This window comes from Doryrhamphus excisus, unplaced genomic scaffold (assembly GCF_037039965.1).
Source record: "Doryrhamphus excisus strain RoL-2023G ecotype Guam unplaced genomic scaffold, RoL_Dexc_Guam_v1.1 HiC_scaffold_24, whole genome shotgun sequence".
Classification (NCBI taxonomy): domain Eukaryota; kingdom Metazoa; phylum Chordata; class Actinopteri; order Syngnathiformes; family Syngnathidae; genus Doryrhamphus; species Doryrhamphus excisus.
Genome location: NW_027621862.1, coordinates 1,260,588 through 1,484,398, shown reverse-complemented (window position 1 = coordinate 1,484,398; position 223,811 = coordinate 1,260,588). Strand labels below are relative to the sequence as shown.

The 223,811-nt window shown below is 40.6% G+C and overlaps 3 protein-coding genes and 1 long non-coding RNA gene across 7 annotated transcripts; 1 reads left to right on the top strand and 3 right to left on the bottom strand.

Annotated features, from left to right (window-relative positions):
• Positions 1–234: 234 nt before the first annotated feature.
• LOC131109877 (uncharacterized) lies at positions 235–127,270 on the top strand. Its single transcript, XR_013625764.1, has 5 exons — positions 235–323; positions 45,320–45,415; positions 89,511–89,562; positions 126,850–126,894; positions 127,071–127,270. It is a non-coding gene; the product is annotated as an uncharacterized LOC131109877 (long non-coding RNA).
• LOC131109869 (zinc finger protein 503-like) lies at positions 1,977–4,352 on the bottom strand. Its single transcript, XM_058062320.2, has 2 exons — positions 3,717–4,352; positions 1,977–3,560 (listed from the first exon to the last, which is right to left on the bottom strand). The coding sequence occupies exons 1-2, from the start codon at positions 3,963–3,965 to the stop codon at positions 2,133–2,135; spliced, it is 1,677 nt and encodes a 558-aa protein (XP_057918303.2). The 5' UTR covers positions 3,966–4,352; the 3' UTR covers positions 1,977–2,132.
• A 10,881-nt stretch (positions 127,271–138,151) lies between the features above and the next one.
• Positions 138,152–222,529, bottom strand: LOC131109867 (calcium-activated potassium channel subunit alpha-1a-like). Of its 4 annotated transcripts, XM_078788735.1 has the most exons (50): positions 222,001–222,529; positions 217,690–217,761; positions 216,471–216,639; positions 216,110–216,253; positions 214,186–214,369; positions 213,796–214,052; positions 213,424–213,736; positions 211,955–212,185; positions 210,350–210,534; positions 210,144–210,269; positions 209,115–209,247; positions 208,922–209,046; positions 208,679–208,854; positions 208,469–208,572; positions 207,864–207,956; positions 206,092–206,955; positions 205,098–205,221; positions 204,812–204,950; positions 204,591–204,706; positions 204,431–204,514; positions 204,131–204,242; positions 194,740–194,953; positions 184,800–184,946; positions 175,461–175,522; positions 173,204–173,297; positions 172,364–172,475; positions 169,349–169,424; positions 168,181–168,256; positions 167,927–168,097; positions 166,363–166,454; positions 162,740–162,850; positions 162,562–162,667; positions 162,392–162,474; positions 161,384–161,609; positions 161,207–161,316; positions 161,072–161,140; positions 160,875–160,961; positions 160,565–160,641; positions 158,741–158,773; positions 156,648–156,741; positions 148,628–148,751; positions 146,343–146,567; positions 145,944–146,136; positions 144,604–144,717; positions 144,400–144,492; positions 142,576–142,706; positions 141,727–141,921; positions 140,447–140,565; positions 140,141–140,353; positions 138,152–139,169 (listed from the first exon to the last, which is right to left on the bottom strand). In XM_078788735.1, exons 1-50 carry the CDS (start codon positions 222,134–222,136, stop codon positions 139,148–139,150), a joined length of 7,356 nt encoding a protein of 2,451 aa, XP_078644861.1. In that variant the 5' UTR covers positions 222,137–222,529; the 3' UTR covers positions 138,152–139,147. The 4 variants fall into 4 exon arrangements, with proteins under 4 accessions (XP_078644861.1, XP_057918293.2, XP_057918294.2 ...); XM_058062310.2 differs by lacking the exons at positions 204,131–204,242; positions 204,431–204,514; positions 204,591–204,706; ... (16 more) ...; positions 217,690–217,761; positions 222,001–222,529 and having other exon boundaries at positions 144,400–144,489; positions 194,740–195,056; XM_058062311.2 differs by lacking the exons at positions 144,400–144,492; positions 204,131–204,242; positions 204,431–204,514; ... (17 more) ...; positions 217,690–217,761; positions 222,001–222,529 and having other exon boundaries at positions 194,740–195,056.
• Positions 196,142–203,079, bottom strand: LOC144895253 (disks large homolog 5-like; the record flags this gene model as incomplete). The annotated part of the gene is made up of 11 exons (XM_078788736.1): positions 196,142–196,888; positions 198,168–198,277; positions 198,832–198,941; positions 199,111–199,238; positions 200,446–200,855; positions 200,926–201,096; positions 201,201–201,349; positions 201,900–202,083; positions 202,458–202,610; positions 202,683–202,816; positions 202,891–203,079. Coding segments are annotated over 11 exons (1,842 nt in total), but the record flags the coding sequence as incomplete, so codon positions are not given.
• Positions 222,530–223,811: the final 1,282 nt, after the last annotated feature.

Below are 223,811 nucleotides of genomic sequence, written 5' to 3'. Positions count from 1 at the left end.
CCTTCCAAAATGGCGCGTCTTCCTTGTGGGTATGTAAATATGACACTACGTACGGTACAGCACACTTAACTGGCATCTTATGGGCCGTAGCGAATATTCTGCCGATTATCCTGATATTTTGATATTAGGCAACGGTAAAAGTGCTAGCTTACCGTTCAACATGAATACAGTTTCAGCAATTATACAATTATTTTAGATACATGTCTCTAATATTATTTTATTTTTATTTTAAAAGAAAATCTACTCGACCCCAGTACCACCGGATGAAACCCACGGTGCCAACAACAGCACTCGCGCCTGAGATTGAGAACCAATGGGCTAAGGTACGAATTTAACAATTTAACCTCCAAAACTCAACAGTTTTTCTCGGTTTTCTCGGTTCCATTGCCTCCCGTGTTGGCGCTCATAGTGGTTTTGTCTTATTTTCATTGGGTGACTAAGGAAGTACAAAAAAAAATTCACATTTCAGAGGCTGAACTTGAAGGATATTTACATTTTTTTCATTAAAAATTGACGAATCAAATACGATAATAGTTGTAAATTATTGAATAATTGATTAATCATCAATTGTATCAGCTCTACTTTATCCATAACAGTATGATTTCAGTCACAAACATGCTAGATACTGTATTTTAAAAACACAATATTTTGCTGCAAACTTGCACAGTTTTGCTCAGTTTTCCTCATATCTGCACACATTGCATGGACGGTAAATAAAGATTTTAGAACGGTTGCATCTTGACCCCGCAACAGTTCAATTCCCTTGTCATGATCTCCATTTTGTTTTGGAATTAAAGCAACGTTTAGGTCAAAACAACCACAGTAATACACATTTTAACTTAACCATCCTATTTAGCTTGTAAAGTAGCCATAAATGAAATATGTTATATATTATTGTTTACAAAATAGACCACTTTTCTTGTATAGGATTTGTTTACATTGCACATGGATGCCTCATGTTGAGGTCATTGAACATGGATTTCACCATTTTAGTGGATTGTTTACTCAAAGCAGGAATGGGTTCATTGATAAAATAGCATTTTTGCAAAAGTGATGTACATTTCTGACTGAATAGGTTAGGTTGAGTCTTACTGTGTCGTAGGATAACATTAAAAAAGTGTATACTAGTCAAATATTATGAGTGACACCTATCAGAAAAGGAGTGGAAGACTTCAAGGTTGACTGTCACATCATATCAAGGTCGAATTGTGTCATCAGCCTTGTCTTGTTTACGAGCAATCCGCATGAAAGATGACTTTGTTTGACAAATACCACATGTGATGCTGATTTTTATTGCCGACGTGAGCCGCCTGATTTGTACAGAAGGCATGCGTAATGACGTTTGATTTAGCTGATGGGGCGGCAATGGGGGGGGGGGGTCAGATGAAAACCAGTTAGGCCTTACTGGCTGCGTGTTGTTGTTGCTGTACCTTCATGATGGCTTCATTACAGCAATGTCACCCAGCTGGAGAATCTTTGTTTAGCCGCTCGTTGATATCACTATAGCTCGTTTGTCACGCTTAACGAAAAGATTTGACCTCCTGCCGCCGCAGCTGAAACGTTGACGCTAGCACACGTGTGACATCATCAGTGCATGCCACGTTTTTTTTGTATTTCATATTTAAAAGTGCATAATATTTTGTTTACATTACTCACATTTAACGCAATCTAATATAATTAATTACAATTAAAAGGCATTTGGGTGCAATGAAAAAAACTCATTTGTTTTTTTTCCCCCGAAAAATAAATATTTAAGAGCCATTCATGCTTTTGCTGCATGGGTTTAAAAAACAGGCTTCATGCTGCAGGTCCCACAATAAATCAATGACGCTTGTGAAGAAGCTGCTGATTGATCCTCCACATCCATCACAGTGCAGACAGCCCAGCAGGCCTTGCTACAATTAAAATAGCTTCACATTCCACTTTGGCATCATTAATCTCCCAAATAATACACATTGAGGCTGTTGACAGTTTTATATTATAATATTTTTTTTATTTTAGTCACGCTTGAAGCTATCTCAAATAAATACACTGATCCCCACATGGATTCAGTCCCTGCATGGTACATATAAAACTCATTGGGTCTAAATCTTTTTTTTTATTATTATAAATGTATATATTTGTAATAGTCTCTATTGGTACCCCAAAGCCGAGGCTGTGGTCAGTCTTTGTCCATACAAGGCGTAAGGGGAGTAATAGGGTCCAGTGGCAGCAGGCACCGGCACCGGGGCTCCGGGGGCGGGCAGGGGGCTCTTGGAGTACGGGTGATAGCGGCTCCCAAGTCCGAGAGGGTGATGCGGGCCCCGGAGACCCAGCGTACCGGGGCTGCCCGGGCTGCCGCTGGAAGGCATGTGCATGTGACAAGCCATGGCGGCTGCTGCTGCGGCGTTAGCCAGGGACGAGGAGCCCGGGTAGCCGGAGAGCAGCTTCTCCGAGCCGGCAAAGGCCGTGTGAGTCCGCAGATGGCTGAGCAGCTCCTCGGAGGTGGAGAAGCGCTTGTCGCACGGTCCGTTCGCCGATACCCAGTTGCAGATGTGAGGCAGCGGGTCGTTTGGCAGCACGAAGCCGTACGGATACAAGGGGTGTCCGCCGAATGACGGAGCCGAGGAGTGCACGCCGTGAAGCGGGTGAGCCGGGTACATGAGCGGGTATCCGGATTTGAGTGCACTGGCGGCGGCTGCTGCTGCTGCAGAGTCGTGAGCGCAGTTGGCGCCGGACGCTGCGGACATGTGGCTGGTGCAGTGGTAGCTGAGGCAGTAAGGGTCCCGGCACAAGCTCGCGGACATGAGGGAGGGCGGCGACGACCCGGCCAGGGGGCTCGTCCCGGCTTTGCTGCACCCCAGCGAGTTGGCTGCGGCGAACTGCGCGCTCAAAAGCTGGCTGCTGGACTTGGTGGGGTCGAGGGTCATTCCAGGAGGCAGGAACGGCTGCGGATAAGCAGCGTAAGCCCCTGCCAAGCTTCCGGGGTATGAAATACCAGCCGGGGGCAGCGGGAAAACAGTGTGGCCGGGCTTGTACGGGGAAACCGGGGCCACCAATCCGGAGCCGAGCACCGACGACGACGAGGAGGAAGTGACAATTATGGAGTCCGACGTGACGGCCTTCGAGCCAGTCGTGGCCTCCTGGCTGCCATCGGGGGTAATTCCACGCGTCCTGCTACTTTCAGGTGAAGCGTTTTTACTGCCATCGCACTCCTTCTTGTCCTCCTTGTCCGCCGCCTTGCCCTCGCACGGCAACGGCGAGGCGGAGGCGCAGGAGCTCGGGCTGCCTGTCCTGGGCGTGAACGGCTGGCAGGTGGCGCTAGGCACCCGGAAACCGTTCTTATCTCCACTCAAGCCGCTGCTCGACTCCTTCTTGTCCGAGCACTTGGAATACGGCTTGAAGCTCGACTTGTCCTCGGCGCCGATGTCGCTGATCTTCAGCGGGCCGGACTTGCTCTCCTTGTCGCTGGATCCGCTGGAGGCCACCGAGGAGAGCTTGGAGGAGGCCGGGGGGTCCGGTTTTCCGATCTGGGAGCATGTTTGGGCCAAAAGTGCTAGTGGACTCTTCTTGGCATCCAACTGGGAGATAGGACACATTAAATTAATACACTTTGACATGAAAAATCATATATAATATGTGTTGGAATTGTAAACATGACACCATGACATAAAAAGATTGTGCTGTAAGGCTAGTATAAATAACATCAGAGCCCGATAAAAGCCGAGTTGCCTTACTTCGATGGGGCTGACGGGGGTGGACGGTAGAGGCTGGAGGTATTCCGGGTGCAAAATGTGTCCTGCCCGGGCCGTCAGCATTTTCAGGACCTTAATGGGAAGGCGACCGGCTTGACGGGACGGGTCTGCGGGAGAGACTGAGCTGTAGGCGGACTGACGGCTGACGCTTCTCCCCCCCGAGGAGATGCAGCTCTCCCACGCTGGATTGGTGCTATTTCTCAGGAAAGACACCGTGGGCGATGTGATCATGACCCAAATGTCGTGGAAAGGGCGGAGAAATACATGTGTGTTTTTTTTTTGTTTTTTTTTCCCCGAAAAGCTCCAAAAAAAAAACACTCAGCTCGTCATTAAACCCATACGCGCAACAAACATGCCCGGAAAGCGATCAGGTACAATCCTCATGCAAAAAAAAGGCGTGCACAATCCACGCGTGTCGTGATGAGATAGCCTCCGTACGCCTTCACCCCCTCGGCGTCTTGTGACAAGTGTTGGTCGCAGGTCCGAAAGCAGACTCGGATTACAGCAGCATGAGGAGAAGGAGGAGGAGAAGGAGGAGGTGGCGGATCACTCCGCCTCCCGTGGATCGCAGCCCCCAATCACAAAAAAGCACAGCCGAGTTGATGCGAGGTGAAAGAGGAAAATGACGCCCTCCGTCCACCGGAGGGTGTATTTCACATCTGCAGCCTTGTAATTTGGATTTTTCCCTTTTAAAAAAAATAGTAATATGGCGCATGCGCAGCACATCACTTTAGCTTGAGTCAACACGTTCTTAGATGTTGACAAAAGTCTTCTCCACAAAGCATAGCGGAGAAGACAAAGGAGTCTTTTCGGATGTAAGCATGAGTCATTAAGAAGTAACCCACGGCTGCAGAACATCATCCTTCCTTCCATCCATCCATCCACTGACGTGCGTCCTCCTCCCTCCGATGCAGCCTGGCATCTGTCACTTCCCTGTCCTCCTTGCCAGTTAGCTGTCAGCTGTCTTCTTCTTCTTCTCAGTCACATTCAGGTCAACATGGAGTCTAGTGGTAGTACTGTAGTAGAAGAAGACATGTCTTTCCCTTTCAGCCATCTATCACGTTGTCCCCTTCTCTGTAATCTTCCTGTAAATCTGTTTAATGAAAGACAAACATGGAGACACGGCTCAACTTTAGTTCCAGTCAGCTGGTTGTCAGAATCAAGGTGTGGTAGTCTTCGGTCCCGGGACTCCTTTCCGGGGCGAAAGGATACTCTTGTTCATGTTTCACTCGGAAACGCAACAAGAAGGAACATTCTTCTTTTGAACATAACTTTATTTATTTTCTTCTGCCTATCCTATCCCAGCTGTCTTACACCCTGGACTGGTGGCCAGCCAATCACAGGGCACATATAGACAAACAACCATTCACACTCACATTCATACCTATGGACAATTTGGAGTCGCTAATTAACCTAGCATGTTTTTGGAATGTGGGAGGAAACCGGAGAACATGCAAACTCCACACAGAGATGGCCGAGGGTGGTATCGAACTCGGGTCTCCTAGCTGTGAGACCTGTGTGCTAACCACTCGTACGCCATTTATCAATATATTTTGCTGCATGCTTTGAATGGGAACAAGTAGTGGTTCTATATGTTGTTATATCGGGCTGCATGGTGGAAAAGTGGTTAGTCTGTAGGCCTCACAGCTTGGAGGCCCCCAGTTCAATCCCACCCTCGGCCATCTCTGTGTACTCCGGTTTCCTCCCACATTCCAAAAAACATGCTAGGTTAATTAGCGACTCCAAATTGTCCATAGGTATGAATGTGAGTGTGAATGGTTGTTTGTCTATATGTGCCCTGTGATTGGCTGGGCACCAGTCCTGGGTGTAACTCCCGCCTGAAGACAGCTGGGATAGGCTCCAGCACTCCAAGCGGTACAAAATGAATGTTGTTATACTGTATGTTGTTATTAGCTTATGTACAGTCTTTATCAGTTTTATAGCAATACATCGCAAGATAGCTGTTGTCAGATGACATGCTAGCTTCATACATGCTATAATTAAACCAAATAATTGGGCATTGCGATTTGCGGAGTTTAAAAACTTGTCCGATTCATATAGTTGTCAGTCGGATCCGACTAATAAACAGGCCATCAAATGATCAAGTCCGGATGATCGGTCCGAAACAAGCTATAGTGATCCGGAAACATACCAAAGACGGTCTCTGATTGGTGCATAGTAAATTGAAATTGAATTACCTCAATTAGGTGATTTACTGGGCTTCAAGGTAACTGTTTGTACTTTTTTCTGAAGTACCGTAACAGTACAGTACTTTACAGTACAAGGAGTCAACAAGATGATAAAGCCAATGGTACCATAGAAGACATACTAGCGTCATGGACATGCTGGAGCCTAACCCAGCTGATTTTGAACGAGAGGCGGGGTACACCCTGGACTGGTGGCCAGCCAATCACAGGGCACATATAGTCAAACAACCATTCACACTCTCATTCATACCTATGGACAATTTGGATTCGCCAGTGAACCATTATCCCGATTTCCTGACTGTGTGGCTAGCATGCTAACCACTCAACCGTTTGAGGTTTTTGTCTGGAATAAATTAAGCACACATTTAAGTTCTTCGCCACGCAAAGTGTCTTTTCATTGTGGTCGCCATTAATCATTAAAATCTTCCAAGACAACCCCCCCACCCTCTCCAAAAACGGACCCACTTATCTTATTACTCAATAGCCTATAAATGTCCTGCTGATCAGGCGAAAGTTAAACAGATGCAAGTGTTTTTTGATTGATAACGCGGCTGCTGTTTTCGGCAACGGCCTGTCAGCCCGGTGACACGGGCGCTTGACTTATTAGGACAGGGAAGGGCGACCATAAATTCCTGCCGTCAGCCAAAAACTCTTTTATTGTGTCCCTGATGGATGGCCCGCCGAGGCGCACACACCAAATTCTAGGCTTCGTCCCTAAATGGCTGCACATTTTTCCACCCCCCCCGTCCTGTCATAATTCATTACTTTTAAACTGAGAGCCTGAAATCTCCTGGTTGTATTTCACCAACGCGGGACAAGTTTATGGATCGGCTCGAGCCGTTGCCAATACAGCAGCTTTTTAAAAGTAGGACATCAGCTAAATGATCGTGGTCTCTGCTAGCGACCTATGTATTTAAAAAGTTAGCGTGCAATCCAACGCAAAGACTCGCTAATTTAAAAAAAAACACCTCTGTTTGGGACGTTTCACTAAAGCTTCCTGGGTTTTATTTTTGGATTGCTGTTTTAGCTGTTTGACGGTAATAAACTCGACTTTAAATAGCATAGTCTTCTTAAAATGTGTACAAAAACGACAACTGTATGTTCGACGTAATGGCTCCAAAATAACGGCTATTAATGTCCCAATAGCCACGTATACATGGACCCAAACAGTCCAATTGCATTTAACCTTTGTATACACCTCATTCCGAAAGAAAAGTGCCAATCCAAATGAATATATAATCGGATTCCCAGGGGTGGAATATTCCTTTTCCCAATCCGATTGAAGTATCTTGTACCCGCTCAAACGGAAAGTAGTCATTGTGCTTCTTCTTCTGTTGTTTATTGGCGGTTGGCAAGCAGCTTTCATGCGCATTACCTCCATCTGTGGAACAGAATCTAAACCCTTCTATACTTTATGCACAAGTCCAGTTTTATTAAAAAAGAAAATATGTCCCGAGTTTTAAAAAATGGAGGCTAGCAATCGGCACTGGACTGCTGCGGAAAGTTTGTTTTTGATCCAAAAGTCAAATTAAGTTATTCAAACAAGTGAAAGAAAAAGTCGGTATCACATGATGTTGATGTTTACTTTTTACTGGGCATGCCCCGTTGACTATTCTGTTTGATTATAGCCGCGCATGTAGACCAGAGATTGGAATATTCCTTTCCATGTATACATTGTTTTTGGAAAAGTCATTCGGAAAGAGTATTTTTACACCAAAGAACTATAATACTCGTGTAATGACACCTCGCCAGACTACATAAGCTAGCTACTAGCTTGTTAGCGACTAGCTGCAATACACCGATCATTCACAATCCTTATGTGAAATATCATATATTTTTTTCCCTTTTCTGTGCATTATAACACAAGAAAACAAGTTAATATGAGCTGGCTAACAATGCAGTCATTGACTATGGAAAAAAATATATTACATGGTTTGATATCCATGCTGTGATCATGCATCAACACTTAGCTTTAGCCTTGTAGCAAAAATAGATACCTTAAGATTTCTGTGGAATTATAGACCAGAGATTGGAATATTCCTTTTTATGTATATTATTGTTTTTGGAAAAGTCATTCAGAGAGTAAAAACATGGCTATTTTTACACCAAAGAACTATAATACTGGTGTAATGACACCTCGCCAGACTATATAAGCTAGCTACTAGCTTGCTAGCGACTAGCTACAATACACATGCGATGAGTTTGTTATCCAAAACAATAAACTGGACTTTTTCGGTGATCTGTTTTGCCTTTTTGGCGTCTTTTGGATAGTTGATAGTACCTTGGGAGGTACTGCTGTTTGGTCCTCAGATGATGGATGATGGATGATGGACAGTTGATGTGGCTTTGTTTGCTTTTTGGTCCAATCTATAATCAATAAGAAAAGGTGAAAAACAGTCACATGACACTTTTTTTTAGTCTTCTCTTTACATAAAACGTCCCAGAATGCTTGTAGTAAATGGTCAAGTCGCATATGTCATTTTTTCGGGAAAAAAAAAAAAAAACACATCCGCTGCGTAACCACTGCAGCCTTTCTCATGCCGTAGCCAGCCAGCCAGCCAGCGCGGGGCGTGCCCCGTCAGCGCCGAGATACTCCGAGTGGATGTGACAGGTAAAAAGGGGAGATGATGGCTAGAAGGTGCTATTGTTTCATACCGCTCTCATGCCCCTGTCAGGTCGGGGCAGCGGTGCCCCGCATCACGCGGCCCTCTTGTCACATGAAAACAGCCTTAAAAGGCCCCCGCCATTCCAGACGCCGCTGATTGCTCTTGTTTAATTGATTTGCCTTACGCCAAGGCCTGTCACATTAATAATGGTTAAGTACAGCCCCAGTGTGTCGCCCCGCAGTGGCGCGTCTACGGGGAAATTAACGGCCTTAACTAACTGCCGGTCTGTGTGGCGAGGGCTGCCATTTTATACTAAGCCCGAGATCCCTTATACGGGGGGCTCTTTTATGTACATCCTTCTCCCCGCTCTGCCACAATTTGACCTTTTCATTTGAATAGCTCTAAATCTGGCGATATTATACCGTGATCTCATTATGATCTACCATCCAGCGGCAAAGAGAGAGTGGCGCGTTGACAAGTAAATGGCGTCGAGTGAATAAGATCCCGATTACGCTCTCCGCCAACTTCACAAGAGGCCTTTTTGACGGCTTGCGGGAGACACCGGGAGTCTCTCCCGATATTTCCATGACTGAATGACAGCTCCAAATTGCTCCCATCACCTCGATAGCGCGGTAATGCACCTTGAATGCGCTTCGTCTTTAAAGTGCAGGGAATTAGACGTCGAGTCAAGTCGTCCTTCAAGGAAATATGACAAGAAAATAGGCCACGAGGAAAGGTGGGGGCGGCTTTACAAGGGGGGCGGCTTTACAAGGCCCCCACAAGAAAACTGGCACGGAATGAGAACTTGTCTGGAAGTATTACCACGACCGTTTCCGAAGACTTACATCTTGACGCGTTTGACGGGCGGAAGAGTTCGGGTAAGAGTCGAGGTGCAGGCAAAATGGCGGCGGCGGTTGAAGGCGCTTTTTCTCACTTTGTCGCCCCGATTAGTTAAAGCTGGTCAGGAAAAGATTAAGCGCTGTCGGCCACTCACCGTACGAAGGCAGGTGAGTTTGACGGCGCCTGTACGGAGGCGTTAGCTTCACCTAACTCGCCTCGTTAGCGCCGCAACTCACGCTTCGATTCATTCTGACAGCCATATTACTTAGGTAATAACTTTGCCGGAAATTGTGAATTTAGGGTGTTAGCGATGCCGTTTTATTGATCGAATGATTACGTAATCGTTCGCAAACACGCCACCCGTGCCGGATTCTGTAATCCTCACGTTTACTTGTCTAGATTTAATTTCTGGGGGCTAATCCGGGGGGGGGGGAGTGAAAATGTACAGGTAGCGTGTTTTGACAACGCCAGCGCCGGGATGAGCTTCCTTTTGATGGGCAGATTATTTAGCGTAAAGCGGGTAAAGAATGATCTTGTCACATTTCCCAGCCGGGATTAAGGACCGGCGGTGGGAGGGGGTTGGTGGTTGAGTTGGGGGAATTAGCGTCACGCGGTCGGTCGGAGGCGAGCGCGCGAGACAGCCTTCGACACTTACCGCTCCATTTGTCGACTTAAGCGATCAAATACCGAGCTTGATGGCTATTTCTCTTGTCGTTTGCGATTTTCGCCCGACTGTTTTCCCATTAGGTCACGCGGTCTCGAATCAGGTTAGTTTCGCTTCCTTTACAAGCAATTTTACCATGAAACGAGTCGGATTCACGATTCCCGTTCTCGCACCCCTCGACGACTCCGAGAGATTGAGCTCCGAGACAAAGCGAAAGAAGCCCTGACAAATGAAATAAAACTTCATAAAACCTGCCAGCGATGTCAGTTATTATCCATATCTCAAGCGCATTATGGGTTCTGCCGTCGCAGCCCGTCTTGTCGGCTCGGATTCATCACGTTCTCGCCTGTTTTTCTTTCAAGTCGCAAGTGTCAACGCGGACAGGACTCTTAATTGACAAGTGAGTGGCACGGCCGCGGACGGGCCCCGCCTTTTTATTTCGGTGCCCAAAAAAAAAAAAAAAGGGCCGTGTTGTTTTGATGAGCTATTATTGGCAGGAGCCAGAGGCGCATGGCAGTCTCGGGCTGGAAATTGGATGTGACATCCGACAGAGAGGAGCCTTGTCATTGTCTCCGGGCGGGTTCAATCTCACTGTAAGTTAGGCGCTGCCTGTTGGAATGTCACTCCGGAGACTTTCTTACCTGTCTGAGTGGGGAAAAAAAAAAGCGCGAGAGTCGACTCGCACTTAATCATCAGGCGATGAACAGAAATAGAGCTGTTCATCAAATCCCCTCTTTGCTCCCGTGAGGCTAATTTACTGATGTAATATTATGTAACAGCAGACATAATTAAACGCTTGGCATGTCTTGTGGTTCTCGAGTTAGCCACACACGGCTAGGTAGCAATAAGAGATGAGCACGTGATTACATTTGATGTAAATTCATATTAAATGGTGGTTTTCCGGCGATGATCTGCCTCAGTTCCGTTAATCGGTTAGTCAACGATCAGCCAATCAAGCATTGATTCGTATCACTGTATGGTATCGCAATAATTGCATAATTTATCACGTTTTTGTATGGGTTAGTTTTACCATTTTTTTACAGTATCGCTGTTAGAACATTTGCAAACATTTTTTAATTTTTTTTTTATTACTATCTATTAGTCCAAAAATACTGAAAACAAGTTATATGTAGTATTCCATTTGTATACATTGCATCGCCAGTCCGACACACTCCTCCCGTTCCCCGTTTTTGGCCTCTTACTTTGTTGTTCTTTGTTCCTCTTCCCTGAAATTTTGCCCCGATTATAAAATATTAGCAAGATTAAATCATCTTTTCCTGACGGCAAACCAGAATCTTGTTGTTTTTGTTGTGAAATTGAAAGCTAGGTATTTGCTCTTCAGTCTGTGAATGACGCTGACGGCATGTCAATTAGTTAGTTTGTATCAATACGCTGTTTCGGTGGTGTTTTAAACTGTTATAAAACGACAAAATACTGCAATTATTACATGTTATCATCGGTGTACATGATAATGTATGATCACAGCATGGATATCAAACGCAAACGCAGCATTGTTAGAGGGCTTCATAATGAAAATAGGTGTATCCCAATGACGTGCATTGTTAGCTAGCTCATATTAACTAGTTTTCTCGTGTTTTAATGCACCGTAATAAGCGACAAGTGTATAATACACACAATAATTTCTACACAATTCAGCAGAAATCTTAACATTTGATTTTTTCAACCCCATCTATTTTTGCCCCAATGACGTGCATTGTTAGCTAGCTCATATTAACTTGTTTTCTTGTGTTTTAATGCACAGTAATAAGCGACGAGTGTATAATACACGCAATAATTTCCACACAATTCAACAGAAATCTTAACATTTGATTTTTTCAACCCCATCTATTTTTGACCCAATGACGTGCATTGTTAGCTAGCTCATATTAACCTGTTTTCTCATGTTTTAATGCAGCGTAATAAGCGACAAGTGTATAATACACGCAATAATTTCCACACAATTCCGCAGAAATCTTAACATTTGATTTTTTCAACCCCATCTATTTTTGCCCCAATGACGTGCATTGTTAGCTAGCTCATATTAACTTGTTTTCTCGTGTTTTAATGCACAGTAATAAGCGACGAGTGTATAATACACGCAATAATTTCCACACAATTCAACAGAAATCGTAACATTTGATTTTTTCAACCCCATCTATTTTTGCCCCAATGACGTGCATTGTTAGCTAGCTCATATTAACTTGTTTTCTTGTGTTTTAATGCACAGTAATAAGCGATGCGTGTATAATACACGCAATAATTTCCACACAATTCCACAGAAATCTTAACATTTGATTTTTCAACCCCATCTATTTTTGACCCAATGACGTGCATTGTTAGCTAGCTCATATTAACTTGTTTTCTCGTGTTTTAATGCACAGTAATAAGCGATGCGTGTATAATACACGCAATAATTTCCACACAATTCCAGAGAAATCTTAACATTTTATTTTTTTCAGCCCCATCTATTTTTGCTAAAGCTAACGCTAACTTTGATTTATATGCCACGTCCATGAACTGTGCCTTGTTATGACAATTTAACCGCAGGTTTTCGGGGATCAGATCGCATTTGTTCACGATTTTGATACGCTAACCAGCCTCTCTGAGCACATCTGGCATTTATAAACGTCTCACCGTAAATCAATGAGGTGGCTGTAATATGTAGCTCAATAGAACCACTTCATAATCACAACCATCTCTCCCTCTCATCCCCCCCCCCGCCCGCTCAGCTGGGGGACGGGTGTAAATAAATAGCCCTCGGCCCGCCGCTGTCTCGCTGTACATTGATCATGAGCACGAGACCCCAGGCAACAATTGCACAAAAAGAAAAATGGCTTCCTTATTTGCGCTCATCCGAGGGCTCCGTTGCAGCCTTTTAATAGACAGAATCAGAATGTCTGCTGCGGTGTCGCGAGGCTTTATGAGACCATTACCGCTTTTTTATTTTGTATCCCCGGACTAATGGCTTTCTATAGTCCTGCTGATTTATGGCCTTTCAAGCTTTGTGGCTGTCTATTAGAAGGAGAGCTTTGACACGGAGCCATGTCTCATACACACATGCCAGACTCTTTAAAAAAAAAGCTTGCTTTCACGCCATTCGCTTTTTGTCTACGCCTGTGCTGTCCTGTTTGGAAGTACTTTTATGCCGACGAATATAACAGCCTTGCAGAGTGACATAAATTGCATTTGTAGGTCAGAATGAAAGGATTGTCAAACCCGTTCACAGGCCATTAAAAACAATGTTTACATCATTAAACATGAGTTTCTTGACAGGATGTTTACTAGTCAGTCGTTACTGTTATGATTGGATGCAAACTACTTGCATGTGGATGCAGTAAAGCCAACATTTACTTCCGATTAGCAACTCCTAAACAAAGGAACTTGACTGGGCCTGGATTTATACTATCTATTCCGATTTGGTGACAATTTTGAAGTATTTTTGGCAGCGAAATTAGGTAAAAACTTCAGTATGTCGACATCGGACAGTGACGACATGGAAGTAAAAGACAAAAAGATAAAATCTCTGCCTTAATGGACAATAGTTGACCTTATTTATTCATTCATTTTCTACATTATCCTCACGGGGGTGCTGGAGCCTATCCCAGCTGTCTTTGGGCGAGAGGCGGGGTAAACCCTGGACTGGTGGCCAGCCAATCACAGGGCACATATAGACAAACAACCATTCACACTCACTTTCATATACCACTTACTGAGTCTTTTGAGCTCGCATAGTAGTTGGTTAATATTCTGCATCATACATTGGTATTGTATTGTCTGGTTGATGCGGCACAGTACTCTTACTGTAGTACTGTAGCTATATATGAAGAGCTTGCAACCAAAAGGCGCTAAATCCAAAATGTTTAATAGACCTCTGTCATGTGTATCCAAATCACATATTTTGGCCTTGAAATCATTTTTAAAAATATGAAAAAAAATGTGAAAAATTTTGTTAAATTTATTTCAGCCAAAAGGCGCTAAATCCATCATTTCAGCCAAAAGGCGCTAAATCCGAAAAAAAATTAATAAAAAAAAATAAAAAATACATGGTGTGTGCAGGATTTTTATAGCATGCATTTTTATGACCTATATTGATAGCTCTTTCATTTGCAATATAGACTTAATGACCAAATAGATTGATATGGGCGTAATTAAAAATCATTGATTTTCTCGAAATCAGTCAAAATGGATTTAGCGCCTTTTGGTTGCAAGCTCTTCATATGCAGTATATGTATGTATTTATATTCCAGCAGCCATTTTTATTCATTCATTCATTCATTCATTCATTTTCATGAGTGTCGCTGGGGTGCTGGAGCCTATCCCAGCAGACTCCCTTATGCAACCAAAAACACACTTCAATCCCCAGAACCAAGCCCATCACCATGGGCAAAGGGGCCTTCTCCAAGGCTGGGGAATGCCCTTCCTGATCACCTAAGGGCCCCCTTGTTTGAACGAGACCTAAAAACCCTAAAAAAAATTTTGAGAAAAAAATATTGTGTATAAGTTTAGGATAGGTTCTGTTTTTACCCGGCATTTATCAGTTATCATTTGTGTTCAAAATAACCCAGAAAGTTCCGAATGGATTTGAATGAAATTTTTACGAATTGTTGGGAATCGGATATGGAAAAAATGGGGGTCATACGGATCACTGTCTGGATTCAGGAATTTTTTTGAAGGATTTTTCAACATTGCGACTTAGGACCATTTTTGGCATTTATGCATATATAGTAACTCCACAAAAAATGGTCAGAGCAGTTATTAAATGTATTTACCAGCTTTGACCATGTTCAGTCTCTCCAATACTAATTTGGCTTGACTGATGTGAGGATGTCGTCTTTTGCAATCTTAAAGTCTTCTGTTTCCGAAAAAAGTTCTCCCAAAGTGTAAATGCCATATTTAATATTTACCGTTAGCTTTTCCGCATGAACCCGCGCGGATAAACAGGAAGGAATGTTTAATTTAAAGCGGATCGTCTGACAAAGCCACCTCCAGACTTAACATCTCCGTTGGCTTTGGCATGACCTTTTTTCCCAAGCGCGTTTTTTTTTTTTTTTGTGGTTGTTGTTTATAATGTACAGCTGTGCTAACTTTAAACCTCCTTTAGTCTCAGGACGGTGCTCTTCCCCGTAAGATAAGCTGTCCCGGATCTTCTATAAACCTGACTTTATTAGCTCATACACAAGGATCATCCGTGTGGAATTAGGTGTAGCGTATAACCGCGTCAGTTTAACGTCATTCAGATGTAGAAGATCCGGCGTTGGAACGGCGTCGTGCAAAACGAAGAAGATGAACAATGAGCTCCGAGTTTGGTGTCCCTCGGGTTACCCGGTCGCTAGCGCGGCATCACAGCCACAGGCGGCGGGGTGGAGCGGTTTTGCCAGGTGATCCCCGATGAGCAGGGTGGTAGGGGGGGGCGGGGGTTGCGTGTGCAATACGCCCCGGCTTCACACAAAATCAATTCTGGCCTTTGGTGTTGGCACGCCAGCGGGGTTGGAGGTGAGACGGGGGAACACATGTCTGACACCTCCTGACTTTTTCATGAGCCTCCGTTTGAAGTTTTAAAACCCCCACGGAGGATTCTCGGGGCAACGAATAAAGAGCGAGAGAGTAAAAAAAAAAAAAAAAAAAAAAAAGAGGTGCGGCTTAAAGCTCAAGCATATTATCATGAGCGAGGACCATTACCCTTTTTGATGAGGAAAGTCCAATTCCCCCCCCAAAGTAAGTAATTTCACCACCGTGGCGAATCACTGACGATGTTACACTTTATTCCGCCCCAGCTAATTTATTGGCGCATAATAGCATGTGTTTTCTCTTATGATCATCCTCCTTTTAAGTCGTCCTTGTTCCCGAACGAGCCGCCACGCTGCGGTAGGCTCAAAGAAGAAACGAGCGTGACCTCAAAGCATCTTTTGTTGAGGAGGCAGCGGAGGGCGGTGGCCGCGATGCATGTGATGGTCGGGAGGAGGAGGGTTGTGTGAGTGATGGGGTGTGGTGGGTGCGGGGTGAGGTGGGGTGGGGGTGCGCCTGCCCCCCCTCCCCTCCCGACAAACACCAGCTTGAGTTCAGCGGCAGTGCTGGTGGTCCCGTTGTGTGGAAATAACGTTCAAAAAAAAGCTTTGACGAGAACACACCCTCTTAGCGGGGTATCAAACCTGATTGTGTATTTGTACTAGCGCCTGCGCTGTACTGCAATATTTTATCGCTTACTTCAGTCATGAGTCAAAAAAATGTCCACTTACCGATAAAACTTTCTGTACTTTAAAAAAAATTACTAATAATTTTTAACTCTTACTAAACTATTTGGACTGTTCATCTAATCCACAATTAGAAAAAAATCATTAATAATGTAATTAATAAATATATAATAAATTAACATAATAATAATTAATAATTATTAAATAATTACAAGTAATTATTATTATTATTATTAATGACATTAAATTATTCATTCATTTTCTCCAGAGTCGCAAGGGGTGCTGGAGCCTATCCCAGCTGTCTTCAATTCGAAACGCAGGGTACACCCTGGACTGGTGGCCAGCCAATCCCAGGGCACATATAGACAAACAACCATTCACACTCACATTCATACCTATGGACAATTTGGAGTCGCTAATTAACCTAGCATGTTTTTAAGCTCATATAGATGATGAAATATGAATCTATATTGCATTAGATTGAGCATCGTTAAAACGCTAATTTGGACATCCTTGACTTAGACCAAGTCTTCATCAAGACCCGAGTACTAAACCGTAGTTGTGACATAAACCAATAGTAACAACAACCCACAGTGGGCTCCTGTTCCTTCCTGAACTCTAAAGCAGCTTTCTCCGATAATTCAGTCCGACACGGTTTTCACTTGAAATCAAATTTTCCATAAAAGCCTGAAATCGGAAAAGCGAAAGTCATAAGGGTCGGCCTATCATATGTAGTGAATGTTTACACTGTTGTCGGCGTTCTTTCAACTGACTCCCAACAATGACTCCATTGAACGTTGGGATCCAGAGAATGCCTTTGATTCCGAGTAGAGCAGTACAGCCGAGTTAAGGAAAGTTGGGTGATTCATGACCGACATGCCGCCGTTTAACACCCTGTGACACTTTATCCCCAAATTAAGCGTCTTTAACCAGTTTTGTCATGCGTAGAATAGTCGGAGTGCCACAGGAAAAAGGTAAATGTGACGTTAATGCCGCAATAAGGAGCGAGACTTTATTTATTAATTTTTTTTAAGGATAAATAAACCTGCACAATATGGAATCTGCTTTGACATTCCTTGAAGCGTGGCGCTAACATCTTGTCACGCGTCCAAATGTCTGCATAGAGGAGCCGGTGTTGTACCCGAGCATCTGTGGCCCACTCCAGTAACAAGCGTGACTCCCGTGCAGATGGTCACAGGATGCCCCCCCCCCCCCCCCCATATCGCCTGTTCCCATCCATCCAGCTGTAAATAGCTCCTTTGACACCCTTGCCGCCATTTTAAGATATGGAAGTTGCACAGCATCAAGCTACGCACACACAGGAACTTTTGACCTGCATGCAGCAGGGCGTACTAAGTCACGACTTAGTCTTTTTGAAACCTTAACATCCAACCGGCTCGGCTCGGCTCGACGTCTAAATCAGATTTATAACTCCTGTCAAAGGAAAAGGATGACAGCGGGAATCAATCTTCCCTTCACAGGTTTGCATCTCGGGCATCTGGGCCGGCGGTTCTTGCCCTAACAAGCACGCCGGGGCTTCGGCTAGCCGTCCGCTAATGGTCGATACGCTCGCCGCTGGAGACGAATGGCTCTGTCACGCAAAGGAATATATTTGTTTTCCAGTTTTCCGAGCAGTTTTCCTGCTCGGATGTTACTGCATGATGTGGCTTCGGATGCGGAGTGCTGGTCAATGCGTCACTGATGCTACACGTTATGCGAAACAGGCCTCATCGATATGCGGACTACGACCGGGATATCTGACTGGAACGCTAGCAGATGATATAAAAAAAAAAACCAAATAAATATGATTTAAATAATACCATAAACGCACCAATTAACAACAGTCAATAATAATTACCAGGTGCATGGTCTACAAAAGCAAAAAAAAAACGCTATGGTCAGAGGCTAACAACATTAGCATTAACACCAGTGGCTGCAGGCAACCTCCTGATGGCCACTACATGGCACTAGCTGCAGTTAAAGTGGCATTATCTACCTCTGTATGCATTTTAATGCTGTTGGTGTGAAACTACTCCGTGTTACGTTAGCCGTACTTTTGTTTACTATAAACAACAAACCCCGCGCAAGCTAACTGGACTCGGGCTAGCTTTGCGGACTTTATAGATTTACTATCCACTGAATATTATTATGGGCCGCACGGTGGACTAGTGGTTAGCATGTAGGTCACACAGTTAGCATGTTCTCCCCGTGCATGCGTGGGTTTTCTACGGGTACTCCGGTTTCCTCCCACATTCCAAAAACATGCTAGGCTAATTAGCCACTCCAAATTGTTCATAGGTATGAATGTGAGTGTGAATGGTTGTCTATATGTGCCCTGTGATTAGCTGGCGACTAGTCCAGTCTCTCCAAAGACAACTGGGATAGGCTCCAGCATACCCCCACGACTCTAGTATAGTATATTATTGTCTAAGAACTGTATAGTTTTTTCCCCCCCAGCCTGCTTTGCTTTATGAATGATTGTTGTCTTTTCTGCTTGGTAGCATCCCGTACATTTCAATGAAGCTTTCCGCCATGATGGAGCGCCATGCTAATGCCACCACTTATGCCACCACTTATGCCACTACTGCGGTTTGGCCCGCCGTGCCACAGAAGACGGTGGGAATGTTTTTTTTTTTTGACAAGTGGAAGCGTCCGGAGCCATAAGTAGGATTAATGGCCACTTGCCTGCCATCCAAGGTCCTCTCACTCGTAATTGCTAGCAGAAACCGGACTCTATGTGATCTCGGCAGCGGTATGCGACATGCCAAAACAGCCCGCCTTTGACGGATTACCTTCCTTCAGAAATAACTTCAGCACATTTTCTGTCTGAAATGAGTTATCGGCTTAAATCCCATCTGCTTTGATTCGCCACGTCACCTTAAAATAGGAAATACTTCCAAGCGATGCGGCGTAGAGTTTTTGGTAATGAAAATCACGCCGCAGTCATCTCGTTTCAGCGGCTCTTGTTTTGCTAGCCTCCGGGCCTGCGCGAGAGTAAATATCCTGTGGTTCTCGCTCGCATTCTCCCGCTTCGTAGTCTGTGTCCCGCCCGGGGACACAGGGATGGTTGTTTGTCTACGTATATGTGCCCTGTGATTGGCTGGCCACCAGTCCAGGGTGTACCCCGCCTCTCGCCCCAAGACAGCTGGGATATGCTCCAGCACCCCCGCGACCCGATAAGCGGTAGAAAAAGAATGAATGAAAACTTGTTTACCTGTTTTTTTTTAACATTACTAGAGCCCCCCAGACATGAACTAGCACCCCTATAGTCACTTTTACACTTGTATTACCCAGTATAGTAATAAAATAAGACAAATGACTTAGCTTGGCGTGGGTTGATACCCTTGGTAGGAATTATTGTGTAGGTTTCCTCCCACATTCCAAAAACATGCTAGGCTAATTAGCGACTCCAAATTGTCCATAGGTATGAATGTGAGTGTGAATGGTTGTTTGTCTATATTTTCCATGTGATTGGCTGGCAACTAATGAATGAATGAAAACTTGTTTACCAGTTTTTTTTTACATTATTAGAGCCCCCCAGACATGAAATAGCACCCCTATAGTCACTTTTACACTTGTATTACCCAGTATAGTAATAAAATAAGACAAATGACTTAGCTTGGCGTGGGTTGATACCCTTGGTAGGAATTATTGTGTAGGTTTCCTCCCACATTCCAAAAACATGCTAGGCTAATTAGCGACTCCAAATTGTCCATAGGTATGAACGTGAGTGTGAATGGTTGTTTGTCTATATGTGCCCTGTGATTTGCTGGCAACTAATGAATTAATGAAAACTTGTTTACCAGTTTTTTTTTACATTATTAGAGCCCCCCAGACATGAAATAGCACCCCTATAGTCACTTTTACACTTGTATTACCCAGTATAGTAATAAAATAAGACAAATGACTTGTTTGAAGTTAGAGTTTTAGCTTGGCGTGGGTTAATACCCTTGGTAGGTATTATTGTGTAGGTTTCCTCCCACATTCCAAAAACATGCTAGGCTAATTAGCCACTCCAAATTGTCCATAGGTATGAATGTGAGTGTGAATGGTTGTTTGTCTATATGTGCCCTGTGATTGGCTGGCAACTAATGAATGAATGAAAACTTGTTTACCAGTTTTTTTTTTACATTATTAGAGCCCCCCAGACATGAAATAGCACCCCTATAGTCACTTTTACACTTGTATTTGCCAGTATAGTAATAAAACAAGACAAATGACTTGTTTGAAGTGAGAGTTTTAGCTTGGCGTGGGTTAATACCCTTGGTAGGTATTATTGTGTAGGTTTCCTCCCACATTCCAAAAACATGCTAGGCTAATTAGCGACTCCATATTGCCCATAGGTATGAACGTGAGTGTGAATGGTTGTTTGTCTATATGTGCCCTGTGATTTGCTGGCAACTAATGAATGAATGAAAACTTGTTTACCAGTTTTTTTTACATTAGAGCCCCCCAGACACGAAATAGCACCCCTATAGTCACTTTTACACTTGTATTTCCCAGTATAGTAATAAAATAAGACAAATGACTTGTTTGATGTGTTAGAGTTTTAGGTTGGCGTGGGTTAATACCCTTGGTAGGTATTATTGTGTAGGTTTCCTCCCACATTCCAAAAACATGCTAGGCTAATTAGCCACTCCAAATTGTCCATAGGTATGAACGTGAGTGTGAATGGTTGTTTGTCTATATTTTCCATGTGATTGGCTGGCAACTAATGAATGAATGAAAACTTGTTTACCAGGTTTTTTTTACATTATTAGAGCCCCCCAGACATGAAATAGCACCCCTATAGTCACTTTTACACTTGTATTACCCAGTATAGTAATAAAATAAGACAAATGACTTGTTTGAAGTTAGAGTTTTAGCTTGGCATGGGTTAATACCCTTGGTAGGTATTATTGTGTAGGTTTCCTCCCACATTCCAAAAACATGCTAGGCTAATTAGCGACTCCAAATTATCCATAGGTATGAATATGAGTGTGAATGGTTGTTTGTCTATATGTGCCCTGTGATTGGCTGGGCCACCAGTCCAGGGTGTACCCCGCCTCTCGCCTGAAGAAGACGGCTGGGATAGGCTCCAGCAACCCTCATGATGAGGCTACGCCTCAGTCATCTCGTTTCAGCGGCTCTTGTTTTGCTAGCCTCCGGGCCTGCGCGAGAATAAATATCCTGTGGTTCTCGCTTGCATTCTCCCGCTTCATCGTCTGTGTCCCGCCCGAGGACAGAGGGATTCTTATGCGGCGGCTGCTCTGTGGTGGGTTGTGGTCCTGGCAGCCTCACCTCGTGACTGTCCAAACATAGTCGACTCCCGACGGCCCACATGAAAGGCAGCTCTCTACGTAAGCCGCTTTTGGAAAGTTTACCGCCGGTGCTGAACCTTATTTGCTTTTTCGCGTATAAAAATTGTCTGCCTCCACATTTTGAAAGGAAAACCAAAATGTGCTCATTAGTGCGGCAAAGCCGTATTTGAAGAGAGGTTTTTTTTGACACTCCGCCCCGTGTCTCTCCGGTGCGGAATTCTGGGTTAGGCAAGTATAACGAGGAAAGACAAGTTCATGAAAGATCCTTTCAGTGGATGTCGGACATGTTGGAGCGAAATGTACGTTCCTATTTCACCCCCGTCTGGAGGTTCCTTTTCACATTGTCGGTTTTTCTTTGTGGCTAGGCGCGATGTGAAAATGTAAATAAACTTTCGAAAAGGAGCTTTTTGGGGGTCAACGTGGTTATGAAATTTATAGTTCTGGCATCCACGCCGCCATCAGTCATCTCGCTGTCTCCAGCCGAGGGCCTTGATCAGTCTCGGTTGGCCGTGCTGTGACCCTGCAGGCGATCTGGACAGATGCGGTTCTGATCCCTCAGTGGGATGTTTGCGTTATTGTAAGGTCATAATTTTATACGCAGAAACTCGTAACAATATGACAAAGACATAAAAAGTTATCACTTTACTAGAAACATGAGTCTAAGAAAAGTCATAATTTTTGCACAGAAAAGCGGCAACATTGTAATTTTACGACAACAGTTGCCGTTTTACAAAAATAGCCAATTTTTTTTACCTAAAAAATATATTTACAAAAAAATTCAGAATTCTTATGAGCTGTAATTTTACACAATAATTCAAGAATAAAGTAGGAATATGAAAAAGTCATAATTTTTACATGATGGTAAATCATCTATTTTATGGTGGGGGGTGAAGTGGTTATTGCAAAAGTCATAATTTCATATGCAAAATGTATTGGAGTACGAGAAGAAAAATGTATCCTTGGAAAGTATTATATTATTATTAATTACATAATATTACAAAAGTCATTCATTCATTAATTTATTTTACATGCAAAAAAATCCCAACATATAAAGTTCCAATTTTACAATAACAAACATTTTTTTATGATAAAAAAAAAATCGGAATTTTACAAAAAATGTACAAAAATAAAGGTTGAATGCAAAAACAATAACCATTGCATCACGGTAAATGGTAACATTATGAGTTGCAATAAAGATAAAATGTGCAAAAGTTATAATTTCACATGCATTTTACATTCCAAAAAATCATAACAGTATGACAAGATAATTATAATGTTGCAAGATGAAGTAGAAAAAGTCGTACATTTACAAATCTGAAAATTAAATCTCAATTTTACACACAAAAAAATCCAACATTATTGGAATAAAGTTGGGAATTATAAGTGAATTTCCGTGAAGTCGGAGTCCTTATTTATAAATGAAATATTTTCATAACATAGATTTTTTTTTACATTAGAGCTCTATAGACATGAAATAACACCCCTATAGTCAACTTGACACTAAGAAATAAGCAGTACTTGTGCTAGCATGTTACAATAAATGTGTTCCGGATACCTGCACCTATTCAGCTGTATTTCGCAGAAAACATCTGTTTTAATGTATTATTCTCTTTATGCGCACTCTGTAATGCTACACAGACAAGCGCTTTTGCTCGCTTTTGCCTTTTAACCACTTGTGACTGATGTGGCTTTCCTGTACGAGCCATTGCTAGCAACGTAAACAGAGCAGCAGAGCAGAGAGCTTATCTGGCTCACCACGGCCATATAAGGAAGTATGGCCCTCTGTGACATCACAAAGGGACAGTTTTACCACGCCTTCTGAAACTGAATGTTTTGAGCCATGCAAAATTTCTTTTAGGGATCACTTCCAAATGCGCTAACCTCGTTATCTGAAACTTTGGCATTGTTTAACACGAGAATACATAATTATATTACTTGATATTATGAATATGGTCAGTATGGACAGTTTGACGACCACATTTTCTAACAAGGACTATAAACAGTATTGCCCAAAATGCCAATGCTAAAAAAAACGGCTACATGGCTAGACTGAGTTCTGACGCCTCGATCAGCCTCCGTTGGCCGTCGGGCGACCTGCAGCCTTTGTGACCATCTGTGTTTCAGACGCCCCGGCTGGGATGTTTGCGTTATTGTAGCGACCGAGGCCGTGAACCCTTTCAGCATAACAGCAACCTCAGCAAAGAGTCAGCTGTTTGTGACGCTTGTTCTCCAGGCACAGCTGGCCAAAAATGTGGTGGCTTGTTTTTTTTTTGTTGTTTTTTTCATCGCACAACGCACGAACGGCATTGGGCTCGATGAAGACTGCGGTGGCTAAGCTATCTAAGACATGTTTTCCAGATTTCATCTTCAAAACCGCACACTTTCATTTCACTTGTGACAGGAATCTGCTGACAACCAGGACTCGGCTCCCTCGAAATACGTCCAAAACCTCATCACGGGCTCATCGGTTACATTTGATGTATCGTAGCTTAGCATGTTTTCTTTCGTACATACTGTATGTACACATATATGTACATACTATCTGGTGTTTCACTTGTTTTCTCACCTCTGGTGACCTCACAGAAAAAAAATAACGTCCTAACATTATGAGAATTAATTTTCCTGAAAATAATAATTTACACAAAGTAGTAACAATACAAGAATGAAATTTAACACATTTTTACGAGTAAAACTATTGTAATTCAGAGAAAAAAACCCAAAAAACCCAAGTTCGATTCCACCCTCCACGATCTCTGTGTGGAGTTGTTTCCTCCCACATTCCAAAAACATGCTAGGCTAATTAGCGACTCCAAATTGTCCATAGGTATGAATGTGAGTGTGAATGGTTGTTTGTCTATATGTGCCCTGTGATTGGCTGGCCACCAGTCCAGGGTGTACCCCGCCTGTCGACTGAGGAAGACAGCTGGGATAGGCTCCAGCACCCCCTGCCACCCTCGTGAGGATAAGCGGTAGAAAATGAATGAATGAAAACTTGTTTACCTGTTTTTTTTAACATTACTAGAGCCCCCCAGACATGAAATAGCACCCCTATAGTCACTTTTACACTTGTATTACCCAGTATAGTAATAAAATAAGACAAATGACTTGTTTGAAGTTAAGAGTTTTAGCTTGACGTGGGTTAATACCCTTGGTAGGTATTATTGTGTAGGTTTCCTCCCACATTCCAAAAACATGCTAGGCTAATTAGCGACTCCAAATTGTCCATAGGTATGAATGTGAGTGTGAATGGTTGTTTGTCTATATGTGCCCTGTGATTGGCTGGCCACCAGTCCAGGGTGTACCCCGCCTGGGATAGGCTCCAGCACCCCCTGCGACACTCATGAAAATGAATGAATGAATGAATAAAAATGGCTGCTGGAATGTAAATACATATACTGCATATATAACTACAGTACTACAGTAAGAGTATTATGCCACATCAACCAGACAATACACTACCAATGTATGATGCAGAATATTAACCGACTACTATGTGAGCTCAAAAAACTTGTGAGTGTGAATGGTTGTTTGTCTATATGTGCCCTGTGATTGGCTGGCCACCAGTCCAGGGTGTAGCCCGCATTTTGCCCGAACACAACTGGGATAGGCTCCAGCACCCCCCCCCGTGTGACGCTCATGAAAATGAATGAATGAATAAAAATCAACCAGACAATACACTACCAATGTATGATGCAGAATATTAACCGACTACTATGGGAGCTCAAAAGACTCAGTAAGTGGTATGAATGTGAGTGTGAATGGTTGTTTGATTGGATGGCCACCAGTCCAGGGTGTACCCCGCCTTTTTCCCGAAACACAACTGGGATAGGCTCCAGCACCCCCCCGTGTGACGCTCATGAAAATGAATGAATGAATAAAAATCAACCAGACAATACACTACCAATGTATGATGCAGAATATTAACTGACTACTATATCCAGTCCAGGGTGTACGCCGCCTCTCTCCCGAAGACAGCTGGGATAGGCTCCAGCACCCTATCCCAGTTGTGAATGAATGTTCCCAACCATAACATTAAAACGGGCAAAGGAAACGAGCCGCCTGCATGACGACCTGAGCGGTAACGACTCCGGCGTTCGCACCATGCACCAGTCAGATCAAAGTCTTAATAATGCTAATGTGGCCTTCAAGTGCCAATTATTTTCAATCACTCCATTAAGAGGTGGTAATCGCAGCTGTCATGTCGGCGTTCGGAGACAAGTGCGGCGTCAACATGGCAAAACAAAGCGTTTTGTTTGTCGTAATTAATAAACGGCGCAGGGAGCAAAGTCAGATGCCGTTCATGCAGGTGTGTGTGTGTGTGTGTGTGTGCGTGTGTGCGAACCATCTATTAATTTGTGTAGCACTTTAATTGGTCTTAATCTGGACTGAGTGGCTTTGATCTGCCTGACAGTTTGGCTGCATTAGCACGAGTGTGGAGGCTAATCCTCGGCGTAGCTTGTTCTTGTGGCTCAGCCAGAGGCCTGTCCAACCATAATATGTCAGCTGAGGGATAAGCCTTCATCAAACAACCAAGTCTAAGCTTCTGGAAAATGGGGTTGAAGGGCCACCGTCACGCTGTGCTTCAAACAAAGATGGAGACGTTGCAAACAACACTTTATGTATTTGCTCATATGTCATTTCATTTCAAGAGTTTTGCTCAACTGGAATTCATTGAAAGGTATTGATGAAATAAACATAGGAGTATTAGAGAGAAAAAAAACTTTTATTTCTGTTAAAATAATGAATTTACACCCTGAAAATTGTTATTTTAAAAGGGAAATATTATGCTTTTTCTTAGCTATAAATATTAGAATGTTGTATTCTCGTGTTAAATGAGAATGCTTGGCTTCCATTTTATTGCAGTAATATTTCAACATTATTCTCATTAAATAATTCATAAAATACCATTTTATTCCAATAATAATTCTTCAAATTCAACATTATTGTCCTAATATTTTTACTTTATTTTTAATTATTAATAATTAACCATTTATTCCAATAATTGTTTTTTTAATTTTTCAACTTTTTTTACAAATATTTCAACTTGATTTTCTTCCAATTTTTAATAAATAATTTATTCAAACATTTTTTCCACTTCAACCTTATTGTAGTAATATTTTAACTTTATTCTCATAAGATAATTATTAAAATACCAATTTATTCCAATAATTCTTCTAATTCACCATTATTGTCCTAATATTTAAATTTTATTTTTTATTATTAATAATTATCCATTTATTTCAATAATACTTTTTCAACTTAAACATTATTCTACAAATATTTCAACTTAATTTTCTTCCCATTTTTAATATTTTTTTTCCCACTGCAACCTTATTGTAGTAATATTTCAAACTTTATTCTCATAAAATAATTAATAAAATACCATTTTATTCCAAAAATGTTTCCAATTTGCCATTATTGTCCCAATATTAAAATTTTATTTTTATTATTAATAATTACCAATTTATTTCAATAATACATTTTTCAACTTCAACTTTTTTTTAAACAAATATTTCAACTTATTTTTTTTCCCATTTTTAATAAATAATTTATTCAAACATTTTTTCCACTGCAACCTTATTGTAGTAATATTTTAACTTTATTCTCATAAGATAATTAATAAAATACCAATTTATTCCAATAATTCTTCTAATTCGCCATTATTGTCCTAATATTTCAATTTCATTTTTTTATTATTAATAATTAGCCATTTATTCCAATAATATGTTTTTCAACTTAAACTTTCTTTTTCAAATATTTCAACTTAATTTTCTTCTAATTTTTAATAACCTTCATAACATCAAATATTTTTTTCACTTCAACCTTATTTAGTCATATTTCAACTTCCATCCATCCATAGAAAATAGAAAATGTCAACTTAATGAAAATGAAAATTACTTGTAATATTTTGACTTTATTCCCATATTATTCAGCATATTTCCCCTCCAATAAGTTCACGATGTACATGTCCAAACAGGGTGGCTTCTTTTTTTTTTTTTTACTCTACCATGGTTTCCACTGAGCAGCAAGCATGTGAAATGTTTGTCCTGAACTCCAATTGAACTCTGATGAATTACGATAGCCATCTGACAGTAAACAGTGCTGGCTTTCAGCAGCAAGGCTGGTGGGGGTTTTGGAGGGGGGGGGGGGGGGGATAAAGAGATAGTGTTTGAAATGAAGAAAATGGCAGCTCCTCGGCGATCATATCACACGTCATGCTGATTTACTTCTCGGCTTTAGAGAGGATCCTTTGTTTACTCGGCTGTGACGGAGGCATGTCAGCAGGTTTGCACACTTCTCAGCGTTAATGACTCGGCCGAGCGTTTGACAATGTTTCATGGTTAGAAATCATAGCATTCAACTTTTTGCATATATTTATATTTTTTTAACGTATGATGAATATTTCATGTGTTCTCACCTCTGACATTTGACCTGCTTTTTCATTTATATTTAACGTCAACAGATAACTCTGACTCTGAACTTAAAAATACCACTACTGCTTTCATAATAACAATAATAGTAATTATCTTTATTATAATTGTTGATATGATTATTTATAATTATTATTTTGTGCCTGTCAAAGCAAGGGTATTTTAGGGTATTTTACAATCATAAATAAATTAAAAAATATTTATATTACTAAATAAATATTTGGTAATATTTCAAAAAAAAGTAATTCAGCGAATAATAACAATCAAATAAATCAATATAAATTTTCTCATAATGACTTTTTACTCAAAATAAGTAAGTAAACAAGAACAATTTAATTTGTAAGAACCTTTGAAAAAAATATTTATATTACTAAATAAATATTTGGTAATATTAAAAAAAATGTAATTCAGAGAATAATAACAACAAACAAATCAATATAAATTTTCTCATAAGGACTTTTTATTTAAAATAAGTAAACAAGAACAATTTAATCTGTAAGAACCTTTGAAAAAAATATTTATCTTACTAAATAAATTTTTGGTAATATTAAAAAAAAAGTAATTCAGAGAACAACAACAAACAAATCAATATAAATTTTCTCATAATGACTTTTTACTTAAAATAAGTAAGTAAACAAGAACAATTTAATATATAAAAACTTTTGAAAAAAGGATACTTACAATCATTTTATTTTTTATTTTTCCCCCTATTTTTTAGGGTGGGATCAAAAATATTAAAATTAGGAAGGGGGGGCTCTTTTAAATCATTCAGAGAGAATGGAGTAACTTTTTAGTAAGCTTTATACTTAAAATAATAAAATAAGTAATACTAAAGTAAAAACTACTAACTATAAACTAAAAAAAAAAGTAATAATACTAATAATTTAATCTATTTTTTAAAAGTTTTTTTTTTCAATGATTTTATTTTTTTATATATATTTTCCCCAAATTTTTGGGGATGACATAAAAAGATAATAAAATCTGGAAAGGGAAAAAAATACAGAAAAGTAATTTTAATATAATTTGGTAACTAACATGTTGAAATAATTAAAAACAATACTTTTTTATAATAATAAATTATTATTATTATTAGTGGTAGTATTTTTCTTTCACTATATTAAATTGTAATGTTTTCCTCAGTGGGGGGTGTGGTGTCCTCTTCTCCTTCAGTAACCAAATATGGCTCCTCGCCCCTCTAAAGAGTCACATGACTTTGCTTCCACGGGTTGTTGAGCTCATGGCCGCCCCCTGAGTTCAAGACCGGCATCACCATAGAGATTTAGTTTTATTTAGTATTTGGATCTGCCTTATTTTTGTATATTTGTGATTCCGTGAATCATGCCCCCCCCCGTCCCAGGCAAGCATCGGTCAAATGTTACGTATGCAATCACCACCAGCTGGCCCCCTCTCCGCCTCGAGAGCGAGCGAGCGAGCGAGCGAGGACGTCCGCAGAGAGGCCCGACTTGGCCTGGGCTGAGTTTGTCTTGTAAAAAGTGCAGCTGTCCAAGACCTGACAGCTCGAGCATTAGCAGGACCATTAAGAGGTGTACGAGGTGTCCGACACTTCCAGGGAAACCATTTGAAAAATGACAACCCCCCAGCGCTGCCCCCCATTGTTAATTATACGCAGCAGCCGTGGAAAATATGCCCAAACAGTTGGAGACGGACAAACGGCGTCTTGTTTTGCTCACAAGGTGCCGCGTTTGTGCATCGGGAATGCCATGCTGATGCGGGAAACGTATAGGAGTCCATTCCTTTCGTGCGTGGTGGGCTCGCCCTGCAACATGTATATGTATTACTGGTCACATGACTAATGGATCTAACAGGAACATTTTATATTATACTCGCACTACAATTTTAATTAATTAATTAAAATTAAAAATAATTTAAAAATTTAAATTTAAATTTTGTAAAGAATGTCCATGGCAGTAAGTATTTAATAAACAACACTATTAATTAAAATTAAAAAAAATTAAGCAATATTACCACAAAAATGTAATGTTATGAGAATAAAGTTGTAATATTATCAGAAGAAAATCACAATTTCTTCCAATTATAATATTTAATAAAAAACAAAAAAATTTAATAATTAAAACAATTATAATAATTATTATTATAATAATAAAATAGATATGTATATATTGGAGATGACGGATTAAAATGTGATATCGGTAGACATTGGTATTGGATTCCCCCCCCCCCATAATGACAACTAATATTTTCAAAATGCTGCAAAATATTTTAATGTTAACATGGCTAGCCGCTCTGACTGTCCCGAAGTCGGCTAGCTCCTCGCTACGCTAGCTCGTAGCCGTTCAGAGAAGTAGAACATTTGAAGGTCTAGAATTAAGAACAGGATTTCCGACTCTACTGCAAAAATAATGGGACACAGTGAAGTATAGTATGGAGCTGAAAGAGGTGGGCGGGGCTAGGCGGTCAATACAATACAATGCATTCACTAGCGCCGAGCTAATTATAAAATAAAGTTGTACACTTTTATAAAATGGCTAAATGTTATTACAAAATAGTAATACATCGTAATAATTGTAATTGATCAAATAAATAATAATAAAAATATTTTTCCTCCTTTAGTGTTCAAGTTAATATGAGCTAGCTAGCAACGGACGTCATGGGAAATACCAATTTTGAACCTCAAAACCTAAAAAAATGCCAAAAGTGTTCCTTTTACATACACGACTTGTATATTATAAGCTACAACAATATTATTATTGTAGCAGCTAGCATGAAAAATTATTTTTATCTCGCAGACTACACATTTCTTTCCCTTTTCTGTGCATTGTAGCACCAGAAAACAAGTTAATATGAGCTAGCTAGCAACGGCTGTCATGGGAAATACCTTTTTTGAACCTCAAAAAACCTAAAAAAAAATGCAAACAGTTCCTTTTACATACACGACTTGTATATTATAAGCTACAACGATATTATTATTGTAGCAGTTAGCATGAATTTTTTTTTAATCTCTCACAACATGATGCTAATCGCTAATCTCAGCGTCATTCATAGACCGAAGATTGGATACCTAGCTCTCAATTTTGATACAAAGACTCAATAAGATGCTTGTTTGCCATTAGCATTTTTTTTTTTAGCCTCATGTGCTGGAAGACACAGCCATCCCAAGGAAAACGAACATCGTAAATGTTGTCGCTGTTGTTTTTGTTGAACTATCATAAATATGTGTATTGATGCCCCGAGAAAATACGTTTTGTTAGCGTTTTAAATAATCAAAATAGGGCAAGATGAATGTTAGCTGTTAGCATGTTATCATGCAACGTTGTTTATAGGGCTTCATAGTCGGAATAGGTGTAAGCTAGCTCAAATTAACTCATTTTCTCGTGTTATAATGCACAGAAAAGGGTGAAAAAGTTCCCTTTTAAGCATAGCCAAGCTTACCGTTGTCCTGTGAGAAGTTATTTCCGAAAAATGCGAGGTCCGTACTCAACTTTTGTGAGCTGCGGAAATCTTCAAGTGAGGCTGTGAAGGATTTAGATATATGGCTCTCATCACCATCGAATAACAATTACAGACTTTACTTAAGGAACCGACTCTGAGAGCATTAGCTAAATCTGCCCGTAATGTAAATTGGGGATTAATTTGCCATGTTTTCAGTAAGACGATGGCATTAGCCGCAGTCCGACAAGGTGCCGCTTAATTAAAAGTGGAGTGGCATAATTCCCCGAAGAACGCGGTTCATTAATGGGTCATAACGAGTCCGAGTCGTACTAGTACAAGTAGTATTAGTAGTAGTAGAGGAAGGAGAAGTACTGATGATGGCTTTGCACACAGCCTCATAAATACAGCGCTGCCCCCGAGTGCAAGCTATGTTTATTATACAGTGTGGAAGCGCCGTCGGCAGCCCCTCGGAGTTACTTATGCAGATAAATGCGGCGCCATTCATCATGAGCTCCTATTCATAAATAGCCACCCCCGGTCCGTACGGCAAGATTAAACCTCGGGAAATACGGCTTTAAGCGGCTCTCGCTACTTCATGAAAAAACGTGAGCGATGGCACACAAAGCTGTCCCCGTGCTTTGCTCGTTATGTCTTATTCTACATGTCGTTTGAGTGCACCGCGTGTCATCCGATCCGGAAAAAAGATTTTTGTATTCCAAGGTGGTACATGAGTGGTTTTTCTTCTTCTGCTGCTGCCGCTTTGCAGGGAAGAAGGCCACAGAGGTGCAAAGACTGATGAGAAGCCATGATATATGTAGCGCCGGCGTCCCAGCTCTCCTCTGGCCCGTTGTCATTAATCACCACCATTAGGCTCACACACACACACACACACACACACACACACACACCCCGACGGTGGTGGTTCTTCTTCCTCTTCCTCGACCGCCGTCACAGCCTCCCTTTTGTCTCATAGCCATAAAAACGGAGGGCCGGTACTTTCACCTTCTTCTGCAGAGGCGGGGCTACAAAGATGCAGGGAATTGAAGAAGCATCGTTTTATATAAAGCCACAACACATAAAGTACAAAAAAAATTCAAAAATTGCTGCAAAAGTTCCACTTTAGCCCTTTATTATTATATGTAGCTCCATATCTAGCCGCTATTAGAATTTTACATTTAATGTATTGAATGTAATTATTTTTATTTTTTATTTTTATTTTTATTTTTATTTTTATTTTTATTTTTATTTTTATTTTTATTTTTATTTTTATTTTTATTTTTATTTTTTATTTTTTATTTTTTATTTTTTATTTATTTTTTCTTTTTCTTTTTCTTTTTCTTTTTCTTTTCCCCTTTTCCCCTTTTCCCCTTTTCCCCTTTTCCCCTTTTCCCCTTTTCCCCTTTTCCCCTTTTCCCCTTTTCCCCTTTTCCCCTTTTCCCCTTTTCTTTTTCTTTTTCTTTTATTTTCATGTCGTCAATATATTAAATTATTATTTTGCTTTTTAAATAACTATTAATTTGTAAACTAAAATATTTCCCATGTAATATCAATTATTTTTTTAAATATAATTGTTTTTTGAGTGTTATATGAAATTAAAAAAATTATATTGTCCATAAAATACATTTTAATAATTTATTTATAATTATTAGGCTTATATTAAATATATAAAAATTATATGAGCTTAGTTTTTTTTTTTTTTTTTTACTTTAGAATATTTTAGAATTACACAGTGTATATTACTTGATTATATTTATTTGTAAAATTAAATATTTTCTTTCAAAGATATTACAGCTGGGATAGGCTCCGGCATGCCGGCGACCCTGACAGAAATTGTATGGATGTGACATTTCTAGGTGTATTATTCAGCATAACAATATTGATTTGGATGCATTGTTTATTTTTAGCAAGTGTTAAAACGTGAACGACTGCGTTCGAAGATAAACGAGATGTCAAAAATGTTTTTTATGGGACATTTTTCGGAATCTCTTTTACGGTTAAACATCGTCTTTGTGTTGCTATCAGCAACTTTTCAGTCATCAAAGTCGAGATACGGCGCGATAATAAGAGTCAACCCAAATTTGAAAGCAATTCCTATCATTCTTCGATTTGCATAACGAGAGAAAACGATACGAGATGGGCATATTGATTTCATTTTGTCCGAGAGCGTTGTTAATTATGCTTTCATAAAAGTGTCGTCTCTTTATTAGCCGGGTTCGGGATTCTGTGGGGGGGTTTATAGCTGAAGTAGTTGCCTGGCTGTGGTGAGGTTATCATCATAATATTGTTAAGCATCATTTTACTTACTCGGTCGCCATAAATCCCAGATCTCAATCCAATTTGTGCAACTTTTGAAGGATTAGCCGCAGCTAATCTGACTTTGTTCTTTGCTATCGCAGATTTTGGGGAGTTTTAGGTCACCCCCCCTCACCCCCTTTTGTGCCGACATGATTTAAATTCTACATTAATCGGGACACGGCGTGTTTTACATCATTGGAAAGAGCAACTTAGCCTTTCATGTCAATTAGGAACACATGGCCTTTGTATGCCGTGTTTTTTTTAGCGTCTTAGCACTGACACTGTAGTAGCAAGAGGAAATTGAAAAACTGGAATCAATGCATCATGAAGCAACTGAGGCAAAATGGAGTCACTTGGAAGCACTTGGGAATTTTTTCGTGTTAGCCTTTTGTTCAATTTTTCCAGTATGGATGCAAAATGGCTGCTAAAATTAATCATTATCGTCTTTAAAAAAGTCCTAAATTGGACTCGTTCAAGCCTCCACATTCCCTAACCACTGGGGTCTCTAATTAGTGCTGCAAAAAAACTTCAGTGCTATTAACATATGTGGCTGTAGGCAACCTCCTGATGTACAGTAGTTGTTTTGGTTTTTTTTAAAGATGGAAATGCCTCCCTTTTTGTAAATAATAAATAATAATAAAATAAAAAATAAATAATAATAATATAATTATATTTTTATATTATATATTATTATATTTATTATATATAATAAAAAATATTTTCTGTGCGTTTTAGCACCAGAAAAGTTAATATGAGCTAGCTAGCAACGGACATCATACCTATTTTTAACCTCAAAAACCCTTCCAAAAATGCCAACAGTGTTCCTTTTACATACACGACTTGTATATTATAAGCTACAACAATATTATTATTGTAGCAGCTAGCATGAAATATTATTTTCATCTCGCAGACTACACATTTCTTTCCCTTTTCTGTGCATTCTAGCACCAGAAAACAAGTTAATATGAGCTAGCTAGCAACGGACGTCATGGGAAATACCTATTTTGAACCTCAAACCCCCCCACAAAAATACCAAAAGTGTTCCTTTTACATACACGACTTGTATATTATAAGCTACAACAATATTATTATTGTAGCAGCTAGCATGAAATATTATTTTCATCTCGCAGACTACACATTAATTTCCCTTTTCTGTGCATTCTAGTACCAGAAAACAAGTTAATATGAGCTAGCTAGCAACGGACGTCATGGGAAATACCTATTTTAAACCTCAAAACCCCCCCAAAAATGCCAAAAGTGTTCCTTTTACATACACGACTTGTGTGTTATAAGCTACAACGATATTATTATTGTAGCAGCTAGCATGAAATATTATTTTCATCTCGCAGACTACACATTTCTTTCCCTTTTCTGTGCATTCTAGCACCAGAAAACAAGTTAATATGAGCTAGCTAGCAACGGACGTCATGGGAAATACCTATTTTGAACCTCAAACCCCCCCACAAAAATGCCAAAAGTGTTCCTTTTACATACACGACTTGTATATTATAAGCTACAACAATATTATTATTGTAGCAGCTAGCATGAAAAATATTTTTTTATCTCGCAGACTACACATTAATTTCCCTTTTCTGTGCATTCTAGTACCAGAAAACAAGTTAATATGAGCTAGCTAGCAACGAACGTCATGGGAAATACCTATTTTGAACCTCAAAAACCTAAAAAAACAAAATACCAACATTGTTCGTTTTACATACACGATTTGTATATTATAAGCTACAACAATATTATTATTATAGCAGCTAGCATGAACAATTGTTTTTATCTCGCAGACTTACACGACATGTTGCTAATCGCTAATCTCCCTAGCTCTTAGTTTCGATACAAAGACTTGTTTTCCATTAGCATTATTATTATTTTTTTTTTACCCTCATGTGCTGGAAGACACAGCCATCCCAAGGATGAGGGTACTTGGCAGCGTTATTCTACTCCATTGAAACAGGAGTTCAGAACATTAAGAGAGCGAGTCCTGCTTTTGAAAATAGCAATGAATCGATGAAATGATTGTGAATTCGAGGAAACGTACATAGACATGAAGACATCGGTGAAGATGCGGAGTAGATGACGTAGTCCCCCCCCCCCACCCCCCCTCTTTCCGCCATCGCCTCCGGTCAGGTGCAATTTATCTAAATGAGCAGCGCTCACTATGCTAGATGCGCCCCATCCTTAAAGGCAAAGCGCGGCGTTGAGGATATCTCTTTAAGCGCCGCAAATGAAGGTGCTTTGGGTGCTTGAAGGAAGGCCGAGTGCATTCATTACTCTTTTTTTTTTTGTCCTCGGGGGGGGCACAAAGCAGTGCATAATGTGCAATCTGGTAAGTGTTCTCTTGTGCACGGCAACGTCCCCCCCCCACCCCACCCCACCGACGCCCATTCTATACATCAACGGGCTGGCTCATGTACGGTTCGTGCAAGGGGGGGGGGGGGGTCTCAGGGACGTCTGCGGATGAAGTTGATGAATTGGCTGCAAGGGTGAGGAACTCCAGGGCCAAGCTGTAGGTCCATCCCCGTGGCGTGTGACGCTGATTGGCTCTGTCCCGTGCGGGCGCTCCGGAGGAGCGGACATTAAGATTAAGCGATGCTGTCGTGTCGGGGAGCGGTGCACTGCATCATCGGCGGGAAGAGACAGCTGCGGTGGTTAATCCTTCATCACCGGGGGGGGGGGGGGGGGGGAGTGCCGCCAGAGCCCAGATATACAGCCAAAGATAACCCTCCATAACTTCTGCTAAAGATCAGAAACTTTGCATCCATCTGTCCTCCACACTCGCTTTCGAAATGACCAAGGAGTCGATGCCGGGGAAACAAATGAAGCAAAAAACATGGAGATCATGCCGGAATATTTTCCTCCGACGGCAACTGGTCTACTTTATCACAAATTCTGGCTTATGGGAATTTCCACTAGATTTGGAAAAAGTAAAAACAGGGATGCTGGAGCCTATCCTAGCTGTCTTCCAACGAGAGGCGCACCCTGGACTGGTGGCCAGCCAATCACAGGGCACATATAGACAAACAACCATTCACACTCGCATAGTAGTTGGTTAATATTCTGCATCATACATTGGTAGTGTATTGTCTGGTTGATGCGGCACAATACTCTTACTGTAGTACTGTAGCTATATATATGCAGTATATGTATTTACATTCCAGCAGCCATTTTTATTCATTCATTCATTCATTTTCATGAGTTTCGCGGAGGTGCTGGAGCCTATCCCAGCTATCTTCAGGCGAGAGGCGGATTCCACCCACAGCCAATCACAGGGCAAACAACCATTCACACTCTCATTCATACCTATGGACAATTTGGAGTCGCCAATTAACCTAGCATGTTTTCGCCGACGGTGGAATCGAACTCGGGTCTCCTGGCTGTGAGGCCTGCGTGCTAACCACTCGCACCCCAAGAAACATTTTTTTTAATGCAAAAGTGCGGTTTTATTCTCTTAGAATTCCGAATAAAGTGTTAGTGTTAGCTTCTATGTAGAAGTATTGGAAACGCACTAAAAACAAACCAAAAAAGAGTTAATCATAATTAAAAGTTAATCATAATAAGTACTAATACGACTTTTTTTTAACTTGATTTTGGACTTTCAAACAGAAATACCAACTTTACACTCGTTTACATCGTCTTAACTTCCAATTTTCATCTACAAAGCTTTAATTTCCTAGACTTCGGAATAATTTGTCGTAAACTTTGACTCAAATCTTGTAACGTTCCAGCTTTATTCTACTGATATTTTGGGTACCTGTGTATGGAAAAATTGGGACTATTTTTAACCCTGTTAGCCTTAATGATGTAGCGAATTTCCCAGTTCCCAGGATGCTTAGCGTGCAGATTCAAGAAATAGTGAAGTAGATGCTAATATCACGTTTTGATCTGACAAATCTTAAGTAATTTTGATCAAGTGTAGAACTATGACAGTTTCTGTTTGGATTGCTTGGATTGTTTAGGCAGTCTGACGAAAAAAAGTGTCTGGTCTCATGACTGGAGCAAACCATCAATGCTGGCAACACGGAGTGTAGGTAGCATTGCAAGGTTTATAGTGTCTTTTCTTAATTGCGGCGTTACTTTTACACCAAATGTAGCAGTGGTTTCCTTGGAACTCTGACACGCAGGCTGTTTTTTTTTTTGCCCACTATCTTTTGTACACGGGAGTCATGAACACCGACCTTAACTGAGGCTTGCAGTTCTTTGGATGTCGTTATGGGGGCCTTTTGTGACTTTTTGGATGAGTCATTGCTGCGCTCTTAGGGTCATTTTGGTTTCCTGGTCGCTCCTGAGAAGGTTTACCACGGTTCCATGTTTTCACTATTTGCGGATAATGGCTCTTGTTGTGGTTTGCTGGAGTCCTAAAGCTTTAGAAATGGCTTTATGTCGGGACTGATAGGTGTCAATTAATCTCACATCTGACAGGTTATGTTTTTACAGGGGGGGTAATCGCTTTTTCACACAAGACCGTGTAGGTTTGAATTTTTTTCTCTCTTACATGCAAAAAAAAAGACGAAAAAAGGGGCAAACTTTTTTTCACACCACTGTTGTTGGAATTTGCAATGCTGTTGACGAGTTCAGGTCAGAATCAAATTATAAAAGAGCATCTCTGGCTCAGTGGGGAGCTACACTATGTTCATATGTGTTAATTACGTTAAAATAATTAATTTAATTAATGAAAAAAATGAATTTTTGACAGACACAGACCAAAACACTCCATCATATATTGTGGCTTATGGGGATTCCTCTTGGAAAATGGAGTTTAACAGGAGTTGTGTGTTTATGTGTGCGCCCGTGTCAGCATATTTTAGATTGCTGCCTTTGCATGTTTGTTGTTGCCGTGATGTAGCTGTCAGGGCGTGATGGATGAACATCATCATGCAAAGAGTAAAAGCTTGGCTGGGAGGACAAGCGCGAGTCCTACAATGTGTGTGTATATGAAAGGACATAACAGCGGGATCAGTCTCCTTCGATCCACCGACGGCCCCCCGCGCTAGTTTCACGGCACCTGTGCTCCCGCCTTTGCAAATATGGTAATTTCCGCCAGAACACCACACACCCCCCCCCATCCGCAACCCCCTTAGGAGCCCATATACTGAGGAGGTGGGTGATATATTTGGAGAGCGCCGGTGACAGTGACATATTAGTTAGGGTGTCTCTCGGAATCGGATAACTTCAAATTTGCCACCTTGTTAGCTTTTGATTTATGTGATACCTTTTCACCAAGGTAATTGGCCTGGCCCTGTTGTAGAAAATAATCAGCCCGCGCGGGCGAACAAACGCAGGTCCAATGCTAATGAGGCAGCCCGAGTGTTGAGGCTGTGCAGACGAGTGACAGTTATTAATGATTGTTATGATAAACAGAATTGAGTTGTGGCGCAGTGGAAGTGGGGGGGAGGCGGGGGAAGACATGACATACATACTGTACAGAAAGAAAAAAAAAAACAACTAATGAAGTACTGCTAGCAAAACAATCATACGCGTTGTCAAGCCAATGTGTAATTACCCAGCAGCCGTCCTTCCTGACTGGGCTTGGTGAGGTTGGGGAGTTGTACAACCTGGCCAGTAAATGGAGAAGAAGAAAGGGGGGGGTCGGGGGGGGGGGGGGGTAGTGACAGGGCCGCACCGCGTTGATGAATTAATTGGATCTTTCTGGGGACACGAGGGGGAACTGCGGTGTCATATGCTCTCGCCTTGTTACTTCGGAAAGTCCACCGACCCCGAAAGTGAAGCCAAGAGTAGTTGGGAATAGCATACCATTCCTAGCATCCATAATAAACTGATCATTTCATATTATCAAAAGTAAATGCTGAGTTCTCTAATTAGCACCAGTGGCTGTAGGCAACCTCTCGCTGTAGTTTCTTCAAATACAAATTGAACACAAAAAACACAACCGCAAGATTCCGGCAGGCAAACCTAATAAGGTCACGACACACTTGACTACCATACTTTCTCTACATCAGGGGTGTGCAAGCAACGGCCCGGGGGCCACATGCCCCTAAACATTGCTTTCTAAGTATTCCAACTTTTAACATACACGCTGGAATGCAATTTTGCTTTACAAAACTAATGGCGGATGGCAATAAACTACGTAACAAGGGAGTAGTTGGGAATAACATACCATTCCTAGCATCCATAATAAACCAGGACGTGCAATTTTGCTTTATAAAACCAATTATGGATGGCAATAAACTAAGTAACAAGTCATAAAAATGTTTATTTTTGACACACGGCTCACCCTCCATTCTCTGGATCAACATTTGCAATAAAAGTGCTTATTATAATTCTTAATTTTAGCCCTAAATATGTCTCACACACTTATTCAACACATTAAATTTATAGGCACTTCCCCACTAATGGAGGATAACGTAAGATGATCCATGAACAGATGCAATAGTCATGGACAACGATGGTGCATTCAAGGACTGCCGAACAAAGTGTCAAATCTTATCACAGACACCAATGTACACTCATCCCAAGCCTTAAAGAAAACATCTCATGTATACGTTTCAAAAAGTAAAACATGCCCCGTGATTGGCTGGCGACCAGTCCAGGGTGGATCGGTACAGGATAGGATAGGCTCCAGCATCCCCTCAACGCCCCACTGAGGATAAATGTTTGATGATATTTATAGTACTGCAGGATTATAGTACAGCAATAAAGTAACAGTAATGGCTTCCAGTAGCCGCGGTATTATCTGAGGCAATCACCCCAGTGACCAAAAGATCCAAATTGAGTCACTACAGCGAGATCGGCGCTCTCCTGAGAGGTCAAAGGACGACGCTCGTTGATGGCGGTCGGTCGGTCGGTCGGTCGGTCGGTCGGTCGGTCGGTCGGTCGGTCGGTCGGTCGGTCGGCCGGCACTCGCTTACAATCCATCCCGGCTCAGCGACACGCTTCTGTCAAAGCACTTCTTCCGAGAGTTGAACGAAAAAGAATGAAACGTCTCACAGCTGCTTGCTGTCACCGCGTCCTTACAACAGCCAGCGTCGACCCCCCCCTCGTACCCCCCCCGCCTCCCCCCTCGTCCTCCTCCTCAACTCGTCTCCCATCAACCCTGCGCATTAGGACCGACTGGCGACCGCACCGCTCGGACCGCAGAGAGTCCCCGGCCCATCAAAACAAATTAAAGCCAAGGCTGTGCTGCCTTGGTGCCATTGAGCATTATGCCAACACAAACGCTAAGAGTCTTTGTCAGCTATTATTTCAATACACGAGTGCGTCATGCTTTTTGTTTCAAGTGCACGTCGCCGCCGCCACCTGCTGCTGGGACTTATTCCCCTTCAAGGCCAACGAGTTCCTTTGTCATCAGTCACAAAACGATATTTTTTTTTTTTTACCACATCATTATGTACTTATTAGCACCAGTGGCTGTAGGCAACCTCTTGCTGTAGTTTCTTCAAATACAAATTGAACACAGACCAACCGCAAGATTCCAGCAGGCAAACCAACCTAGTAGTTGGGAATAACATACCATTCCTAGCGTCGACAATAAACCATAAACCAGGACGTGCAATTTTACTTTACAAAACCAATTATGGATGGCAATAAACTAAGTAACAAGTCATAAAAATACTTATTTTTGACACACGGCTCACCCTCCATTCTCTGGATCAACATTTGCAATAAAAGTGCTTATTATAATTCTTATACTTTATAATTAAAGTATATTCATAGGAACTTCCCCACTAATGGAGGATAACGTAAGATGATCCATGAACAGATGCAATGGAGTCATGGACAACTATGGTGCATTCAAGGACTGCCGAACAAAGTGTGAAATCTCGATATTTTTTTTAACCACATGATTAACTTATTTTTTTTCATCAGAGTAAATGCTGAGTTCTCGAATTAGCACCAGTGGCTGTAGGCAACCTCTTCCTGTAGTTTGCAATCTGACTACTCTACTTTTGCTACAATCAGGGGTGGGCAAACAACGGCCCGGGGGCCACATGCGGCCCACCAAACGATTGAATCCGGCCCGCCAGTTGCTTTCTAAGTATTTCAACTTTTAACATAAAAACAAAACAAAAACAAAAAAACAAACCAAAACTGTAAAATTCAATTTCATAGTTTGATGTGGACTGATTTTTAAAGTGCTCTTGAAAAAAGGGACATATATATACTGCCCCCCCCCTCCCCCCCAGACAGTTATGTTAGCTCAACACGGCCCACGAGTCAAAAAGTTTGCCCACCCCTGCTTTACAAAACTGCAGAACCTGTGCTTAATGTCGACTATATTGGGTAATATAAACGTAAATGTGACTATAGGGATGTTATTTCATGTCTGGAGTGCTCTAATAATGTTTAAACAACACATTGAGAAGGTCGTAACCCGGTTTACTCTGCTCTTATTCGATTTATAAATATGTTTGCATAAAGTTTATACAAAATTCAAAAATCATGGTACAGTCTGGAACTAATTAACCGTAGTAAACGTAATTAGGGCTTAATTGGTATAATATTTTGACTTTATTTTTGCAACGCTAGCGCGATTAGCAGCAATCTTGACCGTTTCTCACCGAGCAGGCTGTGTTGAGTACCGCATGATGAATTTGTTGTTAAAAAAAAAAAAACAAGAGAGCTGCCGACGGAACGGCATCGTAAGGTAATGAAGACAAACATGATTAATCACCGCAAGCCGCCTGTGGGGTTCTGTAAACAAGATGCAGCCAGATGGAGGCCATATTTCCACCATTGTCCATTAGCTGTCCTGAACAGAAGGGCGCACAGCTAGGCAACAAACCTCACCGACATCACGCTAGCGTTGGAAAAATGAGTACTACGTATGTACTAGTAGTATAAATGAATTGATGTAGCCGCTTGCGGGGTTTATAAGTCGGTATATAACAGCTCCCGCCCATGGAGACGTTCAAAGCCAAGCTGTGATTACGGTCTTGACCGAGGCAAGTCTCCCGTTCTTATTCCATCAGGTCCGGCTTGCAGGCAAAGTGGGCAGACAGGTGTCAGAATGGTCCAGCAAGCAAATCTAAGCCCTGCTAATCAGCCCTGCTGTCCCCCCTCCGCAGTGTCGAGTCCACTGCCTGCATCCCCCCACCTCCCCTCGTCCCTCTTTTCCATTCCGTATGAAAAACAATTACTCCGGTTTGAAGTTGAGTGTGCTCTAACTGGCCTGTCTCTTTTGATGAATGTACAAACAGAGAAGGGGGGTGGGTGGGTGGGCGAGATGGAGATATGACGGCAGAGAAAGGGAGAGAGGCCGTTTTTTGACATTAACAAGGGCGCCTACGCGGTGAAAATAAGAACTGGGTTAAAAAAAATTCACGCTTTTGCGACTGTTGGGATAAAATGAGGCCACAAGTCGTCATTTTAACGACTGAAATAAAAACAAATCACACATACGCTGTCATAATAAATGCGATTTTCCCATTCCTAATCCCGATCAGATCCAGATCAAGCTTGCACACTGCATTAAATGTCCCCGGAAATCAATATTTTAGATGATGAATTAGCGTGATGCTGCGTTTAAGTGTACGGTGGCCTCCAGTCAGGCGCATTTAAAGCCAATCAGAGGCGGTCGTTTGATTGGTTGATTGATTAAACCCACTCACGCCCTTCTCTACTACCTCTTTGCCACTTGTGCCAATAGGAGGCGTGGGTGCGCCAGACTGCGCTGCTGACGAAATTTATAAAGCGCGCTAACCACATCCCGTTTCCACATTCCGCATGATCGGCGAAATTAAGAGCCCAAGATCTGAATATTTTGACGGACATGACTCACCCGGATCAACATTCTCTTGATATCCTGATGTCTCCACTTCCGGAACGACTTAGATGACTAGACGGCGTTACCATGTGGGTAACGGGCCTAAGTCGTGACCCACTTATAGTTACGTTTTTATTTACCTTTTTCTTTTAATTTCATCTTTTTAAACATATGGGCTGCACGGTGGACGAGTGGTTAGCGCACAGACCCCACAGCTAGGAGACCTGAGTTCGATTCCACCCCTCGGCCTTGAGAAAATATACGATAATAATAAAAATGGCGGCTGCACAGCGGGCTAGTGGTTAGCATGCAGAGGCCACACAGCTAGGAGACCTGTGTTCAATTCCACCCCTCGGACTTGAGAAAATATACGATAATAATAAAAATTGCGGCTGCACAGTGGGCTAGTGGTTAGCATGCAGAGGCCACACAGCTAGGAGACCCGTGTTCAATTCCTGTTTGCATGTTTTCCCCCATACATGCGTGGGTGTAGGATGTAAAAATGTTGATATTTTGTTTAAATCTGGGCTGCATGGCGGTCGAGTGGTTTGCACGCAGACGTCACAGCTATGAGACCTGGGTTCAATTCCACCTGTGTGGAGTTTGCATGTTCTTCCCGTGAATGCGTGGGTTTTCTCCGGGTACTCCGGTTTCCTCCCACATTTTAAAAACATGCTAGGTTAATTAGCGACTTCAAATTGTTCATAGGTATGAATGTGAGTGTGAATGGTTGTTTGACTATATGTGCCCTGTGATTGGCTGGCGACCGCAATTGTATTCACTTTGCTTTATTGCAAATCCAATAGTATTCCGTTTAATGTCCAATATGACACTTTTCCAACAGTGTTTACTCTAAAAACTTGGAATATATGCGCTGTTTTTAGCCTCATACTACAGTGAACGGACAGGGAGAGTTGGCATTTGAATCACTACCTGAACTGTTAAGTGTGTTTTTTAATGATTTTAACAAAGAGGAAGAAATGACATATTAGTTATGTTTGGTCTTCTTGGCTTGTCGAACCGGAGCACATTCCGATGTCCGCTCTTGACAGTTAGTTCGGGAATGGTATTCCTACCATTTGGCCTGAAGCGGACTAACCCCTCATGTTAGTCTGACAGGTAAATGACAGCCGGTGTGCGGTCTGTGTTTTGACGACACTGTGGACTCCTGCGACCTTCTCAGACAGCCACTCGCAGTAAAACCGAGAAGAAAGGTCTTAAACCGAAAAAAAAAAAAACGGGAAGAAAAAGAAACAGTCGAGATCCGGAAATGTAACCTGCAGATTTGTTAACCCGACATTTTTTTTTTTTTTTTTAGGTGTTTTAGCCCTGCCATTTATCAACGAGGACCATGAACATTTGCATCACAGTGCCTTTTCCACTTGCCCACCTCGCGGTTAACAGATGAACTATTGCAGGACGGAGATTAAACAGTAACCCAAAGTACCGCAGCCCGTTGTGAATGGTGGCCCGACAGACATTTTATCAGTAAACCAATTAACATGATTTATGGCTTGGAGGGGGGTGGTGGGGGTGGGGTTACCGTGGGACTGGGCCGCAAAAAAAGGGGGGGGGGTGGGGCTGGTCCTAGCGGCTCGCTTGTTAAAGCGAGATGATATCACAGGACCTCTATTCCGCTTTGCTGGCATGCAGTCAGCATGCATTTGTAAATGCGGCTACCGTGCGCACGGCGGGTCACAGGTTCAAAACCCTGCCTGAACACTTGAAGAGTAAGGAGCTGTGAAGTCCTGACCCCCCCACCCACTCCCTAAACAACAGCACCACTTCTTATCAGGCTACTCCCACCCAAGCGTTCTTTTTAATCAATATTCTACGAAAAAAAAGCGACTTTTTTATGATGTTTATGAGCAACAAACGTCATCTTCCTTTCTTGTTTGTTTCACTTACAGATTGGAACTTCCGGGTTGTCATGACATCATGAAGGGAAAAAACCTCATGGACATGGATCCGCTCCGAGCTAAACAAGACTGCACCAGCTTTGGAAGGTACAAAAAAAAATAAGCAGGCTTCGCTACACATCTTAAAATTAATTTTTGCAACCCACAAACACACAGTTATAACATATGTCTTTGACTGCATGAGTACAGTATGTATGCATTACATAAAACGATTCAAAATGCATAGAAATGATAAATAGCACTTTTGGGGGAATATTGGTCATTAGCCACGATCCTTATGACCCTTGAACTTGAACCATCGGACTTCAGAAACAGTTTTTTGCCCATGTTCATGTTGCTAAGACTGTGAAATCTCCGACAAAGCTTGTGTAGCAGGGGGCGGCATCTTTCACTGGTGGGCGGGGCCTCCAGCTTGTGCTCACTGTGATGTCACAAGGAGTCGGTGTTGGAAAAAAACTTGTTCTCGCTTTCTTTTCTGTCATGCCGGTTGCCTGATTATGTCATAAACGAGCAACGTAATGTTGTCTATTACATTTTGTAAGCTTGCTAGTAGGATGCTAACAAGGAAGGACGTTTTATGAATACTACACATTACTACACATACACATAAAATGGGTTCTTCCCAGTAGGGATTACTATAAACACTTTAAAAGTGTCTAAATTCCTGCATAAAGGCTACATTTTGGACACTAAAATAGTATAACGTGGCCTTTTAGGTGTCATGACCCCCTATAAACTAAGTTTGGGAATCATAAAAAATCTCAATGTGCATAAAACCTGAGTCATGGTTTCACGTCAGCACACATTCAAAGTCTGGCTTGTGTGGAATTTTGTCCTTTCCTGTGACTTCACATGCACTGTTTGCTCGGGAGAGATTTACTGCTTCCCAAAAATGTGTTAATTGGGATAGCTCTTGCCCTTTTCACCGGGTGGGGGGGGGGGTTCCAGTTCAGGAAGCACCTGTATTCTTTGTATGTTGCAATACAGTACATGCACATCTATTGTACATGTGATTCTTTAAGTAAGGTTTTAGCCTAAACTAAAACTAACACATCCATTTGATGTCTATTACCAAAATGATGAACTGCTTTATTGTTTTATTTTCTTAATGGAAAACTGCAGATTCGCTACGATTGGATTTGCAGCAGCGGCAAACCAATTAAAACCAATGTTGTGTTTTTTACCTGCCTAATAATGCGCCATTGCGATAAACAAAGCAATGATAAAATTGAACCTGGTGTGTTCGCCACCTGCTTGTTTTTTATTACGCCAATGGCGTTCCATCACCAGGTTCTTATTCCCTCGGATAGATCAGCGCCGATAATTAATCACGGTCGACCGACTCTGTGATGAATGTTTACGCAGTCCTTAAAAGGGTGCTGCGGGTTCCGCCGCTAGCGGCGGCTTGTTTACCATTTTGTCACCATTACGAGCGGAGTTTAGTTTGCTAACCTTTACGACGACGGGCTTAGAGATCGACTTCGCTGCAGACACGTGTACGTGAATTTGTATTGATTGCAGCAATGTAGCCGGAAAGCGTGCGCATGTCAGCGATTTAAAAAATTTGCTAACAGACGGATATATTAAAATAGGCAATTAGATTAAAGAAATGTGAAAACCTTATCATGCGTTTCACATTGGTGCGCTTGTATTTATTCCGAGTGTGTATGTTACTTATATATGATGACTAGCTTGTTCCATGAAAAGCTATTTGTTGTCCATTAATACTCACATTTTTGCATGCATTACTATATTTTATATAGTTGTGTACTCACCTAGTTGTAAAAAAAAGCCCTTAAAATTGTGGTAAAAAAGAAAGTTTAAATATATATCTTTTTTTTTCACTGTTTTGATCTATAAATGTAGTTATAATGTTGTATTATTGTGTTAAACGATGCAAAAGTTTCAGATAATGAGGTTTACCCATTTGGAAGTGATTCCCGAAAAGTTTGGAATGGCTCTGAACGCTCGGTTTCAGAAGGTTTTTTCCAACACTGGCTCCCTGTGATGTCACAAGGAGCCAGTTTTCCTTATATGGGCATGTGCTTTAAGACTGCCCCTTTCCCACAGCTCTGCTTCGCTCTGTTTACGGTTGCTTGCTATGACACTTCCAGGCTCCCTAGGAAATCTTCTTTTGAGACAAGCTCAAGCAGAAGTGGTTGGAGTTGGTGATTCCCAGCAAGAAAAAAATATTACGACCTAAAAAAGAACGGTATCGTACAACGCAAATAACGTCTCTGGGCACTCGGTATGATGGAGTCCGATTTGAGCTACCGTGATATAGCTAGATTTGTTCTTCCTGTATGCGTCCCTCCCTTTCATCCATGCTATTGTCTTCCCCCTCAGAAAACGGGAGTGATGAACACTTTCCGACTCAATCCTTGAGCAAAGGGCCGCGCTGACAGGGATTATTATTTATTTGTCACGGTGGATGTAATAAGCTGTAGATACAGGATGGAAGGCCTGTGATTTATTGCTCTGTCTAATGCCGCTAGCAGGACGAGGCGCTCTAGCGTTGCAGGATGAATACCGCACTGTCAGTTGTGTCCATCCGTCACCATCACCTTCAGCCGCCGCCTCCTTCTCGCCCCGCATCCACCCTTCCTCCCTTATCTCATGCCACAATACATAAACAATCTTTCATTATTGGGATACATTCCTCTCCATATTAGATGTCCGCGTGGATGGCGAGGATTCAGGTTTATGGCTTTTGGAACAGGAAGGGAATTGTCACCGTTTCGCCATTCCTTCCGTAAACAATTGTTTACATAAGAGGTTGTAAGACTGTGTTGGGAAACGAAAGTAAAAGTAAAATAAATAAGACGCTTTTAGCACCTTGATGGCTAGCTTCCATGCTAATCATTAGTAGGCGTGTAATGCTACATGTATTTCTATGTGTTTAAAAATATGCATAAATAAGCAAATTTTTACGTGTTTATGTGTGAATGAGAGGGACCCAAGTGGAAGAGTGAGGTTACAGGGAGAAGAGATAAAGGTAGAGAATTTCAGGTATTTGAGGTCAACAGACTCAGTGACAGTGCCACTGAGGAAAAGACAGGAAGCAGAACTGGAGGTAGCAGAGATGAGGATGCTGGTTCTCATTCTCATTGGGAGTGACCAGGATGGATAGGATCAGGAAGGAGTACATCAGAGGGACATTACATGTTAGCCGGAGGTAGCAGAGATGAGGATGCTGAGGTTCTCATTCTCATTGGGAGTGACCAGGATGGATAGGATCAGGAAGGAGTACATCAGAGGGACATTACATGTTAGCCGGAGGTAGCAGAGATGAGGATGCTGAGGTTCTCATTGGGAGTGACCAGGATGGATAGGATCAGGAACGAGTACATCAGAGGAACATTACATGTTAGAGGCCTTGGAGACAAAGTCCTTTAGGCCAGATTGAGATGGTTGGGAGATAGTAAATATATTGGTAGAAGGATGCTGCCAGGTAGGAAGCGTAGAGAAGGACACGAGTGTTGTTGGTGTGAGAGACACAGATGTTGAATGGAAGTCATTGATTTGTTGCGGCGACCCCTGAAGGGGAAAAACCCAAAAAGAAAGAAGATTGTAGCTAGCAAGCTAACAAACTAGTGAGCTAACCAGTTAGCTTCAAATTTATTTTTTCTCGCCAAAAACTTACCACTTCCACACGGAATGGGAGGATAACTTTGTCCAACATGCCATAACTAAGTACATAACTTCATGCAGTGCTAAGGTAAAGTAATGTAAGGTAATGTTTCAATGTTTTGCGTCATTACCGCCACACAGTGACCAAAATACTACATATTACAAATATATCACAAAAATACTGTGACTGCGAAAGCTTTGTTTCCTCTTGTTTTTAGTCTAGTCCTGGGACAATGGAACAGAGACTGCTTCTAAGACTTCAGTGATCTAGTAGGAGTGTGCAAAGTCCAAAGTCCATCCCATACATTATGCTGGAGCCTATCCCAGCTGTCTTCCGGCTTGAGGTGGCGTACACCCTGGACTGGTTGCCAGCCAATCACAGGATGTGTAAAGTAGCTCATTTAGGCGTTCGAATCCTAAAAGTATTTAAAGACAGGGGCGTCAATAAGTAATAATACGAAAAGGGGTTTGACACCCCCGAGGACCGTGTCCCCAAAAGTCCCAGCCTCAGTTTTCCTTATATCGGAAGTGACTGTGCAAACAGCAACTCCCACTCGAGGCTTTCTGTTGAAAAGCAGGCTACTTTGCAAACACTTTAGCTTGTGTGTCAAACGCCGCCGACGTGTGAGAGCGTGCGGCGACAGCTCTTAATTAATTTGAGGGATTGCCTTTTGTGTGCAGGTAAAATGACTTGAACAGGAGCTGATTTTGTCGCTGTGACACAGGAAGAGCAATCTGGAAACGCCATTCCCGGGAAGACATATTTTCATCCTCTTTTTCCGTCACCTCAAACCTTCAGTCATCATTTAGCACCACCCAGACCGGTATCCATCTTATTCAAAACCCCTTCCCTGCGGATTGTTATTTATGAACTTTTGTTTTTTCTCCGGCATCATCACCGATATTACACTTAATAGCGATCATTTGTTATTCTGTGCCGTTTTCCGATGCTCGAGCCCGGGAGCAGCGGAGTGAGAATACTCATTTGGAGGTTGAGGAAAGCCTTGACGGTGCCCATTTATAACCGGATCATTGCCAAATGTCCAGCCTATTAATAACCCCCCATCACAGTCTAATTAGTGCTCCCTAATGTTAATGACTCTTTTTTTTTTTTTTTTACTCTCTCGGAAAAGATCACTGGTGCGTTTTTCTTGTGCTTATCTGTTTTTGAATGGCGCTGATCACAAGTGGATCACGGGTGGGTCGCAAGTTAAAAATAATTTGGTGTTTTATGTTAAAAACATTTTATTTTGAAAGGCACAGCAGTTTTGTCATGTTTGGGTCGGTTGAAAGGAATTCTGGAACTCTGGAATGTGATCATCCTAGTCTTCTCCTGGTCGACAAAGACAAAAGTTTTCCTCTTTCCGGATGGAATCTTTCCGAATGACTTTTCCGAAAACAATAATATACATGGTAAGGAATATTCCAATCTCTGGTTTACATGCGCCGCTAAAATCAAACAAAATAGTCAGTGGGGCATGCCCAGTAAAACGTAAACATCAACATCACGTGATTCCGGCTTCCTCGAGTTTTTCTTTCACTTGTTGGAATAACTCCGTATTGACAGTTTTTTTGACAGTTTGGATCAAAAATAAACTTTCCGCAACAGTCTGAAGAAGAACATCTCGAGTTGCGTATAACGTCATATCTGGGCATGCCCTGAAAGAACGCACCCGGGATAAATTTAAACAGGAAAAGATCAAATTCAATCTTGCTAATATTTTATAATTCAACTCAGAATATGTTTTATATAGAATATATATTTTCTTATTATAGTATATAAGGGTTCAGTGCAAAAGAAATGGAACATGCTATTGATTTGTACAATTTTATGTAAAATGAATGTAAAAAAAAAATTGATGATGCAGATTCTTCAAATGTTCTGTGAAGTATTCCAGACACACACACACATCGTACAATCAGATTTATGCAACACTTAGATAAGACTCATGGAAAAAATGCATTGCTCTCACTTACACCAGCTTAACTTTCACTTTCCAGGCACACAGGCTTAAGTTTCACTTCATAGAGAAGTGTTTGAGTCCAGCGCTGTCCCTAAATATATCGGTCTCAGAGCTAGAACTGAAAAGTCAACTTTTGTGAGCTTATTTCTATTGGCCGGTCTTAACATGATGATTTGATTTGCAGCTCATTAAGCCGTAATTCCGGATATATTCCATACTCTTTATGAGCTTAGCCGGAATGGTTCACGTTGCCGCTTCAGCTTCACCTCATTCCCAACTGCAGTGGTCTGGGGAAATGACCGGCTTTTCTTTTTTTTCCTTGCCTGTGCAATACAAAATACTCTGCGTCAGGGACCCCCCCCACTACGCCCCCGCCCCTTACCCCAGTCAGCAGAACGGTGGAGATGCAAATGGGAGGTGAAAAAGCTCCCCGGTGGCATTGGTGCGGGAGGGGGGGGAGTCGGGCTCTCTCTCGGATGTGATTGCCGCCGCCAGGATGAAGTCGGCGTTGACAAAGTGCGCCCATTGATGGATGGACAAAGCCGGGAACTGGATGTGAGAATGGATGGGGCCAAGGCTAGGAACTTAACACAGACAAACAAAATGAAAGACAGAGAGGAATTACCTGCTAAAGCATTCCGGCAGGACAAATCCCACAGCAATTTTCTTACTCGCTAGCGGAGCACAGGTGGATTCTACCAGCGTCCAGCAGTCGGCGGCGGTTCTTCGTGATTCTTTGGTTTTCTAATCAAAACTGAGCCATCCTGTGGCTTGTTTAGTATTAGACCCCAAAAAGTCAAGGCCGGGAACTAACGCAAAACTGACTTCGAGAACTATCACCACCGTTCAGTCCTTCTACCAGTGGAGTTAAAGAACGGGGGTGGGCGCTCCGAGATTAAGACTAATGCCGTCTGCCCCCATGAACTCACCATTAGAACTCCTCTCATTAATCACAGTCTCGGAGATGGAAGCAATTTAAAGCCGCCACACGGTCGTATCCCGTCCCGAGCACAGTGCAGGGCGGCAACCCCTGTCACCACCGAGGGCCTCCTGCATATTTTCTCTCAATGACTACCCCTTCATTAAGCTTTTACTTGAGCCCCCTTTATCCTCACTTCCACCCTTTGGCTCAGGAACACATTGTCGGTCAGGGGGAAATACAACTTTTGGGTATTTTGAACTGTACTTCCATTTCCGAACTTGGTGAGGGACCAACAAAACCAGTATGTTTTAGTGTTTCGGGTTTTCCCATGGATGGATGTCGGCGATCTATCCGAGAATTGAACCATCTGCATGTACCACCATATCACCAGCCAGGGGGTCGGCAACCTTTACTTTCAAAACAGCCATTTTTCACCCCCCTCGGTCATTAAAGAAAATAGTCTGGAGACGCAAAACATATTAGAAACATTTACAAATTTGAATCTTTGAATACAACAAATAGAACCAATGCTAACTATCTATGCTAATGCTAACAATCATAGTATCATCTTGGGTAAAACTACAACGAATCATGAGTCTTTCACAATTTTGATTGACTGCTAGATTTGGAGGGAATTTAGGGGTACCAAAGTAGTTCAGAAGAGGATAAAAGCTGATTGAGTAGTTTTTCGGGTTTTGCTAATATTGAAGATAAATGTACAAAAATTTACCTGGTATGTTTACTCTGATGCCAACAAGTTCCTATGCTACTGTTTTTTTTTCTTAATATATTGAATTTCTAGCTCTGGGATATCTGACACAGCAAGTATTCTTATTTTTCCATGGTTTTTCATCGATCAATAAGTCTCTTGCTAATCGGGCAACGGCCATGAAACATTTTCGAACACGAACCATCGTGCGCACAATGACATGCACAGGCATAAAATTAAACACGCACAGATTTCACCATCAATGAAATGGGGTCGCCCGTTCGAACCCAACCCATCGTGCGAAGAACTGGACTGCAGGGATCGACTTTGTAAAATATTTTTCAGATCGTGTTTAATGCTTTCTTCCTGTCGCTCACATATATCAGTCACTTGGACAATAACGCATCGTATTTAAGTACGGTAATGCGGTATGTGCTCCGTTGTAAACCAAGGTACCACCCGTGTCTGCATAGCCATTAACACATGTAACCAGAGCCCACATTGCTGGGTTGAGACACCCAATAAATGCCCCAGACCCCCGTCCTCGTTAGTTCCGTCCAGCCTCTGGGGACCCAGTCAGTTTCTTGGCGGGAGTCAATGTATTCTGTAAACACCACCAGGCAAACCCGCATGAATCTCTCATAAATCTTGTGGTGTAGTGGAATAATTTCCTTGAGCTGACCTTGGCGAGGTTGTCGGATGGGAAGCCTGGGTGGCGAGAAGCAGGCGGGGGGGGGGCTGGGAGGGGAAAAAAAAGTGTCATATGATCTATGGGCGAAGGGACCAAGGTTCACCATGAATCAGAGCGGTGTGCTATGAAGATTTTCCAACATCTAACTGTCTCGTGGCTTGAACTCGTTATTCAGCTCCTGTCGCGCTTGACCTATTAACTTTGGAGTCGCTGAGAATGAAAAACATCAAACGCAGCATAATGTCTCGTTTTGTTTGAGTCAAAGTATCGAATTAATTAATTAGAAATGTAGAGAGCGGCTGACAGCAGCTCCTGTGTCGATGTTCACTGCATGTTAATAAAGCTTCTTTTCTTAACCACAAACATTAGAGTACTATTCAACACTCGAGGTGTCAATAACATTACATTGATGAGACAACAGCCACCAGGAAGTACGCTGTCAAGTCTTTCTAATCTTATTTCCATCTAAGGCTACTGCACGGTATGATGCACAATTCAGATTTTTTTGGGGTTGAAATCCAATATTATGTGGTCGTTCATATTACCAAACAAATGTGAATGTGTTAATATGAACGCAAAGCGGCCGGAAATTGACGTGCATGCGCAAAAGCGCGACATCATCGCAAATTTACATGTTTACGGAAGCGGTTGCATCAGTCAGTACCTTTTATTCAAGTCCAACTTTTGGTGACTATAATATAATAATACATTAGAGTACTGTTCAACACTTGTCTCGAGGTATCAATAACATTACATTGATGAGACAACAACCACCAGGAAGTACGCTGTCAATGCTAACATATAATCTTATTTCCATCTAACGTCATTCGCATTTAACGTGTTTACGGATGCGGTTGCATCAGTCAGTACCTTTTATTCAAGTCACTACAATACAATAATACATTTAAAGGTGACTATAGGGGTGTTATTTCATGTCTACAGTGCTCCAATAATGGTAAAAACCATTGGAAACCATAATTATTAATATTGAATTTTACTTCATGGAAATTCACATATCACGGTAGGGTATAAAAACAAGGGAAAACTGTATATTTTGAAATAATTATTTGTCGGTATTGTTGTGATTTAGTGATGATGAAATGAGTCTTGGATCATGTTTGGTCTTTTTTTGATGATTTAATCCTGCGTATTGAAATAATGGACACAACATGAAGTGTAATTGCATCCTGGAAAATGATTGGTAGTGGAAGTCGCTATTGATGTGCTGTTTTCAAACCGTGCACACAATTTACATCGACGGAGCGCATGGACTCTGGAAATATAATAACAATTGTTACCTTTTGTGTCCAATGATTTGATCGATTCGCCTTCTGTTGTACTGCTAACACATATAACAACAATAAGAATAGTGTCCTAGCATCGTGGTTGTTATCATTGACATGAATGTTTTTTTGAGTGCAAGGTTTTATTTTTTTAATGTTTACACGTATCCGTTTTTTACAGATACAGCGCAAATTCGGAAGGTCGGCAACAATTTTTTTCTGTTTTTGTTATGAACCGTTTGTTAGGAGCTAAACTTACAAAAACAAGCAAATAATTATTTCCCTGACTGTATGGACCTATCTTGCAGAGTCAGGGAACGCATATCCCCCCCCCCCCCCCCCATGCTTATCAACAGGCCGCGAAGCAATCAATGAGGATAATCTATCCGGAAGCCTGTCGATATGGTAATGACGCTGTCTCATCGTTATTGCCGTGCGGCCATAAATCACCGGCCTCACCAGAATGCTTTGCAGCTGTTACAATAATCCACCTTTATTGTGTGGCGGAATAAAGTGTTGCCCCCCCACCCCCCTTTTTTTTGTGATTAATGCCTCCGCATTGTGCCGCACCGTGCACTGATTGTTTTCAAATTCTCTGCAAAAGCTTACAAAGGAAGTCAATGGGCTCGAACAGAAAGGTAGACCGCGGCGCCATCACTCACTCGCTCCCATGTATCGACAGCTTGAGAATTCCCATTTTGCATGAACGCAACAATGCTGGAATGAAGGAGCCTGTTTAGATTGTGACCAATTGCAACACATTATTCTTGAATCATTAATACTAACATTAGATATTAAAACAAATTAAGAGGATACAAACCAAAACCGAGCCCGGAAGTTGAGTTGAGTTTAGTTTATCTGTGGCATCATGGACGACACCCGGGATTTGTTTTTTTGTACCAATTCGTAGCCTAGGATTTTCCTTACGGACTTTGCACCAAAGAATTCCACTCTAACGTTGCTGGCTAATGTCCAGGTATCCAATCAAAACCAAGAGCTTCAGGACTCTAAAGACTTCCTAAGACTAAAGACTTTGACTTGTTTAAGGTAGGGCTGAACTTCATAGTTTTTTTGGATCCACCTTGATAGACCCTGGAGAGATTACGTCTCACGTCTCTGGCCTGGGGTCACCTTGGTGTCCTCCCAGTGGAACTGGAATGGGTGTCGAGATTTCCCTACTGAGACTGCTGCCCCCATGACCTTAGCTCGGATAAGCAGAAGACAATGGATGGATGTATTGACCTGAGTATTGAACTGTCATATAAAGTATTTGGGGTACTCCATCCATCCTACTACAGGTGGCCCCCAAATGATGTATCCCCACACCCAGTCTAGCCATGAGATCGTTTATGTCCAGGTTATGTCCAAGATCTGGAGCCCCCAAACCCCAAAGTCCACACCCAGTCTAGCCAGGAGATCGTTTATGTCCAGGTTATGTCCAAGACCTGGTGCCCCAAAACCCCAAAGTCATGGATCTTAGTAAGAATGTAAGTACAAGTACACTTGGATGTAAATACCCGGAACATTGAGTGATGTTAAGTACTGACCCAATTCTAGGACAGAGTATTACCCTAAGGAACAGTCTTTTCCGTGCATCCCATCCATTTTCTTCTGCTTATCCGGGTCCAGGTCACAGTGACAGGAGTCTTGGTAGCTCAGACTTCCCGGTCTCCAACCAATTGTAAGATACGTATAACCCCTCCAATGGGTTCTAGGTCTACCCTGCGGCCACACAAGGGTGGCATCCAGACTAGATACCCAAGCCACCTTTACTCAGAGTTCCTCTGGAATGATCAAGCTCGCAACCCTGAAGGGTCTTTCAAAGAATATTCTTCCAACATCTAGAAGACGAGTCATTCAGGTCAATCGGATAATTTGTTTTGTCAGACTACGAAGCTAAAAATCAATCGTTTTCGACTTAGATTTCCCGACCCTGCGACGTCTCGGATAGCTCCTCTTGGCCTCCTCTCTCAGGGAGGCAGGAAGGATCTGCAGTCGCATTCCGCAACAGAGCCCGGAACAGACAATCAAAGCCGATAGCGCCCATCCAACACGAGTTGCGAGCGGCGGGCCGGATGGAAGTAATTTATCCAACCAATCATCCCAATACATGAAGTGTTGGATGCTGGAAAATGTGACGCTTGTTTCCTCCCATATGAATCACTCAGGATGCTCGCTGGGATGCAAAGTGGATTGTTCTGTGTCCTGATAACAATTTAAATCCTGTTATGGATAATGCTCGGTAAAGCCCCCTGCTGGAAATTGAACATGACACTCAAGCGATTTATTATCCTGGTGTTCTTAACCTTGGCTGTGGGATTGTTTGTGGAAGCATATCCTTGTGATCCTGTGGAAAGTACGCTCTTGATGAAAGAGTGCATATAAACATCAAGTGGCAGAAATGGAAACAGGAGTGATGGATGCCTAAAGACTTGACAAAAAACTGTATTTACCCTGAGACAATTGGAAGAAAGGATTAATTAAATGCACAATTCTCTCCAAGGGAAAGTCTCAAACCTGATTTGAAAAGGCTATCTCATAAATCACTCAAGTGGAAGGGGGGTTCTCGACCTAACAAAGCCTGTAATCATGTTCGGCACGTCACTTTCTTAACGTCACGTATGACTTACAGTTTGGGAATAACAAACAGTCCCTCATGACCCCCCCCCACCCCCCCGTCTTGGCTTGCTTGTGTCCAGCTGCTTTTACAAGACCAGCTGCAACAAAAAAAAAACAGGGAAAAACCACAATAAATAGGCAACATCCTCATTGTAGTGGGAGGCTTTCCCTTCCCCCTAGTGCGGGGCTTGACAACTCGGCCGGCCTTTGGTCTGATTTAAGATCCTGGCCCGCTGATGACCCCTCTCTGTCTTTGGCTCCAGTTTAGCTTGACTTTGGGAAACGCTTGCTCACTCCCTCCACCGCTCATTAATCTGCCGAACATTGGAAGCAGCTGAGCAGTCTTGTGTGGAATACTTTAATGCCCAGCTTTTACTCGTGTGTGTGTGTGCTTTGTTTTACAAGGCCGCCGCTCCGTGTCACCGCCGCATTATTTTTTTTTTTTTCTTCTTCATAGATTGTGTATAGATGATAGCCGGTAAGAGTTTTCACGGCCTCGCCATGCAGCGCCGTATCTCGTTTCCTGTCCAGAGCTGCCAACGCTTAACAATCCCGACTTTCCTGCTCTTGACTTTTTGGCTTTGAACTGCTTGTTGAGTGTTGATTTGTTCTAAGGAGGAACATCACGACTTTTAAGATGGAAATCGGGCCCTTGACAATATCGATTCGACTTTGACACCAATGACTTGGAATTAACTTTAATTAATGATCTAATCATGATTAATCAACATTTGAAATTGTGTAAAATTTTCCCATTTTTACTGTAATTTATTAACAAAAAGTTAAATTACAGCATAGGACTTTATATATGTATGGGCTGTCAAACGATTAAAAGATTTGATTGTGATTAATCACATTTTGTCCACAGTTAACCCACAATTAATCGCATTTAATCACAGATGGAAATAAGTTTTTATCTATAAAAAGGAGGGGAAATAAACGATTCGATGTACAACTACAACGATAATTACATCAAATTTTATGTGAAGGGATATCAATTTGGGAACTTTGGGCCATTATTAAAAAAAATACAGTCAGCAAGCATATTTTTGTATTGCTATTTTTCTTTATTATTAGCGTATTAGCTCTTAAACTCCACAAACGTTCAACAAATACAAACATGAGCAAGTGAGACCTCACAGTAACATGTTTTTGTGTGTATATATATATATAAATGATTACAATATTTGATTGTGATTAATCACATTTTGTTCACAGTTAACTCAAAATTAATCACATTTAATCACAGATGGAAATAAGTTTTTATCGATAATAATAAGTAGGGGAAATATCTTTGTGGTAAACGATTCGATGTACAACTACAACGATAATTACATCAAATTTTATGTGAAGGGATATCAGTTTGGGAACGTTGGGCCATTATTTAAAAAAATACAGTCAGCAAGCATATTTTTGTATTGCTATTTTTCTTTATTATTAGCATATTAGCTCTTAAACTCGCCCACAAACGTTCAGCAAATACAAACTATTGGTCACACTTTAAATGGGACCTACCATGCTCATTTTTTGACCCTTTGTATTGAGTTGTGGTCTCCTATAGAGCAGCTACACACAATAACCCGCACCTTTTAATAACCTTTTTAGATCTTCTAGAATCTGCACCTATTCCTGCTATATTTCTTTTGATTTGTGCTTCCTGGCAAAGCAGTCTGTTTTAATTTATTCCACCCATGGCCCGCCCTCGGGCATGCCCACTTCGCTGTGATTGGTTACACGCCCAAAGTGCTTCATAATTATAAACTTGAAACTTTGGCATTGTTTAACACGAGAATACAACATTATAACACCCGAAACGTCTTTCTCATTGGGATGGCTGTGTCTTCCAGCACACGATGCTAACGGTAAACCAGCGTCTTGTTGAGTCTTTGTAGCAAAATTGAGGGCGTCTGTGAATGACGCTGAAACAAGGCGTCATGTTAGCCCGCCTGATAAATATAGTTGTTCATGTTAGCTGCTACGATAGCAATATCGTAGCAGCTGTAGCTTGGTTAATATAAGCCAGTTATGTAAATAGAAGACTGTTCATGTATTTTTGAACACACAAACTTCCCAGCTCATCCACTGGTGACTCGTTTTTATTTTAATTACTTTTATGCAGTCTTAGCATACAGCAGTTAACTTCTTTTTACACTTGTGTGAAGACTATAAAACAGCAATGCGGGCGTCTATCGTTACATTCTTCAAAGCAACATCACACACCACTTATTCCATTTCATCTTCCATCCAGTCTCGTTATTCAGCGTGTAACTTCGATGAAAACGAAATACGTAATAATGAATGTTTAAGCTGCTGCTATTGTTGTCCCGCGACATTAGCCGATCAGTGGCCTTAGGGGGGGCGGTCAAGACACTCCGTCATGGTTTTGTTCTTCATTCTTCATGCATAATTAAAATAGTTAGATTACTTGTCATGTCGAAAATGAAAGTGCTGCAGGAAACGGGGCTACATGAAAATGTATTTTCTTTTCTCCGCCGCTGACAAGAAATCAATTAGAGCTGATGTATTGTTCCATGCTGGACAGCTCCAGAAGAGAGAGTGAGCATGGAGATTGGCTACAGCTGTTCTCATTGCTGCAGCCATATATTATATAGCCGCTATATATATATATATATATATATATATATATACATGTGTGTGTGTGATAGCTTCTTGTGCAAAAATGGCTGAAGGCCATCAGGCAGGTGAGCGGACTGTAAAAAGAATAACACTGTGGGATACAAACTGTTTGCAGAGATTTGTGGCGCTGAAGAGGCACTTTACTGCTGCGCTGCATATATTTTTTATGTCTTTTTTTTTTTTTTTTTCTTTCTTTCCCCTCACCCGCCTGACAACGACTTTCTGTCAGTGGTTATGATGAAGCTTTCTGGAGCTCATGTCATCTTCTGTGTGCGTGTCACACCGCCTCGCTGTGCTTGGATCTTATCATGAGCTTTATTGTTCAAAGCGTTACGGTTGAACAACAATAAGGGAAGTGATCGCAGCGGGTTGCTTCTACTCTTCCTGGCTCTACGTTGAGATGTTTGTGCAGTAGAATAAACATCATCACATTATTTAACATATTATTACTATTTTATTATAAATTGCTGTAAAATAAAGTAATCAAAGTGTTAAAAGCTAGCTGAGCTAGCTACTAGTTATGTTATCAGGCGGCTCTTTGTGATGTACGCGCTGTCCCGCTCGTGCTAATAAGACTTTTTTTCATTTGTATGCATTACAATTCAAAAGGCGGTCACGAGAAGCTTGCGATTGGAGCGCACCTCCACAAGCCCAGTGTGTACGCAGTACTGTGGGCACCTGCAGCCACAAAAACACAGCATGGATACACTCAATGTGTATACACATTGTGTAAACACTCTCCCAGTGAAATATACAAAGTAATGTCATCCAAAGTGCAGTCCGCGGGCCATTTGTGGACAGCACATTGTACAAAAAAAAAATTTCCCAAAAATTTGCCATTTTACCAGCAAAATGTACGAAAGAAACTAGCCATATTGACAACTTAGTAATGCAATTGTGACGTGATGTCAGCCATGTTATGTGACTGTATGTGTAGCTTAGTACAATGTGTGTACAGGGTGTAGTATGCCAAGCTATGTATGATTATCATCGGCTATGTATGACATTCATATTCATAAACTGCAGTCCCAGGGAGATATACAGTGGACATTACTATGTATGTTGTTTGATCTTAATAATAAATAAATATGCAAGCACAAATAACATAAAAACAGTTAAACCGGAAGCACCATATTGTTTAAAGCAGGAAAATATACCAAATATTTTTGTAGTGTTATATTTATATGTGTGTTATATGTACTGTATTTAGATCAAATGAAAAGTTATCGATATATGTAACAGAATAGAATAATAAAATATTTTATGATAGGCTTAATAAAAAATATGAAAAAGTCTTAAATATTTATTTAACTTTAAATATACCAAAAATAATTTACAATACAGAAATTAAAATTATTTAATTTTAGGAATTTAAATGTAGCAATTAACAAATAAATATATATATAAATATTTAATAATATCATATAATAATATTTTGTGTTACAAGAATAATTGGTAAAATTTTATTCATTATATATATATATTATTTTTTTATTATAAATATATACACCATTTGATTGTTTGCAATTATTCATTGTTTTAATGCAAAGTATCACAAAAAAGTATCACAAAATTGTATGCATTGCAGTCCCGTATATCTACAAAATGCTACAAAAATAACATACTTTTGGCTTAATCCAATATTATTTAATGTTGAGTTATTATTTGAATTATGTTGACCACGAGTTTACTATATATCTTTTCACCTTTGTTGGATAAAATGTTACATACATTTATATATAGGTATATAATATATAGATGAAATATGGACATAAACATGCGGCACCGAAGAGACTTTGACCTGCAAAATGAAATCACTCACTGGGAGTCAAATTAAAAATCTCTGGTGGATGACACATGAGGTGTCAGACATCAGATAAGTCAATGCAGAGTCCTGTGGAGGTCAGATAAGACTTTAATGACGATGCTGTCATAACACCCACACACCGGCCATAATACACACACACACACACACACACACACACACACACACAGAGTAAGAGTTCATGTTGATTTGAGGTTTTGTGTTTTTCTATTTGTAGCTTCATTCATTGGATGAAACATGGCGTCACATATTGTATATCAAAAGGCAGGGAGGGGGGGGTAATCTTTGCTCAAGGGCACGGATAACAGGCAGCTAGATATGTGGAGGAGATGGAGGGAGGTTTTGGAGGAGGAGGAGTGGGTGATGGTAGCATCTCATCCCTTTCTTGCCATCACGGCCGAGAAGATAGGGGCGAGATTTATGGCGCATGGCAGAATACAAACCAGCAGCTTGACCTGATCTCACATATGAAAAAGCCTCCTTCTTCTGCTTTTAATATCAACACCCCCCCACCCCCCACCCCCACCAGCACATCAGATATGACCGTAAACCGCTGAGGTTTTGTGCTTGTTCTGAAGGCTCCACCCACCGACCGGGTTCAAACCCCCCTCGTGACTCACACTGATAAAAGAGCATGGCTGAATCTGCGCTTCAACTCCTATGAATCTGATAACATAGCTAATATTTAGTATGTTTGTTTTTACAACATTAGCATCTCGCTGACCTCAAGTCAGTGATGAAAGTTTTTTTTTTCCATAGAGAAGGTTCCACAGAGAACAATAGTATTATTAATATTAAGTCATCTATAACCTTTTCCGCATCGCTGAACAAAGGTTGCGTGTCAGATATCTGGGATTGTTTTGTTTGGTCTTGCCCCACGTGACGTCATGTGACCTGCTGTGATTATTAACAGCGAAGTAAGATAATCATCCAGGCGCCTGCATGGTGTCATTTTGATGTCGGAAAGGAAGCCGACACATCTGCATCTTGCAGGTCATGGAGGTTTAATCCAAGTCATTCACCACTTTTTACCAAAGTTGAACCTCCATCGCGACCGGGTGTTTGGCTTTTTGGCTGCGCCGTTTGTGGACTTCTCCAAATCACCATTTGTGGGGAACTTGAAGGGGTCGCAATGTGTGCAACCTGTGTACCACGCATGAAATCAGACGCACAGCAAATGTATAGAAGTTGTAAGACCAACATCGGTTCTCATTGGGAGTGACCAGGATGGATAGGATCAGGAACGAGTACATCAGAGGGACATTACATGTTAGCCGGAGGTAGCAGAGATGAAGATGCTGAGGTTCTCATTGGGAGTGACCAGGATGGATAGGATCAGGAACAAATACATCAGACGGACATTACATGTTAGCCAGAGGTAGCAGAGATGAGGATGCTGAGGTTCTCATTGGGAGTGACCATGATGGATAGGATCACGAACGAGTACATCAGAGAGATATTACATGTTAAGAAGCCTTGGAGATAAAGTCCTTTAGGCCAGACTGAGATGTTTGGGAGAGATAGTGAATGTATTGGTAGAAGGATGCTGCCAGGTAGGAGACGTAGAGGAAGACCAAAGGAGGAGGTTTATGGATGTTGTTGGTGTGAGAGACACAGATGTTGAATGGAAGTCATTGATTTGTTGTGGCGACCCCTGAAGGGAAAAAACCCAAAGAGAAAGAAGATTGTAGCTAGCAAGCTAAAAAAAAACTAGTAAGCTAACCAGTTAGCTTCAAATTTATTTTTTCTAGCCAAAAACTCACCACTTCCACACGGAATGGGAGGATAACTTTTTTCCACTCTGTCACGACTAAGTACATGACTTCATGCAGTGCTAAGGTAAAGTAATGTAAGGTAATGTCTCAATGTTTTGTGTTTTACTGCCACACAGTGACCAAAATACTACATATTACAAATATATCATAAAAATACTGTGACTGCGAAAGCTTTGTTTCCTCTCGTTTTTAGTCTAGTCCTGGGACAATGTAAGAAAGACTGCTTGCAAGACTTCATTGATGTAGTAGGAGTGTGCAAAGTCCATCCATCCCATACAGTTTCGATGCCGCTTAGCCTCACTGGGGTGGCGTATGCTGGAGCCTATCCCAGCTGTCTTCGGACATGTTAGAGGCCTTGAAGATAAAGTCAGAGAGGCCAGACCAGACTATAAACGAGGGATTACTTGATAAGGCAATCAAAGGGTTCAAAGATTGCTGCAATTTGCATGGATCATAATAACGAAGTAAACCGGTTTCACTCTAATAAGGCCTTCGACTTTGTTGGAGTCTTTTTTGCTTTGGGGAAAAAAATCCATCACAAATCAAAGCTCATACCATTGCAGATCTGTAGAACCTTTGAGGTGGTCACATGGGTACACGCCCACCCCCGGGCGCTATACATACCTGCGAGGTTGACCTCCTGTTATTAACGACATACAGCGTGACAAACTGGCTCGGTCGCTAATAAATCTTGAAACATTTTGGCAATGACGCGTCTTTCATGTACAAGCCGTTTGTCACGCTGAACTTTGGATGCCCCCCCTCTGTTGCGGGGAAGCGTCATATTTTGCATAACTCTGTTAATTGACCTAAGATGCAGGTGAGAAGTGACTGAAGTCCAGTACACGGTCTAATATACAGTAGCCCTGAGAGAAAAACGTTACATGCACGGTGAGTTTGTGCTGTCAAATTCTGAAGTGTACTTTTTTTTTTTTACTTTTTTACCTTTGTCTCTCGAAATCAAACACATAAAATTGCAATGACGACAGGACTGTTGAAGCAAAAAACGTGATTTGTAGGAAAATTGGAGCCTGACAGTGTGGAAGTTACAGGTCTTCGTACATTTAAAGTGGAACCTTGGCCCCCCAAATATTTTTTGACTGAAAATAGCCATAATCAACCACAAAACGGTGACCATTTATGAATGAATTATTCAACTTATGAAGGAGTTTAAAATGGAGTGGGTAGACGGACAAAGAACCACAAAACCTACCACTTCCACACTGAATGGGAGGAGAACTTCTTATCACTCTCATGTCAGACATGATCAGTGTGACATAATCTACAATGAGTAAAAAAGTGAAACAGGTCAAATATTTTTGGACTGAAAATAGCCATAATCAACCACAATTATTAAATATTAATTAATGTATAAAATATAAATATTAGCAAGCTAGCAAGTTCACTTATTAACCTCCAATTTGTTTACTGTCTTAAGAAATTATTTCCTATTGAGTGGGTAGAAAGACAGAAACCCACAAGCTACCACTTCCACACTGAGTGTGAGGAGAACTTCTTATCTTATCGCTCATGTCAGACATGATCAGTGTGACATAATCAACAATGAGTAAATGTATAAATGGAAATGTATTAATGTATAAAACATACCGGTCATACACGGGTCTAATATACAGTAGCCCTGAGAGAAAAACGTTACATGCACGGTGACTTTGTGCTGTCAAATTCTGAAGTGTACTTTTTTTTTTTTTACTCAGGTTCCCTTTTAATAATAGTGGGCACCTGTGAGCAAAAATGTTAGGAGCGGCATTCTGACTGACACCCATGGCCCTGAGATATAGACCGTAGAACTGGGACAAACCGCAACCGCGGTGCGTATCAAGTTGCATGCCAGGAACTGTTGAACTTCTTCTCGTCAGGTCGCTTAGACTGACAGCAGTTAAAAAAAAAAAAAACGACTCAACGTCTGATTCACCAGAATCTCCTCCGGAGGGGGGGGGGGGGTATCCTTCCTCGGAGAAGTCGAGGGTGTGAACGCCCTGCTCACACAAAGGGTAGCCTCACTCCTTGGCAATGTTTATTTTCACTCATAACATCCACCACAATTGAAAGTGTGGGTCAAGGTGAGGCTAGGACACTTAGAAGGGAGGGGGGCCGCCTGAGGAACAACAAACAGATGTTCTTTGATGATAATTGCAGAGAAGGGAAAAGCAGCCTCGTAAAGCCATCACTTGTTGAGGCCGTCCCTCCTCCCGAGCCCCCCGCCCCCTGTGGTGGTATGTTGTTTGGCCCCAGGAGTAGGGCCAAGCCTGCCGGGGCCATTACCCGCCTTTCGCCTTCAGGTGACATCTGTCTACCCCTTTTCCTCATGGGGGGTGCTGGAGCCTATCCCAGCTGTCTTCGGTTTAAGAGGCGGGGTACACCCTGGACTAGTGGCCAGCCAATCACAGGGCACATATATACAAACAACCATTCACACTCACATTCATACCACTTACTGAGTCTTTTGAGTAGTTGGTTAATATTCTGCATCATACATTGGTAGTGTATTGTCTGTAGTACTGTAGCTATATATGCAGTATATGTATTTACATTCCAGCAGTCATTTTTATTCATTCATTCATTCATTTTCACGAGTTTCGTGGGGGTGCTGGAGCCTATCCCAGCTGTCTTCGGTTTAAGAGGCGGGGTACACCCTGGATTGGTGGCCAGCCAATCACAGGGCACATATAGACAAACAACCATTCACACTCACATTCATAGTATTTACTGAGTCTTTTGAGCTCGCATAGTAGTTGGTTAATATTCTGCATCATACATTGGTAGTGTATTGTCTGGTTGATGCGGCATAATACTCTTACTGTAGTACTGTAGCTATATATGCAGTATATGTATTTACATTCCAGCAGCCATTTTTATTCATTCATTTCATGAGTGTCGCGGGGGTGCTGGAGCCTATCCCAGCTGTCTTGGGGCGAAAGGCGGGGTACACCCTGGACTAGTGCTCAGCCAATCACAGGGCACATATAGACAAACAACCATTCACACTCACATTCATAGTACTTACTGAGTCTTTTAAGCTTGCATAGTTTGTGGACAATTTGGAGTCGCTAATTAACCTAGCATGTTTGGAATCGAACTTGGGTCTCTTATATGTAGCTGTGTGGCCCGCACGTAACCACACACAAAGTAAATTTCAAGACTGGACGAAGGAAAAACTGGCAATACGGAATTATTCCAACAAGTGAAAGAAAAACTCAAGGAAGTCGGTATCATGTGATGTTGGTGTTTACGTTTTACTGGGCATGCCTCATTGATTATTCTGGTTGATTATAGCGGCGCATGTAGACGCTCGATTGGAATATTCCTTTCCATGTATACCATTGCTTTCGGAAAAGTCATTGGGAAAGAGAAAAACTCTTCATGTAAACATGGCTAATGTAAATCATCTCTAAAAACACGCCGAAGTGGCAATGTTTACACAGCGCATGCTAGTTTTCTGGTTGAATTGATCAGTTCACTCAGAGCCGCTTTAAGACGAACGTATACTTTCAGAGATACTATTTAGTTAGTATTCCAAAGCTAGTAATTTCACCTTTGATCATTCAATGTTGACAGCGGGGAAAGAAGCAGGAACATGAAAGCTTTTTTTTTTTTTTCCCCGACACCACCGAGGAGGATTGTGTTTCTGTTTTTCCACCGTTTATTTGAAAGCTATCATTTCCAGGGATTCATCACTGGAAAAATGGTATTGATTCGCCCGCATGATAGATGGCCAGCACGGTGCCATCGACAGTTCTATTGATGGGGTTCGGGGGGGGGGGGCTTGTAGGCTTTGCATCTTATTACGCCTCGGTTAAACGATACACCTTTCACACAGGAGGTTTGCTCCTCATCCATGGCTATGTCTTAGTACCCACTTAGTGCTGGACTCTACCAGGTATCTCAGATCCGCAATTACTTTTTTTTTTATCACTCAAGATACCTGAAACCTTTGTCTCTGGAAATCAAACACACAATATAAAATTACAATGACGACAGGACTCTTGATGCAAATAACGGGATTTCTAGGAAGTTACAGTTTTTCTCCGGAAAAGCGTACATTTAAAGTGTAACCTTGGCTCCAGTTCACGTATTTGTACGCAAAAACGTTTGTTTCTATTCGCATACCTTTCCCCAAAACTTACCACTTCCACACTGAATGGGAGGAGAACTTCTTATCACTCAATCATGTCAGACATGATCAATGTGACATAATCTACAATGAATAAAACAGTGAAACAGGTCAAATATTTTTTGCCTGAAAATAGCCATAGTCAACCACAAAACAGTGACCATTTATTAGCTCATTATTAAATATTAATTAATGTAGAAAATACAAATGTTAGCAAGCTGACTTGTTAACCTCCAATTTGTTTACTGTCTTAAGAAATTATTTCAAATTGACTTGGTAGAAAAACAGAACCCCAAAACTTACCACTTCCACACTGAATGGGAGGAGAACTTCTTATCACTCGGCCATGTCAGACATGATCAGTGTGACATAATCTATAATGAGTAAAATAGTGAAACAGGTCAAATATTTTTGGACTAAAAATAGCCATAATGAACCACAAAACAATGACCATGTATTTACTAATTATTAAATATTAATTCATATATAAAATATAAACATTAGCAAGCTAGCAAGATAACTTGTTAACCTCCAATTTGTTTACTGTCTTAAGAAGTTATTTCAAATTGAGTGGGTAGAAAAACAGAAACCCAAAACCTACCACTTCCACACTGAATGGGAGGAGAACTTCTTATCACTCAATCATGTCAGACATGATCAGTGTGACATAATCTATAATGAGTAAAATAGTGAAACAGGTCAAATATTTTTGGACTGAAAATAGCCATAATCAACCACAAAACAGTGACCATTTATTAACTAATTATTAAATATTAATTAATGTATAAAATATAAATATTAGCAAGCTAGCAGGATAACTTGTTAACCTCCAATTTGTTTACTGTCTTAAGAAATTATTTCAAATTGAGCGGGTAGAAAGACAGAAACGCAAAACTTACCACTTCCACACTGAATAGGAGGAGAACTTCTTATCACTCAGCAAAATAGCCATAGTCAACAACAAAACAGTGGCCATTTATGAACTAATTATTACATTTTAATTAATATATGTAAAAATATGTATAATTTTTGCAATGAATCGTTGCCGGACATATTTTTATGTTCAGTGTGCTTTATACTGACTAATTAACCCTAATTAGACGGCCGGTCTGGTGTGTCCAAAGCATAGAGGCTTATAAAGGAAGACTAAGTCGTGCTGCGCCACGACCAGGAAGGTCAAATCTTAATGTAAATATATTTAAAAATGTAATAACCTTGTCTGGAAAGTTTGCTGTAGCATGAAAATGACTCATGTAAAGCCCTAAACCTGCCGCGTGTGCTGTAAAACTACCTCGCCTTGCTTACAAGTGCTATCTTTTATTTGACTGCGTAAATTTAGTGCATCTTAATCCAAGACGTTAAGCAATGTTCCCGTCTCCGTTTGTTTTACAGTAATACACAATTTAACCTTCAGAATAGCATTTGCAGGATCGTAACATTTGGAACAGGTGTAATTTTTCTAACAAACTCAAACCCTGCAATGTGACCCGATTTATCTCTTTTTCTTGTAATGCATCGTATTAATCTGCAGCGCCCGTTTATGATGCATTACCTCTGCAGGAACAATAACTCACGGAGAATACTCCTACAGTTTTTTTTTTTTTGTTTTTTTTTTTTAAATGTTGCACCTCTCAGCTGTGTTGTGGGTTCTTTGGGAGTTTGTCTTTGTTGCTCTTTGCTCAGGAAAGCGTGGACGCTTGGACTTTATGGAGAGTGAAATAGGCTCTTGTTGGTTAGCCGCTTGTAAACGTGACTTCCCGGCACTCGATTGCACTTTGTCGTCCATTTATAAGACTTTTTTTTTCTCTTTGTCTGATGGCTAAAAGAAAGGCACATCATTGTATTTTAAATGGTTGTATTTCTGGCATATCATATGTTGCCAAATGTGGCCCGCAGACACTAGTTTGAGGCCCCCGCCTTGATATGAAAGTTTAATGTTTGATATGGATGCTGTATGGTATCATGTACCCAGAAAAAATTATTACGTTTGATTCATGTTCATGTTAAAGGTTAAATAACTGTTAATAGTTATCCTCCCTATCCGTGTGGAAGTGGTAATTTTTTGGCTATTTAAGTTTAAAGGAAATAACTTGGAGGCTACCGTTTAGGTCGCTAGCTCTCTAGTTTGCGAGTTAGCATGTGTCTCAAGACCCTGCAGTTGCGCAATATGTTGTAAATAAAAAGAGTATAAATGTGACTAAAGTCGTGTTTTGTCATGTCTACAGGGCTCTAATAATGCTTTGTTCATTTTAATCTGAAAAAAAATAATTTGTCTACCCACCAACTATATGTGGTTTCTTAAGTTTTTATTATTTGCCGTTTTATTATCATTATTATATTTATTTATTACTGATTGATTGATTTTCTTTATTCTTGATTTATTTATTTTTCATCTTATTTTGTGCAGAAAAATAAAAATGAAGATATTTGAGAACAGTGGAATGTTTTATCAGAGCTTTTATTGTAGAAAATCCGAACCAAAGCACTGAAAAAGTTTGTATATTTTTCTGTTTTTAATAAATGCGTTTTTTTTGCCCAGACCCTAGCTCCAGTGGCCCCCAGGTAAATTGAGTTTGAGACCCCTGGTGTAAATAAATGACCTTAACTCCTATATGCCACATAGCTCCGTTTATTAATATCGATAATATGACTTATCGAGGTCAGATCTGGAATGAATTAAACAAGACTGAATTGACAAACTCATTTAACTTGTTCAACAGCGCCTCTGCTGGCTGCTGCTAAGTACTACACTCCAATTGGCCTCATTGCCTCAATCAACCAATTTGACAATTATACTCTAATTCCAATAATCTACATTCAATAAATTTGGCATTTATTATATCATTTTCTAATCTTCACGTTCCGTCTTTAGAAACTAAACCCGCAAAGCCCAGTGAAGACATTTTCTCTCTTTTTTCCTCTTTAGTGGTGAAGATAAATGAGCGCGGTCTAAATAATGCAGTAAAGTCTAATTCTCTTTGATTAGTAGTGAGTGAGATGATGGCGACCCAGCGAAATTGGTCATCAGCATAAATAACGAGCGAATGAACTGATAAAATGCAAAGTCCTCGCCCGTCATAAATCAAACGCAATCCAGCAGCCGTGGAAGTGGGCGGAATGAGAAGTCCGTGCTCCTATTAATTATGTTGCCTTGTGAGTGTGACAGCGTGATAAATCAGCGCTGAAAGGCCCTTCGCCGGCCCGGCCCGAGGAGTCGGACTGGCTGCAAATTGCTTTGTGTATGCTCCTAATTGTTTCTTAAATAAGCCACCTTTTTGAGGCAAGTGGGAGAGCTGAAGTCCACCAGGAAGGACCAGTGGGAGTTGCAGACACACAATCTCACGGATAATACTCCACTAATTCATCTCACTAAGTCTTTGTTATGGGGGGGGGGGGGGGGGGTGCAGAGTATCACAACTTAAATGTGTTACGGCGATATTAGAAATGACATTTTGTAGTGGTAATACTGGTAACGCTAATTGCTAATGCTATGATACTGTTGTCTTTCACCGTTTTGTGTTTATAAATATATATTTTAATATATAAGTCATGTTGTCTCGTGGTTGAATACAGCCTATTAGTATTTTTTAAGTATACATATATAAATACGTAAAAATAATAAAATAAAAAGTAAGAAAAATAAAATAAAAATTTAAAAAAGTATACTTATATAAGCATATTCGGAAATTTTCACAGAAATAAAGCATTTTTAAACATAAAAAAGATTCAATATACAGTATTCTACACTACACTCTTTAATTATTTAGTCCAGCTCAGCTAGCTAGCTCACTAGCTTATCCAGCTGGTTCACTAGCTTAGCTAGCTGGCTCACTAGTTTAGCTAGCTGGCTCACGAGCTCGGCTAGCTAGCTCACGAGCTCGGCGAGCTAGCTCACTGGCTCGGCTAGCTAGCTCACGAGCTCGGCTAGCTTAGCTCACAAGCACGGCTATCTTAGCTCACGAGCTCGGCTAGCTAGCTCACAAGCTCGGCTAGCTTAGCTCACGAGCTCAGCTAGCTTAGCTCACGAGCTCGGCTAGCTTAGCTCACGAGCTCGGCTAGCTTAGCTCACGAGCTCGAATAGCTAGCTCACGAGCTCGAATAGCTAGCTCATGAGCTCGGCTAGCGAGCTCACTAGCTCGGCTAGCTAGCGCACGAGCTTGGCTAGCTAGCGCACTAACTCAGAATGAACACATATGTGTTATATACAGCATTTTAAAAATAGCGATTTAAATATCAGATACCGATATTGACCAATATCACTTTTTAATGCTGATATCAGACCGATAATTATCGGACATCCCTAATAATAATAATAATAATAATATCATAGTTAACATGCAGAAATCGATATATTAATCTTATCAAATTTTATTGATTATCGAAGTTGATCCTTACCGTGATAAGTGAATTTCCACAAAGTATTAATTCCTGCTTTAGAACTCAAGTATTTTTTAATAAAAATAAAAATAAATAAAAAAAATGTTGTCCTTCTAAGTACATTTTAACATCATTGGAGTCACTGAGACATGAAATAACACCCCTACAGTCACCTTTACCTTCATATAAACTAGAGCCGTCGGTCGATTAAAATATTTAATTATGATTAATCACATTGTTGTGTGAGTTAATTCTGAATTAATTTGAAACTTTAAAGAAAAGTTACTGGCGAACCAACTAGTGGACCAGCATCAATATTGAGACCATGCTGGTGCTGGTCCGCCACTGTAGACCAGTATGGAAATGATGGTGGACCAGCATAGACCAGCACCGACCAGTCTAATTTCCATGCTGTTTTTTTTCCCAGCATGAATATTAGGAAGAATTGAATGAATTTTAGAGTTTCCTCTCTCGCTGTTTGCCGTTGGAGTGTACAGGTGTACTTAATGTTATGGCATTGCTGACAGGAAGTAGGCCAGGTGAGGGCTTGTCAGTAACAGTAGCTACTGTGTGTGTGTGTGTGTGTGTGTGTGTGTGTGTGTGTGTGTGTGTGCAGCTCGCGGCTGCTGTCAGCGTATTAATCACCAGTGATGTGTGCAGTAAAGGGATGGCTGCAGGAAATAAAGACACGGCGGCGGTGTCAGGTGCTACGCCCTGATGTGACTCCATCAGACAAGAGGCTCGGTATTGACAGGGTGAGGAAAGGAGGTGATGGAAGGTGCTGGTGAAAGAGGGGAGAAAGAGAGAGACGGCAATCACTCCTCCCCTCAGTCACCTTGTCTCTGACGCAATGTCATCAAAGTCCGCCGCCATTATTCCCGCGACCACTCGGCAGGGCCGTTATTTAAACTTAAACACGGAGCGGGGGCGCTCAATGTCAACGCAAGGACACACGAGACGGTATTAGCCACACGTTATTGTTCTGTATGCTCATGGGTCACTTGCAGACTCGAACGAATCTTTGTTCCTGACTCGTTTGGCAATAAAGAGTCACGACCATGCTAGGTAGCATTTACCATCCGCTTCTAGTGAGATGTAGCATTTTTGTTAGCTTTGCCTAATGTTTTCTATACAATTTCTATGCACTCAATTCATTTATATTTTGATTAATAGTTTCCGATTCCCTGCACGGCGGTTGAGTGGTTAGCGCCCAGTTCGATTCCACCCTCGGTCATATCTGTGTGGAATTTGCACGTTCTCCCCGTGCATGCGTGGGTTTTCTCCGGGTACTCCGGTTTCCTCCCACATTCCAAAAACATGCTAGGTTAATTGGACACAATTAGCGAGACGTTATTGTTCTGTATGCTCATGGATCACTTGCGACCTCGAACGAATCTTTGTTCCTGACTCGTTTGACAATAAAGAGTCACGACCATGCTAGGTAGCATTTACCATCCGCTTCTAGTGAGATGTAGCATTTTTGTTAGCTTAGCCTTAGCCTTGTATGGAAACATGTGATGAACTAGCTTAGCCTGTTTTCTATGCAATTTCTATGTTGGTGATTCCCTGCACGGCGGTCGAGCTAGGAGACCAGGGTTCAATTCCCCCCTCGGCCATCTCTGTGTGGAGTTTGCACATTCTCCCCGTGCATGCGTGGGTTTTCTCCGGTTTCCTCCCACATTCCAAAAACATGCTAGTTTAATTAGCGACTCCAAATTGTCCATACGTATGAATGTGAGTGTGAATGGTTGTTTGTCTATATGTGCCCTGTGATTGGCTGACCCCGCCTCTCGCCCGAAGACAGCTGGGATAGGCTCCAGCACCCCCCCCCCCCACAACCCTCGTGAGGATAAGCGGTTCGAAAATGAATGAATGAATGAATCACTCTTTATTATCAACTCCTATGAAGTTGGGTTCGGCAGCTGTTCTGAAGTCCTTCGTAGCACACGGGAGTGTGGCCAACCACAGCGGAGTGGGCGTGCCTGGAGGCGGGTTGTAGGTGAAATAATTTAAAACTGAAATACTGAAAAGAAATACGGAAATCCAGAATTATAAACCCAAGGAAATATTAATATTCATCTTAAAATCCAAACAAACGGCTTGTGTTCGGAATATACCACATTAGATGTAGAAGCTGCTTCAGTGAACAACTACAGCAAGAGCAAAGTGTCAACTTCTGGTGTCCCAGATGGTTCGATTCCTCTCCAACCCTCGGACCAACGCTCCCTGTCGTGAGATTTCCGGGATGTTTGGCGCTGATGATGTATAATGGAGGAACAAGAGTCTGGAATTTGCAGTTTATTGGCGATCATAAGCATGAAGCGCGGCGTGTAATCTCAGCGTACCGACGCCGCCATGTTCATCTGGGCGGCTAATAGCGCGCACGTTGTCGCAGCTGTTTAACACACACGCAAACATGTGGCGCCCTAAGTGACAGGATACGTCAGCCATTGTCTGGCAGATGAGAGCGTTCATAAATCAAAGTGACCCCTAGCTGAAGCCAAGCAGATGCAACACCTGGATATGGAAATCCCTGAGCGATGGAGGCCATAAATTTCAAGAGGAAGACCTTGGATTTAATAACCGTACGGACGTGTCGCTGCAAGCCATTTTGCTTTAATAGAAAAGACATTTTGGAGTGCTCGGCATCGGAAGGGTCGCATTGATCCGAAGCTAAAGTGCACCTAGCTTGGAGAGCTTGAGGTCGCAACATTAGCTATACCGGTACTACTTCATAATTCATTCTATAGTCATTTAGAGTAAAAAAAATTGTATTTTGCATGTTGATATTAGTATAAAGTTTGACATGAGCACCGATAAATAGATAAATTATCATCCTACATATTTTTTATTCCACTCAGATGTTGGCATCCTTACCTTTGAATCCATTTAAATTGAATTTTTTGTCCACTCAGGATGTTTATGGTTTATGTCTGCATATTCATTTCATACCAAATTGAAGGGGAAAAATGACCAATCAGGATAAAGCAGCAGTATCTGGCTGTTTGTTCAAGATAAGATAAGATAAGATATGCCTTTATTCGTCCCTCAGCGGCAGCAAGAGTACAGAATCAGCTAAGCAGTACAAAATACACAATATAAAAAAAACTATCACCTGTTTAAAACGTCCGCTTTTAACATACAGCCATATTTGTTGGATCACAAAGTATCCGTAGTAGAGCCTGGACAGTCCAAAGTTTCTCAAGAAAAGACGGTCATTTCTGAATGGTAACTAAGTTAGCATTTTAGCGTTAGATTTTCTACAATATCGTTAACGTGGAATTGTAAACAAATTTACAACCGAAGAAACACTTCCTGGGAAACGTTGCTAACATTGTAAAAAGAGAAAGAGAGCTCGGGGGAGCGCGGACAGCATATCCGGCTTAAGGAAGCCCGGCACTCTATGATGTCACAAAGAGACAGTGTTACCAAAAACTCAGTGAAACGGAGCGTTCAGAGCCATCCTAAACTTCTTTCAGGGCTGACTTGAAAATACGCAAACGTTGTTATCTGAAACTTTGGCATCGTTTAACACTCGTTTGACACAATAATAAAACATTTTAATACATTTATTGGTCAGAAAAGTGGAAAAAGCAGAATATGTCCACTTTGTTTGTGTACGGTTTAGTATGTTTTGTTGACTTTTGGACCATTCACATTATTTTCATCCACATATTTCCATATTATTTTCACATTATCCACATTATTTTAGTATTGTAGTCTCCAGTAGATGAACGGATACAAGCATCTAAAGACTTCCTGCTGGGAATGAAGATCCAAAGCATGAGCACCATCACAGCAACAAACATCCCTGACCGTCCAGTTGATTTGTGTGTGTCAGCAGGACGCTGCACCGAGGGGGGGTTGTTGGAGGGGTTTATGGTGGCCGCGTCTCAAACGTCCGTTCCCCTGGAGTAGCCCAGATGTTGCTCCCACCTCTCGTCATTAACTCTCGCACCGAGCTAGTAATTAGGTGCTCCTGGCGGCACAAGACAGATTCAGCATCAGACCAGATTTTCTCAACTGTCATTCTAATTACACGGACCAGGACAAGATGGATCAGTCGGGTGTATTAGTATCGATGTCGCTTCATCACGGCGACCTGGACCCTGAGCCACTCTCGACCGTGTCCGCGTGACAGTAAGAGGAATTACGTAGAAGTTGTCCAAGAACCAATGAGCGCTTGTCAAGACTGAGAAGTTATGAGTGTTGACGCTTGGTCAGATGTTTCATTTGAAAGTTATTGACTCCAAATATGGAAGGGTCCAACGGGATTCATTCATTTTCTACCGCTTTTTCCTCACAAGGGTCACGGGGGTGCTGGAGCCTATCCCAGTTGTCTTCGTCCGAGTGGTGGCCAGCCAATCACAGGGCACATATAGACAAACAACCATTCACACTCACATTCATAGTATTTACTGAGTCTTTTAAGCTTGCATAGTAGTTGGTTAATATTCTGCATCATACATTGGTAGTGTATTGTCTGGTTGATGCGGCATAATACTCTTACTGTAGTACTGTAGCTATATATGCAGTATATGTATTTACATTCCAGCAGCCATTTTTATTCATTCATTCATTCATTTCATGAGTGTCGCGGGGGTGCTGGAGCCTATCCCAGCTGTCTTGGGGTGAAAGGCGGGGTACACCCTGGACTAGTGCTCAGCCAATCACAGGGCACATATAGACAAACAACCATTCACACTCACATTCATAGTACTTACTGAGTCTTTTAAGCTTGCATAGTAGTTGGTTAATATTCTGCATCATACATTGGTAGTGTATTGTCTGGTTGATGCGGCATAATACTCTATAGCTATATAATACTCTGTAGTTGTATATGTATTTACATTCCAGCAGCCATTTTTATTCATTCATTCATTCATTTCATGAGTGTCGCGGGGGTGCTGGAGCCTGGAGCTGGGGGTGTAGTCAATTAAACAGACCGTTTGAGTCGGAAGCAGGAAGTCAATGAAAACCCTGCAGAAAGAGGTGCAGAATCTGGAAGATCTAGAAAGCTTTTGTGTGTAGCTGCTCTGTAGGAGTCCACAATTCGTGACAAAGCACCAAAAATGAGCATAATGGGTCCCCTTTAAGGAAAAGGGAAGCTGCCTATATCGATATCGGTGACAAAGTGCTGGCGAACGGGGCGATTTAGTTGCTAGATCTGGCAACATTCTGACCCATTGATGACATTCATTCATTCATTCATTTTCTACCGCTTTTTCCTCACGAGGGTCGCAGGGAGCTGGAGCCTATCCCAGCTGTCTTCGGGCGAGGGTACACCCTGGACTGGTCGCCAGCCAATCACAGGGCACATATAGACAAACAACCATTCACACTCACATTCATACCTATGGACAATTTTGGAATGTGGGAGGAAACCGGAGTACCCGGAGAAAACCCACGCATGCACGGGGAGAACACAAAGATGGCCGAGGGTGGGAATTGAACCCTGGTCTCCTAGCTGTGAGGTCTGCGCGCTAACCACTAGACCGCCGTGCCGCCCGCATTGATGACATATTTTCGTAAAATACAGACTAGTCACAAATCTAGCGACTTTTTCTGGTGTCTTTGGGGCGTTTTCTGGTATTTGGGGACTTGGGTATTTGGCCCGAAGTGTTTTCACTGAGCATCAGTGGATGCTGTTGACAGGTGTGCCCTGCCCAAAGGCAGTCGGTCACAACCCGGCAGCATACTGTGGCGCTGAACTTGTAGAGGCGCTTATTTTTAAATTAACAAACCAAAAATCAGGGCTGCACAGAGATGCCCGAGCGTGGAATCGAACCCTTGTCTCGTAGCTGTAAGGTCTGCGCGCTATCCAACGGGCTAAAAAACAAAATTAATAGCATCTTCTTATAACTTCGATATATCACCCGATGACCGCCTCCAAACTTCGCCAACCTCTTTGTTTCCGACCTTGGCATTTTGTCTCCGACGGCGATTATTGATCATTTTCTGGCTGCGGTGCCGTTCCTCGTTTGTCATGATTATTGCTGAATTTTGAAGCTGTCATGCGTGAGCACGGATCAATGACTCCGCCGCCTTTGTCGTATTGGCAGCGCAAACATCACTTCCTCTCTAAATGAGGCTATCCGCGACGGCGTCTCTATCTATTAGCTGTCCGTCTTAGCGGCCACTTGATCCTCGTCGAGGTCACTCTATATGTCACACATCTGATTAAAGCCTGACTTTTACATCGCATGAAGCTTGTGTGTATACTCCGTGTGGGTATGTTTACTAATATTGCATATATTCAAAAAGGCACAGGAGCGCGGTGATTGCCTCTCAAGGTCACTCCTCAAAGATAACAGGCTTTTCGGAATTACAACAAGAGGGGCCGGAATTCAATTTGAATTGCATTTATAATAGAACGCGGTTGACAATCCAATTGCTCAAGTGTCAAATATCCCGTGTAATAAGGTCGGACCTGTCAGAGTGATTAATGAATTGTCACAGGCAAAGGAAGCAGCATTGCTGGTAGCACCCGCCAGCGTCTGACCATCCATCTCCACGGGGACGATGTGATTTGTACCTGTAGGCAGACCCATTGTGGCGGCGCCTATTGGACACCTATCCCGACCGTATTCCCGTCGGCCGACTGAGCGGCTCTGACAGGCGGATTCCTTTTCTTTTCAATGTATTAAAAGGCACTTTCCCGCTTTGACAGCGCGCTGTGTTCTGCCACCTTCTCGCCGGGCCTTCACACTACTGTGGGCAAGCCACTGCATCTTGACAGACCACTGTCACTTCCCATCATGCTCTTGGGCCGATCGCGCTCTCTCCTTCCCTTCTAAGCACGCAGACCCACTTTCCGAGCGGCGCAATTATTTTTTTGACAAGCCATCCATCAGCTTTAACTTTAAAGCACTTTTTTTTTTTCCCACCGATGCCCGTTGTTGCACTTCTCTGCCTTTTACGGCGGCGGGAGAAAATGATGGCGGACATTCACACCGGCTGCTCGTGTAAATCCACTTTCTTTATTAGGCCATTTCTGATGAATTATTTGTTGGGAGCAACATGCCCTTGTCGGCTCTAATTAAGAGGTCCGGGAAAGTCAGGCTGCTTGGAAATTTGCCGCTTTTTCGAAGGGAATTGGACTCGCATTCGGTGAGATCATTAAAACAATTCCGTCAGTTCCGGCCAGGGACAAAAAGCCGCTATATGAAGTTTGGAGGAGAGCTGGAAAGGAGTTATGGAAAAATACATGAAGCATAAATACACATCTTAACAGGTCTGATATTGTCTTTATTCATGCTTGAACAATGTCGGTGCCAGCAACCCATGCAGTGGTTTGTACAGGTAAATCAGGGTTTAATAAAAGCATCACCATGTTGGAATGAATGAATATCTCCCATTGGGAAAATGTCCAAAAGGAGTAGGAAGAAGCAAAGCTTATTAAATCCTACCCCTCCATCTGGTACTTTTACAATCAGTAACTGTTACATTTGTTCACTTCCTGCTTTCCTAATATAGTTGAAGGTTTTTATTTTTTTATTTTAATTTTTTGGAGTGGTATGTCCGCAACGCATCCTTTTTTTAATATTGTGTGCGATAGTAAATAATTTAATTTAATTTAATTTAATTTAATTTAATTTAATTTAATTTAATTTAATTTAATTTAATTTAACATGGAGGTGATATGAGCATCCAATGACATAATGGGTACCATAGGAGGTGTCAATATATTGTCAATATGAGTTAGTGTGTTCTCTGTAGGCGGAGAACACATTTGTTCACTTCCTGCTTTCCTAATATAGTTTAAGGTTTTTTTTGTTGTTTTTTTTTTTTTTTTTTAAATTTTGTGATTTTTTGTCCTGTAGGCTCAGGAGTGGTATGTCCGCAATCCTTTTTTTTATATTGTGTGCGATAGTAAATAATAAAATAAATAATTTAATTTAATTTAATTTAATTTAATTTAATTTAATTTAATTTAATTTAATTTAATTTAATTTAATTTAATTTAATTTAATTTAATTTAATTTAAAAAGTGTTTCAAATGTAGTTCTTCCCTGAGATCATATTTCTCCTCTCTTGTAGAGAAGTATTGGATGACATTTTTAGCTAATTGCTTATTTTTAGCCTTATGCATTATTTTAGCTGTTTGAAGATGAACTATATCAGCAAGTTGAAGTATTTGTGATTTTAGAAATAAGGAGTTAGTATGTTCTCTGTAGGCGGCATTATGAATTATCCTTACTGACCTTTTTTGCAGTACATTTAGCAAGTGAAGATTGCTTTTATACGTACTTACACAATGAGTAAGATATGGTAGAACCAGAGAGCAATAAATAATGTGGAGTGATTTCTGAAGTTGAAGTATTTATGATTTTAGAAATAAGGAGTTAGTGTGTTCTCCGTAGGCGGTGTTATGAATTATCCTTTTCATCATGAAAATTGTACATTTTGAGTATATTTTGTGGAATGAATTAATAACAACATTGCTGTATTAAAAACTACTTGGACATGCGTGCTGTTGAGTCAAGGTTCAAGAGGCCAAGACTTCAAAAAGACGATCCTTTACCAGCGGTGTGTCACACCGCCGTGATGGAGTCCAAATGCTGCGTGGTCTCCATGTGAAAAGTCGCATGCGGCTGAAGGTATGCCGACTTCTTTGGACGTGTGCTTTCTCTCATCTGGGCTCCAAACTAGCATGCCGCTAATAACAACACCAGATATTAATCGCCGGCCGGTGCGAAACAATTAAGAGTCGGCGAACGACTCATTTGTTGTGACGTGTTTTGGCCTCTTTGCTTCGTTTATAGATCGCTCGCATCCATTCACACGCGGGTGTGCATTTTTAAAAAATACCGTTAAGTTCATCATACTGCATGTACCTGAAGAGGGATGATGAAAGTGGCCATGCGCTTCATTCGCTGAAAGGATGAAGTTCACTTCCTGTTTTTTTTCGCGGCATCATTTTTAAAAGGTAAAAACGATGACAGGATGAAACAAGCACACCGAAATTCTCATTCTCACAATTCTCATATTTTGGAAGCACACCATACAGTACATACAGAATCTGCGCTATTTAATCTCTTTTAGAGAATAATAAAAAAAAAAAGGTCAGCTGGGAGCGAGAGCTTTTTTCACTCCCTTCTTTCGCAGCTGAGAATGATGGGCCCGGCTTTTCCAAGGCAGCCCATTTGTCTGTCAGAGCTGTGAGCAGAGAGGGTGATTTAGCTGCCGTCACATGAAGCTCATGTTCGCTTGATGATACCGCACGCCGAGGTATGGGGAGAATTTGTCACCTGGAGCTTTGACAGCAAGATAATTGCTGATACTTAGCAGAATAATAGGATCCAGGCATTAACGACCGCACCGCCTTGTAGGGATATTTGTTGCTTAGCCTGCACTCATGTAGCCCGGATCATTCAAGTCAATTACAGCTTTACATACGAATCAAATATTCTTTTCGCTCGTCTTCGCCGTGTCATGGAACCCAGTGGTCAATCAGCAGGACTTGCGACAGCAAGGGTTTAATAAAAGCATCACCATGTTGTAATGAATGAATGAATGAGTGCATCCCATAATCAGTTCCCAGTTCCACATGTCCAAAAGGAGTAGGGAGAAGCAAAGCTTATTAAATCCTACCCCTCCATCTGGTACTTTTACAATCAGTAACTGTTACATTTGTTCACTTCCTGCTTTCCTAATATAGTTTAAAGGTTTTTTTTTTTTATTTTATTTTTTGTCCTGTAGGCTCAGGAGTGGTATGTCCGCAACGCATCCTTTTTTTTTATATTGTGTGCGATAGTAAATAATTTAATTTAATTTAATTTAATTTAATTTAATTTAATTTAATTTAATTTAATTTAATTTAATTTAATTTAATTTAATTTAATTTAATTTAATTTAATTTAATTTAATTTAACGAAGTAGGAGGTGATATGAGCATCCTGTCATTGGATGCTTGCGATAGCAAGCGCCTTCGTACAAGGTCCATCAGAGCCAATATAGACCATTTTTGAGCACAGCAGGAACCGGATGTCTCCACACAAGTTGGAGTCAGGGCTCATTTCTTGGTTTTTATCGTGCAAGAGTTAAAGACACAATGGTTAAAAGTTTGGATTTTTGTGTATTTTTTTCCCCTTTATGACAGCTTAGTTTTCCTCTGTTAATCGTTCATGCCCTTATTTTGTATTCACTTCCTGTGTTGCTTCCGTTTCTTATTTTCTGTTGTCAATTTAGTTCAGGTGCGCGTTCCCTTGGTTGTCGGTTCATTGCCATGTTTTGAGTTGGACTCGCTAGTGCGTCGTTTTGCTGCATTGGGAAATTTGGCTTGAATTTTGACTAAAATTTTGACATTTGCCTTCATTGACGTAATTGGCTAATTTTGGGCAATTAGCTTAAAAATGGACATTTTCCACCATTGGCATATTGGGGGACCATTGGTCTGGTTAGATGTTCTTCGTTGTCAGGATGTTTGACGCCAATTTTGACATTTTTCTTCTTTTGTGGTTGCTCTGTGATATGTTTTACATGGTCCTCAAATATAACCCCCCAAAAAAACTTTGGGGGATTTCTGAGATTTGGCAGGAAATGTTGTCTCCTAGACGACTAGTAGATGGATGAGCTGGGAAAAGTGACAGAAACTTCATCAAAATTAGCTCATCCTGGGTCAAGGAGGACTTGCAGATCCTTCGATGGTGTCAACCAAGGAGGGCTGCCCAAAGTCGAGGTTGGCAGAACCAAACCGTCAGTAGCTTGGAGTTTGACCAACCATCAAGGGTCTGGGTGTCCACTTTCAGTTCATTTTTCCTTTATGGCACCTCTGCAATACGGCAATAATGTTGTCCATGTTCTCCGAATAAGAAGTCCTCAAGGCCCTGTCGTGGTCCCACTCTTCTTCTAACCAGACCTAATGAGGGCATGATTTTAGTAGTCTCCAGCATGCAGCCCGGCATTAGCGATTAGGTCAGTGGAACGGCCGTCAGCCCCGGCTGAAAGTGATGGATGAGTGGCGGAATGAGTTTCTGCCCCACCGCTATTGTGAAATCTTTTCATTGTCACTGACGGTGAGGGGCGGCGGGGGTGTCTATGAAGGGGGACTGACAAATGAGGGGAGCAAGTGTCGCAAAAACCCTGCTGAGACGTCAAGTATTGATCAAAGCAAGTTCCTCACTCCTGTCCCCCCCCAAAAAATGACGTGCTCTCTACTCGTAGTCCAATACAGTAGTAGTAGTCATCCTTAAAAAATGGTTGGCAAGTGGTGGTGATGGTGGGGGGGGGCAAGTGTTACTGTGATGAATGTGTCACCTCCATCTGCTTTCAGCATATGTGATAAATATCTGGACTCATGTCTGACCTCCTGCACTTAGCAGACACATCTCTCACGTCAGCAATCGCCAATCGGGAGTAGTAGCAGTGCTTTTGTCGACCAATCAAACGACATTTGTCCCTCCCCATCTGTAGACATACACTTTACATACAGATAGTCATCATGGATATGACTATCATATCAATTTGGGACTGTTTATGAATAATTATACACAGGATTCAATGTATTTTAATGGGTCAAATACAATATATACAGTACAAGGCATTAAGACGCATTCATATTGTGACTGTAGAATTTTACACTTGTTGCATTGATGTTTGGTGAGACACACAAGCACCAGACTTGATTGCCGGAACAACAGGTTTTTATTGCAGGTTTGAATTAGCTCACAAGAGCGTAAAAATAATAATAATAATTATGAGAGTAGCAACACGGTGGTCGAGTGGTTAGAATGCAGACGTCACAGCTAGGAGACCAGGGTTCAATTCCACCCTCGGCCATCTCTGTGTGGAGTTTGCATGTCCTCCACGTGCATGCTAATTAGCGACTCCAAATTATCCATAGGTATGAATGTGAGTGTGAATGGTTGTTTGTCTATATGCGCCCTGTGATTGGCTCGCCACCAGTCACCAGGGTGTACCCCGCCTCTCGCCCGAAGACAGCTGGGATAGGCTCCAGCACCCCTGCGACCCTCGTGAGGAAAAGCAGTAGAAAATGAAGGAATGAAATACAAGGCATTAAGACGCATTCAAATTGTGACTGTAGGATTCTACACTCGTCACTAGATGTCCGTAATGTTGCATTACTTTGAATACTTTGTCCCTCTTTGAACAAGACATGTTGAAGGCTTGTTGATAGCAGAGTGAAAATATTCCATTCCTAACAGAGTAATATTTTTCACTCATGAAATCCAAAATTGTGTCATTTGACGTTTTTGGGCACATTGTCAGGAGTGGAATACTTTGTCCCTTCTTTGAACAAGACATGTTGAAGGCTTGTTGATAGCAGAGGGAAAATATTCCATTCCTAACAAAATAATATTTTTCATTCATGAAATCCAAAATTGTGTCATTTGACGTTTTTGGTCACATTTTTAGGAGTGGAATACTTTGTCCCTACTTTGAACAAGACATGTTGAAGGCTTGTTGGTAGCAGAGGGAAAATATTCCATTCCTAACAAAATAATATTTTTCACTCATGAAATCCAAAATTGTGTCATTTGACGTTTTTGGTCACATTGTTAGGAGTGGAATACTTTGTCCCTCCTTGAAGGCTTGTTGATAGCAGAGGGAAAATATTCCATTCCTAACAAAATAATATTTTTCACTCATGAAATCCAAAATCGTGTCATTTGACGTTTTTGGTCACATTGTTAGGAGTGGAATACTTTGTCCCTCCTTGAAGGCTTGTTGATAGCAGAGGGAAAATATTCCATTCCTAACAAAATAATATTTTTCACTCATGAAATCCAAAATTGTGTCATTTGACGTTTTTGGTCACATTGTTAGGAGTGGAATACTTTGTCCCTCCTCGAAGGCTTGTTGATAGCAGAGGGAAAATATTCCATTCCTATCAAAATAATATTTTTCACTCATGAAATCCAAAATCGTGTTATTTGGCTTTTTTGGTCACATTGTTAGGAGTGGAATACTTTGTCCATCCTTGAAGGCTTGTTGGTAGCAGAAGGAAAATATTCCATTCCTAATAAAATAATATTTTTCACTCATGAAATCCAAAATTGTGTCATTTGGTAAACCCGAATATATAGAAAGTACTTATTTTCTTATCTGAGTATCAGCGTGTTAAATTAGCCAACGGATCTGAGTGGACTGGTTGTTTCCGCACTTCCTGCAATTGATTGTTTCCCGAGTGAGCACAAAGAAGGGTAAGCATGCGTATTATTCACACGGCTTCTTCTTTATTCCTTCCCCGTCTGCGGCGTTGCCGTCTGACCTTGCAGCTTGCGCCCCACCCCCCCCCCCCCCCATCCATCTTGGGCTGTTTAGCCGTTTCGCTGGATACATACTGGCCAGATTAACACAATTCATCACCGCAATCATCCTCCATTCATCACCCTTCCCAATGAATGTTTTGACGTCCAGTTAATTTTCTGCTGATGATTTATCAAATTATAATTACCATACTCTGAAGGAGTCATTCGTTATCTTGATAAATGATAATGATGCCAAAGTGGATTGAATTTTAAGTAAGTTCTCTCTGATGGTAACATATGCATTATGGTGAGTAATGTCCTGCAATTTTTGTCCCCTGCGGCACCGGGAACGAGTCGGAATGGATCTTTTGTGACGTCGGCAGGTTACTCAAGTACTAATTTGCTTTGGTAGTTTGTTTGTTTTTGAAGTAAGCGTGATGCGTTCACTGCACTTTGCATAACCGATTGTATGGTTTTTCGTCAGAATGACTACACGTCATCTCACCGGTTGTTGATGTTGTTTGGCAATTAATTAGTACAGTGTTGTCACGGGTCAAACGGTCAGTTTGCTCTCGGCGGTTTGATGTCGGGTTGCCGTCGGTGCACATGGCGTGATTGATAAAGTCTTTTAAGCAGCGTTTTTGCATTCGGTTCTTAAAAACATGTCCCGTCCTGTAGAAGACGGTATGGTTGTGGGCAACCTAAGACCCCCTGAGAACTTAAAAGGAACCGTTAAACCCCACACATAGTCATAATGGAGGTTTTCCTGCATCCGCACCGCCGCATCCCGGATAGTCGGAGGTGCATAAAAACAAAGACTTGATTACAGGAGGGGGGAGAAAAACGCTTAATCCCAGCTTGACATGTCAAGCGAACAACACTGGCTTTGAAGTGACAATCTTTTCAGAACCCCCCCTCGGCTCATTGCACAGTAAAGACCACCTCATACCAAAACGGAAGAGGGCGGGTTCACAGATGGTTAATGATGAGTTTAAGGGCACTTTAACCTGTCAGAGATCAGCTAGCAGACATTCCTCGCAGCAAAATAGAGATATGAATCGATCAAAGTAATTCTGCAGAGTGCTGCGGTCAGCTCGAGCAGTGATTTTCAACCACTGTGCCGCGGCACACTTTTTATATTTAACATTTATTAATCATCATTTGCAAATATTATGTCAATAGCCATTATGTCAATAGTATACATTTGGTTTATTTGCTCAAACGGAAAGAACTGAACAGGGATGGAATATTCCTTTAACCCAGGGGTCTCTAACACGCGGCCCACGGGCCAAATGTGGCCCGCAGGACACTACTTTGAGACCCCCGAATTGATATGAAAGTTTAATGTTAGCGCGGCCCGCACAAGTTTGATATGGATGCTGTATGGTATCATGTACACAGAAAAAATTATTACGTTTGATTCATGTTCATGTTAAAGGTTAAATAACTGTTAATAGTTATCCTCCCTATCCGTGTGGAAGTGGTAAGTTTGTGGCTATTTAAGTTGAAAGGAAATAACTTGAAGGCTACCGTTTAGGTCGCTAGCGCTCTAGTTTGCGAGTTAGCATGTGTCTCAAGACGCTGCAGTTGCGCAATATGTTGTAAATAAAAAGAGTATAAATGTGACTATAGTCGTGTTTTGTCATGTCTACAGGGCTCTAATAATGCTTTGTTCATTTTAATCTGAAAAAAATAATTTGTCTACCCACCAACTATATGTGGTTTCTTAAGTTTTTATTATTTGCCGTTTTTTATTATTATTATTATATTTATTACTGATTGATTGATTTTCTTTATTCTTGATTTATTTATTTTTCATCTTATTTTGTGCAGAAAAATAAAAATGAAGATATTTGAGAACAGTGGAATGTTTTATCAGAGCTTTTATTGTAGAAAATCAGAACCAAAGCACTGAAAAAGTTTGTATATTTTTCTGTTTTTAACAAATGCGTTTTTTTTTTTGTTTGTTTTTTTTGCTTTAACCAATCCGTTTGAGGTATCTTGTACCGGCTCAAACGGAAAGTTGTCAGGGTGCGTTCTTCTTCTTCGTGGTGTTTTTCTTCGTCAGTTGTTTATTGGCGGTTGGCAAGCAGCTTTCTGTGAAACACTCGGGGAAGCCGGTATCACGTGATGTTGATGTTTACGTTTTACTGGGCATGCCCTATTGACTATTGTTTGATTTTCATGACGAATGTAGACAAGAGATTGGAATATTCGTTTTTATGGATACCATTGTTTCCCAAAAGGTCATTCGGAAAGAGAAAAAGTGGTAAAGACCGGCATAGCAATGTAATATTGGTGCGTTTGGCAACACCTACCTTGTTCCTCTGATCGACTTATTGATGCACGTGTGAGATCGTGGTGACATTTTGTAACATTTTTTTTTCCAATGTAAAAAAAACGTGTCGTGGCTTAAAAAAAGGTTGAAAAACACTTTGACGAGAATCTTTCAGTTTGGCTTCTTTATCGCCCTCAAACAAAAGTCCTAATCCCCTTGATCAGCGACTGTGAACAACGAGCCGGCGGTAAACACAAATGCACCTGCGAGGACAATGTCTTTGTCGTTCGGCACGCAGAAAAAAAAAATGCACACAAGGCAGCTGGAAACCTTTTAATTAGTGCTAATTACCTTAGCTGAGAAACAGTCAGGGAGGCTTTAAGGGATTTGTGTCAGCGCGTGAGAGATCAAAGATTGAGGTGGTCACGTTTTTTTTTTTTTTAAAACTTGTGCTGAGTCAAAAACTAATAAGGAGGGTGATAATGGGACCCGGGAGGGTAACAACCCAGGTGGCGGTGTCTTTAATCCCCACAAAGACGAAAAAGCAACCCCTGGTTCAACCTGTTTGTCGCTAACTAGGTTCCATTCACAGCTGCTGTTTCTATTTGAAAGATAAGCACGCGAGCGTGGCTTCAACCTGTCAGGCCAACAAGTTAAATCTTATGATTACATGAGCCAGAGGGGTCAGATGAATTTCCAGTCACAAGCCATCAAGTCAGCCCGACGGTGACGGTGTCTTGCAAAGTTCTTTTCCGCAGCTTAAAGTCGGGTCCCCCTTTCACATCCAATTCACCGTCACATTCTTACCTACCGGCAACCTCTGCTGAGCTCCGGTCATTAATCAAAGTGGAGTGCTGTCCTGACCTCAGCCACCAATCCCCCACCCCCCACCTCCCTCTCTCCCGTACTCCGCCCCCCCCCACCAACCCGTCTTATACCCCCACAACTCCCTTTGAAGTGCGGTGTCCTCTGCGGCATGAGGAAATCATTTGCTGCCTGATTCAATGAGCCGTCAGTTGAGCTGGCCGACCTAATGACATGTGAGAATATTAACCTTCTACCACCAAGAGCGCTTCTTTCTGGGAAGCAGTCTATTATTCATCCAAGGTTTCGCTCTCGGACCCGATTTCAGCGGGCGGCTTCACATCGATAAGCCTGTCAAGCGTACCGTTGTTATATAGGAATTTATCACAGTGGCGGTTGCTCAATCTGTCTGCATAATCGGATTTTTTTTTTTTTTTGTTGACATGACAACGTAAACCTCAACCAAACCTGATTGTCTGCATGCTCTGTACGGGTGTGGACAGAAGCGGCGATATACCGTCAACTCTCGATATTAGCATCCTCTTATTCGTCCACCGAAAGGCTTCTGGAAAATTACCTTACTTATTACCTTACATTAGTCCCGATATCCTGGACATCTGAGAGCATAGATCAGGGGTCTCAAACATGCGGCCCGCGGGCCAAATGTGGGCCGCAGGACACTAGTTTGAGGCCCCCGCCTTGATATTGCGGCACCGCGCAAGTTTGATATGGATGTTGTATGGTATCATGTACCCAGAAAAAATTATTACGTTTGATTCATGTTCATGTTAAAGGTTAAATAACTGTTAATAGTTATCCTCCCTATCCGTGTGGAAGTGGTAAGTTTTTTGGCTATTTAAGTTTAAAGGAAATAACTCGAAGGCTACCGTTTAGGTGGCTAGCTCTCGAGTTTGCGAGTTAGCATGTGTCTGAAGACCCCGCAGTTGCGCAATATGTTGTAAATAAAAAGAGTATAAATGTGACTATAGTCGTGTTTTGTCATGTCTACAGGGCTCTAATAATGCTTTGTTCATTTTAATCTGAAAAAAATCATTTGTTTACCCACCAACTATATGTGGTTTCTTAAGTTTTTATTATTATTATTATTATATTTGTTTATTTATTACTGATTGATTGATTTTCTTTATTTTTGATTTGTTTTTATTTTTCATCTTATTTTGTGAAGAAAAATAAAAAGTAAGATATTTGAGAACAGTGGAATGTTTTATCAGAGCTTTTATTGTAGAAAATTGGAACCAAAGCAAAGTTTTTTTTAATTTTTTTGTTTTTAATAAACACTTTTTTTTTTGTTTTTTTTTTAGAAAACCTGATGCGGCCCAGTCTCAACCAGACCCGAGCTCCAGTGGCCCCCAGGTAAATTGAGTTTGAGACCCCTGGTACAGGTGATAAACGTTGATGACACCGCGGCGGATATACGTATCATATTAATCAAATGCTGTTATCGTGAGAGGAAGTATTTATTCGGCGCACCTCCCGACCTAAAATAGTTGAAATGGTGATAAACGTCGGCGACAGTTGGCAGAATCTCCTTTTACGGACCGTGAATGGGTCTTAACCAAAACCGAAAACAACAATGGCAGCCATATTTGTGACTCATCACTGGAAATACGTACTTTTAAAGTACGCTAATGTCCAATATTATTCGTTGAATTACACGGATACTACACGTTGGTCCATGTGAACCATTGTTTTCTGTCATTTTGTGGGTGCAAACCAACCCCAAGTCCTAAGTATGGACTGCCCAACCGCCCTTTCAGATGTTCCCAACATGACCTCTAACGCCTTTGACTCGCCCGCATACATGATGGCAGTCAGGAATCACGGCCTCCTCCCTCCTTGTCACATACAGTAGTGAAGAAGTCCGGACTGATGCGCGGCGCCATCTGAAGTGACAAGTGATGAAAAAGTGTTTTGGCATGTTATGTGCCTCGTGGTGCTGGCATTCGTACCCCACGGTCACAGGTTGAGGACATGCGACCTGAAATGCATGCAAACTAATGGCCGGCGTGATTGACAGCTCCGACGATGAGCTCCAAGTGTTGGCCCCTTGTCAGCAGGAGTTTATCAATCGGCACGTCTACATATGCGCTCATCTATCGATCCATCCATCTCTGTCCGCCCGTCTTTGCATCACTGTAGCCGTCTCGTGGCATTCGGGGCGGTCGCCTGACAAGAACGTCCATTTGCAAGCCGTTCACCTTGAACACGGGATTGACACGTATGGCAACGTCATTTTTCTGCAATGTGTACAGGACAAAATCAATCAGGGAAAAAAAAATACTACAAATGTCGATGTTTTATGCTAGGAGTCCACTGGGCCGGCGCCAGTTGGTGCCAGTTGGTGCCAGTTCGGGCCAAAGATTATGCGATTGGCGCGTAGCGGCTAGCTGTGGCGCCGAATTAATGTTCGCTCGGCATGTTGCCATGTTGCCGTTATTAGCGAGCCGCTATGTGCCGATCACATAATTTTTGGCACCAACTGGCACCAACTGGTGTCGGCCCAGTGGACTCCTAGCATCATTGTTGCAACTTGGCTCGTGCCATTACATTCCAGTGGATTCCAATAGATGGCTTTTTTGTGACTAGAACTAGAAATAGAATTTTAAAATTTGAAATTTTCTTGCCACCAAACTCAATTTTTGCCACTACAAGCCAGTTGGGAGGCAGTTTGAGCCACTGCACGCCACTAGGCACCTTATTGGCGACACTAGGCACCACAGCAAATTACATTGGCACCATCTGGTGCCGGCCCAGTGGACTCCCAGCATCATTGGCGCAACTTGGCTCGCGCCATTACATTCCAGTGGATTCCAATAGACGGCTTTTTTGCAACTAGACTCTAGAACTAGAATTTTAAAATTTTTAATTTTCCTGCCACCAAACTCAATTTCTGCCCCCGTTACGGGCCACCATGAGCCAGTTGGGAGGCAGTTTGAGCCACCGCACGCCACTAAGCACCTTATTGGCGACACTAGGCACCGCAGCAAATTGCATTGGCGCCAACTGGCACCAACTGGCGCCGGCCCAGTGGACTCCTAGCATCATTGGCTCAACTTGGCTCGTGCCATTACATTCCAGTGGATTCCAATAGGCGGCTTTTCTGTGACTAGACGAAGATTTTAAATTTTGAAATTTTCTTGCCACCGAACTCAATTTTTGGCATTGTTAAGGGCCACCACGAGCCAGTTGGGAGGCAGTTTGAGCCACCGCACGCCACTAAGCACCTTATTGGCGACACTAGGCACCACAGCAAATTGCATTGGCGCCAACTGGCACCAACTGGCACCGGCCCAGTGGACTCCTAGCATCATTGGCTCAACTTGGCTTGCGCCATTACATTCCAGTGGATTCCAATAGGCGGCTTTTTTGTGACTAGACTCTAGACTAAACGAAGATTTGAAATTTTGAAATTTTCTTGCCACCAAACTCAATTTTTGCCCCCATTACGGGCCACAACAAGCCAGTTGGGAGGCAGTTTGAGCCACCGCACGCCACTAAGCACCTTATTGGCGACACTAGGCACCACAGCAAATTGCATTGGCGCGAACTGGCACCAACTGGCACCAGCCCAGTGGACTCCTAGCATCATTGGCTCAACTTGGCTCGTGCCATTACATTCCAGTGGATTCCATTGGGCAGCTTTTTTGTGACTAGAAATTTAGAAATTTTCTGGCCACCAAACTAAATTTTTGCCATCGTTACGGGCCACCACGAGCCAGTTGGGAGGCAGTTTGAGCCACTGCATGTTTGACAGAAATGTTAGCATTTTTTTTGCCTATCCCCATGATGAAGATACCTTACTGAAAGTGACCCAAAACACATTTTTGCAGTGCATTTTTTTCAACAAAAAGTAATTTTTTTTCTGAATTCTAGCATCAAACCTCTTACATTCATTCATTACCAGGCCTCGGTCATTAATAGATGACTTGTTAGACTTTGCAGCTTTGGTCCCCATTGGGACTGACTTGCCCGCAATGAGCGTTTTGCTATCAAAGCCTGGGGTTAATTGCAGCACGTACACGGGGCACTGCCCCTCCTGATAAGGTTGGGCAGCAGAGATGCTTAGTGATTAGAGGACAGAACCAGCTAGCTATAGAGGATAAGAAGCCTCCTCAGATCTCAGGGGGAGGAAAAAAAAGGGTGCAAGTCTTCAGGGGATGCAGCGAAACAAGATTGTACCTGTGAGGGCGGGGGGGGGGGGGTAGATGCTGGCTGTTGCCCCCAGGTTATTATTACCGTTAGGACACAACACACACACATACATGCTTTGTCCTTATCAATGTCTATGAGATAATAGGACCACTATGATGTCATCTACTCAAAGCTGAGCATCAGAGGCTACAAAGAGTACGTGAAGATAGAATTAATAAAACGCGATGACATAATAACTCCATCTCATTTGCATAATCAGCGTTATTCCGCCGACATACGTGTAAATCATCACGTTCGACACCGATTTATGATCATTTCAACTTTAAACCCGTTTGCTCCCACGGCGGAGAATTTAGCTGATTAAATCACCGGGTGCACACAGCGGTGGTGACACGAAAACAACAATTAATAAGCTAACCCCCCCCCCCCCGCCCCCGCTCCGTTTTAGGCCGCCTAACAACACCGTGCAGCAAAAAGAAAAACACCTAATCAGACAGGTGAAAAGGAACTTGTCAGCGGCAAGGCAGTTAATGATTGTGCTTCCTCAAATAATAGCCTTCACTGTAATGAATAAGTGCCGTATCTCCAATAAACATCTCCATGAAAAACACACAAAGTGGACACAACATGGGTGTTAGTACATTTTGTAGAACAAATACCACCATGTGTTACAGGAGGTGTATTTAGTTGTGGACTCCTATAGAGCAGCTACACACAATAACCAGCACAAAAAGCTTTATATTGGTTCTAGAATTTGCACCTATTCAGCTGATTTTGTGGTTCCGATTCTAATATACTGTACATGTAACATCAATGAAAGAATTAACAATATTATTAAGAAACAGATTCGCAAATAAACACCGTACCCCCAACAGATGCAGTACCTGATTCTTTGATGCATGTTTTTACCACACATGCTGTTTATCTTTCTATTAAATTATAATATATGGTATATATCATTAAAATATTTAAATCATTTAAATAAAAAAATCATTAAAATTTTCCAATAAACACCTGACCTCTAAGCGATAACTGATACTTGAATGTTTTTTTTGCCACACATGCCGTTTATCTTTCTATTAAATTTTATTACATATAACATTAATGAATAAATATACAATATTATTTAGAAAAAAATCTTTAAAATGTCCCAATAAACACCTTACCTCCTACAGATAACTGATTTTTTAATGCATGTTTTTGCCACACATTCTGTTTATATTTCTATTAAATTATATTACATTGTATGACAACATTAAGGGAAAAATAAACAACATTATTCATAAAAAAATATAAAAAATTCTCAATAAACACCTGACCTCATATAAACACCTGGTACTTTTATGCATGCCTTTACCCTACAAGAAGTTTATCTTTCTATTAAATTATATTACATATAACATTAATTAATAAATATACAATATTATTTAGAAAAAAATCTTTAAAATGTCCCAATAAACACCTTACCTCCTACAGATAACAGATTTTTTAATGCATGTTTTTGCCACACATGCTGTTTATATTTCTATTAAATTATATTACATTGTATGATATCATTAATGAAAAAATAAACAATATTATTTGGAAAAAATTATTTAAAAATTCCCAATAAACACCTCACCTCATATAAACACCTGGTACTTTTATGCATGTTTTTACCCGACAAGTAGTTTATCTTTCTATAAATTATCATGTAAAATTAATGAAATATATCCAATATTATTTTGTAAAAAATGTCCCAATAAAACCTTACCTCCAATAGACACCTGGTACTTTTTTGTTTGCATTTACCTTTCACATACATTTTAAATAAAGGCAAAATAAAATATGCATAGTAGGTATAGTTTGTGTGTTATATAACTTGTATTAAATTGGCAGCTTGCTCGATTGCGTGTAGGTTTTTCCCCAAATATGAGCTGTTCATCTTTCTCTCAGAGTGGTGGGACTCACACCCACACACCCGCACACCCACACTCAAAGAATGCACATTAAAGAGGATTTGCACAGTTCTCCCCCCCCCCCGCCCCCGCCCCCAAAGAAGGTCGGCATTTGTACGTCCGCTGACAGATGTAAGTGTCAATTAAGTTGATGTACAGTGTGCACATTATCATACCAGCTTGTCAGCCGCAGCCATTTGAGGGAAACAAATACCCTCAACTTTACACCTTCCATTGCCTGAACTTTGTGTGGACTCGCCGTGACTGTCACAGGCAGTCATTTGTCTTCTATGTTTTTATTTTTTTTTATATGAGGAGATCATTTTATACAAAAAAAAAACAAAAACGTCCTGCCACGTTCAAAGCTGCCATTGATGGCCCTGTCCGAAAGGTGGAGGTCTGAAAGTCAGGAAAAAATGAAATAAAATAAAAATTATTAATGTGATTTAAATGTAGGAAAAAATATTTAAAATTTATTCATTCATTAAATGATTAAATAAAATTAAACAATAAAATTAAAAAATAAATAAAAAATTTTAAACATTTAATAATAAACACCTTACCTCTAATAGATGATCAATTCTACTTTTAATTGTGTTTCATATACGGGAAAAAAAATTAAATATTGAATTATTTTTAAAAAATACAGAAACTTTTTACAATAAACACTTCATACTTTCTGAAGGCATGGCATACTTACTTTCCTATTCATTATAATATATATGATTTTTTTAAGTGCTGAAAATGTTAACATATGTAATTGAACTTTTTTATCACAACTTATGTGTGGATAAAATATTTAAAGATTATTTTAAAAGCTGCATAATATTTTCTTAAATAAATAATATTTATATTTAATATTTTTATATATTATATTATATATATATATATTTATTTAATATATTTAATAAATAAATGGCCACATCTCTAATAGAAATGATAATATACAGTATAGTGTGTGAGTTAACTTCATGTTTATTTATAGTAAAACTATGAATTTCCAAAATGTTCTAATAAAGTATTAGAGTATATAACACATCCATAGCCGTGGTCCATCCTTGGCCCCGTCCCAAAGGTGGAGGTCCGAAAGTCATTACGGAAAAGGTAGGAAAATGATTATTATAGCGGGTGCATAGGATGATGGATGACAAGTTAAATTTGTGTCCAAGGGACTGAAGGTGAATGGTGACAGAGGTATTTATCTTGAGAATGGGGTCGGGGTCAGCAGAGGCTGGGGTGCCTTTAAGGCGCGGGGACGTTGACAAATTCATCCAGCGGAGCTCCTTTTCTTTGTTTTCAAGCCCAGCCGCGTGCTAAGTGACCCGCATCGCTCATGCTGCCATAACCTAACACGTCTGCTGAAACCATTGTAGTATTTTTCTTGCCTGATTTCTGCATCATATTTGCAATATTTGCAATTATATTAGACGGTTTGCTTGGCAGTTGTTGCATGGGGAGCTCATGGAGATGGGATTTAGAGACCTCTAGTGGAGGATGAAGACTCCTTTTGCCATGGAAAACAGGACTTTTCACTTCAAATGACTACATAACCATTCCACAAAATACATGCATATATATATATATTTATAATATATATAATATATTCATTTTCCCTCAATAATACTACTTCATAGTAAATATAATTTTTTTAAAAAGCATACAAATGTCCAAGTAAACACCTTATGAATGCCAAATCTTCTGCATGTTTTGAAAGTATTTGCTGTTTATTTGTCTATATATTATTAAATATGTAATATTCTGATAAAATACCCTTATAGTATGACATATATGCTTCCATACTTATGTATCATATTTTTTGTGTTGGAAAAAATAGATTAATTAATTCATTAATTTTCTACCGCTTATCCTCATGAAGGTCGTAGAGGTGCTGGAGCCTATCCCAGCCAATCACAGGGCACATATAGACAAACAACCATTCACACTCACTTTTATACCTACGGACAATGCAAACATGAAAACTCCACACTGAGATGTCCGAGGGTGGAATCGAACTCGGGTCTCCTAGCTAACCACTCGTCCGCCGTGCAGCCCGGTAAAATAGATTTAAAAAAAAAATAATAATGTTTAAACATGTTATATAATAATTGCCTTACCTCCAATAGACACCAATAGTAAGAGTAGTTACTGTTAATATTTTTTCAACATAGTTTTTTGTGAGTGTTACTATAAAAAAAAAAAAAAAGTAAGTGATGCATCCGTCATCTAATTTTCCAATTAGCAACATATCTGCTCCTGATGCTAATTGAAATCATCACTTCTTGGTGCGGGTTTGAACAACTTTTCAAGCGCCTTTGCAATCCGCCAACCACTCAACCTCGCTTCATCCATCATATTGTCAACGCTCAAACGTTTTGAACCCCCCCCCCCTTCCATACCCCCACCCACCCATGCCAGCTTGGAGCAAGTAAAAAAAAATAAACAGTGGCTAGTATGTACGGAAAAGTGTTTCTGGTTACAAGGAGTTGTGGACTACTATAGAGGAGTTACACACAATAACGTGCACAGAAAGCTTTCTAGATCTTCCAGACTCTGCACCTATTCCAACCGTATTTCCTTGGCTTTTCCTTGGCTGGATGGAGCAGGTGTTCAGAGCCATCCCAAACTTCATTCAGTCACACTGTTTTCTTTTTTCTTATTTTCTATCCCCTCCTGCTCCGGTCTGGTCGCTCCAAATTTGCATAACAAAAAACATAAAATAAAGCCAAATAAATCTGTATCTGTAAATCTGTAAATACTATCTACCCCAATGGCTGGACAGGACAATAAAAAGGAATACTACCCCCCCCCAATGCAATATTTATCATATGTCACGTTTGTGTGTGGCCAAAAAACGAGCCATTGTTTTCGGTGGTGTTCACTGGCAGGTCAGGGATTGTTAGGTCAAAGCAAGTAATAAAGCCTCAGTCATTATGAATGCATGCAAAAAAGGTGTTTCCTCTTTGTTTGGGACCGTACAAAGTTGTATGTTTACATGTCGTGAACCCCACTGGAGAAGAATACCATCATTTCTAGAGGGGAAACAGACACTGTTGCTGAAGTAATCGGCTAGTTCGGCTAAGTAAACTTTGATCATGCTTATGTTTTGTATCGGAATCGACCCTTTTACAGGGTGAAAATCCCCAGAGATTCTTTAAGAAACTGTGAAATTAGTCTAGGCTTCTTATGGGCAGTTTACAATTGAATAGCTACAAGCAATTACAATGCCAGCGCTGGAGAGAGCGATTTAGCGGCCGAAGAAGGTTTAGCAAAGCCCAGCTGATTTGCAAAGAGGATGTCTGCATATGAAAACAAAAATAACTACAATGAAAGGCTTACTTAAAAACAAAAACGCAGATATCGATGAAATAGGTTTGTGAAGGAATTTTGGAAGGGGGCTGAAGTGTACGCAGCATGTTCTGCTATGATAATTCGGCATTATCCACAACAGAAAAGGGTTTGTGCTCCTTGTTTTTGTCTGCATATGAAAACAAAAATAACTTAAATGAAAGGCTTACTTAAAAACAAAAACGCAGATATCGATGAAATAGGCTTGTGAAGGAATTTTGGAAGGGGGCTGAAGTGTACGCAGCATGTTCTGCTATGATAATTCGGCATTATTCACAACAGAAAAGAGTTTGTGCTCCTTGTTTTTGTCTTTTTCCAGTTTTTTTCACATCAAGATGATGATGGCGTAAATGTATTATTATTCCAATAAATACATAAATAGTGTGATGTCATAGTATTCCAGTAAAACAACGTATAACGGATGGGGCGGCATCTTGAGTTAGCGGTTAGCATGTTGGCCACTCACATTGGTATTGGAGTGTGAAAGGTTGTTTGGTGAGCTTCACCATATTGCTACGACCCTCGGATGGATGGATGGATGGAACAATGGAGCTTCATGTTGTGCAGGGGCGTCAAACAGCTGCCTGCTTTTTGTCATTGTTCTTGTAAAAAAATGTTTCAATGCAAACATATTCAAAAACTGCCAATTCTGTCATGAGCATAACAATTTGAGAGTAAACTATATTGCCACGACCCTCGGATGGATGGATGGATGGAACAATGGAGCTTCATGTTGTGCAGGGGCGTCAAACAGCTGCCTGCTTTTTGTCATTGTTCTTGTAAAAAAATGTTTCAATGCAAACATATTCAAAAACTGCCAATTCTGTCACGAGCATAACAATTTGAGAGTAAACTATATTGCCACGACCCTCGGATGGATGGATAGATGGAACAATGGAGCTTCATGTTGTGCAGGGGCGTCAAACAGCTGCCGGCTTTTTGTCATTGTTCTTGTAAAAAAATGTTTCAATGCAAACATAGTCAAAAACTGCCAATTCTGTCACGAGCATAACAATTTGAGAGTAAACTATATTGCCACGACCCTTGGATGGATGGAACAATGGAGCTTCATGTTGTGCAGGGGCGTCAAACAGCTGCCGGCTTTTTGTCATTGTTCTTGTAAAAAAATGTTTCAATGCAAACATATTCAAAAACTGACCAATTCTGTCATGAGCATAACAATTTGAGAGTAAACTATATTGCCACGACCCTCGGATGGATGGATGGATGGAACAATGGAGCTTCATGTTGTGCAGGGGCGTCAAACAGCTGCCTGCTTTTTGTCATTGTTCTTGTAAAAAAATGTTTCAATGCAAACATATTCAAAAACTGACCAATTCTGTCACGAGCATAACAATTTGAGAGTAAACTATATTGCCACGACCCTCGGATGGATGGAACAATGGAGCTTCATGTTGTGCAGGGGCGTCAAACAGCTGCCTGCTTTTTGTCATTGTTCTTGTAAAAAAATGTTTCAATGCAAACATATTCAAAAACTGCCAATTCTGTCACGAGCATAACAATTTGAGAGTAAACTAATTTTCAAGATTGTAAATATTTATAAGTAGGCGTAATAACAAAGGAATAAAAGTCTAGTCTTCCAGGGAATGTGTACAGTATTCCCGCTAAGACAAATGTCAAAACAAACAGGAAACATGTGCAGCAACATTCTGTAAAGCATGTTTGACTGTACGTCCGTCATGGCAGATGTTTGAGACGATATTTTCAGGTTCTCCGTGAACAATAAGCGGACCAGCTGTGACTGACTTTCATCCACAAGAGGTGACTTAGTGACCGACGTCTGCTCCCTCTTGTTTAAACAACGGAGCCCACAGCGCAGCGCCGTGCGCCTCCCAAGTACTCGCTCCGTCTTTGTGGCAGCTCTTTGATGCCGCGTCTAAACACGCTCTTTGGCTGACCTTCATGACATCATTCCGCTTGTTTTGCTTGCGATAGCAGCTGGGCGCTCGCTGCTGGTCGGCTGCAACGACACCTCAGTTTCTCCGTTCGCCGACGCCACAGCTGGTGTCCGGGTAGCTCCGTTAGCAACGTTTTCTTCTCTTTGTCTTGGCTGAACTTAATCGGTTTCCTTGCTCGCAGGTTTTAGGTAGACGCAGACGGGTTCGTGTTTCACATGTTTCAGGCATAATATATTAGGTGCATTATTTATGTGTGTATACAGGATATTTATACAGAGGTGTGTGTGTGTACGTATATACCTTACCTTTTTAACTTACATTTTATTCAAATTGCCAACATTTTTCCCATCTTAAATGTTCTGCGCCACACATTTAGCACCATTCATTCATTCCTTTTCTACCACTTATCCTCATAAGGGGGGGGGGGGGCTGGAGCCTATCCCACCTCTCTGGGTCATTTTGGTGTTTTCGTTCAGTGTTTTCACCATTTGTGGATAATGGCTCTCTCTGTGGTTCACTGGAGTCCCAAAGTTTTACAAATAGCTTTTTTTTCACGCAAAGTTCAATTGAAAAGCTATTATTATTATTATTAATAATAATAAGCTATTAATATTTCAATTTGTTTTATGATCTGAGACATTTAAGTGTGACAAACGCAAAAACAATCGGACCATTAAATGATTAAAAAAAATTGTAATCAGATTAATCACAGTTAATTAATCATGATTAATCACCAATCGCAACTGTCTCAAATATGCCCATTTTTATTGTACTTAATGAATTCTTACATTCATTTTCTACCGCTTATCCTCACGAGGTTCGCGAGGGCTGGAGCCTATCCCAGCTGTCTTCGGGTCAAGAGGCGGGGTACACCCTGAACTGGTGGCCACAGCCAATCACAGGGCACACATAGACAAACAACCATTCACACTCACATTCATACCACTTACGGAGTCTTTTGAGCTTGCATAGTACTTGGTTAATATTCTGCATCATACATTGGTAGTGTATTGTCTGGTTGATGCGGCACAATACTCTTACTGTAGTACTGTAGCTATATATGCAGCGTATATATTTACATTCCAGCAGCCATTTTTATTCATTCATTCATACCTATGGACAATTTGGAGTCGCTAATTAACCTAGCATGTTTTTGGAATGTGGGAGGAAACCGGAGTACCCGGAGAAAACCCAAGCATTCGCGGGGAGAACATGCAAACGCCACACAGAGATGACCGAGGGTGGAATCGAACTCAGGTCTCCTAGCTGTGAACGACTCGACCGCTGTACTTAACTACATATGAAAACAAAAATACCTTCAATGAAAGGCCCACTTAAAAACAAAAAGTATCGATGAAATAGGCTTGTGAAGGAATTTTGGAAAAAGGGGCTGACGTATACGCAGCATGTACTGAAATTCGGCATTATCCACAACAGTACAGTTAGCGGGAATGTATTATCATGTTTGTTGTATTTCCACCAACCGTGATGATAACCGTATTATTGCACCCATAAAACATATATATTATGTTACATTATATTATAATTGGTAACAACGTCAATTTGTTTTGTGCTAGCTCAGGACTTGAAACAAACGTAAACATCAGCGCTCGTTACAAGCGTTTTGACGTGATAGTGTTGTGATGATAACAATAGGCTAGCTTTGAACAGTGTTGTTTACCAAAACATCACCGGAGCATCCGTCACCTAGAGGTCATTATTCTGGAAAAAAAAAAAAAAAAACCACCAGGTGCAATTAGAGTGATGACTCAGCATATTCACACCAACGTTTGCCTCATAAAGCACACGGTTAAACTTTAAAGCCCGTGCAATTGCTCATAATTGCGGTGGAAAAAAATGGATTTATTAGCCGTGTGAGGCTAGCACCATGTGACCTCCAGCTGTAAGGAGTTATCAACAGGCAGATTTTGATCGGGACGGTAATGTGAACAGGCGTGAAACCAGATTACACTCAATGATGTGTAAACAGACGACTAAAATCACAAGTGAGAGCATCTGAAATGTTTTGCTTTGGCTGTTTTCCAAGATGCGGCGCTATTCTCCGGGGACGACAACCCCTTAATCCCCCCCCCCCCCCCCCCGCTCCTGTAATTGTCGTCTATTTTTATTGTTTTGCTCTTGATTATGAGCTGTAGCCGGCTTAATGAAGCTCAGGCGGGTTGTTTATGAAAATGATGTCCTTACTATTGCTAACAAGGAGTTCTATAAAGTTAGACTAAATTAATTCATTTGTCACAAAATAATTATTATCATACAAGAAAACCACCTAAAATTTCAATTGAATACATTCAATCAATATTATGAATATTATTATTAGCATTATTACTTTTGATTCTGTATATAATAAAATATGCATATGGAATTAGAAAACCACCTATGATATAACATGAATGTATAATTATCAATATTAATTCTGTTGATGTATTATAGTCATACTATTTATTATTATAAAGTATTAACATATATTTCAGATAAAAGGAGAAAGGTAATATGTTATATTCATATTATTAATATGTATAATTATACTTTGCATATAATATTAATATATAGTATTAATTAATTATATTATTAAAAATAATATTATATATTAATATTATATGCAAAGTATACTTTTTTAAATAAATATTTTTAATATTTATAATATTTTTATTAATATAATTAATTAATTAATTAATTAATAATATAATTAATCCCATAATATAAAATATAAAATATAAAATCCCTTAATATATAATATTTGCATATAATATTTACATACTTATTTAGTATTTATTATATATTATAAATACTACAAGCTGCTATATATATTTAATTATGTATTATTTATGGACACTAATGTACTAATATATAACTCTCAATATTTTTTACCACCCCAAAAATCCATATCATATTTTCAAAACAGCAAAAAAAGTTGTACTTTCTGTTATTGAATATGCTAACACACTTTAGTCTATAAATCTTACATATGCAATAATTTAATCAAATTGTACATTCTCACGTACTATAGTGATATTTTGTACAAGCACACAAAACCTTGTAATGCACCGTTATTTGGTGTCTGACGGTTTTTGTAACATTACGTTAGCTAATTTAATTTACAATTTAATCAAATTGCACATTCTCACGTACTATAGTGAGCATAATATTGGACATTTGTGTATTGTTACTATACAGCAACAAGATGGCGATACGATGCAGAACAATATGGATATTTTGTACAAGCACACAAAACCTTGTAACGCACCGTTATTTGGTGTCTGACAGTTTTTGTAACATTACGTTAGCTAATTTAATTTACGATTTAATCAAATTGTACATTCTCATGTACTATAGTGAGCATAATATTGGACATTTGTGTATTGTTAGTGTACAGCAACAAGATGGCGATACGATGCAGATATTTTGTACAAGCACACAAAACCTTGTAATGCACCGTTATTTGGTGTCTGAAAACATTTTGTAACATTTTTTAAAATAGCAAAACATGAACAAAACATCCTTTAATGCAAAGTTTGGCAGAAATTCATCGTTTTTGTATCGGCGACTGCCAATCAAAATGGATGAACTCATCAACTTAAGAGACTTGAGTGTCCATCGTGGTGCGTCGCCGCGAGGAGGTTGTCGACTTTTTTTTTCTCTCTCTCGCTCCCCTCACCTGTCGAGACTTTTCGGCAACAATTAAGGAAAAAGAAAGTAAATTGTTCGCAGGCACTTGGATTGCCGTGCCGGTGACATCTGCCAGCGGCGGTGCGCATGATAGATTCCTCCTTCATTAGAGAAGGGTGTGGGATTACCCAGCGAGAACACATTAATCACCGCTTTCTGTGGCAGCCCTCCAATGCTTTGTTGCTGGATGGTGGTTGGGCTTGGGGGGGCGTGGGGGGGGGGTTGGTGGAAAGGTTCAAAAAGAAAAACTTTTCCCTGACGTGTCACTCTTTTCTTTGTGGCAGGCTGCAATCAATCATGTTGATTGACAGCACTGATAGCTTACACTGTTTACACAAAGTGTAAAGAATGATCATGTTAGCCGCCATTGTTGGGAGACGGGGAGTGTAGCGCCGTGCGAGGCGACGTGGACTTTTCTTGCTCGACATCTTTTTGGGGATTTCATGACATCATGACATAAAATAACACACATGACATGAAATAACACACCTATATAATATTAATAATTATTAATTATTTACATAATAATTATGCATTGTTTACACCTCGCAGGCTAGCGACGCAACTTGTCAGCCTCCAATTCATTGACTCAAAACTTTGGAGTTTGGAGTGGAGAGGAAAGGCGGTGTAAGAAGCCAAAAATGTACCACTTCCACACAGAATAGGAGGAGAACTTTGCTGTAATGTGTAGCTTCATAATCAAAGACTTTCTTATATTTGTTATTTTATTTTCATAATTTAGAATTGATTATATAGTGTTAGTTTTTATGAGTTTATATTTTATTTAAAATTCATAAATACACATAATTTAGTAAAAAGTAAATATTAATATCTAGATAAATATTTGTATAAATGATAAATGTATGTAAAATAATGAATTGGATCATGAATAATTTCTATATTACCGACTGATTTGATCACTTATAGTAATATGTAACTTAAAATAAGTCTGTCATTATAAAGTATTTATTTTTTCAATATTATTAACATATTTATTTATATAATTTATTTATAATGTATTTGTATTTTATTTAAGTCCATAAACTACACATAAATATTAAAATATACATTAAAACATGTAAAATAAAGATTTATTTTTGTATTTTGACAATGTTTTTATTAAGTCTGTAATAAAATTTTACATCATTATTCATTATTTCTATTATTATTGATACAAACTTATTTATATTTTGACTCTATTAATTAATACGATTTATACATGGGAATATTTTTAAAGAATGTATACATACAACAATATAAGTTTTGAGACGGAATTAGTTTAACCCTGGAAGTGATTGTTTCTACTTCCTGTCAGGTAATAATCGGTTGCCAGATCTGACCATCTATCTGATGAGTGGCTAACTTTTTTAATATTTGTATGACCGTTAAAAATGGCCGTTGCTGGGGGGGACACGGTCCCCGATGTGCATTTTTTTTACACTCGAATGACAGATTATTTCAATCCCGCCATCTTGCCAAAATATGGTGGGCATCTGTGACCGTGCATTTCTAGTTTTACTGTCTTTTTAAGACAAGCTGCTACTGCGTACGATTATTGATACCAGCATTCTTTTAACTTCCATCGTGTCACCTTGGAGTCGGCGTCTCCCGGCGCTTTAATGAAGGCCGTATTAAAATTTCATCAGGTCCAACACCTAAAACACTCGTACATCAGCTTAATGCGGACATGCTGCTAATTGTGCTCCCATGCGCTCAATCAGGAGTTATAATTAGCTCTTTTTGCTTTGACGTATCGCCTGTTTTTTTTGTATTTCATGTCCACACATACTGAGTTAATCATCTATACGTTTTAAAAATAAACACACATTTAGGGTCTTTGCCTGAGACGATGATTGATGCCTTTCTCCTCCTCTTCGTGTGATTGGAGCTCACGCTGATGAGAGTGAAGCAAAACAAGGCCATAAAGCTAAATGTTGCGTTCAAAGACGCTAAAAGAGATTTATATGTGCGGCAAGGCTACAGTGATGAGATCATCCTTTTTTGCAGGGTTATGGACGCCGGGAAAGGAATTCTTCCACACACACGGCGCTCGTATAACGCTATTGATTCGTGCTGCTGTCCACGCTCCAATCGGGGGGGAAATGCCTGACGCATAAAATTGTCTTAAAGGATGCTTTGTCAAACTAGCATGATAGGGAATACTGCAATAATTACACATTATTTATAAACATTTCTAGACTGTGAGGCGTCGTGATGGACAGAACAAAAAATATTTTTAAGCTTTGATTGTTGTTTCATGGCATGTTTGGCAAAGCTGGGTTTCAACCTGCGGATCAGAGATAAGCTGTAATATTTGTATTTTATCTGAAAAAGCAGCTGACATGGAGAATGGATGTGGTGTAGTTGCTGTGGTTGGTGTTCTACCATCCATCCATCCATCCATTTTCTATGCCGCTTATCCTCACTAGGGTCGTCGGTATGCTGGAGCCTATCCCAGCTGTCTTCAAGCGAGAGACGGGGCACACCCTGGACTGGTGGTTCTACCATTTTTTAACTAAAAAACTAATTGCAATTGCATGTAATTTTTAAACTAAAAAAACAAATGTCGGACGAGTGAGGTTCCCAAAATTGTGAACTTTAGCATGTCAATTCATCTGCATCCACACCATTTCTGGTAGGATGACTCAATCCAATCAGTTTCTATGCTATTGGTTTTACCATTTGAAAGAGAATGGAGTGAGGTTCCCCCAGCTGGTAAAATTAGCGTGCCTATTTATGTACATCACCGCACGTTTCAGAGTGCTTTTACATGAAGACATGCTCAACGTTATGATTTTGTACATTTTGAACAACCATCTGAAGTAGCGTTATTACTTTATTCGGCTAGTATTTGAACGTGAAGCTCAGAGTTAATGTTCCTGTTTGTTGCTTTACTGCAAATTTTACCATTCTAACAGTGTACAAAATGTCACAAAATAATGTCACAAAATTGGCTACAAACCAGGCTGGTGGGAGTGAATGAGTGAGGTTCCTCAGACTGGTGAAGTTAGCACACCAGTTCATCTGTAGACCCAACTTATTCAGTGAAGAACGACTCAATTTAATGTTACTACTAATTACTTAATGTTGTGTACTATGGATTGTACTATTTGGAATAGGATGGAGTGAGGTTCCTATTGTTGGTAAAGTTAGCAATTTCGGAGTTTGAGCTAATTTTTCTTAGCTGTTGTACTTTTTTAATGTTTCTTTGTTAGGCTAATTGTTAGATTTTGAAATTAATATTTTTTTATATACAAATACAATAATTAGAATACTTTATAATAACAATAATAATAGTATTTGATTTTGAACAACCATCTGAAGTAGCGTTTTTACTTTATTTTGCTAGTATTTGAACGTGAAGTTCAGAGTTAATGTTCCTGTTTGTTGATTTACTGCAAATTTTACAGAGTACAAAATGTCACAAAATTGCCTACAAACCAGGCTGGTGGGAGTGAATGGAGTGAGGTTCCTCAGACTGGTAAAGTTAGCACACCAGTTCATCTGTAGCCCAAAACTTAAACGACTCAATTTAATGTTACTACTAATTACTTAATGTTGTGTACTATGGATTGTACTATTTGGACGGCGATGGAGTGAGGTTCCTATAGTTGGTAAAGTTAGCAAGAGTTTTAGCTGCTTTTACATGATGACATGCTAATTTTTGTACTTTTTAATGTTTCTTTGTTAGGCTAATTGTTAGATTTTGAAAATATTTTTTTACAACTAAATATAAATTGAAATACGCAAAATAAAATACAAATACAATAATTAGAATACTTTATAATAACAATAATAATAATATTTGATTTAAAAAGACTAGTGTATGTAGTTATTGTATATTTTTTAAAGTTATCACAGAGTGTTGTTGGTTTTAATCAGAGAAATTTCTTCAAATTTTCATCGAAATCAGCAGGAAGCTGTCGGGTCCAATGACATGGATGGTTATTACGCTTATCGGTGGCCCCCCTCACGGTCTCCTGCGTGGTCGCTCGAAGACGACTTTGTCCTCGGCCATTGTGTGATGGAGCACAACAACAACAACAACAACAACACGCACCTCGGAAGACCTGAAGGCCACAAAGGCCCTCTTGACGCTCCACCAAGAGTCTGTTAACTATGAGTCAGCTGTTGTGCTCCGACAACGGCTTCCACTCCTCCAGCCGCCCCCTCTCTTTTCCGCTTAAAAAGGGTCTTTGTGCCTGTAGGGCGCCCATCAGTTACCTGCTGACAGGCCGAGCATGACTGATGAGGCGCCCGAGGCGCCGTGGTGTGCTCATAATTTATACATCTTATCAGCGTCAACAAAAGACAGAGCGCCACTACGCGGAAAAGAAAAACTTGTTTGGACGGCGAGCGTGTCCGAGAAAAAAAGACACAACGATGCTGCGCAACTCGCTGTGTCCGCCCACACCTCCACAGACCACGTGAGTTGGAGCGTTGGTTCTCGGGTGACGAGGACATTAAACACGGCGTTGTCAGTGCAGGCTGATGGATGTTATTCAATACCAACTTGTTAGCTTATCGTGAATAGGAGACTTCACAGGAACATCCGTTGCACCATCTTGGCAAGGTTATGTTTGTCCATTTGTTTACAGTATGCGTGTGTCTGTCTTTTTTTAATGCTATTTCTACTACTATGTGTCATAGCATTACACAATTTTTTTAGCATTTATAAAAATGTATGGACAAGTGGTTAGCGTGCAGGCCACACAGCTTGGAGACCCGAGTTCGATTCCACTCTCGGGTATCTCTGTGTGGAGTTTGCACGTTCTCCTTGTGCATGCGTGGGTTTTCTCCGGGTTTTCTTCCAAAAACATGCTAGGTTAATTAGCGACTCCAAATTGTCCATAGGTATGAATGAGAGTGTGAATGGTTGTTTGTCTATATGTGCCCTGTGATTGGCTGGGCCACCAGTCCAGGGTGAACCCCGCCTCTCGCCTGAAGACAGCTGGGATAGGCTCCAGCACCCCTGCGTCCCTCGTGAGGATAGAGGTAGAAAATGAATGAATGTATTGCAGTATTTGATTTGATTAATAATAGGCTATAGTCAACCACAAGACAGCGATCAATGACTTAATTTATGAATTTTTTAAACTTGATGTCTGTATTATGGACTGAGTGGTTAGCGCGCAGGGCACACAGCTAGGAGACCCGAGTTTGATTCCACCCTCGGCCATCTCTGGCCGGGTTTCCTCCCACATTCCAAAAACATGCTAGGTTAATTAGCCACTCCAAATTGTCCATAGGTATGAATGTGAGTGTGAATGGTTGTTTGTCTATATGTGCCCTGTGATTGGCTGACCACCAGTCCAGGGTGTACCCCGCCTCTCACCTGAAAACAGCTGGGATAGGCTCCAGCACAATGAATGTATCTATCTTTTCCAACACATGATACATAAGTGGAAACATATATGCTATATTATAAGGGCATTTTATTATAATATTGAATTAATGAATGTTAATAAACGCGGGAATAGGGATAGTCGCAGGAGAATAAACTTTTAATAGCAGAGAAGGCAGCTTTTCATTAAATACAATAAAAATGGGCATATTTGAGACATAGTCGTGATTGGTGATTAATCATGATTAATTATCTTTAAAAAAACTGATTAATCTGATTAAATTTTTTTTATCATTTATGGCATTTGTCACACTTAAATATTTCAGATCATCAATCAAATTGAAATATTAGTCAGCTTTTCAATGAAACTTTGCGTGAAAAAGTCCAGAAAAAGTTATAAAGCCATTTGTACAGCTTTGGGACCCCAGCAAACCACAGAGAGAGCCATTATCCACAAATGGTGCAAACACTGAACAGTGGCGAACTTTGGACAGCCAACCAAAATTATTCCAGGAGCGCAGCAACGACTCATCTAAGAGGTCACAAAAGACCCCACAACATTCAAATAACTTTAGGCCTCAGTTAAGGACTTGCTGTGATAAATAGAACCGTGAATTCTGTCCTGAAGGAGAACATCCGGCCATTCGTTTGTAACCTCAAGCTGAAACAAACTTCATCGTTGTGCAAGTTCTTATTTCTCATGAAGTAGTTCAACGGAAAAAAAAACACATTTGACATAAATATATCATATTTGACTCGTGTTGCACTGTTAATTGATAACGTGTTGTTTAAAGAGTTGGATCGGACGCAAGAGCAGAAATTCAGCACTTTGGCAAAATATGAAGAACTGACACTTTGAGGCAAATAACAGCGAGCAGACAGCCATGTTTTGTTTTCAGTTTTTCGGAGTGTATGTGTAATTTAATACCGAGAGTGCAACTGTACATCCACATCCACGCTCTCTTTGTTTTGAGTCAAAACACATTATTATTGACGTGGAGAAGCTTTTTGTAGCGGAGATCAGAATGCAGAAGAAACCCTGAAGCCCTCGCCCGAGGACGACGTGATCCATTCTGTGTTTTTACCGCCAACACTTAACGCATTTTATCTGCAGACAGCTCATTACGTGCTCCTTGGAGAGGCCTCGGCGTTGCCTCCTCCATTGCGATGGCGCTGAGGAACGAGCAGATACTTGAACTGGCTGATATCCATATCGCTTCTCTGTATGGATTCTATTCTCTCCGCCCAGCTAGGCTGGATCATTTGCACCCCAGGACAAGTACATCATCATCATCATCATCATCACCATCATCATCCTGCAACCTTAGCTTCAAGAGAGCATGCAGGCTTTGTTCTGCTCACTCGGGGATGTTTGGCAGCGCGCTGATAGATGTGATTATCCTTAATGTCAGCGCGTAGCCGCGTCCCCGATAACACATTCTCTCAGTCCGATTCATCCCCGCTTATCTCTGCGTGGTGTCGGTAAAGGCTGGCCCTCCGTGCCAGAAAGGAATTTCCTTTCTGTGTTTTGGTTTGTTTTCTTTTGGGTTTTTTTAATCACTGTGAGACATAAATATAGGCGGGGTACCATCTACCTGTTACCCTGAATCACCCCCGGGTATGCCCGTTCCAGTATTGAGCCTTTTAACAGGGCAGGGGTGTATAAAGCATAAGTTAATATTTATGTGTGTGAGGTTTCTGGTGTTTTTTTGACCAGAAAAGTGCATTTTCAGCAAGTTGAAAAAATGAAAAAAAACGTCATACTAACCCCTTACGTTTTTTTTCAGAAATCAACGCCCTGAAATACTGGCGTTTTATGCACTTTTTGGGTGCTTCTGGGCCCCCTGGTGAGTGTGTGTGAGGTTTCTGGTGTTTATTTGACCAGAAAAGTGCATTTTCAGCAAGTTGAAAAAATGAAAAAAAACAACATACTAACCCCTTATGTTTTTTTTTCAAAAATCAACGCCCTGAAATACTGGCGTTTTATGCGCTTTTTGGGTGCTTCTGGGCCCCCTGGTGAGTGTGTGTGAAGTTTCTGGTGTTTATTTGACCAGAAAAGTGCATTTTCAGCAAGTTGAAAAAATGAAAAAAAACAACATACTAACCCCTTACGTTTTTTTTCAGAAATCAACGCCCTGAAATACTGGCGTTTTATGCACTTTTTGGGTGCTTCTGGGCCCCCTGGTGAGTGTGTGTGAGGTTTCTGGTGTTTTTTTTTTACCAGAAAAGTGCATTTTCAGCAAGTTGAAAAAATGAAAAAAAACAACATACTAACCCCTTATGTTTTTTTTTCAAAAATCAACGCCCTGAAATACTGGCGTTTTATGCACTTTTTGGGTGCTTCTGGGCCCCCTGGTGAGTGTGTGTGAGGTTTCTGGTGTTTTTTTTTTACCAGAAAAGTGCATTTTTAGCAAGTTGAAAAAATGAAAAAAAACGACATACTAACCCCTTACGTTTTTTTTTCAAAAATCTACGCCCTAAAATACTGGCGTTTTATGCACTTTTTGGGTGCTTCTGGGCCCCCTGGTGAGTGTGTGTGAGGTTTCTGGTGTTTTTTTTACCAGAAAAGTGCATTTTTACTAAGTTGAAAAAATGAAAAAAAACGACATACTAACCCCTTACGTTTTTTTTCCAAAAATCAACGCCCTGAAATACTGGCGTTTTATGCACTTTTTGGGTGCTTCTGGTCCCCCTGGTGAGTGTGTGTGAGGTTTCTGGTGTTTTTTTTGACCAGAAAAGTGCATTTTTAGCAAGTTGAAAAAATGAAAAAAAACAACTTTCGACTACACTTACCCTGACCGGGTATTGAACCTTGCTCCCCTGCACCATGAAGCTGCAGGGCTACCAGTTGAGCTAGCCATTTGGCAAGCACCAGCCATGTTAAAATGGAGATGATGACTGCGAAACGTGCCGGACGTGGAAGAAAAATGACCAAGAACTACTCTCATCCTGGGTATTGAACCTTGAACCCCTGCACCACTAATCTGTGGTGCTGCCAGCTGAGCTAGTCATCTGGCAAGCTTCATTTATGTTATAACAGACGTGATGACTGTGATGCATGCTGGACCATAAGAAATAGTAAAACAACAAATAACTGCTGTTGCCCGCACTGGGTATTGAACCTCGAACCCCTGCACCATGAGTCTGCAGTGATATCCATTGATCCAACTGACCGACAGAATTGCTAAAGGCAAAGGCAGGGGAGCATCTCGAAGAGTCTATGTCCGCAAAATCGTAGTCATCACCTCCCTTATAACATCATGATTGTCAGCAAGCTGACTAGCTCCATTGGTAGCACCGCAGATTCATGGTGCCGGGGTACGAGGTTCAATACCCGGTCAGGGCAAGTGTAGGTCATTTTGCCATTTGTCCAGTTCCAGCACCCATCGTAGTCATCACCTCCATTACAACATCATGAATGTCTGCCAGCTGACTAGCTCCATTGGTAGCACCGCAGAGTCATGGTGCTGGAGTACTGTGTTCAAATCCTAGTCGGTCCAAAAAAAAAAAAAAAAAGTGATAGGGTGTTGCCTTCCCAGTCGGCACAATGAGGGGTGTGTGTAACTTCCCCCCTCAACTTGAAATTATGCGGGATCCCGCCTCCAAAATGATCCCGCCTCTAGAGGGATTGTTAAATAAATATGTGCCTCCAACTGGATGAAGTCAACATAAAATGAGAAGTAGGTGGAGTTAAATGGGCGAAAAAACGTATAGTGGGGGTTGGCCGGAGGGGAGGAGGGTGGCGAGGTGGGGAAGGGGGGGGTGGGGCATGGCGGTCGTGAGGGAGGTCGCGCGTGGGGTGGATAGGCATAGTCAGCTGGCTTTTAAAAAAAAATTTTTAAATCTTTAAATAAAATTTTTAAAAGATATTCTTTTGTTTGAACAACCAATGCTGGGATTTGAACCAGGAACTCCAACACCATGAAACAGCCGTGCTATCACCTGGGCCACAAGGCCGGCAATTATGCCTTGTGATATAACGGAGGTCATGAGTACGATAGGTGCTGGAGAAATGTTAAAACAAGTAACAACTGCAGTTGCCCTTACCGGGTATTGAACCTCGCTCCCATGCACCATGAATCTGTGGTGCTACCAGATGAGCTATCCTTCTGGCAAACGCTATGATGTTATAACGGAGGTGATGACTACAATAAATGCTGAACCTGTGGAAATGTTAAAACAAGCAACAACACTTGACCTCAGCGGGTATTGAACCTCGCTCCCCTGCACCATGAATCTGTGGTGTTACCAGTTGAGCTATCCATCTGGCAAACACTATGATGTTATAACGGAGGTGATGACTACAATAAATGCTGAACCTGTGGAAATGTTAAAACAAGCAACAACACTTGACCTCAGCGGGTATTGAACCTCGCTCCCCTGCACCATGAATCTGTGGTGTTACCAGTTGAGCTATCCATCTGGCAAACACTATGATGTTATAACGGAGGTGATGACTACAATAAATGCTGAACCTGTGGAAATGTTAAAACAAGCAACAACACTTGACCTCAGCGGGTATTGAACCTCGCTCCCATGCACCATGAATCTGTGGTGCTACCAGTTGAGCTATCCATCTGGCAAACACTATGATGTTATAACGGAGGTGAGAAAAAAATCATGTCATGTCGTTTAAAATGAGAAGTAGGTGGAGTTAAGTGAGCGCAAAAAGGGGAGGGGAGGAGGGTGGCGAGGTGGGGAAGGGGGGGGTGGGGCATGGCGGTCGTGAGGGAGGTCGCGCGTGGAGATCTGAACCAGGAACTCCCACACCATGAATTTCCATTGGAAAAGTGCATTTTAAACAAGTTGAAAAAAAACGCCATACTAACCCCTTACGTTTTTTTCAAAAATCATCAAATTCAAAATCTGGCTTTTTATGCCATTTTTGGATGCTTCTGGGCCCCCTGATGAGTGTGTGTGAGGTTTCCTTAGTTTTTTTGACCAGAAAAGTGCATTAGAAACAAGTTGAAAAAAATGAAAAAAACGACATACTAACCCCTTACGTTTTTTTCAAAATCATTTAATTCAAAATCTGGCTTTTTATGCCATTTTTGGATGCTTCTGGGCCCCCTGTTGAGTGTGTGTAAGGTTTCCACTTTTATTTTTGACAGAAAAGTGCTTTAAAAGGAAGTTGAAAAAAATGAAAAAAACGACATACTAACCCCTTACGTTTTTTTTCAAAATCATCAAATTCAAAATCTGGCATTTTATGCCATTTTTGGGTCCCTCTGGGCCCCCTGGTGAGTGTGTGTGAGGTTTCTGGTGTTTTTTTGACCAGAAAAGTGCATTTTTAGCAAGTTGAAAAAATGAAAAAAACGACATACTAACCCCTTACGGTTTTTGTCAAAAATGACCGCCTCAAACAATGGAATTTTTTCCATTTTTGGATGCTTCTGGGTCCCCTGTTGAGTGTGTGTGAGGTTTCCACTTTTATTTTTGACAGAAAAGTGCTTTAAAAGCAAGTTGAAAAAAATAAAAAAAACAACATACTTACCTTACTTACCTTACCTTATGTCTTCTGTCAAAAATCACCGCCCTCAAAGAATGGCATTTTATGCCATTTTTGGATGCTTCTGGTTCCCCTGTTGAGTGTGTGTGTGGTTTGCACTTTTATTTTTGCCAGAAAAGTGTTTTAGAAGCAAGTTGGAAAAAAATAAAATAAAAAAAACGACATACTTACGTTTACATAAGTACACATAAAAAAGTACGTAAAAGGCGTTTCACGTAAGGATTGTGGAATATGAGAAACATTTAGCAAGGTTTCAACCATGTAGATTACAGTGTCCATGTTGGCATGGCACGTCAACAAGCCATTACCTTCTTAGCATTAGCATTCGCTTCAACAACATGTCACTGGAGAGGCGGATGAAGGTAATTCCAACCATAATGCCAGATTGTTCTGTTACCACTGCCGCACTTTTGTTTGATGTCGATGAAAAAAAAAAACCACATGCCATGCTTCCAGGGCTCAACACGCTCAAGGGGATTTACGCCGTGTTGTCATGACTCTTACGCTGTAGATTACGTGTTAGCCAGAGGTCACTTGTTGCTTCCTAGTACGGTAAGACGAATAGTCCCAGTTATTTCATGTGCTTCAAGATCAATATAGATAGTATGAATATAATGTTAGTTATCACCCTTATTGCTTAGACAATAGAAATGTGCTGAAGAGGGCAGGTTCCCGTGACCCTGATCAGAGACCCTCAGGTCCTGGAGGTGCCTGGATGCGCCAACAGCGACCCTGCAGATGTTTCTCTTAATCCTGCAAGAATAAAACAATAAAAGTAATTACTCTCACTCTTATACACACACACATAGACAAACAAATACAGCTTCTGCAACTGCTTTCTTCCCCCCTTAGAGTTGCACGACTATGTAGTAGGGACCCCCGAAAGAGAGTGAACTGCATACTCAGAGTGGAGGGGCATGTCACTGGGTACGTGGTTTCACTCTCCTCGCTGCGAGTAACTTTGAATATTGTTGTCTATCACTTCTGTCTTTCCGTATTTAAGTGTTTTTACAAGTGTCACAGGAGTTTGAACCTGACACACACGCAGTATGGTATCGGAATTGGTGTTGACATGCAAAACAACACTATTTCATACTCGTTTATACTCCTCAAAGTATGCTGGGTAACTTCATGTTAGGGAAGTGCATGTAAACCATGGATTTTGTGCATCATATGAGCTTAGAGAAAATGATTAAGGAAATGAATAAGACGGTATAAACACTGCATCGCCGCATCGGAATGCTTGTATCAGCTTTCATCACGACCCTTTATTTTTGCTGCGTAATTACGTGGGGAAAGATGCGGCCCGCCGATAGGGTCCACATGCCAAATGGCTGGAAATAGCGTGGACAAAGTGGCATGTGTGAGAGATTTTGGTCCACCTGTGGAGGACAAGCATAGATATGACTTATCTATCATCCCCACACAGGATATGAACTCTTCAGTCAGGCTAGGGGTTTGCGCGGTGCAGCTGTGGGTGCTGAGAGACGCGTGTTGTGCAAGGTGAACTGTTTGGCAGCTACACATTCCCGAGTCTGAATCCCCCCCCACCCCTCCTTCGTCTCATCTCCTGGCTCTAATCTACACACAGAAACAAGCTGGGCTGCTGAGTGAATAGGATCCACTGCCAAGTGCTTTGGTTTTTATTTTTCTGATTTCTTCAATCAGTAATAAATAAATATAATAATAATAATAATAAAACGGCAAATAATAAAAACTTAAGAAACCACATATAGTTGGTGGGTAGACAAATGATTTTTTTCAGATTAAAATGAACAAAGCATTATTAGAGCCCTGTAGACATGACAAAACACGACTATAGTCACATTTATACTTTTATTATTTACAACATATTGCGCAACTGCAGGGTCTTGAGACACATGCTAACTCGCAAACTAGAGACCTAGCGACCTAAACGGTAGCCTTCAAGTTATTTCCTTTCAACTTAAATAGCCAAAAACTTACCACTTCCACACGGATAGGGAGGATAACTCCCTATCCGTAATAATTTTTTCTGGGTACATGATACCATACAGCATCCATATCAAACTTGCGCGGGGCCGCACTGACATTAAATTTTCATATCAAGGCGGGGGCCTCAAACTGGTGTCCTGCGGACCACATTTGGCCCGCGGGCCGCTTGTTTGAGACCGCTGCCCTAAAGTAACCCTTTCCCTCTTTACTGCATTCCTGTGTAGTACGTAGAAGTAAGCCCCCCTCCCCCCCCACCACCACCCTTTGACCCTCCCTTTAATGTGGGTAACACATTGTCTTCCTGTCGACATGCATAAACACCTCTTTTTTTGTTCAGGCGTTATTAGTAAATGATGGCGCTCTATATCGTCCCTACTGGACGCATTCCATATATATATATGTAAAAAAATATATATGTTGACATGTACAATATATGTATTTATATATGTGTTAATATGTACATCACTTGTTGATGAGTTTGAGTATTTATTTACATGTTTATCTTTGGTAAACAACGTTCCTCCATTGTGTGGCTTGCGGTCTCCCGAGTAACGCGAGCGTTAGATGGTTGTTCGTCAGTAGTTGAAATTTTGAATGTAATGGCCGCCCATGCATGCAAACGCAAGCGGCCAGCCGGGCCTCTTTTGTGCGACACACACAATAAAAGCATTTGAAGGACAAGGCAGCGGCTTGGATCTCCAGCGCTTTCATGTCAAGTGACACTGCAAAAGGCAAGACAAAGTGGCCAACTCTTGCACTATCCCCCCCCCCCCCCCCTTCTCTTTTCTGTTCTGGGACATTATTTCATATTCTTTTCAAGTGCTGCCAAGCTATTCTCGCAGCTTTGATGAAGATTTGTGGAGTTTTCATCTAAAAGGCTGTCGGTGTTTGAGCGCGGCGGCTCTGTAATCACATGTTTTTAACACAAAGCGGCATTGTTGCACATTTGTCTGTGTTTACCAACTAGAACAGATGACTGATTGTTTGATATGAGATGTAACCCCCGCTGGAGGGAGCATCCCGTTGACAGTAAACACTTGACCTTGGCCTCGAAGGACATCATTTTATGGCTGGATTACGCAAGAATTATTCCAAATGTACAAAATGTTGTTTAGGGATGCTTACATTTTCTTGTATTCATTCATTTTCTACCGCTTTTCCTCACGAGAGTTGCGGGGGGGGTGCTGGAGCCTATCCCAGCTGTCTTTGGGCGTGAGGCGGGGTCAGCCAATCACAGGGCACATATAGACAAACTCACATTTTTGAGTTGTTAATTTAATTTAATTTAATTTAATTTAATTTAATTTAATTTAATTTAATTTAATTTAATTTAATTTAATTTAATTTAATTTAATTTAATTTAATTTAATTTAATCCTGAAGCAGCAAAACAGCCCCAGACCATCACACTACCACCACCATATTTTACTGCCGTCAGTTAATATTCTGCATCATACATTGGTAGTGTATTGTCTGGTTGATGTAGCACCACAATACTCTTACTGTAGTACTGTAGTATGCATACCTATGGACAATTTGGAGTCGCCAATTAACCTAGCATGTTTTTGGAATGTGGGAGGAAACCGGAGTTGCCGGAGAGAACCCACGCATGCACGGGGAGAACATAAAAACTGAGGGTGGAATTGAACCCTGGTCTCCTAGCTGTGTGGTCTGCACACTAACCACTCATACCGTGCTGCCCACATTTTCTTTTAGACTCGACTAAATTTGGGTTTGAGTAACTGCACCTTTAACATGTAATGTCCCTCTGATGTACTTGTTTCTGATCCTATCCATCCTGGTCACTCCCAATGAGAATGTAAAATAAATCACCAAAGTATAAGAACCAGTTATTAGCCACCAGTGATCCTATCCATCCTGGTCACTCCCAATGAGAATGTAAACTAAATCACCAAAGTATAAGAACCAGTTATTAACCACCAGTGATCCTATCCATTCTGGTCACTCCCAATGAGAATGTAAAATAAATCACCAAAGTATAAGAACCAGTTATTAGCCACCAGTGATCCTATCCATCCTGGTCACTCCCAATGAGAATGTAAAATAAATCACCAAAGTATAAGAACCAGTTATTAGCCACCAGTGATCCTATCCATCCTGGTCACTCCCAATGAGAATGTAAAATAAATCACCAAAGTATAAGAACCAGTTATTAGCCACCAGTTATTATTAACTATAATAATAAACATATGAAGCTGTCTTAAAGGGGAAGGAAGCAGAGGAAGAAGTTGAAAGGGATTTCCACTCTGCTGTCAGAAGAGGTTGTCCACATTGTTAGGTGGACAGGAGGCGGGGTTTAAAAACCCCTTGATGTTGATAGTGGACGGAGGGGGTTTAAACCTGATGGGGGGGCGCAGAGGGTGTTGTCCCCTGCTCCCCATTTGCATGCCCTGGCCTGTGGGTGGCGACGTTAATAATGCGGCAACTGGCAAGATTAATTGTGGACAAGCAGCGGGATTATGAGGGTCTTTGTGGGGGTGCCAAAGGGGAAGCGGCGGGTGGGAAAAATGGGGCCTGTGATCTGCCAGGCTGAGAGGAAATTAGTCAGGGCAGGCTGGAGCGGCCTTCTTTGATAAAAAAAAAAAAAGTGTGTACCTAAGGAAATGAAAAGCCTGCCAGTAAAAGAACTTATTGAAAGAAGCAGACAGAAATTGTTGACATTCTTGAGAGGCCGGCGTCATTAATATTCATTGTGATGATGAAAAGTCACATTGTGTTCTCACTCAAGAAGACATTTTAGCACCTTTACATGGTTCCTCTCACTTTTCATTGGCCAAGTTCAGAAAGGAGGCTCATTTTATGTCATGTGACCTCTTTAGTTACATGCTCCTTTAAGCTCCTGTAGCAGTCTCATGCCACCTGTTGGATTCTTCTCACATAGCAGCACTAAACTCATATTAAAGGTCCCATGTTGGAAGAGCTTTAAATATTTTAAATTTGTCTGAGGTTTGCAGTTTAAAAGTAGGGGTGAGCAAGATTTATGTATCAGAGCAGACTGTTAAAAGTGTTAAATATTATGACTGTATTCCGATAATATTTTGACTTTATTCCCCAAATTCAATTTCCCCCCAAAAAAAATGAAATGTACGTATTTTGCTGTTTGTTTGGTTCTCATATAATTACAACTTTTTTATAAAAATAACATCCTTTTTCTTCAATATTTCAACTTTATGCTACAAAAATAATGTTACTTTTCCTCATAATATGATGTTATTGTTGTGAAATTATGATTTTTTTTCTCATTAACATAACTTTCCCCTTAATCTTTAGCCTTTGTAAAATTACTGCTGAATTTAATTTGGGGTTTTTTTATATAATTTTCTTGTTAAATGATATATTGAGAATGTGCCGCGGGTCAATTAAAAAAAAAACAGCTGCAGGCTACAAATGGCCCTCGGGCCACACTTTGGACACCCCTAATATACACTGCAACTACACTTGTCCAAGGTAACAACGTAACATTAGGTCATTCGTTATCAAAGACGTATTTATATGTTGTGAAACTTTCCCTTAATCTTTAGCCTTTATAAAATTACTGCTGAATTTAATTTGGGTTTTTTTTTGGGGGGGGGGGTAATTTTCTTCTTAAATTGTTAAATGATATATTAAGAATATGCCGCGAGTCAATAAAAAAAAAAACAGTTGCCGGCTACCAATGGCCCTCGGGCCACACTTTGGACACCCCTGATATACACTGAAACTGCACTTGTCCAAAGTAATAGACACTATATATCACACAGAACAACGTAATATTAGCTCATTTGCTACCAAAGACGTATTTATATTTTACGTTTATAGATTTTTTTTTATTTAAGCCAGTTTATTTTATATTATTATTATTATTATTATTATTATTATTAGTAGTAGTAGTAGTAGTATTCCTATTATTTGTAGTACTATTAAACCTACAACAATAGTAAATGGAAATTCCATAGGAAATAATAGAAATAGCAATAGTCCGTTCCAGTGTCAAACTGCGGCCATCACGTTTGTTAATTTTGAAGTCGTCTTACATTATCTCAATCTTATGGATGAAATTTCACAATAAAAGTAAAACCATCATGTCATTCCTGTTCCTGTGTAGCTTCCTGGCATTGACTCCCAGCTCGCGTTCCTCCATCCTCCATCCTCACCCCGCCTCCCTCACCCTGGTAGCTCAGCTGCAACTCTGTCACGCAGCCAAGCACGTTAATGCGCCGTGAGCTCTGTATCATGTCCAATTCTAATTAGCTTTGTCAGGCCTGAGCCCCCCCCCAACCCCCATGCAGATAATATGATAATGTATCTTCATAACCAAGTGACCTTACGCGTGCCATATTTCTCCCCTCTTTGGTCAGATTGTGTGTCAATAAAGTAATGAGAGTCCACAGGGGGAGGATTTAGGATGTTTGTGGTGGGGTGGGGGGGGGGGCTCTCAGGTGTGTTGATGTATAAGTCTTATTATTCTACCTCACTGTTGTATACACAGCTGGGACGTTAAGAAAATAACTTTCACATGAAACTATCATACATAATATGTGGATAATCATGCAAGTTGATGTCTGAATGCAGCATCTGCCAACTGTTTTTTTTTTTAAATTATTCATCTATTTTATCATTATCACCATTTATTTACTTACATTGTGCTTTACATTTATTGTAAAATATTTAATTTAATTTAATGTAATTTAATTTAATGTAATTTAATGTAATTTAATTTAATTTAATTTAATTTAATTTAATTTAATTTAATTTAATTTAATTTAATTTAATTTAATTTAATTTAATTTAATTTAATTTAATTTAATTTAATTTAAAACAGCCCCAGACCATTACACTACCGCCACCATATTTTACTGTTGGTATGATGTTCTTTTTCTCAAATTTGCCATTTTTTCCAAGCCTCTTTCTTATGTTGGGGGTCATGAACGCTAACCTTAAACTGATGCAAGTGAGGCCTGCAGTTCTTTGGATGCTGTTGCGGGGTCTTTTGTGACCTCTTGGATGAGTGTAACTGTGACTATGGCGGTGTTATTTAATGTCTATGCTCTAACTACGAAAATAGAGCAGGTGATTTGGAATAATAAAGGAGCTCATCGATGAAATCACCTGTTGGAGGAAAAAAATGTCCGTTTTCACAAAAGACCCCACAACAACATCCAAAGAACTGCAGGCGTCACTTGCATCAGTTAAGGTTAGCGTTCATGACCCCAACATAAGAAAGACGCTTGGCAAAAATTGTAGAAAAAGAACATCATACCAAAAGTAAAATATGGTGGTGGTAGTGTGATGGTCTGGGGCTTTTGAGGGGATGAAAGCCCTCGGAGGCCCCCCCCATTCCCCTTTTTTTTTTTTTACTCAAACCCTCAATCTCCTGACTGTGAGGCTAGTATCCTAACCACCGCGCAGACTCCAGTTAAGGCATAAAATAGCGCGTCACAGCAAGGCTAGTCCAATTTGACTGCTTTATGTTTTCGTATAGATTCATACCAAATCCCGAGAAAAAATATTTTAGTATTTTGTGTGACAGATTCAATGAATGAATTAGCCTGTCAAATTCAGTCGAATACATTTTTTTTTTTTTTTGGCCCATTTTTTCCTTTTGCGTTTTCTGCGTCTTTGCCCTGACTTCTTAGCGCTGACAGTTGCGCCTCCAGCTCGCAGGCACAGACGTGTGCATCCATGCAGATGTTTCGTGTTTTTCGCCGAGCCGCTGAGGTCATCTCAAATACCAAACACACACCGGCACGTACGTATATAAAAAAAAATAAATAAACAAAAACAAAAAAAAAAAAACGCATGCTTGGGTCGCATCTGCTCGAAAGAAACCAGAGCGTCCGGACGCGGCGCAGAGCAAACACTGACAGGCGCAGGTTTCGCTAACACTGACGCAACATAATGAGGAAGCCAGAGGTGCAGCCGATCTCACCGCGTCCGGCCGCGTTTCCCTGAGTGATTGATGCGCTCCAGTCAAATGAGGCAGCGCGCTGACTGATATGACACTTGTCTCGCTGTGACACTCGTGTTCGCCGCTAACGCTTATCGGTGTTGATGGGCCCCCACTCCACTCGGTTATTTTTGATCCCTTGTTCTTTTTATTTCTGCTCCCCCCCCTCCTCCTCTCCAACCCGACTCTTCCCTGCTTCGCCCGTCTCCTTGCCACATCAAATCAGAGTGTGAGGGATGGAGGCAGGACCCTCAGGTACTAGCTTATTAAGCGCCAGGCCAGACAAGACGAGATGAAAGTAATAACTGGGAGAGACGACAGCCGGGTGGACATCTGATGTCTTACGTTACGGATTTTTCTGGCCAGAACATTTTACGGTCCAAAATGACAGCAATGGAGCCAAATATGGTTCCTTGAATGAACGTCTTCAAATGTTTTCAGTATGTTTGGCCTCCGTTTGATTCATTTCCTGGTTAGTTTCGGTGTCACAAGATCTTGCAAGATTAAGAATTTAAAATATTTTTCAATCAGAAAAATAAGGCCTAGACCAGGGGTCTCAAACTCAATTTACTTGGGGGCCACTGGATTTATTAAAAACAAAAAAAAAAATTTCTACAAGATTTTCTACAATTTTCTACAATAAAAGCTCTGATAAAACATTCCACTGTTCTCAAATATCTTAATTTTTATTTTTCTACACAAAATAAGATGAAAAATAAATAAACAAATCAAGAATAAAGAAAATCAATCAATCAGTAATAAATAAATAAATATAATAATAATAATAATAATAAAAACTTAAGAAACCACATATAGTTGGTGGGTAGACAAATGATTTTTTTCAGATTAAAATGAACAAAGCATTATTAGAGCCCTGTAGACATGACAAAACACGACTATAGTCACATTTATACTCTTTTTATTTACAACATATTGCGCAACTGCAGCGTCTTGAGACACATGCTAACTCGCAAACTAGAGAGCTAGCCACCTAAACGGTAGCCTTCAAGTTATTTCCTTTAAACTTAAATAGCCAAAAACTTACCACTTCCACACGGATAGGGAGGATAACTATTAACAGTTATTTAACCTTTAACATGAACATGAATCAAACGTAATAATTTTTTCCGGGTACATGATACCATACAGCATCCGTATCAAACTTGCGCGGGCCGCACTAACATTAAACTTTCATATCAAGGCGGGCCTCAAACTAGTCTCCTGCGGGCCACATTTGGCCCACGGGCCGCATGTTTGAGACCCCTGATGTATACTATTGTTTTCGGAAAAGTCTTTTTATCACGACCAGGAAGTAACAATGTATCTGTTGCCTCCAGATAAAAGCATTTCAGGCGTCCGTGGATGAAAATGAAATATTAGTCATCCCATTGCGGCGGCCATTATTCAATAAGTCTTTGATCCCAGTTTGTTATTTTCATTGACTGTTGACCCAAACCTTCAGGACATGACTTTAGCTGACGTCTCACATGACATATCATACACAGTGTTTTATTGTGGAAATATTTTCTACGAGCTGCTCGGACGATGAGGGCAGAAGAACATCAAACTGAGGAATGGATTGAGGCGCTTTAATTTGCTAGACTACACAGTCTGTTTTTAAGTATAATCATTCTTCTGTGGTATTCATAACGACTTGAACTTTATCCTTGTCTGACTTTTAAACAGGACTGTCTTCTCCCAACGTGTGTCTTGACAAATCTACCTGTTGCCTGTCAAGTCGCTGTGTGATGATTTTAGCTTTTAGATTTTAGATTTTAGTTTTGTTGAGTGACAAGCTCACTGGGAGTTGCCTTCGAGTTCGAGTCATGACCATCTCTTGCCAAACAAAGAGCCACCTCTTTCTCACCGACCCATGAGCACCACACTATCACACTTGTTTACAACATTCTGTCTTGTGATCTTGGAAAATCCATCACACTTTTGTGTACACACACTGTGAGTAAACTTTAAAAATACTGTAAGGCAAGCGGTCCAGAAACTGCCGTCGTAGAGTATCTATTTTTCCCGAAAATTAAATAGCACCCCTATAGTCAACTTTACAATCATTCATTCACTGTTTATCCTCACAAGGGTTGTGAGTGTGCTGGAGCCTATACCAGGCGGGGTACACCCTGGAATGGTCGGCAGCCAATCACAGGGCGCATATAGACAAACAACCATTCACACTCACATTCATACCTATGGACAATTTGGAATGTTTTTGGAATGTGGGAGGAAACCGGAGTACCCGGAGAAAACCCACGCATGCACGGGGAGAACATGCGAACGCCACATAGAGATGGCAGAGGGTGGAATCGAACTTGGGTCTCCTGACTGTGTGGCGCTAACCACTCCTCCACCATGCAGCCACCTTACACTCATGTTACCAAATATATAATATTTGGTAATATATATACATATATATTACCAAATATATAATATTTGGAAATATATATATATATAATATTACCAAATATATAATATTATAATATATATAATATTTGGTAATATATATGTATATACATTACCAAGTATACAATATTTGGTAATATCTATATACATTACCAAGTATACAATATTTGGTAATATGTCCATATATTACCAAGTATACAACAATTAGTAATACATATATATATTACCAAATATTATATACTTGGTAATATACAAATATTACCAATAGTAATATAGTAATGCTAGGGGAGCTGAGAGTTGTGAGATCATTCAAACCTCCAACAAAAGCCTGCTGTTGCGGTGATCAAATCTGGTGCTTGTGTGTCTCACCGGACATTACAGTAACATTACTGACACCGAGTGACCAGTGTAGAATACTACATAGAATTTCTGTATATCATTTTATGGTTGCTACAAAATGATTGACATGTTTTGTAGCTTTAAGTTGGTGTCAGTGATGCTACTGGAGATGTGAGACAAACGCCCTACTTCCTTCTAGAAAGCCGACAAGGTCACATGTTCTCCTGCATCCTGGTCAGACAGATGATGTGTCCAAGTAAACTCTGCCTTCTACTCCGTCTCATCTGTCACTTCCTCCCTTGGCACCTTTCCTCCCTGCTCTCTCCATCTTTCACAAGAGCGACCTATGGACCGCAGCTGTGCGGGGGGAGCACCACGGTGTATTTATGGCCACGCTGCACTTTGTCACCTGCTAGCCGCGCAGCTGGGTGGAGCTGGGTGGAGCGTGGACAGTGCCGCCCTGGCCTGGCCTGGCCTGGCCTGGCCTGGCCTGGCCTGGCCCTGGGTTTGTGTCTGCTGCATCTGCACTGCTGCTTGCAACTGTTAATGGGCTCTAGAATCACAAAGCAGAGGTGGTTGCCACTGCCAGCAGACTGACTAGAAGTTTTTTTTGAAGTAAAACTATACTTAGGTCTATAGGTACAGTATGTGGAGGTCTTTTGCGCAATTTCAGAGGCGTATATTTACCAAAAATGCTGGCATTTTGCGTCCATTTGAGGCATTTATTGCGAAGGATCCGCCATATTAGTCTAAGCTCCTGATTAAAAATGTTAAGACCAGTTGAGAACTTGCAAGATTTGACATTTTGCACTGTTGGATCGTAAGAAAGTCGATGTGGATTCAGGCCTTCCATCTTCCCAAACTATAAGATGATGATGTTATGATCAAGAAGCAGATACCAGTTGAACAATTTCCAAAAAAATTGTCTATGGAAAATACACAGGCTAATGTTATCACTTAGGTGTTGATGTTAGTTCAGTATTGGTGTTTAATGGAAGTAACTGAAAGTAACGAGATACTATTCAGCGACACTGCACTGTTGGATCTTAAGGAAGTCGATGTGGATTCAGGCCTTCTATCTTCCCAAACTATAAGATGATGATGTTGTGATCAAGAAGCAGATACCAGTTGAAAAATTTCAAAAAAATTGTCTATGGAAAATACACAGGCTAATGTTATCACTTGGATGTTGATGTTAGTTCAGTATTGGTGTTTAATGGAAGTAATCAGAAGTAACGAGATACAATTCAGCGACATTTTGCACTGTTGGATCTTAAGGAAGTCAATGTGGATTCAGGCCTTCCATCTTCCCAAACTATAAGATGATGACGTTGTGATCAAGAAGCAGATACCAGTTGAAAAATTTCAAAAAAATTGTCTATGGAAAATACACAGGCTAATGTTATCACTTGGATGTTGATGTTTGTTCAGTATTGGTGTTTAATGGAAGTAACTGGAAGTAACGAGATACAATTAATTATTACAAATTAAATAATATTAAGACATTTTTAAAAAACTGTTAAAAGAACAATTATATATTTTGTATTTTTATTACTAGCATTTAATTTTTTTCATATTTAATTTTTGATACATTCATTTCCTATGTATTATTGTGACAAAATAATTGCATAATACAATTTTTGAAAATACAAAAATTAATAATACTATAATAATATTAATATGACATTAATTCATAAGGAAAATAATTATTACAAATTAAATAATAAGAACAATTTTTTTAAAACTGTTAAAAGAACAATTATATATTTTGTATTTTTATTTCTAGCATTTAATTTTTTCATATTTAATTTTTGATTCATTCATGTCCTATGTATTATTGTGACAACATAATTGCATAATACAATTTTTTAAAATACAAAAATTAATACTACTATAATGATACTAATATGAATAAGGAAAATTAATTATTACAAATTAAATAATGAGAACTAATTTGTAAAAACTGTTAAAAGAACAATTATATATTTTGTATTTTTATTACTTGCATTTAATTTTTTTCATATTTAAATTTTGATTCATTAATTTCTATGCCACCTGATCCTCTTTGTGTCGCAGGGTATGCCAGGAAAGTTTAGCCTTGGAGGAGGTCTGCGTGCTGCTGTAAGTACATTATGTACAATTATGCTGTAGAAAAGCCAAGCAAATACAGAACTAGAACTTCCATAATATCCAATCGTGAAAAATGCTAATTCTTGCAATTTTCAACCGGTTTTTGATCTTGTTCATGTTGGTCAGCGCTGACCTCCTAACCACCTCCTCCTCTTCTCTTCTATAAGGTCCCTTCCGTCCTCATCACCCCCCCAACCACCACCCGCCTCTCTTAGCATACTGTACATCTTAGCCTTCAGCTTTTTGGACCTTCATACGAGGTGACAGCTCCTCACACTTCAGTGTTCCGATCACCTCAAGTAGCTCACATATCGGGAAAAATGAGCACACTTCCCGGGCACAGTGACCAAATGTGGATTGACTGGGGGTGTCCGCGGGCCCCGTCCTCGTGTCCTGACAGAACAGGCCTGCTGGTGACTCCTGCTACATGAGAGAGAGGAGCGCAAACGCTTTGAAGCCATTGAAGGTGATGTCACATTAGCTTAGCGTCAAACGTCGTCGTGTTTGAATATGCCGCCCCCCCCCCCCCCCCCCCCCCCGCTAATATGGCACCAGTATCTCTGTCCTCGTCTCTGCTTCCTGTCACTGCGCACGAGGCGGGGCCTGACAATGTCCGCTCGCATCAGGTTATTGCACGCTCTCGCGGGCGGCAGTCGGCGAAACGTCACTCAGCGCCGCTCGTCGTTGCCGGTTTGCCATTAGCACATATGGGGCCTGCGCTATCTGCTAACCTGACAGTGAGGCTGTGGCAGCGGAACAGGAACAGGAACAGGAACGCTACTCATTCTCGCGAGCATCCATTTTATATGTTGTTTTATTTTCTCGCATGCTGCTTTATGGTTCATAAAGGATGATAAACCCGAAAAATGTTTTATACAAATATTCCTGTAAACGCACCTTTACTCAGATCCTCACCAAAATGTACTTTATTTTTCCGAGGCACATTTCCACAAAAAATATGGAAATAGCTTTTTTTTTTGCGTGTGAGGGGGGTACAGGGATCTTGCTAAGTTGCATCATTGTGACAACATAAATAAGTAATAATTATGTTCAGTCAATTGCATATTAAAATTTTGGACAATACAAAAATTAATAATACTTAATTCATGAGGAAAATTAATTATTACAAATTAAATAATATTAAGATTTTTTTTTAAAACTGTTAAAAGAACAATTATATATTTTGTATTTTTATTACTTGCATTAATTTTTTTCATATTTAACTTTTGATTCATTCATTTCCTATGCATCATTGTGACAACATAATTGCATAATAATTTTTTTGAAAATGCAAAATAATTCATAAGAAAAAATAATTATTACAAATTAAATAATATTAACAAATGTTTTAAAACGGTTAAAAGAACAATTATATATTTTGTATTTTTATTACTTGCATTTAATTTTTTATTCACTCATTTCCATCATTGTGACAACATAATTGCATAATAAAATTTTTGAAAATACAATAAATTATAATACTTAATTCATCAGAAAAAATAATTATTACAAATTAAATAATATTAACAACAAATTTTTAAAAACTGTTAAATGAACCATTATATATTTTGTATTTTTATTACTTGCATTAAATTTTTTTCATATTTAATTTTTGATTAATTAATTGATATGCCACATAATCCTCTTTGAATTGCAGGGTATGCCAGAGCCAGGAAAGTTTAGCCTTGGAGGAGGTCTGGTGCTGCTGTAAGTACATTATGTACAATTATTAATATTGTGAATGTCATATCTCTTCATAACGCACCAAGAGATGATCAAAATAATCACACTTTTTAAGTCTCTCCACTTTGAATGGCATCTTATTCCTGTTTTGAGTGTGTGGTGGTTCCCCATAGCAACGAGCCCCCTCTCCCCCCCTCCGCCCCACTCTTGTGGCCCTGTCAGGTCCTCCTCAGTGGGTGTGGAGGCTGACATGATTGCCTGTAAGCAGCCCCTCTTAGCCAGTGACACACAGCTGCAGCCCGGCACCTTCTGTGACAGTAAGAGCAGCGTGATGGATTGCCTTGCCAAAAGTGCTGATCAAAGGAGGTGAAAGGTTGGACTTCACTGAGCAATCACCACAGATGTCCAAAAACAGGCCAGATATGAGCTGATTTGGCTGGAGAACGTGTCACATGTACACGCGGTACAGGTACATGATCACATGATCACATGATGTTTGGATTTGTTTGGACGAGCCATGGAATTGGGTATGTATCTTTTGGGGACTGACGAGCTCACGTGTTCAAAATTTGAACATCAAAAGATGATCCCACTACTCAGTAGTAGGAAGTACCCAGGGCGTACCCCGCTCCGTCCTACCCCCAGAGTCAAGGGAGAACCATTGCCACCGAGCGTACCCCCCTCCACCCCGCCCCAGCAGCAGCATGAGCCCGGCACCCGCAGGATGTAGCACCCCGACTACACTGAAGGGCGGCCCACGCTGCCCCCAGGACGACAACGACGACCACCACCCCACCCACACTCCAACCCCCAGATCCGGACAACCACCAGAACCCCCATGGGGGTCAAAACAGGACCAGGGACACCCAGCCCCCGCCTGCCCACCCCCAAGATTCCAGCGACCACCCACGCCCTAACATCCAGATCCGGACAACCACCAGAACCCCCAGCAACCCACCAAACAGGACCAGGGACACCCAGCCCCCGCCTGCCCAGCACCTGCAAGATGTAGCACCCCGACTACCCTGAAGGTCGGCCCACGCTGCCCCCGTAACAACCCCCACCACCCCACCCACGTCCCAACAACGCCCCAGATCCGGACAACCACCAGAACCTCCAGGGGGGTTAGCCCACCAAACAGGACCAGCGACACCCAGCCCCCGCCTGCCCAGCACCCGAAGGATGTAGCACCCCGACTACCCTGAAGGTCGGCCCACGCTGCCCCCGTAACAACCCCCACCACCCCACCCACGTCCCAACAACGCCCCAGATCCGGACAACCACCAGAACCTCCAGGGGGGTTAGCCCACCAAACAGGACCAGCGACACCCAGCCCCCGCCTGCCCAGCACCCGAAGGATGTAGCACCCCGACTACCCTGAAGGTCGGCCCACGCTGCCCCCGTAACAACCCCCACCACCCCACCCACGTCCCAACAACGCCCCAGATCCGGACAACCACCAGAACCTCCAGGGGGGTTAGCCCACCAAACAGGACCAGCGACACCCAGCCCCCACCTGCCCAGCACCCGAAGGATGTAGCACCCCGACTACCCTGAAGGTCAGCCCACAGTGCCCCCGGGACCACCACCACCACCACCACCACCCCACCCAACCCCCAGATCCGAACAACTACCAGAACCCCCAGGGAGGTCAGCCCACCAAACAGGACCAGGGACACCCAGCCCCCGCATGCCCACCCCCGAGATTCCAGGGCCACCTAGCGACCAGAACCATGCGAGACCCCAAGGGTCAGAGCCAGACCCCCTCAACCCTTCCAGAGTCCCATTTGGCTTAAGTTTCCTCGGCTAGTAAAAAGACAGGCTAGCTATACGATACATTTAAAAAAGCCCCAAAATGTCCTGTATAGATTTACGGTTTTATTTTTATTTTTTTTATGAAGCTGTTTACATATTCCCTGCTTCCACTCGGGGGATGCGTGGTGACAAGATGCGGGTTGACACATACCAAACCTGGAATGTCCCAGAGCCATCTCCGATTGCCGGGCCCGCTTGTCAGCTCCGCCTACATCAGCAGCGCCAGTGTGACACATGTCACAAACTTTTACATGTCTGCTCTTTTTGGCACGGCGCTCGCGCAACCTAAAGCGCGCTGGCGGAATCCAGAATACGGAACCATATCTGGCATTTACACTTATCGCCAGGTGGATTCTTTTGATCACATGACTGTAAAAGGACATAAGTGGCGCCCCCCTGGAACACATGCTAGCATGCATGTTATTCATTCATTCATTCATTACTGCTTATCCTCACGGGGGTTCCGGGGGGTGCTGGAGCCTAGGAGTTTGCATGTTCTCCCCGTGCATGTGTGGGTTTTTTCCGTTTTTTTTCCTGTGATTGGCTGGCCACCAGTCCAGGGTGTACCCCGCCTCTCGCCCGAAGACAGCTGGGATAGGCTCCAGCACCCCTGCGTCCCTCGTGAGGATAGAGGTAGAAAATGAATGAATGAATGAATGTATTCAAGTATTTGATTTGACTAATAATAGGCTATAGTAAACCACAAGACAGCGATCAATTACTTAATTTATGAATTTTTTAAACTTAATGTCTGTATTATGGACTGAGTGGTTAGTGCGCAGGCCACACAGCTAGGAGACCCGAGTTCGATTCCACCCTCGGACATCTCTGGCCGGATTTTCTCCGGGTACTCCGGTTTCCTCCCACATTCCAAAAACATGCTAGGTTAATTAGCGACTCCAAATTGTCCATAGTTATGAATGTGAGTGTGAATGGTTGTTTGTCTATATGTGCTATCTGTGATTGGCTGGCCACCAGTCTCGCCTGAAGACAGCTGGGATAGGCTCCAGCACCCCTGCGTCCCTCGTGAGGATAGAGGTAGAAAATGAATGAATGAATGAATGTATTCAAGTATTTGATTTGACTAATAATAGGCTATAGTAAACCACAAGACAGCGATCAATTACTTAATTTATGAATTTTTTAAACTTAATGTCTGTATTATGGACTGAGTGGTTAGTGCGCAGGCCACACAGCTAGGAGACCCGAGTTCGATTCCACCCTTGGACATCTCTGGCCGGATTTTCTCCGGGTACTCCGGTTTCCTCCCACATTCCAAAAACATGCTAGGTTAATTAGCGACTCCAAATTGTCCATAGTTATGAATGTGAGTGTGAATGGTTGTTTGTCTATATGTGCTATCTGTGATTGGCTGGCCACCAGTCTCGCCTGAAGACAGCTGGGATAGGCTCCAGCACCCCTGCGTCCCTCGTGAGGATAGAGGTAGAAAATGAATGAATGAATGAATGTATTCAAGTATTTGATTTGACTAATAATAGGCTATAGTAAACCACAAGACAGCGATCAATTACTTAATTTATGAATTTTTTAAACTTAATGTCTGTATTATGGACTGAGTGGTTAGTGCGCAGGCCACACAGCTAAGAGACCCGAGTTCGATTCCACCCTCGGACATCTCTGGCCGGATTTTCTCCGGGTACTCCGGTTTCCTCCCACATTCCAAAAACATGCTAGGTTAATTAGCGACTCCAAATTGTCCATAGTTATGAATGTGAGTGTGAATGGTTGTTTGTCTATATGTGCTATCTGTGTTTGGCTGGCCACCAGTCTCGCCTGAAGACAGCTGGGATAGGCTCCAGCACCCCCCCCCCCGCGACCCTCATGATGAGGATAAGCGGTAAAAAATAAATGAATGAATGAAGGTCCCATTTAAGAATGTGACGCAAACCGCATGTTGAACACCCCTGGACTGGAGCGATGGCTGCGAAGGAATAAGGGAGTGAGAACGGTATAATTAACACGTCAGTCTACTTCAGGTCCTCCTGTGTGTGAAGACGAATGGACTGCCAATGAAGCGCTGTCGGCTGACAGCCAGTCGATGATGTAGCAATTAATGTCATAAATAACAATACAACAAAATGGCGCTGGTTTGGATTGTAACTGAATTTGTTACAATTTGTCTGCTACAATTTTAGCAACTCCGATACGATGACTTTAAATCAAAACCATATCAGTCTCATGTTGCCGGAATGGGTTTGTAGTGTGTTGTTGACCTTAGTGGGGGTGGCGCCGGGAAGGTGATGGGGACGGGGGGGGTCAAGCCCGCTGTGATATACGGACGGGACTATGATGTACTGTACATGAAGGTCATCTTCTTGTGCATAATGCATGGGGTCCTCTAAGTGTCTGGGTGAACATAAACCTTGGGATGAGTGGGTTCGACTTAAGTAAATCAGCCGCCGTGCAGGCATTTCTATTAACCTCTACTGCGGAACGGACACAAGCATGAAACAACTGTAAATAATATGATACAAATTATAAATCATGTTTTACAGAGAGAGAGAGAGGGGCGGTATATGCTTAGTTCCGCATGTCCTAAAGTAGTAGCAGCTTATTAAATCCTACCCTCCATTTATTACTACTGCAATACATTTATTACATTTGTTCACTTCCTGTATTCCAGATGGTTATTTTTTTTAATACAAAAGTAAGTGTACGGTAGTGTAACCATGTAGTGATGTAATGGTGATTTTTCATAACCATAATGAATAATAATTAAAAATAGTGATTAAAAAATAGTAACATTAATAGAGATTATAGAGATTATTAATAGAGTAAAAAATAATAGAGATAAACATAACGTGACCCGTTCAAGTATCTTCCTTGTATCGTACAGCCGTGGTTCCCTAATTGGGGTTTGTCAATTTGTCTTACTCGTTTTGGCGTATGTTTGTATATTTATCATTTATACCTTTTGAGTGTTAAGTTGCTGTGTGGTGAGTTTAGTGTAATACGACATAGAGAGTCAGACTGTTATTGTTACAGTTAGTTAGATGTGAACATGACAATGAATATGATATAATATGTAACAATAACTTTTAATAATTTTAATAATCAATCTGCAACTTGAAATACTGATATGGCACTGTTTTGATTCTTTACTATCCGAGGGGGTACGCATTTTATGATTTATTATCCAATCTTAATATTACACTTACAGCCGTGGTTCCCTAATTGGGGTTTGTGAATTTATTTTGCACTCGTTTTGGCGTATGTTTGTATATTTATCAGGTATACCTTTTGAGTGTTAAGTTGCTGTGTGATGAGTTTAGTGTTTTTTAGTGTAAGACAAAATAGAGAGTCAGACTGTTATTGTTACAGACTGTTATTGACTGTTAGATGTGAACATGACAATGCATATGATATCATAATATGTAACAGTAACTTTTAATAATTATTAATTATTCAGATGTCATGATTGATCGTATCAAAGGCTTCCATCAAATGTATCAATCTGCAACTTAAAATACAGCAAGATTATGATATGGCATTGTTTGGATTCTAATATGGTACATGTTTGCTATCTGAGGGGGTACACATTTTATTTTTTATTTATTATCCAATCTTTAGAAATTAATACACTTACAGTCATGGTTCCCTAATTGGGGTTCGTGATTTTATTTTACACTCGTTTTGGCGTATGTTTGTATATTTATCAGGTATACCTTTTTAGTGTTAAGTTGCTGTGTGATGAGTTTAGTGTAATACGACATAGTTAACTTTTAATAATTTTTGTATAATTCGGTTTTCAACGACAATTCTCACCAAAATGTCATCCCAGTGCGTAACAAACATGCCCGTATATCGTTCTGCGGAATCCAACACCCAAACAAAGTATTCCATTCACGAGCCGATTTTCACCTGGAGGTCCGCATCAAAGCTAAGTTCCATCCTGGCAACGAAAAAAAAGCTTTGATTTCTGCATTGTTTGCGAAAGACATGAAAAGCGTTGACCTTTCAGAGAGACTATGATGGTCAATTTGTTCGGTGGGTTTGTTCCCCCAGCCAGAAATCTATCCTAACGAGATGATTAAGTCTTATGTTTCCCTGCAAATGTGAAGAAACTCCACCAATTCATTCTGGAAGTGGAGTTGCCATTCTTTGTTTTTTCGTCGGCCCGCCTGCTCGCCGTCCTTCATGTGCGTATCAAAGGGCGAACTAATGCAAAATGCATATGGCCCCCGGCGCTAAAGATGGATCCGTGTGCTAAAAGCTCCAAACATCTGTGTAAACACATGGCCCCTTCTCCAAGCGTGGAGACAATGTTCTCATCGCCTTAAGATAGATGTCCCGGGCAATACACCGTGCCCCGGGGCCGCGCTGAGATGGATTTTCAACATCTTGCAGCAATATCTGGAAAGCAAAGAGAATTTAACTTTTGTTTGCTTTCTTCCTGACCCACGGTTGGTGGTTAATCCTGTCATATTTAACTCCTCTCTTCCATGTTTGGAGGCCATTTCCTGCTTCTGATTTATATCCCTCTACATTCTTACGATGGCTTGACATTTTTTCCAAACAAATGTCAGATTGTTTTCGTTTTCGACTTTTACGCAAAGGTTTTGCAGTATCTCATGCGTGAAACTTGCTCGCTCAAAGTATAAATCACTCTCAAATGATGTACTTAAGGCCGGACTCTAACTAAAACATACTATAACTGAATCCATTTTTAATAATGTAACAAGCTTTTTACAAGCAGAAACCACTTCAAAATACTTTGGAACCTCTGCTAGTTGAAAATGTACACAAATATTTTGCCTCGTTATACGTACATTTAGCAGTTAGCATACAAATATGTATTGTCGTGTGTAAGTCCAACTGTGTTGTTAATATTATTTTTTTAACCATAAAAAAAATGTCCTTAGCTTCTAACAAAGTTTGCTAAGTTAAAAATGGCAAACGGAAACTAGACGCCAACTATACATAGCCTAGCATAGACTCAACAGTGTTTGACACAAAACATGTTTTGGTTATCATCGACTCGGTTAGCATGTATTTCATTTAATATTGAAAATTATGCCTCGTTTTACATACAATATGGCGCGCATATTGTTGTGTTAAGACATTACAGATTCTGGAAGATCTAGAAAGCTTTTGTGTGGGTTATTGTGTGTAGCTACTCTATAGGAGTCCATACAAAGTAAATACAAAGGGCCGAAAAATTTGCATAATAGGTAATTTATGCCTTTCAGTCATCATAAATACGCATTTCAATTTGTTTACTGCAAGTATAATTTTATTATTATATAATTATAATACATAATTTATTATTATATAATTTATTTATTATTATATTATTATTTATTTAATTGTTTTAATGTGTTTTGTGTGAAAAAAATGATTCTGGAACAGATGATTTGGATTTACATTATTACTTATTGGAAAAATTAAACCAGGTAGCATTCCTTTTGGTTAGAGTTAAAGCACCTTGGTTAGCGTCATTAATACATTCCGCATTAATGACGCTAACCAAGGTGCCAAAGAACATTTAATATTATTTTTACCTTGACCGAGGACGTGATTGGCGGCAACTAACTTGACTTATAGCAATGGACGACCGTACCAGCTTTTTCAGCTTGTTTCGTGTTGTCGTTGAAGCCGATTATTCCCATTTAAGGTCGTTTTAAATGAGGGAACAAGAAGAAATCAGAACGAAGTGCGTTTTCCGAGTGTTTGTCATTGTTTTAATTCCATTAGTAGCCTAAAGGTAAAGATTTATCTGCTCTTGTCAATTCACCTCAGCCTCAATGTGAAACGCCAAGGTCACTTTTCCCTGGTCTGGTCCACGGGATTAAACTGTCATGTCTGTCTAATAGGCAGCACAGGGAATCATTAGTCCGGCTCAGCCGCCTGACTGATAGGCCTTTCAGTCCAATCATGGGAGTGTGCCGCCACGGGCCAGCCACTATTGACACTGTGTCACCGCTGAGAGGGGGACGCCTTAATCAGCCGGGACACTCTCAACATTGATTTGACAAGCTGCAGTAATGACCCCCTTGTTTTGCTAAAGGATCGCTGTTTATCCACCATGGCACTCGTGCACTCGGAGCGCTGCGTTGCCGTGGAAACCGCCGTCACAAGGTTAGCCTGCGTCGTCCGCCCCTCGCTTGCTTATCCGTTAGGTCCGCTGGGGTCGCTACGACTTGGGTTGGTCTTGATTGTTGTTTGTATTTTGACAACATTTCAGTTTGAACGACGAAGAAACTTGATTCTTGGTTTGTTATTTTGAAATTGGTCATTACATTATCAAAATAATTTAATTTAATTTAATTTAATTTAATTTAATTTAATTTAATTTAATTTAATTTAAAGCAGCACGGCGGTCGAGTGGTTAGCGCGCAGACCTCACAGCTAGGAAACAGCTAGGGTTCAATTCCACCCTCGGCCATCTCTGTGTGGAGTTTACATGTTCTCCCCGTGCATGCGTGGGTTTTCTCCGGGTACTCCGGTTTCCTCCCACATTCCAAAAACATGCTAGGTTAATTAGTGACTCCAAATTGTCCATAGGTATGAATGTGAGTGTGAATGGTTGTTTGTCTATATGTGCCCTGTGATTGGCTGGCCACCAGTCTAGGCTCCAGCACCCCCGCGACCCTCGTGAGGAAAAAGCGGTAGAAAATGAATGAATGAATAATTTAATTTAATTTAATTTAATTTAATTTAATTTAATTTAATTTAATTTTTAATTTAATTTTTAATTTAATTTTTAATTTAATTTTTAATTTAATTTTTAATTTAATTTTTAATTTAATTTAAGCAAGGAACAATCCTCCTTGCGCTGTGAGGCATTCAGGCGCACTCGTAATTTTGACTGTTATACGCTAATTATTTTTCATTTTTATTCACATACCCCTCTTTGGAAAGCACTGTAGCGGAAACCCTGCTAACAAGTCAATCATCTCAACGTTTTTACTGTAATTGATAGAAACACAAAGTAACATTTTGTGTAGTTTACCGTTTTAATACTCACATCTTCATCCCGAAAACGACCTCCGGCGTTGACATTGACAGCAGTCCTACTGTCAAGAGCATCTAGATCTGACATGAAAAAGGTTGACATATTTAGTTATTTTGATTATACTTTAGTGTACTTTCTTCTCACCTTCTTGTCTTCACTCAGGTACCTCGGACGTCATCTTCCTCCACATCCTGCCAGCAAACTCCACACAGAGATGGTGGAATTGAACTCTGGTCTCCGAGGTGTGAGGTCTGCACGCTTACCACTTGTCCGCCGTGCAGCCTAAAACAGGAATATGTTTAAATTGAAGAAATAAATTAATAAGCAATGTTTATGAGATAGGGCGGCACGGCGGTCTAGTGGTTCACAGCTAGGAGACCAGGGTTCAATTCCACCCTCGGCTATCTCTGTGTGGAGTTTGCATGTTCTCCCTGTGCATGCATGGGTTTTCTCCGGGTACTCCGGTTTCTTCCCACATTCCAAAAACATGCTAGGTTAATTAGCCACTCCAAATTATCCATAGGTATGAATGTGAGTGTGAATGGTTGTTTGTCTAAATATGCCCTGTGATTGGCTGGCCACCAGTCCAGGGTGTAGAAGACAGCTGGGATAGGCTCCAGCACCCCTGCGACCCTCGTGAGGAAAAGCGGTAGAGAATGAATGAATGAATGAATGTTTATGAGATGTTCAGGGACCCTTGGAAATTTCAAGAGCCCAAGCCCTGTTTGCCTAATGAAAAAATGATGATAAGTTCCAAAGAAAAATAAGAGCACACACAATACATAGTTGTTTAATTTGTTGAAAATACAAAATAAACTATGTACAAGCCTGCTAGCATTAGTAGACGTAACTTAGCAGCACTTTGCAGCCACAAGTTAATAAGTCAAAAACACGGCAAAGAGAATAATTTCACATTAAGGGCTAATTTTAAGACTTTTTCCTGCTCTGTTTTTTTTTTTTTTTTTTTTTAAAGAGCTAACAAATACATTCTGTAGAAACTGGCAAAGTGAAGCCTCTTTTCGCAGTAGTGGGCCGTCTTGGGTCCTCCGTTGGCTAAAGCACTGCCCTCTAGTGGTACCAGTGACACGTTAAAGTCATTCATTGGGCGATCCCAAGTACGCTTTAACCACAGGGGCGGAACATAGAATGTATGATAGAGCTGTTTTCACATGGCGTCTAATAAATAAATAGAAATATGAGGCAGTGCTTCAAGCCAAAGAAGGACTTTAAGAGGCCCACTTCATGCGATACGTGGCTTCAACATTCAACGTTTTACGGTCAGAACTAGCTCTGTGTTTGGTTTTTGGTTTTTTTATTGTCATTAGCAAAACAGCTCTATCATATTTGGAAGAAAGTGAGTGAGTTTCCCCGACATGGAAAATGTATTACTTTATGAAATAAGGTAAGACAAAGGGATGGGCGGTAAGGCTGGAGCCGTGTGTCAATCATGACACGGATGGACAAACGGGTCCGAATCACAAATGTTGTGAACGGCCTAAACTGTACAGACGAGATGTGCAAACCTCAACCGGAGCGAATGTTTGTTGATGTTGATGTTGTTGCTCTGCAAAAAAAGTCAGCTGAGAAGGCAAAACTTGTATTTGGTGCTCAGCTCCAAGCCGGTCACAACGTTTTGATTGTCTCTATTTTAGCGTCAGTCAAGGATTCCCCCGACGTGAGCGTTCGTCGTCCACTGGAGCCGCCGGCGGGCTTGCTGGCAGCGAGCGTATTCACAGGCTTGATGTGCTTCACGGTCCTCAGGTGGGCGACTCATCTGTAAACCATGTCTTTTCTACAGGAGACACAAAAGCTCCGTCAGTACCGAAGATCCGTGCTACCGCCCACATGTACATAGGTATGTAAACAGGTTTCGAACTTCAGCAATTTAACTCGATTTTATGTAATAATAGGTGAGACCAGTTATGTTGTTTGGTGTAGAGCAGGGGTCTCAAACACGCGGCCCGTCGAGCCAAATGTGGCCCGCAGGACACTAGTTTGAGGCCCCCCGCCTTGATATGAAAGTTTAATGTTTGATATGGATGCTGTATGGTATCATGTACCCGGAAAAAATTATTACGTTTGATTCATGTTCATGTTAAAGGTTAAATAACTGTTAATAGTTATCCTCACTATCCGTGTGGAAGTGGTAAGTTTTTGGCTATTTAAGTTGAAAGGAAATAACTTGGAGGCACACCCCCCTTCACCCCCCACCACACACACCCCCACACCCCCCACCACACACACCCCCACACTCCCACCCACCCCCCACAAACACACCCCCCCTTCACCCCCACAAACACACCCCCCCTTCACCCCCCACCTCACCCCCCACACCACCCCCCACACCCCCCCTTCTCCCCCCACACCCCCCCTCCACCCCCACCACACACCCCCCCTCACCCCCCACACACACCCCCACCCCACCCCCCACACCTCACCCCCACACACCCCCACACACCCACCTCACCGCACCCCCACATACACCCCCCATTACTCACCACCGCCTGGGCCTGCCTCGTTCCTGTAATAGCTGATAACGTTTTGCCATCATGTGTGATACTTCAAATGTATGATGAAGTTGGTTGTATTAAACTTCCCTGCATTAAACTGCCACCACAGGAAACTTGTGCATGACTAGTTTTACATTCAACTGCATTAACACTGCAACATAGCCAACATTATACATACTACTTGGGTATCCGTTATCAATATTGGATTGGGACACCCCAACAAGATGGCTGATGATGTTTGGTGCGTACTCACTTTAGCTTGTCCCGGGAGTCCCTGCTCTTCGCGCGGTTGTTCCGGTTGATGGCGGTGATGGAATGGACCGACGAGCTCTTTTTACTGGAGGAATGCGACGAGTGCAAGAGGCTGGTCCGCGTCTGGCCGGCGTTGTGGTCAAACTGCATGAGGCAGAAGATGAGGTCGGAGGGCACCAGCTCAAAGGCGTACGGCGGGTTGGTTATGACGTATCTAGAGGGAAACAGCCAACATGGACATGCTTATGTAGATGTACTTTATCTGTACTTTGTCCCCGATTCAATGCCCTGAAGACAGAAAACTCACCGTTTGGTACATTGACTTTGTGTGTTTACATGTGCGTCACGTAGCCGGTAGATGCCGAAGCACAGCATGTTGTAGGTTTTCAGGGCTTTACAAAAGAGGTCGCCGTAGCAGCCGCCGTCCTATGAACACAACGACATGGCATATGTTTCACTACTCAAATCTTTAACCCAAAACTCTAATCCAGATCCTGACCCTAACTCTAACTATACTGACTAAATCCCTAGTGCCCAACATCAGACCCTAACTACGGAACCGCCATTCTAGAAAACCATCATCAGTGCCGTATACTCACTACCCAAATCTTTAACCCGAACAATGACCAAAACCCTAACCCTGATCCTGACTATACTGACCCATCCCTAATGCCCAACTTCGAATCCTAACTACAGAACCGCCATTCTAGAAAACCATCTTCACGTATATTCACTCCCCAAATCTTTAACCCAACCAGTGACCAAAACCCTAACCCTGATCCTGACCCTAACCTTTACTATACTGACCCAATTCCTAATGCCCTACCTAAGGAACCACCATTCTACAAAAACATCAGTGCCATATACCCATCAATCAAATCTTTAACCCAAGCAGTGACCAAAACCCTAACCCTGATCCTAACCCTAACATGGCATATGTTTCACTACTCAAATCTTTAACCCAAAACTCTAATCCAGATCCTGACCCTAACTCTAACTATACTGACTAAATTCCTAATGCCCAACATCAGACCCAAACTACGGAACCGCCATTCTAGAAAACCATCATCAGTGCTGTATACTCACTACCCAAATCTTTAACGCAAGCAGTGACCAAAACCCTAACCCTGATCGTGACCCTAACCCGAACTATACTGACCCAATTCCTAATGCCCAACATCGGACCCTACGTAAGAAACCACCGTTCTACAAAAACATCATCAGCGCCATATACCCACGACCCAAATCTTTAACCCAAGCAGTGACCAAAACCCTAAACCTGATCGTGATCCCAATCCTAACCTTATTGAAGGATCGATCCTTTACCCTACCCCTCACGCCCAACCCTGATCTTACCTACACGACCGTTATACTCTACAAAAACAAGCTACAGCAACCCTAACTTTTGTCCCAAAGCAAAAGCCTTACCCTAGCCCCAACCTCAGCCATAGACCTAAACTCAACCCAGTCCTAAACGCAACCTCTTTCCACCTTCGGAACATCAAGCTTAAAAAAAAGCTAAAAAACCCTAACCCCAACCTATAAATTTCACTACCAAAACAAGCTCAGTTTGAGAAGACATCTTACCCCGAGGTCCGCAAAGGGCCCGTCGTACAAGGCCAGCTGCGCCACGCGACACCTGTCCCTGTTGGCGAGCGTCTGCGGCGTGCTGTAGCCACCCCGCAGCGCGTTCTCCTCCGCCAGAAGTCCCTCCAGCTCGGGCGTCGCGCCGCCCGTCACCAGCGTGCGGATCAAGGTAAGGATGTTGTCGTTGAAGTACGTCTGCAGGGATTGAACCAAGTTACGTCTGGTAACAAATGTTTTGCCCTTTTCCTTGCCTTGCCTTGCCCTCCCTGCATTCATCCTTGCCCATATGTGCTTTAACAACGGCGTGACATCTCCCTCGGTTGCCAACAGCGCTATTGACTGGGATGATGGATGAGGCCTGTCCATTAGGTAGCATTACCTCTGACTGCATGGCAGTGCACTTGAAGGCAGCTTTGTTCTAACCTCACTTCAAGTGAAAGGCGAACAAATGAAGCCATCAGTCTCATCACGTCTTCCCGTCTCTGCATTTTTTTTTTTTCCTTAAAAAGGATCAGAGAGGTTTTTTTTTTGGAAAACGTCTGTTACTCTTCACTTTGGAATCAGACTTTAAATGTTGAAGAACCTTTTTTTTTTTTTTTTAAATCAGAACCAAATAAATGTAGTCGTAAAACTAGAATGGCACCCAGGAGAACCTGGACCTCCACCAAGGCTAAACTGTAATAGAGTCCTTGGTTCTGGCTCGGCGGCTAGTGTGATATGTAATAGCGTAAAAGTACACTCTACTGTAGTAAACACTAGAGGACGCATTACAAATTACTGGTAAATAAATGACATCATAACAAGCGATTAATTGATCGTTTGTGGGTTAATCTCATCTCAATTACTTACGGCGCTCATTAAGGAATCCAACACGCTGACGGCGAAGGCGGTCCCGCAGGCAAAAGGCTGAGTTAGATATAACTCCGTGTCCGGATCGTCGTCGTCGTCTTGGTCCAGGAATTGGACATTGGAGTCGTTAACTACGAGCGAAGAAAACGGACATTTTGTTTTTAATGTGGGAAATATGGCAAGCTTTGACTTCATCATAAAATATCTGTCACGGAAATTCATATGCATTTGTTAAAACTGGCCTATTGGCTTGCAGCACTTTCTAAAAATAGAATTTATAATAATAACTAAAAAAAGAGAAAATATTGAAAAATCTGCAGGAATAATGTTGTAATATTATGAGGAAAAATAAAGTAATTTTAGTAGCATAAAGCTGAAATAAAGAGAAGAGAAAAATAAAAAAAATTAAATAAACAACAAAAAGTTGTCATTTTTGAAGAACTATGTTGGAAAAATTTATAATGTTAATAAAGAATAAAATAAAAAAATAAAGGCTGGAATTGTACAAAAAATACATGAAAAAAGTTGCAACTTTGAGAATAAACTATTATGGGGGATGCATTTTAGTAGCATAAAGCTGAAATATTAAAGAAAACATGTTATATTTACAAAGTACAAAAGTAAAATTGTTATTTTAAATGTTTAATAATAAAGTCCAAATATTATGGATATAATAATAATAAGAAAGTTGAAATAGCAGAAATGAAAGCAGCAGAAATAATAAAAAAAAGTGTCATTTTACAAGAACAGTCAAAATATTAAGAGAAAAAAAATTGTATTCGCAGGGAAAAAAAATCACAATTTCATATTAAATAAAAATAATAATAAAGGTGTCGTTTATGGAAAATTAGGTTGAAGGAAAATTATAATACGGTCCAATGTCCTAATCCTAACTCCAGCCCTAAACCTGACCCGAAACCAGACCTAACCAGGGTTACCCTAACCCATGTACCAAAACTGGCTTTAAAAAGCAAATATGCAAATATACACATTGTAATGACTCAAATACCAACATGCTAACAGTTACCATGTTAGCACTCATATCGAAGGTGCCGATACTAATATTTTTACTTCATGCTATGTAAAAATATCCGGTTTCAAAAGATGTTTCATAGTTAAAATGTTAAAGACGACAATGCGAGAATGCCAAGAAAGTTCGATAGCTTTCTCACATCACACCATGGAAGTACGAGTGCTAACAATGCTAACAGCTAGCATTAGTGAATCAATACTGAAATAGCTATACTTCCGATACCAGCACCTCATATGCAATATCAATATTTTTGATACTTCAGAGGTAATGTCTGAAACGTTTGTTGAAACGATAATTGATCGTAAATATGTTTTGTTTTTAAGGATAGACCAAGAAAACATTGGATTTTTTTAAAATATTTTTTGTAAAAAAAAATTGTATTTTTTTGTAATTTTTTTGGGTATTATTTTGTATATATAATTGTAAAAAGTTTTTATTCTTCCAGTGGTTAACTAATTCGGACGTCTTTTCAAAAAGTAACGTTGACCGCCATAAACATGGGAGCTACAGTTCAAAGTCTTGGATCTTGGGTGCGAATTTCAGACTCGTAGGCAATATATTTCTGTCCCAGCAGGGGGCGGCAGTTCTATTATCCTCCGATCAGCAGCAACAGGTTGGATATGAGGAAAACAGACGTTGCTAAATTATGCGCTGATAGAGGAAAGGAGCGAGAACCAAACTGTTGCCATGCGAATGAAGGCAGATAAAGAAAGTCAAAGAAAGCAGATGTGGAGTAAAACTTGCACAATGCTGCTTTTTTTTTTTTTTTTTGTTTTTTTGTCTTTTCTTACCAAGCTCCGTAATCATTTGTATGCTGGTCCCGCTGCTTTTATCCTGACTGAGTGAAATCACAGGCACTTTTTTGCCTGCTTTTGCTAACGCTGCTGGACAGGCATTAAGGGGAGAAACACCGGTTACTCCAAGAACACGGGCGTCTCACACACACACACAAGTATCTGAGTTAATGAAAGAATAATGACGCACGTGAAGCCTACCTAGTTCTGTTATGATGGGAATATTTGCCCCTGTGGTCACTGAGGTCTGCCTCACCAGGCCGTGGACCGGACTGTTCTCTGGAGACGATCTGTCCATACCTGGCGGTGTGAAGCCTGAAATAAGAGTGCGACAAAACAGTCATAAACGCTGATGTCAGCCTATTTATATAATACATGTGCGCACGGGGAGAAAAAAAAAAAAAGTGGGAAAAGTGGGAAAGAAGTGAAAATTGAATGGGAATTGACTTTGACATCCTGCACATCATGCAGTATGCCGTACCTTATTATATACATTGGCCATTTTTGGACATCCATCACTCACTGATGACTAACACAAACATGACCAATAAATAGCAAATACATTATATATATATATATATATATATATATATATATATATAAATAGCAAATAAATATTATATATATATAGCAAATATATATGTAGCAAATAAATATTATATATATATATATATATATATTTTTGCAAATAGCAAAAATAATATATATATATAGCAAATGAATATTTAATAAATAAATATATATATTTATTTGCTATATATCTCTCAAATAAATATTTTATATATATATATATTTGCTATATATATCTCAAATAAATATTTTATATATATTTGCTATTTTTATATATATATACGTATATATATATATATTTATTTGATATTTATATACACACATATATCATATTTATTTGATAAATATATAATATTAATATATCATATTTAATATTATATATTTAATAGTTATATATAATATAAATTTGCTATATATATATATTTATGTGTATATAATTATAAATATATATATTTATAAATATAAAATATAATAAATATATAATAAAATATAATATATATATATATATATAAAATATTTTAGGAGGAATTTTAGGAGGTCAAAAGGCTTTTCTGATATTATTCCACTGAAAGGACAAACACATTTTCAAGTATTTGATGCTAATTGCGTAATTTGAATATTTAACCTTATGATTGGCCGGGTGGGGACTGGACTCTAAATACCCAAGAATCTAGTTTGTTTGTTGAATAGGCTCCAGCACCCCTGCGACCATCATGAGGATAAGCGGTAGAAAATGAATAAATGAATGAATATACTGTAGCTACTGCCATCTTGTGGATTTCTTTAAAAATACATTAGGGGGTTCCCTACAGCCTCAAATGTTAATGTTTTTTGACTGCAGCTTTGTTAATTGGGACATTTGCGGCTCTTAATACAGTCTGATTGACATCATGTAGCCCATCAAAGGTCATAAGAGATTCAAAGTGATTCTTGGCGACATCCACGCTCATGCGACGACGGCGCCGGCTTACCCTGGGAGTTGGCCTGCAAGACGCCAATGCTGTCGTCAAACAACATGGACTTGATGTTGAGCGACGCCAAGATGCACTCTTTGTCCTGCAGTGACGCGTCGTCAATATTGTTCTGATTGGCTGACAGGATGACGCACATGTCGCACAGGTTGATGTTGACAGCCCTCAGATCTGCTCGGCTCAGCGGCGTGCCCTTTGAGGATGGGGGTGTGGGGGGGGGGGCATACGTTAGCTCATGTATTCACAGGAAAAATGTTGCTTCTTTGGGAATCATCTATATAGCATCATATATTCATATTTAAAAAATATGAAGTAAGTGTATTATCTAATATCTTTACCACAGTTTGGACACCCCTGCTTTACACGCTACACCATAGATGATCACAAGGTGGCACTCACGGGCAAAATGGAGACTTTGGGGAAATTGTGTAGCGTCTCCCACTCGCGCTTGATGTACTCCAGCGAGCCCACGAAGACGATGTGTTTGAGCTCATGGTAGTGGAAGTTGCTGGCCCTCAGCGGCATCACAAAGTTACGCAGGCCGATCAGCGCCGATGTCACATCGCCGAAGATGCACACCACCACGTGGCCGCTCAGCACCGTCATGGCTGCCTCGCTCCGAGTCTGGACAGAAAGAGGGAGAAATCTTTGACTACTTCTAGTTTTTTTTCCAGTAGATTCTTAAAAAAAAAAACGCTTGTCACATAGAGGATCTTTGATTAACATTTTTGCAGTCGTTCCTCAAAAACAGCAAAGCGCTCCTGTCTTAACCACAATCTTGGACCAATGTTTTCTTGGTCTATCCTATATATATAGGACCTCCAACTAGTATTTTTGCATTGGGTAAATAAAAAAAAACAGTAAAGCACCTTTGACACCAATGTTTTTTCCTTAAAAACAGCAAAAAAAAAAAACAGCAGAGCATTCTGGTCACTTATTGAATCCTCGAAAAGTTGTTTTGCGAATAAAAAAACAGCGGCATAAACCGGATCTTTGACCAAGTTTCTTTCAGTCGATCCTTAAAAACAGCATAGTACTCCTGTCATTTCAAAGGCCTCTGATGAACATATTTGTAGTAGATCATTAAAAATAGCAGAGCATCTCTGTCACGTACAGTCCCTGCGGCTTGTGTTTTTGTAGTATTGAATTACAAAAAACAGCAGAGCACCTCATCAGAAAGAGGATTTTTGACCAATGCTTTTTCAGTAGATCCTTAAAAACAGCACTATTTTCATATGATGTAATTTTTTTCCAGGAGGTAGGTCCTTAAAAACAGCAGAGCATCCCTGTAACAAAGAGGATTTTCGACCAATGCTTTTTCAGTAGATTCTTAAAAACAGCACTATTGTCATATGATGTAATTTTTTTCAGTATTTAGGTCCTTAAAAACAGCAGAGCATCCCTTTTACGTACAGTCTCGGCGACTTGTGTTTTTGTAGTAGGGAATTACAAAAAACAGCAGAGCACCTCATCACAAAGAGGATTTTTGACCAGTGCTTTTTCAGTAGATCCTTAAAAACAGCACTATTTTCATATGATGTAATTTTTTTCAGGAGGTAGGTCCTTAAAAACAGCAGAGCATCCCTGTCACAAAACAGCAGAGCACCTCATCACAAAGAGGTTTTTGACCAATGCTTTTTCTGTAGATCCTTAAAAACAGCACTATTGTCATATTACATAATTTTTTTCAGGAGGTAGGTCCTTAAAAACAGCACAGCATCAGTACTTGTACAGTCTCTGCGGCTTGTGTTTTTGTAGTAGGGAATTACAAAAAACAGCAGAGCACCTCATCACAAAGAGGATTTTTGACCAGTGCTTTTCAGTAGATCCTTAAAAACAGCACTATTTTCATATGATGTAATTTTTTTCAGGAGGTAGGTCCTTAAAAACAGCAGAGCATCCCTGTCACAAAACAGCAGAGCACCTCATCACAAAGAGGTTTTTGACCAATGCTTTTCCTGTAGATCCTTAAAAACAGCACTATTGTCATATTACATAATTTTTTTCAGGAGGTAGGTCCTTAAAAACAGCACAGCATCACTACTTGTACAGTCTCTGCGGCTTGTGTTTTTGTAGTAGGGAATTACAAAAAACAGCAGAGCACCTCATCACAAAGAGGATTTTTGACCAGTGCTTTTTCAGTAGATCCTTAAAAACAGCACTATTTTCATATGATGTAATTTTTTTCAGGACGTAGGTCCTTAAAAACAGCAGAGCATCCCTGTCACAAAACAGCAGAGCACCTCATCACAAAGAGGTTTTTGACCAATGCTTTTTCTGTAGATCCTTAAAAACAGCACTATTTTTCATATGATGTAATTTTTTTCAGTAGGTCCTTAAAAACAGCAGAGAATTGATGTCATGTTGCGGATCTTTGAGTCCTATTTTTTGTCAATAATCCTCATCAATAGCAAAGCGCTGATACCATATAGTAGAGGATCTCTGATGACCATTTGTTTCAGGAGAGAGAACTCCTGCCACATAGAGGATCTTTGACAAGCTTCTTTTGTGGCACGTCTAGTGTAAAGAAGTCGTCCGTATGAGTAGAAGACGGGCGTCCGTGTAGCAAACGACATGTCAAACAGCTCATTAGAGAGTGCTGAGGCGCCTTGTCACCCTCTCGTGGCGCTTCGGGACGTGGCGTGTCTGGAACAAATGAGGCGAGCGTTATGACCTCCACCCACCAGGATGACCTTCTCGATGTCTTTGGAGGGGCACCAGTGGAACATCCCCGTGGAGTCGTACTTCTTCACGTTCTCGTCCATGCTTTCAATCTGCTCGCTGCCGGGGATGAGGAGAGGGTCGTGTCTGAGCAAATGTAAAAAGAACACAACGAAGACCATCAGGGCGGCCGTAGAAATGAAACGCGAAATGTGACATTTGAACGGTGACAGCACGGAGATGCAATTACGGGCCACCCTTTAGCGGCGTGCAGCTTTTGACGTCGCGTTGTCTGCTGTAAAAGCTTTAACAGGCCAGACTCTAAATATTTTAGCAATTCACCCAATCGTGTTTGTGTCTCAAACTGACTGGGCATTAATGTTTAAACGCCAATGTCACCGCCCTGACCCTCAAAAGCGGACCCAGCATTGTAAATACAGTAAAATCATGTAAAAACCCTAAGGTGATATCATTTAGGATTTGACTAAAACGCACTACAGTCGTCTTTTTTTGCTATATTGCAGTTCAGATATCACTCCCTCACTATATCGGAACGCATCAATAACCTTCCGGCTTATTTATTTTGCATGTTTGTCACATTTAAAATGCAGTTTTTAAATGAAACTTTGTATTATTAAGTGAGAAAAATATTGCAAACCTATGTGGCTCAGTGATGAAATAAATCTAATAAGTGGCTGGCCACCCTTAGCAGCAACAACTGCAATCAAGTGTCTGCGATAACTTGCGTTGAGTATCCTACAGCGCTGTGGAGGAATTTCAGTCCACTTATCTTTGCAGAATTGTTGCAATTCAGTCACACTGGAGGTTTTTCCAGGATGAAGCGCCTTTTTCAGGTCACGTCAGAGCAGCTGTATAGAATTCGGGTCCGGACTTTGACAAAGCCGCTCCAGAGTCTTTATTTTGGTTTTCGTCAGCCAATCAGAGGTGGACTTGTTGGTGCGTATTGGACCATTGTTCTTGGTTTCAGTTTGAGGTCACAAATTGCTGGACATTTGCCTTCAGGATTTTTTGGTATCTATTTTTTGGTATATTTTTTAGGGTTGCAGCCTATCCCAGCTGACTTCGGGCAAGAGGCGGGGGGTACACCCTGGACTGGTCGCCAGCCAATCACAGGGCACATATCGACAAACAACCATTCACACTCACATTCATACCTATGGACAATTTGGAGTCACCTACACACAGGAAGAACATGCAAACTCCACACAGCGTGTAAGCCCAAGCATAGACTCGAACCCAGGTCTAACCCATGCTAACCACTTGTCCATGTGTGGAATTCATGGTTTCATTTACTATAACAGGAAGTCTTCCATGTCCGGTAGCAGCAAAACTACTCCAGACCATCACACTACCACCACCACATTTTACTATTGGTATGATGTTCTTTTTCTGAAATGCGGCGTGACTTTCACAGCTTTTCAAAATAGTTCCACTTTTGTCTTGTGAGACTATAGACTACTTTCCCCAAAATACTCGTTGTTAGCTCCCACATGCTAGCTGTTTTTTCTCTTTAGAACGCAAAAATCCCCCAAAAGTGCATACTGGTATCTTTAGGTAGGTGATTCAGGGCCGCCATGATGACAATGGAGATGTTCTTATATTTTAATATTTTAAGTTGCGTAAAAGAGGACAGCGGTTATCAGCTGAGGGAGCAACACAGTACCATTTGCATATCAAACGATCTTCACATCAAACGGACGAGACGTCATCTTGGTGAAAAGCCCAGACAGCAGCCTTCTGTCTCTGTCCAAAACCTTTTAGAAAGGTCCATATGGGCTCCTGTGGAACCATGCTAACATTAAGTATCATGTTAAGTATGCATGAAAGTGTCGGCTGAAACTAGCATCCCTCGGGCTGCACCAAAGCCAAGGCAAACAAGGCCTCCCCCAAGGCAACAATGTGACATCCTCCTTGTTCCTCACCTATCAAGTGTCCTACTTTTCATCTAACCAATACATTTAATATTATTTATATATGTTATATGTTATTTTGGAATACTTTACATCGTATGGATGTTTCTCGAACAAAATGCAGCACAATGATTTGCTATTCGATTCTCTCCCTGTAGCTCCGCCAGCAATAAGTCAAGCAGGACATACAAAGACAAACATTGTTATTGCCTCCGATGAAAAACGTCTGCTGGCCCAGAAGAATGGCTCTTATTGACATCATAACCTCATAACCTTGTCTTTGTCAGATGGTTTGTCATGACACTTGGAGGATTTCACAAAAAAAAAAGTCATGGAAATATTGTTAAAATGCTAAAAGCAGCGTTTCGATCATATACAGGATCTTTGCAGAAGCGTGCTACTGCCTTATAGAGGATTTTTTTTTCGTAGAGTGCCTCCTTTTTAAATAAAGGATCTCTCTCTATCAAGTTCCTTGTTCTGTGTGCATCATATCAACAAATAAGCAATTTTGATGATGATTTTGTGCATTAAGAGTGATTTTGTGTATTTCGGATACTATTAAGCATGTTCTGTTTGCGTTGGGACACCATGGAAAGATTCCGGTAAACTGCTATCAGTGCTGAGCTAGCTTTTTCTAACAAATGTTGCATTCACGGACACTTGGAAATCACAGGAAACACACCCAAACATGCACATGCTGCCCAAATCAGCTGATATTTACATATTAGATATGATATATATTGTTAAACATTCCCCTTCAATTTGATATGAAATTAATATCTAAGAATTGAAAACATAACGACAAAAAAGGAAAGGAATAAAAGATAGCTAGGAGACCCGAGTTCGATTCCACCCTCGGCTATCTCTATGTGGGTTTCCTCCCACATTCCAAAAACATGCTAGGTTAATTTAGCGACTCCAAATTGTCCATAGGTATGAATGTGAGTGTGAATGGTTGTTTGTCTATATGTGCCCTGTGATTGGCTGGCCACCAGTCCAGGGTGTACCCCGCCTCTCGCCCGAAGACAGCTTGGATAGTTTGGGAACTACTACAACTACTGACTAGCATTTTTGCAGTAGGTATTTTAAAAAAGCAGAGTACTCCTGTCATATATATATAATCTTTGACTTGCCTTTTTTCAACATATTGCTAAAAACAGCACAGTATGTAATACAAATTCTGTCAAATACAAGATCTTTGGAGCAGATTCCTAAAACAGCAGGGTGCTCCTGTCATATAAAGGCTCTTTGAAAAACATGTTTGCACACGTACGCGTGCACACACACACACAAATATATAATTATTTTGTGTTATGTTGTACATCTGTGAATAAATTGAGTTATTTTGTCATCAAAATCCTGTGTTGTTTTTGTTGTTTCGTAGAAACAAACAACTGTTCAGATGTTTGAGGTGTCGCTAAACCAAAAATATGTACGTCAGTCACCGTTCTGCTTGAATTTGCGTCTCTGTAGACTAAGCTCATTTTCTTTTCTTTTTTTGGTGAAAATTGTGTTTTTTCTCTAAAACCACCCTATGTTCTGTAAAAAACCCAAAATTCTCCATTTGGATTTTTTTCCTGATGAAAAAAAAAAAAGAGTCTAAAGTTTTAATATTTATGTAGTCCTAAAACTCGATCTTGAAAGTTCAGCAAAAATGCCCAAAAACGCTCTTCTCTGAGAATGGCTGGCAGTCAATGAGTTTGAGGCTCTTTGATTGATTTTTACAGCAGATTCCCAAAAACAGCAAAGTTTGCCTATCATAAGAAGGGTCTTTTTATGAGTGTTTTTTTCCAGAGGTGCTTAAAAACAGCACATCATTCCTGTTATGCTAGATATCAGTAGGTCCTTTGACTAGCCTTAACATAGCATTAGCATTGCTATTAAACTAATTTTCAGGTTTTTTGGTAAAATTTTGGTGTTTTTTCTCTAAAACCACCCTATGTTCTGTAAAACCCAAAAAGGCGACAAACAAGCTTTTTTTTCCTGATGAAAAAAAAGAGTCTAAAGTTTCTTGACATAGTTTAAATGTTTATGTAGTCCTAAAACTCGATATTCTGTGGGTCTGGAAAGTTCAGCAAAAATGCCCAAAAACGCTCTTCTCTGAGAATGGCTGGCAGTCAATGAGTTTGAGGCTCTTTGATTGATTTTTACAGCAGATTCCCAAAAACAGCAAAGTTTGCCTATCATAAGAAGGGTCTTTTAGGAGTGTTTTTTTCCAGAGATGCTTAAAAACAGCACATCATTCCTGTTACGCTAGATATCAGTAGGTCCTTTGACTAGCCTTAACATAGCATTAGCATTGCTATTAAACTAATTTTCCGTTTTTTTGGTGAAAATTTGGTGTTTTTTCTCTAAAACCACCCTATGTTCTGTAAAAACCCAAAAAGGCGACAAACAAGCTTTTTTTTCCTGATGAAAAAAAAGAGTCTAAAGTTTCTTGACATAGTTTAAATGTTTATGTAGTCCTAAAACTCGATATTCTGTGGGTCTGGAAAGTTCAGCAAAAATGCCCAAAAACGCTCTTTTCTGAGAATAGCTGGCAGTCAATGAGTTTGAGGCTCTTTGATTGATTTTTACAGCAGATTCCCAAAAACAGCAAAGTTTGCCTATCATAAGAAGGGTCTTTTAGGAGTGTTTTTTTTCAGAGATGCTTAAAAACAGCACATCATTCCTGTTACGCTAGATATCAGTAGGTCCTTTTACTAGCCTTAACATAGCATTAGCATTGCTATTAAACTAATTTTCAGGTTTTTTGGTAAAAATTTGGTGTTTTTTCTCTAAAACCACCCTATGTTCTGTAAAACCCAAAAAGGCGACAAACAAGCTTTTTTTTCCTGATGAAAAAAAAGAGTCTAAAGTTTCTTGACATAGTTTAAATGTTTATGTAGTCCTAAAACTCGATATTCTGTGGGTCTGGAAAGTTCAGCAAAAATGCCCAAAAACGCTCTTCTCTGAGAATGGCTGGCAGTCAATGAGTTTGAGGCTCTTTGATTGATTTTTACAGCAGATTCCCAAAAACAGCAAAGTTTGCCTATCATAAGAAGGGTCTTTTAGGAGTGTTTTTTTTCCCAAAAGGTGCTTAACAACAGCACATCATTCCTGTTATGCTAGATATCAGTAGGTCCTTTGACTAGCCTTAACATAGCATTGCTATTAGTAAATTACGACTTTGTGACCATCACCATCATAAGACTAATAAAGGTAAACACATTTAGTCGTTTCAGACTCGGGATACATATTTCATCAGAAGTCCAACGTTTGAGCACTGGCTCGCTGTCACATCACTCGTCCCGCGTGCTCATGACAGCCGAGGTGGCACTCCGCCAGCATGGCGATCGCTCACTGTTAGCCATGACGGCCTGTCACTACTCCGCACCGCAGGCGGACGTGACGTGCACGTGACGGGCGCAGCGCCGTCTGGCCAAACGCTGTGCGACACGGGACAATTAAGGAGAGTCCTGTCACCCTTTCAGGGGTTGATTTTGACTTTGGAACTTGCAGACAGCAGGACCATCAACATCTTTATCATGAGTGCGGTAAATGAGGGATGAAATTGCAGCGACGTATAAAGCTGGCATGTTCCCGCTCCTGCACGGAATTCTATCCTATCCAACCTCCGCCATCATGCAAACTGTCAAAGTCTGGCTCTTCAAAAGGCAAAGCCGATCTGCCGATCATTACTTATTTACAAAGGCCTGCAGGCCGCACATACTCTGTAGATACACGTTTGATTGAATGAGTACACACTCGGCTTCGCTTGTTGTTGCGGTGAAGTCACCCTAAGGCTACATCAGACAATCCTTCTCCAAGGCAGCGCAGCTCCTACATCATATTAGCATTAGTACACGCCGTGTTCTAGTGTCGCTAGCATTTTAGTTGGTGGCTTCGGGGGCCACGGATTATAGATGATGGAACGCTTTGGAAAAAGTCAAATGGAATCACCGAGTAGAATGCTTGTATACTTTCCTATATTGTTATTAGTTATACCAGGTGGCCAAATTGCGACCCAGGGGCCATTTGCAGCTCATAGTTTGTTCTTTTATTGGCCCCATGGCACATTCTGAAAATCTAAATCCAATACGAGAAAAAAAGTCGTACTCTAAAGGGAAGATACCACTCCATTGTACCCTAATGATCGGAATTTGACACCACTGGAGAACTAAAGCGTTCCTGTCTAGACCCGCCTCCTCCTTTAGAGAGTAAATAAGATTAGATTTCATGCTAGAGCTAGTCTTTGAATATGAGAGGCGAAACACCTTCTATGACAACATGAAGAGTCCAGTGGCGATCACTTCAATGGGAATACTTTGGGAATACAACGGCCTGGATGAATGACAATATTCACAGGAATACAATGAGTAAAAATTCCCAATTTTACAAGAATAAACTTGTAATATTAAGAGGAAAAATAATGTAATGTTAAAAAAAAAACATAATTTGACAAACAAAAAGAATAAATGTGTACTTTTTAAAAAATCAGATGAGAGAAAAAGTAATAATATTATGAGAATAAAGCCAAAATATTATGGAAATATAGTTAAGAATATGAGAAGAAAATTTACAAGAAGAAAGTTGAAATAAAATAGTTAAAACAATAAAAATGTAAAAAAAAACATAATTTGAAAATATTAAGAGAAAAAAGCTGTACTCTAATCAAGAAAAAAAACTGAATAAACTCTGGAAAAATACTGGAATTTTAGTAGCATTTTCACTATATCACAAAGGTAAAATAATAAAAAAAAAAATACTTTTTCTGGCTAGTTTGTTGTTGTTATGTCCACGACGAGTTTATCACGGTTACATAGGCAAGTAAGTAGCTCGATACTTATATTGTTAATTTACTTAATTAGTTTGCCCGTTTGTTGATTAGTTTGTTCACTTGCTTGTTCTTCCCAGTATGTTAGTTTACCTAATTGCATTATTATTCACTTAGTTCGCCTTCTGCTAACTTATGCTAACTTCATCGTTAGTTGCTAGCACATTGTTTGTTGTTTAGTCGACCTCGTGAGTTAGCTTGTTTGCAGTTATTTGTTGGTCTGTCTGTTTGTTTGTTTAATTAGTTAGTTACTTTGCTCATTTGTTGGTTTGTTATTCATCCAGTTTGCTAGTAAGCTAGTTCAGCTTATATTTAGGATATGTGGGTCATCGTCTTAACGTGTAAAACCTTTGTTGATTTGCTGTCTAAAAAGCCAAGCGAAGAGCTGCAGCGTCAGCCAAAGGGAACGTTTTCCCCTCGCAGCCTCCATCCTGATGACGCCGCCACTTAACGACAATGCCAATTATCGCCCCTTGTGACGAAGAACAGCACTATCTCCACTCCGAATCAATAAGTGGCGATGTAATTATACGGGACAAGATAAAAGCAAGGTAGCATTTGAATTCGCCTTTCATGACGCTGGCGGATACATATAATCTGCGGCCTCACGTGCCGAAAGCGGCTCGGTGGGATCCGACAAGAGAAGAATAGCCCGGGGCCATCCATCCTGTGGAAGCTCTCTGACTGGCTGCCGCTGTCATTAGTGCCACGCCGCTTTAAGAGCTCCAGTCTGCGCTTGTCACTTCAAACCTCTTGGCAGGTTTACCATGAAAACAGGCCAGCGGAGACTGGCGCACCATCGCGTGCGCTTCTTGGATGCCAAGAACATCTCACCGACGTGTGTATCGTATCGTTTGTTTGTATGCCGTGGAAAGCAATAATCTAGCCATGAACATATAAATGTTATTTACTGATATTTTATTATTTATAAGTGTTATTTGTTATTGTGATTACTATTTTGTGTTATTTATTCATATTTATTTCACATCCTTTATTTTTCTTTACAAATAAGCTGCTATAAGGGGGACCGTTTTCCATTTTTGCCTCTTTTTACACAGTATATATATATTTTTTAAATATTTATTTTAATATTCAGGCCCATTTCTTGTCAAAGCTGTTTTCGCCCCCAGCAGGAAGCATTTCCAAAACCCCAACAGAGCATTTGATACTTGGCACCAAACAAAGTTAGCAGCTATCAAGCTTACACAGAGCGTCATTTAGCAGAGTGAATACTGTGCTTGTATGTACTGTACGCGACAATATGGTGTTTCTACAAGAGCTCTACTGTGTCCTTACCTTAGTGCCTTTGGCGAGGAGTTGGGGGAGTTTCTCATGCCGCCGTTGCGCTGCTTTTTTTTCGGCGACAGCACCGACTGTTGGTTCTCTTCGACTGCAACGACAAAGGAGTTGTTGTTTCGTCATAGTAGTTACTTACGAAGTGTTTAGTTTGATTACTTTTTTGTTATAGTTAGTGAGTTTATTTGCTTGTATACAAGACTGTGGTGAGACCAGCCATGTTGTTTGGTCTAGAGACAGTACCACTGAGGAAAAAAACAGGAAGTGGAGAACTGGAGGTAGCAGAGATGAGGATGCTGAGGTTCTCATTGGGAGTGACCGGGATGGATAGGATCAGGAACGAGTACATCAGAGGGACATTACATGTTAGCCGGATGTAGCAGAGATGAGGATGCTGAGGTTCTCATTGGGAGTGACCGGGATGGATAGGATCAGGAACGAGTACATCAGAGGGACAGTACATGTTAGCTGGATGTAGCAGAGATGAGGATGCTGAGGTTCTCATTGGGAGTGACCGGGATGGATAGGATCAGGAACGAGTACATCAGAGGAACATTACATGTTATCTGGATGTAGCAGAGATGAGAATGCTGAGGTTCTCATTGGGAGTGACCAGGATGGATAGGATCAAGAACGAGTACATCAGAGGGACATTACATGTTATCTGGATGTAGCAGAGATGAGGATGCTGAGGTTCTCACTGGGAGTGACCAGGATGGATAGGATCAGGAATGAGTACATCAGAGGGACATTACATGTTTGAGGCCTTGGAGATAAAGTCCTTTAGGCCAGACTGAGATGGTTGGGACATGTCCAGAGGAGAGACAGTCAATGCCAGGTAGGAGGCATAGAGGAAGACCAAAGGGAGGTTTATGGATGTAGTGAAGGAGGACATGAGGGTTTGTCATTTTTTTTATGTTTGTTCATTCGCTCGCTTCTTTGTCGTATCGGTATCGGATGTTTTCTGTAAAAAAAATCATGTGATCGGCATATACTGATAATTTCCTTTCAACATCAACAGTGCGACCACTTGCTGGTCCAAGCCTCCACTCTGGGCCTTCCTAGTTCCTACAGGGCCCAGGTGGAGCCAGGTGGGTTTTTTTCTTGGCCAGGGGGCATCGGAAGACGCCCCAGGCTCCACTTGGTAACATAGCGGACCTGTGAAGTAGCCAGACCAGCAGCGGCGTGTGGACTAATGAGGCCACGTGTGCAGATGTCAGCTGTGAGACATGAAATATTGAAAAGGCCGGCAAGAAGATGTGAGCGGACATTGTTGTTGTTGGAGCTTCTCGCACCCCCCCCCCCCCCCCAGCTGCCCCCACCCTCGCCCTTTTCCATTATGGTGTCACACCGGAGCATGTTAGCAGTGTGTGATACGTGTGTGATGAATAAAATACACGTTCTCGGTGACAGCTAACATGCTAATATTTGGCTAAACTAGCGTGTCATCTTGCATGATGCTACATGAACATCCTGCATCTTCCAAAAAAAAAAAAAAAAAACATTTTAATTGACTCAATAGCACAGTACTATAATGTCATTTTGGCAGATAATTTAACAAAACATTTTAAATTCTTCATCACATTAGCCTGCATTTGATTCAGTGTGATGCGAATAAGACCCGCGCTATTTAAATAAAACATCTTATCATCATTAAAGCTTTTAATTCTCTGTGGCACAAGAATGGTAATAGCTAAATAATTGAATAAAAACTCATTTTTATTAAACACCACTTAACCGTTTGACAGCATGTACACTGGCTTTTGTAACATCAAGCATGAATTAATAAGTATGCTTTCAGGTGTTGCAGGAACCATGACAATGTGGATTAGCAGCAAGGAAGCCGTAATACAAACAGTAGAGACTCAGCCTATTTTTTTTTTTTGTACTCTACAGGATACCTCCTGTTTACTCTTCAAACATGACTCAGCATCGGTAATCCCCCATCATGTCTGTTTTTGTGTCTTAGTTCCCACCAACTACTTTATGATGCAACAGCGCCCTCTGCCTGCAGAGAGGCCAAACAACACAATGATGACAAGTGGACGCGACACAGGAAGTGAGTGAATTAAGAAGAAAAAATACACACTTACTTGATTTGATGTATCCATTGTAGGTGTTTTTAGCTGAGAATATCAAAGAAAATAAATACATTAAGGTAGTGACAACAAAAATGGCGACAGGTGCAATTAAACAAGCTCTATAATTATAATAACATGACACTGAGACTGTATATTCAGTGCTGCCCAAACAACCACCTTGCTACATTGTTATATTTATGTTAACTTCGAAGTTATTTGCTGTAAAAAGCCACAAACAAGTCAGCTTTTCTGCTATTTAAATTACTTTTTTGTAAACAGAACTATTTCGACTAATGAGAGAGTGGGCTAGCTAGCATGCAAGTAAAGTAGCAAGCTAGCTAGATTTGGTAGATTAAATTATTGTGAAATGTATGAACTATGAAATAGGTTACTGTGAATTGTTTTAATTTACTGTAAAATAATTTTAAAAAGTCAGATACAGTAAATAGAATTGTTACTTTTCCACCATTTCAAATTTTAATACAGCTAGCATACCAGCCTCCTTGAGAGAGTAGCATTATTTCTCTATGACATCCAACGCAGGGTGTTTTGAGTCAACATATCCGGTAAATTGTTTCTTGTGTCCTCCCCCAAAAATCCCCCCCCCCATACTCTACACACAAAAGGTCACGCACGTTGCTGTAGGCGACCCAGTGACAGCAGTGTTCAAACAGCGACCTCGCCGGTCCTGGCATCTGTCGCCTGTAATCGGCGGGCGCCAGCAGAGTCACACGACTTAACAGGCTAGCATCTGTCCCGCCAACCAAAAAGGAGGACGGGAAGGGAGAGGGGGCGCACTGGCTGCCTGGTGGTTAGGAACTGTCAGTCTGAGTTTCATGCAACTGGTAGCACTCCAAAAAATGAAAATGCAAACATAATTTCCACGTCAGGCCGCATAAGGGCCTCGCTCGCCGCACCTCCCCGCGTCCTGTCAACAGCTGCTGCCGCCGCTATAAACTACACCCGGGCTTCGAGCTAGCAAACGCCCTGAGACGCTACACACACGCCATCATGAGGCTTTTCAGCTAAAAATGGATGACAGTCTATGAGTTTTTTTTGTGCAATATTCAACCCTTCTCACAACGACACTTCGCATTATGACACAAATGGGACGCTACTTGTGTAATCATTGAATTACAACCAACATATTTGTCTCATTGCCAAGACAACACAATCAACATACAAAGCATTCAGCATTGAGGAATTAAAGCCATTTATGAAGATTATACTTTGATTTCTGTGTGCTAAAATGTCTTTGGAAAGAACAAAAATATACTAGAACAAAATATACTAGAGCATATTGCAATAAAGTAATTTTCTACTGATATAGCAGCATCATACATTTAAAACAGATTTATAATGACACTTTAGTGGGGAAAAAAAACATAAACTACAACAATTTACTCAAATGTATGGTGTGTTACTATCTCATATTGGCCTTGAAATAATATAATTGATCTAAACAATTATGTATTAGTTTTAATAGTACTGCAGTAGCAGTAGTGGTGTTAGTTCCTAAAAATAACAATACTCCAAAAGATATGTGAGTAAATAATGTAAATACTAGACATTTTGTATCTTTAGTGGGAATTGCATCTTTACTGTAAGTGTGCTTGTGTCATCATAAAAGCAGTTTGTTCAAAGACTTTAGTGACATCTAGTGGTGATTAGGTGTATTACAATATCAAGCAAGTCAGTGTGTTAACGGTAATCCACATTCTGTGTGATATTATGAATTTAAGTCATTTGTAACGTTATTTATTCTATTTAGAAGAAGTACTATGACATAAATGAAGACTAATATGATGACAAATGTAATAAATAATGCTGACTTACACTTTTTGCATCCACATTTCTTGATCCTTTTGGGATCGGTGACGTCATCATGGCAGGCTTTGCAGTAAAACAACGCCCTGTGGAGGGAAAACAAAGAAAACTATGTAATAATCAGAATGTGCCATTTTCACAGTTATACTATTGCTCTCTGATATTAGCATATTTAACTTATTGAATGGAGAAAAAATGAGGAGTAATTAGAAGAATAAATAGATGAAAAATGGCCGACTACAATAACATATGTGTGAATGCTTTCAGCACAATTACCATTAAATAGTAAAGTGATGTAAAGTAAAAAAAAGCTTCTTGCCTTTTGACTTCTTTGGCATCACTGGCGATAAAGAAGCCCAGCGTCCCCTCCTGCATCTTCACGTGATTGCCAGGGTTGATCAGGGTGCTGCCACAAAGGCAATTCAAACAACGAATCAATCACTAATATTTCATAACATGTTTACTCTTATAAAATGTTTTCCGTTCCTTTTATTCCAAAAAGAAATGGTCATGTACCTGCTCTCCCTCTGATCAGACTTGTACTCGATGGCGATCAGCAGCAGCTTCAGCTTCACGTAGCAAAGTCTGAAGAAGAAGACAACGACTTTGTTCATTTGAGTTCAAACACTTGTAGTATTACTAAATACTCACTCGCAAATAACAGGAAATGACAAGCCCACAAAGGCACTGGACAGGTATTCTGTGTACATCTCATTGGCCACGCCCTCCAAGTAATACTTCTGCCACGTGTCCTCCTCAATCTGCAGATAACGCCAGCATCAAGACACGGCACAAAAGCGCCCGACTGTCGCAGCTTGTGTCCGGTACCTTGATGAAGGACCTCATGGAGAAGAGGTTGGCCAGCATGGTGGACAGGCCCTGGGCCAGGCAGCTTTGAGCGATGAAGCCCAGCTTGAGCTCGGCCAGGCAGATGGCGTCGTCGCCCTCCTTCCAGTTCCAGCTCGGGATGTTCAACAGGTGAGCCTTATTGTGATACTGCAGCATCTGGGTGATGATGCGGATCTTCGGGTGGTAGTTTTTGATTGAGATCACTCTGATAAAAATGAAAATACCATAAGTTAGTAAGCTTCTCTACCACATGCTGTGAGATATCACGACTGTGAGCGTAAATTACAGTTTCATCAGCATTTTGTACAGAAACATCAACGCCAGTGGAACAGTAACGGTCCTAAATCTGTTCCTTGAAGAACACCAAACTACATAATTGTGCTAAGGTCTTTGAGCATCACTGTGTCCATAAAAAAAAAAAAAAATCAATATTTATTTTTCAATTATGTACACAAATTAAAAAATATAAATTATGTATTATTTTTTGTTTTAACTTAATATTTTTTATTTTTCATATTTAGTATTTTTTTTTATTAATTCTTCAAATTTATACTATATATTTATACACATTATTTGTTTTATCAGCCCCTACCAATGGTTAACATTATCAACATATGGCAATATTTCGATATTTGAATATCAATAGTCACACTTCAGTATCCAGACATCAATGTTGCAATATCGCTACTCCAACATTTCAATACAGATACATTTCAATTTTGATACAATTTTGATTGATATCGATATAGCAACAGTTTGATATCAATATTTTGACAGTATTTCTAAATTGATATACAGCAACCTTTAGATATTGATATATTAACATTTCAATATGGATATATCAATGTCAATACATCAATATTTTGTGACGATATGTTAGTGAATTTCATAATGCTTCTATCGTGGTTCACTTGCATGACTTTGATAATGTTCCATTAGTGTGTATACATGAATATGATCACATGACTCTTGATCAACAGGACAAACCTCATGATGTTGGAGGCGTCCTCGGCATCGGGGTCAGCGCAGTATTTGTTAGCTAAGATCAAACAGGCGTCTGCGGATTCAATCTGAGGAAAAATAAAAAATTTAAAAAAGTAAAAAAATATGGATGAATGCATCAATGAAATGGCGTTAACGAACGGCGAGCGTCTTACTTTGACTCTGGCCAAGTCGTGAGGGTTGAGGACGGACCCTTGGTAAAACTCCACCTGTGTGAAGTGGCGCTTGAACAAGGCTTCCAGCTCAAGATTAGGGGAAATACTGCAATACAACATCAAGTTGTACTTTTAAAAGTTGTACCTTTAATAATAAATCATGATGTTTTGGACTTACTTATGGAGAAAAACGATTTCTACATTGACATCATCCCTGTCCTTGTGTAGGAAGTCTTTGAGAAAGTTGGAGACGCTCTCTAGCGTGATGTGGCCGCACACCACGATGTGTCTAAACAGGAAGTGGACACAGGTCAGTGACGGCCACGCGTCATATGATGAGGTGGACATGAGAAGCAATCAGGGTTTGTTGTGTTTAGGTGATTGGTCGGCCATGTTTTCAGTGAGCACAGTGGATTAAGAAGGATGAAGGATGAGATTATGACATCATCCACAAACTGCCATTTGTCCTTTGTTGCAGGAGCAAACTGACCATTCTTATTTTTACTTACTTTAGAGCTCTAGATGACCCAAAATGCAGTTTAAAATGAAATTAAATGGGTTTAATTTATTTATTAAAAGCATAAAAATATAAACATGATCTATTTGTGATTAAGAACAAGGCCCTTTTATTTGTATAAAATATGAATGATATACAATATATGTAATATAAACGTACCTTAACATTGTTTATAGTCATTTACCATAACCATAAGAATAATTTCACAAATATATGGAAAATAACATTCATATTATTAAATAAACACCTCAATTAATTATACAATTATTTTTAATATTATTCATAATATTAATAATACAAAAACATGATAATAATTCAAAATTAATTAATTAAAATAGGAGCATATTTCTGCCCAATTAATGATGAACCTTTTCAATCCACTGCCCTGTCATAGAATAAATATATTAAAAAAATCAATTTTTTTTTTAAAGGTAATTCAATTTAGAAAATGACCTTGAAATCAATAAATTGGTCATGAAATAAATACGTTGGTTCAATACAATTATTTTATGTTATACTATTATTTCACAATTTAATTTCATACTTTAATATTAATTGAATATATTTACTTTTGTGCCATTTTGATCACGACTCTCTCTGTGGTTAGCTGGAGTCCCAAAGCTTTGGTAATGGTTATAAGCTTTTCCAAACACTTTACATTTTAAATTTACAGTAAATTTGCTCAATGAGCTGACATATTTAAGTGTGACAAACATAAGAATTTAAGTGACAATAACTTACATTAACTAGTCATAATAATAAACATTGATAATAATGTTTTGGCAATGTAAAAATGTGAAGAAAAAGAGCAGATGGGGAAACGGGAAAAATGAGTAAAAACAAACCTTAAACCTTTTAAAGCCAAGCTTACATGTAAGTCATGAAGGAAGTGAAAGCATACATACCCGCTTTAAAAACTCCGTTTGTTAGAAGTGCAATCACAAGAGTGCTAAAAGCTTAACAAAAGTTTTTGTTGGCAGATGAAAAAAAAGCACGAGAGCCAAAAAAAAGCACCAAATATCTTTTGGATGACATTTTTTTAGAGGCATGTAGCTAGCTAGCTATGCTAAGAAAGTAAGCTTATGTTAACAGTTTGTAACATTTTGAAAAATGTGTTTCATTGCCTTCTTGCAAATAAAAACGTGGATATTAGCATACAAGAATTAGCGGCCAGTGACGACATCTACAGTACATGAAACCAAATCAAAACAAACAGACTAGATGTCAACATAAGCGGCACCGGGTTCCGCTGTGCTTTACTTTTAGAAAAGTGGTGTTTTCATCTTCCTTTCATGCCACAAGAAGGCAAACCAAAACAAACACATTTGTCAAAATGTCAACTAAAGTAGAAAAAGTAGCGTCTAGTCCTGCGGGTGTAGGTCGGACTGAAGATAAAGGCCAGGAATGTTCCGGAAGCAAAACAAAAAAAAAAAAGCACAGCCAAAGCCAGTACAGTTTTTTTCCAGCACTGAAAAAAAACACCAGTACATATTCAAGTGCTGCTATTAGTCAACAAAGCACACATTGACATTTATTTATATGTAATCTTTTTTTTTTTTTTTAAGCAGTAATCTCAAATTCACTACAGTTTTAGTCGATATTTGCTTATTTAATGTATTTGCTTAAAATGTTGTGCAGGAATTGGTGGAAATACATGACACACAATGTAGAAGGGAAAGCCAAGACTTACACATAAAATACACACACTGACAAACAGCAAGTCTAAGTACATGGCAAAACACACAACTTTTCAATTTGATGTGGGAAGTCAAGCTAAAGTCAAATTATTAAAGAAAAAGTTGTAACTTTACAAAAATAAAGTCATTATTATTAGAAATAAAGCAGTAATTTAACAAGAAAAAATGTGACTAATGCAAGAATTTAAAGTCCTTTTAAGGAATAGAAACGAACAAAAAATATGATGAAAATTCCAGGAGAATAAAGTCACAATATACTGACCAAAAGTCTTTTTTTTAGAATAAATTCAGAGAATAAGAAGTAAAAATTTTGTAAATTTATGAGAAAGAAAATGTCAAGATGATAACAACAAAGTTGTAATATTACTGAAAAAAGTCACAATACGAGAATAAAGTGAATATTTATTAAAAATTTACTTTAAAATTTTTAATTAAACGATGACAGAAAATTATGAGAAAACAGTTTCAATTTTAGGATAGCTGGAATATTCATAAATTTTCTACCGCTTATCCTCATGAGGATCACGAGAGTGCTGGAGCCTATCCCAGCTGACTTTGGGCGAGAGGCCAGCTATAATTATTTGTTATAAGTTATAATTTTTTTTAACAAGTCACAGTACGAGAAAAAAAAAACAGAATAACGTGAAAAAATTATGAAGAAAGACTTCAAGTCGAAAAAATTACTAATTCTACGAGAGTATTTTGATTTGATATGAATGAAGTGGGAACATCACAAGAAAAAAATCGTAATATTGTGACAAAGAAGTACTAATTCAATGAGAAAAGTAAATATTACAAGAATTAAGCGGGAACATGGGCCGGCCGGTTCTTGTCCGAAGACAGCTGGGATAGGCTCCAGCACCCCCGAACCTTTTTGAGGATAAGAAAATGGATGGATGGATGGAATTTAAACTGCGTAATTTTATTTTTTTTAAAAGTAATAAAATTGCAAGAATAAAGTCTGAATATCTTATCAAAAAATGAGAAAAAAATCGGGATAGTGTGAGGAAAAAAAGTCATAAATGTATGAGAAAAAAGGGACTAAAGCGGAGTTGTGTGATGAGACTGGCATGAAAATATGATAAAAATATGTAGATAAGGAAACACAGCAGAAAAAAAGGCGTTTGTAAAAGCAAGCTGGCAAACAGGAAGCACCAGAAGCAGCATGGAGACAAGAGCGCTAGCAGAGAGCACCATGGCCATCTTCTTCAGTCACAGTGTGACTTGAACGCTGAGATGTTTACATCTCGCGTGACACGTTCTCGAACAAAAACAGCGTGTCGCCCTTTTTTTTTTTTTTTTTTTCTCGGGAGAAGTCACACAAAACCACACCACTTTATTTCTCTTCATACATTGGACTTACTTTCTGCCTCTGGTCGAGTTATAACTCCCTCCGTATTTCTTCCGATTAAGGATGAGAGCGGCAATTTCTGGCACGTAGCGAGCAAACATGGCCTACATGCGTGGAACAGAAAAAGAAACAAAAAAAAAAATGGCATGCAAAAGAAGACTCCACTGCGGTGGAGGCGGCAGCGGCGGCGGCGGCAGTAGCAGCAGCGGCGGCGGCAGCCTCCTCCAAATACTTACTTTCTCCCATTAACAGCACTATAGGAACCACCGTATTTCTTGCGGTTGCCTATTAACTCTATGATTTCAGGCACGTAGCTCGCAAACATGGCCTAAGGAGAAGATAGGAGACAGAAGAGGAGACTAAAAACAGGCCAGCAGAGAAGAGGCAGGCCGACTATTTCAATTTCGTCTACTTTCTTTAGTTTGCTTATGAGCGGGAATAAAAGGAAACGTGTCTGCATTCCACACTTGAGTCAATGTAGCCGAAATGACGTCAGTTACATTGCAGAGAGGAACAAAAACAAGCATGGAAATTATTATTGCAAAAGAGTGACAGCAAATGAGGCGTGTGTCAATCTGTTATAGGAAAATTAAAATGATGAAAAACTTCATTAGGAGGAAGCCTTAAGTGCCATGTTTTCACCAACAAACACACAACAGCAGGAGTTCAATTACCGCCATATGGATTATCATAGTCATCATAATTATTGTTTTACATCACTCCAATTATAGAAAGGGAGTTAGAAAGTTGGAATATTACCAGAATCATTTTTAAAAACTGAACAGATAAAGGTAGTTTTACGAGACTAATCTTATAATATTATGAGAAAAAATGTTTACAGAAAAAACATTTTAAAAAAATTTAAATATTTCATCCAAAAAGTCACAACATTATGATAACAAAAATGTACTAAAAGTGTTTTTTAAATTTGACGTTTTGAAAATACAAAATCAAAATATATAAAAAGTAGTCAATAAAAAATATAATAAAATTATATTACAAGGAAAAAAGATGTAATTTTTAAGACTAATGTTACAAGGAAAAAAATTTAAATATAAAAAGTAAAAAAAATGTATGTGCATAGAAAAAAAAAGTTTAAAAAAGTTGTTTCACAAGAGTGAACATTATGAAAAAAAAAATGTTTGACAGGAATAACGATGAAATATTTGGTGCAAAAAAAGTCACAACGTTACGAGAATAAACATTTTCTAGAAAAGTGCAAAAATCATTGCTGTATCCATTAGGTAGCGCTGTAATTATTCCTTCCTGTATTGGTGTTTGTTGTTCAAGTGAGGGAGGCGGGGGGGGTGGGGGGGGTGGGGGGGTGGAGCTACCTGAAACCGCAGTGCTTTGAACACTTAACCATAAATAATCATCAATCAATAACAGATGGCCATTGTGTGAATGCTGATATCATATCAGCTTCTCCTCCATAGCATGCAAATGGCCCCCCAGTGGCTGTTAACTGCATAGGGACCATTACATCACTGGGGGGGGGCGTGGTCAACCGACAGGGTGGGGGTGTTTCAGTGTTTCACAGACTTGCCAACGGGTACAAATTTAAAACAAAGTCGATAATTTTGTCAGCCTCGATAAATCGTCTTAAAAACTGGGCGTGTTGGTTCTATAGCAGAATGAACGGAGTCATAGTTCATCTGTCTCAAATGTTATTTTTCCTTTTATAAAAACAAGGAAAAGTCTCTCAGCATTCACACAATACACAATAATACACAACACGTAAAAGAGCAGTGCCCTCTAGTGGAGGTTATCATGTGAAAAGTAAGGAGAAGCGTTCTTTACCAGACCCCCAAGGATGAAAAACACCATAAAGAGGCGTCCCAGGGTGGTTTTTGCATAAACGTCCCCATAGCCCACGGTGGACATGGTCACCATGAGCAAGTAGACACATTCCCAGTAGGAAAGCGCTTGGGAATTCTGGAAGTTTTCCCAAGGATCCCCTGAGTTTTCCACCTGGAAGCAAAAAAAAAAAAAAAGTGTTAGTCCACGTCCTTCCTGTGGCTTCTGTGTTTCCATGACGACACAAATACACTCACCAGATGGATGAAGCCTGCTGCCGTCAGCCATGTGCTGATGAAGATTGAACACAAGTTGACCAACTTGATGGAGTTACTGTTGGATTAAAAAAATAAAAAAACTAATTTAAATTATTTAAATTGGTTTTAAACCTTATATTTGATTTGTACAACATAGTTTCAATTTTGATTTTACTCTGTACAGTACAAATACATGAATATATATTATAAGTTTCTAATTAGTATTTCAATGGGGGGGCATGACAAAATAATTGGGAGCCATTATAATGAAACACACTACACAATTATATCATTTAATGTATAAATTAATAATAATTAATTTTTTTAAATATTATTATTATGATATTATTAGTTCATTGTTAAATAACACAATGAACTATTTTAAATCATATTGTTTGTGTAATGAAATAAGAAATGATAAAGTAATTAAAATAAATAAAATTACAAATATAACATATATAATATATTCATAATTTATTTACAATTTCATTATTTATATGTTTTATTTAAAATTAATTTATTAGCAAAATGTTATGTATAATTGTATATTTTATTTATATGTCACAAAAACAGTCCGGTGTGAAATCCCATATGAAAATATTTTTCTCTTGCTGGGAATCATCAACTCCAACCACTTCTGCCTGAGCTTGCCTTGAAGAAAGATTTCCTGGGAGCCGTCGCTAACAACCAAAACAGAGCAAACAGATCTGGCCTATAGCGCATGTCCATATAAGGAAGACCGGCTCTCTGTGATGTCACAGGGAGCCAGTGTTAGAAAAAACTCTTAGGAAAATAACATTCAAAAGTGGAAAAAGCATAAGTGGTCCCCTTTGAGATACTTAACCCTAGAACAATGGTTTCTTGACATAACTATGACTCAAGTGTTTTTAATATATATTTTTAGCAGACAAAAAAACAATAATCTGTTATAGTCTGCGCTAAACGACCTTTATGGTCAGATTTGATGCTTCCTTCTTCCAGCTGAGGATTACTCTAACGCATTGTGTGCTCTCTTAAAGCTCCTGACATGACATCTGTGCAAAAAGCTTACGATGAAGCTATAATATAAAGATATATGAAGCTTGTATTGTCTGTCATTCACTTTGAAACATTTATACATTAGAAGAAATACAAAGAAATAAAAATAGAGTAATAATACGCAACTTACCTTGTCTTGAGTATATTCAAAAACTGTAAAATTTCTGAGAACTGTATCAACCTTAAGGCCCTTAAAAATCTCAAGCCTGTGGAGCAAAAAAAAAAAAAAGACCATAAAGAAATGATGAGATGATTAAGAATGGAACATTTGCAGCAAAAACACAGCAGTGTTGCTACCTTTCATGCCATCATCCATCTTTAGCAGCTTTAAGGGATTCATGTCCAAAATATTCTCTATTATACACTTTTTGAACAACAATGCGATGAAGGAGATGATTGCAGCAGAACCGGGTTGGACGGTGTCACGTCAAAAACAACAATCGATCTCAGATCTCGACAATCAGATCTCGATGCAAAATCAGTCCGAGCATACTCAACATCAACTTAATAAGACTACACATAACGAAGTTGGACTAAGTTCATGTGGAAGTCATGGCTTTAAAAATCAAACTAGTGTAGCGTTAGCTTCAGTCTTCAGAAGCACTCCTTCATGACTCCTTCTGCGGTTAAATGTAAACAAAACCAAAGACATGGTGATTTGAGGAAAACAAAGCCAGTCTTCATATTTTTCAATAACTTCCCCTTTCTCCCAAGGCATCCCTCAAGGTTCAATGCTTGGTCCTCTCCTCTTCGTCCTCTACCTTCTCCCCCTTGGTCTGATTATCCATTGCCATGGTCTCGGTCTCTACTGATGACATTCAACTTTGCATATCCACCAAATTCACCAACCCTTAGACCCATTCTGCCTCTCAGATTGCTTTTCTGATATTAGCTTCTGGATGAAAACTAATTTTCTTGAACTCTCTCATCATGAAACCAAGGAGTCTTCACCTTCTCGTCACAAAAAACCTCAAGAACATCGCCCTCCTTAGCCCCCCCTCTGTCTTTCCCTGCAGCTGCACCTGTACAAGAGACCACATCACCCCTGCCCTTCAGAACCTCCACTGGCCCCCTATCCCTTACCGTATCAAATTCAAAATCCTCTTACTCCCCCCAAAAAGCGCTCCACAACCAGGCCCCCCTCTTACCTTACATACATGCTTTTATTCAAATTGTGTACGTATTACCTTTGCTTAATGTTTAGCTTTTGATAACTTTAGTTTTATTGCATTTACTGCTACATACAGTAAGTATGTTTGCCTTCAATAAGATTTCTCTGTCCAAAATGCTTCAATTAAGTGAAGTTAAATCACCAAATAAAGTTAAAAAAGTACAACTAAAAAAATATAATCTTTCATTCAAGCTTATGTCAACTTAACAAAGCCTCCCGTTGACCAACAAAACCTGAACCCCTCCAGAAGGTCTTACCCCAGTAGGAGACGACATGGAGGCAGGAAGTGCTCTCCTGCTCCTCTTTGTCATGGCTGTTCCTGACTCTGTATCCTTTCTGGAAAAGTTCACCCGTTGACTTTTTCCGCCGCCTGGTGTAAGAGACCGTCTTGATGTCACCGTCAGGCCCCTGGTACACTAACATCTTCGTGGGAATCATGGCTGCCAAAATAACTACAACCCTTCTGTCGCAGACAATGTCGCCGTTTGTCTTTCCGAGCTTCGCGCTAACCCGCTAGCTATCAGGCGACGTGATGTCCAGCTTAGAGCAAACCCTTTTCCCATCAGGATATTACAGCGTAAGCTTCTTTACCATTCAGCTACAGAAATAAAGAGACTAGGAAGCAAGTCTGGCCACAACCTGACCTCCATATTATCCCTGAGAGCCTGACACCATAAAACACAACACATGTCCTATAAGCTACGTAAAAAAACTGTTTGGTTCCACTACATCACGTCGTGGAACAACATGGCATATTTTATGCATTAATCCCAAAAAATAATTACAGAACTTTGTTGGAAATACGGTATACTGGAGCCTATCCCAGCTGTTTTTGGGTGAGAGGCGGGGTACACCCTGGACTGGTCACCACCCAATCACAGGGGACTTATAGGCAAACAACCATTCACACTCACATTCATACAGGGAGAACATGCAAACGCAATACAGAGATGCCCAAGCGGAGATTCAAACCCAGATCAACATAATAACCACTCATCCACTGTGCGGCCTCACATCACAAACATATCTGATTTACTGTATCCACTTATGAATGACAGATGGATGTATGGAATTTGTTTTTCTAACGTATGTAAGCGCTTTTATATTCTGGTAATGTTATGCATCAAAGATTGTCTATTAATGAGCTCACAAGAAAAATCAATAACCAACAACATGTAACTCATTTCAATCAATTTGAGAAACTTTAAAGCGTATCAATGAGTAAAATTACTTATTTTGGAGTTATTATTACTATATATGAAAGTATAAAATTAATACATATTAAAAGTTATGCTCCTAAATTTACGTTAAATATTATTTTATTTTTCAATAATATATTATAACTATTTTTATTTTATTTTATAATATAAGTAATGCTCATAATGTCCACTAGAGGGCGCCTGCAGCTATGGCGAATTACACTTGCTTTCACACACATTCAACCACACGTTATGCAACCCTTCTATCAAACTCTGTGTGTGTGTGTGTGTGTGTGTGTGTGTGTGTTTCTCACCAGCCAGCCAAAGAAATATTAAAAAAAAAAACATATCACAGACTAAAGTGATGGCCCATAATCCTTAATTTCCTCAATCCTATTACTTTTTCAATCAAGGGGAGATTTCAGGTTAGTTGTAATCTGTAGAGGTGAAGGACGCGTGAACGACACCCCCACTAACTTGATGACACAACACAGAGCGACGAGGTGGCCACCCCTGGTCACTCTCCGGCCGCCCCTCTGACCATCTGGATAATTCAGATATCAACTTTTCACCACCCCTATGTGAGGAATGGTCTCACCTCGGCCATACCAATCGACACAACAAAAGTCAAGCAATTATACTCTCAGAATATGAAGAAAGTACAGACCATATAGAAGCAGCAGTGACGTGGTACGACCACCAGGTGGCTCCACAGCAGACAAAAAGTGAGCGGGTGTAAACAAAAGGGACGTTTTTGAAGTTTCAGCCTAGTTACCTAGCCAGCTCCTGTTCAGGTAGACGGACACAAAGACCGGAGGAACCGTGAAGAAGTCCACCACCGAGTTGACCTCCAGCCAGAACCACAGCTTGTCATTGGCAGCGATAAACTGCAGAAGAAGAAATAATATATATTTACACAATACGTCATAAATAGGATGAATCACACAGCTATAATGTTTTACTGAGGTCTTGGGGGGGGGGGTACATGGGTTGTATTGAGGGATATTTTCTTCATAAATATTATTTAAATATTATATCCCTTTCATTTTTTATGTATTATACATTTTTAAATATTATAACAATTTTAATTTGTTTTTATTTGTATTTAGTTTATTTTCCTTACATTTTAATCTAGTTTATATTTATGTATTTAAATAAAGATGAAATAAAGGTAATAATATATTTAACACAATTAAATAGTTTGATAGGTTTTGATAGGAATACATTATATAAAAATATATCTAACATAAAAAATGTTTTAAAATTTTACATTAATGTCTGTCTTTATTTTTAATGTATTTTTGTATTCAAATTAACATTTAAAAAACTAAATTAAAAATTCTAATTTTTAAATAAACTATTAAATAAACATTTAATTAATTCAAAAAACTGAAAAAAAATTAAAATTAATACTTATACATAAGAAATAATTCTAAAAATTTAACTTTAGACACCAAATATTCTCACAAATCTTGCGAGTACAAGCCATATTTTAGAGGGAGGCGACCAAAAACCCCAAAAACCGTTGAACAACCATAATGATATATTTTATTCAAGCAGCGCCAGGAAGTACTACATGTTTAATCCAGCTTTAGCATAGCGCTCATCTACTCACTCTGAGGCCAAAGTACAAGAGGAAGAAGACGTTGAAGGCCATGTCGATCTGCAGCGTGATGTCCTTGTAGAAGTTCTGGCAGGACTCGATGGGACTGTTAGACACACAAACACACACAAAAAAAAATGTCTGAACGATAATTGTGTGATAAAATGGTGCAATTCTCCTGAAAAGCCTTGTAAAAGAAAAAAAAGGTATAATATATGTGTCATAATGTCTATATATTAATGTGCATCATGCAGTCACACAAGCATTACTCAATGCTATTACTTATTCAAGTGCATTTCCTTGATTAACCCTTAAAAAACTGCAGTATTGTGAATAATGTGGTATTAAGACAGCTTGAAGCAGTAGTTTTAAGGGTTAAATGAAAAAAAAAAACACATGCAAAAGGGCCTTGGGAGGACGTCAAGCAGCCGGAAGAATACATAGGGAAGTCTCACCCTCGTTAAAAAGCTTGTATCTGGCACATAGAATCCAAATAAATAAAGACAAATAATTAACCAGGCACTTGGAACAATTCATGATCTTACACAACATTCGTCAATCAAGCTCTTAAAGGGGAACTGCCCCTCATTCATAATCCTTATGTGAAACAGCAACACATTGTTAGTTCCATTTTCTCTGCATTATAACGAGAGTTAATATGAGCTAGCTAACAATGCCGTCATTGGGATATGGAGAGCTAGTTATCCACTCTTCTGTCTGTGAATGACGCTGAGATTAGCGGTTGGCGACACGTCTTGTTAGTCTGCCAGATAAAAATTGTTTTTCATGTTAGCTGCTACAATAATGTTAGCTGCTACAATAATAATAATAATAATAATAATAATGGTTAATATACAAGTCAGTTATGTAAACTGAACACTGTTGGCGGATTTTTGTGAGGGATTTAGCATTAAAATAAGTATTTCCCATGACGTCCATTGCTAGCTAGCTCATATTAACTTGTTTTCTTGCGCTAGAAAAGCATATGAATGATGGGCAAAATTTTCTTAAAAAGTGCAATTCCCCTTTAATGCACTTATATTTTCAGTCTATGAACAATCATTTTATTCTTAATACTAGCGTAGGTCCTCAAATCATGGCTCATTGGGATGGCTGTGTCTTCCAGCACACGATGTGTGCTCCAGTCCTCAGGATAAAAAAAAAATGCTCACAGAAAACCAGAATTTTGTTGAGTCTTTGTAGCGAAATGGAGAGCTAGGTATCCACACTGAGATTAGCGGTTAGCGACGCGTCTTGCTAGTCCGCCAGATAAAAATTGTTTTTCATGTTAGCTGCTACAATAATAATAATGGTTAATATACAAGTCAGTTATGTAAACAAATTTCTGTAAGGGCTTTAGCATCAAAACAAGTATTTTCCATGACGTCCATTGCTAGCTAGCTCATATTAACTTGTTTTCTCGTGCTAGAAAAGCATATGAATGATGGGCAAAATTGAAAAAAAAGTGCAATTCCCTTTTAATGCACTTATATTTTCAGTCTATTTCCTCTTAATACTAGCTTGGCTAGCAGTCCTCAAATCATGGCTGCCGTTTGTTTAGACGACACGGACCAATTCCGATTCCACACTAATAAACGCCTCACAGATTAAAGAGAAAGAGTAGCTGATTTTTGAATTATTATTTTTAAATGAAGTATATAAAGGCCCCTTTATTACTACAATATGGCCATTTGTTACATCTAGGATAGACATTGAATCTGTAGGTTAGCTTCTGTTTGCGTCTAAGTGGGTCTGCTGGGTGTCTTCCAGCCAGGCCGGCACGTCCATCATCTAGCAGGCCTACAGGCCTAATTACAGGAAGGGCCTGGATGTCCTCCGCTGAACACGCAAGCCAACGTCCAAATACAATTGGACATGACCGGAGGAGACGGTGTGAAAAATGACTTTGAGTTAGTGGCCGTCTGTCCTCAATAAGAGCGGAGAGATAAAAGCTGGAAAGATGATGGGAGCAGGAGGCCACACAAGATGGACCTCAGCACCATTACACCGTCTACCGAGTGAAGGCAACACACAAACTTAAAGTTTTGAGTCTGTCCTTCCTAAGCACACTTCCCGATCCGTCATTACTAACATTAACCAAACTTCCTTTCGTCCAATCAGCCATTGTTTTGCGAAGAACAGGAACTTTCCCTACTTCTTTCCGAGTTCCATTTTCACATGATTGAGAAGATCACACTTATAGAGCTTCAAACCATCATTTCCATTCATGAGGTAGCATCACGTGATATTTAAAAGCGGTAATACTCACTCGGAGGAGTCAATGAAGTAGATGACGAGAGCTCCGATGCTGAGCGCAAACACCAGCACCACCTGGAAGACAAGATACTTTTTAGCTCATTTTTTGGCAGTACTTAGACATATATAATATACATGTACAGTATGTACTACGTATATAGTATGGAACCTGACAGCTGAAATCTCTGAGCTAGCTTGTATCCTTCCCCTCGACCATGATGTCGAACAATGTTTGCTTTCAGGTCATTGGAGAGTTGTTTCGAGGCTGCCATGTTGCTACTAATTATTTAGTGTGTCGTAAAGGTCAGTTGACATCACTTCCTGTGTGTGATTGTGTATATAAATACACAAGTACACAACATTTTTTTACCACAGAAAAAAATAATTCCGTATGATAGTATAGCCGTTGTTCCCAAAAAGGCAGTACAGTCAAAGTGAACTGGCTTTGAACACACCATAGGACACATGAGGACCGTGGAGGTGGTGGTGGGGGGGGGGGTGCTTATCTATGAGCTGACCTGGCGTTCCTCCATTCCTAAATGACACAAATGAGCATCCATCCATAATGAATGAGCTCATTTCCATGATGTGCTATTTCTTATTGTGAGGCAGCAACACGCTGACCATGCATTTTTTATAAACCTTCCTCTTTTGGAAAAATAACCTTCTAGCCTCCTAGCTAGTGGACCAATGGGGGAACTAGAACTAGCATGATAGAAGTGGTCTACTAAGGGACAGAACCTAGACGGTGTTTATGAGGCTACTCTATTCTACTCGCTCACACAAGGGGGCGAACTCTCCAGTGTTCTATTAACTGTTAAAGTCTAAATCAGGGGGTCCCCAACCGTCGAGCCGGGGACCGGTACCGGGCCGTGGCCAATTAACCTAGCATGTTTTTGGAATGTGGGAGGAAACCGAAGTACCCGGAGAAAACATGCAAACTCCACACATTGAGATGGCAGAGCGTGGAATCGAACCCGGGTCTACTCGGTGTGTAGCCCACATGCTAACCACTAATGATTTTTTTAAAACAAAAATGTTATGAATGTTTCATGAAAATCTATTTGTCTATTCTATATTTGCCATTATTTGTTCTAAACACTAAAGTGGCAAATTAATCACAGTTTACAAATTAATTAATCGTGATTAATTTGCAACTCTATGTGTAATATGATCAACGTTTACTGTATTTTATTGAAAAAAAAAAGATAAAAACAGAATTATATGTTTATTTGTGGTTGTGCGAGTGGTTAGCGTGCAGGCCACACAGCTCGGAGACCCGAGTTCGATTCCACCCTCAGCCACCTCAGTGTAGAGTTTGCATGTTCTCCCCGTGCATGCGTGGGTTTAAGACTTACAAAGTGAGTGATGACAATATCCTCTTATTGTTTGAGTGTCCCTGAACGCATCTCGGCTGTTACATATATACTGTATGGATGAATGTATGGATGCACAGGTGTGTGTTGGCGTATCTATTCCAAGAAAGAGAAACCCAAGAAGGATGTCCACACATACACCAACTGCGCTTTCAGGCCCACTAAATACTCCTAAATACTCCTAAATACTCCCTAACAATAGCCAGAGTACTCCCTGTGTGACTTCCAACCGCGTATTATGACAAGGAGCCATACAGGTGCCATTAATACAATATAGTAGCATTAATAAAGATGCTAATACAGTGTCAAAAATCCCTCAAGCACTCGTCCTTGATTCACCCTGTGCAGCATCAGCACAAACACGAACACGAACGCCCGTCCATTTAGAAGTTAGATGGAGGGAGACGGTTGCCATGGTGATGCCGCTGCCAACAGCCCGCTGTTTGCCTCGTTGTCTTATATGCTAGCAACCTCCAAAAGACACACACACACACACACACACACACACACACACACGGCTTGGCCAACAGGTCATCTTTGTAGCTTTGATGACCTGCTGCGCCAGGAAATGCTACATTCAAAGCTAACCTGCTGCACCTTGACAAAAAATAAGATTCTCTGGGACAAAGCTAATTATTCTTAGCTATTGCATGATGCTACATGCAACCTTCAACTGTCAATTAAATGTAACGTTACAGCATGCTACACGCAACCCTGACCCGCTTTAGTTATTCTCCAGGACATGAAATATCATATTGAAGTATGCTACAGGCAAGTCAAGGTCAATAAAATGAAGGCCTTGACAAACATTGTTAAAACCAACAACCTCCAAAAATCACCACAGCTTGTCCACTTAGGCACAGCGATTGGACTCTACTGTTTACTGATCCAGCTTATCTATCTTTAACTTTAAGGTTTTATAGGATTGAATGCTTTCCCTGACCTGCTGCACCTCGTAAAGCATCTGGACGTGAAATGCTACATTAAAGCATGCTACATGCAAGTCGAGATCACATAAAAACGACTTTAGGGCCCCCATCTTCCATGACAAACATCGTGAAAAAGAACATCGGTGACATTTACAGTCAGGAAAAATGCTACCCGGTTGCTGACATCACCGCCACGTGACCATGTGATCCGACAAAGCTCTTAACCGTCTACTGTATGTCGTCATGCTCAGCAATTAGGGAATAATCCAGATTAAGGAGTTTTCCTAGCTACATCTCTTTATATTCCCTTTGTATTGAGTTGTGGACTCCTGTAGAGCAGCTACACACAATAACACGCACAAAAAAAAAATCTAGATTTTCCAGAATCTGCACCTATTCAAGATGGATTTGCTACACTGCGATTGGTCACACTCCCAAAGTACTTCCCTGACAACACTTTCTAATTTTGTGGAGTCCTCAGACCTTGCCTGCCTGAGGAGGAGCACTCATTGTCGGACACACTTTGTCAGAGGCAGCAGTGGTGGCAAACATTGACATTAACATTGTTCCAGACAGTGAGCACCGTGGAAGGTGGACGCACAGCGTGTCCGATATTAACGCACCTAGTCCGACAAGAGCACACTGCGTCTGGTTTCAGCGACAATTTGGCGGATATTTCATATTCATGTCGACAAAAACAGCCCCCGTGTGATTAAAATATTCTTCTCTCGCTGCGAATCACCAACTACCATGAAATAACGTCTTGTTGTAACGAGCTTGTTTCATAAAGCAAAGTGGAGCTTGGGGGAGGGCAGAGAGCATAGCCACGCCCATCAGGAATCCCACTCCTCTGTGACATCACAAAAGAAAAATTATGCCACACCCTCTGAAACCGAGCGTTTTGGGCCATCCCAAATTTCTTTCAGAATTTTCTTTTCAAATGCACAAACCTTATTATCTGAAACTTTGGCATCGTTTAATACGATAATACAACATTCTAAATACATTTATAGGTCAGAAAAGTGTAAAAAGCATAATAGTGCAGTACAGTAAATATTAGTTACACGTTTTCACACGGCGTCAAACATGTCATAGTGATGAAGGCACAGATGAGAAACCATCGATGGGGGCCGTCTGGAAGGTGTCAACACCAGTGCCTCCTATGGTGGGGGGGGGGGGGGTCATTATTTCTATGGAGCTGTGACATCAACAAAGCACAAAAGGGGATGTTAACAGAGTGGACAGTACTTTCCAACTAAATAGTATATTTTTATTTATGATACTAGTATACTTGTACTAGTGTACTAGTATACTTGTATTAGATGTTCTCATACACTGCATGTGTACCTAATGGGAGTGCACAACTGAAGCGTCTCTCTTCCCTCCCATGAGCACCGCAGTGGAAAATGTTAGTTGTTGACATCAATAGGCTGCAGTCGACTCCAGGGAGGAGAGGAGTTGGGTTGGAGGTGGGGGGGGGGGGTGGATTGTGGGGGGTCACCTGCAGGCTGTGGCACTTCCTGATTCACTCTGCAAGCATCGCATCAGCACACCCGTACGGTGCTCTCATTTGTGACGCTCAGTGAACATCACACACACAAACACACACGATTCAGCCTTTCCAAGGGAGAGTCCAAGAGTGAAGATATAAGAAAAAATCAATTTAGAGAACTACTTTTTTTTTTTTTTTTTTTTACAGTAACCAATTGTTAGTAGTCATGATAATCATTTTTTTTGACAAAATTTTTGTAGGTATGAATGCGAGTGTGAATGGTTGACGCCATTCAACCAATAGAGTCACTGCAGCAAGGTGATGTCATGACGTACACCTTGCTGGTTCTATGCGGTATGGAGTGAAGAGGTCTCACTCTGTACCACGGCATAAATATAGATGTGATACAAAAGTCATGAGAATAAATATACATATATATACAAGGGATCAGGGAAATAATGTCCGAGTCTGAAACCACAGAGTCTTGAACCAGTCTTTATTATTTTATTATTTTTTTATTTATTATTTTTATTATTTATTTTTATTATTTTTTATTTATAATTTTATTCTTTTATTATTTATGTTTATTATTTTATGTATTATTTTATTATTATTATTATTCATTACTAAAAACACATATTATGGAAAGCAGGAAGTGAACAAATGTAACAGTTACCGATTGTAAAAGTACCAGATTAATAAGCTTTGCTTCTTCCTACTCCTTTTGGACATGTGGAACTGGGAACTGATTATGTGATGCATTCAATTGCAATCTGATGCATGTTCAAATGAAATTAAACCATTACCATTACAAACATTATCAAACTGAATAAATTGCGTGAATAAATATTTTTATATAACATCAATTGAGACAAACTTAGCGTTTTAATATAACATTTCACACTAAAGTTAAAATACATAACAACTACAAAGTTAGCCCCCAAGTAGGGTCGCGTTATTGCAAAGTGGGGGTAGCCGTCTATAAGCGTAGAATACATCAATAATGGAGACTTACACACTTTGAGTGTCATGTTGTATAGACAACACTCCAACTCGTCGCCGTGTGTAACCTGATCATGTATGTGTGTGTGTGTGCAGCCTACATACTTTACACATTCACCACTACTACTACAACTACCAATACACGTACCACTACTACTTTGAATAAGGTCTTCATTGCAGAGAGGTAGTGCATCACTTTTATCCACACTTTGCAAGGTTTTGTTGTTTTTGACTATGATGGGAATAACGGTTCCGTGTCTGTGTCGCTGTGATTTAAGCCATCCGGGAAGCAGACCAAACACTCGTACAGTGAGTCCTAAAGAGCTTACACCATGGAGGAGGAGGAGGAGGAGGAGGAGGAGGATGTGACACAAATAAATGTGCGTCCCCCCACTTGCATCTCCTCACAATATCAGCACATCCACTTACTTAGCTTGACACCGGCATTAAACCAGGTTTTATTGTGCTGCACTCGGCAGTGGCGTCATACTGACACAGAAAATGTATTTAACTCTTCCCTGTCCTCTTTCAGTCCATTTGATGTTTTATTTTTTATTCATTTCGTGCTTTATTATTATTTATTAGAGAATATATGAATATATAAATGAGTACAGGTGTATAGTTCAGGTAGTCAAAGACAGAACTCATTTAGATAAAATAGTAATTAAATACCGCATATAAGACTAATAATACAACTACACAAATATATTGAATATAACATAATAATAATACAAATACTGTATACAAAAATGTGTGAATATGGTTGAAAATGTTAATTTATTTTTCCTTTAATTAATTGGCACTTTATCATCCCTCCAAAAAATATACAAAAATAAATAAAATCAGCTTTCTATACAATTACTGAGCAAAATTACTATTAAATATATTTTTAGACTGGATAACAAAAAAGATTTGAATAAATAGATCTATATTTAACATAACATGAATAATACAAATAATATAATAAATATGGAATTGATCCAATAATAATTTTCCTTAGCTTTATTTGTATTGTTTATATTTTATACAATTATAATATTATTATTTTATTATTATAATTATATTTAATGGTAATTTATAATTATATTTATATTATTATTTATTTTAATTTATAAAATGTAATTTAACTCAATAATAAAGTGTGGATCCAGTTGAAAATATTTGATATAACAATGATTCATGGGGGTGAAGTTTTATATTTGTATTTATTATGTGTACATACAGTATTATATATTATATAGTATTCCAGTAATTATATATTACAGTACTGGGACATTGTCTCCTTCTGGAAGTTTCTAGCAGCTGCTGCCGCCCCCGAAATAGAGCATCAGACTCCGAGGCGAAGTCGAATATTACCGCTATTTTACGACAGAGGTGTGGACCCCCCCTTTGGTGCGTCCCTCGGGTGGGACCACAGATGGCAAGATGGAATTTTATTCCCAAACAGACAGCAGGAATGTCAGTGTTAGAAAAAAAAAAAAAAAACGGTATGCGGTAAATATGTCCTCGGCTATGTGACATCCATCCTTTTTTTCCAACTTATCCGAGACCCGCAGTATCAGTTGGGAAGTCCAGACTTCCCAGTCTCCGGCTTGTTAGCTTTGTCAGACGCCATTTCCATTTTATTTTAATTTTTTTTCCCTTTTATCCACATTACGAATCACTACTTTGTATGAAACATCAAACTCAACAATCTATTTCTCAACACAGGGACATCCGCTGATGTCATGGGGCACTCCGGCGCCTGCCCCAAATGTAAAATCAACACTGCTAAAACACCCGGCCACAGTGACTCCCTGCGTCATCTGTCACCTGATCGGACTTCCTCCACACTTTGACACCCCACCCCTGTCTGGTAACGTGACACGAGTGCGACATTAGCTCTTTTTGTTTGACAGCTGTCAATAACGAGTATGAGAAGTCGGCATCGACACAAAAGACTCGATTGATTCAAATGTGTCATTTACCGTGTTAAAGGTTGTTTAATAAGAAATAATACGATACTAAATTGAAGAAAATATATGCTAATGGATCATTCTGTGCCTCGTTAGCTGGCTTGGCTATGCCAGCTAATGTTTAATAAGAAATAATACAATATTAAATTGAAGAAAATATATATTAACGACTCATTCTGTGCCTCGTTAGCTGGCTTGGCTATGCCAGTTAATGTTTAATAAGAAATAATACGATATTAAATTGAAGAAAATATATATTAATGACTCATTCTGTGTCTTGTTAGCTGGCTTGGCTATGCCAGCTAATGTTTAATAAGAAATAATACGATATTAAATTGAAAAAAATATATATTAATGACTCATTCTGTGTCTCGTTAGCTGGCTTGGCTATGCCAGCTAATGTTTAATAAGAAATAATACGATACTAAATTGAAGAAAATATATAATAATGACTCATTCTGTGCCTTGTTAGCTGGCTTGGCTATGCCAGTTAATGTTTAATAAGAAATAATACGATACTAAATTGAAGAAAATATATAATAATGACTCATTCTGTGCCTTGTTAGCTGGCTTGGCTATGCCAGCTAATGTTTAATAAGAAATAATACGATACTAAATTGAAGAAAATATATAATAATGACTCATTCTGTGCCTTGTTAGCTGGCTTGGCTATGCCAGCTAATGTTTAATAAGAAATAATACGATACTAAATTGAAGAAAATATATAATAATGACTCATTCTGTGCCTTGTTAGCTGGCTTGGCTATGCCAGCTAATGTTTAATAAAAAATAATACGATATTAAATTGAAAAAAATATATATTAATGACTCATTCTGTGTCTTGTTAGCTGGCTTGGCTATGCCAGCTAACGCAGAAAAAAAATGGTAGCTACAGAATATTTTAGTGAGCTATTTCAAAAAAAGCTATCATCAGCATGCTACATAATGCTACATAATTTCATCGCAGTAGCATAAAGTTGACGTTGGACCTATTTACTAATGTTTACTAGCTAGCTAGGTCGTCAGTGAAATTTTTACAAAGTCCAATAATGTTTTATTATTATTATGTACGTGTTTAAGACATAATTAGCTACATTTTTCAACAGTTATGAGCTGGAAATAACATCAGTTATTAAAAATGAAGGCTAACCGTGTTAAGGGATGAAAAGAAAACAATAACGCATGAAAGCACAGATGGCATCAACAACGTCAATCTGGCGTGGATTTATCGTTGCAAACATAGCATCCTGTTGATGCCTTCAAAGTCAACACGTTTTTATTTAAAGAGCCGACCTTCCGCAAATAAAAAGTGCGTATTGAAGAGAGTGATAATTAAAGCGCCAAAAGATGTATAGAAATGTAAAATTGATTTGAAAAGTTCAATTTAAGCCTTAACCTACGCTTTTGCAAGAGTTCCTTTTCTAGCTCGGCTATGTTAGCACTTGAAACGTAAACAAAGTATTCATTGCAGTGTATAGGGTAGCATTTAAGTTGACATACCGTATCAAGGTCTCAATTTTTAGCTAGGAAATTGGCCTTGTAAACATGGCTGGCGATGTTAGCTTTAAAAAGCTATTCCACCTTTCACCCAAAGTCTTTAGTAAACACATTTTTATTGAGATATTTTCGAAATGTGGTTACTCACAAAATTATTATACTGTACTGCAATGAAGAGTGCAGACAACGGCTTAGCTAGAAACTTGCCTATGCTACCCATTGAATTTATAAACCTTTCTCGAGAATAAATTGTTAATTAAAAAAAAACTTCCAGTTAGGGTAAATTATATCCGATTAAGTTGGATCACGGAGTCACAGTTTTAGATGCAAAATTGGCTGTGCTCGCTCGGCTGGGCTATGCCGGCTATTTTTTTTTTTTGTGGAAAGCTTTTTGGTGAACAATTTTCCATGTATGATAACTTCTAACAGACAAAATTGACATACTTGACAAAGGGAGGGTTGGAAAAATTGCCGTGCTATTAGCTTGTCTATGCTAGCTAAATGCTAAATGTAAAACAATTATTATTATTAGAACAATTATTTCAACCTTGTGATAACCAACTAAGCTATAATGAACTAGATGAGACTCAGTTGACCTAAATTTAAGGATATAACTTTTGTGTGCTAATGCTAATGTAAACATGAGCGTCAGTGCATGTGAATGTGGCTAGCCTAGCCTAGCCTAGCCGCTGAAACGTGATAATGCGGTCGCCAATCGACGTTAACGTGGTCCATGAAAAGGCTGCAAACACACATCTGCTACATTTAGCTAAGCTGCCGTTGCCGTGGTAACAGATGAGCGCTACTACAGTAGTTAATGTTTCATGAGGTGATTAGCAGGGTGACATTCATTTAGGAAGTCCTTCAGGGACTCGAACCGACAATCCTTTGATATCAGGACACAACGTAACCCAGTTAGCTTCTCAGGATGCTATGCTAGTGAAGGCATGCGACATGTGTCGCCACGGCAACCGCCCCCAACATGGGACGGGATGCTCGTGTGTGTGACCTTAATACACTCTTTAAAGCCGTGGTCTTTGTGTGTGGAGATAAGCCACCTAGATAGGCTTTTACACAACAGGCGCACTTGCTCAAACTCACCAGGACGCGCCCCGTCAGCGTCTGCGCCGAGATCATGACCCCCGCCCAGTCCTTCACCGATGTCATCCAGCCCACCTCGCTCGCCGCCCCCTCGTTCTTGTCCGTCCGCTTGAGGACGCCGTCGCCCGTGACGACCCGGTGGACTTCCTGAAAGGACACGAAAAGAACGTGATGTCAACACATAGAAAGAGTTGAAAAAGAATAAAATTAAGAATTAAATTATTATATTATTAAGACACAAACACAGTAGAATGAAGGCTAATATTTTATTAAAGCAAAAAACACTGACTCATCATACAAAATACACTAGAACACTGAATTAATATGTAAATGCGAAAAATAATTACATTTGAAAAAAAATATTTAATGACTAAAAACAACTTATATAGTCGTCCCTCGTCAATTGGTTCCACACCTGACAGTATTCAATATTAATAAATGGAATATTTTCATAGTAGGAGCATAGAAAACCTGTTTATGACTTAAATAGATCTTTTTCAATTATTAGAGCCCCGCAGACATGAAATAACACCCCTATAGTCGCCTTTACTCTCCTATTATTCATTGTTTACACCTCTTACTGCTGCAGGGACACAAAACGGACCCGAGCTAGCGAGTTAGCCTTGAACTTAAGAAGCCAAAGACTTACCACTTCCACAAGAAATAGGAGGATAACTCCCCCCCACCCCAATCTATCATGTCGGAGATGCCTTGGCTGACTTCATGCATGGCGTTACTGCCACCTAGTAACCAGAATACTGCATATCACTTGTATTGCAATGTTTTGACTAATAATAGAACATTGTCTTTTATTATTATTACAATATTACTTTAATTACTTTACTTGTTTATCACAGCAACAACAAAATTGAGCAGAGATCACTTTGACTAAAAACGGGGGAAAACAAAATGACGTATGACAGATTTATAACAAAAAAATTTCAAATATGATGTATAATCAGCAAACATTCCTTTTATTATGAAAAATGGCTTATCTTTCCAAAATCTCAACAACAACAAAATTAGCAAAATATATATATATTTTCAACAAAACATACTTATTTTACAAAAACAACAAATCTGCACCAATTCATCTGCAAAAACAATACCAATTTTAAAATAAATAAAAAAACATTTGAAAGTTTTCCCATCATGCATTGTGTCCAAGCCATACATCCACTGGGGCACTGGAAGGGTTTGCTCAGACAAAATGCATTATGGGAAAATTTCAAATATTTTTTTTTCTCATTTTAAACTGATTTACATGTTTGTATATTAATTAGGAATACCTTGTGAGTGTTAAGTTGCTGTGTGATGAATTTAGTGTTCTTTGTAAGATGACACGGTGAGTCAGACAGTTATGCTGAGTCATGATATCCTGCAATTTCACATGAAATATCATTTCATGTGGGATTATAGTGAACGAATGTAGTGTGTGTAGTACACGAAGAGCCTCCAGTGTGAGCATGTGCATATATGCAATGTATATGGTTACAGTACATGTATGTACATGCACAGTAGTGATAGTAGTACTGTAAACAGAGAGTGCAAAGAGAGCAAGCAAACACAAGGTTCAGGCCAACATGACAGACATCTTCTGTGTGATGGTGTCACACATCACGCCATCCACCCCCCCCCCCCCCAAAAATAGTCCATGACACAAAGCCGGAATTGACACACATGCGGTGCGCCTTGTAGTCCATGCCGGTGATCATGGAACGACACATGTACTATTGTGTGTCCCTGCAAGGTGAAAGGATCTGCCTTCAAAGCCTGCAGACCCCCACTACAACCCCCCCCCCACACCCCCACCATGCAACGCAACACGTGTCTCCACCAGACCATAAATTTTATGTTTTGTTTTTAGCACCACAGCATGAATGGACGCGGCCACATGCGACAGTTGTGGTTCGATGGCATGTATGTACTGTACATGTGAAGACAAATACTACAAATAAATAAGATATATATATATGTATATATATATATATATATATATATAGTAATTTATGCTCGAGTTAAAAAGTTTCGCCAATAAACTAAAATATGCTACGCGTGTCGCGTCAATGCGCTGAGCAAACATACGTCACCAGTTCCATTCCTGGAGGTCATAATGATGGAGTAAGGAGACAATGCTGTGATGCTGGAGCACAGTTACCTTAGTTACTGTTGCTAGGTCTCACAAAGATGGACACAAGCTGCTTCCAACTAAATGTGCCGTCAAAGACGGGGATTGATTTGGAGTTGGATACGCTACACCGATTTATTCTCACTTGCTAATTTTGTGTCTTATCCCACAAATTGTCCATAGGTATGAATGTGAGTGTGAATGGTTGTTTGTCTATATGTGCCCTGTGATTGGCTGAAAATGAATGAATGAATAATTACTATGAGTTATGCACAGCCTGAAAACCTGCAAATGATGTCACCCCCCCGCTGTCCCCCCGCCAACCCAACCCCCCCATTAATCACCTCCACTTTTAGCGGCAAATTGATGGCTGCACTCTGAAATTCAATTAGGCAAGGAGGCATTAAGTAGAGGCCAGACGACCGCGGTGCTCGATTCCCGCAGCGCCTCGTCACAGCGCTTGCAACGCGGTAAAGCCTGATATCGGGACATCCGTGCTAATTCCGTACAGAAGCACAAAAGAACGGACACGATGTTGCATTTTGATCCCAAAATATTTGGACGCAAGTCCGACATTCATTGTTCCGTAGAACAACGGCATGAACGGACTGAGTCCTTTTGCCAAGTGCAGAGTGTAGTAGAAATTCTATTTGTAGATTTCAATATATTTTCATGTATTTGTTGATACTTTTATTGTACTTTTGTTAAAAGTAATGTTAAAATATAATAAATTATTATAATAAATTAATAATATAAACAATTATAAACAATAATTAAATATTAATAATTAATAAATATTATTTAATTATTAAATAATAATATACTAAATAATAATATTATAAATAATTAATAATATAAATATATATAATAATACATTATTTATATTATTTTATATTTTATAATATATTTTTCAGCATTCAAGTTACAAGTCAATATAATCTACTTTCTATAAAACATACATAAATCATTTAGATTTATGTATGTAAATATTAAGGATTGGTACTTCACATTTTTATATGTTAAAATAAATTATTATAATGAATTAATAATATAAATAAATATTATAAATAATAATTAAATATTCAAAATTAATACATATTATTTGATTATTAATTATTAAATAATATAATAATGCAATAAGTAATATTATAAATAATTAATAATATAAATATAATTAGATTTATGTTTGTAAATATTAAGGATTGGTACTTCATATTTTACAGGTAAAGTAGCTGATATTATAATTATTGAAATATGGCAAGAAAGATAATATAATAAATGTCTAATAATAGACACACAAGTCATCAACATCGACTTTTTGACTTGACTTTTACTTCTCCGTAACTCGCCGCTCGTGATGGCTCAGTTGGTTTCTACGTAATCAGAATAACAAAGATGAACCTCGCATCTCCGTGCGTAGCTTGAAATGCCAACGGCTAGCAAGAGCAAATCAGGAGGGGGGGGGGCTTAATGTCAGCTGACTGATGTCACATGACATCTACCAAGCGACGTTTACACGACCAACCCAAACTACCTTGGCGATCTACCGGTCGCTTGTGATCTACGTAATGGCCACTTCCTGCTCGAGGTCGTGGAGAGCTGTGGTCCTAATTGGGCGTCAAACATCAAATATCAAATATGGACGCTGAAGACGATGCTTTTTAATGGCGGGGGCGGGGGGGTAGAGGTCAAACAAGAGAGCTTCACAATGTCCAATTACTCTCCTCGGGCAATGATTTGATCTGAAAGGTCAGAGGCAGGAAGCTTGGGGGTGGGGCTGGGGGGGGGGTATTTATGAGTCATTGGCATTTCTGGCTATTGTCATACATTCATACCAATCAATATTCATCAGGCAACACTTTATCACAAGGGCGTCCAAACGTTTGTACCAAAGGTCTTGGATACGGGGGTCATTTTGATAGTTTGCATTTAGTGACGGAAAAAATGATATAATGTGTGAAAAATGCTAAACTTTCACATAAAGCTAGGCGATATAAGTGAGTTTCAAGATGGCGCCGCCCGAGTGCAAGCTAGTTACGACATCCCCTGCAGCTGTTAGCATCAGATATCCTAGCGAAAATATGGATTTGAGAGGCTGCATAGTGGGAGTGAGCGGCGAAAAAGACGGTATAAAGGTTTTCAACCATGTTTAGCATCTGTCGTCATGGGGAACGTGAGATGGAAGCGCTAACGCCGCTAACCCGGTTGCAGAGACTAGCGTGAGTGCAGAACGACGATACCATTGTTTATATTTTAATAAAACTTTGCACACATATTTAGCTTTGACATTTGTCTAAATTGTTTATGAAAAAAATATCGATATATATCGTAATATCAATATTAAACCTAAATATATCAGGATATGAGTTCTGGTCCATTTCACCCAGTGCTGCTTTCACATAATTTTGAAGGCTAATATTTTGATGAAAATGCTACATTTCATAACAAAACCAATATGCTTCAAAAAAATTCTAAAATTCTACCACAAAGATATTGCAAAAACATTTTGATGCCAAATGAAAAATTCACACAAATTCTAGAATCTTCCCTCATTTATCGCAGTTAATTGGTTCCAGGCCCAACAATGATAAGTGAATTTTAGTGAAATAGGATTCCTTATTTTTGTCGTTAGCATAGGCATATAAAAGGTGACAAATAATAATAATAATAAAATTATTTTAAAAAGTATAAATTATAAAAAGTAATAAAATTGTGTTATTTATTATACTTTTTAAAGTCACGGTTGCAACTACAACTACACAATATCTTTTTTGGTCAAACAACAAACTTAAAGATGACCCCCCCATCAAACGGATACCTTCAACGCTAATAGAAGACGTGGCTAATGATGCTCATTTTTTGCAAAAGCGCATCAATGATTCAGCGCTTTTGGAATATAAATCACCTTAATAGAATCCTTTCTGCTTAATCTTGACTATGAAAAGCAGAAGAAGCGCGTCCACGCATCAGGACAAAGACAAAAACGGCGGTGTTGTTTGTGCCGCTAATGACTTGCAGGGACGAAGGGGGAGGTGGTGGTGGGAGGTGCTCCTCCAACACAACACAACCTGCCACATCTCACCACCCAGACAAGTGCATAACACCCAGATTGACTCGTAGAATGAATGGCCGCTTTCTTGCCAGTTGCCTAGCAACACACACACACACGTATAAAAAGAATAGTACCGGTTTAAACGTACGTAAACTCGTATGTGTGTGTGTGTGCGTCGCCGACTTTTTTGACGTTGAGGTTCATTCTGGGATAAAAAGAAAAGGAAGGAGGCATCACAGCATATCATAGCAATCCCCAGATACAATGCAACTCCCACAGGTGCTTGGTAGGGTCGGGTATTGAGTCTCAAGCAACGATGGGAATCGGGACTAACATTTAGATTCTCTAGGGATTGTTTTTATGTTTTTATTTTATTTACTACTTTACCAAAAAAAAAAAAGAAAAAAAAAGTTTGGTTCAAAGGAGACCAATTATGGTCTGTAAATGAAGCAAAACAATAAATTGTGATAAAATAAAAAAGCATCTGACAAATTATAACAAAAAATCATGTATGTACATTGAAAACAAAATGAGGCTTAACATCGACCCTTGTGGTACCCCCTTGGAAACCTTGACCCAGTTACAGTATATGGACGCATTGTGATCTACCGAAAAAAAATAATAATTACATAACATCTTTTATGAAAATGGAAAAATGGAAAAAAAAAAACTTCATGGATGGTGGCCAGCCAATCACAGGGCACATATAGACAAACAACCATTCACACTCACATTCATACCTATGGACAATTTGGAGTCGCTAATTAACCTAGCATGTTTTTGGAATGTGGGAGGAAACCGGAGTACCCGGAGAAAACCCACGCATGCACGGGGAGAACATGCAGAGTTTACCAAGGGTGGAATTGAACTCGGGTCTCCTAGCTGTGAGTCCTGCATGCTAACCACTCGTCCAAAACCAGTCGTACTGACAATTTTTCTTTTGGTTTGGAGAGTTTTTGGTAATTTTTTGAGCGATGGTCTCAAACTTTTGATCGCCTATTTCAGTTTAATTGTTCTTTTCAAGAAAATGTTTTTGCATATTGCAGCTCGACCTAAAACAATATCAACGATACGGCTGATTTTTATATCATGCTTAAAGTAAATATCGATATTTTTAAAAAATATCGATAATCCTTCCCAGCCCAGGTGAAAATTTTTATGACCGTGCCGCTACAAAACATCGGAATCGAGAATCATTGGAAACCAGAATCGAAACAAGGAATCAGAAATTGAATCATTCAAATTCAAACGATGTCTAAAAATAGTGCCGGCAGGGTTTCTTGTTACAGTTGTGGCTGTAGGCAACCTCCTAATATATATTTTATCAACTCCACAGAATTTCAGTGTCTTTATCTATCTCTGCATGCGCTTTAAAATGATATTCAGACGCTTTTTCATGCACTCCAACTCATTATCAAAGTAAAACATAAAGTTTTTTATTTCATCTCCCCAAATATTGCCTTCTCATGACAGTGGGACTTAATTGTAAACACATCCAACACAAAGGTCAGAGAAAAGGTCAGCAAGCTCTTCCCCAAAGAGGAGCAAAAAGGTGAATTCTCCACTAAAAAACAAAGCAAAACAAAGCAAAACAATAGGTCACTACACAACAGAAACATTGAAAGTGGCACAGCATGGTCGCCTTGGGCCAAACGCTGACGTAACGTAGCAGGCCCTGTTCCTGGGATATTATGAAATCATTTCCAGGGATTAGTTTAGTTTGTTGTTAACCTGGGACTCGGACGCCCACACAAGCATGCTGACCGCAACGCTCTCCGTTACAATGAAATGAGGGAACGGGATGAACCCTAAAAAGGATGGAAGCGTGTTATGTGGATATCGGCTAAGCGTCACATACGGGACATCCCATAAGGGACATCACATCCGTGTACACTCATGTAGCCTGCATGAACACTGCTACTTTTTACATATCAACATTTCTCCCAATGAGGAAAAAAATATTACAGGAAGTGGTCCACAAAATGTTATCATAGTGATCCATACCGGATACCGGATTGGTTCTAGACGTGCGGAACGCGTCTCCAGTCAGGTAATACAAATGTCAAAATGACTGCATGAGTGATACTACATGTCTAGACGGTGCTGATAATGTAAAAAAAATATTTATAAGATCATAAAAATATTTGATATGATCTAATACTCAAAATATTCAACTTAAAAAGAAGGAATCTGGCAGCCATTGGCCAATAAACTGCTCTGCTGGGAATAATGGGAATAATGGGAATAAGTTAAAATAGCTGAAACTCTTGTTTTGTATGTTTCTTAGCTACCCTTTTTAGTGTTAAGTTACAGTGTGATGATTTTAGCCTTCCATCCAGGTTGACACCGTGACTCAGACTGCGATTTACAAATGGCATTACTTTTTTGTACTAAATCCCACTGAATTTCCCGTAGCAATTAAAAATAAATACTATTTGATTAGAAAAATTTGCATTTGTTTTTCCTGGAAAAGTCTAAAATATGTTACTCCTATTACTACTACAAACATTTACAGGGTTCAGTACACAAAGTCAGCAGGCAATATCTTGGCTATGGACAAGAATCTCATGTAAAAGTCTAAAAAAATAGCACAAATCGCCAAAACAACAGGCTTTCATTGCAGGTTTAAATGATCTCACGACAGGCACGATAATATAAATAACATAGTAATCATAACAACAACAACACGGGCTACTGTTGTGGCCGTAATCTTGCTAAAACTCAACTCTGAACCCCCCGACATCACTTCCTGTCCCACGTGTCCAGAACACATTTATTGCAACACACACAAGTATTTATATCTTAAATTGCAATGTTTCGTCTAGTGTATTGGGTAATGGGAGAGTAGCGGCGACTATAGGGGTGCTATTTGACGTTTGGAGATCTCTAAAAATTTGGGTAATAGGAGAGTAGAGGCGACTATAGGGGTGCTATTTCACGTTTGGAGATCTCTAAAAATTTGGGTAATAGGAGAGTAGACGTGACTATAGGGGTGCTATTTCACGTTTGGAGATCTCTAAAAATTTGGGTAATAGGAGAGTAGAGGTGACTATAGGGGTGCTATTTCACGTTTGGAGATCTCTAAAAATTTGGGTAATAGGAGAGTAGAGGTGACTATAGGGGTGCTATTTGACGTTTGGAGATCTCTAAAAATTTGGGTAATAGGAGAGTAGAGGTGACTATAGGGGTGCTATTTCACGTTTGGAGATCTCTAAAAATTTGGGTAATAGGAGAGTAGAGGTGACTATAGGGGTGCTATTTCACGTTTGGAGATCTCTAAAAATGTGGGTAATAGGAGAGTAGAGGTGACTATAGGGGTGCTATTTCACGTTTGGAGATCTCTAAAAATGTGGGTAATAGGAGAGTAGAGGTGACTATAGGGGTGCTATTTCACGTTTGGAGATCTCTAAAAATGTGGGTAATAGGAGAGTAGAGGTGACTATAGGGGTGCTATTTGACGTTTGGAGATCTTTAAAAATTTAGGTAATAGGAGAGTAGAGGTGACTATAGGGGTGCTATTTCACGTTTGGAGATCTCTAAAAATGTGGGTAATAGGAGAGTAGAGGTGACTATAGGGGTGCTATTTCACGTTTGGAGATCTCTAAAAATGTGGGTAATAGGAGAGTAGAGGTGACTATAGGGGTGCTATTTCACGTTTGGAGATCTCTAAAAATTTGGGTAATAGGAGAGTAGAGGTGACTATAGGGGTGCTATTTCACGTTTGGAGATCTCTAAAAAAATTTGGGTAATAGGAGAGTAGAGGTGACTATAGGGGTGCTATTTCACGTTTGGAGATCTCTAAAAATGTGGGTAATAGGAGAGTAGAGGTGACTATAGGGGTGCTATTTCACGTTTGGAGATCTCTAAAAATGTGGGTAATAGGAGAGTAGAGGTGACTATAGGGGTGCTATTTCACGTTTGGAGATCTCTAAAAATGTGGGTAATAGGAGAGTAGAGGTGACTATAGGGGTGCTATTTGACGTTTGGAGATCTTTAAAAATTTAGGTAATAGGAGAGTAGAGGTGACTATAGGGGTGCTATTTCACGTTTGGAGATCTCTAAAAATTTGGGTAATAGGAGAGTAGAGGTGACTATAGGGGTGCTATTTCACGTTTGAGATCTCTAAAAATGTGGGTAATAGGAGAGTAGAGGTGACTATAGGGGTGCTATTTCACGTTTGGAGATCTCTAAAAATGTAGGTAATAGGAGAGTAGAGGTGACTATAGGGGTGCTATTTCACGTTTGGAGATCTCTAAAAATTTAGAAAGTTGCAAAAAGGTTTTCCGTGCTCTGTTAACATATTTAATTTATGAATACGGAATTCTACTTTGCGGGAATTCACTTATGGTCGGGTCTGGAACCCAGGATTATTGTATTATGTTTCATTTGAACACAAAAGTGTAAAAACTGGTACAACTACAGAAATGTATTAGGATTTAGTAGACAAGGCACTGCCGTGTCGTCAGTGGAAAAGTGACAATTTACTTTTCACTTTCAGTACACTGTAAATATGTACATATTTACATAATATTTACCTGCCTACATGTCCACAAAAACAGTATTTGCCGAACAAAGGCAAAGCTAAATGATGTAACTTGCTTGCAGTCGCTTCAGGTGGAGAACGAAACCCGCTTTTCCAATATAAAGCCCCCAAGAGTCGCCTCCAGTGAGGACATCCAACAAGTGTCAAGTGTAAAAGAAAGCTAAGCGGTCGCCCCCTCATCCAAGTGACGCTGCACGTGCATGGAGGTGGTCCTTACCTTCTTCTTGGCTCGGCAGTGGCAGCAGACGGTCCACAGGTATTTGAGGGTCCTCCATAAGAGAATGATGAAGAGGCCCCCGAAGAAGGTGACCATGGAGGAGGCCAGGAAAGCCCACCACATCCGCTGACCGTTGCTGTCGCACGGCACGTCCGGCGAGAAGGGGATGATCATGTTCATCTTGGCGATGTGGACGGAAGGGTCCGGGGTGAACCTCTCCCTGCTCTTCGGCATGGTTGACACCCAAGGCGCCGTCACCTGTCAACACAAGTTGGGGTGTCGCTTCAGGCCACCCACCACCACCACCACCCTCCTCCTCCTCCTCCTCCCCGGCCCTGAAAGCCTTCTCACGCCAACAGCGGCTGAGCCATATTGAGTCAGCCGCCCTCCAGCCGCTTCTAATCGGCACCAAAAGTTGAGTGGGAGCCGCTGGGGACAACTTCCTGTCAAATGAGGGGATCAGGCGTCACGATGCGCGCACACGCCCCGGTTGCCTCGTGCGTCATTCGGTACGTAAACATGCAATTTTAGCACCTACAAATACGCACATATGATTATAAAATGTAAGTACATTGAATATACTTAAAAAACAACAGTAGCGCAAGTCGTCGAGTGGCTGATGGCGTCCGGCTAACACGCGCTGGAAGGCGGTCTTAAAAGATGGAAGATTTACAGGTGGTGGTGGTGGAAGCAGGGGCGGAGCTAAAGAGGGCAGACTCGATTCTTATCCGGAGGGGGGCTGCTTGTTTATACACAGACTAGTGATGACGTGAGGAATTTAAAACCGAACTTTTTTTTTGTTATATGAAAATAGTTGTTATATTTACTGACACTATCACAACTGTTATCGATGGCAACTCCATAATTTTATTCAATTAAATGATCAAATTATTAAATAAAAAAAAATGAATGGTCTTTGTTGGTTAATATGTGGCTGTTAAAATCATTACATACTGTAGCAGCTGAAAATAATTAGACAATGAAGCAGATGAATGAGGTTTTCAGTGGGGAATTTACGCCACCCAGTGGTCAAATATGGTATTGCGCCCATTCAAAGGCTGTTTGAAGCTAGTATCTGGCCTGTTCATTAAGTGTACTTTTTGTAGTAAATCCTGCTATGATTAGCCGTCCCCTTTTTTTTTTTAACGAAACAGTGAATTACTTTTTGTACAAGTAACAAAAAAAAAATATTATTTTTACAAATATCATTAATTAATGTTATGTATTGCCATCCTTCCATAGAGAGGAAAAGCTAATGTTTTTTTGTTTGATAGCTTTTATTATTATATTTTTTTATTAAACCTCCAAAGGAGTAAGTGCCTCACTTGCCTTTAAGTACTAAATTCTACTAAATACTTCCTGAGTGATTGGAAAAAAAAAAAAAAAACAGCATCAGCATGCATGCCATTATTCGTACCCTTTTTAATCAATGTAGAATTTTCACTCTGACAAATCCTTTCAGAAGATGAAATGTTGAAAATGTGTTAAAATCTGATAACCGATCATGAACCACATGACGTAAAAACATCCTTTTCTTCTGGAACACTAAAAAAAAAAAAATAATAATGAAATCAAATTGGCAATTGAAGTAGAACACGCAGACCGCTTTGTAGCTTTGATGGCGCTGAATAATAAATATCGGAAAAAAAGCTTGGCACGGCACAGTGACTGAAATGATGAAGAGCAGAAAAAAAAAAAAAAAAAAGGCAGGACGTAATGTAACCAAACCATTAATCTTCTAATTGAATGATTTCATCAAATATATACATAGTACATGTCAGCTTGCATGGTGGTCCAAAGTGTTTTGTTTTTTAAAGGAGTGCTACTTATAGATAGCAAAGCATTTATTCAAGTAGTATTAAATACTAGTGTAAACAACTATGTGTAGTACAGTACATCACTATTGCCTATAGTGTGCATATATCATGAGTATCAGTGCTGACAATGCTTAGTGGAACTTGGAAGAGTTTTAACATGTCAGATGTTATTTGAAGCATGCCATAACGGACAGCGTGTTTTGTGTCGTTTTTTTTTTTTTTTTTTTTTTAAGGCCCCCCATCAGGGATCCACACAACTTTATTCTGTTCCTGCTCAACAATGGCGGCGATCTGAGTGCAAATGAAGGAGACACTGCCTCCTTGGACAACGCCTGCAGAAAGAAAAGTGACAAAGGGTGAGGGACGGAGAAGTCAGTGGAAACGGTGTAGTAGTGGGTGTGGAGAGATACAATCCTTGGGTCCTTGTTTAATCACAGCACAAAAAAATAATAAAATATTTGAAATTGAAATGTCTCGTATATGTCGACAAAAATGTACTTTGTATGAATTTTGCTCATCATACACAATCCTTATGTGAAACTCCATCACACACGTTTCTCTTTTGTGTGCGTTCTAAAGCTAGAAAAACAGCTAGCTTATGGGAATAAAGCCCTAAAAAAAACTAAAAAAAACAGCAACAATATTGCATTGCACAATATTGGCATTGTTATTGTAGGAGCTAACACCGAAGAACTACTTTTCTGGCGTAGTGACACAAAGCCTCACGCTACTACAAAGTAGTGATGTGCAACACCACTGATTTATTTTCTGATTCAATACTGAATAAAATTCAGGCTGGTATTTGTGATACCGATCTGATGCTTTTTGCAAATACAGTATTTGCCCCGCCCACTCCTGATTATAAAAAAAAAAGTGAAAAAGTGATGCTAGTATGCTAACAATAGCATTTTTCCAGTGTGAAATGCCCTTCCCGGATTAAAATATTTTTATTTTGCTGGTAAGGAATCAGGAACTCCAACCACTTCTCCCTGATGTTTGCCTCGTTCGAAATTGTAAACAAATGTAGCTTTCCCTTGTACTCAATGAAATACTACTACTACTACTACTACGGAGACATTGCTAACACTGTAAAAAGCGAAGAAGAGCTTGGATGAGTACAGAAAGTGTATTAGCCTACAGTACACGCCCATATAAGGAAGCCTGTCACTCTGTGACATCACAGAGAGCCACAGTTAGAAAAAAACTCATCCCAAACTTCTTTCAGGCCCCCGCCTTGATATGAAAGTTTAAAGTTTGATATGGATGCTGTATGGTATCATGTACCCAGAAAAAAATTATTACGTTTGATTCATGTTCATGTTAAAGGTTAAATAACTGTTAATAGTTATCCTCCCTGTCCGTGTGGAAGTGGTAAGTTTTTGGCTATTTAAGTTGAAAGGAAATAACTTGAAGGCTACCGTTTAGGTCGCTAGCTCTCTAGTTTGCGAGTTAGCATGCGTCTCAAGACCCTGCAGTTGCATTTTCTTTATTCTTGATTTGTTTATTTTTCATCTTATTTTGTGAATAAAAAGTAAGATATTTGAGAACAGTGGAATATTTTATCAGAGCTTTTCTTGTAGAAAATTTTCTTTGCCCCTTGTTTCCGCTCACCCGTGAAAAAGCGACTGTAGTCCTGCTCGGTCTTCTGAGCCGACTCAAACTGTTCCTTGGAGAGCTTCTGGGAGAGCTTATCCCGCAGGTACTGAGGGTCCTTCTGCTCTCTGAGAACACAGGAGAGACACCCGGTCAGCATGCATCATGAATCATTTCGGCCTCGGTCACCACCGGCTTCCGGGACACTCCCAGTGGGGTTGGGAGGAGGTCCACGCAAGCCGTGAAGCAGAGCCACAAGGCGCCATTGGGAATTCCCTGGACAGCTGGCACTCAGCTGATGAAAAGAGTGGAGGCTTAGCCGGGAATCAATCTCCTCCATGTTGTTTTGTTTTTTTTTCCACAGACGAGTGGGCGTGGGCGTGAGTGCAGCTTGAGGAAGTAGGATGCTCCGTGGCCGGGCAGAGGGAGTTAATCCATCCCGTGCTATTACAAACGGGTGGTGAAGGGGGGGGGGGGCTTTTAGATCCTGCAATCATCCGCTGGAAAACAGCACCAGGTGGGAAGTACATTGCGTGGTTTATGATCCTCCCCTGTTGTGTCGGCATCGTTATGCGATTACGAGAGATGCGGCGGCCATGTTTATGTCGTCATTCACACACAATGGAAACTATGCAACACAAATTAAAAAAAAAAAAAAAAAAAAAGGCATGGATGTACTCACTTTATCTGCTTGGCATTTTTGTAGCGAATGAATATGACGATTGGGTAGATGTGAACGCTGTGAAGGCGTTCGATGGCGTGAGGGGCAATGTCAAGCAAGCAGTGAGAGTCCTGCCAGAGAAGATGGCGACCACGAGAGAGAGAGAGAGAGAGAGAGAGAGAGCACGGGAGGATGGGGATGGATGTGAAAACACAAACAAGTCAAAAGCAATAAATAAATAAGTATAATGCATCAGCGAACGTGTGCGGCGGACATTTTTTTTTTTTTTTAAGAGTCTACCTGCTCTGTGATCTCCTTTATGGACGCCACTGTCGTCACGTCAAAGTGGCCGCTGCGTCGCTTGTAGTCGATGAACACGCAGTCCTTGACTCCGCGCTCGATGGCCTGCTGAGACGCCTTCATGATCTCTGCAGGAAACAATCGTGTCGTGTTTGAGCAACAGGAAAGATGCAGTACTTCCTGCGGTGGCACAGTACTGACACCTAGTGACCAGTGTAGAATACTACATATCACATCTTTAAATACGTTTTCTGAATGCCTTAAGTCTGTACTTTAGTTTATTTAGACATTTTCTATGCTTGAAAATGCTTAATTTAGGCCAGAAATATATTTATACATCATTTATATTTATATATATTTATATATAATATATATATCACCTCGTACTTTGGTACGTGACAAAAATAAATGCCAAATAATACCTTCCCACATGCACATGCAAAACTTTAAATTATTATTTATTCAAAATTATTTAAATTATTTGTACAAATTACTGTTTACGTTTTACATTGTTCATATTTGATGTCATCTATTTATTCTCTGCATTATTATTTATTATTATACGGGAGCCAGGCAACGACATTTCGTTGGCAATTTCACTGCTGTGTTATTGTGCAATGACAATAAAGGAAGTCTATATATCTAAAATAAAAAAAAATAATAAAAAAACAATTTTATGAAAGCAGGAAGTGAACAAATGTAACAGTTACTGATTATACTTTGCTTCTTCCTACTCCTTTTGGACATGTGGAACTGGGAACTGATTATGGGATGCACTCAAATGTTCAAATGAAATAAAACCATTACCATATTTTTTTTAAAAAAGGCTGTAGTAATGAAATATGAATTATTTATTATTTGTGGTATTTGAAAAATATACCAAAAAAAATACTATATTGGTAAAAAGTGAAGCTATGAATTTGTGGTGCAAAATAAATTTCAATGAAACAAATTTAAACCAATTTAACTCTTTCATTCTAGCGTATTTCCACAGCATTTCAGTCCAGCTTCAGCTTCCCGAACAGGCTCCCGTGTTCAAAATTCTAAATTTAGATTTTCACACTATTTCCAAGTGTTCCAGTTTTGGTTTAGTTTTTCAGAATTCACACTCAATGTCTGCAGACATCGAGTAAATAAAGCCGCAATTGAAGTGGATCGTGAATCTCTTCTTAACCACAAACAGTCGGTTGTGTCAGTAACATTACATTGATGATGCAATATGCACCAGGAAGTGTGCTGTCAAGGTCAACATGTGAAAATTCACTTATTGCAGTCGGGTCTGAAACCAATTAACCGTGATAAATGAGGAACCAAGTTGGTCCAAAGACATCTTACCGGGAAGACAGCGACAGAACCTGTCGGGAGCCTCATTCACCAACATGTCCTTGCTGGCCTCCGCCAACGGACCCAAGATCAGCACCGGTCTGGGGGCTAAGCACTCCACCTTCTGGACCCGCTGGTACAGGAGGCTGGTGCCATCTGAGCAGGTAACAACACAAATGGTGCTTTTTTGTTTGTTTTTTTTTTTTGTTCGGTGTGAGACCTCACCTTCTGTGATGGGTAAATAATCGGACATCATGGCATCCCCCAACATCAGGTCCTTGCCGTCTTTGGAGCCGTTGCGTTTGTGCTTCAGCCTCCTGCGAAAGAAGGACTTGCGGGCGGCCGCAGACATGGTTTTGCCGCCGCCGCCATCATCTTTCATATCAGCCATCCCGTGCCTCCTGTAGAACTCCTGGTCCATCCTTAGGAGACGACAATCCTTCTTAAAACAGGAAGTGGTGTCTGCAGGAAAAGCACGGGGCGTAGACTTACATGTATTTGCCCGGAATCTGCCCTTTCTCCAACTTCTGCGCTTTCTCGTCAAGTTGCCACGCTATCCAGTAGTCAAAGTTGCCGTTTGGTAGGGTGTCCTCAACGTACAGGATGTCGTCCTTCTTAAAGCTTAGCTCCTGCTCGCCGTCGGCAACCCTCTCATAAAGCGTCCTATCAGCAGAATGGGAATAAAGAATAAACGGCTGCTTATTTAAGCTGTGGACTGTGATGCTAACATGTGACAACAACCGATTTCATAAAGTCTGACTGCATACCTGATGAAAAATCCATCTCCGGGGATCTCTTTGGCGGCAGCGAGCTCATCGGCGCAGTTCTTCACCTTAAACGTGGCAGTTTCAGCCGGTTTTATCAACTCGATGTAAGCCTCCTCCTTGGTTTTGTTCTTCATGCTGACGCCGTTGTACTGTCGGAAAACAGACAGGACACCAAAAGCCAAGTGAGTCACCACATAACTGTTATCCTCCCTATCCGTGTGGAAGTGGTAAGTTTTTGGCTATTTAAGTTGAAAGGAAATAACTTGAAGGCTACCGTTTAGGTCGCTAGCTCTCTAGTTTGAGAGTTAGCATGTGTCTCAAGACCCCGCAGTTGCGCAATATGTTGTAAATAAAAAGAGTATAAATGTGACTATAGTCGTGTTTTGTCATGTCTACAGGGCTCTAATAATGCTTTGTTCATTTTAATCTGAAAAAAATCATTTGTCTACCCACCAACTATATGTGCTTTCTTAAGTTTTTATTATTTGCTGTTTTATATTATTATATTTATTTATTACTGATTAATTTTCTGATGCGGCCCAGTCTCGCCCAGACCCTAGCTCCAGTGGCCCCCAAGTAAATTGAGTTTGAGACCCCTGTACTAAACAATGACACTCACCAACAGGCGCACAGGCTGGGGGGCCCAGAGTTGCCTCCATGGGAGTAAAAGTAAATAATACACAGTAAAATGTAAAATACCTCCAGTATGAGGTCCCCAGGTCGGAGGCCATCGGGAGTTTTGGCAGGACTGTCCTCATCCAGGTTCTCCACAAAGATGCCGTAAAGGTTTCCTCCACAGATATGGACTCCCAGCTCCGTCTGGATCCTCTTTAACTTGACTAGTCTGGGCTCGGCGGTCCGTCGCAAACCTGAACTGGGAAGCCTGCGGGGGTGGGGAGGGAAAAAATATATTGTTTGCGATGGTATAGAGCAGTGGTGTTCAAAGCGCCGTTTGCGGCCCCGGTCTTGGTCACGGTTCACCGTCTCTGGTAGTGGGGCGGGGCTTGCTTGCTTGCTTTCATTCATTCTCAGTGACAATTATGCGTAATAAATATATATATGATATTTATGACTTTTTGGCTGACAGACATTTTTAATACTAATCGGCTTTTCACCTACATCACAAAACTGTTTTTTTCCTTGAAATATATATATACTGTAACCTCTTCATATCTACATATATATGTATATGTACACATATATATATATATATCACAGATGTGTAGTGTAAATAGTGCCATGTACGGTGTGTCCTACCTAAAGGAGGTATGGGGGCTGGTGGCCGGCGTGGTCTGCTTAGACGAGGACGTCACGGTGCCACCGAGGGTGTCGCCGACGGAGCGGTCGTCCGGTGTGTTGGCGCCGCTGTCCTGCGGGGTGGGCTGCTTGCTGATGGACTCCATACGAGAGCTGAGGTGAAGAGTTTTTTTTTTTTCCCGTGAGGAAATTCCACTGTTGCTTTGGATAAATGTTAACCACTACCTGGATAGAGAGTGATTCCCCAGCTGGAACATGTGAGGATTGTACTGAGCCAAGATGGTGACGGTGTCGCACTGCTGACCGATCACCAAGCGCGCCTGCTGTTCATTTGCATTGCGCAAGTTTATCCCATTAAACTGGACACCAAAGACGTTTGTCAGATACAGAAATGACAAAAATCAAACACAAGCGGCACCGGAGGCTATACTACCTCTAGGAGCTGGTCTCCGTACTCCAAATGAGCTTGGTAGGCGATGCTTCCCGCCGTCACTTTGGATACGAACACGCCGCCGTTCTCTCCGCTCACGATGGAGATCCCCAGCGGTTCCGCCCCTTTCTGCACCGTCACATGACGTGGCTCCTCCAGATAAGGTCTCACAAGTAAAAGAACAGATTTACTTTAAAGATAGCAGTAAGTTGTATTGAGTTCTGGAGCAGTTAGCCTTCGAGATCTTCCAGACTTTGCACCTCTTCCTGCAATATTTCTTCCACCCAAACTGTCCCCCCATTTCGCCGACCTCACTCCGCTGTGATTGGTCACACATACTATGCACACACAGCTTGTGCCTGGGCATGCCCATATACAGAAGTCCGGGTTGCACTGATGGAAATGGAACTCAGTGGTAAACAAAACTCTGCTTTCAGGGCTCAATTCCAAATCTTATTATTTGATGCGTTGGCATTGTTTAACACAACAATGCAACATTGTAACAATGTTGTAACAAACAAACAAAAGAGGATAACCATCATAGGTCCTCTTTAACTTGGGAAAAAAATTTAATTCTAAGCATTTGGTTCAATATTTTAATAATAATAATAATAATAATACAAGTCAGCTTAATGTGTTTTATCAAGGCAGCCAATACGTAAACGTAAGTAAATGTAGCGTTCAGCCATCCATGTTTTTCGTTAATGACATCACAGCCTCCAAATGTTATATTTCCGACTTGTGAGCAGCCTTGATCGCAGTGTAATTCTGTTTCCAAAACAGTAGCCATGCACGCTAGTCCTGGCAGTGTCAAAACATGCCGATCCTACGGAACGGAAGTCAAAGCCATGCTAAAGTGCAACCGGTGTGCATTTTTTTTTGCAGCGCAACAAACCTCAAGCACCGTAAAGAGAGGAACTTGGGTCTCGCTGCCTGCCGACGCCTGACACAGGTGTTAGAAACGAATCTGGCAGGAAGATGAAGTGAGAGAGAAAGGGGGGAGGGGGGGAGACAGATTTGCTGGTTTTAATAAGCAGCAGAGAGGAAAATGGAAGAGAAGCGCATTAATCACAAAAGAAGAGTCACTTCATCAAAACAGACAAAAGGTGTAGAGGAAGAGAGCAATGGCTGCTAAACGACCCAGAGGAGTGGCAGGTGGGGACGGGGGGCGCCCATCCATACCCATCCTTACCCATCCTTCCGGCCGTCACCAACTGGAGCAGGGCTGACGGATATCCTGAGCTGGGTGGAGATGGAGTTTGTGGATTGGCTGCTGGCGAAGGAGGACGTATCCAGGGTGACGGGGGACTTGGGAGGTGTCGTCGGGGAGCTGCACTCGGAAAGACAGCGGGAGCCTGGAGGTGGGGGTTTGGTAGTGGTTTAGTTCATTTTGAATATGTTTAATAAAGTTACATTGTACATCAACATGTCCGAAAATAACTTATTGTGAGGTCGGAACTAGGAATAAAAACATTTGATGTCAATCCCGGTTCCAATTGATGCTGGAGACTTGATGCCCAACCTTAGTAAACACATTCAGTACCTAGGTCAGATCCAGTGGAGCCCGGGTAACAAATTGGCGTAATCTTGATGCGCTCGGCCTTGAACTGCAACGCACTCAGGGAGCCTAAAACACAGAAATTACCAATTACTGAAAAATGGAACAGAAAAAAAAATGTCATTTTAGCGTCTATTATATATACCCAGTCTGGAGGGGAGGGAGTGTGTGTTGTGCGGCGCCTGGCTGGAGTTGCTCTCGGCAGCATCCCCAGTCAGCTTGTAGTTGAGGTCCACACTGTGCCGACCTTGATGCTGAGGACTAAAAGCAGAGTGAGGTTGGAGCGTTGGTGCATTTACCTTCTGTAGAAACGATTAAAAATTAATTGAGGGTAAATATGATGAATCTGGGCTAGAAACTACACACCTCGCATGTGAATACATGTGCTTATTTGAGGTGGGCGATGGGGGACAGTTGCTGGTCTCGTGGCTCCAGGTGGTGTAGACCGGGTTCCTTATCACAGCCGTCTTGGCCGAGCATGGAGTTAAACCTCGCTGTGCTGCATCTTTAAAGGAGCAAACCAAAACAAATGACTATAATATGCAGTTCCATTGAAAAGTGTGGGGATAGTTTTACATGATATTGGATGACAAAGTGTCTCCAGTCTTTTGTCGGGTACTGGAAAAAAGCCGGAGACGTCCTGGTGACTTACGTGCCACGACGCTGTTGTAGCTGGGTGGCGCAAAGTGCATGCTGTACCGATTATTTCTCATCGGGGAGAAGCGTAGCAGGTCCATCGGCTCTGGCGAGTGCTCGTCATTCGAGAAACTTTGAACCTGTACGAAAGAAAAAAAGTCAAATGCACACTGATAGAAGTTACTCACAGTCAAACATAATTAAAATAACAGATGGGCAGCAGAATACTAAAACTATTACAAAAATATTAACTATATTTATTTTAAATTCATTTTTATATTTGTATTTAATTTTTATTTGAAATTAGTATTTTACAGTATTTATTTAATTTCATTTAATTAGCATTTATTTATTTTATTATTAATAATAATTATTATTATTATAATTAATGATTTATTATTATTATTGTCATTATTTATTGAGCTGTATTCAATTTAATAAATTAATATCCAGTATTATTTTTATATTTTATTGTATTTGATTTTATTTGAAATTAGTATTTTACAGTATTTTTTAAATTTTATTTAATTTGCATTTATTTCATTAATTATAATTACTATTATTATTAATTATTATAATAATTTTATTATTATACTATATTATATTTATTATTATATTATATTATTGCATTATAATATTAATTATTATAATTAATAATATTATTATTATCATTATTTATTGAGCTGTATTCAATTTAATAAATTAATACCCAGTATTATTTTTATAATATTTTATTGTATTATTTAATTTTTATTTGAAATTAGTATTTTACAGTATTTTTTAAATTTTATTTAATTTGAATTTATTTATTTCATTATTATTAATAATAATTATTATAATTAATAATATTATTATCATTATTTATTGAGCTGTATTCAATTTAATAAATGAATATCCAGTAGCAATATTAAACATACGTTAGAAATATTATGATTTAATATGAAATATTTAATAATATTATATTAATTATACTGTATGTGTATGTTTGGCTGTGGACTCTAGCCTCGTACCTGCATTGGAACGGGAATGTGTAAAGGGGTCACATTCCGTCCCCGTGCCGGAGCAGATTTGGGCCGGTACCTCCTCTTTTCGGGCTCCCTGTGTGGAGCCCTGTCCTCCTCCATTTGCATCTTGCCTTCTCTTTGGGGAGGAGCGACGTAATAGAGCGTCTGCCCGGCTTCTCCCTCCATGACCGGACTGCTTCCTCTTGTCGGAGATTCCCGGAGAGTGGACTCGGACACAGAGCTGTTCTGCTGGGAATGTTTGAAACGGAACGAGTCGCTTCTGGCCGGCGGGGTGGGCGGAGCTTGTGTAGATTCCACTAATGAGCCCTGCGGTGAGTGTTTGGATAGTTGGGATAGTGACATGTAGTCCAGTTTTGGGGGCCCATCCGGCCTCCTGAAGGTGTTCGTGTCAAAGATGGACTTCCTTTGTTTGGTTCTCTTGTAGATGGAGAGCTGTGCACACTCCGGCATGGACGCTCCGGCGATGACTTTGGGCCACGTGCCTCCGCCAGCCTTCCCCGAAGGAGGAGCACAGCCTGGTAGAACAGGAGTGAAGGAGAAGGGGCAATGGTGGGAGTTCTGCCTCCTGTAGCACAACTCCGCCAGGGGTTCAGAGGGACTGCGGGAGTGCAGGGAATCTTCGGAAAAGGGTTTGTGCTGGCGAACGCAACCACCGCCGTCCGGGTTGCTCGGGTCGCGGCACGCTTCCTCACAGGTGCAGCCGTCGGTCTGCGTGGAGCAGTTGTGCTTGGAGCACGTGTGCTTGGAGTTGTGGCAGTTTCTGGCGTGCACATCGCAGGGCTGGAGACGGGGGGCCGAGTCCCTCACGCTTTCAAACAAACTCTGGCCTGAGCAACTCTGTGGCAGGAACTGTCAAGAATTTGAGGAAAAGTCAGAGATCTTCTATATGACAGGAGTGCTCAGCTGTTTTTTAAGGAACTACTGCAAAAACAATCATAGATCATCTATGTGACAAAGGATGCTGCTGTTTTAAGGAAGTACTGCAAAAGATCCTGTTTAAGACAAGAGCGTTCTGCTGCAAAGATGCCCGTCAAAGACCATATATTCTGTTTTTAGGGAACTACTTCAAAAACACAAGTCAAAGTTCTATTGGCATGGATGCTCTGCTTGTTTAAAAGTCGTGAAAAAACACAAGTCAAAGATCTTGTATGTGACAGAAATGCAAAAACACCAGCGTAAGACCCGTCCTTAAGACAGGAGCGATATGCTGTGTTTAAGGAACTACTGCAAAAACGTGAGTTTGAAGGGGGCCTATTATGATTTTTCATATTTTCTGACCTACAAATGTTGTAAGAATGTTGTATTCTCGTGCTAAACTATGCCAAATTTCATTCAGACTCCCTTATATGGGCGTGCCCGGGTACTAGCTGTACAAGCTGAGTGGCACCAATCACTGCGGAGGGTGTGTACCCAAAGATGGCCGTGGTGGGAATAAATTAAAAAGACAGTTTTGAAAATCAAAAGAAATACAGCTAGAAAAGGTGCAGATTCTGGAAGACCTAGAAAGCTTTCTGTGTAGCTGCTCTATAGGAGTCCACAACTCAATACGAAGGGCCAAAAAAATTAGCATAAATTAGCATAAAAAAAATCTTACTGCAAAATCACTAGTCATAGATCTTTCATACGTTTTTAAAGAACAATGGCTGCAAAAACGCTCGTCAAAGATCCTCTATGTGACAGGAGCGCTTTGCTGTTTATTCAGAAACTACTGCACTGTACTGTACTGGAGCATGCTAGTATTTCTTAGAAGTCATCACCTTGGCGAGAGAGACGCAGAGGGACTCGCGGCAGGTCCTCAGAAGAGCTTCACATTCGGGGAGCGACTTGTTGTCTAGCGAGATGCCATTAATCTGAAATATGAAAAAAAACATTAGAAATATTTATATAATAAAAAAAATACATGAAAAATCAGACCTTTCAATCGCTCATCGATCTTCATGCGTGCATGTAAACAGGACGCATTTTTGTGATGCAAATTACTCTTTTGAACCAATATTGTTTTGAGAAGTGATCCCACCAAGTAACCATCACCAAAATATGACCAGAACTTGGCTTACTATCCCTTTAAGGGTAAAAAAAAATGCAGTATTCTCTGATGTAGAATTTGCCCAAAATATAGTACATATTTTGGTCCTCATGCATAATCTAATAAGATCCAATACTAAATCTCACTTTATAAAAATAATAATGTTCATTTCTTAAATATTAATTTGACAATATATATCATTTGTATTTCATCTTAAGAGAAGGTTTTGATTTTGCACACAGCTGAGTTTGCACAGCTGTACATCACATTGACCAGCAGGGGGCACAAAATGACCTTTACAGTTCCCAGAAATGTCCCTCCCAGTTGCATACTAACAGCTATCAGCCTGTCCCCGACTGTGAGAGCATTGTCTCTGACGGCTGGACTGCCGGGCGCCAGCGAGGCGACAAACACTCCGCTCTCCACGCCGATGCCGCATTCTGAAAGCAGAATGTCGTTAAAAGTCTTTTCAGTTGTAACTTCAATAGCAGACATATTTTATTGTAGATTTAAGGCGTATTTGGACCTTACTAACAGTGGTTTTACCTTTGTGTCCAGCCAGGTTTATCTGTACCGGCGTGATGACGCGTCCTCCCGTAGATTTCCTCCTGCGGACCACCATATTGATGACGCCTTCTCCGCTCAGCACCGCCTTGATGGCCTGCTTCCTGTCCTTATTGGCCAGGTCCACATTGTTGATCTTCAGCAGCCAGTCGTTCACCCTGCACGGCGGCATACGAATCAACACGTCCGATTCAAGACTGGATGGATATTTAAATTTAAATTTACCTCAATCGTCCCTCTGCCAGACTTCCTTTGTCCACCTTACTGACGAACACGCCGCAGTCTCCGGGTAAATACGGATCATTTAACCCCTCCGCAATATCAAAGCCAAGTGCTTTCAAATCCATGTCCTTGAAATCAAAGAAAGTTCATTGAACACAAGCGCAAATAATAAGAATTCAGTTCATCGCCGACTCACTCTGCGCTTCTCAAACTCCACAACTTCCGTCTCCCATTCAACCGAGTCCATATCGATGGCGGAATCGTGCGAGCTGTGAGCCATCAGATGACGAAACCGTGCCTCCTTTTCCAACTGGTCCTCCATCTTTTCCCTGCGGGAGACAGAAAAACAACATTGAGTACGGTTTCTTTGCAGTTTATTATGTGGAGGATAGTGTTTGCAAAATGACTACAGGCAAGAGGCGGGGTACACGCTGGACTGGTGGCCAGCCAATCACAGGGCACATATAGTCAAACAACCATTCACACTCACATTCATACCGCATGCACGGGGAGAACATGCAAACTCCACACAGAGATGGCCAAGGGTGGAATTGAACTCGGGTCTTCTAGCTGTGAGGCCTGCACGCTAACCACTCCCCCGCCATGCAGCCTCCATGCAAACATGTGAGACCAAATCCTTTATGAAGTAGTTTGCTGTTTTTAAGGAACTACTGCAAATCAGTAGTCAAAGATCTTCAATGTGACAGCAGCGTGGTTCTTTTTTTAAAGAAACAAACGCAAAAAAAATAAAAATAGTCAAAGATCATCTAGGCAACAGGAGAGCTCTGTTGTTTAAGAAAATACATGCAAAAAAAACAAGTTAAAAATCCTCTTTATGACAGGGGTTTGCTGTTTTTAAGGACCAATTGCAAAAATACTGATCCAAGATTCTCTATATGACCAGAGAGCTTTGCTGTTTTCAAGAAACTAATGCAAAAAAAATAAAACCACAAGTCAAAGATCCTATGACAACAACAGTTTATAAGTTTATTAGGATCTACTGCAAAAAATGTAGTCCAAGATCCTCTACATGACAGTAGAAGTCTGTTGTTTTTGAGGACCTACTGTAAAAAAAAGTCTGGTCAAAGATCCTCTATGTGAGAGGAGAGCTCTACTGCAAAAATATTAGTCACTGTCCGGTCACATGCTGTCCACGGACTACCAGTTGGACATCCCTACTTCACAAGTCGAGTACGGTCCTGAGACGTAATTCCGAACGACTCACTTCAGCTCCTTGAGCTCACGCGCGGCATCGTTCTTCTGCTTCCTGGTGTCATCCAGGTTCCTCAGCACGTCTGCCAGGTCGCTCACAGCCCTGTCCCTCTCCCGCCTCAGGTTGTCACACAACGTACTGGTGAGTAGATAAAAAGATGACTAAATATAAATACATTTATTAATATGAATGAAGTGTAGTTTCTTCTGCATCCTCACCGTACGCTTTCCCTCTCGGCCACTATCTTATCCCTCTCCTGGAAGGCCCAATCCCGTCGACACTTGGCCACCTCCGCCTCCTGCAAAGCCTCCTTCAGCTCCTGGCTGATGGCCTCATACTGCTTCCTCAGCATCTCAATCTCCTTGTTGGCTCTCTCCATGTCCAGAGTGGCCGAGTCTTGTTTCTGGAAGAGAAACAGCTCACTGGAACCAGAGACTTTTGCTAACGGTGATGGATTTATTTGTTACAATGATGTGCATAAATCACATATTTCCACTTGCACAATTCACTCCCATTAACATGGAGGAGAAACTATATTTAGTAATTTCTAACATAGTCCACAGCACCACATAAGACCATTCTCTCGCTCAATATGAATGATTTTGAAAAATCTTCAATATTTAACACTTTTAATGCACATCATCAAAAGTGCCTATTTGTTCATCTAATGCACACAGAACAACGAATAACTTTATGTTGTAGCGTAGCCTTTCTTTTGTACTGCACTGCCTGTTGGCTGTGTGATTGTTCGTATGAGGCATTAGATGGCATTACGTAAATGTCAGTGTTCAACTGTTCTAATGTAGTAATGCTGTTTTTTTTTGTTGTTGTATTTTTAAATACAATTTAAATTCACGTACCCCTTATGGCAATCCCCACTTTGGGAACCTAGGAATTAGTTGAAAAAATGACCAAAAAAAAGTATATTGCAGGGATGTCCAAAATTAATCAGTAATTTTTTTATTTATTTTTTTTCAGTTTTAATTTTGTTTAAAAAATGCTAAAAAAAAATCTTAATATTGTTTTTAGTATAGCAACAGTTTTCTTATTATATTACACCTTTGTACTATTTTTAATGTTATTAAAAAAAATTATATTTTTGTCTCCCTAATGCTGCTATTTTTAATGTTATTATTTTTATTATATTTTATTAAATTTGTATGTGTGTCACAATATCTAGTGAGATTAAAATGTGACAATATTCTTAAAAAAAAATAAAATGTCTTGTTGGCACCAGGCCTCTAACTATAAGGTTTCAGCACCCTGTGACGTTTGTTCCATAGAACAACAGCATGAATGGAGTGAGCCCATTTCAGAGTGTAACCTAGCAGAAATTACAATAACCATGTATTGTCAAATGTAACGCTTCTGTTGTATTATTCCCTAAAAGCAGTCGCTGCCGATATCGGAAGGGAAACGAGTGTCTCGGTCCTCGTCCTACAAAACTTAACGTGAAACGGTTGTTTTGGGTGATTTGCCGCAGTTGCAAGTGGGTCAGCTGTAGTGTAATTACAGACAAATCTCTCAGCGCTTTCCCTCTAAACAGAAAATAAACACAGCGTTAGGGAGAGCAGTAATTACGCTCATGGCTAAACTGACTCCTATTGAGAATGGATTTAGCTTTTCCGAATTAATCGCTGATCGTTTGTAATACAAGAATGTGAACATAATGTGCGGAACCGTGCCAGCAGCTTAGAAAAATGAAACATTTATGACTATTATATGAGATGGGATGAAAGGATTATTGTCCTCGTAATAAATCAATCCCTTCATTTGTAAATAATAATAATAATAATAATAAATCTCCCGTCTGTCTGGGCTACCTGTCTGGCTTGATAATACTCCCGGAGCAGCTGGTCCCGCTGGATGATGGCCTCGGTCCTCTCTTTGCGGGCCACGTCACGCTCCTCACGCACCGTCTTGATGTCCTTGCAGGCCTGGCTCAGCTCCTTCTGGGCCTCGGCTTTGTCCTTCACCTCGTGGCAGTACTTCTCCAGCAGCTCGTTCTTCTCGCAGATGGCCCGGTCTCTGTCCATGAGGGATGAGGCCAGCTCCTGGCACGGCACAAGAAGTGGACTTTTATTTTGGCGTGCACATCAACGCAGACGTTACATCCTTTTGAAAGATGGAATCTACATTATTCCTCATTTTTTTTTCCCCATCAAGGTTGACCACATTTTCTAAGCAGCCATCAAAATGAAAAAAACGAGAAATGAATGGTTGCAGACAGCCACAACGTATCCCGCCTGGCATCCAAAAATTGTTGGATAAAAGTTAAATTATTATTATTATAAAAAGTTATTATAAAAGTTACATTATTTAAGTAATTACTGCAAACATGTATAATACATGAGAATTAGCATACAAAACCAAAAAGAAACAGGAAATGCACGATTGTAGACAACCACAATGTATCCCACAAGGCTGAATGGTGCAAAGAAGGGTGCACATGTAAAAAACATATATTAATACGTATACAGTATTTATACTGCAATACAACACTGAGACAGGCGGCGCGGCGGTCGAGTGGTTAGCACGCAGACCTCACAGCTAGAAGACCAGGGTTCAATTCCACCCTCGGCCATCTCTGTGTGGATTGCGTGCATGCGTGGGTTTTCTCCGGGTACTCCGGTTTCCTCCCACATTCCAAAAACATGCTAGGTTAATTAGCCACTCCAAATTGTCCATAGGTATGAATGTGAGTGTGAATGGTTGTTTGTCTATATGTGTCCTGTGATTGGCTGGCCACCATCCATTAAGTTTTTTGTTTTTTTTCCAGGAGTACATTTTCATAAAAGATGTTATGTAATTATTTTTTTTCGGTAGATCACAATGCGTCCACATACTGTAACTGGGTCAAGGTTTCCACGGGGGTACCACAAGGGTCGATGTTAAGCCTCATTTTGTTTTCAATGTACATACATGATTTTTGCTATAATTTGTCAGATGCTCTTTTATTTTATCACAATTTATTGTGATAAAAACATTCCAAAAACATGCTAGGTTTTTCTCCATAGGTATGAATGTGAGTGTGAATGGTTGTTTGTCTATATGTGCCCTGTGATTGGCTGGCGACCAGTCCGGGGTGTACCCCACCTCTCGCCCCAAGACAGCTGGGATAGGCTCCAGCACCCCCCGCGACCCTCGTGAGGAAAAAGCGGTAGAAAATGAATGAATGAATGAGACCTCCGCCAAGGCTAAACAATGCTAATTTGGATTAGCATTTCCTGCATATGCCCAAATGTTATTCCTATGCCTCCATTATTCACTATTCTTCTGTCACTCCCGTTACCTGTCTGAGAGCTTCCAGCTCCTCGTTGGCCACCCGTCTTTCCGAGGACGTGTTCTTCAGCTTGGCCTCGGCCACCTCCAGTCCGGTCTGCAGCCTCTCCACCTCCTTGATCACCTGGTCACGCTCGCTCATGATGAGCCGGTACTCGTTGATGACCGAGTCCCGCTCCTCCTTGTACTTGTCGCACTCTTTGGCCGCTTTGAGTTGTTGGGTCTTGAATCGCGTGGCCTCCGACTGCAGGCGCTCCATCTCCCGCTGCAGCTCCAGGTTCTGGGCGGCGGCCTTGGAGAGCTCTTGCTGGGTGTTGTCGAATCTGGACCAGACGGGGACGCGTAACTAACTTATTTTGTTCTTGATGTTGTGCTGCCTCACCTTCGTATGGACGATGAGTACTGCTGCTGGTAGTGGATGGCGGCGTCCCTCTGCTTCATCAGCATGTCCAGCTGTTTCTGGAGATGGTGGTTCTCCTCCTCCAAGTGGTCCAGGCGGCTCAGGTCGGCGTTGTGGCTGGCTGTTTTCTCGTTGTAGAGCTTCCTCAGGCCGTCGTAGTCGCTCCTGACCGCCTCCAGTTTGTCCACAGCTGAGTCGTACAGCTTGTTGAGGGCATCGGTGGAACCTTCTTTCATCACCTGTGAATTACAGACACTCACTTAAATGGTTGCAATATAAGGAAAAAAAAATTTCATTTTGAGATGAAAGTCAGAAAAATGTCTGGATTTGGTGAGATTGCACCCCCTGCTGGTTGCTGTGATGGGTGCGTACCTGTTGGTGCAGCATCCTCATGTCGGCCACCTCTCTCCGGTCGTCGTCATGCAGCCTCCTCAGTTCCTCGCAGGCCTGCTTGGCATGGTTGTGCTCCCGGACCAGCTGCACGTTATCCAGCCTCAACGCCTCCAGTTCCTCCTTCAGCTGGCCATGCTCGCCGGCCAAGCGGCTGTGCAGCGTGCTAAAATGTTAACATCAGCGTTATTGCACTTTATGGATTCGTACCCAAACTGAAGTCGAGAAGAAAAAGTGAGGCAGCACGAAGTTAAAACACAGGATTGTTTTCTCAGGACTCAAAATAGCCGATGTGGTTGATTCTGTCAGAAGGCCAGCTGTTCTCCATTACAGTCACAGTGCTAATTACTTTTGTGTTGGCAGTAAAGACGCTTATGCAACGCCACTGTGCAAAAACCGTGCTGACAAAACGTGCGTCTTGTATTGTCGGAAATAACAATTTCAAAAACAACCGCGCGGTGATGTTCAGCGTGAAGTAGACGACAATAAACAATGACTTTATCCGATGTGCAAACTCGTCCCAGAATGAGAGAGCTTAAGCACGGCAATAATCCTTCATCTGTGTGTTTGCGTCGCAGACAGATGTTGGTTGACTTTGGAGATGGTCTGGCCAAAAAAAATAAAAATAATAATAAAACAGGCAGGATTCCGGCTTGTTCTCACTGTGGCAACAAATGGTCCATTTGTGGCGCAGATACAGCACTCCGATAATTACAGAGTATAAAGTTGGTGTGCCGGGTGTTTACGTCTAAATTGTTGATGTTGGGTTTGAAAGGAAAACCCAGGGTATGTTTTGTAGGGCGTTTCTCGCTCATTTTGGTAGAGTTGGCGATGAAAATGCTAAAGCGCTTATGATTAAGATAACGACGTGCAACAGTGTGAATTAGCTGATTTGAATCATCTGACATTTGACAAATAAAATGGCTGATCCTGCAACTCATGTGACATCACAATAGATATTCATTCATTTTCTACCGCTTTTCCTCACGGGGGTCGCGGGGGTGCTGGAGCCTATCCCAACTGTCTTGGAGCGAGAATCGGGGTCAGCCAATCCCACGGCACATATAGACAAACAACCATTCACACTCACATTCATACCTATGAACAATTTGGAGTCGCTAATTAACCTAGCATGTTTTGGGAATGTGGGAGGAAAACGGAGTACCCGGAAAAACCCCACGCATGCACGGGGAGAACATGCAAACTCCACACAGAGGGTGGAATTGAACCCTGGTGAAAGCAGATAGAATTTGATTAATCAGATTAATCATAATGTAACTAAACCATGATTATGATTTATGTCTGAAATATGCCCATTTTTACCGTTTTTATTGAAGAGATGGTTTTTCAGAATACCCACTTTGTAGTTTTCTTTACCTTTCTTTTTTTATTTACACACATTATAAAGCGGTATTTGTGTTTGTGATGTTCGGAGTGTCCCTGAATGCATCGCACAAGGATGAACATGTGAGTTTTAGATTCATACAGTATATGATGTTGGACCTGTACTGCTGTTGATGTATAGAGGTCACAATGACGTAATAAAAGAGTGTTCACAATTACTCGCGGGAACTCGAGTGGGTCCTGAAAACCACTATCACAAATATGAAATTAAGTTGATGGGGGGATTCTTTTCTTGGGGGCGGGGCGGGGGCGCTTAGAGCGCCAGCTTGCCGGCCACTATGACAAGTTCATCCCCATTATTGTCACCAAAATAAAAATCTGTTCCATGCAATCTGCTTTGAATGTGTCAAGAGTTGAAGCTGAACTCGGCACTAAACCCCCCCCCCCCCCCCCGCCGCCGCCGCGGGCTGAGCAATGCTAAAGTGCTGCCTGTTTAAAAATGTAGACCCCCTTATCCCCCTAGACCCCATGCCTGACACCCCACGAGTTGTTGTGCACTCACTGGTAGAAATCTGCTTTCTTCACCGCTTCCTCGCACCTCTTCAGGGTGGTGCTATGCTGGTTCTGCAGGGACTGCAGGTCGGCCATGGCCGTCATGCACTGCAGCTTCAGGCGCTCGTAGTCGTGGCCCGCTTTTGAGTTGGGCCTGCGAATCACACACACGCATAAATACATACACAGACCGAGAGAAAGGTGGGTCCCGCTGACGGTGATGCATCAAGACGCCACACGGGAGATAAACATCCCGCTAACATTGCGGGCATTAAAATTTAAAGCAACGTCGTCGTCTGATAAGAGTCAGTGGAAAAACAAGGCAATGTCACGTTCCGCTAAACTGGGAGTGGATGAGACGGTAATTGCACCTGCAGTCGTCAAAGGTGCTGCCAGGCGAGGAGAGTGCCAGACGCTTACGCAGCTCATCCCTCTCCTGGGTCACGTGACGTAGCTGGAACAGCATGGTGTCCATCTTGTCGTGCGCCCGGTTGCTGTCCATGTGGGTCAGCGGCGGGGAGGAGGCAGGGGTGGGCGTACCTGCGATGAATAAGCAACAGGGCGGACCTTTTTAGAGACCTGTCTTATGGGGAGAGGCGGGGTGCACCCTGTCAGTCACAGAGCACTTAAAAACAAACAAGCATTCTCACTCACATCTATGGACCAGTCAGAGCATGGGTGCCCAAAGTGCGGCTTGGGGGCCATAATTAGCCAACAGTGTAAAGCAGGGGTCTCAAACACGCGGCCCGCGGGCCAAATGTGGCCCGCAGGACACCAGTTTGAGGCCCCTGCCTTGATATGAAAGTTTAATGTTTGATATGGATGCTGTATGGTATCATGTACCCAGAAAAAATTATTAAGTTTGATTCATGTTCATGTTAAAGGTTAAATAACTTAATAGTTATCCTCCCTATCCGTGTGGAAGTGGTAAGTTTTTGGCTATTTAAGTTGAAAGGAAATAACTTGAAGTCTACCGTTTAGGTGGCTAGCGCTCTAGTTTGCGAGTTAGCATGTGTCTCAAGACCCTGCAGTTGCGCAATATGTTGTAAATAAAAAAAAGTATAAATGTGACTATAGTCGTGTTTTGTCATGTCTACAGGGCTCTAATAATGCTTTGTTCATTTTAATATGAAAAAATCATTTGTCTACCCACCAACTATATGTGGTTTCTTAAGTTTTTATTATTTGCCGTTTTATTATTATTATTATATTTATTTATTTATTACTGATTGATTTTCTTTATTCTTGATTTATTTATTTTTCATCTTATTTTGCGCATTTGTACATACAAATATATATAATCCTGTCCTGTCAATACAGTAAATAAATTCATTTCAGACAAAGTTGCGAATTATGACAAATCATCATCAGGATACACACCAGTACTGTAATTTTATTTTTGATTGGTACGCAATGTGTAGTCAAAAGGTGCCCTTACTAAAGTATACCAAAATGTACCAGCATTCTTGCAATAGTGAGACTCACTATTCCAAGAACTGCTATTGTGCATGGTTTGTTGTTTTATTGCATTGATCGTACCACTTGATAGACAGGCTATCTGGAAGTAAGAAATCTTCCCATCACACCCACCTGCACTGCTGAGAGAGCTGCTGCTCTCCGAGTCAGACGGCATGGTGGACAAGACGCTGTATGTGGAACCTGCTAGGGGATATAAAAAAAAAACAAGCCATGAAATTCAACTCCACTGTCATCAGGACGGAGTATCTTGGGTTACATTCAGAAGCAAAAGGCCAACAACGACGACAAAAGACTCGCTGCAGGAATAATAAGGCGGGACTTTCCCGCATCGGGATGACGGCACAGTGTTTGGTAATTATCGCTTGGGCAAGGAGGGGATGCTTGAAAAGCAACTGGCCGGGGCCCCCAAAGAGGCCGCAGCCTTTTATCTTCTCTGACAAGCCCCCCCCCCCCCACCGCCACCACTGTCTGAAAGCCCCTTCTTTTACGGCCGACAGTTGGGGACAAACACAGGGAGATGTTGGTGTCATCTTGTCAAGTGAGCTGGGGGAATCCAATCTTCATTGTAGGACCAGGGTGTCCAAAGTGTGGCCTGGGGGCCATTTATTGTCGGCAACTGTTTTTTTTTTAACTAGAAGTGTCCTAGCTGTGTTTATTTTATGTAAGTAGGCGGTTATATGTAAGTATTATAGCGTGTGCATACACGGAGCGTCTCACCTGCTAGCATTTGGCAAATATTTCCTGGAAGCCATTAGCGCTAGCTTTGTGCTAACACTGTGAAATCTTCAACAAACAGCCGAGCAAGGGGAAGGGCAAACCTGGAGCTTATACCCGGGAACGCCCATATAAGGAATTCCGGCTCACTAAGACGTCACAGTGAGCTGGTGGTAGAAAAGAATCAATGAAACCGAGCGTTCAGAGCCATCCTAAACCCCTCCCAGGGTTCAATTCCAAAAGCGCAAACCTCGTTATCCAAAACTTTGACATAGTTTAACGCAATAATACAACGTTCTAACAACCTTTATAGGTCAAAAAGCATAATAATTCCCCCTGAACATTGCAGGCTAAGGAAAAACCCACTAAATTTTGGTGTGAATCCAGGAATTACTTTCACGTCTGTTTTTTAGACATTTTCCTTAATTTGTAAGTGAGGGCGTATGAAACAAAAAATAACAGGACAATGTTGACAGAGGTGACTCATACCAAATTCCAGTGTTTTGTTTTTTTTTTAAACTTGATATTGGTACATGTTTGTATATTTCTGAGGTACACTTTTGGAGTGTTAAGTTGCTGTGTGATTAATATTGTGTTGTTCTCAGTAAGATGAGAGCGTGTGCGTCAAAATGGTATGTTGTTACACTGGTATATATAATGACCTCCTGCAATTTCCAATGGGTTGACTGCACCGACAGCTCGTGATTGGCTCCTGCCAAAGAAAGAGTTACCGTTTCCTCACTAGTATTTCAACAATTTGTAGTAGTTCTGAAGTAAAGGAGACGATTGGAATTTAGCAATAGATTAGCCGCACCGATCTATAAGTCGCAGTGTTTAAAAGTTCAAGAAAAAGGTAGCGGCTTACACACCGGAATTTATGGTATTTGGATATTTTGTCAGCTTGTCACTAGTGGTCTTGTGACGGGGGACGAGGTGCTGATATTTTCAGAAAGCAGCGGTTTCGCTGGTCTGTACGACAATTTCAGTTTCAGGACACCTGAATGCGTTTGTGGCAAAAACAACTTTAACCAATATGCATGTTTCTCGACGTTTCCCTGAGAGCAGGGGTCTCAAACACGCGGCCCGCGGGCCAAATGTTAGTGCGGCCCGCGCAAGTTTGATATGGATGCTGTATGGTATCATGTACCCAGAAAAAATTATTACGTTTGATTCATGTTCATGTTAAAGGTTAAATAACTGTTAATAGTTATCCTCTCTATCCGTGTGGAAGTGGTAAGTTTTTGGCTATTTAAGTTTAAAGGAAATAACTTGAAGGCTACCGTTTAGGTCGCTAGCGTTCTAGTTTGCGAGTTAGCATGTGTCTCAAGACCCTGCAGTTGCGCAATATGTTGTAAATAAAGAGTATAAATGTGACTATAGTCGTGTTTTGTCATGTCTACAGGGCTCTAATAATGCTTTGTTCATTTTCAACTGAAAAAAATAATTTGTCTACCCACCAACAATTTTTTTGTTTTTAATAAATGTGTTTTTTTTGGAAAACCTGATGTGGCCCAGTCTCACCCAGACCCTAGCTCCAGTGGCCCCCAAGTGAGTTTGAGACCCCTGCCTTAGAGTTTCTCAGTGATTCATGCCTGAATCTTAATGGCAGAAACACTGGGGGTGGGTTTGTGTGGTTTGTCCATGATTGCTTTTTTTTGCCTCCACAAACCAGGTTTTAACTGACACTTTTTTTTCCCAACAAAATGCATGTTGTTGATCTACAGTAGCAGTTTCCACTCCATGCGGCATTGCAGTGAACTGTGATACACACCCTCGTCATATTTCTGTGTTAACACGAGGCAACAAAGAGTCCCTGCAGCCATGCCCTGCAGCACATAAGAGAATAAATAATATAGCATATTTTGTTTATTTAAGAAGCGCAGAGTAAATATACAATGATAGTGTTCTTGTCATCAGCAGCTATAGAATGACCTCCACCTTTTCTATGACTGGTTATTTATTTTACAGACATGCACGTGTATATATAGACATCTATACTGTATAATCGTGGTGCTACTGTTATCCTCCACACACTGGAGGAACCTGTCCGCCCGGTACTCGACGGCGGCTCCGCCCCACTGACGGAGACGACAACGACTACTACTAAAAGTCACACATTAGTGTACAACGCTCTTTAAAGTGCATCACTGCAGGCGTTTTAGATACGCTGCCCGATTGTGAAATGCAGCGAAAAATTGGTGGGAAAAAGCCCGGATGAGCGGCTGCGGTGCACGCCAGTACTCCTATAAATATTACCAGGGGAATGAATGCATAATGAAGCCGTCGCTATCAGCTCACTTTAGACGAGAAGAAGCAAAATATTGCTTTTAAAAAAATGATGCAAGGATGATGCATATATTAAAAAGTGAGAAACTTTGACTTCCTGCTTTACTACTATTCTTATTTTGTGTAAAATATCAACGCAGCGCAACACAAAGATCCTGTGATTGGTGTGCTTTTATGTAGAACCTATTGCAATAACACTGCAGCCTGTGTTTACAGCCACCACGTCATGGAGGTCAGCAGCCTGGAGCTCTGCCTATGTTAATGCTAGCCAAAGATCTTCCATATGACAGGAGTGCTCTGCTGCTTTTAGAAACTAACTGCTAGTCAAAGATCTTAATACGAGGACTCTGCATGCAGTTTTTAAGTGCCTTCTGCAAAAAAACGATGCTAGTATAGCTAATTGGGATATCAAGAGACACTCAGATTGACACAAGATTGGGATGATGGAAAACAACAAGATGAAAATATGATGGGTATGATGGTATGGTATGATGGAACCTATCCCAGCTGACTTTGGGTGATAGGCCGGGTACACTCTGGACTGGTCGCCAGCCAATCACAGGGCACATATAGACAAACACTGACATTCAAACCTATGGACAATTTAGACTTGACAATTAACCTAACATGCATGTTTTTGGAACTTTATTTATTATCGTCGTAGGCCTTGAATGTGCACCTCATCCTGTCCGGTTTGTGCAAATGGGGGGGGGGGATGGCACTCAAGATGCGGGGGAGACTTTATCCTGAAAGTCAATGCTTACTGAGGAGTTCGGTCGGCAAAGTAAATATAAACAGTGTTTGCTATATGTTAAGTGCAATTTTGCTTACAGGGACTTGATACATTTTCTTTATTGTTTTATTGCTGCATGGGTTTTATTTTTGTTGGAACGGAATTAACAGAGGCGGGGTCTATTTTGTGTTGGTTTTGGTGATGATTTTTTTCTAAAAGAGATAGTCCATCTTGTATTAATTTTTTTATGTATTATGTTGGCTATTGCTTTATTTTATTGACAGAACCAGGTGTATATGTACACAATAGTGCTTTTTAGAAAGGCACTGTCTCAGCGTTGACCCTTCGACCTTACACAGAACTTCAGGCCAGCATTGATTTGGTTCATGGTTGGATTGTATTTTCGGTGCATTTAAAACAAGCAAGATGGGCTTTAGTGTCACATGACTGTCATAACATGTCCCAATCGGTAGAGGCTGATGGACACCCCCCAATAAGTGCTAGCGAGTTAGCAGGATTATAATTGTTGTTTGTATATACATGAAATAAAGTTGGATTCAACAAAGTAAAGTCTATTGTTTACTACTGTAGATGCTAATAGTTATACGAACCGATTAGCATTAGCAAAACTTCCACTTTCATGTAAAAGAACATTGTCATCGCGGATTAAATGCAAGTTTTCGTCTTACCGGCTAGCTCGAGACGCTCCGCGGGGCTGAGGGTGCCTCCGTGGGACAGGACCTCCACAAGCTGCTCGGCGTCGGTGACGGACTCGGCCAAGTTCTGGTGACACTTCTCCAGCAGCTCCCTGTGCTGCGGCTCCATGGCGGCGTCAAGCCCTCCGTCCGCCTTGCCCTCCTCGGTTAAAGTCGGTTGTTTTACCGCGAGGGACTTTCCAAGCTACTCGGACGAGAAGCGACCGGTTTGGTTGTCAAGCGGAGCGGCCCGGTAGACGGCGGGGTAGCCATGTTTGCTGCTGCCCGACATGACAACACATTTTTCCCCACGAACCGCTGCGTCCCTCCCGGTGGTGTGGCGGTGGTGGTGGCGGTGGCGGTGGGGAGGGAAGGCGTTCTAAAGCACCGGTCTAGTCTTGGTACTCAAGACGGTTCCGACGTGGACTGGAGTAGTTGGGACATGTTTAAAAGTGTAAAAAAAATGTCTTCGAAAGTGTCCCTTCGTGTCTCCGAAAGAGACATAGCGCTCATGTTTTTTTTTTTGGGGGGGGGGGGGGTAGAAGTGGGCGGGGCTTCATGTTTGGACGCACCTGGCAGACGAACGCAAACTTTAATAACACAGCATAAATATTTTAGCATGGAATTCTATTCATGTTTTATTGCTTATATATTTTTAGTTGTATAAAAAAAAGGCTAAAAAAGTTCTACTATAGATTAAAAGGGAAAAGCTTTATGTTTTATGTTATGTGATGTGTGTCAATGTTTCACCGTTTTTGCTTAATTTGCCCCATTTTAAAGTAAAATGTAAAATTAAAAAACTTAGAATGTGCTGCTGACAAATATATAACCAATTGTGGCCCCTATGAAAACCCATACATGCACACTATTTTACGGGTGGTACCTGTGGATTTGGCGGTCCCTGGGGGTTCCTACTACCTTCCTGGTCAGGTCTGTTCAGTGGTTCTGGAGAGGAGGATCCATCGGATGGTTGAATCTTGGATTCAGGAGAGGCAGTGTGGTTTTTCTTCTGATCAACTGGATCCTTGAGAAGCTGATGACTCGAGGAATCCTGCAGGGAGTATTCCGGCCCGTATTTTGTTCCCAGTGAGGTCTGGACTCCACCAGGGTTTCCCTTTGTTGATTCTGTTCACTTTTATGGACATGGTTTGTATGCACAGTCAAGAGGAATTGCACCGGACCTTTATGCTTGCCCCCGCAGGTGGTGGGTCTATGGGGAGATCCCATGTGGCTTCTCCAGGCCGGGCCCCACGGGTGAAGGCTTGACCACCAGGCGCTCGCCTGCAAGACCCTCCTCTCCTGGGCCATGACTGTTCTTCATAAGGGTCTTCTGAATCACTCTCGGTCTGGCTCGTCACCTAGGACCTGTTTGCCTTGGGGGACCCTACCAGGGGGACAAAGCCCCTGGTAGGGTTGCATGTTTTATAAACTTGTCCTTTCAATTTTCCATCCCGGATTTAGAGCTACAAGCTTAAATATAGAACATACTGTTTCTATACACTAAAGCAGCTTGAACAATACAAACGCTTATGTAACTACTTTTTTCTTCCACCCCACAGGGAAAACCCATCTGACTCACGAGAAGAAGAAAAAAAAAAAAACTATTTGGAATGCAAATTCCCTCACACAAGCGCCATGTAACTCCAAAGTGGGTGTCACCAAGCCATTAAAACGGTAAATCTCACGCTGCCATCTTTAAGTGGTGAAAGCGACACTGGAGTATATTGTGCTGTCAAATCAAAAAAAAAAAAAAAAAAAAAACAGGACGGGCAGGTTTGACTCTACTGGGTGTCAAATATGAAAGG

Coding starts and splice junctions, on each gene's coding strand:
- LOC131109869 (XM_058062320.2), bottom strand. CDS start 3,965: ATGATCACATCGCCCACGGTGTCTTTCCTGAGAAATAGCACCAATCCA. Junction 3,561..3,716: donor CCCCCGTCAGCCCCATCGAA/GTAAGGCAACTC, acceptor CCTATCTCCCAG/TTGGATGCCAAGAAGAGTCC.
- LOC131109867 (XM_078788735.1), bottom strand. CDS start 222,136: ATGGAGCCGCAGCACAGGGAGCTGCTGGAGAAGTGTCACCAGAACTTG. Junction 209,248..210,143: donor CGTGAGCTCAAGGAGCTGAA/GTGAGTCGTTCG, acceptor TGTCTCCCGCAG/GGAAAAGATGGAGGACCAGT. Junction 161,141..161,206: donor TCATTTCCTGTTATTTGCGA/GTGAGTATTTAG, acceptor CTTCTTCTTCAG/ACTTTGCTACGTGAAGCTGA.